Source organism: Balaenoptera borealis (assembly GCF_965194805.1).
Source record: "Balaenoptera borealis genome assembly, chromosome: 1".
NCBI lineage: Eukaryota > Metazoa > Chordata > Mammalia > Artiodactyla > Balaenopteridae > Balaenoptera > Balaenoptera borealis.
In genome coordinates, this window is record NC_138860.1 from 111,927,490 (window position 1) to 112,141,121 (window position 213,632).

The 213,632-nt window shown below is 45.5% G+C and overlaps 1 protein-coding gene across 5 annotated transcripts; it reads left to right on the top strand.

Moving 5' to 3' along the window:
- The first annotated feature begins 4,478 nt into the window (after window positions 1–4,478).
- BCAR3 (BCAR3 adaptor protein, NSP family member) lies at window positions 4,479–206,418 on the top strand. 5 transcript variants are annotated; one of them, XM_082384084.1, is made up of 13 exons: window positions 4,479–4,662; window positions 67,588–67,720; window positions 98,842–99,169; window positions 127,280–127,319; window positions 177,170–177,298; window positions 179,740–180,182; window positions 183,369–183,472; window positions 184,602–185,254; window positions 190,121–190,236; window positions 194,022–194,193; window positions 197,009–197,120; window positions 202,425–202,637; window positions 205,772–206,418. In XM_082384084.1, exons 3-13 carry the CDS (start codon window positions 98,853–98,855, stop codon window positions 205,948–205,950), a joined length of 2,478 nt encoding a protein of 825 aa, XP_082240210.1. In that variant the 5' UTR covers window positions 4,479–4,662; window positions 67,588–67,720; window positions 98,842–98,852; the 3' UTR covers window positions 205,951–206,418. The 5 variants fall into 5 exon arrangements, with proteins under 5 accessions (XP_082240210.1, XP_082240209.1, XP_082240212.1 ...); XM_082384083.1 differs by lacking the exons at window positions 4,479–4,662; window positions 67,588–67,720 and adding an exon at window positions 91,032–91,216; XM_082384086.1 differs by lacking the exons at window positions 4,479–4,662; window positions 67,588–67,720; window positions 98,842–99,169 and adding an exon at window positions 110,677–110,880.
- The last annotated feature ends 7,214 nt before the right edge of the window (window positions 206,419–213,632 follow it).

Consider the following 213,632-nt stretch of genomic DNA (forward strand, 5'->3'; position numbering starts at 1 on the left):
TAAAGTACTCTAAAATTTGCAGTTAAGGGAAAAAAGCAAGATGAATTAAAACATGTATAGTACGCTAAATTTATCTTAAAAAATATATGCAGTGCTTATTTTAAAAAAATAAGTGCAATAAGGTAAAAGAAAAGACATAAATATTGAAAGGAAGAAATAAAACTATTTGCATATAATATGATTGTGTACAAGGACATTTAGTCCTTTGCCTAAAGGAATCTCCAAATAAACTACTAGAACTAATAAGTAAATTTAGTCAAGTCAGAAGACAAAGGGTCAATATACCAAAACATCAAAAGGCCAATAAGCACATGAAAAAATACTGAACATCATTAGTCATCAAGAAAATACAAATAAAAATTACAGTAAGAAAATACTACCTACCCATCCTAATGGTTAAATTAAAAAGACAAAGTCGAATACCAAGTGCTAGCAAAGATGAGGCATAATAGGAACACTTATGCACTTCTGGTGGGAATATAAAATGGTACAACCATTTGGTAAATTGGTAGTTTCTAATAAATTTAAATATATACTTTCCTTGTAGCTAGTAGTGTGCTTCTAAATGTTTAACAATTGGCTTTGGGGGTAGAGGAGAAGGAAGTCCTGATTTATAGCATTTGCCTGTTTCTGTGGCATAAATATTTCCCCCTTGGCTGATTTCAAGCTACCAATGGGAAGTCACTGAAAGTAGAGTTGGGAAGAAATGCTCATAACCAGCCCCAGGCTGTACAAGCTGGCTCCAGACCACCACTGTCTATGACCCAGCAGTTCCACTTCCAAGTACACACCCAAGAGAAATGAATGCTTATATCCACAAAAAGATGACTTCTCTGAGAAAGTTCTTAGCGTCTTTATTCATAATAGACAAAAACTAGAAACAATCCAGACGACCACCAACCAATGAAAGGATAAACAAATCATGCTGTATTCATGCAGTGGAATACTATTTTACAATTAAAAATAATGAAATACTAACACAACAGCATGGATAACTCTCTCACATGTTATATTAACTGAACCAGATACAAAAGAGGACACTCCTAATGGTTGGTTCTATTTATGTAAAAGTCAAGAATAAACAAAACTAATCACTGGTGTAGAAATCAGAATAGTAGCTATTTCTGGGATAGGACTTGACTCTTGGAGTGGGGACAAGGTAACCTTCTGGGGCGATGGAAATATATTTTATCCTGATCCACTTGTACGGGTGTGTATTTGTCAAAATTCTCCAAGCTGTTCACTTATGTGTAAAGTCATCTCAGTAAAGTCCTTGTTGACATTAAAGAATAAAGACAGTGATTTTTGCCTCATTTTAAAAAACCAATAGAAGAATAAATCACAATTTTTAAATGGTTATCTATAGAGGGATGGAGGAAACTAGGAAGGGACAGGATTAAAAGCTAGATTCTGAATATACCTTGTTTTGTAGGTTTGATTTTGGACTCATGGGAATAATTTACATAAAAATTTAGACTAAATTAAATCAAAATTGAAAAAAGGCAATTCCCTAAAGTCAAAATAAAACAAAATGTTTTTAACTATATATTGAGTTGGTGGCCAACCACACAGAGGGGAATTATTTCAAGAGATTTTTAACACAGTAAATTGTAGTACATCCTAGTGGGAGAAATCCTAAGGCAAGAAGAACTCCAAAAAAAAGTCTTAAACTTTTCAATATTCATGTTGTTAGTAATAATATTGGTGTTATTATTCTGAAATTATTAGCTATGTATAAAATAAGCAAATAAGTAATTATGCTAATGTTAATAGAAACCAGGAATTTTACCATAAGAGACAGAGATGCAAATATAGAATTAAAAAATGTAGTAAACATTTTATAATCTTAAATTTGAATGGAAAATATTAGTATGAACTGTCGATACATTTTCTTATTTTGAAAACCTATTTCCTAGTTCTGTCCACTGAAAAGGCCTAGAAACAATGACCAGTCACACGGAATGTGTGAGTTTATAGTCTAGTGCCAGTTTATAGTCTCTTAATACTACTTCCCACTAAATGGAACCAGGGCTTCTTGGGGAAATGGATGGTTCTGGTCTGAGGCAGGAAATGCACATGATCAACCTGGAACATCACAACATACTTGAAATTCCTGGGGTCATGTCAAAGGGACTCAGGGCCAACTTGTCAAGGCTCTAACTAGCCACAAATGGGACAATTTAAACATGAATAACTGAAAAGAATTGAAACATGTGAATCGTGTTGAAAATTCACAAGTTTATAATCATGCTAAAAAAAAAAAAAATCCTAAAACCACTGTTGGATGATATTGGGAAACCAACTTAATTGTTCTGAAAACAGGCGAGTAAACCTGTTTTCTACCTTTGCCATATGAATTGAACTTCAGAGTAACCAAATAGTAGTGGAGGAGATGTTTCTTTTTATAGAAGTATTCCAGCTAATAATTAAGGAATGTCACCATTTGACAAGTCCTAAAAGAAATAATGATTCTAGGCAAAGATAAAAGTATTAGTTTCCTAGGGCTGCCATAACAAAGAACCACAAACTGGGTAGCTTAAAAAAGAAATTTAATGTCTCGCAGTCCTGGAGTCTAGAGTCTAAAATCAAGGTGTTGGCAGGAACATTCTTCCTCTGAAATTCTAGGAGAGGATCTGTTCTTTCCATTTCTAACTTCTGCTGTTTGTTGGTAAACCTTGGCATTCCCTGGCTTGTAGATACAACATTCCAATTCCTGCCTTTGTGGTCACATGAACATCTTCTCCCTGAGTCTGTCTGTGTTCAAATGTTTCTCCTCTAATAATGTCTGGATTAGGGTGGGTTTCATTTTAACCCAATTACATCTATGGGCATGAAGTTTAGGACTTCAACATATCTTTTTGGGGGGGATACAATTCAATCAATCATAATCATCAAGGTCAGCTAGGATCCCAGAAAGACACAGGACATTATCTACTATGGCCAAAGAATTAGACCCAAATCAAACCAAGTCTAGATCTAACTACCAATTTACAGAAAAAAGCAGGGGCTGAAGAGCACGCTAAAAAACTCCACAGGTATATAATCAGCAAAGTCCAGAATGTGGGAAATTCTACAGGACAAATGACCTGGTTTCCTCAACAAATAAACTGCAAGGAAAAAACAGAGAGAGAGAACATAGTATAGACATAGTAGACATAGCAACCAAATACCCTGTATAACTCTTGTTTGGAAATTTGAATACTTACTAGATATTTAATGATATAGAGGGATTATTGACAAATTTTAAAAACATATCTTTAAATGAGATTCTACTATATAACATGGGGAACTATATTCAATATCCTGTGATAAACTATAATGGAAAAGAATATGAAAAAGAATGTATATATATATGTGTGTGTGTGTGTGTGTGTGTGTGTGTGTGTGTAACTGAATCACTTTGCTGTACAGCAGACATTAACACAACATTGTAAATCAACTATATTTCAATAAAATAAATTTTTTAAAAATTTAAAAAATAAAAATAAAAACATATCTTAATGGTACGGTGTTAACGTTTAAAAAAGAGAGCGTTCTTAACTTATAAGAATACATACCCTCAGATAAAATGACGTGATGTTTGGCAGGTGGCAGAAGAGTGGGAGATGGGTTAGGCGTGAAGCAGGATTAGCCATGTAAATTAATGAAGCTTGGTGTTGGGTACATGAGAGTTCACTATACTATTTACTTTATATGCTAAAATTTTCTGTCATATAAAGTTATAAAAATAAGATGTAGTATATTTAATTCAGTGTTTCTCAACTTGGAGCAGTATCAGAATCTGTTTTCTGAAGTCCTCTCCCTTCCCCAAACTCACTGAGATTTACTGTTCAATATTCTTTTCTAGGATATTGAGTTTCTCTTTTCACAGTCATCCCCTGCAGCTTGATTGATGATGGAGAACTTTAGTTTTGTTTATTGGAGGCTCCTGTGTAGCTGAAAAAAATACTTTTCATTAGACAAGAAAGGAATTTTTTTAAATTCCTTTATTTTAAAAGTAGTATGTGCATACACAAGGTAAAAAAGACAATCTAAAAAAGAGCCAAAAAAGTAAGATCACTCCTCCTGCCCCAGTTCTACTCCTCAAGGTCTCCACTATTCCAAGTTTCTTGTGAATTGCTCTACACATTTTTTCTAAGCATGTACAAAATAAACGCAATTTGGACCTTACTGCAAGTACTATCTGATGGGTTTTTTTCACTCTGCAGTACACATTAGAGACCTTAGCAGCAAAGATAGATCCTCCTCTTTTTTTTTTTAATTGCACTATATGGAAATACCATCATTTATTTCAGTCCCCAGTCGGCAAGCATTTTTTCCCCAGTTATTTCCTCTTACAGATAATGTGGCAATGCACCTTCTTGTACACACAGAGAAAAGGAATTTTGTCGAAAAGCTGCATTTCTTAAGAAAACCCCTCCTTCATTCTTTTAGCTCGGGGCAGGAAGCACCCTGTGGTATGAAGCAATCACGCGGCAAAACCGTCTGGACCTGACCATATCACCTTGTGATTCCCCAGCCACTGGGCTGCTGGAGGCTGGGAGGTCAGGACTGCACCCCGCTCCCAAGGAGGGGAGACGCCAGCACCCCCAGCTCTGTGGTTGAAAGCAGATGCCTCCTGAGTCCCCCATGTCTGATGCCCCATCGGCACCATGTCATTAGGTAAGTGCGCTGGCTTTGGAGGAGGCCGGGGCTGAGGCATGTTAAACTCAGACTCACCTGGATGCAGCAGTTGTTCAGTTGGTGGTATGTTTAAAGTTAAGACACTAAATTGCTAATGTGGCCACTGTCTCTGATGGCCAAGAGCAGTCAGTGATGTGTCCTCTCTGAAAGGCGGCATGCTGAGTGGGTGAGTGAAGTAAGCTTTTATTTTAGCTTATCCTTTAAAAAAAATTAAAAACTGTGGCTTGTGTTTAATCCTCTGGAAGTCCTCTGTGTCAGCGAGGCTTTTCTTTTCTGCTGTGTGGGACTTTATGTGGGCATCTCTTGCCAGATATCGGAATTTCCTGGCAAGGAAGAGAGGCAATTTGAGTAACCCGCACACAGACAAATACATTTCACTTCAACAAAGCTTTTCATGTGTCATCAAAGATGTGTGAGAAACCAGATAGAACGCTATAGAAAATGCTCTTTAAAAAACATGACGGCTTTAGTGAAGCTCTTGCTACCCGATCTCAAACCGGATAAGTTCAGGCCGCGGCTTCACTGAGGAGGGCTTTGATGACCACAGGGAAAGAGTTGGGGAGATGGTCATGGTCTCAGTTCAGGCTGTGGGGCTTCCTTTCCAGCTTGGACAGTAAGGACCAGGGCTCAGAGCAAAATGCATATGACTTGATTACTTGATTTATTTCTCCTCTTAAAACAATGCTTATGGTGCCTGTTATATGAAAAGTAGATAAAGATTTATTTACAGTCTCTCCCTGAAGAGTGTATTTTGGAGTTGCTCCTCATTGCTCTAAATTACCTTGGTGAAATTTGGCCAGTCCACAGTTATTCAAAGACAAGCATATGCTTATTGGGAAGGCATCAATAAAGTACTTGCTCATCTGACAAGTCTGATGTTTCCATAATGGCATTTGACTTCGGAACAGAGGATACTGGGAAAGCATTGCACTAGTGGAACTTGAGGTGGGGATTCAAGTGAGGAATGAGGTGATTGGTTATGGGGAAAGGGTTGAGTCTTGGGAAAGGATGGAGGTCCTATGAGTCTGCCAGAGGAGGTGCAGGATGAGCTGGTTAGAAGTAGAGGTCTGCTCTGTTTTAAAAAATATTTCAAGCATTAACATCAAGGAAAAGTAAACAAAGAGGAAAAGAGCTAATGAAGGTGTGGTGCTGGGTGGCAGATGGACTGACCTAGGATACGCTGGTCAGCCTGGGCACAGAGCCCTGCACACAGTCTGTGCCGATTCCCAGGACTGAGGGTCAGAGACTTTAATGAGCAGGGCCCAGGGGAAACCAGTCTCCAGGTTTCATGGGGCTATGGTGAGAAGTCGGTCGGAGACCCAGGGGATTAGGTCCTGAGAAGGAGCCTGATTCTCTAGGCATCCATCCAGGGAAGCTTTCTGTTTGCCGGCCCCCTGCCCCACTCCCCCTCCTCTGCAGGGGTGTCCCATTTCCCATCACCTGTCCAGTCTCTCTGAACAGCTTTTACGTTCTGAACTAGTTTAGATCCATAGAGAACCTTTTGTTAAGCATTCATTAGCTTGTAAGATTTTTTTTTTTTCACCCTATGAAATTCTTTCAAGCTTTTTGACATTGTCAAGTGCCTCGATGATTGGGTTTGAACAGCTGTGACCTTCAGCTGCCTGAAGACCTGTAATGCCATCCCTGCTGATTGTAGATTCTAACTCAGGGATTATTTTTGTCAACAAGAAGAAATACTGGAAAGGGGTATAGGGTCCCCCCTTCCTGACTTTGGGGTCTGTAAGCTAAGACCTGCTCTTCCAAGTAAGCTGCTGCTAGTCAATCTTGATTCTAGTTCCTCTAAACAGATCAAATTCCTAGAGAGGCAGAATAACAGGGTGACTGGTTTAGGGGTCAGGACACCTGGATTCAGCGTTGCTTCCACCACTGATTAGCCCACATGCCCTATGGCAAATCCTTCAGTATTTCCCCTTAAGTAAAAATGAAAGGGTTGAATCACGATGCCCAAAGATTTCAATAACCTGAAAGGAGGGGCTGAAACTGATGAAATTAAATTTAAAACAATTGGTTGCCGAGATAGATGCTGGGAAAAAGCTAACATTGCTATTCCTACAGAGAAGGTTCAGTTGCCCCTGAATGTGAAACAAGAGTGAGCTGTGGCCACAAGTATAGCTCACAATTTCAGGCAGCATCCGTAGAATCTCAGCTGCCAGAATAAGGTTAGAGACCTGCTGTGCTCTGTTCTGATCTGGCAATGGAATCACCCGCCTCCAGCCTCACAGCTGCTTCCAATACTCTCTCCAACGTAGAGCGATTGTTCTTAAAAACCTAAATTTGATTGTGTCACTCTCCTGCTTACAAACCTTCAGTAGCTCCCTATTGCTCTCTGAATAGTCTCATGCAACGTCCTTCATGATCTGGCCCCTGTTGACCTCAAGCCTATCTCCTATCCTCCACTGACCCACAACCTTGACTCTAGTAGTTCCAAACCACAGGTAGCTCCCAGACCTGGTCCTCTCTCTCTCCCCTCTGGAGTGCAGTCTCCAGTACACACACAAACACCCCTCTACTTGTCAGCTTTCCCATCCTCTGGGCTTTCAGAGCCCCCTGGGGGTTTGCCCCTGTCATAGCACTTCCCGCACCATATTGCAGTTGCTTGCGAGTACTCCACTTTCCCATCCCAAGACAGTGAGCCCCTCAAGACAGAGACTATACTTTTTCTATGCATTCTCAGCATCTCCTATCCTCCTGGAAGACACTCAGTAAATATCTGTAGAATCAATGGAAGGCTAGGGGAACAACTGGCAAACCAAGTGAATTCAGAGAAGAGTAATAAATATGGTGAGGGCAGTGGAAATAAGGTTATGACAATTGAAGAAGCTGAAACGGTTTAGCCTGGAAAAGAGAGCACATCACAGCTCACCTTCGTTTCAAGGGCTGCCATGGGGCAGTGGGATATGATTTACTCTAGGCTCTCCAGGGGGCAGGGTTAGACTCTGGTGGGAGGGAGGCCGACATGGTACGATGTAAGAAGCAGCGATGGAGACCACTAGGGTGTGCTATGTCCGGGTACATGTGGCAGAAGAAGGATGCCTTGCTGACAAGGGATGGCTTCCTGGTGACCTAAAGAGCCTCCTGGCCCTGAAGGGCCCCAGCACTGTCTCAGGAGTGTGGTTAGAAGGATACTTGTGTTGGGTGAGGCATTCACCCCAATAATATCGAAGGTCCTGCAGAACATGGATTCTATGATCTGCAAGCTCTAAAAGTTCTAAAAGTCTGTGATTCTCTCATCTAGGCCAGAACACCACACAATTTACAAAACTGAACAGACATTCTAATTCCTGACTTCTCTTCTTTAGCAGCTTCAGCGTATTTTACCTATTCCAAATCCACCCATGATGCGTGGTCCACTTAGTTGTTCCACTGGGAAAGGAAATGGGTATATGGAAAAGTTATATAATCTGCCCTAGTTTTTGCAGGATACCAAGAGGCAGAATCTTAATAGGAAACAGAATACCCAAGTCTGAGTCATTAAAGCAAATAGCTTTTCCAGGTCCCCGATGACTTCATGAGCCAAGTTGGTCTAAGAAGTTTCATGTTTCTTACCATTTTGCCTTCATCCCATATCTGAAGTTCAAAAATATAGTCATGGCAGAGTGGCTGTGGGGAAGGGCTCTGGAACTAGATTGCCTGTGTAACCTCAGACAAATCATTTCCTCTTTCTGCGACTAACTCAGTTTCCTCATCTATAAAGTGGATATAATAATAGAACTAGCCTTACAGAGTTGTAAGGATAAAATGAGAATACAGAACATGGGTATATTAAGTACTTAATAAACATTACCTAGTGTTATTAGTACTGGTTGAGGACAGGACTTGGGAATAAAGACAACTGATTTCTCATTCCAGTGCTAAAGGCATAGAGCAGTGGTCTTCAGCTGTTCTCTGCACAGCCTCAGAAGTTCCTCAGAGCTTCTGCTGAGAGCCTGGGCTGGGTGAAAGGGACCAGAGATGACAGCCATTGGCAAAGAAGAACCAAATTGGGGGGGGGGCACCCAGCTGGTGCTCATCTGCTGCTGTCTGCTGTCCTAAGACAATTTGTTAATTCTCTAGAAAAATGAGGGTGTGGTGGGGTTTGCACACACAGCTCCATGTCCTTCCTCCCTCCCCAATAATTCCCTGCTTATGGGTAGTCTTCCCACAAAAGGGAGTTTGGATAACTTTTTGATAACCTTTGAATCACTAGTTTCTTTTTCTCTGAAGACAGGTAATTAATTCATACCTTCTGACGTGTTCCCAGGGATGATGCCAGTTTACATGCCAACCTATGTATAAAATACCTCCCCACCTGATGCCTGCCTGAGGGACACAGTCAGAAAGGGGCAACATAGTGGCAACGAATATGTCTTAGACTCTGAGCTCCCTCCTGGTGGAGTCACTGAAACGCCAAGCCCACTGAAGGCACAGCCCAGCTTTCACCTGACAGAGTCCCAGGGGCCTCATACAGTTTTTATTGACCATTCAAGTTTTCCCGAGGCTGGGATCAGAACCACACTCTACTCTGTAGGCGACCTGCATCAACCATCACCACCTCTGCTGGTGCTGGTACTGGTACTGCACCTCCTTTCTGGTACCCACCTGGGATGGGGCAGGCTCTCCCCCACCAAAGTCATAGCCCTTCTGTTAGATGCCTCAAAGGGCTCTCTTGCTATTCCAACTTAGAATCTTCTTTGCCAAAGACTTGGGATTGATTCCGAGTGGAGTCTGGGCTAAGGGTCAGTTAAGACACCTCCCAGTGTCTTGCTCAAAAGTCTTTTTTCTTTCTCATAAGCCTGGACAGTGCGATCCATCACTGTCCCAGGATAAAGTTCAATCTCCACCAGGGCCCTCCCCAGGGAAGAGATGAGGGGCACGCTGCCTCTGTTCTCTTTTTTGATGTCAGAGTTTAATCTGGCATCCTGCAGCTCAGCTACGTTCCCAGCACACTCATCAAATAACTCTCCTGGTGGCCTTTCAGGTGGACAGAGCTCCTGAAGGGACCCTGCCAACTGGGCTCCCTCTGGGACCCCCAATCTACAGATATGAATGTGCTTCAGGCTTTCAGCACCAGGGGAATTTTCCAAACCTGATAAGAATGTTATCAGGAAAGAATAAGAAATAATTTTCCTTTTCATAGATTCACAAAGCAGAAAAAACTCTTAATATTGATTTGGCCCATTCTGGCTCCAAGCAGCGTTAGACTCAAACAATAAGTGTTTAAACTTAGAAAGAAAGAGAGAAAAACACCTCCTAGAGACTGAAATGCTAAAATGCCCCCTTATAGGTTGGAGGTTATTTCTCCCCTAATGGCCACACCAGTTCCTTTGTGGTACCACTTGAGCCCTTTGCCTGTTGTTCTGTCCTTAAGGGACATCAGAAGGAAGATGGTAGCCTGCCTTGGCTATCTCCCATCACTCAGAGGAATTCTCTCTGCCTGAGCTCTTATCCACCCATCACACACACACACTCTCTCTCTCTTGTTCATTCACTCACTCACACTCACACATCCCTACATACATTTCTAGCTCTAAACTGTAATCACCTGTGTCTGACTTGGTTCTTGGATGTGAAGGGGGAGCCTGGGTATGCAATACCATAAACGTATTTTCCCCAAGAGATGCTTATGCAGCAATCCAGACATTCTCATTGCTCTGCCTTTTAATTAGTTCAGGGAGTTGCAACCTCACAGTGTGGGTGTGCTTGCCAGCTGTGCTTTTCGGGAAGGTATCTGGTCTGCGCTCGTTCTGTTTCCTCCCTCGGTGTTAGGAAATTACAGAGCCGGCTTTCTTTGCTTGTCTTGGAAGTGTGTGCACTGACCTTACCCCACAGAGCCCCGGACACTCCAGGGCCTTTCTGAGCCAGTGCTTAAAGGCCCCTGGGGACCAGTGTGGTGACACTCAGATCTCAGGTCTTGCAGCCCTTTGTCCTTGAAGAGGGAGAGAGAGGATGGCCTTTGGGCTAAAAGGGATTGTTTTCATCTGTAACTGCTCGGTACCCTTGGGCAACCTACTGCACAGCTGGGCCCCCAGGAGCCCAGAGGAGGGATTTTATGGCTCAAGGGAAACCTGCTTGTCTCCCATGCAGGGCCCCGTTCTGGAGGCTGCCAGATACCTTATCCCCATGAAAGGAGAGGCCCCAGAGAGCCCTTCTGGCCTTCCTTCCTCTGAGCTGCCCTATCTCTACCTCCCCATAGGGGTTCTGGGATGGCTGTAGCTGAAATCAAATCTCTCATTGCTGCTGACTTTTTAGAGTAAACTTTTCTCCTCTACACAGCCCCCCCTTACTTTGTTTATGCGTCCTCCCTCTGGCTGCCCAGATCACACTTCAGCTCTATTTTAACTTCTCCACGTTCCAAGCTTCGGCACATCCCCCTCTTTCCCCTGGCGATGGGGTTTTTCCTGGCTTCTCCCCTAGATGTCTTCCGACTCAGTCTGTGTGGCCAGGGCCTCTCTGATTTGCTGATTCGCTCCTATGGGCTGTGTATGTTTCTACACCACGCTTTTCAGCTGAAACCCACCAGGGTGAAATTTTCTTTCTTCACTTACGTCATGCTTTGGCATGGGTTCCTCTCTTAGTTTCCTTCTGTCTGCACATCTGCTTTTTGGTGGCTGTTCCCATCCCTCCTGCCTCTCTCACCTTTTGGGCAGGGGCCCCCTCTGCGGCACTTGGCTTCTCCAGAGACCCTCCTCTCTGCCGATAGGGTCACTCGTCACCGCCCCGGCTTTGGCTCTGATGCTACAGCCTTGCAGGTAGCCGCCTGGCATGTTGATTGTCACTGAGTGTGACCTCAGCCAGTCCTGAAGGGTGCCAGCCCCATGACGTCCCTGTCTCTAGACTAAGGCAGAGCACAAATGAAGGGGCTCGGAGCTCCCTGATGAATGGCGTTTTCCACACCTAGAAATATGTACTTTTGTAACCTCTAATTTCAGAAGCGCTGCCTACTTGAAATGTTGTATTGGATGTTATATTTATTTTTTCAAAATAGCAGAGTAAATCAAACTTTATATGAATTTTTGTTCAGTTAATTTTATAAAGGAGTAATACATTTACATGGTTCAAACCTCAAAAAGTATAAACTCTTATACAACAAAAATTCTTTCTCCCAACCTCATTTTCCTTCTGCCCAGTTTCCACCCTGTGTGGGTAGGCACCGTGTGGATCTTCCTTAGTTCTTGATAGCTCTTGGTAGTCTTGTACCAGATTCAAAATCAGTTGAGTGCTCTGAAAACAACGATGTGCCAGCTGTTAGATAGGAAAGGAGGCCTCTCACTCTGTCACGCGTGTGCCATTTAGGATTGAGGTACCTGCCCCTCACTCGCCCCTGTGGCTATAAATTCTGTCCTAAGGTCTTTCTCTGTCTCTACAACATAGCCTTTGTTGTACTAGGAATTTTTATCTCAGCCATCTTTGTCTACGTGTCTTTGTTTCAATGTCTTGAAGCTCAAAGCAGATTCCATTACTTGGGAGCTTAGTGAATTGGCCCCAGTTAATCAGATAAGCACTAGAAAAACTCCCTGGAAACCTCCAACAGATAGACTTAGAAAGATCCAGCACAATCCGTTTATCACAGCAAGATTACAGCTGATACCCTCAAAATGGAGGAGACCCTGTGGTCCTCGAAACAACTTGAAGAGGGCTCTAAGGAGGAAACAGGTGTCAGGAGTGAAGTGTGGGCAGGCAGGTGTGCTCAGCCTCAGGCTGGTTACGCCCTGAAGCCAGGACTTTCTTTGGACAGAGCTTGGTGGCCCAGGCAGCAGGAGTGACCAGCATTCCTATAGTCAGAAAGAAAATTTGTCTGGGCAGATGAATCTTTGGAGAGTTCTGACTGCCCACCTCCTGGGCACTCTCACCTCTGAGTCTGGTAGGAAAGGCATCTGGCAGCCTGGTCATTATCAGCACCATCTCTGAAACTGCCCAGGACAGTCACCCTTCTATACACACACACACACATATACACACACAACACACACACTTAGTGCTACCTCATACATTTGTTCCAAATCTTCACTTCTCTGAAGTGCTTTCAGTTCACTGACTCAAGTGGTTCTGGATTGGTCTGGAGGGGTCACCACTGCAGTTTGATGGGCCAGCTGTGAAGCTAGAACCTCCCCTGAGTAAACTTTCTTTGTGTTTGACCTGCTGCCCCATACAGCTCTGAACTGGCACATTGAAAGATGCTCACTGGTTGATCACAGAGATGGCCCCAGGTACCACAAGATTCAGAATCACAAGAATGGGGGAGTTTGCTGTGGTCCCAGTGGGAAGTATTAACCTTCAGTCATAAACATGTGGAAACTGGCATTCTTATATGGTGTCTATGATTTATGTAGTGATACCATATTAAATATTTAGTTAACAAGAAAATGTCACTCCTGAGCCACACCCAGTGTCCCGTGGGATATTGCACTTTGCACCAGGGACAAATGAAGGGAAAGCAATTATTCACCTTGGGTAAACTACCTGGTCTTTAATTATGAGCTGGGAGGAAACACCTAAAACCCCTTTCCCTAGGAATATCCCCCAGGACGTCTGTTCTAGCTCATGCCTGACTGCAAGATTCTCCAGCCTCCGAGCAGGGACAGCCATCCTGGGAGCTGCTTGGCTTATGCGTGAGTTCCTGCTTGGATGGGAGATCTATACATGTGCCACAACTGGGAGGACACTTGCCCCAGAGGACTGGTAGATGGGACCTAGGGTTTGAGTCACAGAGGATGAGATTACAGAGTAAGGACTGGGTCTGTTGGATCCAGAAGATCAGTGAGAGCTGCTGAGTGGGAGGTGCCTGTGACACACCTGAGTAAAGGGCCAGCGACATCCTTATTTGGGGACCATTATCACATGAAATAAGGAGAAGAGATGGGGCCCTGGAAGTGTGGGTGGGCTGAGAAGGTGAGAGGCTAAGGAGGATGTCCTCAGGTAAGAGCCCAGGATGTCTCTGGACAGAGCACAGATAGGGCAGTAGTGATGCATTACCTCTCAGGGGTAAGGCGTAACTGCTGTGGATGGGGTGTTCTGGGTGGAGGGCAGGGGCTGTGGTAGGTCACACCTGCTGTGGCAAGCAGGGGACAGGTGTCTGTCTGAAGGATGGGCATCAGCCTTCGTGGCCTAGTTGGTGTTCTCAGCCCTGCCCTCAGACTGCCAGAGGTGGGTGGTGAACAAGAGGAAATGAACGTGGACTTTCACTGGCACTTTCCGGATCCACACGTGAGCCATGAGTCAGTGATCAGGTGGATGGGTGGTTTGTGGTCCAAGGTACACTGCCCTTGCTGGGCAGAGTCATGGTGGGTGATAGAAGTGGGTGGAGCCTGTGGTGTGCCTGAGCCCGGAGCCTGCTCCTGCCAGCTGACTGCGTGCATCTCTTCCCAACTCCTCATTCAGCGATGTCATAGTCACAGCTTGAAATCGGCCATGGTTGGGGCACTTACACCATGGAGATCTGCAAATGCTACATATCAGGGCTTTCTTTTCCAGAGAGCCCATTGTTAAACATTTACCAGCACATCACTCAGGGGTGGAGTAAAGGGTACAGGTCGGCAAATGACAAGGGATGAGTCTAAAATGAGGGACCTTGACTGCTGAGGAGTTTGGACTTTATTCTGAGAGCTGATGAGAGTCATTGAGGAGCCATATAATTCAGTACATTGCTCGAGAGGGTAGTGTTTGAAGTCTGTTTACCTAGGTTCAAATGCTTGCTCTACCACTTAATAGCTGTGTGACCTTGGGCAGATTACTTAACCTCTCTGAGCCTTATTTTCCTCACCTGTGAAATGGGAGAAATAATGCCTGCTTCATAGTTTATCGTGATATGTAGACGAGTTTTACATGTAGAGCACTTAGAACAGAGCCTGGCATGCAACAAGCATTCAATAAATGTTAGATATTATAGAAGTGTTTAGACCATTCCATGACATGATCATATTTGTCATTTGGAATGAACACTGCAGCGAGGAGAATAGATTGAAGGGGAAAAGACAAAAGGCAGGAAGAGCAGGAAAGAGCAAGGGATGGTGAGAGCCTCAACTAGGCTGGAGAGAAGGGAATAGATCTGAGGGATCTTGAGGTGGGGTGGAGAGGGCTGGGAATGTGGTGCGGGGGGAAGGAGAGATGAAGGGAAGATCACAGCCAATGAGCAGAAGTGAGCGGCGAAGGCTTTGAGAGAGAGGTGGGTGTTGAAGGGATATCTCTTCGGAGAAGAGGGAGGAGGACATTATGGGTAGAAGAAGCCGTGTGAGAAGAGAGCAAGGGTTTTCCAGAGAGTGTTGCGGTTAATGGGTTTTCAATCAACACGTGTCATGTGAGTATTTAGATGTTTGATTGATGCGGCTGGAATGAAAAATGAAGAAAAACCAGTAGGCTTGAAAAATCAAAAATCCCTCGTAAGATTCCTACATCACTCCCAGCTCCACATGCTGCTTCCCCAGCACATAAGAAACCACCTGGTGACAGGTCCAGGCACCGCCCCTCACCTGGCCGGGCAGGCAGCCTTCTGGCCCAGAGCTGCTCCTGCCCATCCTGGGTCTGATGGGGGTGGGGACCCTGCAATGGCCCTGATCAGTGTTGCTGAGGAAATTAGCCGAGCGCTGGAGGGTTAAAATCTCCCTCTCTTTCATGAAGGGGAGAGGGAGACAGAGATCTTTCCTGTTTACCCTACGGCCGGCCTTTGGGCGCCTTCCTGTTGTCCTAATGGTTCTTGGTTGGTGGCACAGGCCCTTCTAGACCATTGGGGCAGTATTTCACCCTTGTCACACTTGAAACACTGCTGCCAGAGTCTGGCTAACTGTGTCACAGGCTGCGGTTGCATCAGCCCACAGTCTGAGGTTGGTTGGGGAATAGTGACAAGCTGGTGTTGTATCCAATTCTGCATAGGAGTGTAGGGGAGAGGGGTAACAGGGTGCTGGCCGTTATACCGGCTGGGCCATGCAAGCCTGGAACCTTCACCCGCCTCCGCCAGCCACTCCCCCACTCAGCCTGGAGAAGGGTGGGCGGCGGCAGAGAGCAGGACTTCTCTCTCATTCCATTCCCCCACAGCCTCTCCCCAGCCGCCACCCTCTGTCCCTCCTCCCAAACGAGATGGAAAAACAAAGACGTGGCAATGATGTCAAGGGAGTGAACAGATAGCAGAGAACCAAACTGGACCTGATTAAGTGACTTGGAGAACTCAGGTTATTTGGAGAGAGAAGATAAATACATATAAGAAATGTAAAAAGACAGGCAGACATCGCTCTTAGCTTTGGTCAGAATACTTCTCAGATATTCTCCTCCTGGGATCCCATGAGTCTGCCATGCTTTGCAAATGACATACACCAGGATGCTCAAAGCAGGGTGTTGGTTACCTGTTGCAATAACCTTTGGGAATCCAGCGGGGTGGTATAGCTTTAGACTATCCTAGAACTAGCTCCCAGTTAGGGGCTTTTCTCAGACAAATTACTTGGCTGTGTTGGACCCACCTGGGCTTAAGGCAGGTCATTTGGACTCCATCCCCAAGACGGCAGCCAGTTCATCTTCTGCGGGCCAGGCCTGCCCAGCAGCTCCCAGCCAGTGCTTGTTCTTTTCCAGCCACGGGTGGGGCTCCCTGGAAACCCTCCTTCTCTCCTCTGGCCCTGCCTCCCGACAGGTCAGGTCCACTCCAAGGGGCTGACCTGGAGCAGTGGGAACTGGAGGCCCAGCTCATCCTCCTGTTTCTCTACATCCTAGCAGGCAACGCAGCCAGCCTTCCCTTCAGAACAAAGACCCTCGTTCTCCTGGCTGCCAGGAGTGTTGCCTGCTGATGGGGGCCAGCTGAGTCCCTCCCCAGGAATTGCCCTCACCCAAAAGGAGCTACTTTGCCCAAGGTTATATCCCCATCCCAGGAACAGCTGCATCCAACGAGTGGACGAAGCAGAGGTGCACAGTCTTGGCCCTTTGAGGGCCGGCTCAGCCTCAGAGCTCCCTCTGGGATGGGCTGAGGCGTCTGTGCTGGCGGCCACTGCTCATCCTCGTGCGCGAGCCTTCTTCTCTCCCTCCTGACACTGTCGTTCCCGAGCGCGCTCCCCAGTAAACCGCTAGCGTGTAAATCTCTGTCCCAGAGTCTCTTCCCCTGGGGAAGCCAGCCCATGACACTTAGAGATACTGGACGGGAGGACTTTGGCGCTGAGGTCCAGTGAAGGGCGGTCTGCAGGGAGGCTGGGTGGTGGGAGAAGCAGTGTGGGGAGACCCTCTGTCAAGGCGGTTGGGAGGTTGGTGAAGGAATGACCCAGGGAAGAAGGAGTTAACTCTGAAGAATGCCCACCTTGCCCTCTGCAGCCCGCGGGGGACTGTCTGGCCCTGTTGAAGGAAAAGGAGAGGAAGAGAAGTACAGAGGGGTCCTGATGCTCTCTAGAGAGGCTCGGCTATTTGTCATACAGCTGGCTAAACACACACTGCAGAATCCATCTTACTCCTGGTTGCCTGGGCAAATGTACCTCACAAGGGCGTTACTTCCCTCCATCTGAAGTCAGCTGGGAAATTATGCAGTCAGTCTTACCATTAGCTAGCTCGACATGTGAGTGAGATGCAAATGCAGACGATAAGAGGAAAAGATGAGAGGGGAGAGAAAGTGGGGGGGGGGGGCTGCTGTATGGCCTGCTCCTCGGGAGAAGAGGGGGGCAGAAGGGAGGTCATCAGCCAGGCCTCGCCCCACTCGGCCTGGCTTCATCCCCCAGCCCCCGTGATGCGTGCTCCTTTTGGAAGATCACGGGATTTCCTCGGTCTGAACAGAAATCCCCTGACTGTGACGGGAAACAGGAGCGAGGGTTTTCCTCTTTGCACCTCAGCAAGGGACCCAGAGGCCGGACGCACTCATCTGCCCGCCAGATCCAGAGCAGACCCCAGTCACAATGGCTCCCAGACCTGGAGGCTGAGCTCGAACCACAGCCGCTCACAGCGCGCCCCTCAGGTCCCCCGCCCCAAACCCAAAGAGCTCAGAACAGCTCAGTGTCTCCTGCTTGCATTCCGGGAAACTCTTGAAGCTCAGGGTGTACATTTTACAAGGCCAGGGACCCCATGTTGGAGGCTAACTTTTACATAGTGCCTGACACAGCAGCCATGGGAATGCAAGGGGACTGTCATAAAAGCCATGGGGTTTTCTGAGGGCTGTCGGTGCCGAAAAGCGTTCCAATCCTTTCCAGAGGCTGTACCTGGGCATTCCCCAGGGGGTGCTTAATGGAGGGGGGACGATGCGCACAGACACACATCTGTCCAAAGGATATATTACCTCGTAGGAACTAACAGAGGCTCCTTCAGTTTCTGCTAGTGTTTTTGTTTAAAGATAATTTTTTCAATGTATTTTATAACAATTTCAGATGAAGTTGGAAAATAAGCACAGGATACTAACTTGCTTCACCAGCTTTTTTATCCAACCCCAAGATCCTCCAGGGAGAAGGAAAAGTCAGATGCAAAGTTTACAAGAACTTGTGTAACATAAAGTGGGTGACGGGCTCTCCAGGTTGGCCTCTGGGCTGGTTTCTAGCACGCAGGGAAGGAAGGCTCTGTACTACTGTGAGGTAATAGAGTTGATTATTAGACCAGTGGCTGGTGTTGCAGAAATAGGGCGGAGGGGAGGGGGCTAAGAGTGAGCACCGCAACAATAGCCCTTGGATGACTCTGGACCAGCCATTGTTTTCTAGAATAGGGGTAACTGATGCTACCAAGGGTACTAACACACAGGGGAAGAAACCCAATTCTGGAACACTGCCTGCAATTAAAAGGCAGCTTACTTGGGTTCTTTAAGGTTATGCATAGCTCTAAAATTCTGATCATCAGTTCTATGAATTTTGTCGGTGCAGCTGACAGTTCTGCACCAGCCACTCAAACTGTCAGAGGCTCTAGATAGGAGAGCCAGGCAGCCCACAGCACAGGGGACATATTCTCCCCTCTCTTGTTTGTCCAGAGCAGGTGAACTTCAGCTGCAGGCTGGCTCCTGCCTGTGGGATTTCCCACTCTGTTTGGTCTGAGCCCAGAGTCAGCATGACTCCAGGTAACCCTGATATGGAATAATAAACAGAAAGTTAAAATGATACAAAAGCCCCTATCATCAGATGTCATCTTAGGTAGTTTTAAATGATGAGATGATTCCTCCTTTCTGAGCGTGTGCGTGTGCATATGTACACCCCCAACACACACATACTTTCACCCTGTATCTCTTTATACATTTACAAATTTCTGCTTCTTCATCCACATAATGGTGATTAAAAAGTCTGGCTCAATTTCACCTCTGAGATGTGCTGTGTGGGTCAAATGATATCATGCAAGCCCTCCAGAAGGATGAAGTGCTTTAGAAATGGCAGGTGTCCCCACCGACAACCATAGTTTCATTCTTTGTTATATGATTACTCTGCATATTGCCCTTCATGTTCAGAGAACAAAGGGGTCCAAAGCTTTAGAGTTAGGCTCTCAATGATCCCTGTGTTGACAAGACCAAAGCTGAAGGAATATAGCAGGACGCGAGCGTGTTTTTCCTGGAAGGCTAACTGAGCAGCTCTCCAAATGTATGCACGTACGGGGCAGAAGTCCATGCAGCCTTCAAACCCTGAGCCAAGACTCAGAATTAACAAAACTAAAAGTTTCATTTTTTTGACTGTGGGAGGGCTGCAATCGCCCTTTAAGTGGCCATTCAGTTTGAAGTTCAATAAGCACTTTGAGAAACACTTTGAATGAGGGGTGAAAAGTCCATGGCTTTAAATGGCACTTGATGAGCAGTGCCCATGTCACAGTTTGGGCACCACGTTCTCCCCTGGGTGGAGCACCTTAGTCACAGAGCCAATGCCTAATCTATGTGTGTAGGACAGGGGTGTGTGTGTGTGTGTCTGTGTGTGTGTGTGTGGGTGCGTGTGTGTGTGTGGGTGCGTGTGTGTGTTGGGAGAGAGGGGCAAACCTGGGGGAGAATTTTTTACTCCCTCTTCTCTGCAAGATTTCCTGTGATTTAAGTCACAGTAAGTGACTTAAGTCTACATGCGTAAGAGCCCAAATGCCAACTCAATGGCGACCATGGCTCCTGGTAGATGCTCTGGTCTTCCAATAGCAGGAATAAGACCTGTGGGCTCTCAGGCAGTCACTGGTTTGGGTTGCTTACCAAAGCTCTAAGTGGAAGCATCCCCCCCTGCCAGTTCTGGAATAGTCCTGGGTATGTGTGTGGTGGGAGGTATGTGTGTATTTAAAGCAGAGGAAATTCTGCAGGAGGGTGGCCAAGAAGACAGACTAAGCAGAGAGGTGTATCACCACTACCGAGAAACAGGCTTCCGTGAGCCAGTGAGACATTTATCCAGCAACATGAAACCAGCCTCCATTCCCTTTAGACGACACCATTGAAGATGCAGCCACATCTTTGTCCCTCACCTTCATGAGACGGGGTGTAACACACGTGGGTTTAATGTAAGAAATACAGTTTGGAAACAGAAGATCTGGATTTAAATCCTAGCTCTGTCACTCACCTGCTGTGAACTAGGAACAGGACCTCTCTGAGGTTATTTCTTCACATGGAGATGGCGGTAAGACCCACTCCGAAGGGTCTTAAAGTTGAACCTACCACAGCCGGTGAATGTGACATGTTCTGTAAGTTTACAGCACTGTAGAAATAAATAACGTTTCTATTAACGTTATTGAAGAGATTAACTTAGCACGGCGCACCATGTGATTCATCATGGGTCCCCTGTGAGATATCGGCTACAGAGGGGACGCTCACAGTGCCAGACATTGCCACAGCTAGAACCGGTGCACCGTTCTTTTCCTAAACAAACAACAAATGAACAAAATCTTGCCAGAGTCAAAAGACAACCGTCCCTTCTGCTTTGTTGGCTTCTTGACAGGCAGCCTACCGCTGGCTAGTCCCTTCTGTGTGGGGAAGAGCAGAGGAAGCCCCTTTGCTGGTTGTATGGATTGTGGTTCTGTGCGTAGCCCACACCCTGCCCTCGCTGGGCTCACAGCAGTTCTCAGCCTTCTCCCTCAAGGTGCGAGACAGATGATCCTCGCAAGTGTGCCATTCACCATGTGCTTCCCGCAGAGCTCAGACTGCCTCTCTCCAGCCCCTTTTCCTGTGTCAGAACGAGTTTCCTCACTGTGAGATGGGAAGATCGTAACCCCCTCACTAAGCAACAATATTGTGCACATAATCACGCATCCACTCTTATTTCAAATCTTTGGTACGTCCTGTTATTGATAGTAAGTGACTTGTCACAGCCGATTGACACCTGATGGTATACCTGGAAGTCAAGACTGAGAACGAATGTCTTCATCTGCAAGTGAGGTCAGGAATTGGCTTATGCGTCTTAATATTTCCAATGCCCAGCACGTGGTAGGAGCTCAGTGCCAACTTGAATTGGAAGGAGAACCCTCCCAGCTCCCCACAGATGAGCTGTGGGGCAATTCCAAGCCCAGAGGTGCTGGCTGGTTAGTCAGAGCCCTTTCTGGAGCATTGCAGTCACAAGACAGGATGAGACAGGGGCTCTACGAGGGATTTCACTGCAGAACGAGGAGCCAGCTCCCTTCACATTCTGTGGTAGTGACAGCTTTAAGTGGAAGACTTAGTGCCTACCTTCTTTCATGTCTGCCTTTGAAGGTGGCCTCTTGGCAGCAAGAGGTGCCTGAGGTTTGGGCTTGGTGGGGATTGGATGAACTAAGCTTGCAGGTGCTACTGCTCGGAGAATACACGTGAACAGCCAAAGTAGATCTTTAGGTGCAAGACAAAGAGGTGCATTCTGAGTGCTGTTCCTGAAGACATTCAAAGGCACATGCTTTTATGTGGGTCCTTGGGTGGATCTACAGCTCCAGGGGATCTGTAGGTATCAGGACCAATGCTGGCATGGATTTTCCCTTCCAGATATGGAAGGCCCTGCCAGGGCAGCAGCCTGAGCTACACACCCTCACGTGGGAGCAGTCTGGAGGCTGGCGGCCCACAAGAGTGGGTTGAGATCACCAGTGTGTGGAGAACCTTCTGGATAATTTGTCACAAGTGTGCTAATGGCTCTGGGGGCCAAGAACAAATTGGTCACCCAGCATATTTTTGAGATTAGAATGTATGAATGAGTTGCTCTGTGAATTATTTGTTATTTTCTCCCCACAGCTCAGGAGAAAACTAGATCTGATGGGTTTGGCCTGTGAGGCAAAGCAGGGCTTGTGAGGTAAAGCCTCGTGGTTGGTTCAGCCTTAGGGATGAGCAAAATGGCCTCACAGTCTGAAAACCTCCCTGGTGGTACCAGGCCAGCTTGAAAGTTGACCAAGTCAGAAATATGAGGAGGTTTCATTCCAGCTCTTGAAAGAAGGGGATTGTAAGTGGCAAATAGGAAAAGAGAGGAACTAGAGGAACCAAACACATTGGGCATCAGGGAAAGTTGTGCGTTGACAGTCGGCTATCGCCCACTACACGGGAGGACTCAGCTGTGGCTTAGGGGTGGGCTTTGCGGTCAGGCCAGACCCAGGTGTCAGTCCTGGCCCTGCCACTTAGTCCCTGTGGAACCTGAGTGAATTAGCCCCTCTGATCATCAGTTTCTTCACTGTGAGATGGAAAATCATGACTTCCTCGCTGAGCTGTGGTCAGGATGTAGTCAAGTCAGTATGTGAGGTGCTTGCCATTGTGCCTGGCACAGAGCAGGTACAGTGCTTGGTGTTGTTCCTGTGGTTGCAGTGTGACTGTTACCATTACCAGTGCTGCATAACAAACAGCACAAATTTAGTAGCCAAAAAACAACCATTTTGTTATGCTCATGGATTTTATGGGTCAGGGATTCGGAAAGAACAGAGGCTCATCTCTGTTCCATGATGTCTGGGACATCAACTGGGAAGTTCAAAATCTGAGATATCTCAGTGGTTGGAGGCTAGTGTCTTCCAAAGGCTCATTCACTCACATGTCTGGTGCCTGGCCTGGGTGAGACTTGAAGATGAGGACTGCTGACAGAGAGCCTGCACTTGGCCTCTCCAGGTGGCTTCCCTACAGCATGGCATCTCAGGGTAGTTGAACTTCTAACATGGTGCCCGGCTTCTTCCAGAGTGAGCATCCCAAGAGAACCAGGCAGAAGCTGAATCGCCTTTTCTGACCTGGACTCAAAAGTGGGCTGCTTCTATTGGTTACAAGAAAGTCTCTGAGGTTGGCTGCCTATAGTCAAAGGGAGGGGATTTCTGGATGGAAGGAGTGTTAAAGAATGTGTAGACATGATTTAGAAACACCAAAGTGAACGTAGAAAAGAATAACGCCTTATGCTTACAGTTTAAAAAGCCATTCACTTAAAAAATTTTTTTAATTTATATTATTGAAGTATAGTTGATTTATAATGTGTTAATTTCTGCTGTATAGCAAAGCGATTCAGTTATACGTACTATACATTCTTTTCCATATTCCTTTTCATTATGGTTTATCACAGGATATTGAATATAGTTCCCTGTGCAATACAGTAGGACCTTGTTGTTTATCCATTCTATACATAATAGTTTACATCTGCTAATCCCAAACCCCCAGTCCATCCCTCTCCCACCCCTCCTTCCCCTTGGCAACCAAGAATTTTTTCTCTATGTCTGTGAGTCTGTTTCTCTTTCATAGGAAAGTTCATTTGTGCCATATTTTATTTTATTGTATTTTTCTATTTTATTTTTTTTATTAGTCATCCATTTTATACATATTAGTGTATATATGTCAATCCCAATCTCCCAATTCATCCCACCACCACTATCACCCCTGCCACTTTCCCCCCGTGGTGTCCATATATTTGTTCTCTACATCTGTGTCTCTATTTCTGCTTTGCAAACCGGTTCATCTGTACCATTTTTCTAGATTCCACATATATGCATTAATATACGATATTTGTTTTTCTCTTTCTGACTTACTTCACTCTGTATGACAGTCTCTAGGTCCATCTACGTCTCTACAAGTGACCCAGTTTCGTTCCTTTTTATGACTGAGTAATATTCCATTGTATATATGTACCACATCTTCTTTATCCATTCATCTGTTGATGGGCATTTAGGTTGCTTCCATGACCTGACTATTGTAAATCATGCTGCAATGAACATTGGGGTGTGTGTCTTTTTGAATTATGGTTTTCTCTGGGTATATGCCCAGTAATGGGATTGCTGGGCCATATGATAATTCTATTCTTAGTTTCTTAAGGAACCTCCATACTGTTCTCCATAGTGGCTGTATCAATTTACAGTCCCACCAATAGTGCAAGAGGGTTCCCTTTTCTCCACACCCTCTCTAGCATTTGTTTTTTGTAGGTTTTTTGATGATGCCCATTGCATTTCTCTAATAATTAGTGATGTTGAGCAGCTTTTCATGTGCCTCTTGGCCATCTGTATGTCTTCTTTGGAGAAATGTCTATTTAGGTCTTCTGTCCACTTTTTGATTGGGTTGTTTGTTTTTTTAATATTGAGTTTCATGAGCTGTTTGTATATTTTGGAGATTAATCTGTTGTCTGTTGATTCATTTGCAAATATTTTCTCCCATTCTGAGGGTTGTCTTTTCACCTTGTTTATAGTTTCCTTTGCTGTGCAAAAGCTTTGAAGTTTCATTAGGTCCCATTTGTTTATTTTTGTTTTTATTTCCATTACTCTAGGAGGTGGGTCAAAAAAGATCTTGCTGTGATTTATGTCAAAGAGCCTTCTTCCTATGTTGTCCTCTAAGAGTTTTATAGTGTCCAGTCTTACATTTAGGTCTTTAATCCATTTTGAGTTTATTTTTGTGTATGGTGTTAAGGAGTGTTCTAATTTCATTCTTTTACATGTAGCTGTCCAGGTTTCCCAGCACCATTTATTGAAGAGGCTGTCTTCTCTCCTTTGTATATCCTTGCCTCCTTTGTCATAGATTAGTTTACCATAGGTGTGTGGGTTTTTCTCTGGGCTTTCTATCCTGTTCCATTGATCTATATTTCTGTTTTTGTGCCAGTACCATATTGTCATGATTACTGTAGCTTTGTAGTATAGTCTGAAGTCAGGGAGTCTGATTCCTCCAGCTCCGTTTTTTTTCCCTCAAAATTGCTTTGGCTATTCGGGGTCTTTTGTGTCTCCATTCAAATTTTAAGATTTTTTTGTTCTAGTTCTGTAAAAAATGCCATTGGTAATTTGATAGAGATTGCATTGAATCTGTAGATTGCTTTGGGTAGTATAGTCATTTTCACAATATTGATTCTTCCAATCAAAGAACATGGTATATCTCTCCATCTGTTTGTGTCATCTTTGATTTCTTTCATCAGTGTCTTATAGTTTTCTGAGTAGAGGTCTTTTACCTCCTTAGGTAGGTTTATTCCTAGGTATTTTATTCTTTTTGTTGCAATGGTGAATGGGGTTGTTTCCTTAATTTCTCTTTCTGATCTTTTGTTCTTAGTGTATAGGAATGCAGGAGATTTCTGTGCATTAATTTTGTATCCTGCAGCTTTACCAAATTCACTGATCTCTAGTAGTTTTCTTGTGGCATCTTTAGGGTTATATATGTATAGTATCATGTCATCTGCAAACAGTGACAGTTTTACTTCTTTTCCAATTTGGATTCCTTTTATTTCCTTTTCTTCACTGATTGCTGTGGCTAGGACTTCCAAAACTATGTTGAATAATAGTGTGTGCCATATTTTACATTCCACATATAAGTGATATCACACGGTATTTGTCTTTCTCTTTCTGACTTACTTCACTTAATATGATAATCTCTAGGTCCATCCATGTTGCTGCAAATGCAATTATTTCATTCTTTTTATGGAAAAAGCCCAATCACTTAATCCTCACAGTACCTTTGAGAGGTGGGCAGGCAAGTAATATGACCCCATTTGGCAGTGTGGAAACAGGCTCAGAAAGGCCAGTTACTTCATTCCGCTGACCTGAAGTGTTTATACAAGATGCCCTCTCTGGTCCCTTTCAGCTCTGAATTACGGTAGCTTTCTGTTCCTTGCAGAAAGAGGCAATCCTGAAAAGTTGGCTTTAGTGAAGGAAGCAGTTTGACCAGACCTGTATTTACTGTTTCAGCAATTTCTGTGACTTCCTGGGGCAAACTGAATTTCTTCCACTTAGTCCACACCTGGATTCTGAAGGCAGCTAATTTTAGATTTCTTGGTTCAGTGCCAAGTATCAAAGCAGCATTGAAAGAATCCTCTTTGCTCAATTGGAGTACAAATTCCTTCAAAAGAGATCAATTCTGGTGCCTCATCTTAAGATAAGAAAACCCCCATTTATCACATAACTTTAAGCTGAAACATTTCAGCCAAAGCAGGAAAAGCGAAAAATCAAGATCACCTTTAAGCAAATGACTCACTGAACAAGTAAATATATCAAGAATGAAGATTTTGATGAATATAAAATTATTAAATTTATATGGATGCAATTCACTTTACTCAATACTTGTGGTCCTGATTGGTGAGTGAAAATTAAACATTTTTACCTTAAGTCCATTTTTTTTTTAATTTTTTTTTTAATGTATGTATGTATGTATGTATGGCTGTGTTGGGTCTTCGTTTCTGTGCGAGGGCTTTCTCTAGTTGCGGCAAGCGGGGGCCACTCTTCATCGCAGTGCGGGGGCCACTTTTCATCGCGGTGCGCGGGCCTCTCACTATCACGGCCTCTCGTTGCCGAGCACAGGCTCCAGACGCGCAGGCTCAGTAATTGTGGCTCACGGGCCGAGCTGCTCCATGGTATGTGGGATCCTCCCAGACCAGGGCTCGAACCCGCGTCCCCTGCATTGGCAGGCAGATTCTCAACCACTGCACCACCAGGGAAGCCCCTTAAGTCCATTTTAATTGACTCAGGAGTGATACAAGAATGAGGAATTTCCTAGTAAAAGACTCCTGTGAAAATTTGCTTCCTAATTTCAATTTTATAAATTTGGGTTTCTAGAAACTGGATTTTCTTAAAATGTGCTCAACCTATACCACATAGTTTCCTAGTTCACTGTTAAAAATTCTGATTTTAGAAATTTTGGATCTTTTCTCTGTTGAAACGTCCACGTTGAAAATGACATTAACCTAGTTTGTTTCCTTTTACTTTATTCAAGATTTGTATTTTTTTAAAAAAATACTAGGGAAAGGGTGATAAAAAGGAGAACCACGAAGGAACATTGACCAAAACTTAGATCCAAGCATGTTCTTTTCTGATGGCTTTGGAAGCCTAGTGAGAGATTAGTACAAATCTACCAGCGCCATCCCCACTACTTCTTTGTTCAAGGACCTAGTAACATGTTTTTGAGATGTACACAGTGCCCTGTGGCTAATGCAGATCACCTTGCAATTTGAAACTTAATGATAAGTTAAACTTTTTGAGAAGAATTTAAGCTGGCCTGGCACAGTGGTAAGGCTACATAAGCATCCGGTCAAGTGTTCATTCAGCACCTTCGCTGTGTTCAGCGTTGTGCTAGGCGTCATGGGGAACAACAGGAGCATAAGGCACTATTTCTGCACCTGTACATCCCAATCTAGCTGGAGGGCTGAGACACACACACAGGCTACAGTGAACAAGCCAGCTTCCTATACAGCATTATAACAGGCAAGAATATAGTTCCAGGTATGTGATGCTATTGAAGAACAAATAGGTCAGTCTATCAAGTGCTATTAGTTATGTTGCATAGACAATAAGGATGAAAGGAGAATTGGTGAAGGCAGAAATAACATTATAGCCCTGTGTTTATGAAGCTTTTAAAACATTTTCCTACTCATTATTTTACATATCTATGACAACGTTGGACAAACTCTGAGCCAGGATCATAACTCTTGTTTTATGAGCGGAGGAAATTGAGTTCCCGGAAGGACTTTTATCTCAGGGACCTCATGGACATGAACCCAGAGACTCTGACTCCAAATCAGATACTCTTTTCCCTGCATGACACTGACCTCACATGTGGCAGCCTTTTTTTTTTTTTTCTTTTTTTTTATGGATGCACCTCATGGCAGGGATAGAACCCGTGTCCCCTACAGTGGAAGGAAGGAGTCTTAACCACTGGACCACCATGAAAGTCCAATGGCAACCTTTTAAAAGAAGGGTTTTCTCCAGAGGGGACTTGAACCGGGCCTTGAAGGAGAGGCAAGGGATGGGCAATCTGAGAAGACTGGGCATTCGAAGAACCCAAGAAGCTACACCAGAGCAAAAGGACAGACAGGCAGCATGTAGGAGGCAGTAGGAAATGAGCCTGGCTGTAGTGGCTGGTTCTCATGGGGGAATAAAGTGGAGGGAGCTTGGACAGGGAGAGGTGGGCTGATCTCAGGAGGCCTCGATCTCTGGGCTGAAAATGGTACGGAGCCACTGGAACCCAGAAGTGATATGAAGTATTTTTAACAACATTCAACTGGACCCAGTCATTCTTGGAATTCATGGATATAAAGAAATAACCTTAAATATGGAAAAGCAATTTGCAGAAAGATGGTCCTCACAGCTTTATTAGCACCAACATGCCAATAGTGGTTAGGTTAGGCTATGATTGGTTCTTTTTATTCCCCTATTTCCCAAATTTTCTACATTTGGGGATAGTGATGTGCTTCCAGATACATGAACATTTATGAATGAGCATCCTATGAGGCCATTATAACTGGTCCCCAGGGAGATATGTTCCTGACATAATTTATGACCAGTTTATTATCAGCATTCCCTTGGGGTTGATTGGCCCATGTCTTTATCTTTTCCACATCCTGTAGAACTGTTCTGATGCAGCACATAGTCAAGATACATGCGTGCGCATGCGCACACACACACACGCACACACACACACCACTTTAGAGCACAGCACACTCACAAGCTAATATCTAGTGGGTTATTTAACCATTAAAATAACTCCATGTGTGTTTTTCTTTGGAAAACAAACCTTCTACTTACTATGAGTCAAAAGACTGCCAACAGGAAATTAGGATTATTAATGGCTGAGAGATCACCAGAGGTAAGCCAAACAGACTGGAAAAAGCCAGGCAAGCGGAGGAAAGCATAGGAGAATACACCAACACACTGGCGAGGGCTAAAGATAGTGCTTATTCTCCATCCTGGCTGAGTTAGTGCTATGGCAACTCTAATGGGGAAAGCCATTATTTTTATTTTTTATTTTATTTTTTTAAATTAATTTTTATTGGACTATAGTTGATTTACAATGTTGTGTTAGTTTTCGCTGTACAGCAAAGTGAATCAGTTATACATATATCCACGCTTTTTTAGATTCTTTTCCTATATAGGTCATTAAAGAGTATTGAGTAGAGTTCCCTGTGCTATGCAGTAGGTTCTTATTAGCTATCTATTTTATATATAGTAGTGTGTGTATGTCAATCCCAATCTCTCAATTTATCCCTCACTCCCCATTCCCTCTTGGTAACCGTAAGTTTGTTTTCTACATCTGTGACTCTGTTTCTGTTTTGTAAATAAGTTCATTTGTACCATTTTTTTTAGATTCCCTGTATAAGCAATATCATAAGATATTTGTCTTTCTCTGTTTGACTTACTTCACTCAGTATGACAATCTCATTATTTTAAAAATAATGAATGCAGTAGGCTGAATAACGGCCCCCAAAGATCTCTGGAGCCCATTAATGCTGCCTTATAGGAAAAAGTGTCTTTGTAGATGTGATTAAGTTAAGGATCACAAGATAGGAACATTATCCTGGATTATCTAGAAGGGCCCTAAATGCAATCACAAGTGTCCATATGAGAGGTAGGGAGATATTTGACACAGACAGAAGAGGAGAAGGTAATGTGACCACGGGGGCAGTGATCGGAGTGATGCAGCCACAAGACAAGGAATGCCAGCAGTCACCAGAAGCTGAAAGAGGCAAGGAACAGATTCTTCCTTAGAGACTCCAGAGGAAGCACGGCCCTGCCAACACCCTGATTTCGGACCAGTGAAACTGATTTCAGACCTCTGGCCTCCAGAACTCAAGAGAATACATTTGTGTTGTTTTAAGCCCCCAAGTCTGTGGCAATTTATTACAGCAGCCACAGGAAACTAATGCAATGAAAAACTATAACACTGGAAAGGTAGACTCCTCTGGCAAAAAGGTGGGATACGGAAGGAAGGGCAGATGTGGTCAGGCATGAAGTGCTGAAGAAGAGCTGGGATGCTGAGAATTATGGAAGCATGAACTGGACTTGGTCTTATTAGCTGTGAAGAGTGAAGGAAGGCAATGGTGCCCGGGAGCTGGCTCCTACTGGCTCACAAGGGTCATTGTGCACATCTTCCCCAACTCCACATTCAGAACCATCGTGTTGGTATAGCTTGAAATCAGCCATGGTGAGAGTATTTACACCCTGGAAATTGGCAAACACTACTAAACAGGGCTTTCTCCCAGCGAACCAGTTGTTAAACATGTGCCACAGAGTAAAAGGAGGAGAAGAAACATAAGATGGATTCTTTTTAGAACTAGAAGACCAGCATTGTCATTTGCTCATCTCACTCCTTGCATAAACATTATGTGCCACCAAAAGAAAGGGGAACATTGGAAAGGTGATCTAATTTTACAGCTTTGAATTCAGTGTGAGATTTGGATTTCCTCCTTGCATTTACTTTATTTATATGTATATTATATTCTACTTTAGGTCACATGGTGGGTCAAGAACGGGGGATACAATAATGCTTTAAGACGTAGTCTCGGGCACTTCCCTGGTGGTCCAGTGGTAAAGAATCTGCCTTCCAATGCAGGGGACGCAGGTTCGATCCCTGGTCAGGGAACTAAGATCCCACATGCTGCAGGGCACCTAAGCCCTCATGCCACAACTACTGAGTTCGTGTGCCACAACTAGAGAGAAACCCGAGCACCACAACAAAGATCCCGCGTGCCACAACTCAGACCTGATGCAGCCAAGAAAATAAATAAATAAATATTAAAAAAAAAAAAAAGACGTAGTCTCAGCTTCGTGGGGAAGACAGAATTACAGTAGAATTGGGAAAGTGCTTGTAAAAATACAGCATATCACAAAGATAACGTGTGGGAAAAGTAGGGGTGGGATGAGGACTTCCCAGATGAGGTGACCTTTGCTCAGTCTGAAGGAAGAGTAAACATTTGCTAGACATGGAAAATCATGGGGGAAGAGGGCAGTTTAAATGGCAAGACTTGCAGTGAACCAATGGGGAGAGAAGAAAGTGAAGAGTGGTTTATGGATGGGAGGTTGAGAAGGATGGTGATCAAAGGAACTACTTTCCTCTACAGAAGAGTTAAAAGTTAAATTCACAAGGTTATTGAGTGTGGCCAACTCAAGTCCAGCCTGGACTGGCATTAATAATCAAGGTATCTGATTCAAGGAATGGAGTCAGGCACAGCACCAGGGACTTCTAGGAAGAACCAGTCCTTCATGATGGATGGATGAAAGAGATCAAGGAGATCAAGCTGGGTGGAGGAAAGGACATGGCAATTAGGATGCAACCCTCTGTGAGAGGAGAGGAGAGGAGGTGGGAGCTGGCCAGTGGGGGCAGTGGTGGAGCTGGGAACTGGAGTGGAATTCAGAAGACAGTGCAGAAGTCCAGATAAGCAGGCTAGCCTCAGACAGTGTGAGTTCAGCTGGTTCTGTGCTCCATGAAGATGGACAATGGCTGTCTACTGCTTAGTCCCAACACCTAGCTCAGTACCTAACACTGAGTGGCCATTCAATAAATATGGGCTGGAGATATAAATGAATGAGGGTCCTGTTTATTTGTTGTCCCCCTAGGGTTCTGTTTATTCCAGAGACCCTGGACACAGGGAAGCAGGCATCTCCATTTTCTTAAGGTGAGGGCCTTCCAATGAACCAGCAGGCTTGGCTCTCAGTCAGAATCAGAGGCACTCTGGTTCTGCTATCCTGCTGGCGGGTGGGTGAGACTGGAGCAGGCAGGGATCTCCAGGATCGTAGTGAGCAAAGGTCTAGAGCTATGAGTCAGGGCAGCATGTGCAGGAAACACAGGCAGTTAGATATGGCCGGAGCATGGTGTGTGGGGGGGTAGTAGTAGGAGATGGAACCCGAGTGTCATGTTAAAGGATCCAGATTTTATCCTGAAAGCAATGGGGAGCTACTGGAAGGTTTTAAACATAGGAACAACAAAGTCAATTTCACATTTGGGAAAGACCACTCTGACAGCCGTGCAAATTAGATGGAAAGGCAAGAGGCAGGGAAACTCATTAAGAGGCTGTTTCAATAGTGCAAGTGAGATCCTAATCTAACGTAGTGGTGCTGCGACACAGGAGGAGACAAACTCAAGAGCTATTTAGGAGGGTCAGTCAAAGACTTGGGGTTAAAGACAGCAAGTCATGTAGATGTGATGATGCGATGCTGTTACTCAAGACACGGATCCTGGTGGAAAGCAGGGGGTGGCCCTCACACTGACCGTAGCAACACAGGGCACAGAAACCACAGCTAGTACTTCTGGACACTGGACACTACTTCTAGAACGTGGACATGGCAGCACCTATCCTCGCCAGAATGGAGCCCCTCAGTGCGTGCCTTTTTGAGCCTGGCTTCCCACTCAAAGGCAGGTTTCAGGTGTATCTATTTGCCAGAGCCCAGGTCACATGCCTGCACTTCAAGGGAGGGTGGGAAAGTGAGCACCTAGACTCTGTCTGCTTTCCACCTAAACTCTTAAGGTGGAGAATTCTCTGAAGAAGGCCGTTCAGGGGGGCTTGTCAACCATTTTAAAAAATGACAAATGTTCACTAAAAATAGGAAGAATGAGGAAAACAAAGAAGACCAAGACCAGAACCCAGAGGAAAGCAAATATTTAAGGGGTACGGGGTATAGAGTCAGTGAAGGAATCCAAGAAGGAAGAACCAGGAACTAAAAGGAGATTCAGAAGAGTAGAGGGTGCGGTGTTGCAGGAGCCCTGGGAGGAGAGGGCTTTGAGCAGGACTGAACAGCCCCTGGAGTGGACAGTTAAGAGGTGGTCAGTAGCTTGTGGAAGAGCATTTTCAGGGGCAAGTGGAAAGCCAGAGTATAGGAGGCTCAGGAGTGAGTCGTGTTAGTGAGGACAGAGTGTAGACCTCTCTTCAAGAAGTTTGGCTTGGAAGGGGAGAACAAAGAAAGAGAAAGGAGTGGCACTGAGTGGGAGGGTGTGGATTTGGGTTTTTGAGCCTGGAGCACATCAAGTATGTTTATAGGAGTACGTGCCGGGCCAACCCTGTGTTCCCCAAGGATGCCCCCGGGCTGTGCGGAGAACCAATTTATTAACAGCCTCTCCCTTTCTGCTGCTCTGACAAAGTTGCTGTGTTCAGCAAAAGGTATTCGTGTTCTTTTTTAGGTTCTAAACTACCCATGAAGCTTTCCTTTTTTTGGGATTAAGAACACAGACCGTCTCAACTTTACATCTAGTGTTTGCAAATGTTCACTGCAAAAGGCATCCCGAGAGGGTGGAGGGGGTCTGTGGCTTAGGAGGGGGACCCTGGGATTGAGCATGACCTTGTAGTATCTGCGTCTGGAGCATCCTTTCCAGGTCTGGGACAGTAATGACACCCAGCTCAGGCTCCTCTGGAACACGGGCTGGTGGCCACTGCTGCCCACTTCCTTCTGTGCCTGTCCTGGGAGGCTCAGCAAGTTGGATGCTCTCTCCGACCCCACATGCTTACAAATCCAAGAGCTGATCCACAGTCAGCTGCCTTTGCCCAGGGAGAGCTCAAGAAGAGCATCAGACCTCTGTCAAAATATTCATTAAAGTTGCAGCCTTCTATCACTCCAAAGACCTCTAACTAACCTCTAAACTCACACAAGTACTGTGTATGAGTGAATAAAAGTTTCTGCCTTCTGAAGAGCTCTAAGCAATTTCCCTCATCTTATCACATACCCTCAGAAATATGCCCAGGAGTAAAATTTGTGAATAGCCTCACTTTTTAGCTGAGGAAACCAACGAAGGAGTGAGTAAGGGAGGAAGGCGCCCCTGCCCTACACACACAGTTATGAACACCTGGCAGAGACAAAACCAGAATCCAGGACCCTTTTTTCTGCCTAACAAGTCTTAAGAGACTGTGGCATGTTTATTTGATTGTGTTGGAGTGAAAGGGATAGATTCAGGAAAAAAAGATGGTGAGTGGCTGGGAGAGAGAGAAATGCATTTTTATCACCCACCTTTCATTGGCATGAAGGATTTTAGCCCAAGAAACTAATGTTTAGTAAATTCTGAATAACAAGAAAAGTCCATGACAAAGCAGTTCTTGGAAGCAACTGAACAGTGGGCCAACCTGCTCCCCAACAGATGATGTTGACAAAAGCTCTATTCATTGGCTGCAGGGTGAAATAATCTGTCATCAAAGTGCCCAACTCCTTGCAGGCAGGCAGAGGCTTAATCCAGCTGCCAATCTCTGTTGGCCCCGCCAAGACGGCAGCATCCCTTTCCCCCTTTCTTCCACCATATGGTCTCCTGACAGAACAAGCGGGTAACACGGAGAGTCTGCTTCTGCCCCGCATGGCGGGCTCCACCTGGCTTTCTGAAAGGGTCTGTTTGTTTGTGGGAAGAGAGTTGATGTCACCCACAAGACCTCCAACCCCCAGAAGCCCCAGCCATCACACAAGAAGTGGTGTACCTGCCGTGTAGGGCAGACATGTTTGTGCCTGATTTCTAGCTATGGTTCCCTGGAGATAATTAAATTAAAAAGAAATGCCTTTGGGTCTTGGCCCAGCTCAAAGTCAAGTTAGAGAAGGCCTGGAAGGAGAAACTGCAGAGTTTCTCTTTGGGCTAATCGCTTTCATTTGCAGTTTCTTTCTTCTTTCAGACACCATGTCAGCTTGCTTCCTAAGGGGATTTCCTTGTGGGGAAGACATGAAATCCATTGAATTTGGCTAAGCACCCCATTTAATGAGGGCAATAAATCATGTCAGTGAGGGAGGTCTGGGAGAGCCCAACCAAGGAAGGCGGGACAGGGGTTTCTGTAGGAATGGAGGGCAGACAGCTGCCTCAGGCTCAGCCCCCTTCACCATCAGCAATACAGTGGGGAAAACAAGATTTCAAGGGAAACTGCCCAAGAGAGAGACCCACATTCTCTCTTATACTCACTGGTTGCTCATGGAAAGCGCCACTATTGGAGAAGTGCTATGGGCCTCTCAAGGCACCTAACCCTGAAGTAGGCCAGCGATACGGATATTTACCCCTGTTAGAGTCCGTCCTGAGATCTAGAGACTAGGCCTAATCTGGACAACCTCGCCAACTTTGTACTTTCCCTAGAGCTGGCCCTGCAATCGAGCACCATTGGGAATAAGTGATTTTGCCACTAAGTTCCAGTGTGACTAAGACCCTCATCACACTCTGAGCCTTGGCTCTTCCAGTCTGTAAAGCGGGGATAATAATGCCTATCTAACCAGGCAATTGCAAACGTAAAACGAGATAGAAGACGTGAAAGCTCTGGAAAACTGCTATGTACAACATGGTCGGGGTTACTGTTGCATCCAGCCTGCTGCCTTGCAGGATGTGGGTTAATCCAGACTGGCTAGGTTAGATCCACAGGTTTTCCCTGCACTTTCTGTCACCTCCTACTCTGCATCCTCCTGCCCTTCCCCAGCACCTTTATGTGAGATTATAGTTGCCACCATTAAGCTGTAGCCCTCCTTTTTAAGGAACAGACAACAATAATGTAGACAGAGAGATGAAAGGCCCACAGGCCAACTGATAATCTCTACACAAAGAGAGACATTAAATAAATACCTATTCACATTATGAGCAAATAATGAAGTCAGTGTACTTAGGAGTAACTTGGTAAGAATAGGTTTGTCTGTACTTCCTGGGTGATTGACTGCTCTCAGCAAAGTCCTCACAACATTTTCCAAAGGAGAGAACCTGGGAAAACACCACCTGCTTGAAACCACATTAGACAAGTGCCTGGAGGAAAAACCACATCAGCATGTTCCCCCTTAAGGGCCATCTTTTAACAGTGAAAGAGGCTTATTGGATAAGTTTAAGTGAATTTATTTTTATGAAGCTCCCAATACAGAGGCTGTATGCTACAAAGCAGTGGAAACTGTGATATGTGAGATTTATGGTGTAGTGGGGTTGTTTACAGGGCTACCTGCCTCTGTGTATGCTACTAGCCCACTGTTATGGAAGGTCACCTCCAGATCTTTCTTTTTCCCGGGCTCAAATTTTTCCCTAGCATGATTTGGTACATCAAATAAAACCCTGAGAAGACACAATTAATTAATTTATAGTCTATTTCCCACTCCCTATTAGATGAAATATTTTAGGAAAAATTATATGGCATAATTTTTTTAATGCATCTTAATATAGTTTTAATTTCAAATGTCTTCTGGGAATACAACTTCCAAAAGAACTTACACTTAGTTTGAGAGCTCTTTGGAGAGTGTTGGCCTAGAGTTTGTTTGACAGAGGCTCCATCGGAGTAAAGGATTATCATGGATAAAGAAACTGCTGCTCGGGCTTCCCTGGTGGCGCAGTGGTTGAGAATCTGCCTGCTAATGCAGGGGACACGGGTTCGAGCCCTGGTCTGGGAAGATCCCACATGCCGCGGAGCAACTAGGCCCGTGAGCCACAATTACTGAGCCTGCGCGTCTGGAGCCTGTGCTCCGCAACAAGAGAGGCCGCGATAGTGAGAGGCCCGCGCACCGCGATGAAGAGTGGCCCCCGCTTGCCGCAACTAGAGAAAGCCCTCGCACAGAAACGAAGACCCAGCACAGCCATAAATAAATAAATAAATAAATAAAAATTAAAAAAAAAAAAAAAAAAGAAACTGCTGCTCTAGACAGGGGACAGCCAGCGTGCAGCCTGCCTGGAGCAAGGGGTCCATGAAGAGGAAGGTGGTTTGCATCCATGGATGCAGATTAAGGGATCTGAGTTTTGCTCTGTTGGCAGTAGGGAACCAAAGGGTTTTCTAGCAGAGAAGTAACAATCAAATTAATTCACAGAGTAAGGGAGTCTCTTTGTCTGGAATTGTCATCCCTCTTTCCCCTTCCCACAACACACCTGGGAAGTGTTCTTGAATTAGTCTTGGCTCAAAAACTGAACCCTTGGATGATGATTTATTCCACCACTGTCTTTTGAGGGTCTCTGCTTCCACAGTACAATAGCCAGCAGACTCTCTCTATCCCAAACCAAAAGGAGATGCTTCCAGGAAGCGGTGAAGAGCTATCATGCCACATGACCACACTCCACTAGGAAAAATCTCTTCACGTGATAAAGTAGCAAGTGGCTTAAAAATCATCCAGGCCAATACAAGTGAGAAAACTGAGGTCCAGAGAACAAAAATAATTCATCCAAGACAAGTAAAACTTCAGTAGACATTCATGGAGCACTTCTACATTACAGGCTTTATGCTGGCCACTGGGAATATGTAAAAATAAGACATAGTTCCCATCCTCAAGGAGCTTAGAATCTAGTAGAGGAGCACATAAACATATCATTTTATATTTAATCCCAAGGGGCATTTGGAATTGGAATAGGTGATTGCTACCGTGCTATTCAGCTCTAAATTTCTATGTATAACTGAAAGCAGAAGCATTTAGTGGGGTGGTGAGTGGAGTTGGGTGTTATGGGAAAACAAGAAAGGAATACTTGGCACCAACAGAAGGCTTCTTGGAACTGGTTAGTGTTAGAGCCACCCATGGTGGCCAGTCTCTAAGGTGGCCCCAGTGATTCTTGCCTCCTGGTGTTCATGCTCTTGTGTAGTCCCTCCAACATTGAATCATGGCCAGCCTGGGTGACCAATAGAGTCTGGTAAATGGCACGGTGGAGGTCGCAGATGGCACTGTGGATTTCACCTCAGTCTCTTGAATCATCTAGTGGGGGCAGTCCCCATACGTTGAGGACACGCAGGCAGTCCATGGAGAAGCCCATGTGGAGAACTGAGGCCTCCGGCCAACAGCCAAGTGAGTGAGCCTTCTTGGGAGCTAATCCTGCAGCCCTGGTGGACATCGCCTACAATCTCATGAGCAAAACTGAACCAGAACCAAATTCCTGACTCATGGAAATTATGAGAGATAATAATTGATTGTTGTTTCAAGCCACTAAGTTTTGGGGTAATTTTCTTATGCAGCAATAAATAATGAACCTAGCACCCGTGTTTAGAACACAGGTCTTCTGTTACCCAACCCAGTAATCTCTGGACTATTTTTGCAATTTAGCACCCAAATTTTTTCTGATACCCAAAACTGATCAAATAATTTTTTATTATCCTTACATAAAGAAAGTTGACATTCGGTAAATATAGTTTTAAAATATAGGTTGCATTTTTTGAAATAAGGAGTGATTGAAAAAAAGGTTTATGGAATTAAGCAGGATATTAATTTCTTTCCAATTCAATATGATGGTGGTGGTATTTCAACAAGTGCTCTTTTCTTCAATTGCCTTCTTTATATGGTGGCATTTTGGCAAGAGGATTTCTTTTCTGTGTGGTAGCATTTCTGAAATAGTTTTATGTGGGTTTCATTGTTTGTTTTCTAAATAGTAGGTTACAAAAAAAGCACCCTGTTTCAATTTGTAAAACAATGAACTTCAGCAGAAACCTAGGATGGTTTTGTCAGTGATCTTAAACACAAGAGATTTTTAGTACTGGGGATTTTAATTCTCAGTCTTATTCAGTTTGGGGAAGAATTTCTTTTACCAAAAGTAGACAACAAGGATGGTATCTGTATAGTATATGGAAAACTGCTTCTAATAGGTGTAAATTCCATTTAAGGAGGCCCAGGTGCTCAAGCCAATTAGAGAAAATGGAACCTGGCAGATGGAGAGAAGGTTACCAGAGTCCCCATGGGAGCAGGCCTTTTAATCACAGCCCATGTGACAAACACTTAACGGAGATTTGGGAGATTATTAGAAACCATTAGCACGTTGTCACCCACAGCAATCAAGAGTGTCTTTTGCTTTAAACCTTAAACTATGGCCTTCCACCGTTTCCCTTAGACTGTGATAGACCAGGTTTTGGTAGTCACATGGAGCTACTCTGCTTCTAAGATTCCACTGTAAGGAGCTCACTGGATTATAGCAGCGAGGATGAATGGAGCAAGTGTAGCATCCCTCACCCTAGTTCTTTCTGCTCCTACAATCTTCTAGTTGGCTAACTGTGCATCCAAAGAGATGTCTTCACTCTGACAGCCTGCACCACCCACCTCCCTTTCTCCAGTGCCCTGGGTAAACTCAAAAGGACATCTTTGGGGTTAGGAATGCTGGTTTGAGATGCCAGACCCAGACAGCTCTCCATTCCTCTCTCTCGATGCATTGAGGCATCGAGGTGCGGAGGTTGGTACACGCGCTCTGAGTCCATCACTTACCATGTGTTACTTGGACAAGTTATTTAACCTCTTTGAAGCTACTTTTAAATTTCAACATGCATTCCTTGCGGTGTCATTGTAAGGATTAAAATAATAATAATGATGATAACAATAGTTGACAGTTATTGAGCACTTGATATATGCCAGGCATTGTTCTAAGTGTTTTCTGGATACTGACACATGTAATCCTCACAACAACCTCATGAAATAGGCACTTTCAGCATCCTCACTTCGCTGATGAGGAAACCGAGACACAGAGAGGTTAAGAAACATCCCCATGGTCACAGAGCCAACAAATGTCAGAGTGAGGTTTCAAATCCGGGCGGTCTGACCTGAGCTGGTGATCTTAATACTACACTGTAATGTCTCCATAGAGGTATCAGACATTAATAATAATATCTATTATTATTTGGCATGTTCTTCCCAAGTTGCAAGCTACTGTCTTAGTCTGGGCCTTGCTGCATTGCTGACATTGGGATGTCGAGGGGATATGGGACCCAACCACCAACCTCCACCACTAACTGATGGTCTTAGAACTTCCTCCGTGTACTAGCATCTTGAATTACATCTGACTCTGGTGAGCATATTTTCTGAAGCCCTCTGGCAGATTTGGGCGCTGGTCACTTGATGTCAGCCAAGCAAGGACTCCGGAGCAGAGACCAGCAGGCAGAAAGCCAAGCTCTACCCCGGGTCATCTGCAGCTGCTATCAATGAAGCCGGTGACAGAGGATGTGGAAGTCAGCGGGAGCACTTTCATCCGAGGCTGAACACAAGGATGTCAGCTGAAAACACAGCCGGTGCTCTAGAGTAATTCCTAACTTCCTATCAGAAATAAACAAAAAGCCCGCTCTACTGAATTTCCCACTCAGCTTCTCGGCTTGGCAGCCAATCCCTAATGCCTATCACCTAAGATAGCAAAGATATTAGGCTGGATCACTGGACTAGAACAAAAAGGATGGGAAAGGCCATCCCCTCCCTGACCTCTGCTCCGCAGAACAACTGATCGTGTGGGAATCCAGATGCATCAGGGTTTTTGGGACCGGAAGGGGAGAGAGGACCGGGGGTTGGGAGCAGAGAGGACTGAATACAAAGACAAAAGAAGGAAAAGAATGTTGAGTGAGCAGAGGAGACAAGCCCAAACGCCCTCTTTCCCTGCACCTCGCTGGAAGTCCCAGGCCCACCCAGGGCACACTGACCAAGTCCACCAGGTGAGGGCTGGTGCCAACCCTGACGGCTGATGGGGGTTGGGAGATTCTCGCTGAGGATTCGGAGGTGGTGCTCTGTGGGATTAAATGGATGTCCCAGCTTGTGGACGAGGAGGGAAGGCTCCTCCCCACAGCCAGCCCCTTAGGTTTGTGCTGTTTACGCCTATATCTGTGAGAAAGAGCATCTTTGTGGACTGACTTTGTGTGCCGACTTTGCTAGGCCTGGCAGCTGTTGTCAGCCTTTTGTGTCACCATGAGCGACCTTCCAGGTGACAAGATACCTGCCTGATCTGACTTGCCTTCCTCTTGATGATTTTGTGCCACCACATCACATGTTCAGGGTTTTCAAGGCTGGAACTTCAGAAACTGTTTTCTTCTTCCATGTACTAAACTCGATTTCTAGGCACATTCTATCCCCTTAGGACAAGGCTGAGTACATCATTTGCGAGGCTCAGTACAAAATGAAAACGTAGGGCCCCTTGTTCAGAATTTATGAATAATGACAAGATGGCAGCAGCAGAGCGTTAAACATGCATGGGAACCTTCTGAGCCTGGGCTCTGCATATGTTACCCATCTATGAAGCTGGCCCTGTCTCAGGACCTAAGAGGCTAAATTTCTGTAGGTAAGGCTAACTGAGCCAAACATTATACAGTACATATTTTTAGTCATTTTTTTTATTTTTAGAAGAGTATAACACTGTACTAAAAGGTCAAAGCATAAAGATTTTAACCAGTCATTACTGGATTTATAAAAATGTACAGGGCCTTAAACCCCGGAGGTATGAGCATCTAGGTACGTCACTCATTAACACGTAACTGTTTTTGATCACTGCATAACATAAACCTTTTTTTCTCCCCGCTTTGGTGGCACTGTATTTTCCATCTCACAGGCTTCTCTATAGCCCTGAAGTACCTCCTCTAACCAGAGTAGGGGTCACCTAAGATGTGGCAGCTGCCACAAAGCCATGCCAATCAGGCAGGACCAGTTCCCAAGGGAAGGGAAGTTCATCTCCCAGCTGTACAGCTAGAAACCCAGGGACCAGAATCTGGGAGATAAACTCATATGACAAGGAGGAAGAAAGAAGTTCAAGATTTGACGGGCAAGTCGAGGTTGGAATTCCAGGTTAGAGGCAGTGCCAGGTCCAGACCCACCAGTCTCCTACACGGGGTCAAGGAACTGTGTCATCCTCAGAGAACTCAGGCCAAGTTCCCCTGACCTCCCTGTTCCTCCCCTGCTTCCTGTTCTCTGGTCCTGGCTCCAAGGTTAACCTGTGCAGACCTGAAGGGTCCTGACTAAGGTTGCCAGGTTTAGCAAACAAAAATACAGAACACTCAGTTAAATTTTAATTTCAGGTAAACGATGAATAATGTTTTAGTAGAAATATTGCATGGGACATACTTACGCTATAACATGACTCACTGTTTATCAGAAATTCAAATTTAACTGGGCGTCCTGTATGTTATCTGGCAACCGTAGCCCTAACCCTCACCTGACTCAGGACAGCTTCGCTGCCACTGTAAACACTCCCAGACCTCATGCGTCTTCCAGCAGGCTTTCCGAGACTTGGCTGCTGGTCCGCCCCGGCCTGCCCAGGCTTCTGGTGATGGACTTCACAGACGTGCTGTGGGAGAATCTGTACCCATCGTGCAGGATGACGGTGCCAAGCGGAGACTCATCTCTGACCTGCAGCCAGCTCTGCTCGGCCTCCGCGCATTCCTTCCCGGCTCAGCTCATCCTTGGCGCCGAGACCGGCAGCGGAGAAGGGCTATAAGCACAGCTCCTTCACCGACCTGCAGGATGGGCTTGGGTGGGTTCCAACTGTGATTGTGACTTGGGGATGCTTGTTAGACAAGTTCTTCTCCTCAATTCAGTTTTATTTTTAATCTTCCTTTTTGGAAATAAGCACGAAACATATCAAGTGTCAGGGATGTGCATATTTCCTTATAGTATATCATTTAATCCTCACAACAGTACTATGAAATGGGTGATATTGTCCCCAATTTGCAGATGAGAAAATTGAGGTGCCACCGTCTTACTATTGGCAGGCGCCAGAGCTTGAATTTGAATTCGAGTCTTCTAAATCCAAGTCTGTGCTCCATTACTGCCCAACTTCATCACTGGCCACCCAAGCAGAAACTTTTAAATAATCGTCCATACCTCACTTTCTCTGCAGTAGGATCCCTGTCTTTATCATTCTGCCAATGCAACCCCTCTCGATACTGCTGTTTCTCCATCCAGGCTGTCACCGTGCCTGGAGAGGACAGGAGACTCTCGGCTGGCCTCTGCTTCGAGGCTTCCCCCTCAACTCATCCATTGCTCAAAACTTTGCTTTCTGTAAAGTATATCTGACCATTTACTCCACAACTTAAAAATGGCCATATATCCACATGGCCTACAGCTGTGGGTTCTCAAACTTGAGTGTGCAGAAGAACTGCCTGGAGAGCTTTTAAAAATTCAGTTTACCAGGCACCATCCCAGAGTTGCTGACTCAGTAGGTCTGGGGCGAGGCCCAGGGTTCTGCATTTCAGCATGCTCGAGATGGTGCTTACGCAGATGATCCAGACTCCGCTCCGGGAAAGGTCTATAGCACAAAATTTAAAATCCTAGCATGGCACTTAAGATTCCTCCCAATCTGGTCCAATTTCTATTTTCAGTCTCATCATCTGATTCTCCAGTCCCAGCTGAGTGGACTCTTCTCCTCCCTCGCCTTCCCTTCCCGCCCCACTCCTTTCCCTCCCAAACCTGCATAGGTCAGGGCAAGGGGGTTAAGGAGGGGGGTTCTGGAACCTGACTGTGCCTCAGGCTCCTCGGCCCCATAAAGTGGAAAAACAGCATCACCGTAACAGTTCTATGAAGAGAATGACGAACTGTGAGGTACTTGGAGCAGAACCTGGTGCTTAGAAAGCACTCAATGAAAGTTAGCCATTACTATTTTTTATTTCTATAGCTTTACTCATTTTGCCTCCTCTTCCTGGGATTTCATTCCCCTCCTCCTATGATCTGGAAAAATTCCATTCATCCTTGAACATCCAGTTAAGAAGCCATAGTCTCTGTGAGATCTTCCTGAGCCCCCTCGGGTCCCATTGATTACGTCTCCTCATCCATTCCCCCATGAGTATTGCTTTGTGTTCTCTATTCACACGATCATATTGTACTAGGTAATCACACCTCCTCTGTCTACATACATGAACCACCTGAGGGCTCCTAGCTTTCTGTAGGACTTAGTATAATGTCTGGCACATGTTATAGTTAAACTCATCTCCAGTCCTCATTCCATAAAATTGGATGTTCAATCTGTTATTTTAAAATGGAGGTTTGGGAGCTTTTTCTTAACTTAATTTAATAATTATGCTATTAAATTAGCTCCTCTGTCTTCCCACCTCTGGCTACCACACTCCCTGTTTTCTCTCTCTCCAGGTTTCATGGCTGCGGTCAGTGTGCAGTGACTAGCTTGGCTGGATTGTTGTGCATTCCAAATGCCTTATTTAGCAATGAGTGCTCACCACCCACTCGTAGACAGAGCCCTTAATTCTGATGGCAGGAATGTTCTTCCTCTGCTCTGCCTACAGAATCCATAGGGAGGCTGCTGAATGCTGCACTTCAGATAGATGTATCTGAGTCTCATAAGGAAGTGTGGCTCCTGCCAGCAGATGCTAGGAGCTTGTTTGGTGGTTCAGGTCATGGAAGATAACTACCTTGGACCCAGGACCACATTATTCAATAAATGGATAAATGAGCTTTTCATGGGCCTATGAACAATTTTGAGACTTGAAAAAACTATATAATTTTTTAAAGAAATGGAAACCATGAAATCAAAATTGAAAAATGTTTAAGTAAATGTCTGCAAAATGGAATAGGATTCCAGCTAGTCAACTGCATCTGAACTTACCTCTTACATGGTTAAATATGTTTTATTTCATGTGAGGTGAAAGAGCATTTTAGAGGTTTTGATATGGGATGTGGTCTCCCAAAGCAAAAGTGCCTGGTGCTGAGGAAAGTCTCAAAAAGGCCCCATGTTGTCTGCCGGGACCGAGATCACAGCTGAGGAGTGGGAGAAGAGGGCCTCTGTCTGGGCAGTCAGATCACGAGAATCACGAGGGATGACAGCAAATTTATCCTACAATTCGGGCTTCTGGCATGGGGTTATAAGAGCGTTTCTGTAGAATGTTGCTTTTCAAGCTTTCGGCAACAGATTCTGCAGCCTCAGGCCCAGCATGTCCAGGTCCAGACCACTTCTGACCAAGCCGGGGGGCGCACCAAAGACTCAGACCAGAAAGCCCTGGTACTCACATTGCTTTGATTTCATCAACAACATTTACAGAGCCTTGCTATGTGCTCGTGCTGGGGAATACAGCAGTCACCAGGACAGGCACAGCCCCTGTCCTCAGGGAGCTTGCAATCCAGTTAAGGAAACACATCTTGAGCAGCTAATCACCAGTGGAAGAGAGTCACAGAGAAGTGCAGGCTGCTGTGGGTACTTGGCAGCAAGGTTCGTCTAGTCTGGGGTCCGGGAGGATGTCCCAGAGGAACTGACACCTAATATGATAAGTCAAGGGTGAGTAGGAACTAACTGAGTAGAGAGTGCTTCACACAGAAAGCCCCTGTCCTGCCTTAAACCTCGTGCTGGGATGCCAGGGATGGGCGTCCCCTGTGTGCCCACTCTTCTGAATCCCCTCCAGGTTGGTCCAGTAACAACACTGACTCTGTGCCTTGGTTTCCTGGTTTGCCCTGAGTTCTGCTGAAACTAGAGTAGCTCCGCCTGTTTCACCGGGACCGTGCCCTGCCTGGATGTCCCAGTCTCTGCCCATGACGGCTGGCCCCTAGGTGGCCCGTGCAAAGCTGTGAGGCTGCCACCACCTGTTTACAAGCATCACCATTGCCCTGGAACACCACGCCCCCACCCACCCCATCTGACCTCCCCAGAGGCCAGCCCAGGCCAGATCACAACCTCATGTGCCACCCACTTTAGCCTCTATGACTGTGGGAACTACCCTATCTGTCTGGCTCTCGCCTAAGATTCAACCACAGTGAGGCAGATCCTATAGGAATGCTCTGTGTCATAAAGCAACGTTTCCCAAACTAGGGCGTCCACGCATACCCATGGACTCCAGTTTGAGGAACACTACACTAAAAGATAAATGCAGGCACTGTTAGATGCCATGATTATAAACACAAATGTGTGCCTTGAAACCATGTCAGTACTCTGTTGTCAGGGGGTCACACATATGACAAAATGTTTATTCTTTTAGATTAGCATAAAAATGAATGAAAAATTAATAATTTTTACAGAGAATGCCCATGGTTACTCTAGAATACTTCCTTGGACCCTCAGGGGTTTGCAAACCTCATTTGAAACATATGGCCTTAGAGTAGAGAAAATACCTCACCTTTCTGGACCTCAAACTTTCCCATCTCAGCAATGGGTTTACATTGCCCACCTCTTACATACCTCCCAAATGCTGTAAATATCAACCGAGTGAGGTGTGTAGAACACTGTGAACTCACCTGAAGATGCCAGGTAATTACAAATGTGAAGTATTGTTATTTGTCTTCATCCTGTCTGCCAGCTGACAGCCTATTCACCTCAGTAGCCTTGAACTTTCTCCCCCAATAAAGACTCAGTTCCTCTTCTCCCTGTGGAAATGACATAAGGCCAGATTTTCTAGGAGAAAAGCCACTGGTTTCTACTCAGACTGGACTTTGGTTTTAAGTTCTGCTCTTCAAATTAACTCGTCTATTGCCTATGTGGCCTAATGCTTGAAAGAAAAAAACAATGTTTGAGTAATATTTAAACTGCACTAGTACCCAATGGGCCAAGGGCTCTGAGCAAATGAGAGGATCTGAAAAGGGGTACCCACATATACACGGGCACGCATGTGTGTGTGCACACGCACTCACACACACCCCGCACCCAGCTGCACTAAAGTCTCCGAGTAGGCGGAAGGGTTCTGGCCTGTGTTTACATTGTGCCTTTCATCTGAGGGGCTCACAGCTCCTTGCAAAGAAGGGGGTGTTTATTAATCCTCACCACCCTGCTGTGAGGCTGCGGCCCCAGTGCAGTCCTGGGGAAGGGTGTCTAAGCTCTGCTCTACCCGCAGACCGACGTCCTCCTGTTCCGTCTCCGATGTGGTGTTTTGTAACACCTGTAACGGTCTGGGGAGGGGTCGCCACCGCTTCAGAAGAGGATTTAGAAAATAAATGTTTGGGATTTGCAGTGTGCTTATTCCTTAGGGACTTTTTCTTTTGCTAGGAAAATGGAGAGGAAGGTACAGAGATTTCCCATATACCACCTGCTCCCACACATGACAGCCGCCTCATTATCAACATCACTCACATACGGCACATTTTTTTGACCAAGGCTGAACCTACATTGACACATCATAATCACCCAAAGTCCATAGTTTACCTTGCGGTTCACTCTTGGTATTATACATTCTGTGGGTTTGGACAAATGTATAATGACATGTATTCATCATTATAGTGGCATACAGAGTATTTTCACTGCCCTAAAAATCCTTTGTGCTCTGCCTATACCTTGGGGACTTTTTTTTTTACCAAATATCTTTATGATAATGGACTTCTTCATGTGCTTTAAAAGTTTTTAAGAGCTATTCTTCGCTGGGAGTTCTCCTTCACATGCACTCTTTCTTTCTTTTCTTTTCTTTTTTTTTAGAAATTTATTTATTTATTTTTGGCTGCATTGGGTCTTCATTGCTGCACACGGGCTTTCTCTAGTTACAGAGAGCGGGGGCTACTCTTCGTTGCGGTGCACGGGCTTCTCATTGTGGCGGCTTCTCTTGTTGTGGAGCACGAGCTCTAGGAGTGCGGGCTTAGCTGCTCCATGGCATGTGGGATCTTCCTGGACCAGGGCTCAAACTCGTGTCTCCTGCATTGGCAGGTGGATTCTTAACCACCGCGCCACCAGGGTGGTCCCCACGTGCACTCTTTTCATATGATCTATGTTTGCCTCAGCCTTGGTCCAGATGGGTTTCACAGGTCCAAACCAGGTCTTATATTATCAGACCAGTTTGGATCTTTGATCTCCATATCAGTGGTTTAATTTTAGAGCTTACATGCACATTATATACACTCAGTTCCTATGTTCCATGATGCCTCTGCTTCTTTAGTTTTCATGTATAAATTCAGTGCTCTCAAAAGCAAAATCTACATCCAATATACTTTAGTAAACCACATAGTCCATTTAAGAAGAAGTTGCCTTTTTTGAATAAACAACCCGAGGATAAATGACCAAAGATCTATGAACTATAGGGGAGAAAAAATCTTTTCTCACGTTGTATTTTATATTTATGAATGAATCTGAAGTAATGTGCTTTGACGTCAAATTCCCTTATAATATCTTCATTCCAGAGCCTTTAGATCCACAAATAGTCTTTCTGAAAAGAATTATATTTTCAAAGAATTGCATGGTGGTGTCATTTAACCTTCAGTGATTCAGAGATGCTTTATAGGACAGAATAAGCCTTCGATGAACTTGAGTTTCCTTCTGTCTTCTAGGAGAAAGCTGTTTCTGAAGCTTTATAAGCTAAGGGGAAACCTACGGTGTTCATCTCATCTAAATCCCTCCTCCAAATAGGGAACTGTTTGAGTCTGGCTAACTGGGCTGGAGTGGACCCTGCAGGGCCACCGCAAGTGGAGGGAGTGTCTCATTTGCGCTTGAATCCTTGGGGACTTGTTTAAAGCCCTACAAACTAGAGTCCAGTGAAGATCCATTCTCCCAAACTCTTTTCCCATAAACACTCAGTAAAATGCCACTTTGGTGTCAATTATATATTTTTTTATCGACGTATAGTTGATTTACAATATTGTAGTTTTGGGTGTACAGCAAAGTGATTAAGTTACACACATACATACACACACATGTGTGTGTTTATATATATATATCTATATATATCTATATCTAGATATATATATATATATCTAGATATAGATATATATATTTCAGATTCTTTTCCCATATAGGTTATTACAAAATATTGAGTAGAGTTCCCTGTGCTATACAGTAGGTCCTTGTTGGTTATCTATTTTATATATAGTAGTATGCATATTACTCCCAAATTCAATTTTGTATTTTGTGTTGCAGCTTTGCAGGGATTTCAGATACTAACCCATTGATAAAGGGTTTTGGGTGCAGGGCAAACACTTCTCTCTCTGCAGCTATTGTTTGAATGAGGCTGATATTTGTTTAGAAATGACCACTGCTGCAGGTCATGGAGGGGAGAGGCCTATTTGGCAGGGATTGATTGGTATTGGGGGATTCTGGAGTTGCTGCCCAGAGAGAAGTCAGACGAGAGGGGAAGGAGACTTCTTTATTTCCTCGAGGACATTTTCTGGGGTTCGAGGTTTTGGAGCAGGTGATGCGGCTGAAGGACAATGGGGGCTCCCTCAGGGAGGGAGAAGGTGGCAGGGAGCCATTGGCCATGATCCTGGTGACAAGAGTGGACTGGCCGTGTCACAAGGGCTTAGGAGACGTTGTTCTAACTCCATGGCAACTGCTGAAGTTGTTTTTCAAAGCTCAGGTCTTTCCACTCAGGTTTTCCTTTCCAGTCCCCTTTCACTCTCTGCTCACACCCACCTTTCCGTGTTGCTCTTTCTGTTGCCGGGGTTTTGCTGGCCTCGCAAAGCGTCTGGCATCGAGTGCATTGTCTGGGAACAGGTTTTACCCAGGGCCCGTCCTGGGCCACCAGCCCTGCTAATCTTGGCCCCATACTGTGAGGTTGGTTCTGTGAACCTCCTTGTTTTCCCTACATGTGCGAATTGTCTTCTTTCTCTTTTCTTTTTCTCACTTTCCCTGGAGAGGAGAATCTCTCCTGACACTGGGGAGAAGTCACCTGCCCAGGAGGTTTGCTCTTCTGAGTCCTGTTTCCCAGCTTTGCCTGCCAGGCCCCCTGCTGAGCCTCGCCCTGGGGATCAGGGATGGAGATCTACAGGACTGGGATCCAGTGTCAGAGCCCTCATTGCCTTCTTTCCCCGGATGAGGCGGGGATAGGCGAGGAGAAGGCTCTCAAAACATTGAGCCTCAGAGGACTGGTCCCTCCACTCCCTCCTGCCCCGGGGCCGGGGCATTACTCACTCCTGAACAGGACTTTCTGTGAGGAGATGCTGAGCGTTAACGCTGTCCACACGCGACCTGAGCTAGAGAAGGAGTGGAGTGTGGGTCTTTGAACCTCCATGTGGAATCTTTCAGCCATGCACAATGTCAAAGGCAGAGAAAGTTGCTTTGATTAAAGTGGCGCCTTAAATATATAAATTTGTTAATATCTATTATTTATTTATGTAAGACACAGGCTTCCCACTGATGTTTTCTCCCATTTAGGATGTGTTTTTATAGCTGAGCCCCTGACCTTGCACCTCCTTCCTTTCTAACCTACTCCCCACCCAATAAAATAGTTCATCAGAGGGCTGTTCAAGCCCCGTGGCTTTCCCCTGGCATGAAATTGGTGTTGGATTTCTCCCAGATTTTTTTAAAAAAATAGAATAGATTTAGATTTACAGACAAGTTGCAAAGATAGTACAGAATTCCCCTATACCCCTCACTTAGTTTCCCCTGTTGTTAACATCTTACATTATAAGGAACGTTTGTCACACTAAGAAACCAACACTGGTATATTACCATTAACTAAGCTCCACCCTTTATTCACATTTCACTAGTTTTCCCCCAGTGTTATTTTCTGCTCCAGGATCCCATCCAAAATTCCACATTGCATTTGTGCATCCTTATTCTTCTTTGGCCTGTGACAGTGTCTGACTGTCCTTGTTTGGATGACCTAGGCAGTTTTGAGGAGTACTGGGCAGGTATTTTATAGAATGTCCCACAACTGGCATTTGTTTAATGTTTTTCTCATGGCTAGACCAAGGTTATGAGTTTTGGGAAGAGCACCAAGGTGAAGGACCATCTCATCAGAATAAACCAAGGGTACACATTATCAACATGAGTTGTCACTGACGTTAACCTGGATCACTTGACCAAGTGATTGTGTCTCTCCATTGTAAAGTTACTTTTCCCTCCTTTCCATACTGTACTCTTGGAAAGCAAGCCCACACTCAAAGGAGGTGGGAGAAGGAGTCAAGCTCCACCTCCTGCAGGAGGGAGTATCACATATATTATTTGGAATCTTCTGTAGGGAAGATTCCAGAGATGTTTTCAAAGTAAGCCGGAAATTCCCTCTAACACTTACTAGAGGGCCAGTGGTGCTGGATGCATGGATTTTGCAGGGCTGGTCATGGGGACCCCAAGGAGAGCATCTCATAGAGCCTTACCCTGTGTGTTTTCAGTTCCTGGGCATTAGGGGAAGCAGTTTGGATACAGAGATAGAGACAGACATGTGTATATGTATAGATACACATGCAGATATCTATTTATCTATCTACCTATCTATCTAAAACCACTGAGTCATTCAAAAACATTTGACAAGTGTCTACAAGTTCACAGCACTCTGCTGAGCACTGAAGGCATAGGGCAGTAAATAAGGTTCAATCTACACTGCAGGCACCACACACGAGATTACACACGCAGTGCAACAAATATCTCTGCACACCCACTGTCAGCCCAGTGCCAGGAGCTGATGAGGCAGCAGTTGGAAGTATGATGAGGAAGAAGAGAAAGGAAAGTTCAAGGCGCTGTGGAGGAATTAATTTAGGGGGCGTCAGCAAAGGCCTCCCTGTGAGAGTGGGGTTTCGGTTGAGACATGAAGGATGAGCAAGAGGAAGCCAGGTGTATAGGGGCAGGGGTGGGGCTGCAGGGGGAAAAGTTCACAAGGCAGAGAGACCAGGTCGCATCAAAAACAAACTAGCGTAGGGACTTCCCTGGCAGTCCAGTGGTTAGGACTTCGCCTTCCAATGCAGGGGGTGTGGGTGCGATCCCTGGTTGGGCAGCTAAGATCCCACATGCCTCAGGGCCAAAAAAACAAAACATAAACAACAGAAGCAATATTGTAACAAATTCAATAAAGACTTTAAAAATGGTCCACATCCAAAAAAAAAAAAAAAACACCAACAAACTAGCTTAAAAAGAGACATCTGGAAGAACGGAAAGACGGCCAGTATGTCTGGAACTGAAAGAGGTATATATAGAAAGAAAACTCTGTGTCCTGGAAAAATCACATGATAATTTAGTCATATGGAATAGTTCCACTTCCTTAAAATGAACTTGTTTTATGGGCTTTAACACAGAAAACTCAGTGATGTTTTAACAATAGATTTCTACTTTAAATATGCTGCTAAATTTATGGACAAACATACGGAAAGCTCAGGTATTTCAGACATTCAATTTCAGTTCATTCATAAAACTGAAAATATGTATTAGAGAGGATAGAAAAGCCTGGAAGGGTATTTTAGGGCCTACTGATGAGTCCCCAGTTCCGCATTTTAGGACGGAGACTCTCATTTCCGCAGATGCCGGGAGTGGTGGCTGCTGAGAACTCACAACTGAGACTCCCAGGCGTTGCCCTCCTCTGAAGACAGCTGTCCCTCCCCGAGGCTGTGTCCCTCCCCAAGGCTGTGTCCCTCCCCAAGGCTGTTCCCCTCCCAGGGGGCTGCTCACATCCAGTGACTAGCTGGTACAGGTACCAAGGCCTGGCCCCTGGCCTCAAACTGAGACAACTCAGAAGGAAGGGCTGTCCCAGCCTCACTACCCCGGGATAGGCTGAGGCCTCTGTGACAAATGCATCACAATTCAGCCTCCCCCTCTGCCCAGCCCCACTTCCTCACACCCTTGCAGGTAGCATTTCTGAGAGCGCTCTCCAATAAATTACCTGTACACAGATCTCTGTCCTAGAATCTATTTCCCGCATTAGAAATACAGATATATGCTGTGTTGGTTTCCTAGGGCTGCTGTAACAAATGACCATAAACAGCGTTGCTTAAAACAGTAGAAATTTATTCTCTCTCAGTTCTGGAGGCCGGAACTCCAAAATCTAAGTCAGCAGGGCCACACTCCCTCGAAAGGCGTTTGGACGCAGCCCTCAGGAAATCCATTTGCAACGGGACTGGTGTGATGGCGGCCCTTTTATAAATGTCCCCAACCCGGGAGGCAGGACAGGAGCCCCAGCCACTGGCAGCGGGTGTCTTTACGAGCGGGGTCTCTGCTCCCCTCTAGGCGTCCCTGTCTCTGCTTTGGCTGAGCCCCCAAGCACCAGCCAAGGCCCAAATGGATCAGTTCCCAGCCCTTGTTAATCACTTTATTGCCACCCAACTGTCTGTCCAAAGCCCCTTCCACCCTGGACAGGGGGTCAGTCCGGTTCTTCTGGCTCTGCTGGACCAAGGTGCCGCCATGCAATCGCCAGAGGGAGGTGGCTGATTTGGCTTCTTTTTCACACTGGAATGTGACTTCCCTTTCCAATTAGAGACCACACAGGATGGAAAATGCGAGCAGGGCAGCCCTTCTAGGATGAAAACCCATCAGCCTTTACTAGCAAGAGCAGCTGGAGGCCCTGCCTTCTAGTCCCACCTGTATAAAACCCCTGACCTCCTGCACCCGCTATCACTCAGCCTGTTTCTCCTTTGTCTGCCCCCAGACAAACTCAAGGTCCTACCCTGAGACAAGGTTCATTTCTCTGGACATGTCTGGTCCCCACGACCAGCCTCCCAGGGCTTGTCGTTCTTGTGGCTTGTGTGGCAGAGAAAGACAGACATGTCAGGATTTTGAGACAAAAATAAAAAGAAACTAACACCGGGCAGGAAGTCGGTATCCATCATTAAAGATACACACTCCTCTGGGGGCACCTCCCAGGAGAGCTGGCCGGAAGACTTGGCCTCAAGATCCTGGGGGCAGCGGGCAATGAAGGGCTCCTGAAGGCATGACGGGGACACAGCCCTCGACGACAGTAACAGTAGAGCCACGGGCACTCCTGGTGGGAGGGGGGCGCCTCAGGACCATCCCACACAGCTCTCCTTGCTGCGCAGGGTGCCCTGTCTGTTTGCCTCCCAGCCGACAGGGCTACTAGGCCAGAGGCCCCTGGCGTGTGGTTTTCTATTTCCAATCTCACCGCAAGGTCAACTTTCCTGGCTAATATCTAGCATTCTGTTAGGAGCATCATGTTTCCAGAAGCACTTTGTTCCCAGGGCCAAGTCAGTGTTGGGAGAAAATTGTGTTTTTCCAGCCATACCTCGGGGGGCTGCTCTGAGGCTGGGGTCTGGTGGTTCCTTTCTCTCTTCCAGACGCTCTGACATCCTGCTGGGAGCTTAGAGATCTGCCCGAAGCTTCTAATCACGGCTGCCTCTTTGTTCTTCAGGCCGTGACCTTTATTACATCATCTCAACCCCACCCCCCCCTGACTCCTTGAATCCCCCATTCTTTTTCCCCTTTCTTGGTTGGAGTAAGGGTTTTACTCTCAGGGGCCCAATCCTGTCGCTCTTGTGTATGACTAATTCCCTCCCCTCCCCCTCAGCTCCCGGCAAAGAGGAAGGGGCCTGTTTGCCCGACTAGGGGGTCTGCGTCCCTTGTTGGCAATCAAAGCACAGACGCATTCCTGCGGGTGATTTCCTGCCCTGAAAACCAGCCCTGGAGGACAAGCATCCTCTGTTCCCTCACGGCCATCAGCCCCTGGGACCAGGACTTCTGTGAGAGGGGATTTATGATATAGAAAGTGGTAAGTTGCCCTTCCAACCTGCCAGCGTGTAGTGTGAAAGCAAGTTGTATTGTTGTTGGGACAGCATGACTCCCTGGAGAAGAAGCAGTGTCCCCGAGAGCCTGATGGCCGCCCGCAGCCAAGGGTGTACGAAGGTGACACAGCCCAGGACGGAGGCCTTGTTATCCTCAAAGCACCCCACAGACCCCCGCGGGTCAGCTTCGGCTGTCCGATTTCTGAAGTTAAAAAGCACATAATTATGGTATTGTTTGACTGCCAAGAATTCTGGGTTAATCTCAGTTTTATTTTGACTGCTACCTAAAATAGCCTGTCCCTGAGGACAGCAGCAAAGGCCAGGAGGCCAAAAACAAAAAGGCAGGCCTGATATCTAAGCAGGCCCTCATTTGGAGTCCCAAAGCAGGGTGCAGAGTCTTGGGGAGGCCCACGAGTGCATGGGATCAGGCACTTGGAGCGGGGGTCCTCCCCCACCCCTGCCCCCTTACAGAGGTCTTTCTTTTGACACTGGCCTAGGCCCGCCCTCTGCCTCACTGGACTGGCCTGAGCCTGTGGGAACAGCAGTGATGGCCAGTCCCCACCACACTCTTTGTCCCCAGACACATTCAGGGTCGTCCCTGAGATAGTTTGGAGCTCTGCTTCTGTGATCCGGGGAAACAGGGCGAATAATAGTAATAGCCGACATTACAGAAGTGCTCACACCCACGGTACTTCCTTCAGTCCTCACCAGGAGTCCTCGTGGTCAGTACCTTTGCTATCTTCTATCCTGCCCGGAGCGGCACAGCTGGTAGGTGGTGGAGACAGAATTTGAACCCAAGGAATCCTGGCTGCAGGGGTTACCCCTTCCCTACTTCACCACACAGCCTCTCAGGAGACGAGTGGTCACAGACTCAGAGGCTCAGAAAGAACAGGTGCCACTGGAATCTGTGGGAGAGACGCATTCAGTTCGTTAGTAGAGAAGAGCGGCCCTGGTGAGTGACGTGTCTCCTTCTTGGCGTGCATACAGAACCTTCCTTAGTATTCTCCATCATACTCAGATCAACAAACATTTACTGAGTGTCCCACTCCGTTCTCAAGGTCTCTGGGCCACCAGGCAGTGGGTCTGTATGAAAAGTTCAATGTCATTAAAGGGAGAGTCACAATACAAGACCATGTGTGCTCTTATGGAGGAATGCTTCCTGTGTGCAGTCAAGGAGGGCTTCCCAGGGGAGGGGGCATTCAGGTTAGATCAGAAAGGGCGCTGAGATTTTTCTGGGTAGACAAAGTGAAGATGGACTTTCTAGGCAGAGGGAACAACACGGGCAGGCCACTGCTGTATTCCACCAGACTCAAGAGGTTCCTGAGGATTCTGAGCCACTGGCCCTGGGCTCCAGTTTGCAGGGCACGGCAGGAACTAAGCAACCATCCCCCGTCCCCCTCACTGCTGGCTCACACTGTGCTGACTTCAGAGGAGCCTTCCCTGCCCTTCCTTCCTGCCCCACCTAAATGCCTCTGAAATGTTTCCAGCCTGAGGCATCCCTGAACATCTAAGGCATCCAGAGCTGCCGGTCCAGCCACTTGCAGTGGCCGCTGTCTGTGCACCGCTACCAGGGGTGAGCATGGTTTCAGCCAGCAGCGCCCAGGGAGCTGGCTCAGGCTCTTTGTAGCCACCTAACACCCTGATGCACCCCCAGTACTCCCAGCAGGCGTGCACCTCAAGAGCACAGGGAAAGGCACAGAGAACTGCGGGTTCCAGCGGGCTTCTTCCTTCTTTTCTTCACCTCCCAAGCAAGAAAGAGGTAACAAGAAAGCTAAAAGACCAGGCTCCCAGGACCAGTGTGTGTGGTATCGGTGGGTGTGTGTTCCTTTTGCTCCTCAGAATGTCCTCATCTTTTCTACCTTTTGTTGTCGTTGTTCATTTAACTAAAATGATTCTGAGTTTCTTTAATTGGAGAGGATACAAAAGCAGGCAGCAGTCATGTTCTTCCCCCACGGAGCTGCAAGAGCAGGGAGCAGCCCGTCAGCGCCCCCCTGACTGGTTCTCTACTGCGCGCTGTGGCCCGGGGAGGGGACTGGCTGTGTGAAGTCACTGCCATCCAGGGGAGGCGGGGATGGTTGAAGGGGGCTCATTATGGATAACAGAAGACACTCCTCTTACACCTATCACTCAGAAATTCCAAGGGTTTTTTTTTTTAAGAGCTCTGTGCCAGGAACTGGGGACAAAGACCAAATATATATTTCTTTCTTTTTTTTTTTTTAAAGATTAGAAAGAGGTAGCGTTCTTTATTTTTTTTTCTAATTTTTTTTTTAAACAGAGTCACAGATTTATTTATTTATTTTTGGCTGCGTTGGGTCTTTGTTGCTGCGCATGGGCTTTCTCTAGTTGCGGCGAGCGAGAGCTACTCTTCGTTGCGGTGCATGGGCTTCTCATTGCGGTGGCTTCTCTTGTTGTGGAGCACGGGCTCTAGGCGCGTGGGCTTCAGTAGTTGTGGCTCGCGGGCTCTAGAGCGCAGGCTCAGTAGTTGTGGCGCACGGGGTTAGTTGCTCCGCGGCATGTGGGATCTTCCCAGACCAGGGATCGAACCTGTGCCCCTGCCTTGGCAGGTGGATTCTTAACCACTGCGCCACCAGGGAAGTCCCTATATTTCTTATTGTATCACAATATCACAGGAGATCTTTTCCCGGAGGACAAGGGTTCATGGATCAAGAAAGATGTAGCTTTTATACATAATCTGGCCATCACAGTGCCTGGCACTTAGTAGGCCTGCAAAACCAATAATAGCCGTTATCATTATTATGTGTTCAGGGAGTGAATGAATCATTTGAAGGGTGGAGTATGTGGCAGGGGACATTGGTAAATGACAGGGAAAAGGTAGTGTGGTAGGCAGCCTCCCAGTGGCTCCCAGTGATCCCACCTCCTGGTGTTCACATCCTTGTGTAGCCCTCACCTACACTGTTCCACAGTTGATCTGTGTTGACCAGTAGAACACAGCTATGCTGAGAGCAGTGCTATGGAGAGGCCCACCTGGTGAAGAAATGAGGCCTCCAGCCAACAGCCCATAAGGAACTAAAGAATCTTGTCATCAGCTGCATGAGTGAGCTTGGAAGCAGATCCTCTTTACATGACTGTAGCTCCAGCCAGCAACTTAACTGTAACCTGAGGAGAGACCCTGATCCAGCACCACCCAGCTAAGCCCCTCTCAAATTCTGACCTCCAGAAACCATATGAAATTGTTCGCTGTTTTAAGTGCAGTGTTTTCGGGTGATTTGTCACACAGTGATAGCTAGCTAATACAGGTGGTGTAGTAGAAGATGTTGGTGCCCCTTTGCCTACTTCAGAGCTTACCCGTAGCTTTGGACAGTTCCCTTAAATGCTGTATCAATTAGCTTTTGCTACATAAAAAACCACCCCAAATTCAGTGGTTTAAAGAAATGACCATTTAGTTTGTGATTACAAGCTCAGCAGTTTAGGCTGGGCTCACCTGAGTTGCCCTTGTGGGCTGGACTGGGCGGGGCTCACACGTGTCTCTGGTCAGCTGGCCAGCTGGCTGGGGGCTTGTTGATCTGGGGGTGCTCAACTGGATGACTCCTCTCTGCTCCACGTGATCTCTCATCCTTCAGCAGCCTGGCCTGGCCTTATTCACATGGTGGCAGCAGTTCTAAGAGTATAAGAGCAGATGCTGTAAGGTTTCCTGAGGCCCAGGCCAAGACCTCCTATAACCTCGCAACCTCTGCATTCTATTCCCCAAAAGGCCAGTCCAGATTCAAGGGGTAAAGAAATAGATTCCACCTCTTGATGGAAAGAACTGTGCAGTATTGTGGCCACTTTCGTGTTCTATGCAGCCCACCTGCAGCTTGCTAGCTCAGGCACCTCCATCTCCCTGCCTCAATGCATTCTCTGGTCATGAGAGCAGGTTCATCTCTCATATGAAGCCAACCAGAAGGGCTGAGGAGTTAATGCCCTCAGGTCAGCCAACGAGGAAGGGAGCTGATGAACAAATTCCCCAGCTTCCTAGCCCTTGGTCAGATAACGCTAACGTGCTTCTACACAGTCTCTCGGAGGGACCCAGGGAAATTGAACCAAGTTTCCCACAGTGGCCACCAGCTCATAAAGCACCCTTACTGGCATTCCTCCCTTCCCTGTCTCTCACATCCCCACTGCCTTACCTTGCTCTGCAGATCACCTCCCTCAAGGGATCTTGTACAACTTGCACCCAAATCCTATCTAAGTGTCTATCTACATCAGGTAGGCAGAAGTTAGATCACCCCTGATCTTATAGGCCAAGCTAACGAGTTGGAATTTATTCTGTAAGTGATTGGGCTTCTGAGAGTTTTAAGCAGGAGAAATCTGTATTTTAGAAACAAAGTTAATGGCAGTGTAGGAGCTAATATCCAGTTCCACTAACTTCCAGACCAGTGCTCTTAAGTCAACTTTACACTGTTTCAGGCTTTGGATGTAAGAATATGCAGGTCTTTTTTCCAAAAAATTCATTGATTTTTGAATAGATAATAAATACATGTGGTGCAAAATTAGAAAAGTACGAAAGGTCAGATCTATTTTTATAAGCATTTTCACTGCCAAAGGAGCAGTTAAATAGCCATTGTTTCCAGAGTGTTTTCAACCATAGTAGAGCTTGGTTCCTTCAGCGGCTGCTCGTGGCCTGCCTCGTGCCCTTCCTGCTCCAGCAGCCTGGCTGGGGCTCTTGCGGCATCCACTGCTTGCAGACCTCTCTGCAGGAGATGAAACACTTGTCCTCCAGCTAGAGAAAAATTTTGACATTCTTGGTCCAGGGAAACTTGGTGGTGTTGGCAGATGTCAACATCCTTGGCAGATGCTGTCTTTGCTCCCTGTCACCACAAATAATTGCAAGCTGGCTGAGCGCTACTCAAATGCACTAAGGTTTGTGGCTTGTTCTGACAGAAATCTAAAAAGTGCATGGTGAAGGCCAAGCCTGCAGCTTTTATCTGTTAGCTGGGGAGAGGAAGAGATAATGATTCATAACACCTCAGGTCTTTACATTTCTCCCGAAGAGCTGCCATCTGTCCCTAATGTGAGAGAAGGAGTGCTCTGGGGTTAATTGCCCTGGATCAGCTAAACCATCTGCAATTATTTAAATCAAGTCAAGTCCATAAATAGTTTTGGAGTGTCTCCTGTGGGCCAGCCTGGAGCTCAGCTCTCTGGGGTGTTCAAGTAATCGTGAGCCACCAGCTCAGGCTCTCAAGGAGGCGGACTGGTGAGGTGGCAGGTCTGGTAGCTTTTGGAACAAGGCAGGCCTGCTGAGAACCCCAGCCCTACCACCGTCCAGCTGAGAGATTTGGGGCAACTTAGTTGATCTCCCCAGGACCTTTGTTTCCTTACCTTTAAATTGGCCCCACTTATTGCACAGGGGCAGGTGAAAATCCCAAAGACAGTGCTTTGTTTCCCTAGGTTTTTCCTTGAGGAACTTACAAACTAGTCAGAGATAGAAGACACACAAGTGAAAAGTAAAGAAAACATCTCTAAGAGATCATCAACAGTTCAAAATAAAACAAAACAAAGAAGGAAGAGAAAACAACAGAAGAAAAAAGAAAAGATATACACAAGGATGATGAATTGCCAAAGTGTTAGTCTGCTAAGGCTGTAATAACAAAGTACCTCAGACTGGGTGGCTTAAACAGCAGAAATTTATTTTCCTCACAGTTCTGGAGGCTGGAAGTTCAAGATCAAGATGTCAGCAGGGTTGATTTCTTCTGAGGTCTATCTCCTTGGTTTATAGATGGCCATCTTCTCCCTGTGTCTTCACATGGTCTTTCTTCTGTACATGTCTGTGTCCTAATCTCCTCTTCTTTTTTTTTTTTTTTTTTAATTTATTTTTGGTTGCGTTGGGTCTTCATTGCTGCTCATGGGCTTTCTCTAGTTGTGGAGGGCGGGGGCTACTCTTTGTTGCAGTGCACGGGCTTCTTATTGTGGTGGCTTCTCTTGTTGTGGAGCACAGGCTCTAGGCACGTGGGCTTCAGTAGTTGTGGCATGCAGGCTCAGTAGTTGTGGCTCACGGGCTCTAGAGCACAGGCTCAGTAGTTGTGGCACACGGGCTTAGTTGCTCCGCGGCATGTGGGATCTTCCCAGACCAGGGATCGAACCTGTGTCCCCTGCATTGGCAGGCAGATTCTTATCCACTGTGCCACCAGTGAAGCCCTAATCTCCTCTTCTTATAAAAACGCCAGCCATATTAGATTAGCATCCACCCATATAACTCATTTTACCTTAAATACCTCTTTAAAGGCCCTATCTCCAAATATAGTCACATTCTGACGTACCGGAGGTTAGGACTTCAACATCCGAATTTTGGGGGTAAACAGTCCAACCCATAACAGGCAACATAATGTTTGCTCTAGAAGTTGAGCAAGGGAGCAAAGCAGGGAGGGAAAACAAAAAGGTACTTCTGGTTTATCATTTTATTAGGTCTTACCTCAACATGGAATTGCAGTGCCTGGTGCATAGTAGGCATGCAATAGACATTTGTTGAGCAAGTGTTCAAATAAATGAATAAATACCTTATACAGTTTTTGTCCCTGGACTTTATGAAAGATGCCCAGAGAAGAGTATATGTGGATGACAAACAGGCAGAATGGGTGACTTTCATATTCAAAAAGGCTTCTTTCAAGAGCACATTTTGATCTGTAAAGGCACAAGTCAAAAATGGGTGTGACAGTTTATGAAACTATGAAAATCATGGATGACAGTATTATAATCTTTAAATCTTCACCAAATATTGTGTTGTTAGGAGTCGATAGAGGATAACCTTTGAACTCGCTGAAGTTTCAGAACATGTGCAGAGAGAGAGAGAAGGCAAGAAAGAAAGAAGGTCTTGTTTGTGATCAGTGCCCTTAGAGGGTTTCTTATCCTTTAAGACACTAGAGAATGAAAATATCACTAAGGAAGCTAGGGATTCAGTGAGTTCATGGGAGGCTGATTTCAGTGCAAGTTACTTCAGATTCCTTTGGGATTTTGACTTCTATGCTGTGTGGATCACGGATCTAGACAAATGTCACATTTTCTGTGGTTTGATGTTCCTTCAGGGAACTTTTAATAAGCACCTACTATGCACCAGGCAGTGTTCTAGGGAGCAAGGACACTGCAATCAATAAGATGATGTTCCAACCCTCAAGGAACCCCACCCTAGAGAGAAGCAGATATGTGAAGAGAGAAATAGCGGTTTATTGAGGTAACTTCCCTAATAAAAGTACAATTTAAGTGCTTTACAACCTCAAAATTCTTGTGACAGTAACTAAATGGGCAGTCTGTGCATTAAAGGGACTTGACAATATTTGATAATTAAATGAATGGATTAAAAAAATACCTGGTAGAAGATACTAAGAGAACGGACTTAATGCCATATGTCCTTTGGGTTACTAGCATGAAACTTACCTATTTACTTTTGAAATTAAAAAGAAGTTGAATCTATAAAAGTTATTTGTCTTTCTCATTTTTTAACTCCCCCTTCCCTACCTGTATTTTAGAACTTGCTAAGAACTCAGAAGATATTTTTGGGTAGATAGATGAAAAGCTGGATGAAAAAATGGGTAAAAGAATGACTGTTTTGCTTCCAGAACCGGGCAGATTTTCCCAATAGAAATTTGTTCATCTTTGAAGGCTCACTATATCCATCAAGAAACCATTTCTGAGGTCTCTTTGTGTAGAAGTCCTGGAAACAGTCTTGATTCAAAAAGAAAGAAAATAAAATTTCAGTTTCTGGAACCATTGCTTGTGAGTTTTAAAATCTGCATTAAATTCTATAGTGTGGGAAGTTCTATAGAATGGCAAATGGCAGGCCAAAGGTTGTATTGACTGAATATTGATTTCAGCAGCACACACAGAAGGAAAACTCACGACAGTGATTTCTCACTCTTTCCCTAATTGGAATGAGTTCATTTCAATCTGCATGTTGCAGAGGAAGGCCATCTCTCTGAAGAGCCTCAACATAATTCCTAGACCCTGGCATTCTTGCTGACATCACCAGGAATTTGGTGATTGGAGGGCAGAAGTCCAGGAAAGCATGTTGGGCCAGGAATCTGGACATCACTAAATGAATTTTCCTTATGAGAAGCTTAGTCTTAGTTCAATATTCATGAGAAAATATTCCAGTGGCTTCGTCAAATTGCTTCTCTCCCCATCTCCCTTTCCCCACCCTGACTCCCCATCCTATCTCCACGAAGATGAGACCCTGGAGTTGTCCAATACAGTAGCCAGTAGCCACATGTGACTATTTAAATTTAACTTAATTACAATTAAATAACATTTAAAATGCAATTTCTCAGTCATGCTAGGCACGTATCAAAAATTCTCAAAAGCCACATGTGTCTAGTGACTACCATAATGGACAATGCAGAGAACATTTCCATCACTACAGAAAGTTCTATTGAACTGCACCGCCCTAGGGGAAAGGGAGAATGAAGAGCTGAGGAGGAAGGTGGTCATTTTTAAGAAAACACCAAGAACATGTAGACCAGCCACACAGCAGAAGGAACATTCTAGCGGGACGTTGCCATGGGACGCGCAACCAGAGGATAAAGGGTATAGAGTGGGGGAGAGGGTAAAAGCTCTGGGATCAGGACCCAGGCCTCACCCTGGTTCTACCACCCACCAAGTGTGTAGCCAGGAGCAAGTTATGTGAACTCTCTGAGCCTCAGTCTCTTCATCAAGGAAATGATAGTAATAGTTCTTACGCCATAGGGTTGATGTAGGAATTCCTGAGAGAGTTAGTATAAAGTACATAGCCTATGGCCTGACATATGGAAAAAGCTCGACAATGGTAAGACAGATGGGAGTTCGATGAGGCACAGGAGGCGAGAAGGAGACGTAAAGAAGGAAAAGACAAGACATAGAGATAAGACAGCCAGCCTAGGAAGAAGAAATGTCTACAGGATTACAAAGTGGACCTAAGTGGCGAGCACAGTTACGGTGGCTGGAGGGCAAACAGCATTAGGACAGAGCACCAGAAGGCAGCTGGGCCTCTAGACACCTGAGGGGCACAGAGGAAGATCCTCTTGGCCTCAGGATTACAGAGCTGAGCCAGGTGGTGGCAAAAATCACCTATGATTGGTGGTCTTCCTGCCCATCTGGGGCAGCAGGAATTGCACTGCTAATTGGAGCTTAGCTGTACTCATGTTTATGCCACTGATAGTGTTCAAGAGACCCAGAGAGGTGTGGAACAGATGTGGCTTTCCGGGGACAGGCGGAGTGAGCCAGGGCTGGGGCTGGAGAGGCCAGAGGTCAAGGTGATGCAGGGTATTAGGGTAAATGGAAGGGCATGACGTTTGTTCAGTACCTGCCACAGTGCTCAGCACCGGCATGTACAATTGCACCTTACAGCAGTTCTGAGATAGGCACCCCCATTTTGTGGAAAAAGAAAATGGGGCTCAGCTGGGTGAAGGAACTTGCCCGGGTCACACAGCGGGTAAAGGACAGATTTAGGATCCTGTGGTGTCAAATTGCAAAGCCTATGCAAATCTGCTGTGGAAGATTTTAAACTCTGAGGAAGGCAAAGCAGTAGAGATGCACAGAGAGCGTTTGAAAAGCGTTGGCGATACATTTATTCATTACCACTCAAGTCCAATGCCATGTCAATGTTGTGGGACCCCAAACATGAATACGACATGTTCCCTGTCTCCAAGGTACTGGCATAACAGTGAGGGAGACAAGCCAAGAGCAAAATAAGGACAACTAAAGGTAAAGTGCTCAAACCCATTCATTCAAGAATAATCTTTTAATTGAGTACCTACTATGTGCCAGGCACTGTGCTAGGCTCTGGGGGTACTATGGTGTGCCGTGGAAAATTGTTTACAAAATTGGTGGCATTCTCCCCTTCCCATTATCCAAGCCCCTTTGCAGTGTGACTTTTCGCCTCCTCCCTTAAGAGGTTGTGTCTATTTCTCCACTTCTGAATCTGGGCTGGGCTTGTGACTTGCCTTGACCAATAGAAAGTGGCAGAAGTGACACTGTACCTTTTCCAAATCTTTCCAGAGGCCTTGTGCTCTTGAAACCCTAGAGCTGCCATGCAGACACGCCCTGCCTAGCCTGCTGAATAATGAGAGACACAGGCCCATTCACTTTCATTGTCCTAGCCAATGGCCAGCCACCTGCCAGACAGAGGAGGGAGGCCATTTCAGGCCCATCAGCCTCAGCTAACCCGATAACTGATGCCAGGTGCATGAGCAAGCCCGGCCGGATCAGCAGAGCCTGGTCCAGGTCAGCAGAACTCCAATGACCCATAGACGCTTGAGGAATAATAAATGAGCACTTTTTCTTTAAAAAGCCACTAAGTTTTCATTTGGTTTGTTTCATAGCAAAAACTGACTGATACATGAGCAAAGCAGATACCTGTTCTCAAGAAGCTTATGGTCCAACGGACCATAAACTTTAATCACAAAATCCTACAGATATATGTCAAGGGAAAGGAAGTGATCATTAAGCCAGCCTCCCACGATGGTCCCCAGTGACTCCCACCCCCTGGTATTCAGACCATGTGTAGTCTCCTCCCACCCTGTGCCAGGGTTGGTCTGCTTGGCCGATAGCATATGGCAGAAAGTATGACGTGTCCCTTCTAAGATTAGGTTACAAAAGACTGCAGCTACTGTTTTGGGCTCCTTCTCTCTCTCTCTGATCATTCATTTTGGGAGAAGCCAGCTTCCACATGCTACGGACACTCAGGCAGCCCACGGAGAGGCCATGCCAACAGCCTGATAGGCACTGAGGTCTACCAAGCGCCAAGTGAGTAAGCTTTTGGGAGGATCCTCCAGCTCCAGTGACTGGAGCCCAGGCTGACCGCTTGGATGTAACCTCTTGAGAGACCCTGACCCAGAACCATCTGGCTAAGCTGCTCCCAGATTCCTGACACAAAGAGACTGTGAGATAACAAATGTTTGCTGTTTTAAGCTGGTAGGCTTTGGGGTAATTTGTTACACAGCCACAGATAACTAACAAAAGGAGTTAACTAGAGAAAGCAGACGGAGGAGGTGGAATGTTCCAGACAGAGGGAATAGCATGACCCAAGGTCCTATGGTAGGAGCATATATAGCACATTTGAGAAACTGAAGGAGGACCATGTGGCAGGAGTTCAGAGAGCAAGCGTGACACTGCATGAGGCTGAAAGGTCAGTGGAGACCAGAGCCATCAGGTGTGGCCTAGTGAGTCTTACTAAGAAGTTTCCTTTAAGGACAATAAGAAACTAGGTTATTAGGGGACCAGGCCTTGGAGTGTGGTGGGAGTAAAGAAAGAGAGAAAAATGGCAGGAAGGAGGAGGAGCCAGAAAGGAGAAGGCAGAGAGGGAAGGCCAGTGTCAGGGGAGGTGAGAGAGGGACAAGGATGGAGAAGGAAGAGGGAGTGGGCGCCACAGAGAAGCCTAGGGAGCCTGTGAAACGGTCACTTAAAGAGAGTTAGAGGGCTTCCCTGGTGGCGCAGTGGTTGAGAATCTGCCTGCCAATGCAGGGGACACGGGTTCGAGCCCTAGTCTGGGAAGATCCCACATGCCACGGAGCAACTGGGCCCGTGAGCCACAATTACTGAGCCTGCGCGTCTGGAGCCTGTGCTCCGCAACAAGAGAGGCCGCGATGGTGAGAGGCCCGCGCACCGCGATGAGGAGTGGTCCCCACTTGCCGCAACTAGAGAAAGCCCTCGCACAGAAACGAAGACTCAACACAGTCATAAATAAATAAATAAATAAATAAATAAATAAATAAAAAAGAACGTGAATTTCTAAAAAAAAAAAAAGAGAGTTAGAAACATAAAGCGGGAGTAGGAGGCTCTTGGAGACACTGGTGTGCAGAAACCTGAAAAACTCAGCCATGAAACAGTGTGTGTTAAGGGTTCAAGGAGTGGAACGGTCACTTCAATGGAAAATAAACAGATGGAGAGGAGAGGGAGGTAAGTGGGATTAGGGGAGCAGCTAACGCTGGGCTGGAACGCAGTCACGGTTCAGGGATTTGAATTCACAGCCGTCACTCAGGGCTGCACTTTGGGGAATTGTTCTCAGCCTTACCAGCCATCCTTTAGGGAAGGGTGATGAGATTTGCAGCTGAGGGGTTGGGCAGAGCTCGGTGGGTTCTTCAGGCTCTGCACTGAGTTCTCCGATTAGCCCTGCTAGGGTAAGTTCTCTCCAAATTAGTGATGCTGGGGTTTTAGTTCTCCCCACTCAGAAGTACCCTTCAAGGGGCAAAGGAAGAGGTGGCAAAAACCTGAACCATGAGGGGAAGGCTTCTCCAGCCCCAGCTGTGCCAGGCACCGCATAGCTATGCTTGCCCGGCTTCCAAGATGGCCCTTCCAGCAGGTGCAAGACACACAAGGGAAGAAGCCACCTCTTGGCCAGCCTCTCTTGGTTTTCAGCCTCTCACTCGTCCATACCCTGTCCCACCAGGAATGGATTTGTACTGTTTTGAAAATACTGGGGCTCCTGGACTCATTTCATTCCCTTGTGGATTTGGTCAAGCTGGCCTAACCTTTTTTTTTTTTTTTTTGTCTCGTGAAAAGGAATCTAAAGATATGTGTTCCCTGAAACAGCTTTGCAGAAGGAAAGCAAAGCAAACACAGCACTGAGCAGATCTATTTATTTTGTGAATTAATTATGGAAAGATAACATATTTTTTTCCTGTTTTCAAATATATATATTTGAGATAGAGATGTGAAAGAATTACATGCTGTTCCATCAAGGAAATAGATTCCACCGAGATAACGGTATGGGAGCAAAACTCCAGTTCTTACAGAGAAAGTTTACGTTGATCAGATAAAGATTTTTTTTTTCCACCAATCTAAAGCTGTAAATGATAAATAGAATTAAAAAAAAAAAAAAAACTCAACAGCTTTTCCATCTAAATTGCCTTCTTTTTTCTCTTTCCATCTCTAGTCCAGGAGATATTCCCCTCCTTCCTCCTTGCTGTTCTGAGTGGGAATTGAGAAGAGGGCTGCCCACTGAGCCCTCACCAGGGCCGGTCCTCATCCAACGCCAGTGGTTGAAGACACCCCTGTACAGGGTCCCCTACACAGAGGGAGAGGGCTCTGTGTTCTGGGAACCTCTGCAAACACCTGCACAGACCACAGCTGTGCTCCACTGAAGCGCAAGGGACCCGTTTTAAGACAAAGTGTGTGTCACAGTGTCGGTCTTGGCTCAAAACCACTTCCCGGTTAGGCAGATTCATTGGCCTCTGTTTCCCTTGAGGACGCTTTGAACAGACCACAGACTGGGAGGATCAGAAAGAAGGGAAAAGAGACGTGGCTGTAAATCAGTGTAGCCTCTCCAACTCTTGGGGTCAGAAAGCCGGTTCTGCTGCAAGGACAAGGGAAACATCCTCACCTCGGGGAAGGCCTGGTGTTACCTCATGTGCCTCACAGTCAGGGGTCCTCAGGAAGCCTGTGACAGCGCTTGTCCCTTCCTTCTCCCTGGCTTCGAACCAGAAGCTTTTGGAAGGAAAAAGCTCTGACTTCATCCGGCCTCCCCTGCCCTCCCTTCTCTAAACACAAGGAGTTCTTTTTTCAGGTGATTGTGGCTCTTCTCCTAGTGATTCTTTTCATTGCCTTCTTCAAATGTGCAATCAGTTCTCCTGATACAAATTGTGTGACCCCTGTTTTAATAAGCTTGGAAGCTGATCCCGCACAAGCATCCACAGAAAGCATCTGGGTGTTCTAATCACGGCCAGCTCTCGCTGAAAAACAGAACAGCCTGCCAGCCTCCTCCTGCCTGTGCGCCGGGCACAGCCCTGGCAGGGGCCAAGGCAGCCCCAGGACCCCATGGTTCTTTGGAAAGAAAGAAGTAATTCCAGCTAGTTGAGGGGTTTAGGGGATTATTGCAATGATCTTTTCATGTGGATTGCAACATGGTTTGTGAATAGGGTCAGTTATATGAGGGACTTTATGTTGGCGACATTGCAAAGATAGAAGGGGGAACTGAAACCGGTTTCTGTCAGTCAGAAGTTTCATTCGGCCAGCACAATTTCAGAATTCACAACAAGTATTTTTTTTTTTTTTTCAAAGTTCTTTACATCTTCTGAGGGTAACGGATGCCGTGGAGAAAATTTGTGAGCTGAAAACATGGAGATGAAAAAGATCATGACAACTTGCCCAGGACCCACTGGTGGTTGGATCTGGGAAAGGGCTATGTGAAACGGTGAGTGTTACCGGGAGCTCCAGTCACAGCCAGGTCTTGGAAGCGAGGTTAGGATGGTTTTTGGATTCAGCCTACTGCCTGTTCTTTGACACACAGAGGGTTCACTTTCACATTAGGCCCAGTCACCAGAGCCCAGATGCAGTGTGTCTGGGGTTTTAATTGTTTTGTAAGCCCCTGGAACAGGGTGAGCAGTGGCTTGGGGACAGAGCTGAGAAGTCTGCTCATTACTGAACGTCATGGTTCAGGGAGCAGTTCTTATCCTTTTCTCCATTCAAGTTCTACACAAGTGAGCAGCAAAAGGGAGATGCTTATCTCCTTCCTTTATTTTAGCAGCCCCTGAAGTTCCGTTTCCTTCTTGAAACCTCTGACTCAATGGCTGGAGGAATGCTCCTCTACCCCACCCCATCCTGTCTACGCAGGCGACTTTCGTGACTCTCCTTCACTCGTCACCTTGCAAAGCACGCTCAGTTCATTGCTTCTACACACTGCCATTTCCTTCTTTGTTTATTTTACGTATGTTGGTCACCTGTTGCTTAGGTAAGATTTAAATCTGGCTGTGTTGGTATGGTCAGTTTTTGATTATTCCCAGAAGGAAAATAGTATGTTATAGCCATTTAAGCATGCGATATTATTATTTTTTCTTTTCAATAATAACATTTGGCTAATCATTAAAGCATATGGTGGTCGTCGTTACCTGTCAGCCTCAGCTTTGAATGATCTGGGCTTGGGAACTATCATTATTACTATCATCATCATCATCATCATTTTAAAGCATGATCACTTACTCTGGATTATGTATATCTACTACATTTGAATAATTGTTATTGTTTTTATTACTGAATGATTTTTATTGTTTTCTTATTGCTTTTTATTACTAAAGTAACACACAGAACATAGATATTTTATAAGATAGAAAAACACCCTTTTGGTGTATATACTTTTAGTGTACTTTTCAGTGTATATGGATTTATTTTCTTCTCAACAATAATGGTATACTGTGGTTTGTTTTAGAGTCTGTCATGTCACTCAGTAGGAGATCATGAATATAGTTCCATATCACAATTCTTTTACAACAGAGATTTTAATGACTGTGTAGTATTCCATTATATAGATTTTATGTAACCAATCTCCTATTATTGGACATTTACGTTTAAAACACTTATATAGGTATTTACTATGTGCCAGGCACTGCTTTAAGCTCTGTATAGATATTAACTCATTTAACTCTCATAATAACCCTATGATGTAAGTACTGTTATTATCCCCATTTTGTGGGTAAAGAACCTGAGATTAAATAACTTGTCCAAGGTCATACGACTTTGTAGGTGGTAGAGCCAAATTCAAACTCAGACAATTTTGCGCCTCCCTCTACTTCTACTGAAAGGTAAAGGCCTTCTTTACCTGGGAGGAAGGCTCCACCTACATAAGACAGCTCTGGCGAAAAAAGGAACTGCTGTCCTGTGAGTCACTGTTACTTAGAATTATATCATCAGCCGTTGAGACAACAGGCAAAGAGGCATCTGGGCGGCATGGGCAGTGTGAGCTCAGCAGCCCGGGCCGGCAATCCCAGGAGAGGCTGCAGGCCCAGGTCCAACCACCCCGAGGCCTGGGTCACCCACCCTCTGGCAGAACCACAGAAAGCAGCCCCAGCCTTGCCTGTGCCACCTTAACTTCCTCACACCAAACCGAGGAGCCTGTAGGAGCCGCTGCATCTGACCAAAGCCAACCTGGGAGGAGGGGGACAGGCAAGGTAGGAGGCAGCCTGGCTGGCTGCTGCTTTGCCCCAGAGTGCCGGCCATGCTGGGCCAGTGAAGCTGTGGCCCGGGCTGCAGGGTGGTGCTGATCCAGCCCAGGAAGTGACTACTTCTGGGGCAGCACCTGGAGCTTGGGAGAATCCCCTGACTAACCTGCACAGGCTCCGGGGTGGTTGTTTCCTGGGTGATTCTGGATCCTTATTGGTCATTGCCTTGAGACCGGGCTTTGGATTTGGCTACCTTTTTTCCTATCCTCTCCCTTCCGGTAATGATAATCTGATGTCATCACTAGCAATGCTAATTGTTCTGTTTTACTTATTTAATTCGAACTTATTTAGTTCTCACAACAGCACTGTGAGATAGAACAATAGTTAACAATAATTATCCTAATTTTAGGGATGAAGAAAGGGAGCCACAGAGAGGTTAGGTAACCTGATACAGGTGAAAGGGGGTCAGGTGTGGGGAACACCGCAGAAATGTGACCTCGACCTGAACCTGCACCCCAAAACAGGCCACCGTGCTCTGGGCCTCAGGAGGCAGCTGTGGCTAGAAGGGGAACACTAGCTGAGCCATCTTGCGCCCCTTAATCCCATCCCCTGTGGGAAAAGAGGCAATAGGAATTTGATGAAGGGGAGTGTTAACGGCTGGAGGGGGTTAGAAGTTGCGTTTTATATAAGCACCTTAGGCAGTCGTGTGCAGGAGCTCAGAGGAGATTTATGTGAAATAACCTGCATGCATCTCTCCCTGGGAGGCCTATCAGTTTGCCTTTATTCCTTCTGTTACAAAAGAACCTGGAAAACACACACACCACATCCAACATCAGTGTCACAGGATGTATTGGTCTGGAGAGGCAAGGTTATCACTGCAGTCTTAGCAACTGCTCCTCTAAATGCTCAAGATCAGGATGCTTAGATACTGCACAGTCCACAAGGTCCTCTGGCACACACGAACCCCACACTTTGGGTTCCCTCCTGAATTAACACTCCACCGTCTTCTCCTAGCTGTAGCAGCAACGCTGGGTGGAGCTGGGACCAACTTAGGAAGTTCGTCGGCTTAATTTGACAACAATCTAAAGAATACAGAAAAGAATCTTTAAGTGGAATTAGGTGAGACTGGCAAAAACTGGCTTTCCTGTCGCTAAATGATTATTGGGGTATGTCTATTGTGCGTTGGAGTTTTTTTTTTTTTTTTTTAAAGAAAGGATGCATTGTTTTTTCTGCCGAAGTCCTTGAAGATAACTCCCCAAAATAGAAGTGCCGTGTTCACTAGGCTTTAAAAAATACAAAGAATTGCTGCTATCCTAGTCAGAGCCACAGTGATGTTATCCCTGGGATAATGAGGTATCCCCCTCTGCAGTCTATTCTCCCCACTATGAGCAGACCGAGCACCTAAAAGGGCGATAGGTGAGGTCACTGTCCTGCCTAAGAGCCTGCAATGACTCTCCATCACGCCCAGATAGGGTCCCAAGCCCTCGCAGGGCATCTCTGTGGAGATGCAGCACTGCACAGAGGCCGAGCGCCCCACAGCCTGTACACATCCTAGCTCTGTCCCCTCAGGAGCTGTGTGACTTCGGCTGAAGTGTCTACTTCTCTGTGTCTGTGTTCTCATCTGTGAAAAGAGGGTAATAGAACTGACCTCATGGACACCTGGCATACTGCACTCATTGGCCACCAGCTGTTTTTATTGTCCCTTTTGACCTCACCATTCTCATTTCTCCCCAGCCTCCAGCTGATTACACTCCGGTCACACTAACCTTCTTCCTGTTCCTCGAATTTGCCAAACTCATGCCTACATTTGGACCTTTGCCCCAGGGTGCCTGCCTGGAACTGTCTGCCCACCCTCACCCCCAAACCCTCACCCAGGCCTGTGAGATGTTGGTTCCTTCTCATTTGGGGGTTTCAACTCAAGGCACCTCCTCAGAGGGGGCTTCCTTGACCGCCCAGGCGAAATTAGCCCCAGTCACTCTAGCTCACTGCTGTCCTGTGGAAATTTCTGTGATGATGCAAATGTTCTGTAGCTATACTGCTAGCTGCTAGCCAGAGGTGGCTCTTCAGGACCTGAAATGTGCCTAGTGTGAACTGAAGAACTGAATATTTGATTTTATTCAATTTCAATCAAGTTGGACTTAAATGTAAATAACTGTGTGTAGCTAATGACTGCCACGCTGGACAGCACAGCTCTAGCCCTTACCTGACTTTGTGATCTTCAACGCACTCACCTCTCCCTGAACTTATCTTGCTGACCTCTTGTCTGCTGTTTGTGGTCTGTCTCCCCAGCTAGAGCATGCGCTCGGTGGAAGTGGGGTCTTTCCTGCCTTGTTCACCACTGTGTCCCCCATCAGCCGTGCATAAGAAAAGTGTCTGGTTCTTTGTTGGGGCTCATGAAGAGAATGAATGAATGGGCATATCAAAGTACTTTGTAAACCATAAAGCATTATGTAAATGTACTGTATATTATCATTATATGTATATGTAATAGGAAAGCCTGTGTAGGTGTTCCACTTTTAGAAAAATTCCTAGCACACGTGCACACACATGCAAACACACACACACACACACACACACACACAAAGCTGATCTTTAAAAAGTGAATAATTTTTTAAAATGATGGTTTTCTTATTTTATGAATGTATTCTTTATCTCTCCAAATAAGATCCCTCCCCACAGAGAGCAGGATGCTTCACGGGTCTCTGGGCCTGTTTGTCTGCTTCCCAGAGACCACGGCTCTGGGCTTGACCGGGATTAGCCCTAAAGCCTCTGAAGTGCACGGGTAGCTGCCACTCTGACTGTAATGAAAACATGAGGATTCCCAAGGGTATTGCAGTATTCTTGAAATTAAAAACAAGGCGGGAGCAGGCCTTCTCCTTCCTGTGGGAGTAGCTAAAGCAGAAGCACTGAAATATGATGCCTGGGGCTCCTAGGAGGGCTGGGAGCTAGTCGGTTCCGTGCCACTGGCCAGTGTGTGGTTTCCAAAGAGGGCCTGGGCTGTTATCTGACCTCCTTCTTAATGAAGTGTTGTGGCCCATGGCTGCCTCTGAGGGAGTGCTGGGGCTGGAGCAGCAGAGTCAAACCAGGGACAGGGAACATCATTTTTCCACCAGGCAGGACCTGGGCCTCAGCCAAGGGACTCCACGGACTTCTGCAGGACCTGGTGGCCACGGTAGCCACTTCCATTGCTCAAAGCCAGGTGCCAGGTCCGAGAACCAGATCAGCTTGCTGTGCAAAGCTGGCCATGTACCTCCCCTGACCCTGGGCCTGAGCTGGTAAGTTGAGGGCACAGAGAAGAGACAGTCTGCAGCTGTTTTTCAGATTTTTCTAGCCCGTGTGCTTGGGTTTCTGGTCAACATTCTCCCTTCCTACATAAAATCTGCCCCATCCTCCCACCCCCCTACACACACCACTACATCTAGACACATACTTTCTTCCTATAACATCAAACAGGATTCTCAGACCGTGTAAAGGAAGTATTAGCAGGGGTGCGGCTTCAGGAAGGCATCTGTTGCGGTGGTGTGGATGTGATGGGAGTGGGGTGTGTACAAGGGCATGTGTGTTGGCCCCAAGACTTTCCACTGTGACGATGTCTCCTCTCAGGTTCAGGTGGGAGGGGTCAATGTCTCTAGGAAGGTGAGGTTTCCTTTGTGGATAAAGCGGTGTGTTCACTGCTCGCCCCACCCCAAACCATAGGTTCATGCCTGGCCTGGGTTCTTCACCCAGCCCCTTCCCTGAGCCAGGTCCCACCCTGCCCCTGCGAGTGACTCAAGTGCTCTCAGAGGAGAAGATGGCAATGGGGCAGGTATCAGCTGGATGACTGGTGGCTCAGGGACACAGGAAGTGGTTCTTCTGCTTCAGGCACCCACTGCCTGATTGGTGAGTCACCAGAAGAATGTTGGGCCCCAGGGCAGCCCTCTGTGTCCCTGTCCTTCAGGGCCTGTAGACACAGGAAATAGAGACAAATTCATCTTTGGAAAGAGGCCCTGGGGGCAGGCCCAGAAAGTGGGCATGAGGGGGGCAAAAAAGGCCACCAGTGTCAAATAGGTCCCCCCCCCGTGGTCCTGCCCAACCCATACTCCACCCCATGCTACTCAGTCTGTACTGAGTCTTTTTTGTCTCAATGGCTTTATATTATTTTGCTTTTTATAAATGTTTGTTCATTTTGTTTTCTCTTTTTCAAAACACTATGCCTTTGTGAAGAAATGTCCCATGCCAGGAATCTGAGGGGCTGTCCTCATTGCCCAGCTGACCCGACACATGTGGGGAGATGGTTGCCAGCAGGGATGGGCCCCCTAGTCTCTTCTATTCCAGTGGCAGGAACTTGTGGCCAAGGGGCGGCCCATCACTCAGGGATATTCCTCCTTTCCAGAAGGCACATTGTGGGTCAGGCCCCCTAAGGGAAGCTCAGTAAAGTGCACCAGTGACAGCGGACAACACACCCTATGAGCTTCTTTCAAGGAAAGTGAAGGATCCCACGAGGACAATTATATTTACGGTTATTCAGCACCTGCAAGTGCCAGGCCCTGTGCTCCGTGCTTCCCTTATGTTATTGTGTCTAATTCCCCAGGGCCAGTCTAGGAGATGAGTGCTCTTACCATCTCCATTTTATAGTAGGGAAACTGGGGACCAGAGAGAAGCAGAGCTATTTGGGAGGTCACACATTCTCCAGCGGCAGAGCTGGTCCTCAAGCCCAGGTCTGGCTGACTCTGAAGGCTGCGTTTGTACCCACCACCCTGGCTGCCTCCCCCTCGACACTGTCCGCTGCCGGCTGCCCACAGCCCTCCCTCCAAAACCGCTTCCCTTCCCAAAAGTCCTGAGAATCAAAATCCCCTCCATTGATGTAACTTCCTGTGCAATCTGCTGAAAGATCGCTCCCGACCATGTCCATTTGTTCTCCGCAGGAGAATCCTGTAGGGGAAAGATTATCAAAATATTTGCTGGCCTTGCAGGAGGTGCTTAGAATGATCGAGAGCACCGCAGGATGTGGGAGGTGCCACCGTCCCTCCTGACTTCTGTTTGTAGCTGGCTGCCGAGCAGGGGAGAGGGGAGCTATATTTAGCCTTCCATGAGCCCATTAGGGATACTCAGGTACAGTACAGATGTCAGACAGATAATAGGTATTTAAGAATTCTCTGGATCGGAGCGCTAGCTGGGATCTAAAATCTGAGCCGAGTGAAGGGCAGTTAGCACACTGCTGGAGTCTTGGGTGCTCGGCGGCCCTAGGTGGTGGCATGAGCCCTGGGTCCCAGTCAGAAGACCCGCATCTTGCCTGGCTCTGCCCTTGGACTTGGTTCCTCACCCCTGAAATGAAGTCAGGGGCAGCGAGGAGAGACAATCTCTGGGAGGCAGGGCAGCCCCTAAGAGCCAGGCTGTGTGAGTTTGATTACAAGTCCCCACCATAAGAGCTGGGAGACTTTGGGCAAGTGCTGTCACCTCTCTGGGTCTCAGTTTCCTCATTTGTACTTTGTGTGCATGTGTGCGAGGATTACACGGGTCTCTACGTAATGTCCCTGGAGCAGTGCTTGGCTATTACATAACAAACTCTCAGTAAACATTGCTATTACTGTTTATGGCCCCTTCCTGCTCACATTGTATTAACTAAACTGTGGGTCTTGCAATTGTTCCCTGAGAGATGGTGCTTTGGCTGAGCAGTGGGCTGAGAAACTGGCTGGAGAGAAAGAAGTTTCTTCCTTGCTGGCTCACGTGTAATTCAGCTCAAGAGTTCTGCCCACTCCTCCTCCCCCTCATAAGGTGCAGCTTTAATGCAATGATTTTACCTGTGTAAAAATCCTTGGGGGCGTGGTGGGAGAGGCAAGGAGTGAAATTTCCCCCGAGAATGTTCTGGAAGTATGAATAGGAAGGGAAATTGTAGGGAGATTGGCTTCAGGTGCTAAAGCCAGACTCCTCAAGCTTTTTCAGTTCCTTTTCGCTATTTTGAGTTTCTCTCTCCTCAGGGGAGAATCTTTACAGGTGACACACTGTTGGTTAAAAAATCCCATATATAAGAGCCAGACAGACCAGGAAATTCAAATGGATCCCTAGAGCTTACTAGCTGGCCAGGGAGATTTCTTCTGTCTGAAGTTCAGTTTCTTCATCTGTAAAATGGAGATAATGATATTTATTTTACAGAGTTGTTGGAGAACTAAATATGGCCATGTACATACAGCATAAACAGGGGCTCAGAAGAGCTAGCTCCCCCTACTCTGGCCTTCTCTCCACATCTGTGTCTAAAAGGCTCCTCCACTGTGCCTAAAAGGCTTCTCACCTTCTCAGAAAGTGAGAAGATGTACTCACCTTCTGTCCCAAGGCAAAAAGGCAGGAGGCAATCCCCAGGTTCCCTTACGTCGTGTGCTGTTAGCTTTCAGAACGAGGCTATAATCCTCCTATAAGTTCCCCTGGCAGGTTAGAACCCGTGGAGCTAGAACCAGGAGTGGATGCTGTTAAGGTGAAGCTGTAAATAGGAAAGGAACAAAGTGGGAAAACTCAACAGCCTCTTCTCACTTGGCATTCGGCCACAGGCTGGTGCCCTCGCTCTCCACTGAGGTCTCCGTTAACAGCTGAGAGCAGTGGTGGTCACAGGTGGAGTTCAGGAGAACATCTGTTTTTACTAGATGTCCTCCAGCCCATTCAGGAATGGGTCATTAGGGTTTAGGTGGCTGGGGCCACAGTCATGAATATATTGACCTTCTTTCCCCTGGCCATGGGGGCCTTGGATGACTGGAGGTGGGAAGGAGGGAGTGGGATGGTGGTGAGGGGGTGACAGGGAAGTGGAGGACATAGTCACTGGGCCTGGGAAGCATCTCAATAGGCTGAAATTCTGAACCCCCACCTAGTAGGGTCCCTTGGGTCCCCAAAACCCTTGTTATTTTCTGCCAGATCCTGAGTTTCTCTGGCCGTCGCCTAAGCTTTCTCACTGCTGTTACCAATGTCTTCGCCATCAAGGTTGTGACAATCCCAAATAAGGCCTTTTTGCAAATTAAAAACAAGCACCCCCTTTCCCCAGAAAATGCAGTTCTACACCAGGACACACAGCTTGGCAAATGGGTGCACAGGCTGGATTTCAGACCTCATTTGCTGCTTCAACTGAGCAACCTTGTGCAGTGAACAACCTGCACAACTGTACATGGCAGCCCTGTTTTCCATTTTCTGCTTTAATGATCTGGATTGGCCATGCTGCTTCTGTTGCCTCCTCCGAACTCATTGCTCCTGCTTCCACTCTAGCCCTTCCCATAGCATGGCCGGCTTCTGATAGGTTACAAAAGATAGCCTGGCACTGTCAGCTTTTCCAGGCTCCCTCTTTGAAAGAGTTGTGACGCGTTCACATTAGGATCGGGTCAGTGGACATTTGAAGGACTCCACAGATTCTAATTCAACAATATTCTTTCTGACATTATTCAGCACTCCAGGCCCAGGTGAAGGTCTATCCTGTCTCCTATAATAGTGTGAATCCCCTGCTTATCCAGGGAGCTTCTACAGAGGCCGAGGGCAGCATCTGCTTCCACTGTGTTCAAGAGAGTACACCCTGGGGTCCTGGGGGTTCTAGCATCAGTCTCAGCCTCTCCACTTTTCTTCCCAGAAAGGCCGGCAGATTGGCTTGTAAATAGCCCTCTTGAAGGCCTGCTCTGATGTCTCAGGATTCCTGAGGGGGGCAGGTATGTGGTTTAGTGTCCTCCCTCCCACCTGGACATCCACAAGCACAGTATTCCCTTACCAGTGACCTGGCCCTTAGGGTTTAAGGTGGTCCAGAAACATAGCATTTTATGATTCTACCTTCCCCCTCTTTAAACTCATGGTCTCTGCCAGAATATCTGGACCACCTGTTAGACATGAATGGTTCAAAGCCAAGTTTCTGGAAGCTTGGCCAATAGCCAGAAGAGGCCACTCCCTTTGAGGGGCAGAGATACAGGTGGGCTGATCCCCGGGTGATCCTCATGCTTCACTCTGAGCGGCAGTGGGAGGAGAGGATTGGCTTCAGACACATCTGTAGGTACAAGGAAGAGCCAGCTCTCAGCCACTATGGTAACAACTAGGGCCAGAGGGAGGCTGTAAACCTGTAAAACTATCCTCAAACTTTCCCTCTTTCCACAGTTAATAGCTGAGTTTGCCAATGTAATCTGGTAAGTGTAGGGTGTTATAGGACCACTTTTGAGGGTCACTAACCTCACTGTACAGAGTCAGAAAAGAAGTTGTTGGAGACATGATGCCTGGCTGAGGGAGGAGTGGAAGTTGGTTAGGAGGGAGGAAATTGAGCATTGACACAGAGGCATGGAGTAAAGTGGTGAGTTGGGGGGAGCCATTCTGAATAGTATGGACTTCAACTTGTGGGTGACAAGAAGCTCCTGAGGGGCTTTAACTGATGGAGAGATGGGATCAGGCTTGCATTTTAGAAACATCACTCAGGTGGCTGAGTGGAAGGCAGGGTGGGAGGGAGAGAGACCAGCTGGGAGACTATGTCCAGGTGAGAGAGGATGAGGAGTTGACTGGCGAGATCATGGGGAGAAGGAGAGGAGGGCATGAATTTGAGGACTAGTTAGGCATGAAGTCCTCAGGACTTGGTGAGTGGTTGGTTGTGTGTGTATTTGTGTGGGGTGGTGATGGAGAGAAATAGGGACCCAGGATGTCTTCCAGGGTTCCAGCTTGGGCATCCAGTTGGATGGAGGTCCCATCTTGCCATATGAAAATACGAAACAAGGAGGACCTGGCTTTTCAGTTAGTTAGGTTTGGGTGTGCTAATTTTGAACGGTCCATGCCATAATCAACATTTAGCAGGCCATCTGGATATAAAACTGAAGCATAAGAAGCTGTTTGCATTAAAACTGTGGAAGCGTGTGTGATGACCAGGAAGAATAGACTGAGTTCAGGACATGGATACATCCACTTTCAAGGTGGCTGGAGAAAGTGGACCCACAAGGAAGACAGACTGGAAAATGTGGAAGAGGTAGGAGGAGAATCAGGGGGAAATGGTGTCTCAGAGTTCAAGGGAGTAGAAATATTCACGAAAAAGGAAGTGGTCACCAATGTCAAACGTAGCAAAAAGGTCAATAACACAGTGTCTGAATTGTGTCCACTGGATCATGTACTTTGCAAGTCATTGTCAGCCTCAGGAAGAATAATTTCAATGGAGGGCCTGGGGCAGAGGCAACTGCAGAACTTCAGAGCCTTTGGTGAAAGAAAGAAGAGAGATAGGATGGTAGATGACAGAGGAAGTGGAGTACAGGTGCAGGTCACTGGAGCTGGGGGGGGTCAATGTCCTTTGAGCATCAGAGGTGTTGTCACAGGACAGGAGTGGGTGGCTTTGAGGACTGTAGCCGGCTCTGGTTTCCATCCAGAAACCATCCAGGTTTCCCAAATGTGTCTGATTATAAGGTCACATGGGATCTGGTTAAACATGGGGTCTCCTGGTCTCCTACTCTCCACCTGGATCTTTCTAATCCAGACCTCTAGGGGAGGACCCTGGGGAGCTGCAAGGTCAAATTTCCCAGGTGATTCTTATGATCAGGCAAGTTTGAGAACATTGATATCAGGGCAGAGAAGAGGGCTTTAGAGAAGAATCCATGGAGGAGAGGTTTGGAAGACACCCTGTGAAAAGAGCAGGGAGAGATGGGCCAGGTAAGAGGAGAGCCCTGGAGAGGGGTGAAGGAGAGGATTCATGCCCAGAGGGCTCACATTTTGGATGGTGAGCAAGGATCCGCCCCCCACCCCCAGGGAGCTCTACTGTGAAAGAAGTGTAGCAGACTCAACTTCCGGTGTCCTGATAGGGAAGACCTAATAGTGTGCCCTGGAATGTGAAGAGCTGAAACATTTGTGGGTCTGGGTTTGGATCACCTCTCCTCTGAGGCGTTGTCTCAGATATAAACAGGGTGGTTGAAACTTAGATCAACTCGTTTGCCTCTCTTCCTTTGACTGAACTTCCTGTCGATCTTTCTATGCCTTTATGGTCTGGCTCTCAGGTCCCAAGAGTAAATGGTCAGTACTTGTCATCTGGGTTTCAAATGCAAAAGTGCTTTATTAAGTTACCTCATCTCTGTTTCCAAACAGAGCCAGTAAAAAGCCCATTCTAAAACGGAGTTTACACCATCCCGCAAACTTTATGGGCTTCAATAATCCTCTGAGCACTGGGGTGGGTCCCCTTTTCACCCCTTGGTGATTCATGAAGGGCATCTGGAATCCTGGATCGGGCACCAGAGGAACGCATAAGTGGAGTTGACAGCCCCCGGTGTGGTGCCACCCTGTACCCCACTCTCTGTGTGTCTCCCTCACCTGAAACACCACAAGGAGCCAGGTGAGGTTGAAGCAGCCAGGTGTGAAAGGAGCAATCTGGGCTTTAGAAACCCTGTCCAATCTATATTCCTCTAATACTTTCTAGACATGTGACCTTGGGCAACTTAACTTCAATTTCCTTATCTGTAAAGGAGGGATAATAATACTAACTCAGGGCACTACCATGAGGATTGAACGGGCAAACCACGCAGAGATGCCAATTGTAGGTGCTCGAGCAATGGGCAGGGCTGGTCACCACCAGTCACTATAGACTACACTCTGCACTGAGGGCCCAGAGCAAATGGGAGAGGACAGTACAGGAGACGGGAGGGAGTGTGCAGGGAGGTGGGGGTGAGGAGGGAGGGTCCCTGGAGTTCCTGTTCACTAGTTTCTGTCCCTTGTAGTTACCAAATCGTCGCGGTCTGTGTTGACAGAGCATCTTACCTGTCCTTTATTTTACCTTTGTTACCAAAGGTGGTAACGGTATAATATTATTTCTTTATAAAGTGTCTCAAGGTCAGGATCCACCTGACCTGCTGTCCCCAGCACCTTATATTCGGGGGACACTCTCTAGGTGTTTGTTAACAGTGTAACTCTGAACAAAGAAACAGAAACCACAAGTCTGATCATCTGAAGCACAATCCCCAAGAAAGGCCAACATGACTCAGTGCAGAATATGCGAGGATTATTCACTAATTTCCTTCCATGTGGCGCGTTTGTCACTGCCTGGTCACACTGTGAGGAAGCGCTCCTGTCACACCCTCCGAGTTCTTGAGCCCTGAGCCAGACGAGGTCACATGGGGAACACACAGGGGCTTGAACTTCCTGGAAATGCTGACAACTGGGAGGTCTGCCTCCACTCCCATTTAGACGGGTCCTTCCAGCGGGAGGCGGTTAGGGTAGCACATGGTCTTAGCCCCCCTAAGCCTAGAACGGGGAAAAGGAAATTTCCCCAGGCTGCCCAGGGATGCCCAGGATGACTGCTAGCACCTCCCCTGCCGGAAGGTTGCTGAGCCAGGGCGGGGCCTCTGCACCTGTCACCTGGGAAGCTGGTTAAAATGTGGGTTCTGAGTCAGTCTGTCTTGGGTGGAGAGCTGAGATTCGGCATTTCTGACAAGCCCCCAGAGATGGCGAGGCTGTGGCTCCCAGACCACTCAGGGTAGGAAGAGCTCAAGGACAGGAGGCTGGGACTCTGTGACTTACACCTGTGACCTGTCTACGTGGTTTTCTGCCATGGGGGAAATTCAAGAGTGTGTGGAGGTCCAGACTATGCTCCCAGCACGCTGGAGACTCCCATCCACCCCCATCCTGTGTCTGAAACTCTGTTCAAGAGTCCAGTTCACAAATATCTATTGAACACCTACCAAGTGCCAGGCAGTGAGTTCAGGTCTTACCCCAACCCACCTAGCTTGCTTCTTTTAAGAATCACGTTACTATTCCCCACCATTCTTGAGAAATTCAACCCAAGCTCTCCTCCTCTCTCTGAGAAACAGGGGTTCATGATGTGAGGTGATGTCGGCAGTAATGTCAGGGAGTCCAGTTGAGGGGTCATCACATCTTAGCCATGTCAACTTGGCTAGTTTCTCTGCCTCTGTGTTCTCACCTGTGAAATGGGTTTACTAACCTCTATCTCTCTGGGTTGCTGAAAGGATGAACTGAGATGTATGTAAAGCTCTTAGTCCAGTGCTGGGAAACACAGCTGACATCGTTCAAATTTAGGCTTTGTTTCCTCCCACAGAGCATTTGGTGGTCTGCTCCTTGTTGCAGATACTTATGCCAATTCCAGTGTGCTTGACTGTGTTCTATTTGGTAACCTCAATACCGTCAACAGGGCCACTCAAAGGAATTCCAAATGGTCACCACCTAAAAAGAGTGCCCCTCACCAACCAAGTGTGTGGAGGGGAGGGGGGTGATGGGGACGGAGGGGTTCATGTGAGGAAGGAATCAGAGAAAAGGAAAGGAGCAGATTTATGACCTTGGCCAGTTTTCCAATTTGCAGTCCCAGCTGTTCTGCCGCTGGGGTACTGAGGTATGTGGTAAGCACCTCATTACTGATAATGCAGTACCACAGACTGTAAATAATTTATTTAAAAAATAAACTGGCGGACACAAGATTGTTTTTATGATAACACTGCTTTCACACGTTTGTGTTCCAAAGGGCTTTTAAAAATGTTTATTTTAACATTTCATCATGGCATTTTTTAAGCATACACAAAAGTAGAGATAATAGCATAAAAAACCCAGCTTTAATATTTACCCACATTTTAGTAACCAGAGGGTGTCTTGAGTGACAGAGGAAGTTGTGGGATCGCACCTCATGCCCTGAGCTCGCACACCCCTTGTGCTCACGTGGGAGTGAGTTGTGCAATGTTCATGTCTGGTTGGAAAAAAGGTCGAGAACTCTGGCTCTTTCTGATCCATTTCTGGTTGCCCTCTCTTCTCCCTGGAGAATGGTAATGACCCCGACCTCACAGGGACTGGTCGAGCCTGAAAAATGGGTGGCGGGGTTGGACCCTCACAAAAGGAGAGAACAGTCCCTCCTTGGCTCCTGCCTGACCTCCGGGGCTTTTGGAAAATAAGGAAGGATCAGGCTGAGGCAGGAGGCTGCCAAGCTGAGAGCCGTGAGCAAGCCTGCGCTCTGGACCCTCCCCCAGCTTCCAGCAGTCACGTGCCTGCGGCCCCCTGTCTCCTCCCAGATGGGCTTGGGTCCCGTTTTGTCGAATGATGACTGCTGTTAAGGTAAGGACTCTAAAGGGCAGAGAGAAAGGGAGAGGGTAACCTGACCCTGGGCTGGGTGGACCCCACCCGGAGGGGTCATCTCTGAGGTGTGGGCAAGGCCATTCCCCACCCTCAGCAACACTGCACATGAATTGGTGGCACATTTCCCCCCAGTGGTACTGTTACTACCAGACTCTTACCACTTCTCTAGCACTTTCCTTCTGAGAGGCTGCAGTCACCACTTCCCCACCAACTCAGACAGTGGGATTTGTGAAAAGAGGGTGGATGTGGAATTAGAAAGTCTAAATTTCAGTCCTGACTCTGTTATTTAATTGGCTCAGTGACTTTGGACAAATTCCTGAAACTTAATACCCTCATTCTAAAAATGGAATGGTGCTATTTTACCCCAGAATGATTTCAAAACTCACATAAATATTATTAATTTTGTTTTCTTAACTGGACTGACTGTAGGCAAAACTGTGAAAACAGTGAAGTGTTAATTCAGCACTTTTCGTGTCCTGGGTCTGAGCCAGCTCCCCCCTTATTGCCAAGTTCTCCTTCTGCACTTACCTTGAAGCACCAGATGCGGCCAGGCAGCCAATCAAGAAAACAGCCAATCAAATTAGCATGCATTAAAGGACTGGTAATTTAATCTTAATAGAGGAAATAGTCTATATTTATCAAGTACTTGCTAAGCGCCTGGCGCTGAACATATCTGTGTAGTTCTCATAACAGTCTCATGAGGTATGCGACGATCATCTCCATTTTACAGATGGGGAAACTGAGCTAGAAGTAAGACACTTGCTAAGAATCACCCAACTAATCAGGAGAAACTGGGATTCAAATGCAGGTGTGTCTGATTCTAAAAGCAGTGCTACTTATTTATTTACATCATCTTTTTGAGGCACTATGATCTAGTGATTAAGAGCATGAAGTCTGAGCCATCTGGCATGGGTTCAAAGCTCAGCACCTTTATATATCTCTGTGTGACCTGGGCAAGGACTGAGTCCTTATCTATAAAAAGGGATAAGAATAGTGCCACCTCACAGGATTATTGTCAGAATTAAATGAGTGAATATACATAAAACTCTTAGAACAGTACCTGGCACATAGTAAGTGCTGTATAAATTATTTTTAATTATGAAAGCAATCAGTGCTCATTGGAAAAAATGCAAACAGTTTAGGATAACATGGAGGGAAAAGCAAATTCCTCTCTCACTCCTGTCAACTTCACCCCTCAGTTTGATGGAAGGAAATTCTTCCAGATGTTTTGTACATGTAAACACATAATCCCACACAAATAACAAGTTTGTTATATTTACATTAATGGGGTAGCTTGCTTTTTTCACTTAATAACATTTCACAGATATCTTTCTGTGTCAGGATCTATAGAATTACCTCATTCATATCAGCTGAATAGTATAGGTGTGCTATAATTTAGTCATCCCTCTGCAAACACTTTTTTAAAACTGCAAATAATGCTGCTATCAATATCTTGGTATGTACAGGTGAGTGAGCATTTGTGCAGGACAGATTCCTAGAAGTAGAGGCACTGGGCAAAGGGCACATTTAGAGCCTGTGTTCTGTTAAGTCATCCATTAAGGATTAACATTGTTTTACAAAAAGGAGGATGGCAGAGAGAGGTCAGCGCCTAACACAAAGGAATGAGCAGCTAAAGATAGAGTTTTAAGTGATAAGATTGCTAAGAAGATTTTTTTTTTTAAGATGGTAGGTGTGAGAGTCTTAGCCACATCTCACAAATCATGCTCTTGGGCTGAAGCCCACTCATCTGGAAGGCCACCTTTGCTCTCAAAGATTGAATGAGTATATCCAAGTAAGTGAGGTTTTTCCATCAGCCTGGCTTCTCCTGTATAGGTAGGCTTCATGCTCCCTTCATTTGCTCTAACTGTCCAGCTTCCTTCTTCTGCACTAGAACAATGCTGGCAGAGCTCACCTCCACCTGCCACTGGACAGTCTGCAGCATCTCAACTGAGCCCTTCCCCACTGTAACTCAAGAGGGCAGCCAGGTGACCATTGCACTAGGTTTCCCATACATTTGTTTCTTTGCTCTTCATTTCCATAGTAAAGCATTTCTTCTTCAAAACTTCTCTCCTTTATTTTCACCAGCATCAAGAGTCTGTGACCCATGTCTCCCTTCTCTGCCTTCCCACAGCACAGGAACCTCTGTTGCAGCCAATCCTTCTCTCTGTACCTGTGCTGTATTCCCCCCAAGGACAGAAGTTCCTGTTGATGTACTCATCTTCATCTCTCCCTGGGCTGGTGATGATTTCCATATGGTAGGGCTCAATGAATTGGTTTTCTAAGTGACATTTTTAATAATAAAAATAATACATGCTTACTGAAGAAAAAAATGGAAAGGGGGAGCTGTGTAAATAAGGAAATTAAAATCACCTGGTATTCCATAATTATCCAGAGGCATTTTAGAGTATTTCCTTCCAACTGTTGCATAAGTTGGGAAGCTAATTAATGCAAAGCTGCTCATCAGATTAAGGAAGTAACTGGGGACAAGGGTCCAGAGTTTGGTGAACAGGTAGTTCAAATGTGCACCTTGTATAGAAAATGAGCCTGTGTTACCAAGAACTCCATCTCTTTTTCACTCACTCACTCACTCACTCATTCAGTAAGTAAGTATTTATTGAGGATCTATCGAACTGTAGCCCTCCTACAGTGACTTCTCTAGCCAATATGACAGGGCATTTATAGCCATCATACAGGCCTTTTGGAAGCTGAGTTGACTTCTCTGCTTGGTAGACTGGGATTCCCATGACACCAAGTCCATGGCTAACTCTTCATGGGCCAGGAGCCTAGAGGGTAAGGCTTCAGAAAATACCACAGCATTTGCTGCTCTGGTATATGTCAGAGCTGTCCCTTCTTTGGGTCAGTGATTTATTACATAGTAAACTCAGGGAATTGTCAGTCTCTCTGTCTGTGATTGCTCAGGTTCAGATTTTCTGTTTGGTCTTCATCAGTGATAGCTTAAGCATCTGTTGTTCCTTACTTGTTACCATTTAGAGCTGGGCAAAGCTGAAATTTTAGGAGTTATTCTTCCTTAAAGTGCATGCCCCAGCTACCTGTTAACTAATGATGTTATGGGGTGAAGCTCAACAAATTACTTTGTGGCAGGAGGGGATCAGCTCCAGGGTGAGTGCTCCCTGACAAAGCCTCGTGCACTGCCCTGAAGTCATCAACTCCATCTCACTGATTATGTTGTCCTTTCTTATGTCTCTTTGGTTGAAGCAGCCCAGGGTTTTGCTGTCTAAACATTAATGTGGAAGCTAGCTGTAGACTTAAAGAAATCTGAATCCTCAGATTGTTTATAGCACAGCCCACATCCATGGAATTATATTATTTAGCTTATAGGGAGCTTTATGATGTAGTACAAAGATGAAAGGACAAACCGTCTAGAGGCCAGGAGTTCATTCATTCATTCAGTATATATCTACTGCCTGCCAATCATGTGCGCCAAACTAGGAACAAAGCAAACGCAAAACCAGACTTGGATCTTAGAGACTATAGAGCAACAGATGTTAAACAAAAATAACAGAAATAAATGTGTAATTATGAACTGTGACAAATTCCAGGAAGGAAAGGAGACGGTAAGACACATATAAGCAAGGAATCTGCCCTGTTCTGAGTTTTAGGGAAGGTGGCCCAGAGAATAAGACATATGAGCTGGGACTGGTTATTTAATTTCATGGTGCCTCAGTCTTCTCATCAGTAAGATGGGGATAATACTAGCCCCTTTGACTCACAGAGACATTGTGGGAAGAGTGATCATATACATGAAAGGCTTTGAAAAATGCTCGGTGTACCTAAGAGTGAGCATGTTGCTCTCCAGCCCGCGGCAGCTGTTCTCTGGCTTCTTCTACATCTGTCATCAAGCCAGGCATTACTCAGGTACTCAGCCTGCAGACCTTTGATCATTTCCCTTCACTCTGCCAGGCAGCTGGGTCAGATAGACCTGGGGTTTGCCTTGGTTCTGCCACTTACATCTAGAGTGAATTTGGGTAAGTTACTTAACTGCTAAAACTCACTTATCTCATTTGTGAAATAGGGGCAATAATAGTACCAGCTCACAGCTTAAAGCTGGTAAAGCACTCAGCATAGTTCTTGGTCGTTGTTACTCCTAAACCAGTTGTAGCTACTGTTATTATCATTGCTAATTATTAACTCTTGCCATTTATTTCTTGGTAATAACTTTGGTCCTTAACTTCCATTTCCACTGCCCCCAGCCTAGTCAGAGCCCTTGTCATGTGACAATAAGGCTATGGCTATAGCCTTCTAATCAGTGTCCCACCTTGGCTCTCACTTCTCTAGTTCACTCCTTATGGCTTCCGGAATGAGCTTCCTAAAATAACAGGACTTTACAGATATCACTTTTTTTCTTTAATATTATCATTGAGGACATATTTGCAGTTCATACCACAAAGAGCTAAGCTTCCTAATATGGAAGGGGGCCCTAAAAAAGTCATAATAAAAAGACCTACAAATAGATAGAAAAACAGAAGTGCAAATTCCAAAAAAGAAAAACAAATAGCTACTCAACATGAAAAGATGAGCAGCCTCACTTATTATGAGAACTGCAAATTTAAATTGCACTAAAATTCATATTTTACTTACCAGATTGGCAAAAATTCAAAAGTTTAATACCTTCTGAAAAGAATGTGGGGAAATAAACGTTTTCTTATATTGCTGGGGTGTGTAAATTGGTCCAATTCCTATGGATGGCAATTTGGCATTACTTATCAACATTACAAAGGCATATACCCTTTGACTCAGCAATTTTACCTCTGGAAATTTATCTTACAGATATACTTACACATACCAATGACATATGTTCAAGATTATTCATTACAGTATCATTTGTAATAGGAAAGGATTGGAGACAACCTAACTGTCCATCAATAGGGCACTAATTGAATAAATTATGGTACATCTCTTCAAAGGAATACCGTGCACTAATATGGGTAAATCTCCAAGATATATTAAGTGAAAAAAATAAGCAAAGTGAAGAACTATGGGTATAGCATGTTACTTTTTGTGTAGGAGTGGGGAATAACACACACACTTAGAGAAATTCTGGCAGGCACACATATTAAAAACAGTTGTTACCTGCGGTGGGAGGGGACTGGCAGATGGGAGAAAGAGTTAAGAGGGGGACTTTTCACTGTATACCATTTAATATATATATAAAAGTGTGTGTGTGTGTGTGTGTGTGTATGTGTATATAATTTGTGAATCATGTGTAATATATGAACCATATTACCTAATCAAAAGCTTATATTAAAAATACTCCTATGGGACTTCCCTGGTGGTGCAGTGGTTAGGAATCCACCTGCCAATGCAGGGGACAGGGGTTCGAGCCCTGCTCCAGGAAGATCCCACATGCCGCAGAGCAACTAAGCCTGCGCACCACAACTACTGAGCCTGTGCTCTAGAGCCCGCAAGCCACAACTGCTGAGCCCGTGAGCCACAACTACTGAAGCTTGCTCACCTAGAACCCGTGCTCCGCAACAAGAGAAGCCACCACAATGAGAAGCCTGCACATCGCAATGAAGAGTAGCCCCTGTTCACCACAACTAGAGAAAGCCTGCGCACAGCAACAGAGACCCAACACAGCCAAAAATAAATTAAAAATTTTTTTAATTAAAAAAAAAAAACTCCTATTACTCATCCATGAATGTATTGATCACCTACTATGTGCTAGGCACTGGGGATACAAATGTGAAAGTAGTTGTGATGTGGTGGAAAGACCACTGAACTTGAAGTTAAAATATCTGATTCAAATTCTGACTCTGCTTCTCACTAGCTATGGATCTTGGCACATAGTAGGTAAACAACAAATGTTTGTTGAATGAATTTATAGTTGAAATTAATTAATCTTTCTCAGTCTGTTTCCTCCCATATAAATCAGGATAGAGATGCCTCCTACCTCACCAGGGGTATTGTGAAGACAAATAATAGGATGTGTCATCAGTTCCAGTAATAGTTAATGAGAACTATTATATGCTAGGCACTTTCACATCTATTATTTCCTTGACTTCTAACATTTATTTACTCACTCACTCATGAGGAAATAGAGGGACTGAGAGGGATAGTGACTTGTGTAAGTTGTCTTCTAGTCTTTATTGCTACCTCGCCATGGTGCGTCACTCAGTAGAAACTTTACCCATAGTAGGTGCTCAGGGAATTTTGAAAATCAAGAAAAACCAAAGTTTTACCACTGCTCTTAATGACACTTCAGAGCAACAGAAAGTCAGTAAATGTCTTTCTAATAATTCAGTTTAGAAATGTACCAGCTGGTCTGTTTGACATTCACTGCACTAAATACTTTGGGAAGATCGAACAAAAGTTAAAAGTTTATGCTTCTAGGGACTTCCCTGTGGTCCAGTGGTTAAGACTTCACCTTCCAATGCAGGGGGTGAGGGTTCGATCCCTGGTTGGGGAGCTAAAATCCCACATGCCTTGGGGCCAAAAAACCAGCACATAAAACAGAAGCAATATTGTAACAAATTCAATAAAGACTTTAAAAATGTTCCACATCAAAAAAATCTTACAAAAAAAGTTTATGCTTCTAATGAGGCAGGAAAGATAAAGACAAACCCACAAAAACACCCATAAGGAAAAGGTAGAAACTGATTCTTGAGAATGCTGCACTTAGAATCTTGCAGCCTTGCCAATGGTTCTTTCTTAGGGGAATGAAAAGGATACAAAATATACCAACGTGGCACAATTTAAAAAATATTTTAATTGGAGTAAAACATATGTACAGAGCAGTGCACAAACCAATCAATTTTTATAAAATGAGGGATAGTTATTTTTTATTAAATAGGACACATCTATGTAACCAGAACCTGGATCAAGAAATAGAATATTACCAGCACCTAGAGACTCTTCTGGGTTCCCTTTCCATCACTACACACTCCTCAAGATAACCACTATCTTCACCTCTAACATCATAGATATGTTCTGGCTGTTTTTGAAGTTTACATATACCCATTTGTGTCTAGTTTCTTTCACTCAACGTCATATTCATGAGAGTCATGCATCTTGTTGAGTGTAGACATAGTCCATTCATTCTTATAGTATTCTACACAGTTTCTCTCTCTTCTGTTAATGGACATCTGGGTTGTTTCTTTTGGGCTGTTATAAAGAGAGATGCTATAAGCATTTTTGAACATGTCTTTTGGTGAATATGTGTATATATCTTTGTTGGGTATATAACTAGGGATGGAATCGGTAGGTCACAGACTATAAGTTAATATAGTAGAAAATGCCAAATAGGTTTCTAAAGTGTTATACAAAATTCTCTAATTTTAGCTATTCTGGTGGGTGTGAAGGGAGATCACATTGCAAGTTCAACTTGCATTTCTGGGATAGTTAATAAGTTGAGAACCTTTTCATATGTTTTTTGACTTTTTGAGAAATGCCTGTTTATCCCCTCTTGAAAAATGCCTGTTGAAATATTCTGCCTATTTTCAATTAGGTTTTTCTGCCTTTTTCTTACTGATTTGTGAGTGTCCTTTATATATTCTATATAAGTCCTTTTTTTGGATATGTGTGTTGCAATTATCTTGTCTCACTCTGTGGCTTGCTTTTTCACTAATGGTGTCTTAGAATGAACAGGAGTTCTTAATTGTAATGTTATCCAATGATCAGTTTTTTTCCTTTATGTTAGTGCTGTATATGTTTAAGAAGTCTTTGCCCACCTTAAGGTCATGAAGATGTTTTTTGATATTTACTTTGGATGGTTTTATTGTTTTACCTTATACAGTTAGAGTTAAAATCCTTCTGGAATAGATTTTTTGGTATGGTATAAGGTAGAGGTCAAGATTCTTCTTTTTTCTCCATGTGGGTGTTCAGTTGATCCAGCATCATTTACTGAAAAGACAGACCACCCTTTCCCCAGTGCATCACATCAGTATCTTGAATGTAAATCAGGTGACCATATACTATAGGTCTGTTTCTGGTCTCTCTATTCTATCGTCTATCCTTGCTGCCAATTACTATTTCTACAGCTTTATAATAGGTCTTTATATCTGGTAGTGTAAGTCCTCCACCAGGCTCCAATTTTTTACCCCACCAAGCCATCTAGTACTGGAGTGCCACTTCCACCTCCCACTTGGCTTTCAATATGTCCAGGTGGGTGTGATTGATTTGCTTGTTCCCATGGCTTGGTCATCTGTGGTTACCTGGTCTTTACCCCATCAAACCCCTTTAAACTGAAAGCCAGCCAGGTGTCTGCAGACAAGCAAAGCAGATCTGCTGGGTAATGAAATAACGCGGGGAGGGGAGAGGAGTGGATTAGGTGGGGTTGTCTCTCGTGAGGCGTACAGTGAGGAAGTGGTCGATCTACACTTGAGGACTGGCTTCTCGGGAGGTACGAGGAGAGCCAAACTCTAAAATCCGGGCAGAGGAGGGCAAGGCGAGGTCAGCGCATGTAAATGTCGCGGGGGGCTCTGCAAGGCTGCGCGAATAGGCTCGCCGGGGTGGGGCCGGGAAGCCGCAAATCACCAGTTGAGGGACGGAGTGCGCGCCGCCGGCTTAGAGCAGCGCCTGCAGCTGCCGCGGCCGGGGGTGGGGCGGGAGCGGAGCCGCAAACGCCGGGCGCACAGGCGAGCGGCGCGCGGGCTTCTCGGCTGGCGCGCCCCACCGATCATGAGCGGCTCCTGCTCCGGGAGCAGCCGCGGCGCAGAGCAGACCGTGCCGCGCCTCTGAGCCCCAGCCGGAGAGCCCGGGCGCCGCGCGGGGAGGTGAGTCTCCGCCGCGTGTCCCGCGGGCGTGCGGCTCCTCTCGGGGCGCCTCGGCCTCCCCCTCCCCTTGCAGGACGGACTGGGAAGTTTGTCGGCGAACTTCAGGCTATGGGGAAAGTAGAACCGGCGCACCCCACCCCCATCCGAGTTGGCGATTGGGGACTGGAGTGGCTGAATGGGGGACCGGGCTGCTCCCTTAGGGGCCTCTGAACCGGCTGGGATTCCCCAGGAGGGGCCCGCGGCGGGAGGCGAGAAGCGACGTGCGACGAGCATCTCTGCTCTTTGCTCTTGAGCGGCATCTTTCCAGGCGCTGGCCTCTCCGACCCCCTGCGCATCCAGCCGCGCCTCCTGGTCCCGTCTCTCTCTCTGCCCCAGAAGCCGGTGGGGGTCGAGGGATGCGAGGGCCGGGGAGGGGGAAGCCCTGGGCTTGGAGGAGGCGGGTTTCTCCACTAATCTCTTGGAAAGTTTGCAGAGAAAGCGAAGGAGCCCGCCCCGCAACTGTTGACATCTCCCTCCCTCGCTCCCTTTGTTGAGAAAGAATGAATAGTTGGTTGTGTCGCTCCCACTGCGTCGGAGAGGGGAGGGAAGGGGAGGTGAAGGCTGGGAAACAAGGGACGGTGGGCGCAACAGGCAGGAGGTTCCGGTCTCAGCCCGTCTTTCCTTACCCGCTAAGGCTGCGTCCACTTTAAAAGTTTGATCAGGTGTAGACACTCGTCGGGGAGAAGTCAAGTGGGCTCCAAAGCAGCTGACGAGCCGGCGTGTTTCGTGGAGTAACAACAGTGGGTCGTGGCTGGGGGTTGGGGGAGTGGAAAACTCTGGTTTTGGTTTTAACTCACTTGAAGCAACGTGCGAAGGTGAAAGATTGCTCGCCTAACCTCATGTCTGCTTTCACCTAAAGCCATTCGCTGAGATAGAAAGTAGAGCCATGCATTCAGAGATTCTTTTAAACCTTGACCCTTATATACCAAGGCTACACTGATCTCTCCAAGGAAAACACATCGGCGGAGGGAAGGTCAGTTTGAGGGCGGATAATCTCCCTGCTTGTTGCCAAGGAGTGAAGCGAGATCCGGGAGGAAGGGGGAGGCCTCGGTGCTGGGGGCCGGGCTCAGAGAGTCCCAAGTGGCAAGGGGCTGCCCAGTTAATAAAGGGGGGAAGCCACAGGCCAAGCAGTTGTATGTGAGTGTGCAAGGGGACGTATGGAATATAACGTAAACAACTTCCCATGCCAATGGCTCCCTCATTCCCTGACTCCAACTTTCCCTAAACTGCCTCTGGGAAGTGTGACATTTCCAGAATGACTAACCAAGATCTCAATCTCCTATTCATATAGAAAGGACTGCTTGTCAAATGGATGCTAATCTTAAGACCCTTATCATGTAGATCCTGTGCTGTGTTGCTTGAAATACAATCCATGGAGGAATTATTCATACTTCAATCATTTGGCTAGACTTCATAATTTACTTCAAAATAAAGGGATACTCTTAATTCCTAAACCCAAGCAAAACTTCATTCTTAGCGGATAAGCCAATTTTATATGTGTGGTTTTTCCATCTCCTCTTCCTGTCTGCCTCTGCAGAGAAGATATAAAACTACAGATCTGGATTGTAAATTCTCTGTCATGGTCATAATGGGGCAGTGAAAAGGTTACGTTTCCAGAGTTTAAAATATGATAGAAAGTTCTTAAAGCCCACATCAGATGACCATCTGTGAATTTAACTTGAAAATATCTCATTTCAGAAGTAAAATAGAAAAAAAAAAAATAGAAAAAAAAAGAAGTAAAATAGAAAAATTCAAACAAGTGGGCTTCTTATCTCTGTCTCGACTTGCGTGTGATCATCAGTTTCTTTGAGACATCTTTATAAAGCAAGTGAGTCAGTCCTGCTGTTCACAAGCATTTCAGAGTACAGCCGCTGACCGGGGTTAGGAAGGTAGCACATAGGTTGGGAGTGTGTCAGGCTCACTCTCATCCCTATCAAGATTTCAGCTCTTTGAACGTTCACATGGGTCTCGTATTTTCATATCAAGATGTAGAGTCTTTGACCTTTGTATATATTTCAAGATCTTTTATTAGACTGAATCAGGACACTGTGTCTGTTTACCTGCACAGTAGAGAGAGGTGAAGTTGGATGGCCAAAGTCTTACCTGGGCTTTTATTTAAAGATGGCATATGAGCTCACTTAGTGTGCCTGTGTATCTATGCCCACATCCTACTTGGTTTGCTGTTGTTACGTCTATTGCTCTAGGTTAAAACATTTCCCTCCTCACCCTTCCTGGTTGCAGTCTTCCCCAGAAGCAGTGACTTCATTTGTGAACTCTCTTTGTGATAGGGAAACAATTACAAGCAAGACAGACATGGTCCCTGCCCTGCCTAGAGGAGACCTGCTATTTTTTGAATGCTTGCTGTATGTCAAGGGCTTACAGACACAATCACATTTACTTTTCACAACAACTCCATGAAATAGGTATTGTTAACCCATTTTTACAAATGAGAAACTGACTGTCAGAGAAGTTGAGTCACTTGTCCCAGGCCACACAGTAAGACATTGGCACAGTAGGGATTTGAACTTGTGTCTTACTTCAAAGCCTAGGTTCTGAGTCACACCATGTTTGATTTTAAAAAAATTAAATAGTACATAAGAAGTACATAATGACTAGGAACATCAAGACAGAAACATCCCCAAGTGGAGAAAACATAGGAGCCAAACACTCAAGACTTGAATTTAGTCTCCACTGTGCTCTTCCAACCACATGTTCCCACCTCAAGACCTTCACATTTGCCGAATCCCCTGCCTGGAACTCCATTTGATCCTCTCTTACTGGTTCCTTCTCTTTTTTCAGGTCTCACGTCATTGTTACCTCTTCAGAGAGGTCTTCCCAGACCACTGTAGTATAAAATAGCCCTCCATCCCCAACAAGTGTATTCTATCATGTCATCCTGTTTCATGTTCTTTAGGGTACTTACGACTGGGATATTATCTAGTTTGTTGTCTGTGTTGGTTGGACTTCCCCATCACAGTGTAGGCTCAATGAGATCAGGACCTCATCTAGGTTTTTATATCCTCAGCTTTAGTACATTGTAAACTCTTGGAGACTATATATTGAGTGAATGAACGTTTATTTTCCTTATCTGGAAAAAGAGAGGGGCTTGATTCTCTGAGATTCCATCTACATATCACATGCTGAGATTCTGCCTAGTGGTCAAATGGGGTTGTGGCTCCTCTGTCAGAATGGAAAGTACGTACCTTGAACCTAGATTCCATGCACTTCCACCCCTGGATTTCCCCCAGGTTCCTGGAGTCTAGAAAAAAATAAAAGTAAACTCAGGTAGGAAACAGAGCAACCAACAGACTGCAAATGAGTTTCTTCCACCTATAATTCTCCCTTCCATTCCCTGCCCCGCTTTAGTTTTTTTGTTGTTGTTGGTTGTTTGTTTAAAGTTAGGTCTCTGGCCAGGGCCCACCTCCCCCATCGTTGGATGGATTCAAGCTTGACATAGGGCCCAGGCTGGAGCCAGTCTTTCCAAGTGACTAGACACAGGGCAAGGCTGTACTTTAATGGGAAAGAGTCCCAAGTTAGAGGCAGCAAGTTGTAGAGGAGAGCCTGGCCTGTGTATTTCCAATTTAACTGCAGCTGAGAAATTTAACTGTAACTCTGGAAACTTCAGCTTGGATGATCTTCTCCCTCTGGTAATTAAACCCTACTTCACATCCTTCAGGTCAGCAGCCCTTCCTCCGGGAAACCTTTCCTGGCTGCTAGATTAAACTAGGCCCCCAGTCCCCGCTCTGCGCACTCCCACGGCACTGGGAATCACCAACACGTATGGTCATTACTTACTGTCTGCTTCCTCTGCAGGGTAGGAACCTCGTGAGGATAGTCGTTTGACACCGTCTCCAACACCCACACAGTCCCCTCCACCCAGGAGGCCCTCCTTAAATGTGTGTTGAATGAAGAATGAGGGAACGCTTCTGTTGCCTGAGTGATGCTTTCTCATTGTTATTCTATTCTGTTACCCAGAAACTAATCTGGGTGCCAGTTGCTCTGTACTAAAGAAACTCGCTTACCTGGTGGTCCTCAAACTTGGCTCCACACTGAACAATACTAGGGGAGCTTTAACAAGACTGATGCCAGGGTCCTACCCACCGAGACTGTAATTTTGTTGGTCTGGCTCACGGCTTGGGTGTGGGGATTTTAAAAGCTTCTCCGAGGACTCTTAATGTGCAGCCAGGTTGAGAGGCGCCGATTTAAGTTTTCAGAATTTATCCCTTGCGTTGGTCCTTATAGGCTTGAAGCAGCCCAGGTGAGAGAGGGTAAGGATATAATTCATGGATATTGTATGGTTCCTGACAGTTTAAGAGGTAGTTTCACAACTGTTATCACAGCTGATAATAACCAGCTGAGGGATCTACTCACTGGTTTAAATATTCCCTTGATGTTGATGACTCTTAAAAATCGACATCCTGTCCTGGCCCCTAATTGCACATACCAGTATCTAGCCTGCTAGACCGAACTGCCCTACCGGTGCCTCACACTCAGCAGCCCCAGTGGTGAGCTTGTTACCCTCTCGCCTGCCCGCAGGGGTTCCCTCTTGTGCTACTCAGTGCGTTACAGCATAGCCCTGTCCTCCCTTGGCTGTGACCTCCTTCCTCCCAGCCAGAGGCCTCGAGCTCCTAGCCCCTCGCTCTGCCCTTCCTTTCCCTTCCCGTGGCCACTGCCCCAGGTCGGAGTCCTCCATCACTCCTTGCTGGCTTGTTGCTGACTGACCTCCCCACCTCCCTTCTCTCCCTCCAGAATGACCAGAGCTCCCTACCCAGGCACAGACGGGATTCCACACCACCCTTCCCGAGCTTCCCTAGCACTGACAGTCAGGTTCAGACACCTTAACACAGCCTTCAAGACTTCATGATCTGGTCCTAAGCTGTGCTTCTTCCAGGAAATGCTTCTCAACTTGACTCAAGCCACACCGCGTGACTCAGTTTCCTGAGCCTGTAGGGGCACTTCCCTGCCCTTATGCATCTGCTGTTGTCACATCCTCTTGGAGGGCTTTTCCCTACAATTTTCAGCCTTTCAAAATCCTTCATCTCCAGTGATGCCCTCTCTGAGATCCTCCTTGAGCCCTTTTGTCAAAATTAATTATTCTTCACTCCAGCATGTTAAGGGTCCCATTGATGAATTATATTACAGTTGACCCTTGAACAACACAGGTTTGAACTGCACGGGTCCACTTATACACAGATATTTTTCAATAGTAAATACTACAGTACATGGTCCGTGATTGGTTGAATCTGTGGATACGGGGGAACCGTGGATATGCAGGGCTGACTATAAGTTATATGCAGATTAGCCCCTCATTGTTCAGGTGTCAACTGTATTGTCTCTTTTGAGTTCATAGTCTGGGATTGAGGCTTATGCATCTTTGTTTCTCTGAGTCTCTTATCTGGAGTAGGCACTTAAATGTTTGTTGAATTGAAAGTAGGAAGGGCAGGTGTTAACATCCCTTGAGAATACACTGAGGTGAGGATAGCTTGCTGAAGGGCATTCTGAAGCACTTCGGCTCAATCTTGAAATAGATAGACCTTGGATAAGCAGAGAGGAAACAGGCTACTGGAGACACTGGAGCCAGGGTAACTCTGGTCCGTTGTCCTAGCCTGGAGGTAGATGTGACCAACCCTGTGGGCCTTTGTACACGAAGAGGTTCTGTGGGGGAGCTTTGGGCCTCACCACCAGGTTCTTGGGAATGATCCAGGCCTGTCTATAAAGAAGGGAGGTGCTGATTACTCGGACAGGTGAGAGTTCATAGCTATGAATGTGTGCGCGAAGGGTGAGGGAATCCTCGTCGGCTTACGTCACCTGTGGTCAGGCCGGGAGGGCCGGGGAGTTTGGTTTCTTTTTTAATAACGATGATTAACATTGAACAAGTGCTGACAGTGTGCCAGGTACTGGCCAGGCCTGGGAGGGGCCCACGTGGGGACTCAGTCCATTGTCTGCACCTGCTGGGAGGCAGGCCTTCTGTGTGGTCCCAGATAGACACAGAGCTGACAGGCCTCAGAATTACCAGGCTTGGCAAAGAGCTGAGGACAGGGTTCAGATTATATGCCTTGCGTGGAGGGTCTCCTTCCACCCAGCCGCCAGCACTCGGGTGTCTGTCTCTGTTGTAGGAACAGTGGATTGTGTGTGTGTGTGTGTGTGTGTGTGTGTGTGTGTGTGCGCGCGTTGTCATTTGCTTCCTTTGCATACCCTGCTGTCTTTGTCCTGGTTCCACCTCTTACTCTGCCAGCTTCTGGAGGGCTGTGTTCTTCTTGGTTGTCTCCAAGCCACATCCCAAGTCCCCGGTTCCTTTGTGGAACTGTCTCTGCGGTGGTGCTAGTGAGTGATGATTTTCACTCAGCATCGTTCCCTTTGCAGTGGAAAGGGTGGTCTGTGAGGAATGGGGGCTGCAAGGCTTGAGAAGAGACCACAGTGCAAAGAGATGATCTCCTCACCAGGCTCGGGGAAGACCAGCACTTTGGGCTTAGCTATGCAGCTGTGATCTCTAGACCAGTCTGATACCATGACTAGTGGTGCAGATTCTGGATCCTTATGTCTCCTGGGACTAGCCCGAATTTTTATTCAGTCTTGTGTTTCTTTATCTCTATATATTGGCCTTTAAAATGTCATATAATTTGGCTTAGATCAAAACCATAGTTTGTTTTTTAGGAGGCAGAGGTGCAAACTCTGCTCAGGGTGAACATTTCTGCTACCGGTCATAGCTGGGAACAATTGTCGGGGCTGCTTTTGCACACAGCATTTTCCTTTGCTTTCCATGATCCGTGCCCCCCAACCCTATTTTCTCTTCCTTCTCCACCCTTCCCACTCTTCCCTGACTATAGAGGCACCCATGTACATTGCTCAACCCTGCTGGCGGCAAGCAGGTCCCTGACCCCTCTGGGGGACGGTTGTACATGGAGGTCCCCCCCACCCCCGCAGTGGCTTTCCTCTCCCGCTGAGCCCCTGATGTATGGAGGAGTAGCCCACCTCCTGACCCCTGACCCTGGCCGTCTTCGTTAATTAGCGAACATTGATTTATTTATAAGCAGCAGGTCTTTGACAGAAAGGATCTGTCCTCTCTCTCTGGGTAGCACAACTGAGGGGCTGGTCTGGCGCTGAAGGCGTTCTAGCAGCTAAGGAATTCCAGTCATCTTCACCTGTTCTTATCATTTACAGGGTGGTGGGAATGCGTGAGCTAATTATCTAACATATTTGAACGTTTTCTCAAATGCATTTATTACTGAAACCTTGAGTCTTTCCTCAGTGTTCTTTTTTGTTAGTCATGCTTTTCCATCGGCTTCAGTCATCTGAAGTAATAAAATGGCTCATGTGCCTCTAAAGTCTCTGAAATGTATTTGCCCTTTTCCATTGGCGGATCTGCTGCCAACCCAGGAGAATTCTTCTGTAGGATGAAAAAAGGAGATGAGTAAACTGCCCATTGTATTAAATTTCACAAGTGATGCCACTCAGTGTTTGTCCTTTAACACTCTGTGAACATTTTCTTTTGTTATGTGGTCTATTTCCATTTCCTTTTGTAAGTGGGAAATCAGTTCTGGTGCTTTTCTTAGATTTATACCTTCACTCTTTTCTTCCCCACTTAGAGTTGAGAATCATGGCTGCGGGAAAGTTTGCAAGCCTTCCCAGAAACATGCCAGTGAATCACCAGTTCCCCCTGGCCTCATCCATGGACCTCCTGAGCAGCAAGTCACCTCTCGCTGAGCATCGCACAGATGCCTATCAAGACGTGTCTATACACGGCACCCTTCCACGGAAGAAGAAAGGCCCTCCTCCCGTAAGGTCCTGTGATAATTTCAGTCACATGGGGACCCTCCCCCATTCCAAATCCCCACGGCAGCACTCACCTCTGAGCCAGGACGTCATCCAGGAGCACCCACTGCAAGACTGGAAAGGCAAAACATTCACCTTCAGGTAGCTTCTTTAATTTCATGAGTGAAAATGATTTGTTTTAAAGGGCTTTTTTTTTTTAAGTCTTTTTTTAGGAAAAATGTCATATATACATAAAGTAGAGAAGATAGGTTCATTAACTCCTGTGGACCCATCACCCAGCTTCAACAGTTATCAACTCATGTCCAGGCCTGCTTTGTCTGTACTCTCACCCACTTTCCTTCCTCTGGTATTATTTTGAAGCAAATCTCAGACCTCATTTTATCTGTAAGTATTTTGGTATGTGTCTTTCAAAGACAAGGACTCTTATTTTAAAAAACATAATAACCACAATATAAAAAACTGTAACATGAAAAGATGCTCAACATCACTAATCATTAGAGAAATGAAAATCAAAACTACAATGAGGTATTACCTCACACCGGTCAGAATGGCCATTATCAAAAAATCTAGAAACAATAAATGCTGGAAAGGGTGTGGCAAAAAGGGAACCCTCCTACACTGTTGGTGGGAATGTAAATTGATACAACCACTATGGAGAACAGTATGGAGGTTCCTTAAAAAACTAAAAACAGAACTACCATATGACCCAGCAATCCCACTACTGGGCTTATACCCCGAGAAAGCCATGATTCAAAAAGACAGATGTACCCCAATGTTCATTGCAGCACCATTTACAATAGCCAGGTCATGGAAGCAACCTAAATGCCCATCGACAGATGAATGGGTAAAGAAGATGTGGTACATATATACAATGGAATATTACTCAGCCATAAAAAGAAACGAAATTAAGTTATTTGTAGTGAGGTGGATGGACCTAGAGTCTGTCATACAGAGTGAAGTAAGTCAGAAAGAGAAAAACAAATACCGTATGCTAACACATATATATGGAATCTAAAAAAAAAAAAGAAAAAAAATGATACTGATGAACCTAGAGGCAGGGCAGGAATAAAGATGTAGATATAGAGAGTGGACTTGAGGACATGGAGCGCGGCAGGGCAGGGCGCGGAAGCTGGGGCAAAGTGAGAGACACATACTACCAAATGCTAGTGGGAAGCAGCAGCATAGCACAGGGAGATCAGCTCGGTGCTTTGCGATGACCTAGAGGGGTGGGATAGGGAGGGTGAGAGGAAGGCTCACAGGGGAGGGGATATGGGGATGTATGTGTGCATGTGGCTGATTCACTTTGTTGTACGACAGAGACTAACACAGTATTGTGAAGCAATTATACTCCAATAAAGATCTATTTAAAAATAACTAACATCTAAAAAAAGAACCATTTCTTAATATCTTCCAGTATTTGAGAGTACTTTGAAGGCCAACTTCCTATATCATTAAGTCCCTCAAAAGGAACCACAGCATTTTTTTTTATCATAGCATCAGATTATGAACTACATCCATCCAATTCTTATTTTTCTTTTTTATATTTTCAAAGAATTTATTACCCTTGACTTTTGCATAAGTCATGGCCTTTATTTTCCTAGCTCTAGACAATATTATCATTAACCAGGACTTCTTATACACATGTTATCACTTTTATGACCCATTGTAATGAAAAATATGAGACACAAGTGAAATAAGATGCAAAATAAATTCCAGCCCAGTTCACAAAATGAGCCGCCAGCCATTCATTCAGCCTTACGTTTCTATAGCAACAAGCAGCGGCAGTTCCATAGCACCAGCATGTTACAGAACCTGCAGCCAGTCTAGGCACTGCAATTCACGTTCTCTATGTATTTAATTACATCCAGTTTGCAATATGAAAAGCAACTGTAGGTGAAATGCCTGTGTATGTAAGTTGCTATGGAAATATGGAGAGGGAAATGTTTAATTCCTTCTTGGAGGGAAATTGAAGTTCAGGGAAGGTTTCACATTTGATCTGTGTTTTAAGTAAAGAGAAGGTGTCTGCAGGTGTTGAAGAGGGGGAGGCACCTCCAGGTCAGGATGCAGTGTGAACAAAGCCAGGAAACACTACTGCGAAAGCCCGGAGAACAGAAATTAAACTGCATGGTTGAAATAGGGTTTTTTTGAAAGTGAGTCTTCAAAATCGTTTAAAACACTGCAAATGTATATCCATCTCACTGTGTAGAACTAGTATATCTTATTTCCTCAGAACAGAGGCTGTTGCTTCTCAGTCATTTCTCAATGACATATTTAGATGATTTCACTCCAGTTAATCTGCATTCATTTTCTTCCCATTAGACACTTTCCCCCTTTATAAAAATGACTATAACTCACAAAAGGCACTGGTCCATCGAGTTCTATAGAGATGCCGGGATGTCTATTAATCAGGAGCTGCCTCTCCTGGTGTAGGCGGCCCCCACTATCCAGAGCTTTCCTGTGAAACCTTCCATAAGCTGAAACGGTGTGAAATGTAGAAAAAATTACCTTAGGACACATCTTGCTAACAGATGCACAAGATGAATGGAGATAAAGCCCAGGTGCTCACAGACAGTTCAAAGCTAGGGCAGCTTGATGCTGAGACACTGAGTGTAGTTCCAGAGGAGCTTGGTGGCGCCACTCTTGCTGCTGCTCTGGGTGCACACTGCATCTGTCACAGCTTCCTGAAAACAGACACTGAACACTGTTTTCACTTTTCACCTTTTTTCACAAAAGCAAAAATCCTCTTCAGATTTCTTTTGATTACTGAAATCAGGTACTAACGTAGGTCTCTTCCTAAAAGCTAAATGATGTAAAGCAAACTTTCGAAAAGCAGGGATACCTGTATTTAGTTGTCAACATGCTGAAATAAAATTGTGTATGGATGTATCATCGGGTCAGCTTCAGGATACTTTAGAACAAGAATTGATTTCTCCTTCTATCCACCAGGGACCTGGGTAAATAAGCCTCATTGTTGTAAAGGCTTCTTCTCTGCATCTATAATGGACCTGGTTGTGACCCTGCTTGTTAGAGCTGGTTTAGAAACTCTGCACCCCTTTTCCTGTTGAGGAAGACCAGCAACCTGTGATGCTATCGGGTAAAGCAGGGGATGCTTTCTTCTGCTGTATCTCCTGGTGTCTCTCTTTTTGTCCTACCCTGTAGCAAGGAAAGCCATTTTGATCCTAGCTCATTTATTTGTTCCATGCCTATATATTGAGCACCTGTGTTAATTAGAGTACAATGATTTTATAAGCACCATTGCTTCACCAGGAAAATTCTGCCGATTTCCTCTGTGTATCTTAGCTGAAGTGCTGGTCTGACATAGTAGACATTCTAGCTGTCAAATCATTGCCCTCTTACAGGGTGGGGAAATACGTGAACTAACAGGATAACAATGGAACATCAGAAACAGTGTCCTTCCAGAGCTAACATTGTAGTGAGGGACCCAGATAATAAATACAAGTAAATAAACAAGACAATTGCAGATTATAGTCAGTGATGTAGAGGAACTAGAGTGATACGCTAGAGATTTATTGGGGTTGTATCTTTTTTTTATAGGGTGGACAGGTCTCTGAGGAGAAGAACTCTCTGGGCCTAGGGAGAACAAGTGCAAGGAACCGGGGGTGGGAACAAGTTTGGCATGTTTGAAAAACCCAAAACAAGCTGGGGTCACCTGCAGCTGGAGCGTAGCACGTTGAGAGGCGAATAGTACACATGTTGGGAAAGAGCTAGGCAGGCAAGAGTTCAGAATTATTTTTAGTTGTGTAACTGCAGTATTACAAGAAGAAAATAAGTGGAGGCCCAGATATTCTCCGGAGAAAGCATTGGAGAGTCTGCAAGCTTTCTGACATCAAACCACAATGTTCCCCAGCATGTTCTGGGGGTCAGAAGGTTCTGCTCTGCGGAGTCTCGCCGGGTGGCCTGCTGATGACAGGTGCATGTGGAGGTGCATGCCTGTGCACGGTAATGTTAATGTCGCATCACTGGCACCTAACACTCTGGGATGCAGAAGCAGAGCCATCACCGCTCCCTCTTAGGAAGGTTATGAGGTAGCAAAGAAACATAACTTCTGGCTAGCCAAAATTAAGCACAAATGCCAGGCTATACTATGTGGAGTCAGAACCAGCTGTTACCTGGTTTCCTGTGGCCACTTTTTATTCATTAAGTTAAACTCTATATTGAGCTAGGTATCCATGGCGTACCACACAGAGACGGTTCACAAACTCATTCCCTGAAGTTCTAAGGTCTAGGCTGGGTGTCTCCTCTACCAGGGGAAACTCCCAGGGGCCGAGGGTGGTAATGGAGTCACCCTTTCTAGCTTGAGGACGTTCTCGATAAACACCCAAGGCCCAAGCTGTCAACCTGCCAGCAGTTCAAAGCTTTTTAACTTGAAAACTGACTTGGACATAGATCAGATCTCAGTAAAAGATCTTATCGGAGGTGGACACAAGTCATGAGTTTCAAGTCCAGGCTGTGGAAGACTTAACAAGCACTGCTGGTTTAGGTTTGTTTCTGATTCAGAATTACGTTTGTCCAAATTCACATCTTTTTTCCTTAACTTAAAATATTGTTGAAGGTCAGTACAGAAGTAACAAATGCACATCCTTCAAGATGAGGCTGAGTGAGAAGGCGAGTGGCTCTGTGTCAAAGGATCATAAAGTCCTCTTCCCCTGCTCCGCAGTCTTGTTAATGTGTTTTATTTACCTGGCACATTTAAAAAAAAAAAAAAAATATCCTGAGATGTTCCCAGTTTTGAGGAGTTCAAAGTACCGTATATTCTTTTTTTTTTTTTTTAATCCTTTTAAGTATTCCTAATAAGATTATGAGCTGCCTCACTTATTCTTTGGAACAATCCACAGTGTCAACAAGTAACATTTGTGAATGTGAAAAGCTGGGGACAAGATATATGAATGAGAACCTGAGGCTCCAGAGCACAGAGTGTGACTAAGGTGCTGGGCAGAACTACTGTGAGAGAGAAGCAGCATTTCTGTTCCTAACTCAGCTCTGACAGCCCAGTGGAGCTGTGAAAACACCACCCACCCACCGCCCCAGCTCACTCACCACTGCAAGCTGAGAGCCACATGTGTTTTAAAGTTAAGAGTTTTGGATCCCTGAGTCTAGGGACCTAAGACTAGTTAGGTCTACCTTTAACAAGATTATTGATTTTTTAAAAAATTCATTCATTCATTCATTTTTGGCTGCGTTGGGTCGTCGTTGCTGTGCACAGGCTTTCTCTAGTCGCAGCAAGCGGGGGCTACTCTTCATTGCGGTGCATGGGCTTCCCATTGTGGTGGCTTCTCTTGTTGCAGAGCACGGGCTCTAGGCGCGACGGCTTCAGTAGTTGTGGCACATGGGCTCAGTAGTTGTGGCGCACGGGCTTAGTTGCTCCGCGGCATGTGGGATCTTCCCAGTCCAGGACTCGAACCCGTGTCCCCTGCATTGGCAGGCGGATTCTTAACCACTGCACCAATAATTCCCAAGATTATTGGTTTTTTCTTTCTTTCTTTTTCTTTTTTTCTTTTTTTTTTTTGGCTTGTAAACTCTTTTGGCCTTACTTGTTTCTTTTCATAGTGCATTAGGGGTTAACTTCAGCTAAGAGTGACTTGCCCAGATGTCAAGTCTGCAAGCCTTCCATTCCATCACATTTGGTGTTGGCATGATGATGGTGGAGCCATCTTGGAGTACCCCACCCACTCTTCATATGGACCCGCCTACACTCAGAGGGAAGCCCTTCAGACGGGCACCTCCTTGTCTTGTGAAATACTATGATAAGTTGCAAGTTCGCTGTTTTCCCAACAAACATGTTTGCCTTGTTAGTCATTAAAAAGTCACCTTTATTATGATTGAATATTAATTGAATATCCAACCTGTGGGAGGCCCCAGGGAAAGCAGAGGAAGTCTCCCCTTTGACCTAAAAATTTGCATTATTAAGCTGTCATATAAACATATGTCATATCCACATGAATTATTACCTCTTAACATTTTATAGTTTTAAAATATCTTAAAGGATATGTTCATAAATTGTCTTGTTTGAACATCATAACCTGTGTGAGGGACAGCAGATTTCATCGTTATTAGCAGCAGCATGTTGTCATCATTACAGTTGAGAAAATGGTTCAGGGATATTGAAGCACCTAAGATTAGACCCTAGTGGGTGACTGAGCTGGGATTAGGACCTGGAAACTACTGTAGGGACTTCCCCAGACACCGCGCTCTATAGCCTCCCGAGAAGGCTGGCCCTGCCGTGGGCATCCTCTGAGCTATCTTCTTGCATGGAAAGCTTCGGTCCCCAGGGTCTGACTGCAGCATCTCAGACACACCCCCTTGAGGAGGATAGAGCCTTGGCTGCCAAGAGTAGGCAGAAGGCAGGCCTGGAAGGGGAGTTGGTCTCCTCGTTCTGAGACCTGTATCACTTGGCTTTGTTGTTGTCTTGGCTGCCCTTGGATGTACTTGTGGTTTTGAAAGGTAGCCAAAGCAAGAAGCCCGGAGCTCTTAAACGTGCTGCTTGATGTCACAGAAGAAGCCTTTGTTCTGCAAGCAGAGCAAGGCTTCTCTGAGAGGTCTGCAGACGGGATTTCCTCTCGACATTAGCATTGTTTGGCTGGTGTCCCTTTGATTCATCTATCTTCAAGGATGAATTTCTATTTCAATCTGGGACCTTCCTTGGGCTGAGAGGGGACCAGTTCCTGTTGTGAGAGGTCTGTGTTGCCAGGGTAGCTGCAGGATCAGCACTTGGAGTCCACTGTGGGTCCTTTTCCTGCCTGTGGGTACGTGGAGGCACGCATTCCTGGGAACAGCTGCTGAGAGCCTAATTCCTTCTGCCCCTTGTGCTGTGGGAGCATGTGGCTGGACAATGTGGTGTTTCATGAATGTGCATGAGTGGAGCTGACTGACTAGTCACAAGTGTTTTAACTGATGGGGGCCACAAAGTCTGCAGAATTATCCCAAGTTAAAATCCGGTATCCTTTCCCAGGCAGTAAGTAACCTACCATGTCACGGTGTCAGCTCTTCAAAGTTAAAGAAAAAGTGTAAGGCACAGGATCTGTGCAGACCCTTCTCTAAACACTGTTTTAAAGACCTAACTCTGGGCTGTGTTGGTTCCCCCATCTGAAAAATTGTTTTGTGTGTTCCCCTTCAGAACCACCAAGTTCTATAACTATTGCTTTCTCCTTAGCAAAGCAAGATGTTCCCCCAGACATGCAAATAAATCACCCTTTAGCTCAAAGTTAATCAGAAGGATCTGCAGTGTGAAAATCCACACACAAACATCTGCACATTATTTATACATGGGCATGTCTACTGTCTGCAAATTGGAAGCTTTTTGTGCACAGAGGAAAAGTTGGGTTTAGAGTTGAAAAAAATTTATTTAATAGACTAATAGATTCTATTTAATAGAAGGTACATTTATTGAGTTAGCAGAATGACCGTGGCTTAACAGCCAAGAATGTCTCCAGAAAGTAATAGCCCATGCATTGAATTTTTATTTTTAAATTTTCAAGTTGAGTTTTACTAACATTTTGAAATGCCACTTGGTGTTTGAGCGCAGCTGTTGTGGATGTAGGTTAGTGAATTCCGAGGAATGGTGCACATCCAGGCTCTGGTGGCCCCTGGTGTGCTGAGGCCAGGAGCAGCTGGGTCAGAGGTGAGCTCAGCCCTGCTGGGCATCTTGTACCGGCCCAGGGTTGGGGGAGCCCAGAGAATGGGAAATGCCTGCAGGTCCACCAGCTGCCTGACAGTAGTCCTAAATCCTCTACTCACAGGGATGATTTCAGCCCTAAAGGCTGGGATCTGTGCATTCTCAGCTGTTCTGGGAAAAACGAAAGGACATTTTTTTTTAACTGATTGCAAACCGCAACCAAGAGAATGATCAGAGAATTACACAAAGCTGTCCTTGTTGAGTGGAGCTGTTCAATATCTCCTCTTTCCCCCAACCCCTCACACCCCACCCCAACTGACTTGCTTTAAATCCTTTTTTTTCTGGCCTCCTGCATGCTGTTTGAGAAAAGTCAGGTTTTTTCAGTCTTCTGAAAGTCAGAAACTATGAGTTTTTCACGCCCCTCAGTATAGGTTAAAGCATATTGTAAACAGAAGATGCTCTGCAGTTACAGACTACTCATGTTCTTATCACATGTGGATTTGGGAGCCATCCCAGCCTGGCGAGAGATGGGAGCTGGAGAAGTTATAGTTACTCTCATTGATGGAAGGAGATGCCTTCCTGGGGCCTGGACTGGAGCCACAGGAGTGATAAGCCCTCAGGCCACGGCCACCCTGCTGTTCACAGCTTTGTAATGCTGTCACCACGCAGTCTGTCTCTAAGAGACTAGCTGCAGGACTGCATGCAGAATTTCAAGCTCTCTCTCCTTTGAGGCCCCAAACACAAGCGCTGAGGGTATTCCTGTTTACGGATTGTGCTGTTATTGACAAATTACAGAAGGCTGAGAAACCTTCCACGTTGACCCAGCCTTTATGCAGAGGACTGTCCGTGGTTCCAGAATCACTTGCAAACATAGTAAGAGGCAAGAGGTGAGAACACGAGTCACATAAGTGAGAGGTCTCAGTTCAGATGCCTGTTTATCCACTACTAGGTGTGTGAACTAGGGCAAGTTCTAAACTATAAAATGAGGGTGAAAATAATCCCCTCTGAGGAGTGCTGTGAAGATTCACTGGTCACTAAACATGAAGGCTCCACCCGAACGTCAGCACTCTGACTTTCACTCTTGAGCCTGTTACCGCCTTCTGGGGGGTCTGGGTGGAGCAGGTCACGTCCTTGCTCTCAGCTTCCACCTGATCATAGCTGTTTATTCTTCTCCTGCCAACTCTGCTGTGTGACACCTGGCCCTGAAGGCCACTGGTACTTTTGCTGGGACGTTGATTTAGCCCTGGACATCAAAGAAAGCTGCTAGCGACCTTGGTGCTGATTCCGGCAACCAGACTGGTAGCTTTGTGACCTTATGTAAGTTCCTTCACCTTTCTGAATCTCCACGTCCTCAAAGGGTGGCTTGGGGGTCAAATACAATCCCAAGTGAGGGCACCTAGCCCAGGACCTGGCATGAAGCAGGGGCTCAGATGTTGGTTTCCGCCCTTCCTTCCTCCTGGGAGGCTCCTAATTCTTGTGTGTAACCTGAGATCACGTTCCATGCCTGCGGCTAATGGGGGAGAAAGTTTCCCACATGTTGATGGAGTCTCGCTGGAATCCCTCTACCTGGGTCTGCTCTGGGCTGCCCTACAGCAGTGCATCTTGGCCACCGCTCATGCTTACAGGTCTAACAACCCTACGGTGCACAGAAAGATCAGCACACCATTGTGCTAAGACACAGAGCAGAGCCTCCCTTTGGTGGGCTGGCCCAGCCCTTGTCTAATTGTCTGATCGTAGCACTTAATGTCAGTGTCTTCACTGTTTATTCTTTGATGAATATTTATTGAGCTTAGTTAGTGCCAGGTATTGTGCTAGGTACCAGGTACCCAGTGGAGAATAAAATAGATGTGGGCCCTGTCCTTAGGGAGTGCCCAGTTTATGGGGCACGCGCACAAATGCATCAACAGATACTGCAGAATGAGGAGGTGCAAGGAAGGTCACATCAGAGAGCCCTGAGTTCCTTGGATTGGGAGGAGGGAATGGCTCTCTGCGGGAGGGAACATTTGAAGATTTAATATAAAAAGAGAATGTAAAATACTTCATTAATATTTTTATGTTACTATGTATTGATAATTTTGAAATATTAGGTTAAAAGATTATTAAAATTAAGTTCACCTATTTCTTTTCAACTGGTGACTAGAAAAGTTTAAATTACATGTTTTTCACATTGTATTTCTATTGGACAGTACCGGTCTAGACCTCACTAAGGAGTTTAGATTTTCTCCGTAGGGCCAAGGGAAGCCTTTAAAGGGTTTTAAGCGAGGGAATAGCATGGTCTGATGCAGTTTTAGAAGATTCAGTGGAGAAGTGATTGATGGAAGAGGAGCTGGAGGGAGGGCAGGAGGCGACTGCAACAGTATGGGAAGCAGTGGGGTCTGCTCTGGTGTGGCAGTGGAGGAGATGAAGGTGGGTGGATTCAAGATCTGTTTTGTAGGTAGAGTCTACCGGGCGTACTGAGAGTTACGGGAACTGGGATGAGGGAGAGGGGCAGTCAAGTATGGCTCGGGTAGCTGGGGGTCGGGGGTGGGACCATTTACGGAGACGGAGAAGATTGGAGAGAGGAGGGCTTCGTTTGGTTGTTGGGCGGCTTTTTCCCGGTAGCAGGAGGTGATGGTAGATTGCAGGGAATCGAGACGTCTGTTTTGCGTGTGCGAAGTCTGAGATGTGTGTGTGTCTGAGTGGAGGTGTTAATCATAATACCAGTTGGTATTATGAGCCTGGAGCTGTGGAGAGAGGTCTGGGCTAAAAGTTATAAAGTTAGGAGTCTGCAGAGAAATGATGTTAAAGCCGGAAATGGATGCCGTCGGCAAAGGAGAGAGCTGTGTAAAGCATAAAGGGAAGGGCCCCTAGGACCCAGCGCTGAGGAATCCCGGCACAGACTGTTCTGAGGAGCCAGCAGAGGAGGCTGGGCATTTGGTGGGAAGCAGAGAAATGAGGCAGGAGCCGCAACGGGGTTGGTGTTCAAAGGAAGGTGGGTTTTTTTTAAGATGAGAGACAAAATTCAATAGGAAAATATCTAATCTCTTAAGCATGTAATGAAACAAAGCACATTTTTTCATTACTTGATCCTTTTTAAAAAACGTTTTTGATTTGATTAAAGCAGACACGTCCCCGGGGCCGCCCTCCCTGTGGGCCTGTGTCAGCAGCAAGGTGATTAAGCCCACAGTTCCTTCCCCGACGGGTCTACACGTTCCCTGACAGCTCTGTGGGCAGAGGAGGTACATGGACGACTGTGGTTGGCATTCAGGCTTGTGCCTGAGGGGTGAGGGCTGCTTTTCCAAGGTGCCTGCCCTGGAAAAGGGGCCTAGGGTGTATGTTCCTATATATGTTTGGTTGAGTGAAATCTTTCCTTGCAGAGGCTCTGAGGACATTTGCTCAAAACCATAGCACTTGTATTCTGCCTTTGAGTTAGTTGAGAAGAAACCTTTACAAACACAGTCCTTTAGAAGGGGATGAGGAATGGTTGGGGGCAGGGTGGATGGGGCGGGTGGGAGCGGAGGAAGGGCAGATAGATACCAGCCAAACAAAGCATCTGCTTTTATCAAAAGTGCTGTGTTTGGGCTTAGCCAGCCCGAAGCCTGATGATTCACTGATTCCAGACCCTCTGTGCCTGCCAAGAGACATAGTGGCCTTGATACGGCTTTTCTTGTTGTTACTCTATTCAGTTTGACTGACTGCCGCCAAGTTAAGGTTTCAACAGTGGCTTTTAACTTAATGCTGTCCTAGAATTCTGCCGAGCACAAGTTAACCCATGACCGCGTCTAATCTTCATCAACCAGTACCACTTTGTATTAGCCTTGGATTCCTGTAGGGACTCACCACAGTGTAATACGCAGCATATTTAAATGGTGCTGTTTTAACATGATTAGGGAATCCGCCTGAGGAGGCGGTTTAATTGCCATCCTTTTAGAATATGTCATGAACACATTCATCAGGCATGGCTGTATTTTCAGATGAGATAGAAGCTGACTCATAGAAACAGGAATTGGCTGCTGAAGTGAAAGAAGCAGGAGTCTGAGAAGCAACCAGGCCTTGGGACCTCTGGTAGCCAGGGAGAGAATCGTGTCCTCATCCACAGTCTACCCTGGGCTCTAGGAGGAAAGATTCCCCAAGTTGAGGGAAATAATAAAAAGGATCTCATGGTCTGAGGCTCTGAAAGGGAAACGCATTTCAGGACAACTGACAACAACATGCTGCCCACAGTTCAAAGGAGGAACAGGTATGTGACCATCCAGGGAGCTCTCTTGTTTAAGGATGTGTAGGAAGAACGGTCTCCAGCCTGGACTGATCCATTTACAGGATCCCCCCAGTGTGGTCTGATGAGCCAGGGCCGATCTGATGAATTCATTCACAAGTATGTTGAGCATCTGTGTGTCAGGCTTTATGCTAGAGATCCAAAGACAGTCCAGGGCTTTTGTCCAGTTGAGGAGCTCATGGCCCAGGGAGAAGGGGATGTGGGTTTGGAGCCATTTGAGCTTACCTGCACCTGTTCTCTCTCTTTGCTGCTGACCTAACTTCCCATCCACAGTGTAGCTAGCTAGCCCTCTGTATCACTCCACTAGCTTGATAAGCAATTCTGCTTTTCTTGACCTCTGACCCTAACATCTTCCCAGGTATCCTGTTACTTTTTCTCCTTGACCAGGTGATTGCAGGCTGTACTTTCTAGGTAACCCTTCCCTCAGGGCATGCCTCGTCTGTGCGGCCACTTCCTCTGTGCTGTTCTGGCCTTGGCCCCAGGCTTAGGAAAGGTTGCGCCATGCAACTGAGGCCCATATCAGAGGGTGGCTTCTGGGCTGTGAAAGAACCAGAGTGCGGAGTGAGCAGAGGATTGTGAAAAATGCTACAGGTAACAAAAAGGGCTTTCAAAAATTATGTTTGGAATAATAAAACCAAAGAGGGGTGGATGTGAGAGAAACCAAACTGCTGAGCTTCTGTTTGGCTTGCATTTTTTCTGCCATGGAAATGACTTCTCTGATTGGAAAGGGTAGGATAGAGGTGAAGGAAGACAGTAGATGAGGCCATGACAAGAGGCTGTTATGCCCCCAAATGAGGTGAAGCCCCAAGGCCCAAGAAGACAGAGGGAGCTTGAGGCTGAGACCATCAAACCAGCACACAACGTTGGAGAAATGTTGGCATCACCAAGAGCGACAGGAAAGATGCAGATAGATAAGTATTTAAATTTCAAAAACGGAACTAGGGAGATAAAATGAATCTATAAAATGGTAAGATGGACATCCTTCTCAGGAAATATTCTAAAAAGGATTATTAGGACAATGATTTTTGAACACTTGGTGAAGGAAGCAACAGCCATTAGTAATTAGCAGGGCTTTGCCAAAAGCAGGTCAGACTAGATTAACTTTCATTCCTGGGGTTACTTTGTTGGTAGATTAGAGGAATGTTGAGAAAGTGTGTATGGAAATGTCAATCATCGGTGATATCCTTAGGATGAGAGAGATTCGGGCCAGATGATGGTACAGAAAGCACGCTGTAGGCTGTGTCCGTAGCCCCTTTCTAGCCAACTTTAAAATATCTTTTAGACAGTGGTACTGACATAAAGATCACATTGGTGGATGGTATGAATCTTGGAGGAATAACTAACGTCAAAGTGACAGAAGTTAAGATCCAAAAAAGATCTTGGCGTTTTGAAACAACAGACCAAACCTACCTAGAAGGACTTTGGGGAGAGACAAAGACTTGCACTAGAGTCCAAAAAACAAAGTAAAAGTATGGGGTTTGGCTTAATAGCCACATGTGAAAAAATATTTCGGGATTTAGGTAATTGCAGCCTCAGAATGAGTCAGCAGTATATTATGGTTGTCAAAAAAGCTAATGTGATTTTAGAAGCATTAATTGAAGTTTAATAATCAGACCAAGGGAAGTGGTCACACTTGGCTGCCCAGATCCCATCTGGTGAATTGTTTTTAGGTCTAAACAACAGAAATGGAAGATGAATTCCCCCACTACAGAGCAGTGAGCTTCTGTCTAGACCACTCACCTGCTCTAAAGCAGATCTGTTGGCTTAATCATTAAGGAATACCCCTCAGGTTCTTTGTATTAGTGAAAAGGAACTCCTCATGTCACGTGTTAACCCTGGGAGGAGAATAGAAAATAAGCACCAACCTTAATCCTGTCAACTGCTAGTGAGCCTCCTTTAACAAATAAGAAATATGTCTTGAGATGTGGGAGAGTAAATCTCATATTTACTTTGCAAGGCGATGAAACAAAATATATTCTCTTAAGTGCACATCTAGAAGTGTTATAGTTCTCTGTTTTTAAAGCTACATCCCAGAAAAGGGAACCCTCTTGCACTGTTGGTGGGAATGTAAATTGATACAGCCACTATGGAGAACAGTATGGAGGTTCCTTAAAAAACTAAAAATAGAATTACCATATGACCCAACAATCCCACTACTGGGCATATACCTAGAGAAAACCATAATTCAAAAAGACACATGCACCCCAATGTTCATTGCTGCGCTATTTACAATAGCCAGGTCATGGAAACAACCTAAATGCCCATCAACAGACGAATGGATAAAGAAGATGTGGTACATATATACAATGGAATATTACTCAGCCATAGAAAGGAACAAAATTGGGTCATTTGTAGAGACGTGGATGGACCTAGAGACTGTCATACAGAGTGCAGTAAGTCAGAAAGAGAAAAACAAATATCGTATATTAACACATATATGTGGAATCTAGAAAAATGGTACAGATGAACCAGTTTGCAAGGCAGAAAAAGAGACACAGATGTAGAGAACAAACGTATGGACACCAAGGGGGGAAGTGGTGGTTGGCGGGTGGTGGTGTGATGAATTGGGAGATTGGGATTGACATGTATACACTAATATGTATAAAATAGATCACTAATAAGAACCTGCTGTATAAAAAATAAATAAAATAAAATTCAAAAATTCAAGAAAAAAGCTACATCCCTTTTTCAAAAGCACAATCATATGCATATTTTATTATATTTTATAATTAATTCCGTAATTGGCTTTTTGGGGTGATTTCTCTTCTTTTCCCCTTGGGCGGCTTCTTTTTTTTTTTTTCTTTATCGAAGTAGACTTGATTTAAATGTTGACAGGCTATATCCCTTTTTTAATTAGCAAAGCAATGCACATAATATGCCCCCACCTAGAGTGAGAAAGTAACTCTTTATTGAGACTTTAATGTGATTCCCAGTATCAGCAGAGAAACTGTCCATCTAACTACATACTAGCTCATATTTTTCCAAGTGATATCATATCTCTACCCACCAGGCCAACCCTGTTTTAACCATCTATTTCTTCATTTTCCCATAAACAGCTGGAAATGGCCCTGTAGTACACTCTCTGTCCTCTTGGTTATCTCCCTGATTAACCTCCTCCCTGGCATTTCAAATGTGTCCAGAGAGATTCATTTTCAGCTGAAGCAGCTGGCCTCTCAAGACCACTTTGAAAACATCTAGTCTCAGTGGGGCCGGGGAGCCGGGCGCTGCCCTGACAGCAGTGACCTTCCATTGCTGAGGGAGTTCTGTGAGGCCATCATGGCTCAGTCACAGGCCTGTGGCTAACTTATCTCCTTCATGTGGAGGCCCATCAGTCCAAGAACAACATTTCTCTCTTGTTCCTTCTCTCTCTCTCTCCAGTGTTATTCTTCCCTTGGTGAACCCATGGAGTGTGGTGGATGGGAGGGGTTAGATTCTAGATCTTCTGCACGCGCGCGCACGCACACACACACACACACACACACTCACTCATGCTCGTTCATTCATTCAAACCAACATTGATTGAGCAACTGTGCTCTGGGGATAGAGGTGAATAAAATAAAATATGGTCCCTATTCTCCGTGAGATCATAGCACAGTAAGGGAGATAGACAGGAGTACACATACCGTATTGAATTATAATTATTTGTTATAATAAGGTTTTATAATGCATAGAAAATAAGTGCTGAGAAAATGTATTAATTCTGTGGGTTGGTGCTGGGGAGGGAGGAAAGCAGGGGAAAGAGTGGTCAGAGAAGATGGGAATGAATAGGAAGACGATGGGGACTCTAGGCTTCTTGGTTCAGGGAATTCCAAATAGTTTGGATTTGTTGGAATGAAAGGAGCAAGGTGAGGAGATGAGGCTGGTGAGATGGGCAAGGCCTTCGAACCCTGGATATCGTCTAATAAAATTTAAAATGAGAATGCTAGACTCTCCCACGTGTTAATCTTACCTGAAAGAACATGTGGTCTAGTCAGGAATATCATCCGGTGGAAGCAAAATCTTAGTAGATTCAAAGCCTGTTGCTGTCTCTTCCTTGCCCCATCGCTCCATCCCCACATCTCCTCAAGATGTTGAGATGTTAATTGAGCTTCATGCTGGAGAACAAAGGGTGACTGACAGCTCTGGGTTCCAAGGCCATATCCACATGCAAAGAGGCTAAGGTTGCCAATGAAGGGCGAACTTTCTCCTGGTCCTTGGCTTCACCCTTCCTGATTGTTGATGTGCCCTGGGACATGGGTTGATTAAAAATGGTGAACCAGCAGACCCCTAGGCTGCAGTTTTGGTCTTCCTTGGCCCTACTAGTACATGTAAACAGAGAGACAGCCTGCTGGTCACACCCATCTTAAGTCTTTTTGTGCTGCATTTCAGTTAAATGTTCTAGGAATGAGTTCATTTGTGATGAATGAACACCCATAAGCAAGAACTCCATCCCAGACATGTAAGCCTCCTAGTCTCTGACCCGAGTAAGTTTTAAGTTGAAGATTTTTGCACAGTGCTTTCATATCCAGGAACCCTGCTCTTCTTAGCAGCTTTGTATAGATTCTCTGTGTGTTCTACAGTCATCATTTGTGAATCATGACAGTTTTGTTCTCCCTTTTCCAATTCTTATACCTTTTATTTCTTTTGTTTACTTAACGGCACTGCCTAGGACCTCCAGGACAGTGGTGCGCAGAAGCAGTAATTGTGGACATCCTTGTCTTCCTTCTGATTGATTGATTGATTTTGTCAATGATTCTCATACTTCACCATTAAGAATGAGGTTTTTCATAGGTACACTTGTCCTTTTTTATTTCTAGCTTGTGAAGAGTTAGCTTTTTCCCTGCTGAGATCATGAAAAGATGATGATATTTTTTAAAATCCTTTCCCCACCCCCATCAAATAGAAGCCCAAAATGATTATTCTCCTTTAATCCTTTAATGTTAATGTGGTGGATAGATTTTCTCATGTTAAACTGACCCTATATTCCTGGAGTCAACCCAGTTTGATTATGATGTATTTTTGTACATTCTTGGATTAGGTTTGTCAATATTTTGTTTAGGATTTTCTTCATATCTATTCATGTGTGAGATTAGCCTAGGCTACCTTTTCTTTCTTTTATTGACCTGGTGTGCTTTTGATATCAAAGTTATAGTATCCTCTTTTTCAAGTCTCTTGAAAAGTTTATATAATTTTCAAAGTAATAAGTTCCAAAGTTTGGCAGAACTTCCTGGTTAGAAAAACCATCCAGGTCTGTAGATATTGAACAACTGATTCAAGTTTTTAATCATTATAGGACTCTTCAGATTTTCTGTTTGAGTCTATTTTAGTATTATTTTTCCAGGAATTTGTTTTTCCTAAGCTTTCAAATTTATTGGCATAAGATGTTCATAGTATTCTCTTACAGGGCTCTCTTGTTATCTATGATTACGCTCCCACTTCATTTCTCTATCGTTTTGTGCCTTCTCTCATTTTCCCCCTGGATTATATCTGTCAGAGGTTTATTTTACTAGGCTTCTGAAGAACCAGGCTTCATTTGTTGCTCCCTTACTGTTCATTTTTTTAAAATTTAATTTCTGCTCTTTTTATCTTTAGTCTTTTTTTAATGTTTGTTCTGTTCTCTTAAGCTGGACACTTAATTAATTTCAGTCTTTCTTTTCTAAAAGTAAGCATTTAAGTCTCTACGTTTCCTGCAAAATACCACTTTAACTGTATCCTACAGGTACTATATCCTCCATTCTGAAAATGTCTTGTGAGTTTAATCTGGTCAACAGTTACCATGTTTGGTGATACATTTGGGTTTATAGCTGCCTCTTATTCTGTATGTCTGTACTGTTTGTACATTTTTTTTAACCTATGGGTTTTTTTAATTGCCTTATTTTAAATTGTCTTTTAAAAAATACTCTATTCCTATTCACTTAGTGGTTATTTTAAAAATACTTTTAGATGACTTTAAACAACATAATAGAGTGAAACAATACCTCTCCTTTTTCCTGAGCAATGCAGGACTTAGAACATAAGCTTTGGGTACCTTCCACTTGGCTCATACGTCAATGTTGCCTTGTGTTTTAGTTTGTCTTTTTAAATTGTGGTAAAATACACATACCATAAAATTTACCATCTTACCCATTTTTAAGTGCACAGTTCAGTAATGTTAAGTACATTCACATTGTTGCACAACCAGTCCCCAGAACTCTTTTCATCTTTATTTTATTTTATTTATTTTTATTGGAGTATAATTGCTTTACAATGTTGTGTTAGTTTCTGCTGTACAATGAAGTGTATCAGCTATATGTATACATATATCCCCTCCCTCTTGGACCTCCCTCCCACCTTCCCATCCCACCCATCTAGGTCATCACAGAGCACCAAGCTGAGCTCCCTGTGGTATACAGCAGGTTTCCACTAGCCATCTATCTATTTTACACATGGTAGTGTATTTATGTCAAACCTAATCTCCCAATTCATCCCACCCTCCTCTTCCTCCCCGTGTCCCCACGTCCGTTCTCTATGTCTGCGTCTCTATTCCTGCCCAGCAAATAGGTTCATCTTACCATTTTTCAAGATTCCACGTATATGCATTAATATAAGATATTTGTTTTTCTTTTTCTGACTTACTTCACTCTGTGTGACAGACCTGAAACTCTGCACCCATTAAACAACAACTCTCCATTCTCTCCTCCCCCGCCCCTGGCAACCACCATTATACTTTCTGTCTCTATGATTTTGACTACTCTGGCTATCTTATATAAGTGAAATCATACAGTTATTTGACTTTTTGTGACTGGCTTATTTCACTTAGCATAATGTCCTCAAGGTTCTTCCATATTGTAGCATGTGTCAGAATTTTTTTCCTTTTTAAGGCCAAAAAATATTCCATAGTATATATACCACATTGTATATATACCACATCTTGTTTATCCATTTATCTACTGATGGACACTTGGATTACTTCCACCTTTTGGCTTCTGTGAATAATGCTGCTACGAACACGTGTGCACAAATATCTCTTCAAAATCTTGCTTTCAGTTTTTGGGGGTATATGTTCAGAAGGCAAATTGCTGGATCATGTAGTAATTCTACTTTTAATTTTTTGAAGAACCACCATACTGTTATTAGATATTTGTCTTATTTTGCACTATCAGTGCTGGTTTAGAGTTGCCTACGTGTTTACCAGTTCTTCGTGCATCATTCAGCCTTAGATCTTAAGCTTTCCTTCTGGCATCCTTTTCCTGCTTCCTGAAGGGTATTTTCTATTTTCATTTGTCTCAAATTGTCTTTATTCACCCTTGTTCTAGGTAGTTTGCTGGGCAAGAAATTTTGTGCTCCTCACTTTCCCTTTTGACTGATGAAAATCTGCTGTCAGTCTAATTGTCATTGATCTCAGGGAAGCCTTTCTTTGCTCTTCTGCTGCTTTTAAGATATTCTCTTTGTTTTTGGTGGTCTGTAGTTTCATTACAATGTGTTTATTTTTGTTTACACTGCTTAGGACTCATGGGATGCCTGAATCTGATAATTAGTATCTTTCATTAATTTTGAAGATTTCCCATCATTATTTCTTTGACTATTGCTTTTTGCCTTTCTCCCAATTCTCTCCTTCTAGATTTCTGGTTAATTAAGCCTTCTCATTCTACCTTCAATGTCTCTTTTGTATTATTCTTCACCTTTTCTCTCTGAGCTGTGTTTTGTATAATCTCTTTATATATTTGTTTTAATTCATAAATGTTTTCTCCAGTCATGTCTAAGTTATTTAGAAGGTTATCTTTATGTTTCTTTATATCTAGATATTTTGATCGATTAGCTTTTTATTTCTAGAAGTTATAGTAGATTATTTTTATGTCTGCCTATTTCTTCTTAGATCACTTTTTTATTCCATCTTTTTAAAACATTTATCGTACATCATTATTTTATAGCTTATATCTGAAATTCCAATATCTGAAGTCTTTGGGGATCTCAATCTATTGTCATTTCTGCTAACTTTCAGTCATTGGGGCTTGTTTTCTCACATATATGGTTATTCCTGAAAGGGAATTTTTGTATTTAACCAAACTTGTGGATATCCTGAGTAGCTTTCTGTTGATCTAGTTTTCCTCCAGAAAGGATTTACATTGTTTCCTTACTAATGGTGCCACCAACCCAGACACTTTAATTTTTTTTCAGTTTTGGATTCTCTGTCAAAGCAGGTCATATAAATTTGAATCCCAAAGGCCTACTTGTGGTTACAGATTCTTACAGGAGACTATTATTATTTTTTTCCATCAGAATCTGTGATAGAGACAGTAGCTCTCCTTGGTTCCCTTTGGTTCCCTTTGCTAGAGCTTGTTTTTTGTTTTGTGTTGTGTTGTGTTTAGCACATTCCTTCCGTAGTGGGTGGTGTAGTCCCGTTCTGATGGTTCAGGTGGGCGTTATGGGGGGCTTTGGGGTTAGCTGCTCACTCGTATGAACCCAGGGCTTAGCCTCCCTGCTTTCCTCCTTACCTTTTTGTTGCTGTTGTTCACGTTTTGTGTTCTTGATTTGTTCTGTTTCTGTATCTGTTTTGTATGTGTCTGTGTTTCCTGAGACTTTCCCTTTCTTGTGACTTCAACATGTATTTGGAAATACATCTGTAATTTGATTATCATTTAATTTTGAGAATATCTGGTCTACCAGATTTAGTAAACGAAGGTCCCATCGTAGAAATTTCTAATTTTCTGAGGCCTTATTTGGATTATATAGATATAAGGATGATTAATTGTGGTTTATATTTTCATTTGTGCATTTTTGTCCTTGTTTATTTATTAATTGGCTGCTATGTGACAAATACTTTTGTACATACTTTTGTACGTGCTTGTTCACATTGGAGAGCAAGACAGAGGTAGCCGCTGACCTCACGGAGCTTACAGTCCTGCAGAAAAGACATAAACAAGCAGTGGCAACTGAGGTGGGGGTGATGGAGAAGACCAAAGGGTTATATAAAATCAGGCACTCTTGTCTAGCTTCTGCACAGCTACTTTGCTTTGTTGTTCTCTGGCTTTCCTTCATGAGTTAACTATTTTTGCTGGTGTGAAGTGATCCCTTAAATGTTATATTTCATCATACTTTAAGGGAAAGATTTATGTGTTCATAATTTGAAGGATGTGAAAGACTCCTGAAAGTAACTTATTTATCTGTTGAGAAGGAAGGAAAACTTATTTGAGACATTCAGTAGCTAAATGGCAGCAATCGTGTGGACTGCTAACTGTGGAAAATGGATGGTAATGAGGTAAAGTCTTATTAATTCAGAACCTGGTAGTCTAGTTAGTACAGTATCGTGCTTGAGGCAGAGCTGTTTGCTAATTCATTCTTAACAAATGTATGGAGTCCCTGCCAAGTGCTAGGCACCATCTACCCAGTTCCCTTAGAAAGAATTCAGTGAGTGTCCTCACCTCTTTCTTCCCTTTCACCCACCAAATCCTGCCATTTACCAAGGTCTATCTATTCACAGTTCTGAAAGTCTCTCAAGTCTGTACACCATCCCCCCACTCCCTCTATCACTCTAATCCAGGCCTCGTCATCTCTTACCCAGACCCCTTTAGTATCCTCTCCTTTAGTCTTCCTGACTCCACTTTGCCCCCCACTAATCTGTTTTCCACACTGCTGCAGGGGGATTTTTCTAAAACAAAAATCTCTGGTTATTCTCCAGCTTAAGAGCCTTGAACAAATCCCACTGCTTTCAAGATAAAGTCTAAATGTGTTTACGTGGCGTCCAAGCCCCTTATGATCTGGCTCTGTCTCTTCTTCATCCTGGTCTCCCAACCCCCCACCAGTCCTGCTGCTTCCCCCAGCCCTGTGCTTCCGTTAGTTGTTCTTTTCTTCATTAATTCAGCAAGTGGTTTCTGAGCAACTGTTATGTGCAAAGTACTGGGGACACCAAGGTGCACAAAGCAGAGAAAGCCCCACTCTTGCAGGATTATATTCCGGGGAACAGACAGACCATGAGCAAATAAACATTTCATATAATATCAGATAATATGGGAAAAGATGAAGCCAGAAAAGGGGATAGAGGGTGGTGGTGCTCATTTAGATAGGATGGTTAAGGAAGTGATGTTTGAGAGAGACCTGAGAGCTGTGAGGAGTGAGCCTTCGAGTATATCTGGGGAGACTATTCCAAGCAAAGGAACAGTAAATGCCAAGCCACAGCAGCAGGAGCCGGCTTGATGTGTTTGAGCAACAGACAGGAAAGTCAGTAGGGCTTGGATGGAATAGACAAGCATATTAGCGTTTTTTTGCTGATTAACGCCACCACAAACTCGGTGACTTAACACCTGTTTGTTACCTCACAGTTTCTGTAGAGCAGAAGTCCCTCATGGCTCAACTGGGTTCTCAGCTCAGGGTCTCACTCAGGATGCCAGCGGCTGCGTTCTCACCTGAGGCTCTGGGGGAGAATCTGCTTCCACGCTCATTCAGGTCGTCGGCAGAATTCAATTCCTTGCAGTTGTAGGACTGAGGTCTCCATCTCCTGGCCATCTGCCAGGGGCAGCTCCCGTCTCCTGGAGGTTCTGTGTCTTGGGCCTCGTCACAGACCCTCTCATAACATCACACTGGCAACAGGGTCCCTCATGTCAAATCCCCCTCCCTCTTCAAGTCAGGTCCCCTCAGATAATTGCCTTGTCTTAATGTCAGCTGACTTGCGATGTTAATAACATCTGCAAAATCCCTTCACAGCAGTACCTAGATTAGTGTTTGACTGACTCACCAAGGGACAGGAACCTTGGGAGGGGGCATCTTTGAAATTCTGCCTAACACAGTAAGGTTGGAGAGCTGGCTGGGGTCATGCCAACCAGGGCATTGAAGGCCACGGTGGGGACCTCAGGGTTTTGTTCTGACTGGATGGGAGCTGTTAGAGGATTTTGAGCAGGGGAGTGATCTGAGTAAAGATCACTCTGGCTGCTATCGTGGAGATTGTGGAGATGGAGTAGAATTGGGGAGGGTAATGCAGGGGTCCAGGGGAGAGATGGCCTGGGCCAGCGTGGAATTAACTCCGCAATGCTGTGGGTTCTCAGATGTACCATATTGTCACGTGCTTGTCTCATTGCCTGGGCATGTCTCATCACCACCTACCCCACAGCTTCTTCACTGGGACAAGTCCCTACTCAGCCCTCAAACCTCCCACTGACACTCTCTCACTAACTTGAATTGTGCTGGATCAGTTGATCTGTGTTCCCCACTTGCCTGCAACCTCTCTAAATGCAGGGCCTTTGTCTTTGGTTCTTGTATTTCTGTTGTCTGGCCAACTGCATAGCATATTGTAGATGCTTGATAATGTTTGTGGAATGAATGCAAGAACTGTGGGACATACTGGGCATGAAGTAGACACATCACTACTCTTGGGTTGCTCACCTTGTAGAGGGAGAGACCATATATAAATAAATACACATATAGTGAACATGCATGGAAACACCATGCCACCTGCACAGAGGAAGTGTGCCAGCTCTGCACATCACTGTTGTGCGTGGAGTTTAAGGGGAGCCTCAGTCTGGAATAGCTGGATCTAGTTTCTCACATCCCTCCATTGTATGAAATAATCATGTCATTACAAGCAATTCCGTTTTATGTTTTATCCAAAGGGACATTTGTGTGGCAACACCATTAGCCATTAAGTTAGTCTATAATATTTAAATAAGTAAACATCCATTCACTTAAAACATTCTCTAATTTAAGACAGACATAGGGCACTTCCATCTCCATCTGTATTCGAACTGCTCAGAAAAGATCTATGTTAGTGAAATTTTGTTTGTGTATTCAAGACGGAAAACCTCTTCACTCAAAATAGCAAACACTTATACATCAAGTGTCCTTTTAAGAGGGAGGATATTATTAACCTGGTTACCAATGAGAAACAACCTAAAATAGTAAATATGTATAACATTTCTGTGACTCCCAGCTAAACATCCCTCAGTATGAACTTAAGAAAGTGGGACGCTGGAAAGAATGATTTAACCAGAGTAAACACAGTGATGTTATTTAAAACTTAATAAACCTAAGAACAAAATAACAGGAGAGTCCAGTTTCGTCCTGCTGCTTTCCTGCGGTCTGCGGCTGGTGCTCAGCGGGGCAGCCTGCCTGGCAGAGGGGCACGGCGCCTGCCAGGCTCTCCAGTTGTAAAGACAGATGCACACAACATCACGGATTCACACGGGTGGGGATTCATAATTGACATAAGCAAAAAAAAGTTTAAAAAAGCTTTTCATTTCCATTGCCAAGTTTCTGTGTTTGTTTTCTAGTGATCTCTTTTGGGGAATATAAAGATATGGTTTAAAGAGTGTTTGCAGCACAGTCTTGTATGAATAATAGGGTATTCTATTTCAAATTAGAGGCTGGGGCTACAGGGCCAACTGCTATGTTTTCCAGCTCGTGTCTTCTTTATGGGTTAGGGTTAGGGTTAGGCTGGCTGAGAAAGGAGACACAGCACTTCTGCATTTAAATATAATTTTAATTTGGTTCGAGACAATGATTTTTAAAGCTTTTGGATTTATAACACACTCACTCAGTTTTATCATACTCTCCTTGTCTTCCCTCCCTTGTCTCTCTAAAACGGACGAGTAGAAGAATACAAGGATCCACTAGGGCACCCCTTGGTTCACTGAACTAGAACTTGGGTCCCCCTCTGCTCTGGGAACAGAATGAGCAGGGCTCCCTTAGCAGAGTTTATTTGGGGGCGGGGTCAAGAGGGGACTTCAGTTTTATCCCTAACCAGCAGCTCTTGTTTTCCTTTTCTTTTGCCAAAAGAAGTGCGTGTGGTGGAGGAGCACCACAGGAACACGGGAGTTCATCCAAGGCTGGGGAGACACTTGGGAGAACACCCCAGGCTCCTAGGTGCCGGGGTCTCTGTGCAGGAGAGCAGGGTGGTGGGGAGAGCAGGTATGTTACTGACTTGGGTCCTTGGACTCTTTAATCAATAGAAATTGATAAGAGGCCAGACAAGAAATTCAGGCAAGGCTTTACTGGGACTCATGCTGCAGCACGAGGGAGTGAAAACAAGTAACAGGTACCCTTGCTCGCTCCCTCAGTGGGGGAGGGCTGGTCCCTTAAACGGGGTGAGCGCAGGCGCAGGTGCAGATCGGTGGGTCGGGCCAGAGTGGATTAGGTGGTCTGCCCATCCTCTTGGTGGTGCTGTGTGCAGGGATCATGCGCGGTACCCTGCTTTTGCTCCTGGCACCTGAGAAGTGGCAGCTGGGTTTTGGCCTTTTTGTATCTTGTTCATAATTTGCCCCAACCGTGCATGTGTGCAGTTATTTTTAGTTCCTTATAGTTTCTTTATATTCCATTGCTCCAGGAGATATTTGTCCAGGTGCAAGCACTGCAGTAATGGGTCCCAGGTCCCCACCTGTCTCACATGGGCCACCCTGCCTTGAGGTGACCCCGTCTCTGAGTGGCGACCCTGCTGCAGCTGGGGCTGCCTCAGGAGCCACTCATACACAGCACTCGTGTTGGTTGTCCCACACCCTCCCCAAGAGAGTTTGAGGGATCTATCCTGAGAGAACTAGCTCAGAGTTTTCAGGTACATCTCCAGAGAAAGGGAGAGAGGAACGTTTCAGCTTTCAGTAGGTAAAAGGAAAAGGATTTTTACAGCTAAATCTGGTAAGAAGAGCAGATCCTGGACAAAATTCTAAAAAGAATTTACTAAAAGAATGACCTTTGAGCACCTAAAAAAAGAGTTAAAATTGCTGATCATGACTGTGTGGTCTTGGTATTTGGCAGATATGTTCCCCAAAATGAATGAAATGAAGCTCAGGGAAAATATTTGACAATGTTAGTTGCCAATGAAAAAATTCAAGCTTTCAAGTTAGAAGACTTGTATCCTCTACCATAAGCTTGGCAATTCCCAATACCTAGTAACTTCTGATGAGATCAGTGATGGTATTAACCAATGTGATTCTTTTTTTACATGATAATGAAATGGGTCAAAATTTGGAAGATCTGCATAACTCAGTGAACCAGTGTTTCCCAGAATAGTGGTTATGGAATCACACATGGACAAAACGTCCATTCAAAGTGTAGGACAGATGCAAAAGAGTAAGAGATATGGTTTCAGATTCCACATCACAGCTAACCTTTAAGAAACTACTACTTGTCAAGTTTTGGTATGTTATCAAAGTAGAACATCCATAATTATATGCAAGTCTATTAAAATATCCCTCCCTTTCCAATTACATAACTGTGTGAATGTGGATTTTCTTCATTTATTTCAACTAAGACATATCATGAATATTGAATGCAGAACTAGATGTGAGGATTTACCTGTCTTCTCGTAAGCCAGACGTTTAAAAGATTTGCAAAAATGTAAGACAATGTCACTCTTCTCACTAAATTTTTGCTATGAAAAACATATCTGTTTTTCATTAAAACGTTATTTATTTAAACATATAATCGGTTTACTTTAAAAATATGAATTAATATTTTGCAAGTTTTTCAGAATTAATTTCTAATATCAGTAATCAGTAGATATAACCCACATGAACAAAATTTTTCGGAGTCCTCAATTATTTAGAGTGTAAAGAGATCCCGAGACCAAATCATTGGTTTAAAAAGCACACACCTACACTGTTTATCCATGCATTAAGACATATGTGTATGAATGTATATAATGTACATTTTAGAACATACATAAAAATAGAAACTTGACGAAGATGAGAAACAGCATTTCAGTGGTTCTAACGTCTTCTGCACTCCCAGGGCCAGACCACTGGGCCAGATGATTAGCATAAGACCGGATGCCTATAAGCCTAAAATGTTAATTCAGTAGAAAACCAGGAGTTTTAGAATTTAAAGGGGAGTATGACCAAAGCCCTGCTGACAAAGTTTTTAGTCACTAGCCGGGTGGTCCCATGGTCACACAAAGTCTGATGACATCAATGCAATGTCCAGACTGCAGCAGAGGAGGTGGTGACCCAGCACAGCAGACAGACTCGGCTGCTTTGGGAAAAGATGCCTGATGAACACACACAAGCTTGGAGGCAAAGAGTATGCCTGGTTTTCAGGCTCTGAAAGACTGATTTATACCCCTCTTTGATGGAAATGCACCAGGGACTTTGAGCTTAAGCCCTTCTCAGATACTTTGGCCTTACAGAGGGACTCGTTTCAGAACCTAATCTGTTTGCACATCCTAGAGGAGCATCTCCGAAGCCAGCCTGCCTCTGTGCGTGTGCCCTGTGTACAGCCCTAAGTGGACAGACCACTCCAGGAATAGCTTTGGGGGTTGGATCCATTTCACAACAAGATGGTGTGCCCCTGAGCTGTGGGATGGACTCCTTGTGTCCCAGCAGGGGTCCTGCTGCCCCTGTTCAGGGGAGAAGGGCTGCAGTCTCCCGCGGTCTCTCCACAGAGGGAAGCATCCAAGCCCCCGAGGGTCTGGGGTTGAGCTCACCCTTCCAGAGGCAGCTGCTTTGTGGTAGGGATCCCCCGCCTTCTGAAGGATGCGTCCTCTTTGTAGATATACTGACACCCCGCCCCCCTTAAGAAGACTACTCCTACTGGCTTCAGAGCCATTCTGTCCTTTAAAAAATGATCCTGTCTCTGCAGGGTGATGTGTTGATTTTGTGAAGTTTAAGTCTCTGAAGGCAGCTGTCTTTTCACATAGTCTGTTGAGGGGGGGCACTTTGCTGTAACTCTGCTGGTGCTGGAAACATCAGCTCTCATGTCTCCCCCTCTTCTCCTTTGCCTTAGATCCTCTTCCACTATAATAAGTCAGCCTCCTCAGTGACACCACTGCTGTTTACTTTTAATTGTCTGGTTAATCCTAACAGTATTATGATAGACATGAGCAGACATTAAATGGGGAGAGAAAAAACACTGGGGCACCAAAGAAAATTAGGATGAATTGCTCAGCTTGACAGCAAAAGAGAAAGGTGATTTAGAAGCAGAGCTAGGTTCAAAACTCACTCACCCGGGTGCTGGGTGACCTTGGGCAGCTGCTCTGCCCACCTGAGCCTCCGTTTTCTGTCAAAGTGGGTGTGACACAGTTGCCTGGTCCAAAGTGCTGCAGGTTTGGGCATCCAGCCCTGCTTTACTCGTATCTCTCACAGCTCTTTGCTTTGGACCGTTAGGCTAATTTTTATGCTCAGAGTGAATCTAGAATTACTACATATGAACAGTCTAACTTCTGGAGCTTGAATTTGACAGGAAAACGTGGAGCTTCTAGACTGAGGTCATGGTGGTATCCTACCCATCCTCCACCCTGAAACACACACCCGTGAAAGAAATCTGTGTCTGTTCTAACTTCCTTATCTGTCTGCTGTGGGTATTGCCTGGGAGGTGGGCCCATCTTAGTAACGTGAATGAATAGGGTGAAATAATGTTGGATACATTTTACCCAGGGTAAGATTGCATTGTTCCCAATTGTTCTCATATTTATATTTTCTCTTTTCAGGGATCAGCATCTTCTGGACCCAACTCTGGAATATGTGAAGGTAGGAAACCAGGATTTAGCATGTAGTAGGGACCCTGTGGTAATAGATTTCCCATTTCTAACACAATGTTGCCAGATAATGTTGCCTTCTGGCTTGTGTAGGAAGCTGGTTAGATTGAAACCACCAGGATGTAATTTGACTGTTTTGGGCTTTTAGTAATCTTTGCAGGGGTCTTATGTCACCCTATTATAAGTTTACAAACTCTTCCCCTTATCTGAAACCCTGGGGGCTAGATGTGTTTTAAAAATTCAGAATTTTTTAGAAAGGTAATATGGTACATATATATAACACCCCCAAAGGGAGCTAGGGTCAGCATCCCGTAATCAAGCCCATTATTTCAGCAGTGAAATGTGAGAACGTTCACATGAAGTGGGAGAAATAGACTACAAATGATCTTACGTAGTTCAGGTCACATTTTGCCACCAAATGAGGTTGGGTTTGTTCTGCTGCCGAATGAATTATTTAAAAATTGTCAGTTTTCAGAGTTTTTGGATTTTGGAATGGCAGACAGGAGTTGTGAAGCTGTGTTTACCTTGAGTGGAGGACCGAAGGCTCCCTGAGGCTTTCTGAGCCCTCCTTTCCATTTCAGCAGCCACCCTCTTGTTCAGTGGCTAATCTGGGACCATGAGCTGTGTAATACTTTACTTTCCAGTGGGGCTGACATTCAGTGCGTCTAAATACTCAAAGCTTCTAAACAATCTTCTGAGCAGAAAGAAATGATGCTTTTCACTTCTTCCTTCTGCCCACCCCTCCCCCCATTTTTCAGGTGTGTATGTTTGTTTTATTTTATTTTATTTTCGAGAACTGTAATTACGTCTGGCACCTACAACAGAAAAGAGAACTCTGATTTCTCATAACAAAATATATCATTAAATTTTAGGAGAAATCATGGCACAAGTTAGGACTTAAGGTGCTTGCCTCCTAGGAGCCACATTTCGTCTTTATTATTCCCGCATCCTGGTTTCGGAGTATTTAGGCCCGTTGCTTTTTGTGTGCCTGTGACTGTGCCTGCCCCAGGGTTTTGGCATTTCTTTCCTTTAGACCAGAGAATAGAAGGTCTAAAGCTTCTCCTAGAGGAGAAAACTCTAGTAGAACCACGTGGCCACTTGAGGCAGTCATAATAAAGTTTGTTGGAATGGAGGTGGATTTTATTTTTCCCCTCTCTTCTACCCCCGCTATGTCTGAGCTGTAGCTTGACTGCAGCAAATGTGTAATCCTAAGCCAGCAGGACTGCTGTGTCAGACTCTGGTCAGGGCTTTATAAATGATGTGTCTGCTTCCCTCCTGGATGCATCACATATGCTTTTGTGCAGGTTGTACACTGCAAGGAATTCGGGGACACTATCCACATAAACTACGATTTGACTTGACCATAACATAAAAAATGTGCCCTAGACTTCTGCAGTGTGTAAATCACAGCTGTCCTTTAGAACTCACTGCATGCCATGGTTCCAGAAACTGGCTGTCTCCCACTGCAGGCTCGCTCAAGCTGTGCTCACCCCCTCCCCTTACTCCATAACTCAGTTTTTTCTTTTACTAAAGTCCCAGCTTTTTAAGATAATCCAATGATGAATTCTAAACCTAAGCAGAGGCTTTGGGAAGGACTTACTTAGTATTATCTAAGCTATTGCATCTCATTCATGAATATTGGTCGTTGTGAGTTGTCGTGTTGACTGAGAAGAGGTGTGAGGTTGTCGGTGCTTCCATCTAGCTGGGCTCCCCCTGCCTTCCCCGGGCAGTGATAGAACTGCTCTTGGTGGCTCAAGGGGTACCCTCTTCAAGCACTCGCTGATGTGTTCTGAAGGTTACTCTTTGCTACCATCCTCATCTGAATCTGGTCAGAGCTTTAGAGATGAAATCTCTACATCCCTCCTCGATGCATCGTATTTTTTTTTTTTTTTCTTTCTCGCTTTGCCCTTGGTTTGGAGGGATGGCTTGGGGATTTGCTGAGTGAATGTAGGGTATTTTCATTTGCCTCCATGGGCACTAAAGCTCTGAAAACACACTCATAGAGGCCTTGGGCCTCAAGGTCTGAATGGACCCACGTGTCAGTTGTCTTGGGCCAGCGCAGGCCCGTCCTAGCATTTCAGACTTAGCTACCCTCTTGAGCCCTGCTGACCAGTCCATGCCTGCAAGCCCTCGTAAATCAGTGCCAGCTGGTGCCTAGAGCCTGGAGGGTGGCTGAAGATGATTGAGGGAGGTGAGAGGTACAGATAAAGTGGATGCAGTTTGGCCCTCTGACTTTGAGCTGTTTCTTCCCTATCATCCCCTTTCTCGGGCACAGAGAAAAGTAGAGATTCTATGTGAAGTATGTTGCATCCTGTAGGGCCCTTTCTGGTAGAGTCAGATTTTTAGCTGTTCACTGTGACCTCAGAATGGGGGCGGGTGGGGGGGGAGCCAGCGGATCTCTGACTGGGTCTCCTCTTGGCAGTAGAAGCACCCAGTTGGGGCCAACTGACAGCCGTTCTCATCCTTTTAGGAGCCGCCTTCCCAAGTCTCCCTTACCATGGAGACTTTCTAACCATCTTCACCTGGTTTTCCCAGTGCTCTGATTAAGAGCGAGGTCTGGGACCACCCCTGGTTCCTCGTGTCTGGGCGAGAGGACGCGCTGGAGCTGACCCATACTTCATGAGGTGATGGGGCTGCTGTGTCGTGGCAGGAGAGAGCTGGATAGGGAGTGGCTCCACCGTTCAATCGCGTCCGGTTTGTACTCTGTGTCCTCCTAACACTCCCCACAGTTGGCATTGCTGCACGTCAGTAAGGCAGCGTGAAAGGGGACCCGGCAGGTGGTTGCTAGGTTACGAGGAGCTCCTCTGTGTGAGGACTGGAGGGAAAAGTGCTTGGCGGGGAAGCCCTAGGGCTGTTTGGTAGTTCTTTCATTTCTTCAGCAGGCTTACCTCTGCTGGGGCCTCCCAGTGACATCTGGTTACCCTAAGTGATGTATTCCCTGCTTGGATGTGATAAGAAAATTTGAGTAGATCCAAGAACCCCCGGGGATTTTGGAATCTTATTCTCCACTGTTTCTGTCTCTTTAATTCTGACTGTTAGAGAGGGGAGTTTTCTTTTTTTTTCTTTTTCTTCTTTTTCTACCTTTTCCTTGTGTCCCTAGCCCCTTCCTCTCTCCACATTCCCCACTCCCACTGCCAGTAGCTTAAAACATGATCGTCTTGAAGGTCTGAGTTTAACTGTTTTGTATAGTCATGAGATCCTTTTCTGTAATCAAATATAACTGTTTCTCTTTCACTATATCTGGACAAGACCACTTCTTCCAGATTGGAAAGCAGAAACCTCCAAGCAGCTGCACCTTCCTCCTGCTCTTAAGGTAGTGACTTTGGCTAGTAGTGTACAGCTCTGGAATTTTCCTCCGCCCTCCGCGTACCTAGCATACCTTACCCTAGATAAAAACCAACTTTTTTTTTTTTTTTTAAACAGAGGAAATAGCCCTAGGCAAAATTGTTCAGTAGAGTTTATCTTCTGGGCTGCTTTACCTGCTTACTGCCCCCCATTTAGTTTTTGCCATATTTTTACTGCCTTTAAAATGTATCTACTCTGTGTCTAATTTCTTAGACCTGTGTCAGGTAGCTGCTTAGAACATTTGATAAAAATAATCGTACTAAAATGTGAATACATGGTAATAGCTCAGTGTGTTATCCTTCCCAGATAGCATTCCAATAGGAGACTCCAAGTTACACAGCCCCTAAGAATCTCCAGGGAGGGGAGTCTGGTCCACACTCTGGTCTAATTAGCAGCATGACCTTGGACTTACCATCTTCTCTCTATGGGTTCTGAGGCAGGAGATAGGTGGGCCCCAGGCTGAGCAGCTGGAGTTTGTCCCCTTCCCGGGAGACAGGAGGCAGGAGAAGCTGAGCCCTGCCCAGATAAGGGATAAAGAGACCCATATTCCTCATCCTCGAAGTCAGGGAGACCTTCCCCACTACACAGGCGCAGAAAGGATCCTCGGAGGTCAAAAAAGGAGGGGGCACCACGCCGTAGTAGGTGATGTCAACCTACCCGTATAGGTCTCTTTGCTAGAATCCATCTTGGCTAAGAGATGCGCGCACGCACACACAGGGGAAGACCCTGAGATAAACCAAATACAGACTCAGAACCAGGCAAAGCAAGATGATTGGCCAAAGGAAACCTGGAAGAAATGCCCCGTAAAAGTGATTCAAACTACCACAAGGGCATGACTCTTCCTCTGAGTCTGCCTGTATGAGTCTATTCACATGTATCCTTTTTCCTCCTAATAAACACTTTACTTATTTCACTACTTTGTCTCTTTGTGGGAATTCATTTCTACAAAGCTGATGGGCCAGGGCCTTGTCACTGGCCACTGTCCCTGATGGTCTAGTGGCTAGGATTCAGCACTCCCCCTGCCGCCACCTGACTTCAGTCTCTGGCTGGGGAGCCAAAATCCTGCTTCAAGCCACCGCAGGCCAAGACCATTCGAGATCGGTTCCATCTTCCCCACAACTAGAAAACCAATGGGGATGGGCCAATGTCCCTTCTAGTTTAAGACTTCTAGGATCCCCTCTGCCTGTGATAAGCTGGAGCGGAAGGGTTTTTGCAAGTGGTAAGGGGTTCTTAGTTAATCTATCACTCTTGATCATAAAATTGCCACATCGATTGGAACAAGGGTGGCATTTTATGTTGTGTCTCAGACATTGAGACCAAGGATGTGGCAGATAATAAGTGCCCACCCATCATATTACCTCAAAAGATTGGAGATTTACCCCCAACACTCCTACATTTGCTATTATGATCCCTATGCTTTCACTTTTGCAACGCCTTCTTGAACCTATGAAACCTACTTTCATTTTCACTCTTTATCATTCTTTTCGTTTTTTCCTGGGGCCACTTCTTTAACCTTCGGGAGTTGCCCTCCCCCACCCCATACTCACTAAACTTTATAAATTTATAGTATTTCCTTTCTTCTTCCCCTTTATACCTATCTTCCTTTTAGACTGAAGATTCAAATTCTTTCTAGCTTCTTCACACACAGCCTTACAGTTATATTAATAGAGTCTCTTTTCTGAGAGTGGTTTAAAAGTATATTTTTTAGAGGAGGAGGTGATTAGCTACAGCAGAGCTGGGTGGTTTTGTTTTTTTTAAAGAAGAAATGTTTATTACAGTTTTGTGATTTTTCTTTTACGAGAAATGTTTATTATAGATTTTTCATTTTAAAATAAACTGTCTTTAAGAAAGACAAATTGAAAAATAAATATAGCAATAGCAAAGTAGAGAAGACATTGGGAAGCCTGTTTTTTCAAATTAAGCAAGGTGTAGGCAAGGCCAGGCTGTGAACAGCACGGTGCCCTCGGACAAAGCCCGCTCTCCAGGCTCTGCAGTTAGCAAGTGTCTGGACTGAATGCAGCCTTTTGTTCCCGTGAGCTCCCTAGTGAACGAATATCCTTTCTTTTGTCGTCAGCCCTGGTCGAATCTTGCTGGAACCACTGGCGAGCTTTTCTAAGATGATTTGCGGTTTCTGAGCTTGCTTTGCGGTTTAGGAGAAGGGATGGGACTGGAGCGGTATCTCGAGAGGCAAGCAGCGCCTTTGGACTTCTCCTTCCTCTGGGGTGCACACCGGCAGCTCAGGAGCCCAGAGCCACCTGGAGATCGGTCCTTATGGGGTTAACACTCTGAAAATGCTCTTTCTAAGAGGGTCTTACAGACTTGACAGACTGCCCAAGGCTCAGATCTCAGCAAGGCCGTTTCCTGCAGTCGGCCGGGGCTACATGAGGTCACCCAGCAGATTAAAAGAGAGTTATTATGCGAATTCCAGCGCCAAGAATAAGTGCCCGGGCTGTGGGAGCCTCGCTGGGGGCGGGGGCGGCGGGGGCTGTAGCCCCCTCCCTCCCCCCACCTTTGTGCTCAAGATGGCTGCAGCCATGGTCACGGTTAAATAGCCGTCTTTGAGGAGAGTCTTTTTCTTCCAGCGGGGAAAACAGGCCAGTCTGCTCTGAATTAGCCAGCTCACAAAGCCATGAAAGGGACTTACCAAAACAATGGTACGCTGTGCATTCTGTGAGATTTTAACGAGTTATATGAAGCAGATAATGGCCCGATGGCTGGCTCTGCAGGTTTTTGCCTGAGCTTGCACACCCAGAGAGCCAGCACCGCCCCCTGTGGATGAGAAGGGCAAACACCGCCCACCGTGAGTGGGAAGCAGCCTTGGGGGGTCACCCTGGGAGCAAGGAAGACAGCTCCCATCCAGCTCCTCCCACCCCACCCCAAAAAGTTCTCTGCAGATATTCTTGGGAGGCTTAATGTTACTGCATTTGTAAAAGATTGCTGAGGCAGGGTGAGAAGGCAGAAGAATAGGAATGGAGGACAGGCCTTCATTCAATGGAATCCTATCCTGCAGGTCTGTGAAAATATGGCCATTTATACAAAGTAAAACCTCATCGTGAAAACGTACGTCCATTTTGAAATCTGTATGTGAATGTTGATGGTGACATTATTTGTCATTGACAAAAACTGGAAACAGCTCAAGTGTCCTTTGACTGGTGAGCAGATAAACTGCAGAGCCACAGAATAACATCCTCTTCAGCCATAAAAAGGAACTGGACTGTTGGATGCAGATAAAACCTTATAGTACAGACAACGAATCCGTGGTTGAAAGGAGTAGAGGGAGAGGTCAGCTGCAAAAGGGAATGAGGGAACTTTGGGGGAATGATTGGAATACCTTGATTGGGGTCGTTTCAAAGCTCACAGAACTGTACTAAAAAGGGTGACTTTTACTGTTGGCAGGTTATACCTCAGCTGAGCCTGACTTTAGAAAAAGCAAGCTAAATGCTTATCATATTTTAGCCCTTAAGTGCTGCCACCTCACTAGGGGAAATTTTTGGTTTTGAGATGGGCCACATCAGACTGCCAATCAGATGGAGAAAGTGCTGAGCTTGTGGATATTTTACTGCCTTTGTTCATTCGACAGATAGTTTTGGGCAGATTCTATGTGTTAGTAATTGTTCAGTCGAGTCAGGCTGGGTAGGAGGAAAGTGTCATCAAGAGCCTAACCTAAGATAGTGGCAGTGGGAATGGAAAGTCAGGGCAGGTGCTGGAGGCCTTTTAGAGATAGAATTAAGAGCCATTCTATAAGATGGGTTGACAGTTCCTGGCAGGACTTACATGGAGGTGGTGATGGAGAGGAAGCCAGGGGCAATTCCAGAGTTCACACAATGCCTGGCATCTTGCCAAAAGCCAGTAAGGATTTTAGGGGAGGAAAGGAGATTTCCAGTTGGAGACCTTGTTACCACAATGACATTAAGTTAATTCATGAGCAACTGGGGATATCATTAGCCTGGGGGAGGGGTGTGGGGTGGGCAGTTGGTAAACTACAGCCTGGGACCAAATGTGGCCTGCTGTCTATTGCAGGCCCACAAGCTGAAAATGGATATTATGTTTTTAAGTGAGTTTTTAAAAAATCAAAAGAAGAACGTGAAAGTTGTAAAATTCAAATTTCAATGTACGTAAAGTTTTACTGAAACACGGCCACATCCATTCATTGATGTATTGCCACTTTCTGACTATAATGATGGAGTTGAGTAGTTGTGACAGAACAGATGGCAGAGCCTGAACTGTTTACTATCTGTCCCTTTACAGAAAAGGTTTGTAGGCCCCTGCTCTAGACTGAATGCACGTACACTGTCCTTGTTTTTCCTCTGAACAATACGTAGTAGGCTTTCCACAAAAAATCCTGTCTTTCCATGCTAACTCTTCCATGATGCAGCCGTGGGTCATCGACATCACCTTGACCTTGCCTGATGACACAGCAGTGAGTCCCTGTGCAAGTTGTATGATCTTGCACAATCGCAGGGACAGTGCTGTTGCCACACTGCGTGATCTGGACACACCTCGGCCTCTCAGCAGGTAGACCTGTCTGCCCTGAGCAGCAGCATCTCTCCCGTCGCGTTAGCATCTTCAGCCCTTCTGGGTGAACAGGTGTGTGGAAATAGCTTGAGTCCTGACTGCTCTTGCCTGGGGCTTGTCTGGATAACTCCTCAAGCCAGATATTGCTCTGCCAGTACAGCCTGAGATGTGTTTTCTCAGTGTCCCAAGTCAGAAGTGAATTCCCCCTAGGCTTCTGAACTTGATGGTTTGAATCAAGGTCAGACCCTGGAGCTGCCCTCTGGAGGTGCTTGAGGGAGCCCGGTGTGGCCTGTGCATGGAATAACGGCAGGTTCACATTCATGTTCTGTGCTGCAGCTTTCATCCTTGGCTGAAGGAAGAGGACTCCTCTGAGATCCCAAACAGTAGGAGAGTTGGTGAAGAGACTGGAGAACTAACATGTAAGCAAGGATTGAAGCTATGGCTTCTGACCAGACTCAGCTTTATAACTGGACTTCACAGCCATCCTCTTGTGGCCTGGTCACCTCTAATGTCATCTCCTGCCATCCACCTTGCTCACAAACTTTTCCATGCTGGTTTTTCCTGCTGCCGCCAGGTCTTTGCCTTTCCCTCAAGCCTGGAAGGTTCTTTTGAGGTAGAACAGCTGAGTGGTTTGAAGAGGGTGCTTGGATGCTGTCGTGGGTTGAACTGTCTTCCCCAAAAGATGTGTTGACGTCCTAACCCCCAGTACCTGTGAATGTGACCGTATTTGGAAATAAGGTCTTTGCACATGTGATCAAATTAAGACGAGGTCATACTGGGTTAGGGTAGGCCTACTCCAATGACTGGTGTCTTATAAGAAGAGAGGAATTTGGACACACAGGGAGCATGCCATGTGGTGACAGCGATTGGGGTTGATGTGTGCACAGGCCTAGGAACACTGAGGATTGCCAGTGTTAACCACCACAAGCTAGGAAGGGGCAAGGAAGAGACCCACCTTAGAGCCTTCGGAGAGAGTGTGGCCCTGCGACACCTTGATTTTGGACTTGTAGCCTCCCGAACTGTGAGAGAATATGTTTCTATTTTAAAGCCATCCAGTTTGTGGTAATTTGTTACAGCAGCCCTAGGAGACTAATACAGAGGCACAGCCCCATCTTAGCCATTTCTTGGTTGTGTGACTTTGGGCAAATTTCTGAAATTCTCTGGAGCTCAATTTCCTTAACAGTAAATGGGAGAATGTAGGGCTTAAATGAGTTAATGCACACAAAGCTGTTAGCACAGTGCCTGATAGGTAGATGGCACTCAGGAAATGCTGGTTTTGTAGCTGTCACCCTAGTTCTCAGGTGGCTGGTGCATGCCCACTCAGATTTCACTGCCTCAGAGGGACCTTCCCTGACCCCCCTGCTAAAAGCAGCCTCCGCAGTCACTACTATCTCATTACTCTGAGTATTATCCTCACAGCACTTGTGCCAAATTCTGTTTGTTTAGTTAAATACAACAACAACCAACTCCTCATTAGAATGTGAGTTCTGAGGGCAAGGACCCTTTCTTGTCCTCTTAATAAATATTTAGTAACTGACTGGCTGACTGATGACCGTATACAACCAGATGGGAAAGGCATTGAAATTCAGGGGCGAGGGAATGAGCTTGTTCCAAAGATCTTTAAGTTTCCTAAAGTAAGTCACACACAGATCTCTAAACATTTTCCAGAAATTCTTCAGTGATTTTATTTCATGACAGCAAGGAGGTTCCCACCCCTAACCTCACTCTATCGTCTCTTGCCAACCTGGGATAGGATAAAAACTGCACGATCACTGTTGTCATCTTAAATACTCACACGTGTAGGCAGAGGTGTACACTTTTAAAAAGTGTGGTTCTGGCAACCTCTGTGACTCCGATCTCTCAATCCTCAGGGATCTTATCAGCTATGGGGTCCCAGTAACTCATCAACCCCCAAATGAGAGGCCAGGCTCTTCAGCATTGGAATCGTTTGCTGTTAAGCTCTGCCCTCTGGTGGTAATTGAATGACACAACAGCACAGCGTTTGGCTGTGAGACAGTTTCTGTGTATTCTGGGAGCTTTTAATATTAAATGTAATAGTGTGCCATAGCATTATATTTACAACTTCAGAACTAAGGTCTGTGCTTAAATTATGTAAGAAGGCAAGTCATTTTCATTAGCTCCATATAAGACAGATTAAAATTGTCAAGGCATTTTATTATTAGAATTCATTGTCTAACGTTCTTGGACTAACAGCTCTAAGATGCTGCAATACTGTATGTAGATTTTGAGGAGGGGTTGGCATCGATCTGAGGTTTCGCATGTCATTACCAAGAAGTTTTCTTGGAAAAAATTATATTTGAATTGTGACTTGACAGCTGAAAAAAATGGTGACTTGACAGGAAGGAAGCTGGTATTAGGTGAGGCAGAAGACAGATATCAACATGTTAGAGACTGATGGGGAGACCCCAGCCTGCGGGAAAGTGTGTGCCCAGGCTGACTGCGGCAGGAGAGAACAGCAGGCGGAGTCTTCTGGGAAGAGTAGAGACTCTCATATTTACTGAATGGGAAGGGTGAGGGAATTTCAAGTGTTCCTAGGAAATTCTGAGATAGTCAAACCGTTAAAGAGAGCAAGAATGCTGAGCTGGGGAACAATTTGATTGATTGCCAAAAATTGCGTATAACTACATATTGCTTTGCAACTTCCTTTTTTCATTGGACATCATTCCCTGTTAAACATATGGGTCTACCTCCTTCTTTTGAATGGTTATCCAGTATTCCATTGTATGAAATACAATTATATTGAACCAATTTCCTACTGACATTTGGGTTCTTGTTAAAAACAGTTTTGCAGTTATTTAATAAGTAGTCATATTTGTTATATATGGCATAGTCATTTAACAAATGTTTATTGAGTATCTGCCATCTGCTGGTCACTGTTCGAGGGCCTGAGGATACAGCAGTGAACAAAACTATGTCCCTGCCTCTATGGGTCTTATATTATGGGGTGGAAGAGTGAGAAGACAAAGAAGACAACCGAGTACACCATGTTCGGTAGAAATAAGTGCTCAGCGAAAAAAATTCATCAGGGGAAGGAACTACGAAATGTTGGAGTTAAGGGGACGTTGAATTTAAGTAGGGTGGCCAGGGACGGCCTCACCCAGACGGTGACTTTCTAGTGGAGGGGCAAGTCAAGAGTGGTGTCTGGGGAATTCCCTGGCGGTCCAATGGTTAGGACTCTACACTCTCACTGTCAAGGGCCCGGGTTCAGTCCCTGGTTGGGGAGCTAAGATTCCGCAAGTCTCGTGGCCAAAAAAAAGGGGAAAAAAAAAGAGTGGTGTCTGATGCGGGGAGGATGTAGCAAGGGCAAGGCCGTGAAAGCCAGAGCTCACCTCTTCCACTGAGGAACAGCTGTGAGGCCAGCAGGGCCAGAGGGGGTGGCCTTGAGGGAGAGTGGTGAAAGCTGATGTAAGAGAATGAGGAAGGGGGATGAGGCAGGTTGCACAGGGCCTGGATGTCCCAGTAAAGATGTTAACTTTTACCGAGTGAGATGGGGAGCCATCTCAGGATCACTTTGGCCTGTATGTTGCTGGCAGACTATGAGGGTCAAGGGTAGGAGCAGGGAGATCAGATGGGAGGCCGTGGTGACCGTCCGGGTGAGAGATGGTGATAATTTGGATCTGTGATGGCAGAAGGGGTGATGAAGAAGGGGGATTCTTTTTATTTATTTATTTATTTATTTATTTTTATATTTATTTTTGGCTGTGTTGGGTCTTCGTTTCTGTGCGAGGGCTTTCTCTAGTTGCGGCAAGCGGGGGCCACTCTTCATCGCGGTGCGCGGGCCTCTCACTATCGCGGCCTCTCTTGTTGCGGAGCACAGGCTCCAGACGCGCAGGCTCAGTAGTTGTGGCTCACGGGCCTAGTTGCTCCGCGGCATGTGGGATCTTCTCAGACCAGGGCTCGAACCCGTGTCCCCTGCATTAGCAGGCAGATTCTCAACCACTGCGCCACCAGGGAAGCCCAAGAAGGGGGATTCTTGACCTATAATATGAAGGCAGAGCCTCAGGATTTCCTGAGGGGCTGGATGTGGGTGGGAGAACAGAGGCGTGAAGCTCAGTGCTGGAAGGATGGCATTGCCTCACTGAGATGGCTTGGTGTGCATTTGTGCGAGAATTTCTGTAAGATAAACGCGTATGAGTAGAATGATTGAGTGTTGGGTAATAAGTCAAAATTAACTTCCTGGCAACTAAGGAGTTTTGTTTTATTTTTCACATTTCTCTCTGTTTCCAAATTTCCTCTGATAATCATTAGTGCTTTTATGATAGTTACTTATAAAAATAGATACTTCTCTATTTATATACCTTTGTCTACTCCATAGATTTGATGCTGAAAACTTATGGCTTAATCAAAATTATGTAAAACAGGTAGGTTAGCTATATGAGAGCCTAAGTTCTTAAATTCTTTGGTCTCAAGACCCCTTTTCAATTGTTACAAATTATTGAGGACACAAATTATTGGGTTTTAGCTATCGGTTTATTGTATGAGAAATTAAAATGTAGGAATTTTTAATGTTTTTTTAATTCATTTAAAATAACAATATTAAACCCATTATGTGATTATAAATAGCATATTTTTATAAAAAATAATCATTTTCCAAAACAAAATTTAGTGAGAAGAATGGCATTGGTTTACATTTTTGCACATCTCTTTCGTGTCTAGTCTAATAGAACAAGCTTGATTCTTATATCTGCTTTAGCCTTCAATCTGTTGTGTTAACATCATTTTGGTTGAAGTCTAAAGAAAATCTGGTCTTGCACAGATAATATAATTTAAAAAGGGAGGAATAGTCTTTTTTTATTTAGGTATGATTGACATATTAGTCATATTATATTAGTTTCAGGTGTACGATGTAATGATTTGATATTTGTATATATTGCAAAATGATCACAATAAGACCAGTTAACATCCGTCCCCGTACCTAGTTATAAAAAAATTTTTTTCTGATGAGAACTTTCAAGATCTACTCTGCTAGCTACTTTCAAATATGCGATGTAGTATTATTAACTATGGTCACCATGCTATATATTACATCCCCAGCACTTATTCACTTTATAACTGGAAATTTGTACCTTTTGACCCCCTTCACCCATTTTGCCCACTCCTCATCCCCTAGGAATAGTATTTTAATAGCCTTTTCAGATCATTAGAGATATTCTTCTTTGTTATTATACTAAAACTTGAAAAGTTGTAGTTCCATAAAGGTTAATTGCAGTGTGGAATCTGAAATCATATCAATGAACTTTTTTTTTTTTTTTTACTCTATTCCCTTAAAATCCATTGGTCTATCTAGCAATGTGAATGGATCTTACCCATGCATGATTTTGTACCATCGTGCATTGGTCGTTTGAAAAATACTGCTTTGCTGAGTTATGCAGATCTTCCAAATGTTAACATATTTCACTATACAATACCAATAACTCACATTCATTATTATCGTCACTCATGAAAAAAAATCATTAAAGTATTTACCACTCATGGTGGTAAATACAAGTTTCTCAAAATTCTAATTTTCAGTTGAAAGCTCAAGTTTTAGCATTGGCAACAAACACTGTCAGTTGTTTTCCTTGAAGTGACAGGCTCACTTTGTTCATTTTTTAGAAAATGTCTGCCAAATAAATACTCATGTCTGAATAACCATTGTTTGTCAGACATTCTTTGAAGTAAAAACGGCATTCCATGAAAAAGCAGCTAGTGCAGCCTACAACTTAATGGCACAATTGCTTTCCCTCAAGACAACCACTGTGCTGGGTGTGCAAGGAGAAGTGCTGTATGTCTGCTTCCTGTCTCACCACACAGAATATTCGAGACATGATCTCAAGGACCAGGATGTAATAAAGTAAATACACTAGTCCCCCGATCCGCAGCTTCAGTCACCCACAGTCAACCGTGGTCTGAAAATTCCAGATATGAACAATTCAGAAGTTTTATTTTATGTGGTGGTACAATATTTTTTTACTCAAGTATAGTTGATGTACAATATTATGTAACTTATAGGTGTCCAATATTGTGATTCACAATTTTTAAACGTTATACTCCATAAATAGTTATTATAAAATATTGGCTATATTCCCTGTGTTGTACAATATATCCTTATAGCTTATTTTATATCTAATAGTTTGTACCTCTTAATCTCCTACCCCTATATTGCCCCTCCCCTCTTCCCTCTCCACACTGGTAACCACTAGTTTGTTCTCTATATCTGTGAGTCTACTTTACTGTCACATTCACTAGTTCATTGTATTTTTTAGATTCCACATATATCATACAGTGTTTGTCTTTCTCTGTCTGACTTACTTCACTTAGCATAATGCCCTCCAGGTCCATCCATGTTGCTGCAAGTGGCAAAATGTCATTCTTTTTTATGGCTGAGTAGTATTCGTGTGTGCGTGTGTGTGTGTGTGTGTGTGTGTGTGTGTGTCTTCTTTATCCATCCATCCGTTGATGGACACTTAGGTTGTTTCTATCTTGGCAATTGTAAGTCACACGGCTATGAACATTGGGGTGCATGTATCTTTTCTAATGAGTGTTTTTTCTTTTTTGGACAATTTGTAAGTTTTAAATTGTGTGCCATTCTGAGTAGCCTGATGAAATCTCCTTCCTGCCTAACCCATGAATCATCCCTTTGTCCAGTGTATCCCATCCTTTAGTCACTTGGTAGCCATCTTTTATCAGATTGACTCTCAAGGTATTACAGTGCTTGTTCAAGTAACCCTTATTTTACTTAATAATGGCCCCAAAGCACAAGAGTAGTGATGTTGGCAATTCAGATATTCTCTTACTGCACCTAATTTATAAATTAAGCTTCATCATAGGTATGTATGTATAGGAAAAAGCATAGTATATATATGGTTTGGTACTATCTGTGGTTTCAGGCATCCACTGGGGGTCTTGAAACATACTGCCTGCAGATAAGGGGAGACTATTGTAATTCTTACTGCTTCTTCAAGGACTTCTTAAGTGGAACTGGCTATTTTTTAAAGAAATATATATTTTTAATTTTTAATATTTAAAAAATAAATTTAAAAAACATGGTGGTCAAGAAATCCAGTGACTACTTATCCAGTTTGGTGCCTCCCCCTTGCTTGCTGCTACAGTCCCAGTAGTTTTACCCATCATTGCTTTTGCCCTACCAGCATAAATGTCAACCCAGTGAAAAAGGCAAAAAAAGGTCTCAGTATTATTACGAAAATACTGTTAACCTCACAGACTCCCTGAAAGGCTCCCGTGGGCCCGCAGACCACACTGAGCACTGCCGTCCTAGAGGGTCTCCTGCTACTTAAGAGCTGTTATAAAGCTGCAGAAACACTAATACAAATAATCACTGTCTGTTTATCTAAATAAATATTTTTTCTCTAGCTAAGAAAAAACCCAGCTTGCTCAACAATAGCATTTACATTTAAAATACTGATTATTAATAGAGAAGAGACATCAATTTTCATTTAAAAATAAGAAAAAATTGAGGGTCTATCCCAGAAATAAGGGTTCACAATTGTCTGCCTGTTCTTTACAACTGAGTGGATTGCAAAGCCTCAGTAAATACTAACTCTATTTCACGCGATCAAGTCCTTGCTCATTATATACTGTCAAGAGCTGGGCCACAGCAGTTGCTGTTCTGCTCTAATTGCTTTATATTAAAACCATGAAAGCCCAGAGCTTGGTGAGGTCAGTGCCTGGTTTATGGCAAAGATGCTCAGCTTGGATGTGTGAATGCAGTCAAGGGGTACATTTCCTTGGGGCAGGCTGAACTTGAACATTCCCCCTTAAGCTTTTGTAAATTGCTGTGTATTTGCCCATTCTCTGCTCCCAGCATGGATTAGCTAGCTGACTCCATTCATCCTTTCTGTCAGTGAAGATAAGGATGTGTCAGACCCTGGGAACCAGAGCATGCCACTTGGCCCTTCGAGTTCCAGCTCTCTCCAGATGGCATCTAATTGTTCCTTGAATGACCTCAGTGTCCAGGCTGTAAGAACCTGGTCTGAGAGGCTATTTCACATATTTATTAGCTCGTGGATGAGAACTTACTACATAAAGCCCCCATTCACACTCTCAAAAGAGCTTTTTGTACAGAAGAAATGATAAAGCTGATGGACTGTTTCCTGTGGCCACCAGTCTCCAATTGGATCCTTATTTTTCAGAGGCCCAGGTGGGTGCTTTTTGAAAGGGGCTGTGTGGTCCAGTTGCGTCCATCGTGGTCCAGTCTCCTCCTCTCTGTCTTCCCATGGTCTTTACTGACAGGAGCCTAAGCAGAACAGTGCCGTATCCTCTTCTCTCCCAGTTTGCAGAGCATTCTAGGGTTGCTCACGCAGAGCAGGTGGGAGTTGGGAATTACTGTGTCTTGGGAGCCTCTTCTCGTTTGGGAACCCGGGTAGGTCACAGTTTAAAAGAGTAAAGTGCTTCTAAGTGATGAAGTGGGAACCAGCCCTAATCCAGCCACAGGGACGGCAAGGTGGGTTCACCAGTGAGGACAGCAACCCCCATGTGGCGATTCATGTCTCATGCCTCTGTGGCTCTTAACTATCTAGGGGGTGGTCCCGTATCTTTTTGCAAATATGATGAATAAGAAACCTGCCTCTACAAATATGCACACACACTGTGCATCTTCTAAGGTGTTTGTGGATCGAGACTGAGAATCCCTGTGCTATCTCCAAATGTTCTGGCATTGTACTGGGCATTGGAGTGAAGATGATGACTGAGGCCTGGGTCCTGAGGCCACCGGACAAGGACACATCATTTTAATTAGTGCTTCAATAGCTGGATGCTGGAAGACAGGTTTGGGGCTGGGGCTCCTCACTGGGATGAATAGAACAAGAGCAATGGGTGAAGGATGCCCCACAGGGCCACACAGGCTGAGAACCAGGGATCCGTGGCTCCTTCCAGGCCGTGCCCACCTAAGGACTGCATAGGGAACAAATCTGGGACGATGTAAATATAATTTGGAAGTGATGCAAATTTCCTTTCTTTTGATCTAGGAGTCATGAGAGTTGCCCTCCCAGGTAATCCATCGTACCTGGTAAAGTTCTCCTTTGTAAGGGAATGTCTGAGCCTTTGCCTCTGAATCAGGTCCTCTGGCTTTCTACAAAACAGAATAGCCTTTGGAAGTGTTCTCCAGGAACGTAAGATGCTGCTGTTGCCTGTATAAGCAGGACTGAGAGAGCCATTTGTTAGTAGTTTCCTGTAGCCTGGGCGGGATGCTGGTTGTGCGAGCAAAACTTATACCTATACTCAGTGGCACAGAACGTTCTAACTCTATGAATCCCTCTCCCTTTTCCTACAGGCAAATTCATGTCTGCTTTATCCTTGAGAACTCAAGACAACTCAGTTCTATAATGGAGTGTCCTTGGAGTAGGCTGTAAAACACTATTAATATCTACCCATCCCTGCAATATGAGTGTATCACCCTGTTATTTTTTTTTTTATATGCTTGTAGAAGTGTTTGCTCCCCTTTGCTTTATTTTTTTTTTTAATTTAATTAATTTATTTATTTATTTTTGGCTGTGTTGAGTCCTCGTTTTCGCGCAAGGGCCCTCTCTAGTTGCAGCAAGCGGGGGCCACTCTTAATCACGGTGCGCGGGCCTCTCACTATCGGGGCCTCCTTTGTTGCGGAGCACAGGCTCCAGACGTGCAGGCTCAGCAGTTGTGGCTCACGGGCCCAGCTGCCCTGTGGCTTGTGGGATCCTCCCAGACCAGGGCTCGAACCCGTGTCCCTTGCACTAGCAGGCAGACTCTCAACCACTGAGCCACCAGGGAAGCCCCTATCACCCTGTTATTAATGGGCATGTATCATACGTGTTTTTGTGTAGCATCAGTTTATGTTGGCTCCTTTTTAGCATTTCCAGATTTAGGGATCGTGTCTTATACAGGTGAACTCTAGCATAGCCCAACACAGTGTGTTATATTTCACTCTCAAGTTTTTACCTAATCTCACAATGATAAGGTGAACCTGTAAACTCTCAAACTGATAACACGAGCTAGGAAATTTATCACTGGGAAGGGCAGGGGCGGAGTGGCCTGGGTCGATGACTGTTCTCGGGAAGGAAAACACGTCTGGACTCTCAACCCTTGCATCTGCTTCTCTCAGCATGTTGACTGCATTCTCTCAGATCAACTTCTCCATGTAGTTGGGGGCACATGGCTGTTGGCTATTCTAAGCTTATAATCTTAAAGCTTATGGTCCAAAGGGAAAAGGGGACCTCTACGTCTGCTCTGGTTTGAAAAATCCCAAGGAAGGACTCTGATTGGTCTAACTTATGTCACATGTCCACTCCTGGACCATTAGGTGTTCAGTATTCTGATTGGCTTTCACAACCATTACAAGCATGAATACACATTCCCTGGGGTAAAGGTTTTAAATGTAATAACCACTATCTGCTATTTACATCATTTTTCCCCCTGAATTTTTAGGATGAGAATCTATTAGGCTATGTTTCTAATTATCTCTGTCTACTCAGGGTACATATATAAAATGCTGGCAAATGTTGGCATATGAATGCTAGGTTTTACAGAGATATTTTTGTTTTGATCTTTTCAAGTCATATACTCACCTTTCTCTAGCTTATCTCCCTCCTGGTTTATTTATACGCTGGATATCCATTGCCTCCCAGTTTAATTGGGAGGCAGATTCCCAGATTCCCCTACTGTTACAGAGAAATTATAGGTGGGAGGTGGGGAGGGGGTGCAGAGGGGCTGTGAGTTCCCCTGCGATTTATAGTTTGACTTTGGAAAACTTCCTGCATCTGTTGTCACAAGTGGCCTAACCCTGAGGCAGGTGTGTTGATCCTCAAGAATGATCCAGGTGAGTTCTTGCTGCTCTCCCTGGTAACTCTCCCTTCCTCCCCCTGCCTTCCCACTCCTCTGGGTGTACATGCAAGGCCAGGGATTGTACTGTCCTTTGAGCCACTGACAGAAGGAACCTATTGTCCGCACGAATGCTGACTGCCTGGATATCACTTCTGAGGTGGCATTGTGCTTTGCAGCTGACTGCCTTAGGAAGTGAAGAAAGGAGCTGGTAATCAGTACAGTCCTTCCCGTGCAGCTCACCCTCTGATTCGGCCTTTTCCTATAGAGAAATGGACCCAGCTGACATCTCCATATACGACAAAGACGGTCTGTCCCTTAGCTCTCCATTTATCAGCTGTGTGATAGGACTTTGCTGCCTCCTGGCTTTTCTCAGATTCTGGCCTCAGTATCCATCTGTACATGTCCTGCCCTTTCCCATCAGTAATGATGAGAACTTCTGATTGGGGATATTTCCGAGGAGACCAGCTGTCTGTGTTGCCAAAAATATCTGTCACTCGGTCGGAGGGAGAGGGTTGTTGCAGCAGCTATAATTCTGCCTTCTGGATTTGCACAAGATAAGGTACTCTAGGCAACCAGGTGGTATCCATGCTTCCATGATCACATGCGTTAGAGCCAGCCATTCTGATTCATAGTCGTTTTAATTATTAACTCTAAGAACTGTTTTGATCTCATATGTGAAATAGAGATAATAAGACGTGCCTCCTAGCGTGAGTATTAAATAGACACTATGGTAAAGGTCCTCTGTATAAATGCCGGCTCTTGGGGACCTTGCACATGGGGTGGTGAAGGCTCCTTTGAGGAGCCCGGCTGAGAGGTGGAACGATGTCTGTGACTGCCACAGTCTAATGAGAGGGACCGCATCCCTGGAGTCTGTGGTTGGGGAGGGGATGCTGAGGGTCTCACTGGTAGCTAGTCCGCATTTACTAAGCGTTGCATGCAGACAGGCCCTTCCGCCAGCTGGGGGAAAGGGTTCTCCTCCTCTCGCAGGTGTTTAAAGCTACTCCAACAGCAGAAAGGAAAGTGGCACTGCTTGCCTCAAAGCTCTCTGTCTCCTCCTCTTACCAGCCGCAGCCCTGCCAAGACTTGATTGTGTCCAAGGTGACTAAGGGAAGGGGGGCTATCTGTCTTTGCCCATGTCTGTGATGACCAGGGTATCCTCTGCACTTCTCTCTCCACTAGAAAAAAGATCAAGTTAAGAACCTCAGAAGCTACATCTTTAAGAGCCACTGAAAGTCTTTCTGGATCAGTGGGGATTGTTAGGTCACATGACTCTTGGGTAAAAGCCATGGACCCCTCACCTCAATGAACAGTACTCATACAGCAGTTTGTATACAATTTCCAGTGGTTCACGGAAGCCCCATCCCACCAGAGGTTAAGAACTCCTGGCCTAGACTGACTGGTTCTCATAGCTCTTTGGGTGGGATGCATAATTATCTGGTATGTCCCTCAGACGATACCCATTATCAGTTTATGACCATGAAAAAATGATATTTTCTCACTGAAGTATTGTATTCAGGTGGCTGGAATTTGCTTGAAAACAGAGAAGAAGGGATTAATTAAGATCATTTTCTCTTTTACTTGGCCAGCTTTCAAGGCTGGAATGAGTCGAGGTAGTCCTGGCTCCACCTCTTACCTGGTGCCTACCCTGCCCTCTGCCCGAGGGTTCCTGCCTTCTCAGGCATCCCTCACAGGCTGCTTCATCCACTCAGAACTTTGGTACCCTTTCTGGGTGGGAGGTGGGTGTGTGGTGGCCTTGGAAGAATGCACTGTAACTCTGGCGCTCCCTGCCATTAGGGGCTGGAGAGCAGGAGGTGCAGGCGGAAAGCAGAATCAGAGATGACACAGAGAAGGTAGCTGGGCGAGGCAGGCACGTCCAAGGGCTATCCCAGGCACAGTTCTAATTGTAGAAATGGTTGGCATCAGAGTACCCAGTAATATGTACTGGTGATGTATGAAGGAGTCAGGCACATGGGAGGTGGCCCTTCTGGGGACTCTAGACACACGTGGAAGATCCAGTCCCAGGGCACGAACCTGGAGAGCCAGGCAGGGGGCAGGGGGAAAGGCTGGAGGAGCATCAGGCAGGGCACCCAGGTGGGACATAGGCTGAAGCCCAGCTCTGCAGTCACTTGATGTGGGGACAATGGGAAAGGAGGGGCCACGGGATCCCTAGTCAGACTAGCTGGGACAGTGGTGGGACATGCAGAGCTTGGTAGTTGCAGGTGGACCCAGGAGCCCCCTTGGGTGAGGGCCAAGTGGGCAGAGGCTGTGGACGCACATGCTGCCTGTTAACTCCCCAAATGACAGAGAGTCTGCAGTAGAAAATCATCTTAGGTATCTGAGCAAGTGTGATTCAAACCAATTTTAATACGCGGTCTTAAAATCTGAAGGCTAAAAAATATTTTAAGGCTAAAGAAACCTCTTAAACTCCTCCTCATTGTTCCCTGGCTTTCAAGGCTCAGGAGTCACCTCAGTACCAGTTGGGGCCGGTCAGTGGCTCAGGGCGGTGCTGTCCACACTTTCCTTGCAGGACGTGGGTCCCATAGCCTGCCCTTTGGGTGAGGTTTAGGGTGCAGCTGGGCATGTGCCCTGTAGGAGGGATGGACTGGAGAAATAGGTTTTGTGGTCCCTTCCTTTGGAGGGGAAGGGGGGAAGGGAGGCTCACATTTGCTGAGTGCCTAGACTCTGTGTTGCCAGGCTCTTTATGTGTTATCTCTGTTGATCCTCACAAAAACCCAGTAAGTTGGAGGAGGAAACTGGGGCTCAGAGAGGTTAAGAAATTTCCCAAGGTCACCCAGCTTGCTAGTGGTACAATGAAGACTTGAACCCACCCTGGCCCTCCCTCTACCATGCCACCTCCCAGCAGCACTTGAAACGTGCAGATATGTGTCTCACAGCTCCGTTTTGGCAGATGTCATTTTGCAGAAGTGCTTGTGAGAGGGGTGAGCCCGTGGCAGCTGAGATAGGAGGCCATGCGGTTGATCTGGTTGGTGAGCCTTTGCACATTCTGGCTTTGTGGATGCCCCTCAGGCCATTTCTGCAGCGCTCTGCATGGGAGGGGCCTCTGAGGGGCTTTTGCTGTCACTATTAGTTGCTGGAAGGGGAAAGAGTTAAAGCGTACAGCAAAGAAAGCCTAGGCGCTACGATGACAGGAGAACAAATGAGTGCTCTGGGTGTGTCACCTGCACAGCAAGTATAGAATGGAAGGAAGCTTGGGAGGTGGGGGGCGGATCATCTTGGATGAGTAAGACTCCCACGGGTGTAAGGCTGGGCTTCAGGAGACCAGGAATCCCCTGAAATTATATGTAAAACTTTACAATATGTGCCTTTTGTTCTGAGAAGAGGGTCCGTGGTTTTCATAGACTCTCAAAGATGGCTGAGGCCACCAGAAAGTCTGAGTCTGCTGTTTGAGAGGCTGGAATTACGCCCTGTGCATGTTCTTTTAATTTGGCCTTAATGCTAAAAATAGAAAATTGAGCTTGCATAATATAGGATTTCTGGGGTGATATCAGGAAATAGGTGGAGGTGGTGGTGGAGGGATGTATGCGACGGGATTGTATGCGGCAGCGCGAGAAAGCAGAGTCAGGGCTGGATGGTCACCTAATTTTGCTTCATGTTATCAGTTGTACAATTTTAATAGCCGATTAGAGAAACAAATTTGTGGAGGGGATGGAAGGCTCGGTAGGGAGCAATCTGTTTGTGAATACTGTCCTTGGTCTCTCTTTATGTGCTAAGCAGATCAATACCGCCTCTGGATAGAGACCATTTAGCAGCCATACTCTTTCATCCCCTTGAGGAATCTGGGGGAACCGTCAGAGCGAGAGGAGGGGCGTACAGCAAACGCTCGTAAATGCACCCTCTGTGTTCGCCAGCGACACACAACCCAGCCCTAAGAGCTCAGCCGGCACTTCCTGCCCTCCTCCCGCCGCATCCAGTTTGCATTCCCTTTTGGAGCAGGAAATAAATTGTGTTTGCATATAGGAAAATGTGTTGAACTGTCTTTGGCGGCTTGTGAAGCTGCTGCGTCTCGTGTGAGGAGCAGGTGACCTCTTTCCTGACGGCGTCCTCCTCCCTCAGTGGTTTCCCAGCCCTTCTCCTCGAGCCCTGTGGCTTTTACGGGAGGGCAGGTGCTCAGATGCCCGACCTCCTCCCCTACCACCTCACCTCCTGGTTACCGTGATCAGAATCACACAGACAAGCTGGTGCCAGGGAAGCAGGGCTGCTGGTAAATGTGCCCCTTTCCAGCCCAGGGCTCCCCAGGCAGGAGCAGGGCCTGCGGAAGGCGGCCTCGGATCCTTAGGATTGGGCCAGTCTGGGTTAATCTTCCTGCTTCTAGGGCACCAGGAGGAACGTCTTACTCCCTAACTCCTTAAAGCTGTCTTTGTTCACCGAGAGCCAGATCACTGGGGTTTAGTGGAGGCAAAAAGCCAGGAAGGATGGATCTTTCTAGGGAGGTGAGGCATCTCAGCAGTTGCCCCAAAGGTTGAGCGGTTTTGACCGTGTAGACTGGGGCTGATCTCTTGACTCATGTTCCGAGTGTGTCCCCTGTGGGCAGAGACCAGCTGGGCCTTGTGGCCTTGGATCAGTGCCCTCCGATCAAAGCCTGCCGCCCACCTCGGGCAGTGTCACTGTCTGCAGGGCTGCTTGACAGTGACCGAGAGCACCTTGGTGCGTTTAAGGCTTGATGCCTTGATTCTGGGCTGGCCCTGGGAAGGGGAGTGGAGGTGGGGGCAGCATTATTTTCTCCGTTGCCCTGAAACAGGGGAAAGCAGGTACCTGGTAGGCACATCTTCCTCCTCAGAGACCTCGTCCCCACCCCATGCCATGTTGGAGAGAGGGTCTACCTCACGGGGAGGCTGAGCTTCTTTTTTGTTTTTTTATCATCTTTATTGGAGTATAATTGCTTTACAATGGTGTGTTAGTTTCTGCTTTATAACAAAGTGAATCAGTTATACATATACATATGTTCCCATATCTCTTCCCTCTTGCGTCTCCCTTCCTCCCATCCTCCCTATCCCACCCCTCTAGGTGGTCACAAAGCACTGAGCTGATCTCCCTGTGCTATGCGGTTGCTTCCCACTAGCTATCTATTTTACGTTTGGTAGTGTATATATGTCCATGCCACTCTCTCACTTTGTCACAGCTTACCCTTCCCCCTCCCCATATCCTCAAGTCCATTCTCTAGTAGGTCTGCATCTCTATTCCCGTCTTACCACTAGGTTCTTCATGACCCTTTTTTTTTTTCCCTTAGATTCCATATATATTCCTTAGATTCCATATATATGAGGCTGATCTTCTAGTGCGGACTGTGGCACTTTGGGAAAGGGACTTGGTACGCCTCTCAGCCCCTCCCAGCCCAAGGGCTGCTGCTGACAAGAAGCACTTGTCTGTGGAATATGACTGGCAGGCACCCCTGTTTCCATGGTTACTAAATAGGGCAGGTTAGTATTAAGGCTGCCCAAGGAAAAAATGGCATTGATGGCAATGCTTGTGCAGGGGCCTTCCTCTGGTCTGCTTTAACCTTATTCCCAGACAGGGTGGGCAACATTTGACGGGAGGTCATGAGGATTTTCTTCAAGGGTTCACCTGGCTGCGCAGCCTTGGCTTTTCTCACAGGTGTATTTCTTGGTTCAGAGGAGTGAGCCTCCCAGGAGGCCAGAGGGGGCGCTGGAGAGCACAGCGCTTTCCCAGATCTCTGTGCTGCTTGCTCCGGGCCACCCCCGCCTCCATCAGTCCCTGGGGTTGCATTAGAGATGCTGACCCCTGTCCCCAGAAGAGCATGGTGTTTAGAAAGCCCTGAATACAAAATTTGACTGGTCCTAAATCCCATGTACCAAATCATCAGACAATGGCCACCTACCCCAGGTCACAACCCTTTTTCATGGGGCTGTGTGAGTAACCGGTTTAATTATACGACATTAAAAAATCTCATATTTGGTGATCAAATACCAGGTTCTGGCAAAAGCACAGGGTGGAGTCCCTGGTCCTTTGTTCTCTGCTGCGTGACACGCCATTCTGATCCTCTGTTTCTTTGTAACTAGAATAGAATCATCATTGTGGGGAGAATGTGGGGGAATTGATCGGTGTGGATGGGAGACATCAAAAAACATAAGTCAGTGAAGGGCACTTTACGAATTCATGCAATTATCATCTTTAGTGGCAATAACAACATGTTATTTTAGTCTCTCTCCTTGGCCATTTCAGGGGAAAATTGATTAAAACCTTTGAGTGCTGCTTTAGAAATTATTTTTGGGGTGGAACAAAAAAATAAAAAGTGCTTAGGAAACAGTTACCTAATAAGATTAGCTCACTGTTTAATCCTGACAGAACCAATTCTTCGTGCATTATGGAAACATTTTTTAGAGTAAACAGGGAAAGCCTCAGGTGACAAGAGCTGTGATTCTGCAGTGACCTGAGTGTCTTTTGTTTTGCTTTTACCCTGGCGCTGGAGCACTTGACTACGTAATTCTATGTAATTTACATGTCTGAGTTTTTTTAAGTATATTTTCTTTCAAGAATGCACTTCATTCAATCTTTCTGTGGGTAGGGTATCAGAATTCAGAGGCTCTGGCTGACTAATCTCACTGAATTTCTGTACAGGATTTAAGGAGCTGCTTCCCTCCCTTTTTCTGAGCCGGGGATGCTAGCCTCTTGGGGAGTTTCTTCTTATTTATATATTTATTTATTTATTGGCTGCGTTGGGTCTTCACTGCTGCGTGGGGGCTTTTCTCTCCAGTTGCGGCGATTGGGGGCTACTCTTTGTTGCCATGCGCCGGCTTCTCACTGCGGTGGCTTCTCTTGTTGCGGAGCACAGGCTCTAGGCGCGCGGGCTCAGTAGTTGTGGCTCGCAGGCTCTAGAGCACAGGCTCAGTAGTTGTGGTGCACGGGCTTAGTTGCTCCACGGCATGTGGGATCTTCCCGGACCAGCGATAGAACCCACGTCCCCTGCATTGGCAGGCGGATTCTTAACCACTGCGCCACCGGGGAAGTCCTGGGAGTTTCTTATTCTGACAGAGCTTGTCACTTCCTCTCAAAGGGGAACAGCAGGTGCAAACTGGGCCCCTTACCTGGTGGCTATTGGCCTGATTGATGAGTCATCCCCACAAAACTGCTGGGGCCATGGGCCCTGGCTGCTCACGTGGACTTACTCTTTGAACCCCATCTAATGGAAATGAGGGCAAACAGAGACAATGCTTCCTCATGGGTCCAGTTCATGGACCTTGGGGAACAGTATTGACCCACCAACTGGACCATCTCCAAGGGCCCCTCCAGCTCAAAAACCCCATGAATTCTACCACCCTTGGTGCTTGCTTCCAAGGTCTCAGGTAGACTTCCCAGGACCCAGGGCTGCACATCTGGGCCCCAGAATCATGGGGGGTGGGGAGCCAGTTGAGGAAGCAGAAAGGAAGTCAGCCCCCCTGGTTGTTCCTGTGATGACAGGCCCTTTGTAGCTCCATCCCCACGTTAGAGGTGTTTATTAGGCTGAGCCTCTGCCCCTTGAGGTGAGTGTGAGATCTGTCGCTCTCCAGAGCCCTCATTTAAGCACAGAAGCCACACACCAGGCATTGAACAAACAGTTCTCTATTTTTACAGGCTGACTTGACCTAGTCCAAAGGCCAAGACCTCCTGAGGATTTGACACTAATCCTGTTGGATATTTCTCATACCTCCCTCATGCCTCATCTGGTGTTGTTCCTTTCTGGACTGAATAGGTTCTGTTTCTTCCTCATTACAAGTTTCTGCCTGTGTGAAGTTTTAGAAAGCTTCAGGACACATTCCATTTTTGAGTGGCCGAAGCCACAGAAAGTTAATATTTGGAACGGTAGGAGAGGAAGCGCTACAGGCAGAAACCTGGGTTTGATTAAAAATAAAAAATAAAAAAAAAAACAGAATTGTTGAGAATCCACCCTGACTGGAATGAAAGGAGAAAAGCAATTCCTTTCTCCTAAGGTGTCGGGAGGCTCTCGATAGGGGTAAAGGCCTCTTAGCGCCAGAGAATCGCTTGGCGGTGTTGGACATGAGGTTCGTGCGTTGGATCTGGGTTAGGCAGGATGGGCAATTACAGTGAAGTATTTAAAGTGAAGGAGGAGAGTGGGACCAACAGTTGGGTCAAAAGAGGGTACGTAGCCTGTCCCCCATCCTCCCAACAGGCTGCACAGCCAGCTGGGGAGGACACAGGCTGCTCAGGGTGTTAGCTGACAGACTTGCTAATTAAACACCTAAAGGCAACAGTGCTTTGCCAATAGTGATGGCTATGCCAACGTTATCAGCTGCAAACTGGCTGCCAGGAGCATCCTAATTAAAAATAAACAGTTCTGGGGGTGGCTGAGAGAGTGGGATGGGGATTCTGCCCAGGTTTCTCAGGACTTCTAGGATTGCTCCTAGGGGAAAGTCACACCCAGTTCGCCTTTGGGTCCTTTCCTCAAAGGAGCCTCTGTCTCATCACAAGGTGGTGTGATGTGTGAACTCCTAGGTGCTGGGGTGACAAGCAAACAAACAAAGCCTCTAGGAGCAGATTGCCTGGTGACTTCAGCCCTGGGGAGGAAAGGTTGCCTGGGGGGATAATGATTTCTGCTGGGTCTCTAAATTGAGGGGACAGCTAAAGCCCAAAGCCTCTTCTAAAAGAGGTTAGAATTTCATCAGAAAGTGAGTCTGGTCACATGAGGATTTCTGGCACCGTGTGCATGGCAGGCTGGACACCCGCCTGCCAGAATTGAGCGAGTGGATCGTATTGGCTTCAGCGGAGAGGGAAAGTCCCAGCCTGGCGGGGGAGAAGGAGCCGCTCAGTCCCCTGCGGCCCGCGGGCTGGAGCAGCGCAGCACAGCTGCTGCAGCGGGGCTGGAGCTCTCGCGCCTCAAGCCCCCTCTCCTTTAACCCTAAACAAAGTGTGTGGTCCAGGGACTGAAGACTGAAAGATGCCTAAGGAATGCAATGCTTTCCACGCCCTCTCGGCCGCTCTGTGCTGCTTCTATCACCGCAAGTCTTTCCTTGGAGTAAAGGTAGGTGTGAGATAAGGTACATCTAAAATTCTTTGGGGGGCCTTGAAAGCACTAGAAAAGTTTGCAGCCCGCTGGCTGTAAAAACAGAGGCGCTGACTTTGACGTATGGATCTTCATAAGCCCCTAGTGGTGTGTCTCCTCTGGAAGCAGAATCGGGCCACACAGAAGGGAGCTCCTTGTCTGTGCTTTAGGATGAAGCTCTGTTTTTCAAGAGACTTTCAGTTTCCTTGGGCTGAAATTTTATACCAAGGTAGCTCAATAGTATTTTTCTTTTCCCTCTCTCTCTCTCTCTCTTTCTCTCTCTCTCTCTCTCTCTCCCCTTGTTTGTAATGAAGGCTGAGCCCCTCTCTCCACTTACTCTGCTGCTGCATTATGTCAGTAACATATATAAGTACAAAAACTACCAAATATCTCCTTTCAAATTGCAGTCACGTTCCAAAACATTTCCGTATTCAGAACTGTCTTTTTTTTTTTTTTTTTAGTTTAAAGAATGCTCCCATTCTTAACCTTTGTTACAAGACATCAGTACCAAAGGTAATATGTCAATACACTATTTATTTTGATGAAAATATTCAAAGAACCTCATTTGACTAATTCAAGATGAAACCTCTGTTCTGTTGCCCACCTGTGACAACAACTAAGAATTCCATTTAGTATAGGCTGTCACTGATCTGGGGGCTTGTCTGCCTTGGAAAAATCCTGTCGGCCCCAGCATGACTAAGGACCTCATTTATTCATGGGAAATAAGAATCAGAAAGATCTCAAGGAATTCTTCCCACCCTGACAGCAGAGCTCCCTCTCCTAAGGGACTGACTTATTCGGTGCCATTGAAAAAGCTACAACAGGAAAATTTCATAGGAAATCCTGTTACAGGGAGAAAGAGCCCTTTGTAGAAAAATAGACAGTGAATGTGAAGAGGAGAGGCTTCTTCTAATTTTACTGCCCTTTCGGAGTGTTCAGAATAGCTTTCTAACCATTCAGCCAAGTTCATTTTTGTCTCTTTGTCAAGGAATTTGGAGGAGAGTGAGTAATCATAGGTTAAAAGTGTTTCCTCCCTGATTTAAGAGCCCCTTTCTATCCTGGAGCCCAGTGGGGTGACGTGAGGACCATGTGGTTTCTGGCCTAAATATGGATCGTTCTAGAGTGGGGCCGATGAAGTCATGCCATTAACAGTATTTTAAAGCTGTGGGAGATAGACGGGGAGGTCCCGAAGGGAATCACACACTGCAGGGACTGACAGTAGATTTACACTCTAATAGAAGTCCTCCCATAAGCCAACTTCTGCTAATTCAGAAAAGTGCAACTCACCATTTGGTATCTGAGGAAACAGCCCATAAATATCTGGGTCTGAGTGATGAGATTCTGTTTGGAGACCACTGCGCCTCTGCAGGTATTTTCTCCAGGGCCTGCATGGAAAGGCCACAGTAATACATGGGGTTGGTCTGAACTAACCGTCCTTCGGCCTCCCTACCACGGCCACTCTTGGTGGTTGACTGTAGGTGGAAACAACCTCCTTCCCACCTGGGCTTCTATCCCACCCTAGTATGTTGCATCTTCATAGCACAGAGAGAGGACCTGCCCTGCTCACTCACCAGAACCTGAAGCCTTCCGACCCAGCTCAGGCTTTCCCTCCGAGTCTTGGGATGTGTTTCCCTGTCTTGTTTTGCTTAGTTACCTGGGAAAGAAAACGTACCTGTGCTCAAATCCCTCCTCCTGCCAGTGTTGCCCCAGTGATAAAGCTGCATCACTTTATTGACTCCCACTTTAATTAGGGGTTTCAGGTCTTGCTGCTCATAATTAGTTTCCGTTGCAATTAGAGTTTCAAAATTAAATTGGAATTGATTGCCTGATAGCAAAGCGGAAATAAAGCTCCAATTCTTGACCATGGAAGCTACTTCCCTTGGCATGAATTTCTCATACCAAAAATAACACTGTGGTAGCCATGGTAACTTTCCATTTGGTCTAATCCATATCATCTCTGGAGAAAGTACAATGTTATTAATAGTGTTTGTTGTATGGGAAGAAAACTAAAAATATAAAAGCTCCTTCATTACATAGGGGACCAATCACACAGGCGCTTTCAGGGAATAAGATCTCATTTGCAGAGATTCTGCAGAAGTTAGTATGTGTTTAAGGGCCTTGTGTGGACTTGAATACAAAGGCCCTGGAAAAGAATTAATTGGGAGGCCAAGAATGGAGAGGAGGTCAAGGATCTGCAGTCATTGCTGGTCCTCCCAAGTTGAGGCCATGTCAAGGGTCATGACTTTAACATCCCAGAAGCGTTCACACAAGGCACTCATTTCACAAAAGACCTCTGGATCTCGAGTAAGAAAAGGAAAGGACATTTTGCTTACACCCAATGGAAAAGAGTCTGTCATGAAGATATTCCAGATCCACGACATTAGTGGAGCACATTCAAGTTTGAAAATCCCTGAATGGCGAATATCGTAGCCTTTCCGTGTGTAAGAACTTTGTTAGGTGGCGGCGGGGGGAGGGGGTGATTTAATGACAGCTGAGGCAGGTTCCTGCCTTTGAAGGACTTCCCATAAGACCATTAGTCCATAGTGTCATTTCGTTACATTTGCAAAAGGCTTTCCAATGTCTGAGTTCCTTCACAAGTTGTCTCCCTGGGGTCTCAAGACAAGCTGAATCAGGCAGGACAGTAGTTTACCCCTTTCCACAGAGGAGAAGCTGAGGCTCAGAGAAGCTCCCTGCTCCAGAATCATTTCGTGGGGAGCCAGGAGTAGAAATCAGATTTTGTGGCCTCAAGCCAAGTGTCCTTTCTCTGATACCATCATAAGACCAGTGAACATTGACAAGATGATTTTGTCCCTACTAATACTTCAGTTAACAATTCAGTTGGGAAAGCATAGTGCGAACCTCAGCTTTCAGGAAAGACTTCAGGGAGGACGCAGAACTGGTTTTCATAGACTAGGTCGCCTTCCTGCAGCAGTGGCAGGGCCACCTTCCAGTTCCTAGAGAACTGCAGAAGGAATTTAGGAGAAGCACAATAGATCCCATTTCTGGAACTGGCCATGGGGACAAATGCCCACTTCTCTGACCCCTCGAGTCCCTGATTCTCCTTGTGTGTGGGCAGGGGAACTGGAGCTGAAACTTGCTGCCTTATCAGTGTCTACTCCTGATGAAGGTGGGTGTGATTGTGTCAGGAAACTTCAGGGGAACCAAAGAGACTGGAGTTACCTTGCAAGTGCAGAATAGCCACCTTTCTGAAAGAACACCAACAAGGAGGCTGGAGTAGGGAGTTGGTGGATAAATGAATCAGTAAGTCTTGGCTAACCAGTCACTAAGTCCAGCGGCACTGGTCTTGTCAACGAGAAGTCGTTGTTAGAAGGCAGTGGATTTTAAGCATACACGTTCTCGCACAGAGGTGTGACTGTCTTTGCAGCCACAAAGTGCCCTATAGTGGGAAGAGCTTATATCGTGCGGTTGCTATTGTTGTGTTTTGTTTTGCTTTAAATCATTTCCCTTGCCCCTGGAAAAAGTATTTGGAGCCTCTCTGAATGCACATTATAGCCTGAGGTGTCTCATCTGCCCATCCTTGGATGGTTGGGTCCTCAAAACTTGTTTTCATTGGAAACTACCTTTCTGTGTTGGAGTGTCATGTAATAGAGTGAAAGTCCTGCTCACTTTCCCTGTGGCCCATCCCTTGGTCTGTCTGCTGTTGTGACAGCTTGGTTACTGGTGATACACCCTGGTGTTGACAGTGGCTTAAGTTGCCTTTGTCATGGGGCTGATGCATCGCCAGCACAAGCTGCGCAAGGTGGAAAAAGCCACTGGGGAAATGTCTTTCGAAGTGACTCAGCCCCTCCTTGTGGCAGTTAGTAGTTGCTCACTTATTTCTCCTGCTCTCCCAAAAAAAAAAAAAAAAAAAAAATAGGCCTAGCACAGCTTTTTAAAAGAAACCTAAATGCATTCCACTGGCATCTGGGGGCCACGGGGATCTGGTTTCAGCATCAGGGGAAGGACGTGCCTGACAGGGTCTGGATCCCAGTGCCCCCTTCACCACAGACCCCAGAGCTTGGATCCTGGCCAAGACCTTGTTTTTGTTGGAGAGACGTGGGTGGGAAGCAGAAGCGAGACCGGGATCCTGGGAAAATTCTGTTAGCGGGCCAGCACCTCCAGGACCGCAGAGAGATGGAGCTGTGCCAGACACTGGAAAGGATGCTGGTGAGTCGTCGGGGTGCGTGCGCCACAACGGTCGTCACGCACCCACGTGTGAGACGGCAGCGGTACGCGGAGGACCCTGACCTCTGTCGCTGGGTTTAAAGATGCCTTCAGAGACAGAGCTGAGGCCTTTTACCTGATGCACTTTTTGGACGTCCCCAGGGCAGCAGAGGAGACTCAGGCTGTCCTGGTGGGGGGAGAGGAGGAGAGGAGTGCCTGCTGGGTTGGACATCGCTGCAGCATCTCTGTCCTCATCTGGATTTTCATGCATGTCCATAGCCCCGGGAGATACTATTGGAATCTGGCTCTGGCCACGAGAATGTCATGGCCTATTTTTCTATCTTATGAAAGGGCTATGATCAGTCTCTTAGTTTGTATGGAGAACTCTCCCCAGTGTCCACTCTAATACGTGTGTGCTTTTACAAAAGCAGGTATACAGAGAGAACCAACAAGCTAGAATCCTAGATTCTTTCATTGTAGTAAGATGGGATTTGAGGGACCAACGAGCCAGTCTCCCACTCAGAATTCATCTACTCATTCCCCGCTCCCACCCCCACCCCCACCCCCATGCCCAGCATGTGTATCAAGGGCCTATGGGTGCTGGGGAGACAGAGTGAAAGATTTTGTCCTAAAGGAGCAATTCCGTATCCGGCTGGGGAGATGGGCATGCAGGCAGCTCTCTCCGAGGTACCACGGAGAGGTACCACGTGGTGGTGCAAAGGCAGGGAGAATACACAGCACAACGCGAGGTGCTGGGCAGAGGTATTAACCCAGTTCTGGGTCAGGGAACTTCCCCGGGCAGGTAACACTGGGCAACTCCTAAAGGAGCCGTAGGTAGAAGAGGCCCTGGGGAGAAAAAGGGCGTCGCACACGGGACTTCAGGCTGAAGTTGAGGAGCGGAAGGAGATGAGATCAGAGAGGCGGTCGGCTCACAGATGGTGCAGGGCAGCGGGGGGCCAGCACACAGTTTGGATGGGAGTCGGGGAGGGCTTGGGGTCGGCCTCTTGTGTGCAGGTTGAGTTTGAGGAGCGTCACCAGCGTCTCCCCTAACTCATGCCAACGTCCTTGAAGCCTCCCGTCCGCTCTGCTTGTCCTTGCTCAGCTCACTCATATTTTCCTCTCTCCACCTTCTCTTTAAGCCTGTTTTTAACACTCATAATAAGATCCTGTTTCTTACTCCACAGCAACAGTTCAGACCATCAGGCCCGATACTTTTCCATCCCCACCCCTGCCCGCACAAGCTACAGCTCTACCTGTGTCCGTATCCATGACCCTCTCTTCCTTCCTGCAGCCTCTGAGGATGAAATGTCCCTCTCCCTGACCAAGGCCAGCCCTGCCACCTGTACCTATGACCACCCTCCTCCCCAAAGACTCCTCAGGCACCTTCAGGTTGTCCCTCTCTACCAGCACTTTCCTCTTAGCTTAGACATGCTTCATTCAGTCTTCCCCATTCTAAAAATAATCATTATATCCATGTCTTCCTTCCTGGCCCCGGCTTCCTCCATCCCCAAAGCTGGTTAACACAGTCTCTGCTTCCTCACTTCCCATTGGCCACTCAGCCCCCTTGACCTGATCAGCGACCTGTCCTCGCAGAGTCCTGTGGCTGCCATCCAATTCGGATGCTATTAGAACTCTCTGCTGCACTTGGCACTGTTGGCCATCCTTTCCTGGAAGTCTCCTCTCAACCTCTAGGACACTGAACTCTACTTGTTTCTCCTAGATCCTTCCCAACCCATCCTGCTGTGTTGTTATAGACTGAATGTTTGTGTCCCCCCAAAATTCATGTTGAAATCCTAACCTCGAGTGCGATGATGTTAGCAGGTAGGCCCTTTGGGAGGTGATTAGGTCATGAGGGTGGAGCCCTGGTGAATGGAATTAGTGCCCTTATAAAGGGGATCCCAGAGAGCTCTCTTATCCCTTCTACCATGTGAGGACATGGCAAGAACATGGCCATCTCTAAACTAGAAAGCAAGCTCTCAGTAGACACTGAATCTGCCGGTGCCTTGATCTTAGACTTCCCAGCCTCCAGAAACTGTGAGAAATAAATGTTTGTTGTTTAAGCCACCCAGTCTATCATATCTTTCTTACAGGAGCTTAAATGGACTAAGACACCTGTCTTCAGCTTCTCTTTCTAGCCTGCCTCTTAAAAAAGCCAGTGTCTTCTAGCCCTCTTCTCATATTCCCCCTATAACCCATCTCTTAGGTGACATTTGAGACAGCATACCCCCTCTACACTGAGGATTCTCAAGCCCTTCTCTGCAGCACCTGGATCCCATGGCCTGGTGAGCCACTCCATCCGGATGGCACACAGGTACCTCAGGCTCTACATCTTCTTCCATAAACTTGCTCCCCGCTCATGCTTCTGTACTGGAAGTTGATGGCTCAGTCATCTTCCAGGAGCTCCCATGTCTTTTCCCCCTATTCATCTTCCATGTCTAATCAATTATAAGTCTTCATGATTTTACTCCTAAACTCTTCTCTCATCCACCCCTTCCTCCTGTCTCTCCCACCAGTACTGTACTACTTCAGGCCTCATTATCTATTACTGCTTAAAATTCTGCAGTAACTTCCTAACTGGTCACCTGGCCCTAAATCTTCGTAGGAGGTCATTTCATTGCCCTTCTTTTTGACATTTCTAGAGATGGGAGGTGTACTGTACCCTAAAGGCAATACATTCCCACGTTTGAAAACTCTAAATTGCTAGAAAGTTCCTCCTAGTATTGAGTCAAAATCTGTGCCTTGCAATATCCACCTTATTCTTCAGTTAAATGGGTATAATAACCCTTCAGATACATGTCTTTCCCCTCCATATTATGACCATGTCTATTTGAGGCCAAATTAGTTGGTATGAGTAGACACCTAGGAATAAGACAAGAGGGAGTCTGGATTCGTTTCTCTAGGGAGTTGAACCAAGAATATGTGACCTGCCATCTTGGGACGAGAACATCCCAAACCTTCATATATATCAACACAGCCCTCATGTTCCCCAGGTTTTTCCTGTAAACATGTCTGGTTCTTTATATACTTTGGGAGACTTGGATTCTAGTTTTCAGGCAGTCCTTTACTGCATAAGTCTGAGCAAGTCACGAAAATTCAGGGCCTTGGTCATGTTTTCTCTTGTGAGATATAAATATTCTTGCTACTTATTTAATTCCAGAGACATCATATGATTCATGAGATCTGAGTTGTGTTGTATTAGGTATCTTGTCCCTCTAAGTCCAGCTGCTGTTTCCCTGATCCTGTCCATGACATCTAGCATGGTGTTAGTGTGTTTTTTAAAAAAACTTGTTAGATGAGTTATGTGAGTGTCAAGAACTTTGAACTCCTCTGGGAGAAATATATACCTTTAAAGTGGCATGTGTGTGAGGTGTATATTGGAAGCAGTGAAGTCGATGCTTGGCCAAAACCCATTTTGTGATGAGTCATTTAGTTTTACTGAAAATCTACTCCGTACTTAGCTCTGATATATAATGCACTTTCTGAGACAGTTGTTAGTCATGTACTATTTTGCAAAGAGAGAATTTGGAAAGTCATTTATTCCACCCACACACTGAAAGGCTTTCTGAATCTTTGGATTTTCCTTCACGTGTTTGGCATATCTCGTTTTTCCTTCCAATTACATCTCCTAGTGTCTTTCAATCACAATGCATTTTGTTTATTCAGTAATGCCTCATGCATTTGAGGTGAATTAAGGAAAGGATAGAATTTGGGTTTTGGGTGGTTTTTTGGGTTTTTGGTTTTTGGAAAGGATAGTATTTGAATTAAGTTGATTTTTATTTTCTGATATTCTTACTGAAGAGCAAATAAGGCATCCATTTTGGTGAACAGCTGTGTTCGAAATCACTCATAATTTGAATTAAGGTGTTGAATTAACAAGCTTGAATTACCAATGGTAAAGATCTCTGGTTTGGCTCTCTTTGTGTTCTGAACTTTGGTCAGCTGGTCTTCAAACCCTTATCCTGGGTCTGCCTTAGCCAGGGCAGTCTCTGTTTTTTCATTCGCTGTAGATGTTAACAAAACACTACTCTTACTGAATGGAATCTCACTGCCAGACGGAGCGATTAATATTTCACTTGTGTTGTCTTCTTTAGCTTGTGTGTGTGAGAGAGAGAGGTATTATCGGAAGTCACTTGAGGACATGGTTAAAGGGAGCAAAGCAGTTTAGAGGAGGTTTTCATCCGTCGAACTGGTACTTGGCTTTTATTTGAAGCCCTTCATTTCACTGACCCAATAAAGGATTAAGTGCAACCAGTGACCTTCAGCCTTCATCGTAAGTGTGGCACATCCAACTTCTCACTGGGAAGAATCAGAATACAGGGCTGCCTCATGGGGGTGATTTGGATGTCTGCTCCAGGAAATCATCATCTACATTTGATCTACAGGGAAGGGTACCTGCCATAGCTTTCAGCAGGGCAGGATGTTAACAAATGGCTTGTTGAAAATCTTATCGTGTTTCAGTTTATCTATTACCAGAGAAAGGTGAGACCCCCTTGGAGTTGAGCACTGAGTGAGCCCCTGGGTAATGCTTTGTCAAAAGGGTAAGAAACATGATGGACAAACCCACTGGGGCCAGGGGAGGGGGGAGGGGAGGAGCACTTATGGTGTAATGAGTGCATTCAGCAAGTTCTTTCACATGTGAGTAACCTTTGTGAAGGAAAAACGCTATTCTTGGTGTTGGATGTGCTACATTCTGTCACACTTAGAATTCTTCCTGCGGTTTTCAGACCGAAATCAGTCTCCTTCAGTGAAAAATAATTTTCAGTCCCTTGGTGTTTCATCAAAATAAAATTGAACTTCAAAAGCAGTAGCTTCATGATCTAGCAGGATGGGAGGGTGTGGGGAAGATCTTGCCCAGAGAATGATGGTGGATGAAAGGCAACAGGAGTTTAACATCAAAGGGAGCCGTGGGTCCCAATCAGAATGATTCTAATGTAATTAGTTTGGAATGGAGGATTAAGTTACTTCTGCCTGCTTAGAGAGTACGCTGCTTTAAGGCTCCAGTCTGCACAAATTAAAATTAGTCTTTTTTCATTTACACATATGGAAAGCAGAATTTTAATGCGAATTTCACAGAACCTTGATAAGCACGGAGTTCCACAGATATCCTCTTCATGTTTCTTATTCATGGTTTCTGAGCCTCTTTTGATAAGCATTTGATAAGGTTTGATAATGAATAAAATGAAATCTCTTGGACTTGGGCTCTCTGGGGGGTTTTATGGCATTTTCCTATCTGTGCTAGTGTCTGACGGCTCCTGTATCATCATTTGTCTGTGAAAAGGAAAATCACACAAAGTAAAAAAATGAAGCATCTTAATTTAACAGCAAATTGCAAATCAGTTTTTAATGGCACTGGAGTGAGAATCTGATGTAAAGTGTGGTAAATTACTCAGTTTTAATTATAAAATGGTAAAATGGCATCAAAACCCATCTGCAGAATCTTTGCTGAAGATGAGATTCTTTCTAGGATTTTGAAAAGAGAAATTTATATCTTCAAGGAACTTAAACGTTAGCATGAAATTACTTGAAGTATTTCAGAATGCTAAAACTTATTGAGATTTTATGAAATCTCTTTGCTACTGAGTCCTTTCTCAGAAGGAGCCAAAGGCCCTCACTGACATCAAATAAAATAAACACTGAGAACTTCAGCAAAACAACTTGTGATTTATTACTGTATATTCCCTTCAGATGTCTTGTCTCCTCAAAGAGGCTCTGTAGCCCACGTCAGGCCATGGAGCATTTCTTACTCATGTCTGCATCTCCCCTCAGGTCTAGCCTAGGAGGCCGAGCGGCACAGCAGGCACTTGGTAAGTCCTTGAGTTTAATCAAAGGCACAGTGCTCCCGTGACTATCAAGCTCTTGATTTAAACTGACTACCTGGGACTTCCCTCGTGGTCCAGTGGTTAAGCATCTTCCTTCCAATGCAGGGGACATGGGTTCGATCCCTGATCGGGGAACTTAAGAACCCACACGCCGCGGGGCAACTAAGTCCGGGCACCGTAACCACTGAGCCTGCGCGCTCTGGAGCCCGCGAGCCACAGCGAAAGATCCTGCATGCCGCAACTGAGACCGGACACAGCCAAAAATTTAATTAAAAAAAAAAAAAACTAACTACCTGATTGTTTCTGCAGAACTTTGGCCAACAGGGTGAAGTATTGTGTGTGTTAGGAAGCTGCCTCCAAAGACTGCGTCACTGAGCTTTAATCTCAGGATTGAAAGGAGCAGGTTCAGAGGCAAGGGGCCCAAGTGAGAGCAGAGGTCCGCATTTGTCAAGAGCCCAACACTTAACAGGCAGAGAGCCTCCGGGACAGCTCAGGGCCTTTCCCTGCTAGCCCACAGAGGACCTTGTGTGAATTAGAATTAGGCACCCTTTCCTCAAGACGCTATATTGCCATCTGCCAGGCAGCTGTTGTATACAAATTTTCAATGGCTGTTGACGAAGGGCGCCTCCTTAGATATAATGTCCCTATGTTGTATACATCCCGGAGCCAATGGCCAGGCCACTGTGTGGCCACCCACTGCGCTGGGCCGGGCTGAAATGCCCAACTGCCCATGCCACCATTTGCTTTTGTCTACCAAATATGAGATATAAAATTTGAATCTGACATTTTTTCTCTTTGGACTTCTAGTTACAAAATTAATTCTTTACTTAGGTAAAGACTTTGACTTTAATCACAGGTATTAGCATGAGAAACTATATTTGTCTAGCCTAGCACCCCAGTGGGAAAAGTTGGATTAGTAAATTCAAGCCTTTCTTCCCTTATCTTTGGATTGTAATAAAATATTTTTAGGCAAGCCATAAAGCCAGCGAGTGTCAGTCAAAGGTGACGCAGAACCCAGTATACAAATAGTTTCATTTCAAGGCCTTAGGATTGCCAGAAATGCCATCCCCTTTCATTCTATTCTACCTCAGATTAAAACAGTTGAAGGTTTGTACTAGAAATTGTTGGGCCTGAAACTGGTGGAGAAGTGGATTTTTGTTTTTCAGCCTGTGGTCAGGGTTAAGAGTGTCAGAAGTAATTGGGATTTATTCATTCTGTGGCTTCGTGATCAATTTATGCAGGTTTTCAACGGTAAAAATACCACTTGGATCTCTGAAAGCCCTTGATATACTTTGGAATTTGGTCATAAACTGGTTCACTGCTTAAAATTCAGCACAAGGCAGTGTTTCAAAGGGTCTGAAATCTCCAAAGAATCTCATTTTTAGGCGGGTTTTCTTGTAAGGCAACCCTAGATGCTAAAGAGGCTTGGTGAGGCTTCAGAATACTCCTGTAATGGTGATCAGAAGTGTGCTTTTTCCAGGGTGGAGGAGCTCCACCTCTTCATGTGTTTACAGCATTTGTTAGGGTTCGAGATGGCACAGCTGTCACATCATCGCATGTCTTGCTGGAGTTCAGTGGATCTGAGATGAGGGTCTTTCTGCACTCTGGCATTGCCCTGGCCACCTGGGGACAGTTCACAGCGGACTCAGAGGGGTTTCCCATGGGCTCATCAGAGGACATGGTCTTTGCTGAGACATTAGACAAATTTTACATGCAGTCGGACTTACAATTTTGTTTGTGATCATAACTTCTGGATGAGATTTATGGAAAAACATGACCTGTGGAGTTGTTTGGTACAACCCGATGAGTGGCCTGGACTTTTGTGGACCTCTCCCTCAGTTGAGTAGAGCGGCTCAGGGCAGAAGAGAGAAGCTTTTGTTTGAGAGCCTGATAGCTTTCTGGGTGTTGTGGCCCAACACTCTGAACTAGGACAGAATAGCCCAGAAGCTTGCTCCCTCCCTCCCTCCCTCCCTCTTCACTCTCTCCGCTCCCCGCCCCCTCCCTTCCTCTTTTCATGCACACATTCCCATCCTCCTTTTTTTATTTCAAGCAAGTTAATTCCCAACCTTGGTCATAGAATGAATGACTAGAAAATCATCCCAACCTTAAAAATTCAACAAAAAAACATATTGATGACTAAGCCTCCAAGGCCCTGAAGGACACATCATCTCTGTACCAGGACGTCTCAGCCCTCGTGCAAAACACACAACTTTCTTACACTCTCATGCTGCCACTCTGTCCTTTGTGCTGTGGACGTGTGGCCGGCTGGAGTAACCGCGTGTGCATGTTAGTACTGAGAAGCATGCCGCTGAGGGAAAGTGCCTTCTTACAGGTGCTCAGCGTCACCCTGCACAGAAGGAACCATTTAGTGCTACTCAAGACCCCAGCAACTGTTGACTTGGAACTGAAATAAACAGAATAAACATACCTACGCCTAAGTAGAAATTGGTAGTTCCAACTTCTAGCTTTTTTACTCCATCAGAACTATTGATAAATTCTCAAAGACCAAATATCTCTAAAACCTTCTGATGGGTTGTGTAATTCGTTTTTAAAAAAAACTCTTTAGTGAAGTAACTTTCTATTTTTTAGCTAAGAAGCATCTTTAGAGGGTTCAAATTCTACGTTGTTCCACATGAGCACCTACCGTGTGCCAGGCACTGTGCCAGTTCCTTTTTTTTTTTAATTCCAGGTGCATCAGGTCAGGTAGTCCTGTGAAGTGGGCACTATTACTCCCAGGTGCAGACAGACACAAGTTAAGAGAAGTCTGGAAAGGTGGTCAGGGTCACCTGTTTTTTTTTTTTCCTTGCTGTTGTATTGAGGTATAACTGACATACAGAACTGTTAAATTTAAAGTGTACAGCATAACGATTTGACTTACATACATCATGAAATGATGATCACAATAAGTTTAGTGAACATCCATCCTCTCCTGTAGATAGAAAATTAGAGAAATAGAAAAAATATATTGTTTTCCTTGTGATGAGAACTCTAGGATTTACTCTCTTAACAACTTTCATATGTAATGTGCAGTAGAGTTAAGTATATTGATCATGTTGTACGTTACATCCCTAGGACTTATTTATCTTATAACTGGAAGTTTGTGCCTTTTGACTCCTTCATCCAATTCCCCCTCCCCGCCCCCACCTCTGGTAACCACAAATCTGATCTCTTTTTCTATGAGTTTGTTTGTTTGTTTGTTTTTGAAGTATAGTTGACCTACAACACTATGTTAATTCCTGTTATGTAACATAGTGATTTGATACTTCTATACATTCATAATGATTACCATAAGTTTGGTTACCATCTGTCACCATACAAAGATATTACATAATTATTGACTATATTCCCCACACTGTACATTTCATCCCCTGACTCATTTATATTGCAGCTGGAAGTTTGTACCTCTTAATCTTCCTCACCTATTTCTCTCATCCCCCAGCCACACTCCCTTCTGGCAACCACCTGTTTGTTCTCTGTATCTGTGAGTCCGTTTCTGTTTTGTTATGTTTGTTCCTTGTTTTGTTTTTTAGATTCTACATATAAGTGAAATCATACTGTATTTGTCTTTTTCTGTCTGACTTATTTCACTTAGCATGATACCCCCTCTAGGTCCATCCATGTTGTGTCAAATGGCAAGATTTCATTCTTTTTTATGGCCGAGTAATATTCCATTGTGTATATATGCCAGATCTTTTTTATCCATTCATCTATTGATGGGCACTTAGGTTGCTTCCATATCTTGACTACTGTAAATAATACTGCTGTGAACATAGTGGTGCATATATTTTTTCTAATCAGTGTTTTTGTTTTCTTCAGATAAATACCCAGGAGTGGAATTGCTAGATCACATGGTAGTTCTATTTTAAATTTTTTGAGGAACCTCCATACTGTTTTCCACAGCGTCTGCACTCATTTACATTTCCACCAACAGTGAGTGAGGATTCCCTTTTCTTCACATCCTCACCAGCACTTATTATTTGTTGTCTTTTTAATAATAGCCATTCTGACAGGTGTGAGGTGACATCTCATTGTGGTTTTGATTTGCATTTCCCTTTTGATTTGTGATGTTGAGCATCTTTTCATGTACCTGTTGGCCATCTGTATATCTTCTTTGGAAAAATGTTTATCTAGATTCTCTGCCCGTTTTAAAAAATGAGGTTGTTTGGTCTTTTGCTCTTGAGTTGTATGAGTTCTCTGTATATTTTGGATATTAACCCCTTATCAGATATATCGTTTGCAAATATCGTCTCTTCAGTAGGCAGCCTTTTCATTTTGTTGATGGTTTCCATCATTGTGCAAAGCCTTATAGTTTGATGTAGTCCCATTTGTTTATTTTTGCTTTTGTTTCCCTTGCCTGAGGAGACATATCCAAAAATATATTATGAAGACCAATGTCAAGGAATGTACTGCCTATGTTTTCTTCTAGAAGTTTTATGGTTTCAGGTCTCACATATAAGTCTTTAATCCATTTGAGTTTATTTTTGTATGTGGCATGAGAAAGTAGTCCGGTTTGATTCTTTTGCATATAGCTATCCAATTTTCCCAGCACCATTTACTGAAGAGGTTGTCTTTCCTCCATTGTATAGTCTTGCCTCTTGGTCATAGATTAATTGCCCACACAAGTGTAGGTTCATTTCTGGGCTCTCTATTCTGTTCCATTGACCTATGGCTCTGTTTTTTATCACCTGTTCTTGACCAACCTCCAAACTCTTTCTTTTTCTCCCCACCCCGTGGCAAGGAAGCCACCACACAGAGGGTGAAATGGCAAAGCTTGGCTCCAGTCAGTCAGTGTTTACTGGACACCAGCTGCGTGCCAGCCACCAGGCTCTGGGAGCCCAAAGCAAGTAAGCCATGGCCTCTGCCCTCGAGGAGCTCATGCCTGGCAGACTGCATTGCCTCCACTGTGTCGAGTGTGTTAGTGGATTCCCTGCCCCCTTTGATAAAATCAAACTAACTCAGTGTGGCCTTCAAGGCCCTGCCTGCCTCATCCAACTCCCCTCTGGCCTCTCCCCATCCCCCAGCCTGGGCTCCAGCCAGGCTGCACAGTGGCACCTGCAGGTGGGTCACTGTCTCTGGACCATGAGAGAAGGCATGGAGGAGGGGCGTAAGGGACTGTGTGTTCATGAAGCCGTGGAAGGTCCTGTGACCAGGGCCCTGTGTCAGTGTGCCTCAGAAAGGGAGCTCAGGGCCAGATGGAGAAGGGCATTGCCTGCTTTTGGGTTTTATGTGTAGGATACTGTGAGCCCTTTGGAACATGTGGACCCTTTAAATAAAGTCCAAAAAACTTTAATGCCCCAAATCTGCTGACTCATGGACCCCACTCATGGACCCACTGCATAATGGCAGTACCCTTGCCCATCTCCCCCATCCATCAAGGCTCTGCCACTTATTTCTGGGGACCCACAAAGATGCCTCACGTAGGCATCCACAGCCTTCTCGTGACCTGGGCCTCCTAGCAAATTCAGACCTGGATCCCTGTATGAGGTGTCAGTATATGGCAAGAATGGTGCATCAGCTCACTGGGCTGCAAGGAATGTAATGTGGTCAAAGCTCAGGGATCTGGGAGGAGAGGGCGATGGGGGTCTGTGTCCCTTATGGACCAGGTCTGAGCCCTGGGAGAGTGAAAACCGGACACAATAAGCCAATCCATTTTGGGGGAGGAGGGGCTAGAAGAGACTCTGGATCTCACGTCAGCCCTAGCTGGGGCACCCCTTGACTAAAGTCTCTGAGGATATGATACTCTGTGGCTTTGTAGGTGGTGGGTTGTAGCACTAGACATGGGGGTAGGGAAATTGTCAGGAGGCTATTGTGAAAGTTCAGGGAGAATAGGACATGATAACCTCCACGGGGATTAGAATGGGCCTTGGTGAGAGGTATAATCAGGAATTTCTTGATCAGTGGAAGCCAATTCTGAGGGTTCTAGTTTGAGTAATGAGGGCAGTGGAGGTGCCAATGACTGGGAAAGGAGGAGAAGAGCAGGCTTTGCAGAAAAGGTGAGTTCCGTTTATCCATATTGGCATCTGAGCTCTGAAGTGGATTCTGGTAAATATCCCTACCACAGCAGCAACCCTAACGGCTGGAGAGGGAGATTTGGGCATCATCAGCACATTTCAAAGGACTCTGAACTGGCCTTGTGCCGCCTACCCCAGCCCCATCCAGTCTCTTCTGCTCACCGCAGCCAGACTGATCTGTCCAGAAGCATCTTTCTTTTGTACCTGTTGCCTTCCCAGGCAGAAAGTGTCAATGGCCCTCACCGTCTGGAGTGTGAAGGTCTCACCTCTTAGGCTACAGTGCCCCTCTGTCTGATCTGTCTGATCCCTGTCTTCCTGGCTCAGGACTTCTCTGGTCACAAGTGACAGGAGTCCAGCGCAAACTAACTGAGGTATCAGGGGAGTCTGCCAGTTAACATAATCAGCGGGGGTTAGGGATGTGTGTGCCACTGGGACCCTTCCATCTCCTGCTCCTCTTCCCTTTGCACAATGATTTCATTCTCTCAGCCCAATCTGGTCCACATAAGGTGAAGCAACCTCCATTCTTCCAGTCTCATGACGTTTTCACAAGAAGGTAGGGTGTCCTTCACTCAGTTCCCTTAGAAAGATCCCAGGAAGAACTTTGGTTAGGCCAGCTTGGGTCAGGGACTTAGCCAGGTCAGCCAGCAATGTCCAGGGAGGTAGGTTTGAACCACATACTTAGAGAAAAGATGGAGCTCTCCTGGGGAGAGAAAAGGGGTGCTTGGGGTGTTAGGGGGAGAGGCTCCGCCTGCTCTAGCCCTCTCCTCCCCAAACAGCACCTTTATCTGACCAGGCCCAGCTGTTCTTAGCTCAAATGCCCAAAGCACCCTTACTGTTCTCAAGTTTTATCCTCAAGGGCCAACCCTGATACCCCGTCTTCTCCTTCCTACCCCCCCCCCCACCCCATATGGGGCCCTTTTGACACGGGAAAACCAAAGGATAAAGAGGGAGCGTAACTTGCCCAGGCTAAGGAGCTGGAGGGGCAGGGATGAGATCCCAGCATTCTGTCTCCAGAGCCCAGGGATGTGTTAAACTATTCCCTGTGTGGGCTTCTAGGAGAATGTGCCCTCCTGAGGGTAGGGACCCAGCCTGTTGTCGCCCGCCGGCAGCCTGAGGGTTGGCAAACTGCTTGGTCACCATTGTTGTTGGCCCCAAGATGGCGCCTCCGCAGTCTTTTCCTTTCCATCCACAGCTCCCAGCCTGGGGATGTGGTCTTTCCTGGTAATTTGCACAATTTAAAATTCTGTGGGAACTGGGAAGCTTTCCTTCCAGGCAGGGAGAGAATAAAATATTAGTTATAACGCAGATGCCATCTTTTCCTAATCCTCTCAGCGGCCTCCCACAGCGGCTCTGGGGCTTTCCCCCCGATGGTGGCGAGCACACGTACCTCATCCCCCGGACTCAGGAACACAAACCTCCTGAGACTCTGGGTCCCATTGTTGTGCCTGATTTGAAATGCAGGATCGCACATCACACAGCCGTTGCAAGAGGAGACCCTGAGCTCCATTCCTCCCTGGGCTGGAACAGCTTTTGCTTCCTCAGAGAACTGTTGACATGTGGGTTTCCTTGTTAATCGAGGTTCCCAGCACGTCGGTGGAGCTGGCTCTGTGCCTCCAGAATGTGTTTTCCAACCATCTCCTGGGCTCCGGCTATTCCAGCCTGTCAAGACCAGACTTGCCTGCGGTGTGGGGCTCCAGAGATGTTCATTCCAGATTAGAGTGATTTTCGGAGGCGGCCTCAGCAAGCTAGGACTGGTCCTGGCCGTGTAACCAGACCAGAGGGCCTGGGGCAGGTGGCCAGCGAGGCTTCTGAGGAGGATTGAGGTAGCCAGTGGGCACTTAAACAAGTACCAGGCTGCTTTCCTCCCACATGCTGACCCACCCACCATGCCTGTGCATCAGACCTTAAACACCTCAAACGTAAACTGTTCATTTTATTTAACCAGGTGAGTAGCATTCTGACATAGGCCTATAAAAACAGTTAACAGTTCGTGCTGTCTGTGTGCCACGGTATGTTATAAGCGCTTTACAGATATTGATCCATTTCATCCCTATTAACGTCTCGTCATATGTTATTATCCCCATTTTGCAGACCAGGAGCTCTACAGAGAGGTAAAGTCACTTGCCCAGAGCCACACAGCTGGTGAGGGGCACAGTGGCCTATGGATGGAGGGGGCAGGCTGGCCTGAGCTCTTAAACACTGTGCTATAACATCCGTTGACATCAGGGTTATGAAAATGCTGGCAGTAGGAAAGTAGTAGTAGCTAGACTCAGATTTCCATGAAAAGCAGCAATGATAGTAATTTATGAATTTTCTGGCTAAACTTCAATTCGGTTGGACAGTTGTGGGCCTCATCCATCCCGTTTGCTGTAGTTATCCGTTTACCTACCTCTCGTCTCAGACCCCAGAGCTAATGACTGGGACCGGAAGAAGTTTTAGAGGTGGAGCCATGTGAGTGGGTAACCCTGACACAGTAGTTACTAAGCCCTGCCTCCATCCCTCCCTCCCTTTCTTCTTTCCTTTCTTTCCTGCTCAAGGTATACTTATTGCTTAATTTACGTACATAGCACATTTTCTTACACCTCCTCCCCACCCCCCAAAAAAAAGGACTGCTCTCAAATCTCTGATGGATCAGACTCAGGCAAGACTTGGAGTAGAAGATACGTGTCCAGCCTGCATCTTTCTCTTATGGTGGCTGCGGGTGGATTTGGTCCCTGGAATGAACCTGGCAAGACTCGTGGCAGAATGTTCTTGATCCAAAGCCTAGCAGCTTCCCTTCCTCCGGAGGTTGTGCCCCAGCTGCTGTGTGTGGTGGAGCTCAGGATGGCCAGGGCCCGTGCTGGTGCAGTGAAACCCTATTCCATCTCTGGCCTCCCCTCGCTGCCACCTCCTCTCCTCAAGATAAGAGGCTCGAGAAACAAAGAATCAGACTTATCTTCCAGGAATGAAGTTCAAATTTAGGGGCAAATAGTTAGAGAATTTGAGCTTGAAGAAAAAGTTGTGTTACTATAAGGTGGTCATTGGTAACATTTATAGCATTTGTTTGAGAGATCGATTATTTGTAATTATTTTCTTGCTTTCTCTGGCAGTTGAAGAACATAAGGTCCAAAGGTCAGTGAGTACTGCACTTCCATTCAGTGTAAACTACTTTCTTATATGGTCACCCCTCGCCAACCACGGGGTTGACAGCCCATCAAAGTACCTACCTACAGTGGCAAAATCAGAGTCAGCAAGGTCAAGATGTCATAAAATAGGCACCTGGGAAAAATAAAAGTTGCGTTAATATATGTGATTAAAACAATGAGTGAAAGTTCTAGAAGGCCTCCTCCCCCAAATAACCACTATTTTAATCATGAGAGTGACCGTATGTGGGTGACTTTTGAATTGCCTCTTCAGTTGTTTGGGAGACATTGCCCACATCATCTGTAGATGCAGAAGCTCCCAGAGGCCCCCTTGGCTCCTTTTAATGCAGTAGAACCAGCCCTCACTGGCTTGAAATGAAGAGCCCTTTGCAATTCTTGCTTTCTCTGGCTCTGGCTCCCTCCCTTCCTTCCACCCGCTCCCCCTCCACCCCCTCCCTCTTCATCTCCCTCCCTTTCCCTTCTCCTCTTCCCCGTTTAAAATACAAGTCTGGACAACTGTGTAACCTCCTAACTTTTCACAAATTATGCAAGAGCTTAAGGGCATATTTTCTGAAGTCTGGTCTTCTGTTCCAGATTATTTGAGAGTCAGTGTTACGGATCTTTTCTCTCTTCTCTAGGTACTTCCCTAGAGTGCCCCAGCTCCCGAGTCTACAGGGGGAGAGAACAGTAATTGTGGACTTTCCTCTAAGGAGTTAGGACAGAAGTAACGAGAACTGATTTTTTATTTTTGGTAACAAGTGCAAAACAATATTATCTCAAAACCTGAAGTAAAAGATTGCCCCATATAAAATGCTACAAAAGACCTTTGATGTTTATGAGATGCTGAGAAAGAGAGAGGGGGTGGGGGAATGGGACGTGGCCTGGGTGTTGGCTATCAGGGAGCGAGGAGAGTACGGGGATAGCTTTCGGGGTCTGGGCGGACACAGTTTCAGTGGAGGGTTACACAGAGGATAGGACCTGCTGGTTGCTGCATTTTCAGAGCTCAGACCAAGAAGAAGTGGACCCAGGACTCAGCACAAGGGATTTAGGCTAGGTGTACAGACTGTCAGGGTGGCTAAAGAGAGGCCAGGGTCACAGAATCGGTTAGGATTTAGCTCAGCTGCCAGTGACAGGAACACCCAAAATAACAGGCTTAAAAAAGCTAGAAGATCACATGGAAGACCTGGAGGCCAGCACTCCAGGGCTGGAGTGCTGGCCTCACCGTTGTGAGGGACCTGGGCTCGTTCAGGCCTTCTGCTCCCCTATTCCTATGGTTTGGCCTCTTCCTCATTATCCAGGATGGTTTTGCAGCTCCAGCCATCACATCTCAGCTTGGAAGTCCCACCAACATGGCAGTTTACCCTTCCTTGGCCAAAACTTAGCCATGTGGCCACATCTCCCTATAAGAGAGAAAGACTGAGGAATGTCAGTCATCCTTTAGCTGTGTGGCAACACACCCGGTTAAACCAGGGCTTCAAATAATTTGAGAGGAAACAGGAGAACCTCCATAACTAAGAAAAGTCATAGACATTGGGTTATTTGTTCATTCAGTGAGTACGGAGTAACCATTGTGTTCAGGCATTGCTCGAAGGCAGCAGGGAAGAAGGCAGATGGGCTTCTGGTCTCGTGAAGCTTATTATCTAGCAGGAGGCAAGACAGACAATAAACGAATAGCAAATGCGGCCTGGTTGACCATCTATATTCTGTACTCAAGTCTTCCCAACGAGCTGTCTTCAGATGTACCTGTACATAATTAATGATCGAAGCCGAGAGTGTCAAACATCAGTGCTAATGCCTGCGGGCGCCGTGGGCAGCCAACATCAGTATCTCTTTGATAGGTATTCAGCTCCTCCGTCAAACACTCTGTGAGAAGAGTGGTGGGGAAGAGGAGGAGGGAGAAGTCAATCATTAGTAAGCCAGAGCCCCACCTTGAAAACAGCCCGGGAGTCATGCTGTGGCCAGTGCCCTCGTGGGCTGAGGATGAGAATCCAGCTGTAAAATCCCAGGTCTTTTTCTTCTTCTTGAGTGGAGGAGGTTTGGGGGGCTCTTTCCTTGCTAAGGTGCAGGGCAGTGTGATGAGGATAGTTTTGTGATTCCTACAGGCCTTTGAGGCCAAGCTGGGGAAGTTGAGAAAACACCAAGGACACAGCCTTTTCCTGCTCATATGACCTTCAGCCACAGTCCCTGAGCCTGGTTTTGCCGGGAACCAGGAAGGTGTCCAAGTTCAGTTCACATGTTGTAAGTGGGCGTGGGTTCTAAATTAAACCCGGAACAAGTGCTACCCACCCAGAACTCCCGTCCCGGCCGCTGTGCAGTGACCTAGATTCAGTGATTCTCAAACTACTTGAGGTGAAGAGCCAGTTCTTTGTTTTGATATAAGTTTCCTTTTCCAATCTGTCATAAAAAAATGAAATATCAGAAAAATGAAATTAAAATCACATACAAAATACAAACTCAGACTTCTGTTAGTGGATTCAAGAGACATTACTCTGTCCAATTGCTCTAAACGTTTCTAAAGGCAAACTCGATCCTGAAGTGGAGTTTGCCAGGAGCAAAGAATTCAGAGCCATCACGACAGCCCAGGGACTGCGCTTTGGGCAGCACTGTCCTGCAGGCCTGGGACCACGGGCCGGCTGGGACTCTGTCCTTCCCAGCTCTGTGTTAGGACAGCTCTGAAGGAGAATGAGGAAGCTCGCTGGGTGGCCTGGCGCATCTCTCCCTGGCGCCCCCTGCCCTGCTCCCCACGTTTTCAGCTGCTACCCGAGTAGACTGATAAAAGGAGCGGCTTGGCCGATTCTCCTATCATAGTCCCCGAGTGCAGGTGAAAATTTTACTACACGCTCTCTGCAGCCAGAGAAATGAAAGTTCACAGCTAACTGTAATCATTATCCAGCCTCCTCTACCTGACCGGGGCTTTGGGCATATACTGGTTTGATTAGCAAAGCAGCCGACCGCAAGGCCGGCGTCTCCAGCCGGCTGGCCTGGGCTCGCCGGCCCCAGCAGGCTGGGAGGTCACTGGTGACCCTGTGTTGCAGTTCTCCAAGGAGAGGCACGTCATGGACAGGACCCCGGAGAGGCTGAAGAAGGAGCTGGAGGAGGAGCTGCTGCTGAGCAGCGAGGACTTGCGCAGCCACGCCTGGTACCACGGCCGCATCCCCCGACAGGTACCTGCCCCCGTGCAGGGTCACGCGCCCAAGGCCACCAGGAGCGAGCCCCGGTTCAGCCAGCGCGCACTACTACAGGGTGGCCTGTGGCGACTTAACGTAGGCCCGTCTCTAAGGAGACCTTGGGAAGAGCTACGGTCAGGAATCCAAAGTACGTTTCCCTGTGGCCGCCGGTGAGTGGATGAAGGGAGAGCAGGTGTTCTGTGGTTCTGTAAACAAGGCGCAGGCAGGAGGCAGCAGTGCAGGGTGGTACCTAAGGGAATATGAGGCTGGGCTGTGGTTCAGCTAATTGAACTCTTGGCCGGCTGCCTGCAGCCTCATACCCTGTGGAGCCTGCTTCCTTCTCAAGGCAGTGGTTTAATTTCAGGTGAAGAGAGGGTATCATCAGGGCGGGTGACCCAGAGCGACAAGGCCGCCTATGCCCTAGTGGGGCCGGCACTTATTCACTCTCCATCCCTCCCGTCCCCGGCCCCAGGCCCGGGGGTGGGAAAGAAGAGGAATTATACCAGCGACCACAGACTCATGGCCAGAATGTACTTTGTGTGATTGTCCTTTGGGTCATAGCCTTGAATGATGTTTCTGTATTTAATAGTATAGAAATTGAAAAATAGAATAAGTGCAGAATTGAGGCATAGAGTTTCCCTTGGGTTTTTATTGTAACCTGATCTGACCAGTCACGCAGGACAACGTGACAGGAAAGGGGTGGCCGAGGGTGAGGGAAGGGCATCATGTTGTGACCGGTTTTTTTTAATGTAGCAGCTTTCTCAGCATCATCAAAGAAATAATCCTGATTCTAACTTTGTTTTTTTTTTCTTCTTTTGGTGTAAAATCGATTGTAGAAAAGAGAGTAAAAAGAAGAAAATTAAACTCTTACCTGTAATTCTCCCTTCTGGAGATAACCACTGTGAACATTTCGATATAAATCCTGCCAGACTTTTCCAAATCAAGTATGAGCTCATGCTGCATAGAACTTTGCAGCCCACTTTCTTCCCTTAGTGATATATCCTGGGAATTTTCTCCTGCTCTGAAATGATCTTCACCAGTCTCCACTGTCTGTGTCCACTGTTTGCTTTCTCCATTCTGTATTGGACACTCTCCCCAACATCCTTGAAGATAACTACTGTTCATGACTATCATTATTTCCTCAGGCTCAATTCCAAGAAATGGAATTTCTGTGTGGAAACATTTTTAAGGCTAAGATGCAATTTTAAGGTAACCATGGTAGCATACTATTCTAAGCTAGTGGATCAAATGTTGGTGTGTCCTAGAAAACTTATCAGAGTTTATAAATCTGATGTCTGTCACCACCATCATTCTCCTTATCGTGAGCATAAAATTTGTTTCCCATTTGCCATGAGTGTAAATTGTCAGCTATACATCATTCCCGATTGTATAACTAAAGACTGTGACAATAATAATGATAGTTATAGCCAACACTTTAGTCCTTTAAATCTTTATAGCTCTTCTGTAGGTGACATTATCCCCGTTTTACAGATGATGTAAACCGAGTGTAACTTGTCCATGTAACTCGTCACCCAGACAAGCCAGAATGCAAACCCAGGCAGATTAGCTACAGGAACAACCATACTACAACACAGTATAAATTCTCCTTTTGTTATAAACACCAGCATCATTATAGCTAATGATTTTTTTAGCATCTACTGTGTTCCAGGCACTGTACTAGTGCTTTGCATATAGTATGTATGCAGGTATGTAATCTTCCCAATAACTCTGTGAGATGAGAGACCCGGCCCACTGTGTTCCAGGCCCTCCCGGGTAATCGGTGTGCCCAGAACCACACTCAAGGGTCGATTCCACAGTGCCTGGACTCCACCTGCATGTGGACCCTCCTCCCCACCGACCAGGCCTGGAGAGGGGTGTCTTAGGAGAGGGCTCTGAGGGTGACTCGTAGATGACAACAAACACCCTCCTCCAATTGTTGGGGAAAGGGGGAGAATCAGACCCACCAGACACATATTTTCTCATTTATTTTCCATCACTTCATATCCTTCAGGTCTGCATAAATATCATCTTCTCCTGATACCCTCCTAACCACAGTATTTAAGAGGACAGCCCGCATCCCGATTTACTTCTTCCTTAACTTTACAACATCTGACATACCGTACCTGTTGCTTGTTTGTCCTCACTAAAATAGAAGCTGTCCGCTAAAAACAGAAGCTCTGAGACAGCGGGGACTCTCGTCGGCTTCATTCACTGCTATAAACACAGTGCCTACAGTAGTACTTGGCACATAGTAGGTGATCAGCAAATAGCTCTTAAATGAATGAGTGGGTCTTCTAAGAATTTGGCATTTGACGAAATGAAGAGCCGACTGGGGAAGAAGAGACATAATAGCATTGTCCTCTGTTGGCCCAAGGAAGTGGGGCGCAGCGCAGCTAAGCTTGCCTTGGCTACCCCTCACTCACTGTTTTGTCCCAAAGGTGTCAGAAAACCTCGTGCAGCGGGACGGTGACTTCCTGGTTCGTGATTCCCTGTCCAGCCCCGGAAACTTTGTCCTGACCTGTCAGTGGAAGAACCTCCCTCAGCACTTCAAGATCCGCCGGACGGTCCTGCGGCTCAGTGAGGCCTACAGCCGAGTGCAGTACCAGTTTGAGACGGAGAGCTTCGACTCCATCCCCGGCCTGGTGCGCTGCTATGTGGGCAACCGGCGGCCCATCTCCCAGCAGAGCGGAGCCATCATCTTCCAGCCCATCAACAGGACAGTGCCCCTGCGGTGCCTGGAGGAGCACTACGGCACCTCCCCCAGCCGGGCCCAGGAGGGTAGCCTCATCGAGGGAAGGCCGGACGTGGCCAAGAGGCTGAGCCTCACCATGGGCGGCCCCCAGGCCCGAGAGCAGAGCCTGCCCAGGGGCAACCTCCTCAGGTGGGTCAGGGCCTCCTTGGTCAGTGTTGGGAGCGTGGGGGACCCTCTGGCCAGGAGCAGGCTTAGCTAGGCGGGCGTGCTCCCCCAGGAGCAGAAGAACCATGAACGACGTTAAGAAGAATGTCAAGTGTCACTGGAATAACTGTCACGAGGCAGTGCGTGATTAGTTCCCAATTGAGTTAGTGCCAAAAATAACTGATGCAGTTGCTGAGGAAGGGGACGGCTGAGTGGGAGAGACCTCCCAGCGAAGGCGGTAAGGGTTCCGGCTAGGCTGAAGGCTAGGGAAAACGTGGACAGATGCTGCAAAGGGAAGGGTATTCCCAGGGAGGGAGGGGGCTCAGCATGAGCGTAAGAGTAGAGGTAGAAAAGGGGCGAGCATTGCTTGGAGTGAGGACACTGGTGGAGCTGGAACACAGGGTCCGTGCAGGGGGCTGGCAGGGGGAGGTTTAGGGAGGTGACTGACCCCCACCAGATCGGGGAGGCCTTAATGCCAAGCTAGGGGATTGGAGGAGCCTCAGAGACTCAATGTGGGGAACGGGATGTCCTAAGAATTGGACGGGACAGCGCTGTGCAAGAGGAGTGAGGAAGGGGAGGAGCCGGAATAGCAGCTAGTGAGCCGTGGAGGGTCAGGCTGTGCGGGTGGAGTAGGGCGAGGGTCAGGAGACTCAGACCCAGCCTTCCTGAGACTCTTCTGCATGAGGGGACGATGGAGAAGGGCAAGTCAGACACCGCGGGAGGGACCGGAGGGCGAGGACTTCGGAGGAAAAACCAGCTGTTCCATCTGAGACGCGACTGTGGGCTTGCTGAGGGCCAGTGTCCAGCAACAGTTCTGGGGTTCAGGAGGGAAGTTAGGCCTGAAGGCTTAGCTGAGGGCTTGGTCCAAAGGGAGAGGGTGGTTGACTAGGTCAGAACAGACCAGAGTCCTAAGACAGGAGACGTCAAGAGCCTGGGGGCTGCAGTCTGACCCTCGGGGGATCTCGGGGAGAAGAGTTCAGAGAAGTGGAGGTTGAGCTGAGGCGCCCCGCTGTCAACTGTGAGTGGCGGGCCCTGTGTTAACACAGGACCTGTCTCTCATGGAGAGAGGAGGCCTTGTGCCTATTATCTAACCGCCAGGAAAGGAAAGCAGGCAAGAGGCAGGCAGGGTAGGGTCCCAGCCCCTCAGTTACACGGCTCCCCTTCTCCAGCTCCCTGGCGTCCAAGCTTGCACAACATATTTTATTCCACTCACTGGTTTTCTTTCTGGGCCAGGAGGAAATGTCATAAACTGTAATCTCTAGACTGCAAAAATTCAGAAGCAAAATACAGGACTCTGTGAGTAATACGAATGACGGCTGTGTGCTACTAGGAAGCTCTGGGAGATGTTAGTCAGCGTCTGGCGGTGGACCCTGCCGCCTGCCCTCAAATGCTGGTCCACCCCCGATCTGCTCGACCCTGGACAAGCTACTTACCTGCTCTGGGCCTCAGTTTCTTGGAAAGGTGGGGCTTTTGAGGGTTAAATGGTTTAAGATCTGTGAAGTGCTTCGAACAGCGCCGGCACATAGAAAGTGCTAGGTGAGTGTTCATAATCCTAATAATTATTGTTTTCTGGAGAGCAGTAGAATGCAGGACTCAGGGCAGTTGCAGGGAGGGAGGCAAGAGCTGACATTTAGAAATTCTCCTTTTCATGGACATAAGATCGGACGTGAGATCCCTTAAAATATTAAAAGGGGGCCTCTCTTCTGTTTCTTTTGCGGGGGCGGGGGTTGGCTGCTGAACTGGTGAGTAGGCAGTCAGTGTCGTGAACAGAGCCAGGATGACCCACAGGACCCCTGCCAGGAACGGTGCTGGGGAGGAAGGCCGCCTGGTCAGCCCTCAGCAGCCTGGGTTTAAAATGCGGATTTTTTTTTTTAAAGATAAACAAAAGAAAGGCTGAGAAAGTCACTAAGTCGACGATACAAACCTAACAGAGCCACTCTTCGGATTGCCCTTTGAGAGCAGAGCTCCCTAAGCCTTGTCACCCCTTGGCACAGGTTGCAGGCCCAGAGATGCCTAATCGTAGGAGTGGCGTGGGCTCAGCACGGAAGATGCCCCGAAGCCCTGCCCCTCCGCGCCAGCGGCTCCACACCTTCCCTGACGTCAGGCCTGCTGGTTGGCTGCCCGCCGGCATAGGCGTGCGCTCTGCCAGGTTGCATTCCGGGCCGGTGATGGGGCCCTGGAGTCCGACCGCTGGCGGTGATCACTGCTTAACTATCGCCTCGCCGAAGCTATTGCCTTTTGGAATTTGCCCTCTGCCCTGCTTTATCTCTGAGGCGTTGCTGGAATTTCTCTGTTGCTGGAAGTTTGGGGGGGGGGGGGTTTGGTTTGTTTTATTTCTTTGGTGCTTGCAAAGGTAGGAGAGAACTTGGCGATGTCTGTAACATAAGCTTGTCGGGGGCGTTGGAGAGGGGGAGGCCGATTCAAGTTCATTACGACTTGGCTGGTGCAGTGCTTTCTGTTTCAGCAAAAGAGAAATTCTGTCCTTTGGTGCTAATTAGAGAAATTCCCAATCTGAATTGGCAAGGGACAGAGGAATGCTAGCTGATCTTGTCGTTTCGTTCCACCTTTCCCTGTGCGGCTGTGCTCCGTGCCTCGCAGCTGCTGCTTGGTGACCCCACCAAGTCCCTTTTCCCGACTCGGCCCGAGGAGGCTGGCTGTGGGATCCTCCTCGACGCTCCTCGGGCAACCCTGCAGGTTATCTGGGGGACGCTGAGATTTGCACTGAAATGGAAACTGCCCCACAGCTTCCTTCCTGACCGTGGCACTGTGAGGCCTGGTGGAGAATGCATGTTAGTTACACAAGTCTTTCCTTCTGGGTCTGTAAGTAATTTTAGGCGCTGTTAAAAGTACACATTCCAGTTCATCAGATTTTCCTGAGAGTATCTTGAAACCTTTACCCTGATCTGCTCAACAGGATGGAAGGGCTCAGAGGAGGCAGCCTAGGACCTAACTGGATTGGTCCTGGGGACGTGGGGCACAGCCCACGGCACAGTCATGTACTAATCGCCCCCATCAGTAATTTCCACCCTCCACCAGACATTCCTTTACTCTTAGGCTGTGCGGGAGCATCTCATTCTGAGCAATCTTTTTTTTTTTTAAACTTTCCATGACGTTGCCTAAAGGTTTTACGATTTAATGACATGTTTCTGCCCCACTTGTCTTTTGCTTCAGAAATAGAGAGAAGAGTGGTAGCCAGCCAGCCTGCCTGGATCACATGCAGGACAGAAGAGCCTTGTCCCTCAAAGCCCACCAGTCGGAAAGTTACCTGCCAATTGGTAGGTCTTTGGGAATTTGGGAGGAGGAGGGTGACAGCATTCCCCTGATTTCCTTTAGGCTGTTTCGCCTGCTCCATCTGGTCACCTAATTTGGGAATGACAGAAGACTCCATGTCTGCAGGCTGTAGGATGAGGGGTTTGTAGAACTATATCCAGATGCAAATCAGTGAGCTGGACGCTTTATGGGTGCTAGCTTTTACGCCTCATAACAAGCCTTCAAGGTGGGCATGGTTATCGTCTTTGCGGCTGAGGAAACTGAGGCACAGATATTAAGTGACCTGCCTGGGTTCATCTGTCTAGTAAATGGTGAAGCCAGCATTTGAACCCAGGTTTCCTGATTCTAAGCCCAATTGCTAACTGGTGGTCTTCATAATGAATGCACCTCCCCCTTAGTCTCCTCCCTGGGCAGACGGTGAGTCGGTCAGTCCTGGGGCTCCCGGTAGAGACCTCTCTTCCTCTCCATTCTCCTGCCACAACCAGAAGAGTGAGATGGTATGGAATGTGGGGAAATCAAGTAAGCAATTATGTTAATAGGCGACGGGATTGTTTTTCGTTTTTTTTATAACCGACCTTCCTTGGGGAACCACAAGGTGATTTTCCTGCTGCCCCTTTGTAAACCGCTTGGATGTGGGTTATCTCAGTGTCTTTTTCTCCCTTCCCCGTGTGTCTCTATCTCTTCCTTAAAGCTGGCTGGGATCCACCCTGGCTTTGAGAGTGACTCAGGGCCCCCCCTTTATGCTAAAGTCTTTATGCTAAAGACTTGTGTTTCTTAGGGCGAGGTTAGATTACTCACTGCCCTCCAAGCTCAATGTAGTTCCCTGTTCTGAATGTACTAACCTTGTGTGACCATAAAATGACATTGCTGCCCAGCTGTCGGTAGTCGCTGGGATTTAGAATTCCCCCGGAAGTGGGGTGGGGCCATCTTAGCCCTTGACATGCTCTAGACTGCTTCTAGACTGCTCTAGACTGCTCTAGATCGGGCCTGCGGTGGTCATACTGACTTTCTTTTGCGGGCGAAATTCGAAAACCTAGGGCCTGAATTGAGGGCCAGGAGCTGTCACTCTAGTTTTGTCTGTTTCATGTTCCTCGCACAGCTGAGCTTTTTCTGACCCTCTCTTATCCTCCACAGGTGGTAAGCTGCCCCCTCAGTCCCCAGGTGTAGGCACAAGACCCTGCCCAAACTCACCGGTTTTCAGGACAGGCAGCGAGCCCACCCTGAGCCCAGCGGTGGTTCGGAGGGTCTCCTCGGACCCTAGGGCAGGGGGGGCACTGAGGGGCTCAGACAGCCAGCTATGCCCCAAACCTCCCCCCAAGCCCTGCAAAGCGCCCATGCTCAAGGCTCCCCGGTCTCCATCCACCTGGCTCAACTCAGAGGCCAACTACTGCGAACTGAACCCAGCCTTGGCCGCAGGCTGCGACGGGGCAGCACGACCGCCCTTCTGTGCCCAGGACAGCTACGTGGACCTGCTGACCGCCAAACAGAACGGCGGGCCAGCTGCCCGGAACTCTGACACCAGCTACTTGATCCTTGATGACAATGACGGGGCAAAGCCTTGGGAGCCGCTGCCGACCCAGAGGGACAAGGGGCAGGAGGACGAGGGTACATTCGTGACACCCCTCCTGGAGACTGCCTCCTCCTTCAAGCCCAACGACCTTGAGTCGAAGCTCCTTCCTCCTGAGAACAAGCCCCTGGAAACTGCGATGCTGAAGCGTGCAAAAGAACTGTTCACCAACAACGACCCCAAGGTCATCGCCCAGCACATGCTGAACGTGGACTGCAAGGTAGGTGACCGGCGGGTGGGTTTGGTTGGACTTCCGAATGTTTGGAAGGAGGATCTGTCTGGGCCTCATTCTGCCTTACCTTGTGACTGCTTTGCTCACAGGAAAACTCAGATGATAACCTGGGTGTGGGGATTTATTTAAGGGGTGGGGACCACAGGCCAGGACAACCTTTGCCCAGGCAGGAAGCTTGTACAATTCACCTGAGACAGAGGGATGCAGGCTGCTACCCAGGGCCGTGCCTTCCCTCTCCTACCCCTGCTGTGTCCTTCTCCCAGCTGGTATGGATTTTCAAGTTCTCCCCCAGCCTCAACTCCATCACAACTGGTGAAGTCAAGTCCAAAGAAGAGTAGATTGTAGATGAAAATGTAGTTTCTGGAGTAGCAGAGCCTTGGTTGTTTTTATTTTCATTGTACATGCTACATATGTACATTATATATTTGTTTTATTGTTATGAAAATGGTCTTTAGGATAAACATTTTTAAAGTTACTTGCTCAATTTAGAAAAATTATAAAATAAAATTATAAGATACAATTTGAGAAAAATTATACAATACAGATTAAGAGAAAAGAAAAAATAAAAATCACACAAAATCCAGCTTCTTGGTGATCACTATTGTTAACATTTATTCCGCAAATAGATACATGTAAATAATAATTGCATGCATATCTATTTATTTACCACAGAAATGGCACAGGTCTATACATACCATTCCAAACCCTTTTTGTCTTCCATCGAACAACATGTCATGACTATCTTTCCATGTGACTACATAAATCTGTGTTTACATCATCATCATTTTTGATAGGAAGCATTTCTTTTAGATATGGGTGGCTTTTGTTCATAGCTGGCCCCAAGACAACCTCATCCTTCAGAGAGAAATTTCTAGAAAGCAGGTGCTTAAGGCTGGGGTGTGCTTAGCCCATGCCTCAGTATAAGGAGACAGATCCCTTCATTTGAGCAACAGATAAGGACTTAGAGAGATTTAAAGTCCTTTTTCATTTGTAGCTCAGTGGAGTCAATTAGCTTCAAAGATCAGGGCTTATTGAGGAATTGGGTTTTCCTAAATAAATTTCCTGGGTCATGAATCATGGCAGGAAATCTAATCTCGGAGTACTCCCCCAGTGAGTTCCTCAGTTGATTGAAGCTCACAGGGGCGCAGGGGGCCTCCCAATGTTCCTTAATGAGGAACATTAAGCAGGTGCTGGCTGCTCTGGGGTGAACAGTCTGGGGGGCTGCCAGGAAAGGGGCTGTGTTGGAAGAACAAGGGCTGTTTGCGTGGTTGGCTGGGTGTCCTTGGACAGTGCCCCAAGCGGTCAGATAATTTGCCTTGTTAAGACCTTACCTCACTTTAATGTGAGCTAAATCTGTTTGGGCAGGAAGAGGATTTAGGTCTCCTGTTCTAGTAAGTAGCTCTCATCCTGGGCCCTGGATCTGAGAGCAGAACCACACCAATAGGCCAGGAGCCTGGCGTGAACCTGTCTGGGTTCTCCATGGAGGAAGCTCCTTGTGGGACCATGGGTCTGGGTTTACAGAACAGCCTAATTTCCAGGAGGAAATGAATCCTTCCCCCTTGTGGCCTCAGGCGGGGCTTGGTGGTAGTCTAGGAGGAGGTGAGACACCTGACCACTCTTTGCAGGAGAGTCTGGAACCTTCCCACTGCCTTGGAAGTCTGTTCTCAACTGAAGGAATGTGCAGCCTGCCCTCCTTCTTGTTCTGTTTCTCTGTTGGCATTTTGTCCTCCTGGTGAGGGTCCCACTCCCCCATCTGCCTTCAGGCACCCCTGGAAGAGGGGCTGGACAGAGCCCCCAAGCAGCGAGGCAGAGGCCTGAGCAGGAGCCCCCTGACTGACCCCCGCTCCCAGCCCCCAAGGGCAGGGCTGTTAAGTCTTCCTTCCTCCCTCCAGAGTCCCCTGCCATTTCCTTATTCTCTTCCTGAACCACTGACTTCAGGGCTTTGCCAACAAAGCACGCACAACTAGCATCTGTAAGAGGGAAACAAAACAAAGGCTGTTGTTACTGACTCTAAATGCAACCAGATGGGGCCACCAGAAGCCCAGAGCAGGCACTGGGCAGCATCTGGGGCCCAAGTGCTGGTTCCCACCTGTGCACAGAGCCCGGGGTGTCAGGACAGGTGCGTGGCCCTGAGCGCCTGGAGGCTGCCTGCCCAGCAGTGTGAGCCCCTCCCCAGGCTGAGCCCCTCCCACCCTGCAAAGGGGCACCGCCTTGGCCTCACTCACCCACTGGGCTCTGCAGAAGCTAGAAGGGAGGCCCAGCGGCCAAGGGCCTGGCCTCTGGGGATGAACTGCCTGAGGCTAATGCCACCTCCCCCTGCCTCTCGGGGTCTCTAAAAGGAGAACAGTGCCACAACCCAGGTGGCTGTGAATACTAAAGCCCTCACACCATGCCTGCCCCAGAGTGAAGCTAAGTAAGTGTTCACTAGTGTTCTCTACTGAGCCTTGGTTGAGCACCAACCGTGGGCCAAGCCAGGCCAGGTCATGGTGGGAGAGGCAGGAGCGACGGTGACACAGAAATTCAGACCACAGCCCAGGTGGGAAATGCTCTGCAGGGGAAAGTACAGGACCTGCAGGGCCTCTGAGGTAGGGTCTTAAACATAGGGGAGAGAGGGAATCCGGGTGGAGATGTCTGAGATGAGTTTTGAAGGCTGAGTAGGAGTTGGCCTGATGAAGAACACAAAACGCATCTTCCAGGTGGCAGGCAACACACACGTGCCGAGACTCAGAGGTCAAAAGCTGTGGGGGGAGGGGTTGGTTTATGGAGGATTCACCCTGTGTGGGTGGTGAAGGGCACATGGGGTCAACTGGGGGAGGGCCTGGGGTCTTTTCTTCTTGTTTTTAAGTCTATTCTGGGGCTCGTGCCAGGTTGCTGCCTTCAAAGAACTTTGCAGTTCAGTGAGGGAGACAGGCCTGTAAGAGCACAGTGCAAATCAGAGTCCTCTGCGGAGGACAACAGACACGGATAGTGGAGCCAGGCAATCTCATTTCTCTGGAGAAGGTCCCTGGCAGCTGGGAGGAGAGCAGGGCCAGGTACCTCTCAGGGCTCCCCTGGGTCACTGCAGCAGCTCCTGAGGCAATGGGATGAGGATCAGGCAGAGTTCAGAGATCCTGCAAAGCTAGGATGGCTAACATCAGAAGAGCAGAGGGTGGCTAGAATAACTCATCGTGGGGCATTGATGTCACCCTGCACTGCCGGGTCCAGCTCATAGTAAATCCTCTACAAGTGTTCATCCCTCCTCTGCATCTCTGAGCTGCATGGCCCCAGGCTTTTCCAGGAGACCTAATCCAGGCTCTGCACTGTGACCTCAGGGCCCCCTTGTTCCACAGCTCAGCCTTGGGGCAAGCAGGTGTCAGCATTTCCTGGTAATACGTCAGGAAAGTGACCAGGGGATTGCATGTTTACACTGAAGGAAAACAGACTGGAGAGGAAAACAGCTTCCAGAATAAAACTGAATCAATGACAAGGCTTTGACTCTTGTTACACAGAGTGTGCATGGATTGGATGTGTTGGGTTTGGAGCCTCTGACAGGGCAGGTGTCTAAACAAGCAAGCAAAATGTGTGTGATTGCAGGTGGCCGGGGTGTGCCTCAGGGCTGCCTTGTCATGGTCAAGGTGTAAATCTCTCTCCAGAGATCCGGCCAGAATTCTTCCCCCTTCCACGTGGCCAACGATTCACAACTTGACTTTTTAAATAGCTGGGGTTTTAGGGTCATTTGATCCTTGGCAGAGTCTTTGAGAAAGGTGAACTTACCCATTGTGTTAGAGAAGGGGAAACTGAGGCCCAGAAAGCAGAGTATGAATCCTGCATCCTATTCTGGAGTCTGCACTGGACAGGTCATCCCCGGGGCTGACAGTGGCGCCTCTGCTCAACCACAGAAGTTAAGGGTCAAGGTTAATAATATCAGCTAAACTTCTAGATGTTTTTCGTGGCCTGTTACGAAGACACCTGGACTGTTCATATACCCGGGATAATTATAGTTGAGGACAACACCGGCTCAAGGAGAGGGGTTGTCCCGCGCCTGCCGCGTGTCCAGGGTTGGTTTGACCCACTGTATCTGCTAGTTGCACTGTTAGTACATCAGTGCTCTGTGAGTGTCACCAGCCCCGTTTTAGAGACGGCCTGACTCAGTTGTAGTATTTGGAGGTAGCATGTAATAACCCTAAGTGGTCAACTAATACCTGATTCCAATAAGCTGTGATCACACACTAGAACTGAGATGGGGAGAGCTGGCTGGGACAAACAAACCAGATTTCCTTTAAGGAAGACCTCTCGGGGTGGGGGGAAGAAGTGGGTGTGTTTGAGACCTCGGGTTTCAAATCGCTATACACGTTTCTAATGGTTTCCAGACGAACACTGCGTTTCCTGAGCCCAGGAGAGGTGTAATTAAGGGTAATAGGAGCCAGCCCTGCCGTTAAGTGAGAACATGAACGGCAGAGCCTGCAGCAGAGCAGCATTTGGACGCAGCTCTGCTTTTCCACTGCAGGGGATCCGTCTGCTCTGCGCACACACAGCCCTGCTGTTAGCAGCAAAACATCACAGCAGGATCCAGCCTGTGTTAGACAAAAGCTTGAAGAACTGCACCGTTCTCTGACCGGGCAGAAACACCAAATCTGCAGATTCTGCAGACCAATCTAGGTGCTTTCCTCCCAGGTTTTACATTCCAGTATGTGTATTAAAATCCTCCAAATATATTAAAACTGTATCCTAAGATGCCACTGCTTAAAAAGAAATGCAACAAGTCAAGTGCATCCACACTGTTCCAGTTTAGTGTATTTCTTTCCATGTGATAAATTCGTGTTTGCAGCAAGCCCACGTCCTGGTCCAGTTCATTTCAACCTGTGTTCTTGACAGGTCGCGAGGATACTTGAAGTCTCTGAAGAGATGAGGAAGAACATGGGCATGAGCTCAGGGCTGGAGCTCATCACCCTGCCTTATGGCCACCAGCTGCGCCTGGACATCATTGAAAGGTGAGCAGTGCTGCTCTGCATTTATGGCGCTTTCAACGCCACAGGCTGCAGAGCTGGGAGAGGCCAGGCACCCACCACCCCAGTTCTGCCTCGCTTGAAGGCGGGGGGCCCAGAAGCTCTAGCCAGAGAATTCCTGGAGAAGCTCAAAGAGACAGCAAAGAGGAAGTCAGGGAACAGAGAGCACGTTCCCGTCCCTGCTCCAGGAGCAGGTGGAGGAGCGGACAGACGATCCGCCTGGGAGCACAGCTCACCACAGCCCCTGCCAGCCTGGGCTGGGAGCAGTCCTGCAGGCAGGCGGAGCACGGACGCCTTACCACCTCCAGCCCGGCTCGCTGAGCTGCGGCCCCCTCGTCTCCGGAGTTCAAGACTGCTTTAGGAATTAAGTGGGAGTTTGTGGGGAAGTTGGGAAGAACAGAGTCTGAACAATGTTTTCTCTGAAGGGTGGACAGATGGGGGATCAGAGGTCAGGGGATGACGGAACTCAGGCCCCCGGCCTCTGAAGCATCACTGCCCTCTTCTCACAAAAAGCCAGGGCCCTGGCTGTCCATTAAAACCCACTCACTTGAACATCGGATATTTAGAAATTAAAAAGATAGAAGTAGTGAGGCACGTTTTTAAGAAGCACTAGACTAGATTCTCATATTATCGTAGAAGTTGGCCTTTTTGACACAAAAGAAAAGATTGTTTTTTGTGTGTGAGACTATCTTGTTATCTTAAGTTTTCTGTTTCTCCAACCAGGTTCCCAATTGCCACGACACACGTGTGGTCTTTAATGGACAGCCAGGGCCCTGGCTTTTTGTGAGAAGAGGGCAGGGGTGATTCAGGGGCCGGGGGCCCGAGTGCCGTCATCCCCTGCCCATGGCTTTCCCTGATGTTCTGGGTCACAGTGCTGTCCAGTACAGCAGCTCTCTGTGATGGCAGAGATCTCATTACAGCAGCCACTAACCACATGTTGCTACCGGGCACCTGAAATGTGGCAACTGAAGGATGCAATGTTTTATTTTACTGTTTACTATTTTAAGTGTAAGTAGCCACATATGGCTAGTGGACAGTGCAGTCCTAGGCTGTCAGCCCCTAGAAAGTAAACATTGTATTTTAAATAGCCTGGGAGGGTCGATAACAGCTGCTTTCCAGGTTACCTGACTATGAAGCAGATAAAATGGCTCCAATACTGCTATTGCCTTGGCTTCACAGCCACAGATGCATCCCATAGGAAACACCCAGAGTACCAAATGGAAGACTTCTGGGAGGTAGGAGGACAGGAAATGGCCCCTGCTGCCTTTGATCAGAGGCCAGGGTGGGTGCTTGTTGGCCTGTTGTTCAGTGTCTTCGGGCAATGTAGGTCCGACTTCCGAATTCCCTATTTTCCCTGCTCAGACTGTTCTAGATGCTAGCCCCGCTCTCCAGGCGTCCTCTTGCCTCCCCATGCCGCAGGGGCCTGGCTTCTCATTTCCACTAACTTTCCCTCCTTCCTGGTCTGGGCCCGGTGGTCATCATTGCCACAGAGATCAGCTGTGCTGCCATGTGTCCCCGTTTCTCATGTGATACATTTCAGCCTGAAAACTCCCCAGTTGCAGGCCGTATTTTATCAGTGTCATTAGGTGTGTTGGGCATGGATTCTAGGCCCAGGCTGAGGTCAGCAGGCTTGAGGCTTCTCTCTGGGCTATTTTCTGACTTCCACTCTTGTCTACATCCGTTTCCTCTTTCTCCTGATTGCCACCTGCCTGGGGTCTGGCTCCTTGGCTTGTTTCCTGTTCAGGTCTGACCTGTGGGATCTACCTGCTAGGGCTTGGAGAGCTGTTTTCTCCATTACAGTGTGTTTACTAAATAAAGGCCAAGGTTATAGCAGTCCTGCAGGATCAAATGACATTACTGTGTTTGAGAATTGAATACAAACTACCCTTCATTTTAAACTTACCACCTCACCCATTCCAAGCCTAGCAAGCAGAGATATCCTTTGTATAACGTTTAGTGCCTCCCCCTGCCGACCCCGGGAGCTTCTGCTGTAGGGCCGCCTTGCTGAGCTGGTTTTCTCATGGTGGTGTACACAGGAGGCTTGAGGCAAATGTTGGTTAAACAAATGGATATAATTACCCAAATAGCTGTTGATATAATGCCAGGTCTTAAAGAAGTAGAGAACCTGTCTTTTATTAAGGGGCATTAAAACACAGGAAAAAACACTGAATTAAAGAATCAGTTGAAGGCAACATGGGAAGTTAGTTTACTATTAAACATCTAAAATGTTTGGCTCAACCTTAACAGTTTGCAAATGGGTAACAAAACTCTTCAATAAGTACAACAGATAATAAAAATATACTTTAAGCCTATTTTAGGATCCATTAATTAGGAAAGACAGGAAATCAGCAAAAAAGATAAAGAAAAAGGAAAGAGAGACCAACAGGCAAAAGGGACCAAGATACAGAGGGAGAGATGCACATATAGATACAATTTTAGTAACTACTATTTGCTGGGTGCTGTGGTGCCAGGCGCTTTAATTATCTTTATGCACACACACAGTCTTTCTCCCAACAACCCTTGTTCCCATTTTAGGGATGAAGAAATGGGGGAGTGGAGCAGTCAGGTAACAGCCTAAGGTCACACTCCGAGCAAGCACACACTGTATACCCACATGCGCAAACCCTCACAGACAGCAGAGCCCGTTACTGATTTAACAATCATTAGAGAAACTAGTAATGCTAAGCATTAGATGAATCACACCTCTCTCTGCTCTAGAAGAGTGAGAGAGAGACCAGCACACGTGGGCACAGAGAGAAGCATGGTCTTGGAGTAACATCCTTAGCTGTGAACTTTCAGGACAAGGTGGCCCAGTTTCAAAGGCAAAGTCGTATTGTTTCGACTATAGCTGTGAATCAGGGCTTCACCTCCAGCGCTGTACCAGCGCCTGGAGAAATTTACCTGAGGCTACTCTGGCCCAAGGCAGGAACTCCTGGTCCCCAGGAGGAAGGAGAGGCGGGTTTACAGGCTGTGCTGCTGCCACCAGGAAGGAGACCTCTCTGCGACCCCATTCATATTGGTCCCATTGTCTGTAAAGAAAAGACCACTCTGCTTCCTGTTTTGGGTCTGCGAGGTTGACCTGTGTAGTTCAGGATGAGAAAAGGGAGGATTGTTGGCAGATACAAGATTTCAATTTTATTAGGTCTGACCTTACAGGGAAATCCTGCTGGTCTACTGTTGAGTCTTTGTGCACATCTCCATTCACTTTCTGGCCCCTTGACCGGAGCCACAGACACTCTGTTCTTAGCTCCTCATTTCTTTCTTTGTTCTGACATCCATGTCGTCTTCCTGAATGAAGCATGTTCTCTCGTTTTTCTGTCCCTTGCATCCCCCAGTCCAGGGGGCTCAGGGGAGGTGGCCCATGGCTTCCCTGAGGAAGGGATTCCCCAGTGTGTTGGGGGACCTGGCGTCTCCACAGACCTGTCATGGTGGAAGGTACAAGGAGCCACTTGCACTTTTGAGCAGCTTCACCCCAGGAGGGCCCTCTTCACACCCCCTGCTCCAGGGCTGAACAGCCCTGTCCTGGGGCATCTGTCCTTTTTGACTCTCCATAGGACACCTACCGAGGCCTCCCCGGGGCCCTGCTGCAGTCAGCCTGATGGGGGGGTGATCTCTCTGTTGAAATCAGCAACCAAACCGGCTGAGCTGCCAGTGTATCCCAGGGCGATAGCAGCAAATGGTGGAAAGCCAGTCCTTTCCCTGGCCAGTTTGGTTTGTTTCCTCCTAGTCCTGTTGGCCCTGGGCCTGACTGCTGTTTTCCTCCCTCTCAGACACAACACGATGGCCATCGGCATTGCAGTGGACATTCTGGGCTGCACGGGCACTTTGGAGGACAGAGCAGCCACCCTCAATAGGATCATCCAGGTGGCAGTGGAGCTGAAAGACTCCATGGGGGACCTCTATTCTTTCTCGGCCATCATGAAGGCCTTGGAAATGCCGCAGGTAAATTCTCACTTGCTTTGTGCGGCCCTGTGGGCCTGTGTGTACTTAACGTTCTGCAAAGTGGTCTGCAAGCCCATGCTTAGCAAATCACAGATGATTTTAATTAACCTCAAAAGGTAAATCGTATCTTAGTGAAAGCTGCTTTAATTAGGGGGCAAACAAGAGCAGTGTCCCAAGTATTTTGGCTCTGTTTTTAAAAACAGCAGATAATTGCTGACAACCTACACTTTCTTTTTGATATACGATAAGAAGAGTCATCCTCAGGAACTATAGATATTCCTGAAGGACCAGTTAGGATGATCACGTCTGGCTTGGGTGTGTTGTATAAGAAAGAGACTGCTTCTGTCTGGGTCACCGGATGTGCGGGCAGTTTGGGGTAATGACTGGCAAACTGGGACATTCTCTAAGAATCCCTAGAGTGATTTATCTCAAAGTATGTTCCTCAGATCACCTAAAACAGACTCTGCTGTTAAAAAATTCAGATTCCTGGCCCATCTGCTATATAACCCCCTAAGCAGAGTTTCTGAAATCGGGCACTTTGAATTTATCTGCTTTGACAGACTGTTCTTAGGAGGAGGGTCAAAACTGAAAACCTGTCTTTGAAGTCAAATGGACCTCATAGAGGAAAGTGGTCCTGTTGTCTTGACTGCTAGGAGTCAGCTTTCAGACTTCCGTTGTGTTAAGCCCTAGGTGCTCGGTGACTTCGAGTACGAGACCACAGTCCCACAAGCCCAATGTGCAACCCCTAACACCAAAACCGCTGCTCATTTAGCTTGGCTGTTTCACAGCCACAGATTGTCTCTGAAATCCTGCCGGGCGCTCACTGAACATCCACCATTGCCACTGGGGCACCGTTGCCAAGTCAGGGCATGTTAGGAACATAATTTCCTTGCACGAAAGCGAGGTCACCTTTCAAACAAGAAGGCGAAAAACCTCATGCTTTCACCAGGAAATTTTGAGAGGGGTCAATTCCAACTTTAATATTCCAAGAGCTTTCAAAATTCTTTAGATGCACTGGAACTGCATAGGGGCGATATTTGAAATAAGCAAGTTCAGCCATATTTTCATGATATACTGACTTCTACTATACTAACAGGAGTTCTAATTTTTCATTTGGGTGTTTTTAATTTACATCATATTTATTTCCTCTTATCCAAAACTGCCTATAATTTTGAGGGCTAACAGGCTAGCTGTATGCATAGGCCCCCCAGCCCAGAGCTTCCTCTGAGAGAAGTGAAGGGGGTGTTTTGTGGCATTAACGTGGTTGCAGTCCATGACATCCAACTCAGCCATTAGGGACTTAGCCCAAAGCACCTAAACATAGGGACTTAGCCCAAAGCACCTAAACATTGGGACTTAGCCCAAAGCACCTAAACATAGGGACTTAGCCCAAAGCACCTAAACATAGGGACTTAGCCCAAAGCACCTAAACATAGGGACTTAGCCCAAAGCACCTAAACATGCCTTTATAGATGGCTGCCCCCCCACCCCCACACACAGCAGCATCAGACTTCTCCCTTCTGGAGCACTTCAGCAATGAGGGGGCAGAGTCCTCTAGGGTGTTCAGGGCCCTGCTTGGGGAGGGGAGTGGCAGGCCCAGGAAAAACCTGAGAGGAGAGTCACATCATTTCTGTGTGTCATCATCTAAACCTGCTCCTTCTCTTCGAAGCTTCTGGTATCAAGAGAGAGCATCCAGGAGATGGGCCTAGCCCAGAGACAAGGGCTCCTTTCAGAAAGGCAGATGCTTCAGGGAGGGGGAAGAGAAGAGAGGGCGGGGTGGTAGGTGGCTGGAGGAAGAACAGCCACATCCTTTCCTTCCCAGCAAATCTGCTGATGGTGATCCTTTCTCACCTTCCTCTTGGAATACACAGGGAGCTCTTAGAGCCCAAGGAAATGAATTTCAGCTCTGCCATTTAGCAGCTATGAAACCTTGAGCAAGTTACCTAATCTCTTCTGTTTTCTGACCTGTAAAATGAAGCCAAATACCTGCCTCATAGGGCATGGTGAGGATTAAATGAAATTCCTCAAATACCTGACAGAGTTGGCTCTCATTCCATAAATATTAGTTCCCTTCCCTCCTTCCTTGTTTCATGTAAAAAAGGTCAGACACGGGCTTGCTGGTTTTAAGGTGTGAGTGGGGGACCATTTATCTAGGGCAGTCAGAGTCAGTGGCATATGCTGGTTTTGACTGAATTGTTCCCAAAGAAATGAAAAGGAATGAGTAGTGGCATCATATGGTCTAGGCAATTTTCCACATGTCTCAGACTTTATTACTTACAAGTAACATTAAAATGCTGTATGTCACATTCTACATCCTTACATCAGTATAACCTCTGTGGAGGACAGTTGGCAACTCCTATCAAAATTTAAAATACATGTATTTTTTGACCCAGTAGTTCCACTTCTGGAAATTTATCCTCCAGATATTTGGTAATAGAAAAATATGTTTAAAGCGCTTATCTATAGGAAACTAGTTAAACTATGGTTTATGCATAAATGGAACACTAGGCAAAAGTTTAACAAAACAACACTGTTCTATGCTGTTTTATATGTACTTACACGGAATAATTTCCAAACAATGAACAGGAAAATATGTGTAGTATGACATGCATTTATTTTAAAAGGTGTGTGTGTCTCATGGGTCATTAGAGCAATGTAGAGCAGGGTCGGGGTGGGGATTAGCTTTTCTCTGTACACTCCTTTCAACTGCTTTGAGTTTTTACCATGTACCTCTATCATCCATTCCAAAACTTAAGCAAAAAGGTAGTTTTAAAAAGAGCCTTTTCCAAAACGATAACACCTTTCTTTCTTCCAGATCACAAGGTTAGAAAAAACGTGGACTGCCCTGCGGCACCAGTACACACAAACCGCCATCCTCTATGAGAAACAGCTGAAGCCTTTTAGCAAAATCCTGCACGAAGGCAGAGGTGAGCACAGGATCAGGACAAGGGGGTCTGGTGGCAGCCCTGGCAGTGTCATATCTGTTCTGGTTTGATCGAAGCATTTAGCAGGGCATATTATGAGGCTCTGAGTTATCTGCAGGACTGTTGATGGGTCACCAAGGCTTTTATCATATGACAGCATCGCTTGTAGGTCTGCAGTTGCTAAAACAAGACATAGGCTACTAGTTACCTTATTTTGTGCTTAGCTTTATAAATTGAGGTGTAACTTACGTATTAGATTCAGGTGTACAACATAATGATTTGATATTTGTGTATGTTGCAAAATGATCACAATAAGACCAGTTAACATCTGTTACCATACATGGTTACAAAACGTTTTTTTTCTTCTGATGAAAACTTTCAAGATCCACTCTACTAGCTACTTCCAAATATGCAATACAGTATTATTAACTATAGTCACCATGCTGTACATTACATCCCCCAGGACTTATTCACTTTATAACTGGAAATTTGTACCTTTTGATCCCCTTCACCCATTTCACTTCTCCCCCTACCCCAACTCAGGCAACCACCAATCTGTTCTCTATATCCATGAGCTCAAAGGGTGTTTTTGTTTTTGTTTTTTTTAGGTATCACATGTAAGTGAGTTCATATGGTATTTATCTTTTTCTGTCTGACTTATTTCACTTAGCATAATGCCCTCAAGTTGCATTCGTGTTGTTACAAATGGCAGGATTCATTCTTTTTTAATGGCTGAATAATATTCCATTGCGTATATATGTATATGTGTGTGTGTGTATACACACATGCCTCTTCTTTTTTTACTGAAGTTATAATTGATTTACAATGTTGTGTTAGATTCTGATGTACAGCAAAATAATTCAGTTATACATATATATTTTTCATATTCTTTTTCATTATAGGTTATTACAAGATATTGAATGTAGTTCCCTATGCTATACAATAGGACCTTGTTATTTATCTATTTTATATATAGTATTTTTAAAAATAAATTTATTTATTTTTTGGCTGTGTTGGGTCTTGGTTGTTGCGCTCAGGCTTTCTCTAGTTGTGGCGAGCAGGGCTACTCTTGGTTGCGGTGCATGGGCTTCTCATTGCGGTGGCTTCTCTTGTTGCGGAGCACAGGCTTCAGTAGTTGTGGCACGTGGGCTCAGTAGTTGTGGCTCATGGGCTCTAGAGTGCTGGCTCAGTAGTTGTGGCGCACGGGCTTAGTTGCTCCATGGCATGTGGGATCTTCCCGGACCAGGGCTCAAACCCCTGTCCCCTGCATTGGAAGGCGAATTCTTAACCACTGCACCACCAGGGAAGTCCCTATATATAGTACTTTGTATCTGCTAATTCCAAACTCCTCATTTATCCCTCCCCTTCTTTCCCCTTTGGTAACCATAGATTTGTTTTCTATTACTGTGAGTCTGTTTCCATTCTGTAAATAAGTTCATTTGTATCTTTTCAGATTCCACACGTAAGTAGTATCATATATTTGTCTTTGTCTGACACACTTCACTTATGAAGTATGGTAATCTCTAGGTCCATCCATATTGCTGCAGATGGCATTATTTCATTCATTTTTATGGCTGAGTAATATTCCATTTTGTGTGTGTGTGTGTGTGTGTGTGTGTGTGTATATACCACATCTTCTTTATCTACTCATCTGTCGATGGACGTTTAGGTTGCTTCCATATCTTGGCTGTTGTAAATAGTGCTGCTGTGACCATTGGGGTACATGTATCTTTTCGAATTAGAGTTTTCTCTGGATATATGCACAGGAGTGGGATTGCTGGATCATATGGCAACTCTATTTTTAGTTTTTTAAGGAACCTCCATACTGTTCTCCATAGTGGCTGCACTAATTTTCATTCCCACCAACCATGTAGAAGGGTTCCCTTATCTCAACACCCTCTCCAGCACTTATTGTTTGTGACTTTTTGATGACGGGCATTCTGACCAGTGTGAGGTGATACCTCATTGTAGTTTTGATTTACATTTCTCTGATAATTAGCAATGTTGAGCATCTTTTCATGTGCCTATTGGCCATCTGTATGTCTTCTTTGGAGAAATGTCTATTTAGGTCTTCTGCCCATTTTTTGATTGGGTTGTTTTTTTGTTATTGAGTTGTATGAGCTGTTTGTGTATTTTGGAAATTAAGCCCTTGTTGGTTGCATTGTTTGCAAATATTTTCTCCCAGTCTGTTGGTTGCCTTTTCATTTTGTTTATGGCTTCCTTTGCTGTGCAAAAGTTTATAAGTTTGATTAGGTCCCATTTGTTTATTTTTGCTTTTATTTCTATTGCCTTGGGAGACTAACAAAACATTGCTATGATTTATACCAGAGAATGTTTTGCCTATATTCTCTTCTCAGAGTTTTATGGTGTCATGTCTTATATTTAGGTCTTTAAGTCATGTTGAGTTTATTTTTGTGTATGCTGTGAGGGAGTGTTCTAACTTCATTGATTTGCATGTAGCTGTCCAGCTTTACCACCACTTGCTGAAGAGACTGTCTTATCTCCATTGTATATTCTTGCCTCCATTTTCAAAGATTAATTGACCACAGGTGTGTGGGTTTATTTCTGGGCTCTGTATTCTGTTCCATTGATCCATATGTCTGTTTTCATACCAATACTATGCTGTTTTGATTACTGTAGCTTTGTAGTATTGTCTGAAGTCTGGATTACGCCTCCAGCTTTGTTCTTTTTCTTCAGGATTGCTGTGGCAATTCTGGGTCTTTTGTGACTCCATATAAATTTTATGATTATTTATTCTAGTTCTGTGAAAAATGTCATGGGTAATTTGATAGGGATCACATTAAATCTGTAGGTTGCTTTGGGTAGTATGGCCATTTTAACTATTAATTCTTCCAGTCCAAGAGCATGAGTCCACATCTTCTTTATCCATTCATCCATTGATGGACATTTAGGTTGGTTCCATGTCTTGGCTTTTACCAATAATGCTTCAGTGAATGGGGCAGGGGGGTGGTGCATGTATCTTTTCAAATTAGTGTTTTTGTTTTATTCAGGTAAATACCCAGAGGTGAAATTGCTGAATCATATGACAGCTCTATTTTTAACTTTTTGAGGAACCTCCATTTTCCATAGTGGCTGCACCAATTTACATCCCCACCAACAGTGCACAAGGGTTCCCTTTTCTCTGCATCCTTGCTAAAACTTGTTATTTCTTGTCTTTTTGATAACAGCCATTCTAATAGATGTGAGATGATGTCTCATTGTGATTTTGATTTGCACTTCCATGATGTAGCTATCCAGTATTCCCAATACCACTTATTGGCGAGACTGTCCTTTTTCCTCAGTGTAAATTCTTGGCTACTTTGTGGCAAATTGATTGACCATATGTGTGTGGTTTTGTTTCAGGGCTCCCCATTCTGTTCCATTGATATATGTGTCAGTTTTTATGCCAATACCATGCTGTTTTACTATAGCTTTGTAATGTAGTTTGAAATCAGGGAATGTCATGCTTCTAGCTTTGTTCTTTCTCAAGATTGTTTTGGCTACTTGGCATCTTTTGTGGTTCCACATAAATTTTAGGATTGTGTTTGTTCTATTTCTGTGAAAAATGCCATTGGAATTTTATATGGATTGCACTAAGTCAATAGATTGCTTTGGGTAGTATGGACATTTTAACAATATGAATTCTTCCATTCCGGGAGCACAGTATCTTTCCATTTATTTGTGTCTTCTTCAGTTTCTTTCATCAGTCTTACAGTTTTCAGTGTACAGGTCTTTCATCTCTTTGGTTAAATTTATTCCTAGGTATTTTGATCTTTTTGATGTAATTGTAAATGGAATTATTTTCTTAATATCTTTCTGATAGTTTGTTATTAGCATATGGAAATGCAACAGGTTTTTGTATATTGATTTTGTATCCTGCAACTTTACTGAATTCGTTTATTAGTTCTAACAGTTTTTTGGTGGAGTCTTTAGGGTTTTCTATATATAATAGGTCATCTGCAAATAGTAATAGTTTTACATCTTCCTTTCCAATTTGGATGGTTTTCTTTCTTTTTCTTGCCTATTTGCTCTGGCTAGGACTTCCAATGTTATGTTGAATAGAAGTGATGAATAATCATCCTTTTATTCCTGATCTTAGAAGGAAAGTTTTTAGCTCTTCATCATTGAGTATGATGTTAGCTGTGGGCTTGTTATAGATGGCCTTTATTATGTTGTTGTACATTCCCTTTACTCCCACTTTGTTTTTATCATAAATGGATGTTGAATTTTGTTAAAAATAATTTGATCATCTTAATAGATGCAGAAAAATCATTTATCTTTCTTTTATTAATGTGGTATATCATAATGATTTGTGAATGTTGAGCCATGCTTGCATCCCTGGAATAAATCCCACTTGATCAATGTATATGATCCTTTCAATGTATTGAATTCAGTTTGCAAATATTTTGTTCAGGATTTTTGGATCTGTGATCGTCACGGATATTGGCCTGTAATTTTCTTATCTTGTGGCATTACAAAGGTTACAGTCCTATAGGACCCATGGGCATAATAAGCCCCATTGGCCATCAGAGCTAGGCAATTTAGAGGTGTCCTCTGGAGGCAGCTGGAGAGATTGGAATGCCAGACAAGGATATGAGCTACTTTCTGGGATATATCAGTGAGGGTGGAGCAAGGCAGAGGGAGAGCACAAAGACTGCATCATCCATTAGCCTCCATTGCTGAGAGGGCCTCATAGGTCCCAGTTGTTTGCCAAACCAGAAGCCTGCCTCTCGGGCTAAAGCTTTAAGATTAGCAAATGAGCCTCATTTGCATAATGTCCAGGCACCTCTCAATTGGCTGCCTCTGCACTGAGCCCTGGGGCAGGTGAGTCCAAGCTTGCAAGCCCTTTAAGACCTGTTTCTCAGATGATTATAGCCTTGTGGGTCTTGCAGACATGAGTACTGTTGGTCTTCAAAGTTAGATGTTTCGGGGGCTCGTCTTTCAGGTGCTGGTCTTAAAAGCTGGGGTACCCTATGTGGGGTTCAAGCCCTTTGCTCCTCAGGGAGAAACTCCAGGTTTTGAGTTCCCTCCCAATTGTGGGTCACTGTGCCAGGGGTGGGGTTTATAGAGAGATAGTCTCCCAGCCTCTCTTACCTGCTTTGATGTGGGCCTTCTCTCATTTATGCAATGCATTCAGTTTTTAGTTTTTTTCCAGAAGAAGTTGTTCCATATTTAGCCACAGATTCAGTGTGTCCACAGAAGGAGGTGAGCCCAGGACACTCCTACGTTGCCATCTTCAACTGGAACTCTCTGCGCTTAACTTGGAAAGAAAGCATGACGTGGAAAACTTTACCCCGTGTTTTTCAGAGTCTACGTGTGTTCCCCCAAATAATATATCAGTCCCACTGCTGATGCCTCTTGTGACCTTAATGGAGCGCGAGGCTGTCACTTTTGAAGGAACTGACATGTGGGAAAAAAACGACGAAAGCTGTGAGATTATGCTGAACCATTTGGCAACAGCCCGACTCATGGCAGAAGCTGCAGACAGCTACCGGATGAATGCTGAGAGGATCCTGGCAGGTAAGAGCTGGTTTTGGTAAGCTGCTGTCTACTCTGCACAGTAAATGGAATGAAGGAGTGAAAGAGCATGGGTGCTCTCAATAAGAAAGAGACCAAGTGGGAAAGATTAAGGCATGGGAATTCCATTTCCTGTATGGTTGATCACTACTTACTCTTAGTTCCTGTCTTAGGGATCCTGCTTCTCCCTTCCTTTTATGTATTCTCTTGTGCCAGTGGTATAAACAGAGAGAAAGGATCAAGAAAGAATTTGTCAGCTTGTTTACCATTAGTACCTCTGATAATCACTATTAGAAAAGATGATGGGCCAACATAAGGAGTTGGGAGTTCTATTTGACTTATCTGTATTCCTATTTCGTCCCAGACACACTGGCAAGTGAGCTCCCCTGCTCTTGGCATCAGAGGGTCCAACATAAGCAAAGGCACTGAGAGAGCTTGGAGAAAAGTATGAACCACAAGTACTTGGCTTTGTATTAGCGTAAAGTGTGTCTTAAGGAGTGGCCAGCTAGGTTAAAGAAGGAGGTGGATACAGGTGGGAAGGCCTTCCATGTAGGACTGTGGCTAAGGAAGAGCCAGTGAAGGGTTTTAAACATGGGAGGATGTTATCACATGGTCAGATTTGTTTTCAGTCTGCCATCTTTGTGGAGGAAGGCTGGAAGACTGAAGCTTGCAGGCAAAAAGACCATTTAGGAAGCAAGTACAAGAATAAGGGCTTTACCAACACAGTTATCAGGGTGACTATTTTCTCTTCCTCACTGTATAATTTTTAACACTCTTCAAGGGCCCACAGTTTGATCCACAAGGTTAAGAACTATATGGGGCAGAAGAGGCCTATTATTTCAACCTGAAACAAAGTTGTTAATTCAGAAACAGAATTTGGGACTGAACAATTTGCACTGTGTCTGCTGTAGGCATAAGCACTACATACCTGTTTCTTTTCTTTTCCTCAGAAAATTCTCCAGGGTTGGCAGTGTAGGACTCAAACCATTAAAGCCCGTAACTCAACTCACCAGATACTGGAATGCCTGCTTATACAAAACCAATAAGTATATTACATTAGATGTTGCCTAAGCCAATATATTAGGGTGGATTTTGAGACAAGTATGCTCTAAGCTGTTCTACAGCAAATCACCTTAAAGGCATCTGATGGTATTTCTCAGTTGATCCTGCTACAGGTTTTCGTAGCAAGTTCTCATTGCTAGACGTGACTGTGAGCCCCGTAAGGGCAGAGATTTGCTCACCAACGTATCCCAGCACTCAGCCCAGGGTAGGGGCTCAAAGCATATTAACTGAATGAGTGGAAGTTGTCATCTGGCCTCTGGCTGGTTATCTGCCAAAGATATTTTGGCATCACATGGATGAATGGAATAGAAGGCTTCTATAATCCTCCCTGCCACCAAGATACTATGATCTAGATGGTGAGAATATATTTAATGACAGAGCCAACTACTCCAGCAGTAATCAAGGATGAGAAACATATGCCTGTATGACTCTTTGGCTAGAGGTTTCCCCTGCTCTAATAGAGTTGACTGAGCATCCTTGGCTGTAAGTAGAGCAGATCTTCTCTTACAGAAAAGAGAGTCGAGAAACAGGCCCACACATATGACTATCAATTGTTTTCTGACAACGGTGTCAAGGTAATTCACTGCATAAAGTAATCTTTCAACAAATGGTGCTGGAACTATTGATTATCATGTACAAAAAAAAGAATCTCAATCTTTACGTCACAGCATACACTCAAAATGTAACAGCTAAAGTGTAAAGCTTCTATAAGAAAACACAGGAGAAATTCCTTGTGTCCTTGGGTTAAGCAAAATTTCTTAAGATACAAAAAGCATGAACCATAAAAGAAAACATTGATAAATCAAAAATTTACATTTTGCTCTTTAAAAGTCACCATTAAGGAAGTGAAAAGGCACACCACAGACTAGAAGAAAATATTTGGCAAACAAACAAACATACATCAGATAAAGGACTTATATCTAGAATTTAAAGAAATCTTACAACTCAAGGAGAAGAGAAACAAGATTTGAATCAACAAAAGATTTGAATAGACACTACACCAGAGTGGATATACAATGACAATAAACTACATGGAAAAATGTTCAAAGCATTAGTTATTACAGAAATGTAAATGTAAACCACAGTGAGATACCACCACACGCTATCTAGAATGACAATACTAAGAGTTGACAGCTGGACTCTTCATATGTTACTGATGAGAATATAATATGGTAAAGTCATTTTGGAAAAGAGTTTGATGGTTTCTTTAAAAGTAAACAAGTATTTACCATGTGACCCAGTAATTCCACTTCCAGAGAAATGAAAACAAATGTCCACTCAAAGACTTAATCACAAATGTTCACATTATTCGTAATAGCCAGAAACTGGAAACAATCCAAATGTCTTATCAGTTGGTAAACAGACAAAATGTGGTATGTATGTCGATATAACTGAATACTACTCAGCAATAAAAAGGAATGAATTATTGATAACATACAACAATATGGAATAATCTCAAAAACATCATGCTGAGTGAAAGAAGCCAAAGTGAGAGGCTTGACACAAAAAAAGTCCATGTTATATAATCCCATTTATATCAAATTTCTAGAAAAGGCAAAGCAATAGCGATGGAAAGCAGATTAGTGGTTGGCTGTGGTGTGGGGTAGGTACAGGGATTGACTGAAAAGAGGTACTAGGGGATTTTCTAGGGTGATTGATGGAATTGTTCTACAGTGGTAGTGATGGTTGTGCAACTGTATAAACTGCAGCTAAAATGGGTGAATCATGACAAGTAAATTATACAACAATAAAGCTGTTAAAAAAAAAAAAGGTACTTTGAACACTCCTTCTCACAGCACTACGGCCCATGGTGGCTTGTGCACACGAATTTTATTCTATCACGTCTTAGTGAGTTTACTTGTTATTCTTTCTCTGAAGGTGCTCAGGTCCTTGAGGGGGGGCTCTGCCCTCCTTTATATAGAGTAGATCCTATATTTTTTTTCCTTGCGGGCATTTTTTGAAAGTTCTGAGAGATGTTCATTTTGATCCTACTTTAAACAAGCAAGTTTTCAGTCTATTTTCAACACTGTTTCAAGCAGAACTGAAGTAAGTTTTTTTGGTTTTGTTTTTATTAGGTTTTCAACCAGATGAAGAAATGAGTGAAATCTTCAAGACTGAATTCCAAATGAGATTGCTATGGGGCAGCAAAGGTGCACAAGTCAATCAGACAGAGAGATACGAGAAATTCAACCAGATTTTAACTGCCCTCTCACGTAAACTGGAACCTCCTCCTACAAAGCAGGCAGAGCTTTGATAACTAACTAACTCCAGAGAATCTTAGGATATAATTTCAAGCTTATCCAGTTTCTTCTTTGAGAAAGCTTATCATCATTTGATAAAGTATAGTAATAATGTGCAAATCTGACAATATACAAGCTTTTAGTATCCACAGGATATTAAACATGTAAATTGCACAGAGCACACTTCTTATTTATGAATTGTTTAAAATTACTACTGATTTTAAAATGAATGATAATTTATTAAGGTAACTATTGCTAATGCTGATCAACAAATTTAAGTGAAGACCCAGCTACACTGGCTGGTTGCTTTCTATTACCGAGGTATTTGACCATTTTAGTTTTAATAATTCCATGTCAGATAAGTGTAAATAGAAGAGTTTAAAAGCATGAAACATTTCAGAAGGTATCAGTTGTATGATATTCTTTAACTAAATATGAAAAATGTAAATAGTCATATGAAAATATATCTTTTTGTGAAACAACTGTATCCAGTCTCTTTAATATTAAACAATTCATTGTAGTACAATAATTCTACCTCCTACCTTCCTGGGGCACCCTCTTCCGTGCCACTACATCCTGATTGATGATGATGATAGTAAACCAAAATCAATGAGTGATATGGAAATTTTAAGGTTTCTGGCTTAGGGGACAGAGGTGAATAGTGATACAAGGTAGAGCTGGCTCCAGAAGACCTAGGTTCCAACAACAGCTGTGGTGCTTGCTAGCAGTTGGACTTTGGTCAAGTTAACCTCCTCAAGTCAAGTCCCATGTGCAGCACAGCGCCTGGTACAAAGTGAGCACCAGATGTTTGTTTGTTAGTATATTATTATTTCATGACATTATTTCACATATTTCAAAATAATTATCTTTTCCTCTAGCTGATGATAAGTATAAGAGTTTTCCAGATTTGTTTGTTTTCTAGGTTTTTGACTTCCCAAAGGGGATACTTTAGTTTATCAGTATCCACCTCAATTTTTTTCTATTATTGTAGAAAATTTGGAATACAAGACTTTAAAATATTAAACTTCTATCATCAATCACTCTGCCACCAACTGTCACTTACCAATTTGCTTTTTCTCTTCTAAATAATTTGGGGACCATAGAGAATAGTATTATATCCCACTTTTCTCAAATAAGTTGCAAAAATTTCTCCATGACTGACAGCCTTTGAAAAAATAAGATTGATTGATTGGTTCCAGAGGTTACACTATAATTTAACCATCACCCTATTATTGGTCATCTTGAATATGCCTGCCAGAACTAAGTACAAGCCTCTCATTGTGGTCTATTTAATAAAATGGAAATATTAGTTTCAAATCCTGGACTCTGTATTTCCATTAATGGGGCCTAGAATCATGAAGCCCTTCTTCTCCCAGTTTTTAAAAGCCATCATTTTTTATTTCCTGAAAAATCCAAAGCACACTTCTACTTCCGGCAATATGGTGGTTCAGATGCTCTTAGAAAACCCTCTCCCTATAACTAAAATTTCAAAAACATACCTTTTAATGCACTATTTATTAAGCTTGATAGAATGAACAGGAAATCCCCAAGGAACAATCCTCTCCTCCCCACCTCACCCATCAAAAGGAACAGCAAATTTAAATCAACTCTGTAAGAGGAACTTAAAAACCTGGGTGGCCCTAGAGGCAAATACTGACATCATCTCAGCGATCGGGAGACAGTGTCTTAGCGGAGCTGCACATGAAATGCCTCCATTAAGTAGGGATCCTTAAAGGGTCCCTGTTAATAGGCTGGAAAAGAAATCCATCTGCCAGCAAAGAGCGGTTACCCAGGGAACAGCTACAAGAAGAAAAATAATGATAATGGTCTTTGGTGAGGATTTGGAACTACAAGCCTGTTCTCAAATAGGTCTGGAGTAAAATTCACAAAATTTACAAAACTCAAAACCAAGAAATTGATTTACAATGGTAACAAAACAAACATACATATACACATACACACATATGTGTACATACATATATATATAAGACATAAGCAGGGCTTTCCTGGTGCTCAGTGGTTAAGAATCCGCCTGCCAATGCAGGGGACTCAGGTTCAAGCCCTGGTCCGGGAAGATCCCACACGCCGCGGAGCAACTAAGCCTGTGCGCCACAACTACTGAGCCTGCGCTCTAGAGCCCATAAGCCACAACTACTGAAGCCTGTGCGCCTAGAGCCCGTGCTCTGCAACAGAAGCCACCGCAATGAGAAGCCCGCGCACCGCAAGGGAGAGGAGCCCCTACTCGCCGCAAGTAGAGAAAACCCGCGCACAGCAACAAAGACCCAACAGAGCCCAAAATAAATAAATTTATTTTTTAAAAAAAGCAACATTTAAAAAAAACACACAAGCAGAAGCAGTGCCATGAAAAATAAAATGCTGGGAAAAAAAAGATTTAGAACTCCAACACCTTCAGATGCTGGAATTACCATATTCTGAAGCACTCATATATGGATGTGTATAAAGAAAACATGAACTCAAACAGGAAATGAGTATTAAAAATGATCAGCGTTTAAGAGAACTAAATATACCCTTTAGAAATGTATAATGATATCAAAAACCCAATGGATGCTAATAATAAACAGAAGATTAGATCCAACTGAAGCTTTAAATGAACACAAAGACATATCTGAAGACCATGCCCAGAATACAGCAGAGATAAGAACAGGAAAAACAGAAGAGAAAGATTAAAAGAGTTAAATGATTTGAAATAGAATGACCCAATGCATCTCAGCAGAGCTCGAGAAGGAAAGAGAGGGGGGGAGGAAGGAATTCATCCAGAAGAAAGGTCTGAGATTTAAGAAGGATTGGTGAGCAGAGAAACTGCTAAACTTAGAGGTGTATCCAGACAAACACTGAAAATAGTATCTACTATGTGAGGTTAAAAAGTCAATTAAAACAGTTGCACAAACCAGGAGTGGGGTGATCAGTTACTAGAGTTCTGATAAAGTGTTATTCTTTTAGTCAGTAGAAGGATTAAGATACTGATTAGCTTTAAGTTTTAAGTAAGTATGCAAAATATCAAGGTTAAATACTACAAGAACAGAAATTACAAGTTTCAAACTAGTAGAGGAAAAAAATGGAGAATACAAACAAAAAATATAAGAGACATAGAAAAGTGAAATGAATAGCAGGCACAAAGATGGCAGAAATAAGTCCGAACTTATCCACAGTCATTATAAATGTAAACAGACTGAACCCTCCAGTTAAAAGTCGGAGATGACCAACTAAATTTAAAACAAAACCACCTGGACTTCCCTGGTGGTGCAGTGGTTAAGAATCCACCTGCCAATGCAGCAAACACGGGTTCGAGGTCTGGTCCAGGAAGATCCCACATGCCACGGAGCAATTCAGCCTGTGTGCCACAACTACTGAGCCTGCGCTCCAGAGCCCGCGAGCTACAACTACTGAGTCCACGAGCCACAACTACTGAAGCCCACGTGCCTAGAGACTGCGCTCCGCAACAAAGAGAAGCCACTGCAATGAGAAGCATGCGCACCACAACGAAGAGTAGCCCCTGCTCGCTGCAACTAGAGAAAGCCCCCGTGCAGCAATGACGACCCAACACAGCAAAAAATAAAATAATTTTTAAAATATCTTATACTATTTACAAGAGACATAAAGCATAAAAATACATAGAAATTGAAAATCCTTTTAAAAAGGTCAGGATAATTATGAGAGAGGGAACAGGGTGTAATTTGTGAGAGGGATGTGGTGGGTTCCTGAGGTGCTGGTAATGCTTTATTGCCTTACTCAAAAGTTATTGACTTTCTAATAACTTAAGCTATACATTTATGTTTTATACATTTTCTGAATATTTTATAATAACATGTTAAAACATTTAAAAAAATGTGATACCTAGGCATATTTGTAACAAAATATGAACTTGGTGAAAAAAAATTTTAACTTTATTCTAAAAAATCTGAAAACCACTGAAAAGTAGTAAATGAAGGAACCATGCTCATAAACTAGAATATTCAGTATTGAGATATTAGTTCTTAAAATGATCTATAAGCTCAATGCACTCAATGCATTTGAGTGCTCAATGCAATCCCACTCAAAATTCAATAGGATTTTTCAACCTAACTTGATAAGCTTTTCCTAAAACTTTAATGGCAAGGAAGTCAAGACCATCCTAGGAAAATAAGATGGGAGGAGGGGGGAATCTGTTCTACCAAATATAAAAGCTCATGATTAAGTTAGAGTAATCAAGAAACTATCATTAGAAATTTGACATATGACAGGAGTAACATTGCCCATCAGTGGAGGAAAGGATGATTTTTTAAAATAAATAATTCTTGAACAACTGGTTAAGCAAATGAAGGCGGGGGGAGGGATGGTTCCTTACTTTATATCATACACCGAAATAAAATCTAGATGAATTAAGATCCCACATGTGAAAGGCAAAACCGTTAACACTTTCAGAAAAAAATACAGGAGAATATCTTTTTTACTTTGAATGAAGGAAGAATTTCTTAAACTAGATAGGAAAGCATTAAATATGAAAGATTGATCAATCTACATTAAAATGAACTTCTATTCATCAAAAGATATCATAGATAAATGGAAAGAACTGAAAGATGGTATCAGCAACACACAGAAATAACAAAGTATCAGTATGGTAGGCAGCCTCCAAGAAGGCCCCAGATGTTCCCTGCCACCTGATGTTTCACATCCTTGTGTTGTATACCAGGGTTGGTTTGCATCACCAAGTACATAGAAGTAATGGTATTCACATCTGAGATTAGGTTATAAAAGACTGCAGATTCCATCCTGAGTTTTTCTCTCTTGGATCACTCACTGAAGGAAGCAAGATGCCACACTGTGAACATCCCTATGAAGAGGTCCACAGGGCAAGGAACTGAGGCCTGCCAACAATCATGTGAATGATCCTGGAAGTGGACTTTCCAGTCTGAGTCAAAGCTTTGAGATGATTGCAACCCTGGCCAACACCTTGACTGCAACCTCCTGAGAAACTCTGAGCCAGAGTCACCAGCTATGTTACACAGCAAGAGATAACTAATACTATTAGCATCCTTAATACATAAAGAACTCCCATGAATAAATACGGAAAGACACCAACCAAAGAATAACATGGGCAAAAGATATAAACAGGCTTTTCACAGAAGAGGAAACACAAATGGTAAATATGACAAGATGTTCAACTTCATCAATAGTCAGGAAAAGCAAATTAAGACTATAATGAAATGCTATTTTACATCCATTGAACTGCAAAAAAAAAATTTTTTTTAAAGTCTTACTCCTAAATTGTTGATCAGGATATGGAGAATAAATAACCCTTATACACAACTTGTAGGTGTGTAAAAATGTTATAATCACTTTAAGGGGAAAATGCGGCATTACCGTTTTAAATTGAAGATAAATATAACCCATAACTTAGCAAGTCCTCTCCTAGGTATAGATCTTAGAGAAACTCTTGTATCAGTAAACATGCACATGGATGTGCATAAGAGCATTGTTTATACTAGCAAAATTCAGGAAATAGCCCAAATGCCCATCAACAGGAGAATGGATAAATTCTGTATATTTATATAATGGAATATTATACACAGTAAAATGAACTATGCATAAACATGGATAAATCTTAGAATACTGTTGAGTGAAAAAAGCAACTCTCAGAAGATACCATGCAATACGCAAAATAATAAGTGGGCTATTAATAATACATAAATCATATGAATAAATTAATGTACAAATCAATATGCAAATCAACAAGTAAAATAATCCCCTTTATTCTTTAAACTACGTAACACTTTATCAAGTGATGAAGGTGGCACAATTCATCAATCACTAATAATTTCCAAATAATTTGATTAAATAGTTGAGTTGGTATAATTTTTTGTTTGACGTGGCTGCCATCAGCTGAACAATGCCTCCATGATTTAATACAGGGCTGCAAACTCTTCCAATGACTTTCCCCTTTCAGTTGCTAGTTATTAATTTACTAATGTGTTGTCTGGCACCTGGAGAGAGAGGACATGCAGCTGATCCCCATCTCATCTCAATGGACAGAATAGTACCATCTGGATGCAGGCTGTATGGCAAGAGACAGTGGCAGGAGCACCATAGAGGAAAGAGAGTAGAGAATGTGAGGAAGAGGGAGCAAGTTGGGTGTGGATTGATGATCTTGGTTGCCAGAACCGGGACCTTGTGTTTTATGTCTGTCTCATTCCACACCCAAGATGTGTCCCCCACATTGGCCGACTAAGAAATAAGCAATGGCTGGTTGGTGCCAGTCATGATTTAGGACAAAGGCAGAAGGAGAAAGCGGGGAGAACAAAAATAAACTGAGCCAGTCTACCAGGGCTTCTGCAGGCCCTGAGACCAAGCAGTTTGGTCTACCCAGGCAAGTGAGAGGAAAGTTGAACTTTTAGAGGTTAAGAGAGTGGACACTGTGATACTCCTGTCTGAGACCACACAAGGGAGCAGGAGTTGTGCTGTCACTTAGCATACTCTTCTGGGTATTAAACAAAGGCTGGTAATTTCCCTCTCCTCACACCTCTTCAATGAACAAGGCAGGCTACCCTCCACCACAGAATAAGTTGCCAAATAAAACAAAATGTTAAAAAAAAAAAAAATCTAAAGGGCCATTACTGCACCACAAGGGGCTATGTCCCCAAACACCAGTATCTACCCACACTCCCTTCCAGTCTCCCCAGCTGCTACCAGAGCTTCGATGTGTCTCCTCCCCTTGAGCAGGATGAGGCATTTCTTTGGAGGAGGAACAGAGGAGGTCTTCCTCAGCTTAGTTGTCCAGGGCTTACGAAGGGCTTATGAAACCAAGGGTTTACAAAACCAATAAGATTCCCCAACACCTGAAATAATAGTGTATCTACAGTAAGCCCTTCGACTTTGTCCCCAGTGCTCAAACCAGAAATGCATCACAGTGTCATGTGTGATTTCTGAGATAAACCACACGTAGTGAAACTTATACGATTAACTACAGTTTTACTACTTTTCAGAATTATTTTTTACCCACCAGTAAGGAAATATTTCTACAGCATTAACTGTGGCTATATCAGTGTGCACTGGCTGAATATGAGCCCTGCTCATAACAGAGTATAAAACCATCTTTACAGAGCTCAAAAACATGGGAAGCTCATCAGGTTTAGAAAAAAATATCCATGTGATAAAAATGAAGAAAAAACAATAAACATAAAACTCAGGATAATGGTTATCTTTGAAGGAGATGGAGATGATAATTTTCTATTTCTTGAGTTGACAGATTTATGTTTATTTTACAATGGTTCATAACATACATACGTTTTCTACAAGAAGTTCTCCTCAGGGTTGACATTTCAGGTTTACCAAATCAGCTCGTTGCAAGCTCCCATTCTCTACAACAATGCTCTCACAATCTTACAAAAATGAGTAAGAAATCTTGTCAATTACTGAAATTGTGCTGAAATCAGGACAATTACATCTGTAGAATTTCCCATTTGTATCTAAAGAAAGGAATGAGGCTAACTAGACATGACTTATTCTTAGGACCTAGGTCAGTTGCCCATTACATTTTCTCTTAAATGCTGACAAAATTATCTAGCACTTTTAAGAGTTGTCAAACTTCCCAGAATTTACTCTTCAAAATTTATATTTTCCAATGGGCAGAAGACCTAAATAGACATTTCTCCAAAGACATACAGATGGCCAACAGGCACATGAAAAGACATTCAGCATC

What these genes read in the sequence shown, in the direction of transcription:
- BCAR3 (XM_082384084.1), top strand. Translation starts at nt 98,853, where the DNA reads ATGGCTGCGGGAAAGTTTGCAAGCCTTCCCAGAAACATGCCAGTGAAT. An exon ending in CCCAGGGGCAACCTCCTCAG is followed by an intron (nt 180,183 to 183,368) that starts GTGGGTCAGGGC and finishes CTTTTGCTTCAG; the next exon opens with AAATAGAGAGAAGAGTGGTA. An exon ending in GGAAAGTTACCTGCCAATTG is followed by an intron (nt 183,473 to 184,601) that starts GTAGGTCTTTGG and finishes TATCCTCCACAG; the next exon opens with GTGGTAAGCTGCCCCCTCAG.